The 288,358-nt window shown below is 42.1% G+C and overlaps 2 protein-coding genes across 2 annotated transcripts; both read right to left on the bottom strand.

The window, feature by feature from the left end:
* Positions 1–206: 206 nt before the first annotated feature.
* LOC126291587 (uncharacterized) lies at positions 207–121,641 on the bottom strand. The gene is made up of 13 exons (XM_049985120.1): positions 121,577–121,641; positions 115,700–115,794; positions 115,334–115,393; positions 114,228–114,338; positions 105,991–106,086; positions 97,517–97,612; positions 77,078–77,188; positions 67,229–67,330; positions 60,194–60,286; positions 58,310–58,411; positions 47,706–47,804; positions 29,155–29,286; positions 207–1,469 (listed from the first exon to the last, which is right to left on the bottom strand). Coding segments are annotated over exons 2-13 (1,086 nt in total). The 5' UTR covers positions 115,783–115,794; positions 121,577–121,641; the 3' UTR covers positions 207–1,468.
* Positions 121,642–163,387: 41,746 nt separating this feature from the next.
* LOC126291588 (uncharacterized) lies at positions 163,388–204,866 on the bottom strand. Its single transcript, XM_049985121.1, has 8 exons — positions 204,780–204,866; positions 204,610–204,675; positions 199,792–199,905; positions 190,474–190,559; positions 181,835–181,942; positions 180,285–180,591; positions 173,558–173,704; positions 163,388–163,641 (listed from the first exon to the last, which is right to left on the bottom strand). Exons 1-8 carry the CDS (start codon positions 204,783–204,785, stop codon positions 163,564–163,566), a joined length of 912 nt encoding a protein of 303 aa, XP_049841078.1. The 5' UTR covers positions 204,786–204,866; the 3' UTR covers positions 163,388–163,563.
* Between the last annotated feature and the right edge of the window lie 83,492 nt (positions 204,867–288,358).

The following is a 288,358-nucleotide window of genomic DNA, read 5'->3' on the forward strand; positions in this document are numbered from 1 at the left end:
CAAGTGCTGCTTTGAAATGAGGTGGTTATCACAGGAGAGGAATTCATGATGGGCTGCATAAAACAGGTCAGAAGACTGATGATGCGAAGAAAAAATGAAAAAGAACATACTTGAAACTAAGGATAAACAAAATTGTGCTGTAGTGTGATTAAGGAAACCAAGTGTGCAAGGGAAAATAAAGATCAGCATTTTATTGATGTTTGTAATTTCATTTTTATATTCATATTCATGGAAAATATAAAACCATCATGTGTACTATATACACTGTTCACACGACATTAAGCACAGATAAAAGCCATGAATATTTAAGTTATTTTGAGTTCCAGATTCCAGTGACTCGAGGTAAAATTAATACAGCATGTATTTACAACAGCCATCAAATATTTCAACATCACAGAAACACAGAATAAGCCATAGAACTGGAAGAGAGGAATTTGAAAGACAACACATGGTAGCTGCCTTAGATAATGAATTGAAGATACCAATGCTTGTCAATGTCTGAAAATAAGCTTACAAGTAAAAACATTAAAAACTTTATCACAGATTTGGTATCTTCAATGTTCAAGTGAAATACTTATTCCGTTTATAATTTAAGCATATCAAGATAAAATCTTATGCTTGCTTTAGTACTTCACAAAAGTATAAACCTGCAAGACAAGCATAATCTATGACGATCATGTAATCCATGAAATATTTGCATGCACATGTCTAGTTATGATCATCACATGCAAACAATTTTGTCAGTTTATTTCCTTCAAGTTTTCACAGTTAACCACTTTGTTACATCATTCCAAAAACTCAATCCCTCCCTTATTTATCACTGTATACAGGAGATATGCCACTTCTCAATATTCCACGGAGTGCAGATAGCTCACACAGAAAATTCAAGTAACATCCATTTTCTCCAGATTAATCAAATTAAATGCACTCTCCAAGCACAATTGCTCAGATTGTGACAAAAACCTTGAGGTACTAGCATAAATGTTCAATTTAAGGTGGAATGTAAGAAGCCTTGACAAACTTATCTTATCCTCAGGGACGTATTACCAAGCAATGGTGTATCTTCTCTTCCACATCTTCAAAATACATCAATTGTACCTTCCCAGTGCCCAGAAGTCATTTTACTTTAAACGTCACTTCAAACATACACACAACAAATGCTTCTGTACAATTATCTACTTGCTGTCATTTAGCTCCTGACAAGAGAATGTCAACTTCTCTTTTTTAAAAGATTAATGAGAAAGTAATGACTTCATTAAGAAATGCAATGAAAGTTGAGATGGTCACTTCAACAGAAGACAGCCAGCTTTGATACTTAAACCTGAAGTCCTTTATCAATGTCAATACGCAAGCTTCTGCTTACACTGTCAGTAAGCTGAGTCATTTCTGTAGCACCCAGATGACATCACAGGTGCAACACACTCTTGTCAGGCTTGTAAAAGAACATTTACTGCATCCACTTCAGGAATCTGAAAGGAAAAACTGATTGTCAATGGTCAGGTGTGTGACAACACTGAAAATTATTTCAAAATCATTTTCTGTTTCAATAAACTGAATCAGAACATGCTCGCAAGAAATTAATGGCACACACCCTCAAATTTTCATGAAGAAAATATTCTAAAGTGGCTTTCATTAAAAAATTAATATTTGCTCAATAGGTTATTCTTGTAACTGTTTACTGTACAAAACAATCTAAAATACTTAGAAACACCTATCTTTCAGCACAACTTATGTTCTGTAGTCCAGCTCAAAATATAGTATTCTGTATTATTCAAAGAGAGATGCTCTTCTTACGAATAAGCCAACAAAATTTCCCTAGTAAATGTTTTATTACACAAGATCATTAATACGCCTTTTATTTGCATCACATAACCTCTAATCTGTTCTCACTTCCTTCTGAAAATCAGTGCCACAGATAACTGTCAATTCTTCAGTTTACAGGTGAAGTTTCCCCTGAAGTACCTACGCAGTAGGCTCAAGCTTCTTACAGGCAAAATGGCATTTGATTATGTAGATGTGAGACTTTTTCCAACAGTGGTAATGCTATAATAAAATGATGAGTGGAAATGGAAAACATTCTGAGTGCCAATCGTTTCACAGAATACCTTTTCAGGGTTACTGTGTTCTCGGTACTCTGTTGCGTGACCCTAGAAATGTTGCAAGTGCCAAATAATGTAGAAAGGGTCCTATAAATTTATCACCAGATTGCACAGTCTGTGCGCAATGGTGCTTTGCACTATACATTCAACTTTTGTACATCAAGGGTCATCTCCACTTAGTCTGGGATAATTTGAAGAGCAAAACAAGTTTTTTCTGAGTTTGTTTTGTTTTGTTATGTTTTTAGATCACAAAACAGCTACAGTCATTAGCGCCAGTTCTGTGGCTTTGAAATGGTAAAAAAACAAATTGGAAATCAGCAGCAATGGGAGTGAAACTCAAAAAGCGGGGAAACAAAAAAAACAGAAGGAAAGCTTAGTAAATCACTATAAAGGGGGCGGGGTGTTTTCAGCAAAATGAGCTCTTCAAATGAGCGACATCATCTCACTGACAACTGAGTGCATCTCATCTGCTAAAATGGAAGAGAGATCAAGCGACAGCTGTAAAGGGGCACAGAGTAAAATAGGGGCACTGAAGTAAAAGGTGTCACCGTCCACAGTTGAGAGACGCGGGGACAAATTGGGGAGGATCGCCACTTAAAAGATGTCGATGGCTAAAAAGACATTGCCCTATCTGGAGTCTAGTTAAAATTACCTCTTCCTGACAGAGCTTGGGAGGAATAGGTCCAAGCACAGGGAAGAGCTTAGAGGTCCCGCAATATATTATTGGGAGGTGTAGACCAATGTGCGTGCCATAGAAGAGCAACACGACATAAAACACTCTGTAGGTCAGTGAAGGGACCCATGTGAACACCAGGCTGAGGAAGAGAGACTGCAGCCTTGGCTGCTATATTGGCCACCTCATTTCCATGGATAACAATGTGTCCTGGGATCCAGAGGAATGCCACAGAGATTGCCTGGACTAAGGCGTGATAGAGGCGGAGACCAGTCCACTCCTCAGGAGGTGCCCTTCAGAACACTGAGGGTGTTGACGGATTGCATACAGCGAGCCAAAATATAGGAAACTTGGGAGGACCAGCACAGTTTTCTGTCAAACTTAAGTCCCAAGGATTTAGTGATGTCCGTAAATGGAAGGTCGAGAGGGCCTAGATGTAGGGAAGGCGGAAGAAACTCCGTACGAAGTCAAAAATTTACACAAACGGTCTTACTGGGAGTAAAGCAGAAGCCAGTATTGATGCTCCAAAAATGGAGGCAATTGAGACATCCTTGAAGACGTCATTCAAAAAGGTTGGTCCGTTGAGAGCTGTAGCAGATCGCAAAATTGTCCACAAAGAGGGAGCCTGAGATGCCAGGAAGGAGACAATCCATCAATACATGATTGGATTTATGTTGATGGCAAACAGTACAACACTTAACACTTAGCTCTGGGGCACCCCGTTGTCTTGGGAGAAAGTACAGGAAGAGGAAGGGGGGTGGAGAGAGAGAGAGAGAGAGAGAGAGAGAGAGAGAGAGAGAGAGAGAGAGAGAGAGAGAGAGAGAGAGAGAGAGATAGGTCTTCACCCGCACTTTAAATGTGCGCTCTGTCTTAAATTCACGAATAAAAGAGGTAACCAACCCCAAAAGCCCCAAGAGAACCATGTGTGGAGGATGCCTGTCCTCCAGCAGGTATCATATGCTCTCTCCAGATCAAAAAATAGTGCTACTGTCTGACATTTTGAGAGAAAATTGTTCATGATATAACAGGAGAGAGCACAAGATTGTCAACTGCAGAATGATGCTTTCGGAAACCACATTGGGTAGGTGTTAAAAGGTTATGGGACTCCAGCTAAATGGCAATTCACCATATGCTCCAAAACCTTACACACACTACTCTTGAGAGATATGGGGCGATAGCTAGAGGGGAAATGTTTGTCCTTTCCAGGTTTCGGAACAGGAATGACTATAGCTTCCTGCCATCTTATGGGAAAAGTACTGTTGGTCCAAATTCGATTATGAAGGCGAAGGAGGTAACACAGCCTATGGTATGATAAATTCAGCAACATTTGAACATGGACACCATCTGGTCCTGGGCTGGAAGAGAGAGAAGAAGAGTGTGTTTGAGTTCCTGCATGGAGAAAACAGTATTATAGCTTTCAATATTTTGAGAGGAGAAAGCTGCACATTTCTTTGGGAGAAACGCTGGCAGGTAATCTGAAGAGCTCGAAATTTCAGCTAAGTGTTGAGCCAATGAGTTAGAAATTGCGACTGGGTTCACTAAGGTATCATGTGCGACAGCAAGCCCAGAGATTGGGGAGAAACTAGGCGTGCCACATAATTGTCAAATTCGACTCCAAACTTCTGAGGAGGGAGTGAAGGTGTTAAAAGAGCTATCACAACTGATGCAATGGCATTGTGCAAGTAACTGCTTATAGCGGATACAGTTGGCCAAAGTAGAATTGTGGCGGAAAACGCAAAGAGCACATCTCCGCTCGCGTACTGCATCAAGGCACTCCTCATGCCAGGGCAAATCGGAGGTGCCAGGTATTGAATGTTCTGCAGCTGTAAGAATAACTTCTATAACATGAGTGACCTGATCATCGATGTTAGGAAAGTGACAGTCATTGACTGTTGCTAGGGATGAAAAAGTGTCCAATCGGCTTGGGCAAACTTCCAGCATCTCTGGTGCAAAGACGGCAGTTATGGCTGAAATCTAAGGACACATGGAAAATGGTCACTCGAGTGTGTATCAGCAAGAGAGAACCATTCAAAGCTCTGAGTTAGCTGAACAGTAACGACTGCAAGGTCCAAATGAGAGAAATTTGTCATGGAGGCAGAAAAACTGCAGGTTCCCCAAGATGTGCTTCTTGGAAGAAGTCAATCAATAGAGTGCCTCACGAACAAGGATGCGGAGATCCCCAAAGCAGGTGGTGTGCACTGAAGTCCCCAACCATCAAATAGCAGGTGCGGGAGCTGACCAAGGAGATGAATATCTGCTCTTGCCATTGTTGTGGACGATGTAATGTATATGGTACAAAGAGAGGTGTATCCAGAAAGGGAAAGACAGACAGCAACAGCTTGGAAGGAACTGTTCAATGGGATTGGGTGATAATGGGCAGTATCATGGAGAAGAATCAAGTCACTCGTGTGCTGGAATGACATCAACAGAGGGGAGATCAAACTGGACTGACTGGAAATGATGGAAAACAAAGCGATTGTGGGGATTCAGCTTTGTTTCCTGAAGACAAGATGACGAGGATTGTAAGAGGATCAACAATTCATCCTGATTGGCTCTAATGCTGCAGATATTCCAATGGATAATTGACATAGGGTGGACAGAAAAGGGAAGAGAATTACCACGGTTGCTCTTGACTCAACAGCTGAGAGCCCGGCAGCCGACAACGTGGAACGGCATTCAGCCAAAGGCAGAAGATTCTGATCCATAGGCTGTTCGGGGGCAGCTCCTGCCACTAGTGATCGTCCGGTTTATAGGCCGCCAGCAGTGTACCTTGGCAACACGGAAGATGGCCGAGGGCAGTTACTGCCAAGTGGAGCTGTAGATGAGACACGCCATGGTGGAGAACGAGAGAAAATTTGTTTCTTATGAGCCTTCTTGGAAACAGGACGTTGAGATGAGGGAGGAATCTATGGTTGTGAAATCGGGGTGTGTAAAAAAATCTTCTGAAGTAGGCTCTTTTTGAGGTCAGGGTGTCTGATTTTGGGGCTCGTGATTTTGCAGGAGCTGATGAAGGGTGAGCTGTAGAGTGAGCAGGTGACAGTGGGGAGGCCCAATGGGCAATCTTGGTGCTGGCCGATCTGACAGCCACAGCATTAATGGTGAGATCACAAGTCTGCGTGGCTGCCTCCTTAGTAGGCGGAGGAGACCCAAGGACAGTGCTATATTTACCTGCTGGGCGCACAGTGGGCTTTCCACTGGTGAGTAACTTATGAGCAGCAAATGTAGACACGTTTTCCTTCACTCTGATTTCCTGAATAAGCCGTTAATCTTTGAAAATAGGGCAATCTCTAGAGGAAGCAGCATGGTCACCCATACAGTTGATGCAATGAGGGGATGGAGATGGACAAGCAGCCTCATAGGCATCCTTACCATACGTAATGCATTTGGCCGGATTGGAACAGGACTGGCTGGTATGATTAAACCACTGACACCGATAGCAACGCGTAGGGTTGGGGATGTAAGGGCGAACTGAAATTCTCATAGCCTGGTTTAATGTTTGGTGGAAGTTGAACTCTGTCAAATGTCAAGAAGATAGTATGTGTTGGTACCAAGTCCTTGTGAACACTTTTGATGACAATTTACAGCCGTTACGCCCTGGTCAGACAGGTAGTTTTGAATTACCTAACTGGACAATCCGTTGAGTGAGCGTGTACAAACCACTGTGTGTGATGAATTTAAAGTGTGGTGCACTTCCACCCAGACAGGGAAGGTGTATAGCACTGGAGTTCGCAGCAATTTTTATGGCTGGAGGGCACCGACTGTTTCTAACAACTAGGTACCATTTCGTAATTGGAAACGAGACTACATGACCTGCAATTGCGTCGACACCTTTCTGAATAATGAAATTTTAGGCTGTGCAGAAGTCTTTACCTTCTTCCAACCGGGAAATAAGGAACTGTAGCACTGATGGAAGATTGTCCATGACAGACTCTTAACTTTCACTTGTGAGCGGAAAATTTAGACAGAGGAAACCATTGCAGAAGTATCCCCCATGATTACTGGTGTCTCCAATGGTGTGCTGCTTCCTTGTGGGGAAGCTCTCCGAGGGCACTGCCGAAAAACAGACGGAGGCCCGTCAGCGGCTACATATGAGAATGTGTGGGTTGGCATTCAGACACACAGGGAGGGGAGAAAGAGAAAGGGAGGAACAAAGAAAAGAAGAGAGGTCTCAAACACCACAGTGGAGAAGAGGTTAAGAAGAAGAGGCAAGGGAAAGAGAAGGACAAAGGGAGAACAGAGACTGTCCAGCATAGAAAACAAAGTAGTGATACTATGACTTACAGCCGCCAGCACCTGTCTCCAAATGTAGGCACGTAACTTACTCCCATGGGGGGAGAAGGGGAAGGGGAAGGGAAGAGGTGGATGTAGAGGTGGGGGAGGGAGGGGGGAAGTAGGGATGGGTGATGGGGAAGGATGTGGAAAAGGAAGGTACACTGCAGCCTGGAAAGGAAAGAGCCACACTAGCTCGGGGTCCCATGCTCTCCACACACACATCCACAAAAGAGTTGTGGACCGCTGGGGGATTTTTCCTGAGTGAGCACAGCTTCTCCAACTGTGCCAGAGTTCACAATTATGAAGAAATAAAGGAAAGTGAGCAAGGCTTTTGTTCCCAAAGGTCTAAAAGAGATTTTTGAGTCAGCTGAAATTACAAACACATCCCATGCCATGCCATTCCCAAACATCTAACGTTTCTTTGATTTTAAAGATTCTTCTGAAACATCTATATGCAGTACAATCAAGGTGTATCACAGTCATCCATCTCTAGTAGCTATTAAAATTATTTTGCTGAAAAATAGAAAGGGGAACATGTCAATTTATTCAAAAGAGGAAAGATGGGATGACCAAGTCAGATGTATGTCATGCCACACTTCATCTGAAAGACCAGTCACATTTGTCAGTTGTAAAACACGAAGACCTGTTGATGGTGCAAATCTGCATTCTCAGAAAAATTACTTCCATTCAACAACACAATATTTCAATATCTTTAAAACTAGACACTAATATTTCACTGTGAATAAACACACACAATGAACCTTTGAATTGACAACTTTTTATTGCATCTAAAACGATAGCACTGCACTACAGTTATCTCTAGAGCTTCGTATCCGCATATTTATTGATTTACAGCATCTTTTATATCTTCCATTGTGTAAAAATGTATCAGAACGTTGTATTCTCCACATTTATACAGCAAATGAAAACAGCAGCAATACCATACATTGTAATACCATGCAGTTATTTAATGCACAGTTTACTATTTAGCCAGTAACTTACTTTAAACTTTGATTGCAAGTGCTATTAAAAACCACAGCAATTTAAGAGTAGTCAGTTGCTTATGTTAGCTGACATCACTATTGTCAAGACTACCAAGAGACTTCTATCAAGAAGGCATAAATAACTGTTTACTACTTAGCAATAACATGTAGTCATTTAACATGAGTGCACTTTCACAATACTACTGGCTCATGTATTTATTAACCCACTATTACTTATATTCATTGGATATGATCTAAATGTAACCAAATGCATATAATTGTGTGTGTGTGTGTGTGTGTGTGTGTGTGTGTGTGTGTGTGTGTGTGTGTGTGTGTGTGTGTGTGTGTGTGTGTACATTGCTTTTATTTGAATGTAGTTATATATTAGTTTAGGGAAGTGGTGAAGATGAGAATCACATCTGTAGCATTAAGAATGATGCATTTTTGTGGGGGATAGCATTCAGCCAATGGAAAAGCTGATAGTAGTGGGACACTGCAGGAGTGAAATGGTGATTGGGATTTTTCAGGTGAAGTGCTCAAAGAAGCAATTCTGACATGTGGAGTTCTGGAAGGATGCAGACCAGCCTCTGGTGGTGGTGGTGGTGGCTACTGTTGCTGCTGCTATCCTTAGGCAAAAGATAGATTTGCTACTCTCCAAGTAACTACTGCACCCCACATCCTTCTGAATCTGCTTACTGTATTCATCTTTATTCGCCTCCCCTACTCTTCACTCCAGTACTAAGTTGGTGATCCCATGATACCTCAGAATGTGTCCTACCAACCAATCCCTTCTTCTAGTCATATTGTATCACTAATTTCTCTTCTCCCCAACTCTATTCAGTGTCTCCTCATTAGGTACATGATCTACCCATCTAATCTTCAGCACCCTTCTATAGCACTACATTTCAAAAGCTTCTGTTCTCTCCTTGTCTAAATTTTTTATTGTCCATGTTCCCACTTCCGTGCATGGCTATACTCCACATACATACTTTCAGAACGGACTTCCTGACACTTAAATCTATACCCGATGTTAAATTTCTCTTCTTCAGAAACACTTTTGTTGTCATTGCCAGTCTGCACTTATATCCTTCCTATTTCGATCATCGGTTATTTTGCTTCCTGAAGAGCAGAATGCGTCTACTACTTTAAGTGTCTCATTTCCTAATCTAATTTCCTCAGCATCACCTGATTTAATTCGACTACATTCCATTATCCTCATTTTGCTTTTGTTGGTGATTATCTTATATTCTCCTTTCAACACACTGTCCATTCCGTTCTACTGCTCTTCCAAGTCCTTTTCTGTCTCTGACAATTACAATTTAATCAGTAAACCACTAAGTTTTTATTTCTTCTCCCTGGACTACTTCCTGCTCCAAATTTATCTTTTGTTTCCTTTACTGCTTTTACTCAATATACAGCTTGAATAACACTGAGGATAGGCTACAGCCCTGTCTCACTCCCTTCTCAACCACCGCTTCTCTTTTGTGCACCTTGACTCATAAATGCCATCTGGTTTCTTTACAAATTGTAGATAGCATTTTGCTCCCTGTATTTTACCCCACTACCTTTAGAATTTGAAAGAGTTTTCCAGTCAACATTGTCAAACACTTTCTCGAAGTCTACAAATGCTACAAACGTAGGTTTGCCTGTTCTTAACCTACCTTCCATGAGAAGTCTTAGGGTCAGTATTGCCTCATGTGTTCCTACATTTCTCTGGAATTCAAACTGATCTTCTCAGAGGTCAGCTTCTAACGGTGTTTCCATTCTTCTGTAAAGGATTCATATTAGTACTTTGCAACCATAACTAATTAAACTGATAGTCTGATAATTTTCAAACCTGTTAGCACCTGCTATCTTTGAAATTGGAATTACTATAGTCTTCCTGAAGTCTGTGGGCATTTCACCTGTCTCATCCATCTCAATTAGCAGATGGAACAGTTTTGTGATGGCTGGCTCTCCCAAGGGTATCAGTAGCTCTAACAGACTTGTCTACTCCTGAGGCTGTATATCGCCGTAAGTCTTTCAGTGCTTTGTCAAATTCTTCATGCAGTATCATAACTCCCACTTCATCTACCTCCTCTTCTATTTCCATAACATTACTCTGAAGTACATCTCCCTTCTAAGGACACACTATATACTCTTTCCACCTTTGTTTTCCTTCTTTGGTTAGGACTGGTTTTCCACCTGAGACAGGTGGTGTTTCTCTTTTCTCCAAAGGTCTGTAATTTTTCTGCATCTATTTACCCCTAGTGGTATATGCTTCCACATCCATACTTTTGTTCTCTAGATATTTGGACTTCCAGTTGATCTCACTTTTTAGACTTTTGTATTCCCTTTGACCTGCTTCATTTATTGTGTTTCACATTTTCTTCTTTAATCAATTAAATTCAGTATCTTGTGTTGCCCAAGGATTTCAACAAGCCTTCATCTTTTTACCTACATGATGCTCTGCTGTCTTCACTATTTCACCTCTCAAAGCTACCTATTCTTTTTCTACTGTATTTCTTTCCCCTGTTCTTGTCAGTTGTTCCCTAATGTTCCCTCCGGAAAATTCTACAAACTCTGATTCTTTCAGTTTATCCAGGTCCAATCTCCTTAGTTAGCCAACTTTTTGCAGTTTCTTCAGTTTTAATTTACAGTTCATAACCCATAAATGGTTGTCAGAGTCCACATCTGCTCATGGGAATGTCTCTCAGTTTAAAACCTGGTTCCAAAATCTCTTACCATTATATAAACAATCTGAAACCTTCCAGTGTCTCCTGGCCTCTTCCACATATACAATATTTTGACGATTCTTAAGCCAAGTGTTAGTTATGATTAAATTATGCTCTGTGCAAAATTCTACCAGGTGGCTCCCTCTTTCACTCCTTTCCCCAGTCCATATTCACCTACTACTTTTCCTTCTTTTCCTACTATCAAATTCCAGTCCCACATGCCTTAAAAAATTTTTGCCTCCCTAACTATATGAAAAGTTTCTTTTATCTCATCATACATTTCTTCACTCTCTTCCTCATCCACAGAGCTTGTTGGCATATGAAATTTGAATATTGTGGTGAGTGTGGGCTTCATGTCACCTTGGCTACAAGAATGCATTTACTATAGTGTTCATAATAGGTTATCTGTGTTCACATTTTCTTATTAATTATTAAACCTACTCCTGTATTACCCATACTTCATTTTGTGTTTGTAACCCTGAATTCACACGACTGGAAGTCCTGATCCTCCTGCCACCGAACATACCTAATTTCCACTAAAACTTTAACCTATCCATTTCCTTTTTTGAATTTTCTAACTTACCTGTCTGATTATGGAGTGTGACATTCCACACTCCAATCCATAGAACGCCAATTTTGTTCCTCCTGCTTGTGGTAATGAGTGGTATTCAATCATGGAGATGTTCGATCCTGGGCGTTGAATGGCCACTACCATACTTTACCTTCTGGAGGGACCTTACATTTCAAGGGGTCAAAGCACTTCAGAGGGGGACTAACTATTTACGAAACTACTATGGGAATGCTTGAGAAAACAATGTTCCTGATTCATTAATTTAAAAAAAGTCCAGATGCTATGTGATGGCTGTGAGAGCAGTGTACAAGTAGGTGGTGGAAGATCAAAATGGTTTAAGACAAATAGAGATGTTCAGCAAGGAAGTTTGCTCTCCCCTTTACTCTTCATTACACTTGTGGACACAATTATGTAAAGAATTGAAGAAGAAGAAGAAGAAGAAGATCTCAATGCTTTGTGTTTGCTGATGACATTGCCATTTGGGAGCGATGGAAATGGAGGTTCAGAGGAGACTAGATTATTGGAACACAAAATTCAAAAAATTCAAGTTAACTGTGGGTAGGAACAAGACAGTGGCAATGAAGATGAGCAGAACACCCACACCTTGTCCCATCACACTGGAGGGGGAGAAGGTTGAATGTGTGAAAAGCTTTCACTACCTGGGTAGCATCATATCACACACTGGAAGTTCCAAATTAGAAGTCTTAAACAGAGTAACAAAAGGATCTAGTTTCTTCCACCAAGTTGAAATCTAATCTGAGACAAGGAAGTCTCTCACAGAGCAAAACACACTGTGTGTAAAACTTGTCTCCTACCAATCATGATATATGTAGTCTAGAGGCCTGTGTCACAAATAAGAGAGAAGGGAGTCAAATACAAGCATGTGAAATGAAGTTCCTTGGGTCATCTCTACAAAAGGAGAGACCTGCAGATGATATTGACTACAGAGGAGAGGATGAGTGCTTTGAGATTGAAGTGATTCGATCATGTGAAGCGAATGCACCTGACCAACTCCACGCCAGTATTTGGAGATGAAGTTATGAAGAAGAAGAGTTGGCTGGCCTAGAAAGAGATGGACAGATTAGGTTAAGGAAGATTTCAATATGAGAGGAGTAAGATGAGATGTAGTGGAGAGGAAAAAGCTATACCAGGACAGAAACCAATGGAGGCATATTGTTCATCTATTTCCTGCCTAGCTCAATGGAACTAAGAATAGACAAGAGTATGAGTTACTATCCACTGCATCACCTGTGTATTTGTGAATGAGGCGGTGAAAGTTCACGTATTGTGATTACACAATGGGCTTAGTTTTTGGGTATTTTTGATGATTATTTAGTTTGGAAATTTTGCTACCATTCTTTTAGTGCTCTGAACTAACTTTACCAGATTTGATAAGGGTATTTGTTGTCTGTATTCTAGCTGAATATCTTAAGACCACTTTCTTTGAGATGCCCTTTCTCAAATGAACAATATTCAACATGATTCTCAGTCGCATACATCACTTACAGACATTATAATCAACCCTTGTTATTAAATTATTCATTTAACTTTTATTTTGTATTGCTGTCTATTTTATTGATTCACAATTCTAGACAATGCATACACTATTTGACTGAAGGATGACAGCTACAGGTTATTTGTCGCAAATCAGGCGTGGGGCACGAAAGACGTGCACTGCTTGATACTATGACTAAATTGAGCTATTATTTTTAATCCTTTGACTGCTGGGGACATGTTAATTCATCATGCCTCACCGTTCCCCTGGTGCACCTGACGTTTACAAGTGCAGGCCTGGGGTCTTCCCTACAGCACTAAGGACGTGTTGACACATACCATGCCACAGGCCTTTCCACAGCTACGGACGAGTTTAGGTGAACTGAGTCACAGCTACCTGATCACTACCAGTGTGTAAACATGCAGAGCTGTCTTGCTGCCCTGCTCTTCTAGTCACTGTTCAGTGGTCTGGCAGTTTAGTTTGAGAGTGCATATATATTTATTGCTGTGTTCCCTCTTTGCAGTATTCTACTTCAGTCCTGCATTTTTTTAAGTTTTCTTGTTTTCTATGTGAGAAATGGTTGATATGATACTGCGTGAAGAGTTTGACAGAACACTGAAAGACCTAACTCGAAACAAGGCCCTGGGAGTAGACAACATTCCATTAGAACTACTGATGGCCTTGGGAGAGCAAGTCCTGACAAAACTACCATCTGGTGAGCAAGATGTATGAGACAGACAAAATTCCATGAGACTTCAAGAAGATTATAATAATTCCAATCCAAAGAAAGCAGGTGTTGACAGATCTGAAAATTACCGAACTACCAGTTTAATAAGTCACAGCTGCAAAATACTAATTCGAATTATTTACAGACGAATGGAAAAACTGATAGAAACTGACCTCGGGGAAGATCAGTTTGGATTCCGTAAAAATATTGGAACATGTGAGGCAATACTCACCTTACAGCTTATCTTAGAAGAAAGATTAAGTAAAGGCAAACCTACGTTTCTAGCATTTGTAGACTTAGAGAAAGCTTTTGACAATGTTGATTGGAATACTCTCTTTCAAATTCTGAAGGTGACGGGGGTAATATAAAGGGAGCAAAAGGCTATTTACAATTTGTACAGAAACCAGGTGGCAGTTTTGAGAGTCTAGGGGCATGAAAGGGAAGCAGTGGTTGGGAAGAGAGTGAGACAGAGTTGTAGCCTCTCCCCAATGTTATTCAATCTGTAGATTGAGCAAGCACTAAAGTAAACAAAAGAAAAATTCATAGTAGGTATAAAAATCTATGGAGAAGAAATAAAAACTTTGAGGTTCGCCAATGACGTAATTCTGTCAGACAGCAAAGGACTTGGAAGAGCAATTGAACGGAATGGACAGTATCTTGAGAGAAGGCTATAAGATGAACATCAACAAAAGCAAAACGAGGATAATGGAATGTGGTCAAATTAAGTCGGGTGATGCTGAGGGAATTAGATTAGGAAATGAGACACTTAAAGTAGTAAAGGAGTTTTGCTATTTGTGGAGCAAAATAACTGATGATGGTCGAAGTAGAGGATATAAAATTTAGACTGGCAATGGCAAAGAAAGCATTTCTGAAGAGGAGAAATTTGTTAACATCAAGTATTGATTTAAGTGTCAGGAAGTCGTTTCTGAAAGTATTTGTATGGAGTGTAGCCATGTATGGAAGTGAAACATGGACGATAAATAGTTTGGACAAGAAGAGAATTGAAGCTTTTGAAATGTGATGCTACAGAAGGATGCTGAAGATTAGATGGGTAGATCACATACCTAATGAGGAGGTATTGAATAGAATTGGGGAGGAGTTTGTGGCACAACTTGACAAGAAGAAGGGACCGGTTGGTACGACATGTTCTGAGGCATCAAGGGATCACCAATTCAGTACTGGATGGCAATGTGGATGATAAAAATTGTGGAGGGAGACCAAGATATGAATACACTAAGATTCAGAAGGATGTAGGGTGCAGTAGGTACTGGGAGATGGTGCTTGCACAGGATAGAGTAGCATGGGGAGCTGCATCAAACCAGTCTCAGGACTGAAGACCACCACCACCACCACAATAACAACAACAGCAACAAGTGTGAAATGTCACATTCTCATGGTACAGATAAAGAAATCCCGGATACACTCACTAAGAGCGATAGTGAGTGAATTATCAAACACTGCTAGCAGTGAGCAGTCTTCAACAGAAGAAGAAAGCTGGAGTCCTCAGCCCTTTACATCAGAGGGGAGACCGAGAATTACAGTCAACAGTTCCTGAGCATCTGAGGAATCAAAGTGGTAGTGAAACTGTTCAGAAAAGAGTGCACTAAAGTCACATTTGACTGGATTCCATCCATGAAACTATTACTTCAAGGACGAGTTAAGGTAACTAATATCAGTTAGATACTGACCCTAACATTCTTTCATTTTTTTGTGATAATTATGTCTCAAGAACTGAAGATTAGACGAATCATCTTTACATTTACACCAGAGAAAATACAACAATCTGTAAATTCTCAACTGTCCAAGTGGAGACAGAATGGATTTGAGGAAAAGTTTTGTTTTGTTGCTATTTTCCTTCTAGTGGCCCAAGTCAAAAAGTTAAAAATTAAGTAATTATTGGTCCACAGAGACTTTTGAACAACCGTTTTCAGCAAATTTATGCTGCAAGAGTTTTTGTCCACTTCTGAGAATTTACACTTCAGTGATAACTCTGCAAGACCTGAAGGTAACAGTCTAAAATTATGACAATTCTTGAACTAGTTTGTAAAACGTTTTGTAATTAACTTTGCCCACATCGAAGGCTTTGTATAGATGAAAGCGTCTTGCTGTTCAAAGGAAAATTGTCTTTTAAGCAATTGATTCCAACCAAGCAAAGTAGATTCAGAATAAACACATTTGCACTGTGCGACTGTCAGAGTTGATATATTTTGGATTTTATTGTATGTACAAGCACAACAACAGAAATTGGGTTCCACAATATGGGAAAAGTGGCAACATAGTGGCAGCTCTTATGGGACTGTGTTTGGAATAGGGTCATATTCTGTATGTTGTTGATTGGTACTCCAGCCCAGACCTGTTCCTCTGGCTTCAGAACCATTGAACACTGTTCATAAGAATAGACACAACATGCCGAAACTTCAGAAGAAATTAAAACAAGGTTAAACTGTGTTTTTAAATCCATTGACGAAGTCCTTGCTATCAAGTGGTGTGATTAGAGAGATGTGTGCGTGTTGACCACAAGTCACACAACACGAAAGGTTGAAACAGAAGACTGACAGACATACTGACGAAAAAATAAAGAAACTGCAAGGTATTGTAGATTACAATTCGAGTATGGGTGTAGTTGACTTCTGACATGTTACTGAGCTCAGTGGGATTTGACCATACCCCCAATCAGACCCCACATCACAGCCATTCTCAACACTGTGAATAAGAACCTTTTGCTGTCAAAGTACATGGAGAACCAATTGTGAGCTACTCCATACTGGTCCAGCTTCTGGAGCAATATTTTGTGATCAACAGAAATGCCTCAGTTAAATCAAAAAATATGCCTAATATTTCAAACCTTTTGTTTAATCCATCAAATACCTCTGAGACAAAAGACTATGTAGCATTTTCAGCTGTTAAATGAGTTCTAAAGCCAAAATGTATATTTGATAGCAAATTGTGTGATATAAAATGATCAACTGCCCTTACATAAACACAGCCTTTTCCGATGGCATAGAAATAGCCCTAAATTGTCTAAATTATCCCTTTCCCCTTTTCTGTAAAGCAGCTTTATTACTGGGTAATCATTCAGGAAACTGACCATTCTTAAAGGAAAAATTGCAACTATGGCTAAGTAGAAGGCTAACATGTGCAGCAAAGTACTTTAATATTCTGCTATGCACTCCATCATATCCATGAGAATCCTTAGTCTTCAGTGATTATTGACTTAATCTCCCTTTGTCAGTATCGACAATTACTTCATACATCAGTCTCAGAAATGTTTTCCAGGAGAGTTATATGATTCCCTGTAGCAACTAAATTTTTATTTGAGAAGGAAGGTTGCTACTCACCATATAGCAGAGATGCTGAGTCACGATAGTCACAATAAAAGAAGCCTTTGGCCATTAAGGTGGCTGAGAGTGAGTGAGTGAGTGAGTGAGTGAGTATACTGCTGAAATGGCCGAAAGCTACAAGTGTGTGAATCTTTTTATTGTGCCTATCGCGCCTTAGCATCTCCGCTATATGGAGAGTAGCAACTTTCCTTCTCTGGTATTATTGCTAAATTTTTATTTCATTTACTAGCAATACTCAGAAAATGATTCTTAAATACTGCACATGTGATTTATCAGTAACAAATGTTTTACTGTCAACTGACTTTGTATCATTGACCTTGTGCTACTGACCCGACACTTCCTTCACAACTGACCTCACAGTTTTAATTTTATCCTGTGAATTAGCTGTTCTTTTTGCATATCACATACTCTTTGCCTTCCTAACAACATTTTTAAGCTTCTTACAGTAATGTTTGTAATGGGCTACTGTAGCTCCATAGTGACTACTTCTAACACTTTGATTTAATTCCCACTTTGTTCCACGTGATATCCTTATCCCACTTGTCAGCTGCCCAGGCTGCCAGTTACTTTTAGTACCCCATGTAGAACATTCTAATGGAAAGCAACTCTCAAAGAGCATGAGAAATATGTTAAGGAAAACTTAGATAACTATGTTGTTAGCACTATAAACATCCTGCCAATCGTGTTCCTTAAAGAAGTTTAAAAACTGTTGCCATTAGATTAGCTTTCCTACATAGTTTGTAACTGTGTGTGACATTTGTTTGAGTACAAAAGCCTTTTAGTGCTAAAATTTGTGCATCATGGTCTGAAAGGCCATTCACCCTTTTACTAACAGAATGCCTATCTAGTAATGAAGAATGAATAAAAATATTGTCTATAGCTGTGCTACTGTTCCCTGCACCCTAGTTGGAACAACCAGTGTCTGCATCAGATCATATGACTTTAGGAGATCTACCAACATCCTATTTCTTGCACCATCAAGTACAAAATTTATATTGAAGTCACCATATGTATCTAATTTTTGATACTTCCTATGAAGTGAACCAAGAATCCCCTCTGAAGTCAGACTTAGGGTACCTATAAACAACTATTAGAAGTTTAGTTTCATTAAATTCAACTGCCCCTGCACAACATTGAAATATCTGTGCAGTACAGTGCAGTGCAGTGATGCATTCAAATGGAATACTGAGTATGTACATAGCTACTCCCGCACCCTGCAATGAACTCCTTGAAAAACAGCCAGCTAATCTGTATCCTGGTAAAGGAAGCCTCTGAATTGTCAAATTATTGAAGTCTTACTCCGACATACCAATAATTTCGTAGTCAACATCTACAAGCAGTTCACTAACTTTCTCTTTAATACATCATATTTTGATGAAATATGCTAATTTCTTCTCTACTTGGAAACATGAATTCCTCTGAATGTGAGCCCTTAGTTAGAGGGATTTCCTTTAAGCAGGTACAAGGGTTGGAACTTAAATAATGGCAACTATTTATTCACAACTGATACGAAAGATTTACATGTTTGCACCTGTTACTGTTTGAAGTAGTCACCAGCATTGTGTGGAAACCACTGCCAGCGATGTGGAAGGCATAGTATACTGTTAGGAGAGCCTGTTCTGTTGATGGTGCAAATGGAGTTATCTACTGCCTGTCTAATCTCTGGAACAATTCTGAAGTGAATGCCACTAAGTGGCTCCACCTTTGGAATCAAAGTCGCAAGGACTAAAGTCCGGGAAGTATGGTGGATGATACATTACTTCCCAGTCCCATCGACCGAACAGAGCAGCCACAGCTTGCACTGTATGCGTCAGTGCATTGTCTTGCAAGATGATGGGTTGGTTGCACAGAAAGTGTCACCACTTCTTTCACAAAGCTGGTCACAGATGATGATTGAAAAATGAACAGTAATGCGATGTAACTCCTTGCGACTTATTTTATTCTGAAGATGAAGGACCCACTTCATGGGATTTGCTTCAGAACTGTTCCAGAGATTCAACAGGCAGCAGACCACTCCATTCGCACCATGAACAGAACAGGCTCTGCTAATGTTATGTTACACCTTCCACATCGCTGGCAATGGGTTCTACACAATGCTGGTGACTACTCTGAAGGACAGTAACAGGTGCAAACATTTAACTCTTTTGTATCGGTTGTGAATAAATAGTTGCCACTAACTTCCAACCCTCTTATAACTATCAGCTCACTTCAATCTAAAAAAAGGTGCAACTCTAACACCAACTACCACAGGAATTTTTCCTACGAGTGATTGCACCACCACCCACTACACTGTCACTTATATGTCAGCCTCCCCTTCCCATACCTATTGAGGTGCAGGCCATGCCTAGTGAAACCCGATCTACTGGTAGATTCAACTGGCACCACTGCAATGTGATGCATGGCACTGCCATCAGTGCCTTCTCCAGCCTCATGTTAACATGCCTAACAGTTGCATTAAGATGAGGCTGATCATGACACCGTAACAGTTGCACTAAATGCACATTAGTGCCACCAGTTTGAGTAGCTATCTTTACCAGGTCACCTCCTACATCATATTTCCCATCCCTATCAAGACTATTCCCTCCATCCCAAATTACAACCTGATCCTCTTTCTTACAATTCCTACATACCTCCCCTATGCTGTCAGTCACCTAAGCCAACCCTGCACTAGGCTTCACAGTGCTGTGACCTGGTACTCCCAACACTTCCTGCAACTGCTGGCCCACACCTCTACTGTGTTCTGTTAGACACTGCAACTGACTTAGGCCTCCTAACCGCTGGGGACTGCTGCATGTTTCCTACACCTACAGCTACAAGAGGCTCCTCTCCACTCGACAAATGCTGAAATCTATTGTGTATATATGCGAAGTACATATGTCTGAATACCTCTCCCTCCCAGCTGCCTTCTTGCCAACTGCCAGTTCCCATTCCAGCACCCTTTGCCCTTCTCAACCTATCTAGTTTCTGCTTTGGGTATTGTAACTGCACCTGAAGGGCACAGATCTTACGCTCCTGCTCCTGTATCAACTGATTTCTACTACAAATCCTGCATTCCCACAAGAAGATCTTGCCAGAATGCCCACTGGCTTCCCCACTGCATCCCCCCTCCCCCCCCCCCCCAATGAAAATACTTTGAACAAATCCCACACTGTAACCCACTACTCACAAACATATGACAAAGCCCACACTCCACACTTGGTTTTACAGTTACTGAAAAAAAGGTAAACGTCTGTTACATAAGTTCAATTACACCAGTAGAACTAGCAACAGTGGTCTCAAAATTCTCTCTTGTAAGAAAGAATTTTTTATTAATACTAATAAACCACGAACAATTCCAATACCAACAAAACTTCACACAATTTATTACCTAAAACCAAAAACTCAAACAGCCTTTGGAACACTCAATGAAGTGAAAAACCGTGAATGAAAATCTTATTGAAATATTTCACTACAAACAATAAGAAACAAACTGGAAACTACTACAAGAAATATACTAAACAACTTCAATGACAGAAAACTCTGTTAAGACAGAATGTTTCCAAGAGTATTAAACCATTATTTCGACAAACAGCAAGAGACACGGTTGCAAACTACTAAATTTAACAACTGTATAACAGTGCACAAACAACTTTGTCAGAACTTATGAACCGCTACAGCTGAAACTGCCATTTGCACTACATTCAGCACTTGGAAACTACACTGAAGTGTTAAGGAGTGGGAAAAATTGCCCACCTCAGGGACCCAAGAACCCATTCACATTTCAAGTGAGTGTCACTAACTCGCTGTCACAATATTTTGGTGCCATGGTTTCTTATTTATACTGGGAAAGTTACACCAAGCTGCCCCATCTGAGACCTCTCCGTTCCATGTGTGATGTACTGAGTCATCACTGCACACACGTCACTGGCATGTGCACTTCCACACCGAGTCCATGTGCTACCACAAGTGCCCTCCGTGGCAAAAATTTGCCTCACTGGTTTGACCAATTTTAGCACAATGGTAGCTACACTGATTTTACTCTGTGAAGACAGTCGACGAGGAGAATTTTTGCTACCGGAGGCAGACTTGCAGCAGAAGCAAATGTGCTCAAAAACACCGTGAGACCAGGTACACCAAATGTAGGAGGGAGGCACTCTTGACAGAGAAGCTCGGTATATCTGCCCCAGTATGTATCTGAAGACAACTAGAAGATAGCACCAAAATATTATAGCACTGAGTTACAAAAATGTCAGTTCACCCAAAATTTCATGGAACAATCCGTAAGGCAGGAAATTTTAAATTTCACACTCAGCACATGGCCACTGAACATACTCTTTACCACAATCCAAGGAGCTGGAGTGTCCACTACATCAGGTAACTGTGGGCCAAGTATTGTCATGCTGAAAACAAGTTTTTCAACACAAGGATGCATGTTTTTCGAGGATTTGAGCAGAAACTAAGTGAGGCAGCAGAATATATCACAAGAGGAGGCAGGAAAATACTAGGAATGGAACAATTATATTTTATTGTCAATATTAATGAAAATTGGAGGTGAGGTAACTAACTACAATAGGTAAGAAGTGGAACTGTGGAACTGTGATGACTGGAACAATATTGAACAATTCAGAGGAGGAAATTGTAACAAGAAGTTGTGCTCTGGCTTAAGTGTGTCAATTGTGTGCCTGCTGTGATTTATCATTTAAACCTGTAATTTTCGAAGGGAAATTTTCAGCATGGCTGTCATCGTCATCGTCTTCTTCAGTCCTGAGACTGGTTTGATGTAGCTCTCCATGCTACTCTATCCTGTGCAAGCTGCTTTATCTCCCAGTACCTACTGCAGCCTACATCCTTCTGAATCTGCTTAGTGATCCATCTCTTGGTCTCACTTTATGATTTTTACCCTCCACACTGCCCTCCAATACTAAATTGGTGTTCCCTCGATGTCTCAGAACATGTCCTACCAACCGATCCCTTCTTCTCGTCAAGTTGTGCCACAAACTCCTGTTCTCCCAAATTCTATTCAATACCTCTTCATTATTTACGTGATTTACCCGTCTAATCTTCAGCATTCTTCTGTAGCACCACATTTCGAAAGCTTCTATTCTCTTCTTGTCTAAACTATTTATCGTCCACGTCTCCCTTCCATACATGGCTACACTCCATACAAATACTTTCAGAAATGACTTCCTGGCATTTAAATTTATAATTGATGTTAACAAATTTCTTTTCTTCAGGAACGCTTTCCTTACCATTACCGTTCTACATTTTATATCCCCTCTACTTCGACCAGCATCAGTTATTTTGCTCCCCAAATAGCAAAACTCCTTTACTACTTTGAGTGTCTCATTTCCTAATATAATTCTCTCAGCATCACCTGATTTAATTAGACTACAGTCCATTATCCTCATTTTGCTTTTGTTGATGTTCATCTTATACCCTCCTCTCAAGACACTGTCCATTACGTTGAACTGCCCTTCAAGTCCTTTGCTGTCTCTGACAGTTACAATGTCATCGGTGAACCTCAAAGTTTTTTTATTTTTCTCCATGAATTTTAATACCTACTCCAAATTTTTCATTTGTTTACTTTACTGCTTGCTCAATATACAGATTGAATAGCATCGGGGAGAGGCTACAACCCTGTCTCACTCCCTTGACATCCACTGTGTCCCTTTCATGTCCCTCTACTCTTAACTGCAATTTGGTTTCTGTACAAATTGTAAATAGCCTTTCACTCATTGTATTTTACCCCTGCCACCTTCAGAATTTGAAAGAGTATTCCAGTCAACATTGTCAAAAGCTTTCTCCCAGTCTACAAATGCTATGGCAGTAATCAGAGTGAAAATAGTCTTATAAAGCAGTGACAAGTAGGGGTGCTAACTGAAGGCTATTACAGTTTTAGTTAATCACTATTAGCCATACTAATTATAAGTGCTGGTCCCTAGTTACTGAATATATACCAGGCATTATCTATTAAAACTTAATAAACTGATTTTTTTCCAAAAAGACAAAAACTGGCACAGGATTGACACTAGTCACATGGAGACAACTCTTACCCTTCCCTTGTGTTTAAGATACAATCATGAAATCCGAACACCAAATGGACTCCAGATGCAATGTGCGTTCACAAATTTAGTCAGTGTTGGCAAAGTAACAGTTATTACCTGACTGTTTAACAACAGTGGCAGTCAACATTTAACACACTTCTCTCAGACACTAAACAGAAAATATTTTGCAAGAAATATTTTCATCTTTAGCAACTACTAAGTAATCCAGAAAGCCAAACGACCCATCTTTGAACTTAGCATATAATTATCACAACAAGTCTAGTACCTTCCGATCAATACAAACTAACTTATTAACTGTTACACTGGATGGGATGCATTGAGTCTTCTTCAGACTTTGGAGACTGGCCGCTTACAAGAATACTGTGCCCAGGAAACTGGCCAGATATGTTGTTTGAAGCATCTTGCAAATATGTAATTATGTATGTTCAAGAGAAATATATACAAAAAATAAAAGGCTTCACAATTTTTCTTATTTGCTTTAGTTCTTTTACAGATTACGAATTTTGAAATTACCCAATTACTTCAATGTGATCACATAGGCTCAGCCATTCACAACAACAGCTGTTATGTTCATTAATGTTTCTTTAGAAAAACTGTAGAAATTGACAACAGAAGGCAGCAACAGTCAAAGGACAGGTATTGAGATGTCTAAATCTTCCTCATGCAAAATTAATCCAGTTTGTGAGTGACAGGTGGCTCACACATCGAGAAAACTGGAGCAACCTATATTTGGGTACGATCTTTTTGAACACAATGTTGTGGCCCTAGCTATCCCCAGGCTGTGTCTATCCAGCATTTGATATATTAATGATGTGCTTTGTATTGCTCTAACTTTCCTTTTGATGTAAGAGACTTGCCAGTGTGTTCACAGTGTGCCTTTTTAGGTAAGAACTTGCAGAGTTTTGACACTAAACATAACATCTATGTAACTACTCCCCAGTAACATGAAATTTTTACTGTCATTAATGGGGAACCTAACAGATTGTAGCTAATAGGTAAAAATGAACAGCTTATTTTCAAAGAATTTGTGAACATCTGTCTTTGGCCCAAAGGCTAATTTGATGCAGCTCTCCATGTTAGTCTATCTTGAGTCTTCATGTCCACATAGCTACTGCATCCTACTTCCATTTTAAGGTGTTTACTTTAAAAAAATGCATGCAACTGTCAACAACATCAACATACTTTGAGAACATGCTACACACAGTATGGTCTTACACTACATTTGTTCACTGCCACCTTCAATCATGGACATCTTCACAGTGAAAGACATCTATTGTTAGTACTTAACATCATACATGCTGTTTAACCAAGAAAGTATATGCCATTGCTGACATTTTACGAAAATGTTACTTACAAAGAGAGAGAGGGGTTGGCCAGTACTTACCGCAGCTCAGTACAGCCAATAGAAACACAAAAAACAACCGAAAATTTAAGTTCCTGGCTTCCGGAATAAATGTTCCTTCACAGGTAGGAGAGAGGGGAAAGAAGGGAAAGTGGATTTAGTTACTCACAACCCAGGTTATGAAGCAACAGGGAAAGGAAAACAGGGAGGGTAGCAAGGATGGAGGCATGGTTGTCAGAGGGAAGCCAAAGATATTCTACTGTAGGTACTGTGCCAGCTTCAAACCAAAGAGGATGCATACAGAAGTAAAGAGGTGTATAGTATAAAGATGTAGGATGAAAAGATGCATGAATGGCTAAAGAGGAAAGGGAAAGAGGAGAAGACTGAAAAGTAAATATGAGTGAGGTTGTGTAACGTAGGTTCAGTCCAGGGGGATGGCGGGATGAAAGGATGTGCTGGAGTGCAAGTTCCCATCTCCGCAGTTCAGAGGGACTGGTGTTGGGTGGGAGAAGCCAAATGGCACATACGGTGTAGCAGGTTCCGACATCCCTAGAATTATGCTGGAAGGCATGCTCCGCTACTGGATATTGGACATATCCTAGGCGGACAGTTCGTCTGTGTCCATTCATGCACTCAGCCAGTTTAGTTGTTGTCATACCAATGTAAAAGGCTGTGCAGTGCAGGCTTGTCAGCTGATAAATGACATTTGTAGTTTCACACGTGGCCCTGCCTTGAATTGTGTATGTTTCACCAGTAGCGGAACTGAAGTAGGTGCTTGTGGGGGGATGCATGGGGCAGGTTTTGCAGCGGGGTCGGTTACAGGGGTAGGAACCGTTGGTTAGAGAAGGTAGTCTGGGAATATTGTAGGGTTTAATAAGGATGTTACGGAGGTTAGGGGGACGACGAAAGGCAACTCTGGGTGGTGTGGGGAGAATTTTGTCAAGGGATGATCTCATTTCAGGGGTTGACTTGAGAAAGTCATATCCCTGGCAGAGTAATTTATTGATGTATTCGAGGCCAGGATAATATTGGGTGACAAGGGGGGTGCTTCTGTGTGGCCTGAGGGTAGGAATATTGTTGTTGGGCGGGGAGGAATGTATTGCTCGGGATATCTGTTTGTGGACAAGGTCTGCAGGATAGTTGCGGGGAGGTTATTGGTGTAATTGTTGAGGGATTCATCACTGGAGCAGATACGTTTGCCACGAATACCTAGGCTGTAGGGAAGGGAACGTTTGATGTGGAATGGATAGCAGCTATCAAAGTGAAGGGACTGTTTGTTGGTGGGTTTGATATGGACAGAGGTGTGGATGTGAGCTTCAACAAGATGAAGGTCAACATCCAGGAAGGCGGCTTGGGTTTTGGAGAAGGACCAGGTGAATTTCAGATTCGAAAAGGAGTTGATGTTATGGAGGAAATTGAGGAGTGTTTCTTCACCATGAGTCCAGACCACAAAGATGTCATCTATAAACCTATACCAGGCCAGGGGAAGCAGCTGTTGGGTCTTCAGGAAAGCCTCCTCTATGCAGCCCATGAAGAGGTTGGCATAGGACGGAGCCATCCTGGTTCCCATGGCAGTTCCCCTGATTTGTTTGTAGGTCTGGCCTTCAAAAGTGAAGTAATTATGGGTGAGGATGAAGTTGGTAAGTGTGATAAGGAATGAGGTTTTTGGAAAATCTTCGGGTGGGCGTTGGGAGAGGTAGCGCTCAAGGGCAGAGACCATGGGTGTGTGGGATGTTTGTGTGAAGGGATGTGGCATCTATGGTGACGAGAAAGGTTTCAGGTGGGAGAGGAGTGGGAATGGATTTGAGGCATTCTAGGAAGTGGTTTGTGTCCTTGATGTAGGATGGGAGTCTGCGGGTGATAGGTTGGAGGTGTTGGTCTACCAGAGCTGAGATACATTCTGTTGGGGCTTTGAAGCCTGCTACAATGGGACAGCCAGGATGGATCTCTTTGTGGATTTTGGGTAATAGGTAGAAGGTAGGAGTACGTGGCTCAGGTGGATTGAGTAAGTCTCTGGAAGCCGTTGTGAGGCCTTGTGAGGGACCTTGAATTTTTTAGGATTTTCTGCAGCTCAGTCTGGATGGAGGGAATGGGATCCTGGGTAACAGCTTTGTAGGTTGAGGTGTCTGAGAGTTGACGCAGTCCTTCTGCCACATACTCCACACGGTCAAGTACCACAGTTGTGGAGCCTTTATCCGCCGGAAGGATTACAATAGAGCGGTCTGTTTTCAGCTGGGGTGATGTTGGGGGTTGTCGGGATGTTCTTCAAGAAAATGTTACTTAATGCCATGATAGTGGCTTAAGCAAGGAGAAAGCAACACAAAGTTCAAAATCATGGAACAGCAGTAATCTTACAGCACCAATGATCAAGCACAACAAGCATAGCTCAGGCCACAACTTTGCTCAGGCCACAACTTTGTGCTAAGAAGACCGCACCTGAGTATGGGTTGGGCCACAATTTTTCTGACGTGTGAGCCATCTGTCATTAGAAAATGTTGTGAATGAGAATACATGGATGTGTCTGAGCAATGGCACTGTGCACTTACTGCTACTACATGTTTTTTAATGTTTCTGCTTGCTTAAGCCTCTATTATGACAATTATTTTCTTATGCTTTTAAGTCAGCAATGGTACATACTTTTCTGGTTAAATAGCATGTGTGACATTTGACATTTTCACAAGAGACATTTTTCCACTGTGAAGATGGTTCATGATCAAAATCTGTAGTGAATAAATGTACTAGAAGACAGCACAGTGTGTATCATGCATTTTTGAAGTAGTTTACTTTTCACCCCTCGTGCATTCCCTCCAACAAATTACCTAATCTTTGAAGCTTCAGTATGTGTCGTACTGACTTACACCCGAATTTGAGTCGACACTTAAGCTTCACAATTTTTTGTTAATACCACATTAAAAACCTATTAATGTTTTTGGATTTTTATTATCTACATTTCACTTGCAACATATGGCTATACTCAAGAGCTATTTTCAAAAGAGGCTCACTAACAATTTAAATATAAACTTAAGATACTTCATTTTATCCACAAAGAAAAAGAATTTCTTGCTATTATCGGTCTACTTTTAATATACCCGCTACTACTTTTCCTTCTGTCACTTAATTTGCTACCTAAATTGCAACATTTATCTAATTTGCTAATCAAATTCCCTCAGCATCATCTGGGTTTACTTTACTACCCTCCACAACTCATTTCACCTTTGTTGGCATTCGTCTTCTAACCACTTTTCAAGTCGTGATATATTCTACCCTGCATGATATTTAGAAGCTCTTTGCCCCCTGAAACAATTACAGTCCTGATTACTCTTCCAAATTTTTTGTTTACTGTTTGGTCACAGAGGCTCAATAAAATGACATTATTGGCGGACAGATTGCTACTCATAGTGGACACATCTTATCACAGGTAGCTACAACAAAAAGAATACTATGAAAAGGACACACACACACACACACACACACACACACACACACACACACACACACACACACACACACACAACAGGCCTGCGAGCGTGAGTGTCCAGAGTGTTAAACAAGTAAGCTTTTGTTTGCATTTTTGTTGCCTCATGACTCATAGCCCTGTAATAGACCAAGATGCAAGGCCTGTCCCATAAATCCGCCCACCACCACCTGCTCCAGTCCTGTCAAGAGCAACACCTACCCCACACAAGCAGAGGTACCTGTGAAAGCAGTCGTGTGATCTGTAAGCTATGCTGAAACCACTGTGCTGCATTCTATATGAGCATGACTATCAACAAGCTGTCTGAACCAGAGATGGCCAACAGCAAACTGTGGCTGAGAAACAGTTTGACTACCCAGTTGCTGATCATGTTGCCTAACACAAAGTCCTTCACTTCAATGACTTCTTCACAGCCTGCAGAATTCTGGCTCCTTCCTACCAGCACCACCTTTTCTGAATTGTGCAGGTGGGAACTCTCAGTGCAATGTATCCTACATTCCCATAAGCCCCCTCCTGGTCCCAACTTCCATTACTCATTGTGCTTTACCCACATACTCCATTCCTTGATCCCACTCCAGCATTAAAATCACACCTGTTCCACCAATGCACCCACAATCTTATCTTTTTACTGCTCTATTTCCACTACCCCCTTTCCCCCTCCAAACTGCACTTACTGCCCTACCCTCCCTCTAACTCCTCTCTGTATGCACTGACAAGCAGCACTTTACTGCCCTCACTCCTACCCAGCTATCCCTCCCCCTACCTGTCCCAGCCTCCTGCCTATCCCCCCCCCTCCTCCCCCCCCCCCTCACCCCACCATCTATATTGCTTCTCTCATCATGTACAGTTTGCATGCATGCATGCATGTGTGTGTGTGTGTGTGTGTGTGTGTGTGTGTGTGTGTGTGTGTGTGTGTGTGTGTGTGTGTTTTTCAGAACAAAGCCCTTTGAAGGAACATAGCTTGTTTGTACAGTCTTTTGTTGTGCCTACCTGAAACTTAGTATCTCCACTATAATGTGACTAGTAATGTATCCTGTCATAGTATTTCCATTGTTAGATGCAGTAATATGACCAAGAGGCCACAATGCAGTCTCACTCCCTTCTCAGCTACCACTTACCTCCTATGTCATCTTACTTGTAGCTGCAGTGTGGTTTCTATGGAAGGTGCAGTTGGAAACATACAGAGATTGGCAAAATTCTAAATAATGCCAATGGACACACTTAAAAATAGATAAAATTATACCTAGCTTTCAGAACTCTTTATAGTCTTTGCTCCCCAGAAAGTGCCAAAACCTAAGTAAACTACTTTTAACTTCCAAACTTTTAAATAGGTAACACAGGTAGTCACCACCTGAATGGAAGTAAGGCACAGCTGTTCTCACATAAAACAGAAAACCAAATAGTACAAAGACACTTACCACGGATAATCGAAATAGTCAGTACAAGAAGGTATGTGGCCATTAGAGGCAGACATGCAGTGCAGTGCTCCTCTGTCAGGTGCCCAGCAGAAGGCGAGAGGCACCGGCGCCAAGCCAAAAGGAGCGTTGGATCTAGAAGGGAACACACTGCCTCTTAATACTCTGGCCGGCAAGGCGAAGCGGGGAAAACAAGACATATGAGGTCAACATTTTTAAGTTTTTACAAGAATGAAGGAGGACACTGTAGTCAAAATAATTTGGCCCATAGCTGTGCTCACAGTTGAGGGATGCCATTACTGATGATGGGGTTTCCCTTTTTGAGTGACTATTGCATAGTAGGTAAGATGCAGTTTAACATCTGACACCTACTTGCGAGCAGAACTCAAGGTACCTCTAGCAAGTCTGCAAAACTATCTTATTGGCAGGTTATACTGATAATATCAATATTTAGAGAACTCTGTAGTCTAACTAGGAGTACTGAATGTGAAAATCTGTACACAAAATGCCAGACTGACACTTTTGATGGACAAAGCATACCATTGGACAGACAACAGCAAAGGTGAGGAGTGTCTCAGTGCTGGCTATGAGAACACATTTCTGTGCAGGGGCCAAGTCATTTTGCATGAGTTCTATATATCTTTTGCTGTTTCTCAAAAAGAAAATAAATTTGAAAATTTATTGACTATTGCAGGTGTTCATTTCTGGATTTTTTTTCACTCTTACATTTGTACTTGATAGACTCCTAAGTTTACCACTCTACACACTCCCATTATAAAATACACTATACACGATCATTGTTTTATAACTACAGTTAACGTTTTGTTACTTCACATTGCATGGATGTACAAATGTCATACTTGAAGGTGTAATTATTTCAATGTTACAGCACACCTATAGCAGAGATGCTGAATCACAGATTGGCACAACAAAAAGACTGTCACAATATAAGCCTTCAGTCAACAAGGGCTTTGTCAAAGTAGACATGACTGACTACAGTCGCATATATAAAATAGTAAGAAACATTCCATATAGGAAAAATATATTAAAAAACAAAGATGCTGTGACTTACCAAACGAGAAAGTGCTGGTAGATAGACACACAAACACACAACATCCATCCATCCATGAGGGTGTGTGTGGTGTGTGGTCGCACGCAATTTACTGCCCACACCCCTACCCAGCCTGTCCCTTTTTCCTTCTAAGATAAGTCTTTTCACTCCCAGGATTGGAATGACTCCTTACCCTCACCCTTAAAACCAACATCCTATCGTCTTTTCCTCTCCTTCCCTCTTTCCTTTTGAAGCAACCGTGGGTTGCAAAAGCTTGAAATTTGTGTGTGTGTGTGTTTGTGTGTTTTTTATTGTGTATCTACCAGCACTCTCTCATTCGGTAAGTCACAGAAATATAACAAAGGCCTTGTTGGCCGAAAGCTTATGTTGTGGCGACAGTTTGTCATGCCAATCTGTGACTCGTCATCTCCACTACATAATGAGTGGAAACTTTCCTTTTTGTAATATTGTTACATTCTGTCCTGGATTCTCCAGTTTGATTACATGACACATAATTTTAACAAAATTTAATGTTAACTGGCACCACCTGTTTAAAAACTACATTTGCTAAAATTTGAATGGGAAACAAACGCCAAAATTTTGCTTACGCAAAATATTTTTCCATCCATCTGCAAAACAATGCACTCAAAGTTTTGCAAATCCACAATTTTTAATTGTAAGTTAAATTTTGTAACCATTTTGACAATAGCTGTACCACTCTACTTTTTGTTTCTACTCCTATGATGGTGGCAGAGCCCAACTAGGGAATCCACATTTAGGTCTGTTCAAATTGTGACTGCTGTTGAAAAGTTCCAAGAAATTAACACAGTGGGAAAAATTTAAGTTTCAGTTTTGAAGAGAGCAAATGTAGTGTCAAAACACTTATAAAACTGCCTTTATTATTTGGCAGAGTGCACAGAAGAGATCCTAAATGCATGAATTTTCAGGCTACCTGCAGCGAAGTGATTATCGGCGACCCAAAATTGAAGTGGAGAACGAGAGTTAATTGTCTGGTGTGTAACATTCTTCCATAATCTAGTGTTTGTAATATGCTCTGAAAAATAGCCAGAAGCAAACTACAAGTTTATTGGATTTTACTTTTAATCAAAGTTCCATTTGTAGTTAACTGCTACCATGCATTTTTGTTACTGATGTTTTTGTTTGACATACAGAGAAAAATACCAAATTATGGAACTGTCTGGCACTTTGCGTGACAATTGCACTTGTACAAAGAATGCTGTGATGTATGTGATGGCTTTCTCTAACTTCATTGACAACTTCTAAAAAACCCATTTTGTTGTGTCTAATTCCATCCTCTACAGCAATGGCCATGACCCAAATGTCACTAAAAACTAAGTGATCAGTTTCTTTGAAGAACTTTTCAGACCAATTTTGTTGGTTTCAGTTTATCTTTGAAATACCCTTGTTGTCTCTTGCTACGATGATGCATAAAAATTTTGCATTTACTCAGTCGATTTTTTTTAGAATCAGATTTTCACTCTGCAGCGGATTGTGCACCGATATGAAACTTCCTAGCAGATTAAAACTGTGCTGGACCAAGACTCAAACTCTGAACCTTTGCCTTTCGCTGGCAAGTGCTCTACTTGCCTGCGAAACGCAAAGTTCCTGAGTTAGAATCTCGGTCCGGCACACAGTTTTAAGCTGCCAGGAAGTTCCATTTTTTTATTTTCACCTAACAGCAACTGGCATGGGGCTGTTTTTGACTTTTGGTCAAACAGTGTGGAATCCATGAGGAACAGATCTTTCTCACAGCTAAATGTTACAGCAGAACTATATATTAAGTAATTTTAATTTTCCTTAAAGATGCCTCTGTCTCTGACACCAATTCTCTTCAGTTATATTGTGCACAGCAGCTACTTTCCTTTTTTGGAACACCCAATTTTGGGTGATATTTGTAAAACTCATCACTAACAGCAGCACAACCAGAACCAAATTCTACAAAATCATTATGAAAAGGATTTTCTAAAGGTGACTGATAACCATACACTGGACAAAGCAATTTGAGACATTGTTAAGTCTTCATCCAACGAAAATCCATGAAAATCTTTGTGAAATTTCCATTTTCTCATAACACTATTTCTTTAAACACTTCTCACATACAAACTACTCTGCCAACTTGTGAACTGCCATTGTTTTTACATCAAATAAATTTTGAAACAGTAGTAATGTCACACCTCAACAGCACCACTTACTGACCATATGTAAAACCACACGTGCAACCCTTATACGACGTTGACTTATTTCAGAAATGAGTGATTTCATAAATAATGGAAAATTTTCACTTACTGGTAGTCATTTGAGTTAATGAAAGGTCCATTTGCATAAATATTATCTCTTTCTAAAATACTACACGGGGCAAATACTACACGGGGCAAATACTACACGGGGCAAATACTACACGGGGCAAATACTACACGGGGCAAATACTACACGGGGCAAATACTACACGGGGCAAATACTACACGGGGCAAATACTACACGGGGCAAATACTACACGGGGCAAATACTACACGGGGCAAATACTACACGGGGCAAATACTACACGGGGCAAATACTACACGGGGCAAATACTACACGGGGCAAATACTACACGGGGCAAATACTACACGGGGCAAATACTACACGGGGCAAATACTACACGGGGCAAATACTACACGGGGCAAATACTACACGGGGCAAATACTACACGGGGCAAATACTACACGGGGCAAATACTACACGGGGCAAATACTACACGGGGCAAATACTACACGGGGCAAATACTACACGGGGCAAATACTACACGGGGCAAATACTACACGGGGCAAATACTACACGGGGCAAATACTACACGGGGCAAATACTACACGGGGCAAATACTACACGGGGCAAATACTACACGGGGCAAATACTACACGGGGCAAATACTACACGGGGCAAATACTACACGGGGCAAATACTACACGGGGCAAATACTACACGGGGCAAATACTACACGGGGCAAATACTACACGGGGCAAATACTACACGGGGCAAATACTACACGGGGCAAATACTACACGGGGCAAATACTACACGGGGCAAATACTACACGGGGCAAATACTACACGGGGCAAATACTACACGGGGCAAATACTACACGGGGCAAATACTACACGGGGCAAATACTACACGGGGCAAATACTACACGGGGCAAATACTACACGGGGCAAATACTACACGGGGCAAATACTACACGGGGCAAATACTACACGGGGCAAATACTACACGGGGCAAATACTACACGGGGCAAATACTACACGGGGCAAATACTACACGGGGCAAATACTACACGGGGCAAATACTACACGGGGCAAATACTACACGGGGCAAATACTACACGGGGCAAATACTACACGGGGCAAATACTACACGGGGCAAATACTACACGGGGCAAATACTACACGGGGCAAATACTACACGGGGCAAATACTACACGGGGCAAATACTACACGGGGCAAATACTACACGGGGCAAATACTACACGGGGCAAATACTACACGGGGCAAATACTACACGGGGCAAATACTACACGGGGCAAATACTACACGGGGCAAATACTACACGGGGCAAATACTACACGGGGCAAATACTACACGGGGCAAATACTACACGGGGCAAATACTACACGGGGCAAATACTACACGGGGCAAATACTACACGGGGCAAATACTACACGGGGCAAATACTACACGGGGCAAATACTACACGGGGCAAATACTACACGGGGCAAATACTACACGGGGCAAATACTACACGGGGCAAATACTACACGGGGCAAATACTACACGGGGCAAATACTACACGGGGCAAATACTACACGGGGCAAATACTACACGGGGCAAATACTACACGGGGCAAATACTACACGGGGCAAATACTACACGGGGCAAATACTACACGGGGCAAATACTACACGGGGCAAATACTACACGGGGCAAATACTACACGGGGCAAATACTACACGGGGCAAATACTACACGGGGCAAATACTACACGGGGCAAATACTACACGGGGCAAATACTACACGGGGCAAATACTACACGGGGCAAATACTACACGGGGCAAATACTACACGGGGCAAATACTACACGGGGCAAATACTACACGGGGCAAATACTACACGGGGCAAATACTACACGGGGCAAATACTACACGGGGCAAATACTACACGGGGCAAATACTACACGGGGCAAATACTACACGGGGCAAATACTACACGGGGCAAATACTACACGGGGCAAATACTACACGGGGCAAATACTACACGGGGCAAATACTACACGGGGCAAATACTACACGGGGCAAATACTACACGGGGCAAATACTACACGGGGCAAATACTACACGGGGCAAATACTACACGGGGCAAATACTACACGGGGCAAATACTACACGGGGCAAATACTACACGGGGCAAATACTACACGGGGCAAATACTACACGGGGCAAATACTACACGGGGCAAATACTACACGGGGCAAATACTACACGGGGCAAATACTACACGGGGCAAATACTACACGGGGCAAATACTACACGGGGCAAATACTACGAATACTACACGGGGCAAATACTACACGGGGCAAATACTACACGGGGCAAATACTACACGGGGCAAATACTACACGGGGCAAATACTACACGGGGCAAATACTACACGGGGCAAATACTACACGGGGCAAATACTACACGGGGCAAATACTACACGGGGCAAATACTACACGGGGCAAATACTACACGGGGCAAATACTACACGGGGCAAATACTACACGGGGCAAATACTACACGGGGCAAATACTACACGGGGCAAATACTACACGGGGCAAATACTACACGGGGCAAATACTACACGGGGCAAATACTACACGGGGCAAATACTACACGGGGCAAATACTACACGGGGCAAATACTACACGGGGCAAATACTACACGGGGCAAATACTACACGGGGCAAATACTACACGGGGCAAATACTACACGGGGCAAATACTACACGGGGCAAATACTACACGGGGCAAATACTACACGGGGCAAATACTACACGGGGCAAATACTACACGGGGCAAATACTACACGGGGCAAATACTACACGGGGCAAATACTACACGGGGCAAATACTACACGGGGCAAATACTACACGGGGCAAATACTACACGGGGCAAATACTACACGGGGCAAATACTACACGGGGCAAATACTACACGGGGCAAATACTACACGGGCAAATACTACACGGGGCAAATACTACACGGGGCAAATACTACACGGGGCAAATACTACACGGGGCAAATACTACACGGGGCAAATACTACACGGGGCAAATACTACACGGGGCAAATACTACACGGGGCAAATACTACACGGGGCAAATACTACACGGGGCAAATACTACACGGGGCAAATACTACACGGGGCAAATACTACACGGGGCAAATACTACACGGGGCAAATACTACACGGGGCAAATACTACACGGGGCAAATACTACACGGGGCAAATACTACACGGGGCAAATACTACACGGGGCAAATACTACACGGGGCAAATACTACACGGGGCAAATACTACACGGGGCAAATACTACACGGGGCAAATACTACACGGGGCAAATACTACACGGGGCAAATACTACACGGGGCAAATACTACACGGGGCAAATACTACACGGGGCAAATACTACACGGGGCAAATACTACACGGGGCAAATACTACACGGGGCAAATACTACACGGGGCAAATACTACACGGGGCAAATACTACACGGGGCAAATACTACACGGGGCAAATACTACACGGGGCAAATACTACACGGGGCAAATACTACACGGGGCAAATACTACACGGGGCAAATACTACACGGGGCAAATACTACACGGGGCAAATACTACACGGGGCAAATACTACACGGGGCAAATACTACACGGGGCAAATACTACACGGGGCAAATACTACACGGGGCAAATACTACACGGGGCAAATACTACACGGGGCAAATACTACACGGGGCAAATACTACACGGGGCAAATACTACACGGGGCAAATACTACACGGGGCAAATACTACACGGGGCAAATACTACACGGGGCAAATACTACACGGGGCAAATACTACACGGGGCAAATACTACACGGGGCAAATACTACACGGGGCAAATACTACACGGGGCAAATACTACACGGGGCAAATACTACACGGGGCAAATACTACACGGGGCAAATACTACACGGGGCAAATACTACACGGGGCAAATACTACACGGGGCAAATACTACACGGGGCAAATACTACACGGGGCAAATACTACACGGGGCAAATACTACACGGGGCAAATACTACACGGGGCAAATACTACACGGGGCAAATACTACACGGGGCAAATACTACACGGGGCAAATACTACACGGGGCAAATACTACACGGGGCAAATACTACACGGGGCAAATACTACACGGGGCAAATACTACACGGGGCAAATACTACACGGGGCAAATACTACACGGGGCAAATACTACACGGGGCAAATACTACACGGGGCAAATACTACACGGGGCAAATACTACACGGGGCAAATACTACACGGGGCAAATACTACACGGGGCAAATACTACACGGGGCAAATACTACACGGGGCAAATACTACACGGGGCAAATACTACACGGGGCAAATACTACACGGGGCAAATACTACACGGGGCAAATACTACACGGGGCAAATACTACACGGGGCAAATACTACACGGGGCAAATACTACACGGGGCAAATACTACACGGGGCAAATACTACACGGGGCAAATACTACACGGGGCAAATACTACACGGGGCAAATACTACACGGGGCAAATACTACACGGGGCAAATACTACACGGGGCAAATACTACACGGGGCAAATACTACACGGGGCAAATACTACACGGGGCAAATACTACACGGGGCAAATACTACACGGGGCAAATACTACACGGGGCAAATACTACACGGGGCAAATACTACACGGGGCAAATACTACACGGGGCAAATACTACACGGGGCAAATACTACACGGGGCAAATACTACACGGGGCAAATACTACACGGGGCAAATACTACACGGGGCAAATACTACACGGGGCAAATACTACACGGGGCAAATACTACACGGGGCAAATACTACACGGGGCAAATACTACACGGGGCAAATACTACACGGGGCAAATACTACACGGGGCAAATACTACACGGGGCAAATACTACACGGGGCAAATACTACACGGGGCAAATACTACACGGGGCAAATACTACACGGGGCAAATACTACACGGGGCAAATACTACACGGGGCAAATACTACACGGGGCAAATACTACACGGGGCAAATACTACACGGGGCAAATACTACACGGGGCAAATACTACACGGGGCAAATACTACACGGGGCAAATACTACACGGGGCAAATACTACACGGGGCAAATACTACACGGGGCAAATACTACACGGGGCAAATACTACACGGGGCAAATACTACACGGGGCAAATACTACACGGGGCAAATACTACACGGGGCAAATACTACACGGGGCAAATACTACACGGGGCAAATACTACACGGGGCAAATACTACACGGGGCAAATACTACACGGGGCAAATACTACACGGGGCAAATACTACACGGGGCAAATACTACACGGGGCAAATACTACACGACACACGCGAGACAGATAAATAATACTACACGGGGCAAATACTACACGGGGCAAATACTACACGGGGCAAATACTACACGGGGCAAATACTACACGGGGCAAATACTACACGGGGCAAATACTACACGGGGCAAATACTACACGGGGCAAATACTACACGGGGCAAATACTACACGGGGCAAATACTACACGGGGCAAATACTACACGGGGCAAATACTACACGGGGCAAATACTACACGGGGCAAATACTACACGGGGCAAATACTACACGGGGCAAATACTACACGGGGCAAATACTACACGGGGCAAATACTACACGGGGCAAATACTACACGGGGCAAATACTACACGGGGCAAATACTACACGGGGCAAATACTACACGGGGCAAATACTACACGGGGCAAATACTACACGGGGCAAATACTACACGGGGCAAATACTACACGGGGCAAATACTACACGGGGCAAATACTACACGGGGCAAATACTACACGGGGCAAATACTACACGGGGCAAATACTACACGGGGCAAATACTACACGGGGCAGATACTACACGGGGCAAGATACTACACGGGGCAAATACTACACGGGGCAAATACTACACGGGGCAAATACTACACGGGGCAAATACTACACGGGGCAAATACTACACGGGGCAAATACTACACGGGGCAAATACTACACGGGGCAAATACTACACGGGGCAAATACTACACGGGGCAAATACTACACGGGGCAAATACTACACGGGGCAAATACTACACGGGGCAAATACTACACGGGGCAAATACTACACGGGGCAAATACTACACGGGGCAAATACTACACGGGGCAAATACTACACGGGGCAAATACTACACGGGGCAAATACTACACGGGGCAAATACTACACGGGGCAAATACTACACGGGGCAAATACTACACGGGGCAAATACTACACGGGGCAAATACTACACGGGGCAAATACTACACGGGGCAAATACTACACGGGGCAAATACTACACGGGGCAAATACTACACGGGGCAAATACTACACGGGGCAAATACTACACGGGGCAAATACTACACGGGGCAAATACTACACGGGGCAAATACTACACGGGGCAAATACTACACGGGGCAAATACTACACGGGGCAAATACTATACGGGGCAAATACTATACGGGGCAAATACTATATGGGGCAATCAAAAAGTATCCTTTTTAAGGCACTACATCAGTGTATGGGCAACGTAGTTAAAGTCCAATGCAGTTATCTAAGCTCTGACACACAGGCACGGGATTAGTGTAGTATTCACATGTTTTGGATGTGCATGTGGTAAATGTGGAAACATTAACTGCAGCGGCATTACCAACTGTTTTCAAATAGGATCAACATGCCCTTATTCTTTTCTTGTCTGCCACAAGGAAAGCACTGGAAGACATCCACAGGAGAATGAGAAAGTGTATGAGGCAGCATTTCTGTCAAAATCCACCACTGTGGAACAGTGGACCAAGTTCCATTCCAGCAGTTTGACAAGATGCCTATTGATATGGGAAGCCATTATGGATAGCTTGAAGTGGGTGGTTGATGATATGATTAGGCTGGACCACACACACACTAGAAAAGGATCTTGGCATCAGCTTCAGTAGTGTGCAAACATCATCTGGCAGGAGTTAGGCTACTGTAACCACTGCAGCCAGTAGAGGCACGACTTCCAGAATAAGAATCAGTGGCAATGCATACAGGAGATCTGTGAGTGATGAAGTACAGAGACTCTTGCCGAGGATACTCTGCATCCGAGTAGCTTAGGCTCAAAAATATTTAGCAATATGTCCACAGACTTGCCAGGTTATGAAAGATGAGGGGAAACAAATGTACTGTTGGGGGTGACAAAACTTGTGTACAATTGAGAAAGCCAAAACCAAAGGTTTAAATACTGATGCTTCAAACAGAAGCTTCAACACATGCAAATCTGAAATCACTGTCAGTATGTGCAAATACTAATGTTGCTTGTTTGAATGAGCACTGATATACTGAGGGGACAATTAAAATTCGAAACAAAATGTGGAATTTCAGATTATCAAATAGCTTTTCAGAAGAAACAATGCACATGGAGGCTCATATATACTTCTGCATACTGATGGAAACTATGAAACCAGAAACTGTTTTAATTATTTAAATGAAGAATGCCTGTTTGAGAGCTGTTGTCTGGAAATAATGGACTTAATAGTAAACGTTATAGTAAACTAAATACTTAGAATCCCAGGGAGGTCAACAACACAACTTCTCTTACCAAGTTTCACATTATGCTGGTAGACCTTTGAAGAGAAAATAGAAAAAAAACTAATTGCTGCTGATTTTAATATTTGTGTCACGTATGATAGTAGCTATGCTTCAACATTCATTAACTTGGTATAAAGATTCATGGTTTCAAACAATTTCTTTGAATCTACCAGAGGCAATGGGCGATGATAAAATTTTATTGACTGTTTTAACTGATGATGTATATGAAAGTATATAAATTTTGTCTAGACTTAGGTATTTCAGATCATTGTGCATTGTTCACTGAGCCATTACAGAGACAAGACCATTTCAAGTGTCAAAACCCATATGAGAAGGAACTTTACCAAAGAAAACTTGTTAACATTGAGTAATAACCTGAAAGAGAAAAAATGGCCTTTTGATCCTTGTAATTCAAGTGATGAAAACTTGATCTGAGCTCTGCAGTAATGAAGTCACAAATTAAAATTTACCACCCAGGGCATAAACATTTCCAGTATAAGGAAAAGGCAACTGCACAGATAATATAATAAAGATACTGTTCTCTTTGAGTATGTTAGATTCTATAAAATTATATCAAAGTTATCAAGGCAACAAAACAATTGGTAAATAACAAGCTAATTTTAAACATGGAAGTAAGACAAAGGCAGCACAGTCAGTCATTAAATCTGAGATACATATTAAAGTCTGTATCCAAAGAAATTGATGCAAATATAACAGATTATCAAAAAGAAAAACCTTTGGCCTAAATGAAAATTCTTAACACCTTACAAAATTTTCTATGAAGGTTTTAGAAAATGCAATCCTAGTATTAAAAAGCAAATGATACTCACACTGGGATGGAATTCTCACCAGAGTTATTAAAGCAGTATACAACAAAATTGCTCACCCACTAGCGCAGATAATAAATCAATGTTTGAGGAGGACTGTTTCCGAGAGTACAGAAATATGCGTAAGTCAAACCACTTTTCACGAAGGGATCAAGAGAGGTCATGGGACGTTATTGTTTTATCTCAATTCTTTGATTCGTATATAAAATATCTGAAGAAGTTGCTGTTGCCCCAAATCCAAAACTTCACTGCAAAATTTTCTATTATTCTACACAATCAAATTGATTTTCAACAAGAGAGAACAAACCATAGATTCAGTGAAGTTTCATTGAGAAAATGAGTACATCATTAAACAAGATCAGTAACATGGTAAGAATTTTCTGCAACCTCAGAAAGCTGTTTGATTCCACTAGAGCTATGGTTTATTTCAAGCTGCAGATATATCCTATATAATATGAATAAAACATTGCGACAACCAAGCACAAACACACATGGAAACAAAATACCATAAAGTCACTTTTTAAATAACTCTACAAAATAATTAAAAAAGAATTGGGAAGAAATCTAAAAGCTTATTAGTGTGTTAGTTGGCTGTACACATGAGTGGCCACCACCAAACTGCAGCCAAGAGAGCTCAGCCGTCCATCCGAACAGCATGTGCCCCGACAGAACATTCGACATCTACACCAATTTCACAGCCTGTGCCATCCGTATTCTTCCTGCCAACACCAAGTTTCCCCGAGTTTTGCTGGCAACATACCCTCTCTAATAAACCTGCGACCCCCTCTCCCCCAATCCAACCTATCCCATCCCCACACCCCAGTCTTGCACACTGCTGCCATTACCTGTATTAAATATTTATGTATGGTTCAAAACTTAATGATTAGATGTATGTGCTATAAAATGTTTCATTTACTTTATCCAACAACGAGTTACATTATTTTACTACCAGGATAAACACTTATGTACACTGTGCTCCTGATTGATACTGTTGTTACTGATAGAGATGCATAACAGTACAAATGAGAAAGGTGAAGAATTTATAATTGTCAATAAAACTTAACTCTCGTAATTGGAACACCAAAATAAGTGGCCCATCAATTTGTAACAGGGTAAAATATAACAAAATATGATCAGGATAAACTCAGGGATAGTTCACGTGTAGCAAGAGGAATGTGTGCTCAAGTCTAGCACAATCTATGTGTAAGGCTGTGGTTATAGTGGCATCAATATCTGTGGACATCAGTGGAGGAGATCCAAAGCACCATGCCATGTAGATCCACTGTACGGCTCAACTAAAACATTCAGAAGTAAAATAGTTGCCCACTCTTATCTCCAGTCAGAGATTACTCGAGAGGATGTCTTCACCAGGAAATATGGAACTGGTATTCTACATCTCAGAGCATGGAGTGTTAGATTCTGTAATTGGGAAAGATGGGGTTAACTATACGGTCTCACCATTGTGATGGAAAAGCACCCGAGAGCCAAATGTGGTTGAAAACCCTGAGGAACTGTTGCCTCTGGCAAACATCCAAGTGTTGAAGCATCTGGTTGTGGGCAGAACCTGGCCCTGGGGCTGTCTCTTGTGAAGAGCTAAGAGCCTGCACCAATTCCTTTTCAGCAAAAGGTGCATTATAGGGCTGAAAATGGTGTGAAATGAAACAGAGGGGGGTCTGTTTAACTCTGCATTTCTGCGGAGAAAGGTGGTAGGGTAGGAAGAGGACGACGAGGCGTTCTGTTAGGACCAATGGATCAGTGCACAGAGCACCTCGGAGGTTCAGACCCTCGATATTTGACTGTTGCTGGTGGCCCAGAATGCTACAGAGCTTTTACCAATCGTGCAGTGAAGAGGCATACGTCCCCAGGGAGGAAACATACGCTCCCAGCATTCCTTTTTACTCTGCTTAATAAGGTAACAAGCCTTAGCACAGAGATGCTTAAAAGAGAGGAGGTTGGTCTGTGAAGGGTGTCAAATCACTGCAGCACCCTTCAGCAGTCCTGGACGGTGGCTACGACACCCTCAGTCCACCACGGTAGCGGCTGATGATGAGGGGGGACCTGTGGATAGGGGGACAGCACTGCCAGCAGCATGAAGAATAGTGGCAGACATGCCTTGCATGACTACACCAACGGAATTAGACAGCAGACTTATATAAAGGCCAATTGGACCTGTGGAATGCCCAGCAGGAGGGCCTGTCTGCTGGCAGTAGCAGGGGAATGGTAGAATCAACAAAGTGGTCACTGTCACAAAAGTCATAATGGGATGACCGATGTAGGGAAGCCACGAGGGCAGGGGAGGAGATTCTGAGATCGAGAGCAGAGAAGGTGCCACAAGTGGCATGGAAATGGGTAGGGGAACCATCACTGATGAGACAAATAGAGGTCCATGATAAGTTGGTCCATTAAGATACCCCAACCTGTTTATGTGACTCTCCCCCCACAGTTAACTGTGGGCAGTGAAGTCTCGGAGGAGGAGAAACGGGGCTAGGAGTTGCTAGATTATGGTAGACAGGGCAAAGTAGTCAAGTGGCCTACCTGGGGTGAGGCCGTCATTGCAAGAGGTAATTGCCAGAGTTGTTTGCAGTATAACTGTTATCACTTCCACGGTGACATGTATGGGGATCCAGTCACTAATGACATCAGAGTTAACCAAAGTGCAGACCCCACCAGATGCTACCCCAGGGCCAGCACAGTTCTGTCAGAACACCCAATAACCATGAGAAGTTGGAGAGTGGTCATTATGGAAATGCTTCTCTTGGAGAACCAGACAGAATGCAGAAGAGGAGACAAGATGTTGCACTTCCAGTTGCAATTCCACAGTATTAACGTGTGGTGTGAGTCTAAGGTAGCCATGAAGGAGCCAAGGAGGTCAGATCACTGTCAGTAGTTGTCACCGAAAAGGACAGTGTGACACCCATAAATAAGATGGGTGATGTCCCTATAGAAATTACTCCCTGGACCATATTGAGAGATTGGTGAGGAATGATAGACACAGGGACATTGCCAAGATGTTCACAGACATGAAGAGCTGAGGATTGGGTGGTAGAAGAAGCTTCGATCAACATGGAGCCCGACTGCATCACACTAGGAGACTACACTCTACCAAACTTGTTCTCGGCATTTGACAGAAAACAATGGCTGTATGGTGGTGAATGTGTCCCCATCCATCCTAGTACAGACAAGGTAACAGGGAAAGGATTTCATGCCAAGAGGGTGAGCCTGGTGCTCCTCATGTTATAGCCAGGGAAGGGAAGGTTGCTGGGTCATATGAAGCAAGATTCGAGGATCCTTCACCATTCCGAGAGACGGCCATTTTAGAACAGCCAGATTTTTGCAGCTAGATACACTGTGTACCAAGCATCCACCCTGATACCACCCACTCTGACCAGGGGCTCTCCCCATGAGCACCGCACAGCCACAGCAAGGGCCGTCTGGCATGGCGGCCATTGACAGGAGTTCTGTTGCTCTGAGAAGATAAGCAACCACTCCTTGGCATACATGGGGGAGGGAACAGCTCAGGTATCAGGAGTGCGAGCCATGTGTTGTCAGGGGGCTCAGTCATATGGGTACATAACAGACCCACCACACGGACTAGTTACACATGCTGGTGACCTAGCAGGAAGAAAGGAGGCTACAGTGGGTAAGGGAGAGGGGAAGAGGAATCCACATTGTAGATGCTAGGAAGGGAGTTCTTCCCCATACAGCTCACACTATGTAAACAATTTACAAAGAGAGGTCAAACCCCAAGGAGGACCAAAAAAGGGAGAGATGAGACATGACATGAAAGTGAATACTGGAAATTAGATAATAGGCAGGCCAATGAAAGGAAAAACAGAAAAATGGAGGGGAAGGAGTGTATATGGGAAAGGGACTGCAACCTGGGAAAGGGACTGCAACCTGGGAAAGGGACTGCAACCTGGGAAAGGGACTGCAACCTGGGAAAGGGACTGCAACCTGGGAAAGGGACTGCAACCTGGGAAAGGGACTGCAACCTGGGAAAGGGACTGCAACCTGGGAAAGGGACTGCAACCTGGGAAAGGGACTGCAACCTGGGAAAGGGACTGCAACCTGGGAAAGGGACTGCAACCTGGGAAAGGGACTGCAACCTGGGAAAGGGACTGCAACCTGGGAAAGGGACTGCAACCTGGGAAAGGGACTGCAACCTGGGAAAGGGACTGCAACCTGGGAAAGGGACTGCAACCTGGGAAAGGGACTGCAACCTGGGAAAGGGACTGCAACCTGGGAAAGGGACTGCAACCTGGGAAAGGGACTGCAACCTGGGAAAGGGACTGCAACCTGGGAAAGGGACTGCAACCTGGGAAAGGGACTGCAACCTGGGAAAGGGACTGCAACCTGGGAAAGGGACTGCAACCTGGGAAAGGGACTGCAACCTGGGAAAGGGACTGCAACCTGGGAAAGGGACTGCAACCTGGGAAAGGGACTGCAACCTGGGAAAGGGACTGCAACCTGGGAAAGGGACTGCAACCTGGGAAAGGGACTGCAACCTGGGAAAGGGACTGCAACCTGGGAAAGGGACTGCAACCTGGGAAAGGGACTGCAACCTGGGAAAGGGACTGCAACCTGGGAAAGGGACTGCAACCTGGGAAAGGGACTGCAACCTGGGAAAGGGACTGCAACCTGGGAAAGGGACTGCAACCTGGGAAAGGGACTGCAACCTGGGAAAGGGACTGCAACCTGGGAAAGAAGAAAGCCTGCAATAGCTTGGGGCCCCATGTATGAGGGGGGACCCTGACTCCGAGGGCGCTGCCACTCTGACGTAGTGCAGGGTTCTCACGCTAGATGATATAGTAGAGACCTTCATGAAACAGCTGTGCAGACAGCATCAGTGTATAGGTGAACGTGCAAGTGTGGTATTGTGTTTCTCTGACTGTTGGCAGGTTACTTCTGCAAAGTCGTTATGGAAACTTTAAAGAAACAAAGGGTGTGTGTGAAATTTTGTTTCCTGCTTAAAAAACTGCAACAGAACGCACCAAATGCTTCAGGAAGCTTTCCAGGATGACACTGAGCTGCACACATGTTTCTGAGTCATTTGGGTGCTTTAAACGTGGTGGAAGTGTGTTTAAGACCAAGCTCATTCTGGACACCTTCCAACATGGGCGAAATGAGGAGAACATTGAAAAGGTCCGCCAAAAGATCAACGAGGATCGTCGCCAAACGATCGACCAAATTTCAGCAGGGATAGGAATCAGTTGGAGCTCGTGCCAGCGGATTTTGAATGAAGAGTTGCACATGACACGTGTTGCTGCTAAAATTATTCTGCGCCTTCTCACACAGGAGCAAAAAGCATCCACATGAATGTGTGTCAGGACTTGAAAACAGAGATTGCACGTGATCCAAACTTCTTGATACAGGGGATGAGAGTTGGTGTTATGGGTATGACCCAGAAACCAAGCAAGCGTCAAGCCAGTGGAGGACTCCCAACTCTCCCAGACCAAAAACAGCAAGGCAAGTGAGGTCAAATGTGTAGACAATCATTGTCTTTTTCAATGTTCGTGGAATTAGGCATCAGGAATTCGTACCCCCTGGCCAGACTGTTAACCAACACTTTTACTTGGATGTTTTAAGGTGTCTGTAAGAGGATGTGAGGAGGAAACATCCTGAACTTTGGCGATCAGGTGACTGGTTTCTTCATCACAACAACACTCCAGCACACATGGCCTTACGAGTGACTCACTATTTGGCATCTCAGAGGGTCTGTCGTTCCCCATGCTCCGTATTCGCCGGACATAGCCCCCATGTGACTATTTCCTATCTCCACAAATGAAAATAACGCTAAAAGGGGAGTGTTATGACAATGTGGAGGCGGTAAAAACAGCTTCGCAAAGGGCACTGGACAATATCAAACTTGAAGACTTCCAAACATGCTTCCAACAGTGGAAAGAGACTTGACAAGTGCATTGCATGTATGGAGAGTATTTTGAAGGTGACTGAATTAATTTTGTAAAAAGGTTCATCAATAAATTTTTATGACAATTGGGTTTCTTTTGGGTTACCCCTCGTACATCACACGTGTGCCCACAAGAGAGCTGTGGGCCCCCCCACAGAGTACAAAATGTCTGTTGCAGCAGTTATTCAGAGATGATGACATTCACACAGGATAAAAGTAGGACAGAGCACTGCACCAAACCAGTCTTCAGACTGAAAAAGGAAGCGGCGGCGGCGACGACGACGACAGTTCACATGATTGAAGTACACATAAGGCGATGGCACACTATATTATGTGAGGTGATCTTCCCCAAATAGCTCTTACTGCTCTAAAATTTAGGAGAGAAGCAGGGTAAAACATGTAACAAAAAAGAAAAAATGAAAGAAAAAAGAAGTTTAGGTAGTTTTGACAGAACTGGACCAAGAAGTTTGTATTCACACCACAACAGGCAAGAATTAATTGAAAGGCATTTTAATACCAGTCACTCTTAGGTAACTGTACAGCATACAGGAGGGTTACACTTTCAACACTGAACTGGAAATACACACACAAAAAAGGTAGGGGGGAAATACAGTAATTTGGACTTGCGTGGGGGGGGGGGGGGGGGGGGGGAGTGGAAGGGGGGGAAGGAGGAGGGTGGGTGACAGAAGTTAAATCCTTTAATTATTCTTAACTTACGTTTCAAGATGTCACATAGGAACAACACTTCCTGTATTCTATATTAATGATTTACCTGTCTATCATCTGGAGTGTGGTGTCTCTGAACATCCGAGACAACGCAGCATTCTGAGGAAGCGTGTCTTGATTATGCGATTCGTGGCTCTGCTGCACACTGAAAAGAGAACAGCAGCACTATAATTACATTCCAACTAGAACCGATCTACAAATAGCAGCTCAGTATATATAATTGTCCTCATTGTATATGGGAACTAATTATTATGCTCTTAACAAATCTGCAAGTGTAAAAATAGTCCTGCCATCCACAGGGTATCTTCACATATGAAGCTACAACCATTCCATTAGCTATATCCTTTATGCTGTGGTGTAGTTGCCACAGACATAGCACAATGTGTCCCTGTTACAAACTTCGTATAGTCGTATGTTTCCGAGGGCATGAAGCTTTACTGTATGGTGGTGGCATCCTCTTGGGTAAAATATTCGGGAGGTAAAATAGTCCCCCATTTGGATCTCCAGGCGAGGACTACTCAAGAAGACGTTATCAGGAGAAAGAAAACTGGTGTTCTACAGATTGGAGTGTGGAATGTCAGATCCCTTAATTGAGCAGGTAGGTTAGAGAATTTAAAAAGGGAACTGGATAGGTCAAAGTTTGATATAGAGGGAATTAGCGAAGTTTGGTGGCAGGATGAACAAGACTTTTGGTCAGGTGAGTACAGGGTTATAAATACAAAATCAAAAGGGGTAACACAGGAGTAAGTTAAATAATGAATAAAAAAAATAGTGCAGGTAAGCTGCCACAAACAGCATAGTGAATGCATTATTGTGGCCAAGATAGACACTAAACCCAAGCCTACTACAGTAGTACAAGTTTATATCCCAACTAGCTCTGCAGATGAACTTCATGAAATGTATGATGAGATAAGAGAAATTATTCAGGTAATGAAGGGAAATGAAAATTTAATAGTCATGGGTGACTAATTCGGTAGTAGGAAAAGGGAGAGAAGGGAATATAGTAGGTGAATATGGATTGGAGGTAAGAAATGAAAGAGGAAGCCTTCTGGTAGAATTTTGCAGAGCATTGGTTCAAGAATCATAAAAGAAGGTTGTATCCATGGAAGAATCCTGGAGATACTAGAAGGTATCAGATGGATTATATAATGGTAAGACAGATTTAGGAGCCAGGTTTTAAATTTTAAGACATACCCAGGGGCAGATGTGGACTGACCACAATTTATTGGTTGTAATCTGTAGATTAAAACTGAAGAAATTGCAAAAAGGTGGGAATTTCAGGAGACAGGACCTGGATAAACTGAAAGAACCAGAGGTTGCACAGAGTTTCAGGGAGAGCATAAGGGAACAATTGACAGGACACAGTGGAAGAAGAATGGGTAGCTCTGAGGGATGAAGTAGCGAAGGCAGCAGAGGATCAAGTAGGTAAAAAGAAATCCTTGGGTAACAGAAGAAATATTGAATTTAATTGATGAAAGGAGAAAATAAAAAATGAAATAAATGAAGGAGGCAACAAGGAATACAAACATCTTAAAAATGATATCTACAGGAAGTGCAAAACAGCTAAACAGGGATGGCTGGAGGACAAATTTAAGGATGTAGAAGCTTACCTCATGAGAGATAAAATAGATACTGCCTAAAGGAAAATGAAAGAGACCTTTGGAGAAAAGCGTACCACTTGTATGAATATCAAGAGCTCAGATGGAAACAGTTCTAAACAAATAAGGGAATCCAGAAAGGTGAAAGGATTATATAGAGGGTGTATACAACGGCAATGTACTTGAGGACAATATTATGGAAATGGAAGAGGATGTAGATGAAATGGGGGATGCAATACTTCGTGAAGAGTTTGACAGAGCACTGAAAGACCTGAGTCGAAACAAGGCACCGGGAGTAGACAACATTCCACTGGAACTACTGATGGCCTTGGGAGAGCCAGTCCTGACAAAACTCTACCATCTGGTGAACAAGATGTATCACACAGGCGAAATACCCTCAGATTTCAAGAAGAATATAATAATTCCAATCCCATAGAAAGAAGGTGTTGACAGATGTGAAAATTATCGAACTATCAGTTTAGCAAGTCACAGCTGTAAAATACTAACGTGAATTCTGTACAGACAAATGCAAAAAAGGTGGAAGCTGACCTCGGGGAAGATCAGTTTGGATTCCGTAGAAACGTTGGAACACGTGAGGCAATACTGACCCTATGACTTATCTTAGAACATACACTCCTGGAAATTGAAATAAGAACACCGTGAATTCATTGTCCCAGGAAGGGGAAACTTCATTGACACATTCCTGGGGTCAGATACATCACATGATCACACTGACAGAACCACAGGCACAGACACAGGCAACAGAGCATGCACAATGTCGGCACTAGTACAGTGTATATCCACCTTTCGCAGCAATGCAGGCTGCTATTCTCCCATGGAGACGATCATAGAGATGCTGGATGTAGTCCTGTGGAACGGCTTGCCATGCCATTTCCACCTGGCGCCTCAGTTGGACCAACGTTCATGCTGGACGTGCAGACCGCGTGAGACGACACTTCATCCAGCCCCAAACATGCTCAATGGGGGACAGATCCGGAGATCTTGCTGGCCAGGGTAGTTGACTTACACTTTCTAGAGCATGTTGGGTGGCACGGGATACATGCGGACGTGCAATGTCCTGTTGGAACAGCAAGTTTCCTTGCCGGTCTAGGAATGGTAGAACGATGGGTTCGATGACAGTTTGGATGTACCATGCACTATTCAGTGTCCCCTCGACGATCACCAGAGGTGTACGGCCAGTGTAGGAGATCGCTCCCCACACCATGATGCCGGGTGTTGGCCCTGTGTGCCTCGGTCGTATGCTGTCCTGATTGTGGCGCTCACCTGCACGGCGCCAAACACGCATACGACCATCATTGGCACCAAGGCAGAAGCGACTCATCGCTGAAGACGACACGTCTCCATTCGTCCCTCCATTCACGCCTGTCGCGATACCACTGGAGGCGGGCTGCACGATGTTGGGGCATGAGCGGAAGACGGCCTAACGGTGTGCGGGACCGTAGCCCAGCCTCATGGTGACGGTTGCGAATGGTCCTCGCCGATACCCCAGGAGCAACAGTGTCCCTAATTTGCTGGGAAGTGGCGGTGCGGTCTCCCACGGCACTGCGTAGAATCCTACGGTCTTGGCGTGCATCCGTGCGTCGCTGCGGTCCGGTCCCAGGTCGACGGGCACGTGCACCTACGCCGACCACTGGTGACAAAATCTATGTACAGTGGAGACCTCATGCCCCACGTGTTGAGCAATTCGGCGGTACGTCCACCCGGCCTCCCACATGCCCACTATACACCCTCGCTCAAAGTCCGTCGACTGCACATGCGGTTCACGTCCACGCTGTCGCGGCATGCTACCAGTGTTAAAGACTGCGATGGAGCTCCGTATGCCATGGCAAACTGGCTGACACTGACAGCGGCGGTGCACGAATGCTGCGCAGCTAGCGCCATTCGACGGCCAATACCGCGGTTCCTGGTGTGTCCGCTGTGCCGTGCATGTGATCATTGCTTGTACAGCCCTCTCGCAGTGTCCGGAGCAAGTATGGTGGGTCTGACACACCGGTGTTAATGTGTTCTTTTTTCCATTTCCAGGAGTGTAGATTAAGGAAAGGCAAACCTACATTTCTAGCATTTGTACACTTAGATAAAGCTTTTGACAATGTTGACCTGTATACTCTTTCAAATTCCAAAGGTGGCAGGGGTAAAATAAAGGAATCTAAAGGCTATTTACACTTTGTACAGAAACCAGATGGCTGCTACAAGAATCGAGGGGCATGAAAGGGAGGCAGTGGTTGGGAAGGGAGTGAGACAGGGTTGTAGCCTATCCCCAATGTTATTCAATTGGTAAATTGAGCAAGCTGTAAAGGAAACAAAATAAAGATTCAGAGTAGTATTAAAATCCATGGAGAAGAAATAAAAACTTTGAGGTTCGCTATTGACATTGTAATTCTGTCAGGCAGCGAAGGACTTGGAAGAGCAGTTGAATGGCATGGACAGTGTCTTGAAAGGAGGGCATAAGATGAACATCAACAAAAGCCAAACAAAGAAAACAGAATTTAGCCAAATTAAGTCAGGTGATGCAGAGGGAATCAGCTTAGGAAAGACATACAAAGTAGTAAAGAAGTTTTGATATTTGGGGAGCAAATTAACTGATGATGGTCGAAGTAGAGAGGATATAAAATGTAGACTGGCAATGGCAAGGAAAGTGTTTCTGGTGCTACAGAAGGATGCTGAAGATTAGATGGGTAGATCACATAACTAATGAGGAGGTATTGAATAGAACTGGAGAGAAGAGGAGCTTGTGGCACAATTTGACTAGAAGGCATTGGTAGTAGGACATGTTCTGAGGCATCGAGGGATCACCAGTTTAGTACTGGAGGGCAGCGTGGAGGGTAAAAATCGAAGAGAGAGACCAAGAGATGAATACACTAAGCAGATTCAGAAGGATATAGGCTGCAGTAGGTACTGGGAGATGAAGCTTGCACAGGGTAGAGTAGCATGGAGAGCTGTATTAAACCAGTCTCAGGACTGAAGACGACGACGACAAAATATGCAGACTGAAGAGATGAATGAAAATTTGCACCTTGTTGAGATTTGAACCAGAGAGTCTGCAGAACTGCACATACTACCGTATCACACCTCCATAACCCCAACTCCCATTCAGGCCTCAGACAACTTGGTATTCCTTTAAACTATAACTAGTATTGCACAGGCTCTAACTGTTTGGAATATATGCAGGAGACTTCAAACTTTCTGCAACCATATAGTTTCTGTTTGATATTTTTGCTCAAAATACGTTGAGGACAGCTAATTGTTGTTACTGATCTCTTGTAATTACCTGATATTTTGAAAGGGTTAAAACAACTAGTTCCTTTTATTACATGCTTGTCATAGCAAAATAGAGATTTGACCACATTATGGAAAGATGAGTCTATTGGCACAACAAAAAGATAGCTAAAAATGAAAGCTTTGAGCAAAAAGGTTGCCTCCTGAATTACGTCAAACACATTCGCACTAACTTAACTTGCACACAGATGACCACTGTCTACAGCTGCCGAGGCCAGGCTGCGAGCAACAGTACATGATGGGAGAAGCCATTTGGGTGGTGGGGGAAGGGGAAGGCAGGAGCCAAGGGGGGGGGGGGGGGGATGAAAAGGGACAGAAGTACTACTTTTGGGAGTATACAGAGGTGACATGGGGAGAGGGTAGGGCAGCAATGAGAGTACAGAGGTTACACATGGTGTGAGGGGGAGGGGGGGCAGCAGAAGAGGGAAGTAAAAAGACTGGATGCTTTGGTGGAATAGAAAGCTGCATAGTGCTGGACTGGGAACAGGGAAGGGGATAGGTGAGCGAAGGGCAATGACTAATGGAGGTTGACACCAGGAAGATTACAAAAATTTAGGACGTATTGCAGGAGTTCCCATATACTCAATTCAGAAAAGCTAGTGTTGGCACGAGGTATCCAAACGGCACAAGATGTGAAGCAATCACCGAAGAGAAGAATGTTGTGTAGGGCAGCATGCTCAGCAACTGAGTGGACCAGCAGTTGCATCTTGGCTTGATTATCACGTGACTGCTTTCACAGGTAGCCCTGCCTTTTACGGGGTAAGTGATGCTTGTGATGGGACTGGAGCAGGTGGTGGTGGTGGTGGTGGTGGTGGTGGTGGTGGTGGTGGTGGTGGGATGTATGGGACAGGTCTTTTATTGAAGTCTTTTATTGAAGTCTATTACAGGGATTTCAGCCATGAGGCTATGTGTTGTGAGCAACTGTTGAGAGGGATTTACGAGGATATGGTTAAGGTTCAGTGGGCAGCAGAATATACCACTGTGGAAGGGGTGGGAAGGGTAATGTGTAGGACATTCCTGCTTTACTTCTCCATCTTTCCACCCCTCCTCCCCCCCCCCCCTGCACCCCTCTGTCCTATCTCCATTCCACACTGTCCCCCACAGCTACCATACTATCCTTCCCTATCCATACCACACCTTCCTCCTCTCATAATCTTGTCATTCCATCCAAAATATAAATTTTTAAATACTTGCTTTTCTGACGTTGCTTACATTCTTCTAATATTTGCATGTGATATACATTAATTTGCCGTAATACAGAATTTTCCATTTTATGTTTTCTTCATCTTTGCCTGCAAAGTGCCAGTGTTTGAGTCACTTGTTTATCCACATTGTTTGTCAATGAATGTGGTGTTTTGTGTAACATGCTACTGAACTAGGTGCATTGTATAGTAGCCACCATAGAAGCTACAATCAATTAGGAATGAGTAGATCCATTTTTATTGATTAACCATTTAGTACATGTGAAAACTTTAAATCTGGTTGTTTCATGCTGACTGAAGTGTTTGCTAAACTTCTCATTGCAATACTGCAGAGTCACTGTAGCATATTGCTTAGCTGCATTTATGAAATAGCAGTATGTGTTTCAGTCCAAGTGAGTAAAATTGTCAGCAAATTTGGTATCACCCAAAATTTTGTTTTTAGTTATTCTGACATTTCATACAGAGATTATGCTCTATCAATATAGCAGTGCTTCACGTTCCTACATTTTCAATTTTTTTGGTCAAATTCTTCAGCAATCTGCAAGCTCTATTACTTTCATTAAATTTTTAAATGAACACTGGCATTTCTAGTTAACATTAGGGGGTTGCTGTTTTCTTACCGAGTCCGGTTCAGTCAGTTAAAATGGATGAATTAATCAAGAACATCAGTTTAATGAGTGATCTTTCAGGATCATCGCATTATGTTGACCTATGCACAGACAGTCCACAAGCCAGATGATTTCCACATAAAAACACAATGTAAAGTCAATACTGAAATGATAGCTTGGTGCTCATCACAGAGATGGTGTGGAGTCTCATACGGGCACAACGAGAGAGACTGCTAAAATATATAAGCTTTCTGACGAAGTACTCCTCCCAGAATAGAAATATACATGCTTGTATGCACACAACACCACTGTCTCTGGGTGCCGGAGTAACAGACTCATGTGTCAGCAGCCAACCACTAGTGTGTATGCAGGCAGTTATGGAGGTGACATGGGATGAGGACAGGCAGATATAGCAGGGTAGGAGTAGGGGAGGATGTGTAATATTTCTGGCTTTACAACCATCATATTCATCTACAACATGTTGTTCTTCTACATCTACATTTATACTCTGCAAGACACCAAACGGTGTGTGGTGTAGGGCACTTTATGTGCCACTGTCATTAACCTCCCTTTTCTGTTCCAGTCGCGTATGGTTCGCTGAAAGAAAGACTGTCTTAAACAATCAGTGCGCGCTCCAATCTCTCTAATTTTACATTCGTGATCTCCTCGAGAGGTATAAGAAGGGGGAAGCAATATATTCGATACCTCATACCCTCTCTAAACCTGGCGAGCAAGCTACACCGCGATGCAGAGTGCCTCTCTTGCAGAGTCTGGCACTTGAGTTTGCTAAACATCTCCGTAATGCTATCACACTTACCAAATAACCCTGTGATGAAACGTGCCACTCTTCTTTGGATCTTCTCTATCTCCTCCGTCAACCTGATCTGGTACGGATCCCACACTGATGAGCAATTCTCAAGTATAGGTCGAACGAGTGTTTTGTAAGCCACCTCCTTTGTTGATGGACTACATTTTCTAAGGACTCTCCCAATGAATCTCAACCTGGTACCCACCTTACCAATAATTTTGTGATCATTCCACTTCAAATCGTTCCGCACACACACTCCGATATTTTACAGAAGTAACTGCTACCAGTGTTTGTTCCGCTATCATATAATCATACAATAAAGGATCCTCCTTTATATGTATTCGCAATACAATACATTTGTCTATGTTAAGGGTCAGTTGCCACACCCTGCACCAAGTGCCTATCCGCTGCAGTTCTTCCTGCATTTCGCTACAATTTTCCAATGCTGCAACTTCTCTGTATACTACAGCATCATCCACGAAAGGCTGCATGGAACTTCCGACACTATCTACCAGGTCATTTATATATATTGTGAAAAGCAATGGTCCCACAACACTCCCTTGTGGCACACCAGAGGTTACTTTAACCTCTGTAGAAGTCTCTCCATTGATAACATGTTGTGTTCTGTTTGCTAAGAACTCTTCAATCCAGCCACACAGCTGGTCTGATATTCCATAGGCTCTCACTTTGTTTATCAGACGACAGTGCGCAACTGTACTGAATGCCTTCCAGCAGTCAAGGAAAATGGCATCTACCTGGGAGCCTGTATCTAGTATTTCCTGGGTCTCATGAACAAATAAAGCGAGTTGGGTCTTTCACGATCGCTGTTTCTGGAATCCATGTTGATTCCTACAGAGTAGATTCTGAGTTACCAAAAATGACATGATACACGAGCAAAAAACATGTTCTAAAATTCTACAACAGATCGACGTCGGAGATATAGGTCTATAGTTTTGCGCATCTGCTCTTAGAGCAATTGGGAAGACAGCAGTGGGAACATGATACAATGTGGTATGAGGTACCGCCGACATATTTTGTATGCGTATCATGAGAAATATTATCTAAATTGTGGTCCTTTTCCAGTATTGCCCACTTTTCAGAAGTAGTGTGCCAAAAAGACAAGCTTCTGTTATTAATTTTAGAAATACAAAGTAGTTAATTTACTTGCAATTCATACAAAGTCATCTAAATAACAGGCCAGTATTCCATTATTTCAGAAGTACTAATTCCCAGCTGAATAATAATTGCTAAACAGAAAGGGAGACTAAGCACTTCATAGCTCTTCAGGTCATGCCTAACTTACATGGCAGGTGAGGTGGTTCAGCTGTGAGAGCACAGTTTGAGTGGCAGTCTGAGAGACATGTCTGCAGTCAGTCAGTATTGGGTAGGAACATAATTAGCAAAATCTGGTTTATGGACATTTAATTGAGAACTAGTTTTATAGTATTTACACAAATACAGTTTTTTTATTCTCTGTGAGAGTGTGGATATTGTGAATTATTTGTGATGCATGAGGTTGACTAATTGTCGAGTTTCTCATATTCTGCTAATGAAGAGCAAGTGGTATCCTGTTTGAACAAGGCAATTCAAAATTCAATTATTTATAGAACACTAGTTTCTCACTAACAGTTTATTACAGCCTCACAATAATGGGTCCACAACTTACATTCTGTTTTCTGTGCAGGGAACTACAACTAAAGAAGACTGTACGTTGGTCAACATTATTCAGGACCGACTCATTTCACTGAGAGCAGTGGCAACAACTAGGCACCCTCTGTACTGCAATCTTATTACAAATGATATTAGCAATGTCCATTGTGCAACTATGGAGAAAAAACAATTTCACAGCCACTCATTGTTCGTAAGAAGTGGCCATTTTCTTGTGTCACAACTGTTCTTTACATGCACACCAAAATGCCAGAGAAGCCACACTAGCAACTATCAGGTGATGCCACCTAGCACTATAAACATATGATTTGCCACATTATGATTTCAGTTGTTTTTGGGTCCCCCTCACACATGTAAATCTACTATTCCTGCTGCATATGAAGAGTGAGTCTGTCAGTACATACATTGATCTTTTACACACAATTCGTAAGATGCTTATGTAAGAGAAATAACAGAATTGATGCGCAGCTTATCTGTAATAAGTCTCAAATTTGCAATTTATAATAAGAACAATTTGGAAAATTTTCTATTTTGTGTGCACTTCATTGAATTTGCTGCGTGTTACTTTAAATATAACAGACTAGTGCCACTAATAGAAGCATCCGGATCAAGTATTTATGTTCAATGACAAGGGCACAACCTCAGCAAACAAGAAGCACAAATGGTCCACAGCTGAAAACAATCCGATTTTTGTAAAATCTTAAATCGTTCATCAAGTGAAGCACTGAGAGTCTCTGAAATTTAAAGAAACAGGCAGGAAATTCACTGAAGTGCACACAAAAAAGAAAATTTTCGAAATTATAAATAGAATTACACCAGCAGTAATTCAAGGAACTACTTTCAGCATGTTTCATCTTCCTTTTTATCAGGCTCATCAACTTTTAACACATTGTACAAGACGTATAAAGGAAGTGAACACACATGGACATATGCGCTTCATTGTATGTTCTATATTCTGTTTTTCCCGTAACTGTTTCAGAACAGAAATTGCTCAGCATTAAATTGCAAACTAGACATTAGGTACAGGTATCTTAAGATTTTTGGCTGTGTAAGAACACACCTGGTAGATTACGAACAATTTTGTTGAAAATTTTGGCACCAACATTCATTGTGGTATGTGTAGGCCAGTAACCAAGTTTCTGAGTGTGGAACTATGTACCTAACGGTTTGTTTCAGTCAGTCCTATAATTTTTGTTTTCTGCTCCTCTGCATTTTTCACTCAAATGAACCACTGCCAGAAGGGAGAGAAACCAAATTTTGAACAGAAGTTCTGATGTAACATTTAACAGTTGGCCCCTCCTATAATCTGGCAGGTATGTCTATCCACAGGTAAGAAGGAATGCAAGAGCAGTATGATTGCCCCAGTACAGGACTCTTGTGTTCAAAAATTTCAGGGTGAGGACAACTGTTTATCATGATAATGCATCAACAATTTCAAGTCTACTCACTTTTCATGTTTGAGACTATACCTGTTATATTCTCTGCCTCTAACAGCTTCAGCATAACTAGCAGGGCACAAATGATTTCTGGGGTGATCATCTTGCCTGACTTTATGGTTCCTTTTCCTCTTCCTGTGAAAAAGATTGGAGTGAAAGAACATTAAAAATATATGAAATTCTGAAATAATGTGTGCCAAAATGTAAACTGAGCTCTGGTCTCCAATGTGAGGTTTTGCCTCAAATTCATACTGTGAACCCAACAGCTTTTCTGTTAGAACACACATGGTATATCCAGCTAAATGCATAGAGGGGCAGCTGACATCCAAACCCATCCCTTAGAACAATGTACACAAACCAACCTTTTTTTTAGCACTGTGTCCTACAAATAGCCACTGAGAACATAGTGTTGTGCACTTTGATGCTCCTCTTTAAAAGTGGTATCGGTCCTGCTTCTAGGTGTGAAACAAGGAACTTTTTTTTAGCCTTTCAGGTGCATTCAAGAAATCACCCATTCTGTTCTTTGACTTCTGAATGACCTACAAAAAATTTTAATGACATGCTCTGTTGCAGCCCTTCCTGACAGAAGTCTACTTGAATGGAATTGTTTGTCCTGCTGTTTTAACAATCACAGATTTAACTTCTCCAATCACATCACAATTACTTTCACTAATTTTTTTTGAATTGCCTCTCAATTCCACTACCTTCATTTGAACTTGCTGCCTAACTTCAAAGTATTGAATGACATCATCCTCTGACAACTTGTGAACTATTTTTAATACCTCAATCAAAACTTATACAAAAAACAGCACTTTAGGTACAATGAGACTATAACCAGCTCACAAGTTTCCACTTTCATTTTACACATCACATCACATGCCACAAAACTGAGCACATTCAATACTCTCAGGGGACATACGCGTGAAGAAACTAGGTGGACAAAATTACTGCTGCTGTGGTTGTAACAAGGATACCACCCAACATTATTTTTTTAATTTTTTATATTTATTGTGTGTTGAGTTGAGAAAGCAAATATACTTTGCCCAAAGCTATTCACACCAACTCAAACTCTCCACAAAATTTACTTAAGTTCAGGATATTTAATTCCCTGAAAAGGTGATTACATTGGGCACTGTGGCTCACTTGGTAACATTTGAGAATATCTAATTGGGAAATCAAATGATTACTAATTTGAATCTAATTACAGCTTTTTCTTCTCCCCCCCCAAAAAAAAACCTACATCAGTTAATACAAAATTTGAATATATGCTAGTTAACATCTTATTTTTATGAAATAAGCATGTTCTCGTTTCTAATTAAATATAACTCACAAAATTCCAGTTTTCATTGTAGGTATAAATTCTTCATTATCAATAACATATAGAAGATTGGTAATAAAGATCATTTGAATTTTAAAAATTATGAATTTATTACTTTTATAAAGTACTGATAATTACAATGCTATGTGTAAAATGCAAACTGGAATTTTGCATGCAACATGTAATTACAAACATTAAGACCTACAATCTTCATAAAAATAATGATTATATGTGTGTTAATTAGCCTATTGAGGAATTTTATGTTTAAGTGGTATAGATATCTGAATCCATAGCAAGACTTCACACATGATAAACATAAAAAATTACAGATACCTAATTTCCAGGTGCTCTCCTTGTAAATATACAGTGGGAAATAGAAGCAAAAGTGTACTTCTGTGTTCATAATTTCTACAGTGGAAACCTTGTGAGGAAGACTTTACAAAAGTTTACAAATTCTGTGCTTTTAGGCACAAAAATACCAAGACCATTGATATCAGCATTTCCATAATTTTAGTGTATCATGTAAAATACTCTACAATGAGGTATTCTTCACTAAATGTGCTAGAAAATAGCAAAACTTTAGTAGAGATATCCCTTACTCGTTTTGCCTGCCATTTCGAAGACGTTTCCTGGTATGTCTGGTGTTTGCTGCAGCAGACTTTTGTTTAGTTTTCACATTTGATGCTTGATGACTGAAAAAAAGATCCGATTAATACATCTCCATTTAGTTTCCATTTTCCATTACTGTCAATCTGGGTCATGTTTACAAAATTGTATCATCTGTCAATTTTATCTTCAGTTCTTGATTGTACTACACTACCGGCCACTAAAATTGCTACACCAAGAAGAAATGCAGATGATAAACAGGTATTCATTGGACAAATATATTATAGTAGAACTGACATGTTATTACATTTTCACACAATTTGGGTGTATAGATCCTGAGAAATCAGTACCCAGAACAACCACCTCTCACTGTAATAACAGCCTCATACGCCTAGGCATCGAGTCAAACAGAGCTTGGATGGTGTGTACAATTACAGCTGCTCCTTCATGATACCACAGTTCATCAAGAGTGGTGACTGGCGTATTGTGACGAGCCAGTTGCTCGGCCACCATTGACCAGACATTTCCAATTGGTAAGAGATCTGGAGAATGTGCTGGCCAGGGAAGCAGTCTAATATTTTCTGTGTCCAGAAAGGCCTGTACAGGACCTGCAACATGTGGTCGTGCATTATCCTGCTGATATGTGGGGTTTCGCAGGGATCAAATGAAAGGTAGAGCCATGGGTCGTAACATCTAAAATGTAACATCCACTGTTCAAAGTGCCATCAATGCAAACAAGAGGTGATCCTGTGCCATCATGCCAGGTGATACACCGGTATGGTGATGAATACACACTTCGAATATATGTTCACCATGATGTCGCCAACCACGGATCCGATCATCATGATGCTGTAAACAGAACCTGGATTCATCCAAAAAAAAATTATGTTTTGCCATTCATGCACTGATGTTTGTCTTTGAGTACACCATTGCTGGCTCTCTTGTCTGTGATGCAGTGTCAAGGGTAATCACAGCCACAGTCTCCGAGCTGATAGTCCATGCTGCTGCAAACATCATGGAACTGTTCGTGCAAGTGGTTGTCTTGCAAATGTCCCTATCTATTGACTCCAGGATCGAGACATGGCTGCACAATCTGTTACAGCCATGTGGATAAGATGCCTGTCTTCTCGACTGGTAGTGATACAAGGCCATTGGGATCCAGCACAGCGTTCCTTATTAGCCTCCTGAACCCACCGATTCCTTATTCTACTAACAGTCATTGGATCTCAACCAACGTGAGCAGCAATGTCGTGATACGATAAACTGCAATCACAATAGGCTACAATCCGAGCTTTATCAAAGTTGGAAACATGATGGTACGTATTTTTCCTCCTCGCATGAGGCATCACAATAACATTTCACCAGGCAACGCCGGTCAACTGCTGTTTGTGAATGAGAAATCGGTTGGAACCTTTCCTCATGTCAGGACGTACATGTTGCCACCGGCACCAACCTTGTGAGAATGCTCTGAAAAGCTAATCATTTGCATATCACAGCATCTTCTTGCTGTGTTAAATTTTGCACCTGTAGCACATCATCTTCATGGTGTAGCAATTTAAATGGCCAGTAGTGTATTTTGAAAATTTGCCACTGTGTTGTCTATTAGTCTGATTGACATTATCTCTCAGTTTGTGTGTCACATGCCACTACGGAATTTATATAGCGGCTTCTGTCTCAACTGTCGGCTAAGACTCTGTCAAACATTGACCAGGCTAACTGCTGGCAGCTTTATTGCAGACATAAAATTAAAACTTCTGTGCTCGTTAAAATTCTTGGATAGAAAGCCTTTAATCTGGTCCCTCACCTTTTTTTATCACTCAAAGTGGTTCAGATGGGCCATATTTTACAGTAATACTGTGCAGCAAGGGATTTGACATCAAAATTGCTTCAATGTGGGTGCAATAGACTGCAATTTTGTGGTTTGTCTGGGTAATACTGCTGACATTGTAGCCTATCACAGGTGGCTGCCGACATGCTGCTGAGGGGGGGCTGGTTTTGTCCACTGAAGATGAGAATATTTCACATTGAAGTGAAGTATTTCTTTCCTCGTCCATAAATGCTTCCCTCACACTCACCGTTGTTTCTAACTTCTCTCACCGTGAGCACTGCAGTCACTTGTTCAAGGGGAAACAATATTGTTTAGATTTTGTTCTGAAGTTGACAAAGCCACTTGTGGTGGTTGTCGACACAAGGCAGTCTTGCACAGAACAGGGCGAACAATGAATTTTATAACTTCAATTTGTCTACAACCAGATCCGTGAGAAGTGGACATTAATGTATATAAATATCTCAGTCTGCAAAATCAGTTGTCAAGCTGCAGCCGATGAGCTAAGAAACAGCACTTTATGAAAGGTAGAAAAACATTCCAAAGCATTCAAATGCTATGCCAGTTGTGAGGAAAGAAGTACCAGAGGAATTGTGAAAGCACAGTTGACTTCATCCACACTGTTTGCATTTAATGCCACAAGTTTCATAATATCTCAGACACACTGTACCAGGAACTAATGGTGTAATCAGCAGATGCACTAGTGTACAAAAAATAAATGAAAACTGTATTCTAATTTCAAATTTCCCTTCATGAAATCTTTAGTCCTACTGAAGTGTTGCATACTCCTGGCACCATGAGGTTTCACATGGAGTGAACCTTTAACAGCTACTTCAAGTGTGTCTGCAAGTCACATGTAACTAAAAAGAGAAACACCTAGAAAGAGTAAACATTCTCTCATATTTTGTGTGTTTTTTAGCAATTTCCAGGCAAATGATTTGTATCAGATGTTTGAAGATCTGCTTCAACATCCTGGTAAAATTCTGGGACAGGTGTGTATCCAGCATCAGTTCACAAGTTACATTTTCTGTAGCACTTCACTTGCTTAAGAAAGAATGCATCTGCAAAACCAAATTTCTCGTTTTTCCTAACTTTATCCTCATGTCATTTAAAAGCAGTGAAGCCGCACTCACCTCCACTAGCTCACATTCATCCACTTTGCAGTCCCTCAAATACTCCTGGCCCAGAAATGCAAACAGTGCTGGGCAATAATGGCTGACAACATTGTAGTACACTTGGGTGCAATTTATGTGGCTACGATGTTGCCAGACAACATTGTCATGATATCTTGTTGGTAATATACATGTAAACATACCTTCATGAACTGAGCTACCGAGATGTAGTTATTGGCCCTCACAGCAGTTCTACTCTCCTTTGAAAGTGAGAGATCACATCTCAAGCCATTTACAACTGAAGTCTGTCACACAGCACGTACACCTCTTTTACTCTACAGTAATAACTTTACTCAGAACCATTACCCAGTAGAACCACTCTTAACATGTAACCTAGTGGCTGACAAAATTTGTGACATTGGAAGGAACTTTCCAAATTCTGTTAGCTTGAGAGTTCACCAAAAATCCCACTAAGTGTTCAATGAGCACCTCAAAAGCTTTCCCAAGTGTCACACTGTGCTTCAACTAGGGAAAATTCACAGTGCCACCAACAAGGGCTAGTTGAAGCTTTAATTGCCACCTCGAAAAAATAAAGTTAGTTACTTTTATGTGTTTGTTTTCAGGTACGTGTCCATACAGAAATGCTCACATTGCAGGACTACAACACACCACTAGAGGAGATAGAACAGAATAGTGCCACCCTCTGATGGAGTAGAGTATTGTGTGGCAATTTGTTTTCTGCATTATAAGGAGAACAGTGCCAACAAGACGCTTGCCGAGCTGGCAGAAGTGTAAAACAGTGCACCATCATATGACACAGTAGTCAGCTGCCACAGATACTTCCAATCTTGTCAAACAGGTCCGAATGACAAAGAAAGTGGAGACTACCCCTCTGAAGAATCAAGAGTCAAAAGACGGGAAGACCCTATTTGTTTGAGGACTAGCATCGCACAGTCAAGGCAATAGTGTGAACAGTGAAAAGCAGTGAAAGTTGTCAATAAGTTGCACAACATTTTCAACACAATCATGCAAAAAGCATGTTCACCTGAGAGCAGCATAAACATTGCAGCCATGTTGGGCCAATCTAGACGACTTCCTTTGCCACTTAATCACTAGCGAAGACTGACAAGTTTATCACTATTACACCAACAGAGGAGTCAAGAAAGCAGTGGAAATGGAGCCACTACTACCAGAGATGACAAAGACCCAACAACCATCACAATAACTGAGTGTGTCTTAGCAGGCAAACCATAGAAGAATACTACCATAATGTCCTGACAACATTACGAGAGACTGTCAAAACAAAGTGTCAAGGGAAGCTGTCCAATGGACTTTTTGCCCCCTGATGGATGTCATCATGGCTCATCCTCTATACAGCACACCATTTCTTGCTGCTTCCTGGATTGCAGAATTTTGCCTCACCATCTGTATTCTCCTGACATAGCACCCACTGATTTTCTGCTTGCATGAAGCATCTGTGCTGCTCAATTTATTTTTGAGGTGGTGATTATCCTCACCCTTCTCACAGCTGCAAACATAGTAACTGTCTTCATAAAATACACTTTCACCACGGGACTATACCAGACCTTCACTATGCAATTGGAGCATTAGGTACACCTCTACAGATGAGTTTGGGTCTACTAATTCCTTCCTGCAATCCACTCAAATCCTATGGAAATGACACACTACAAATTAAACACACTGAAATTGTTCCTTGACTTCTGCATTGGCCAAAAAACCTGTGTCAGAATAGGGATCAAGGTATTACTTCCTGGTATTTTACTTTTTGTTATTCAGTCTCACTTAGCGACATGACAGTGATGCCAAAAACTGTAACTGAAAAATGGTGGCATCTCAAGGTTTAGCCTATCTCATGCAGATCCACAACCACACAGCCATACTCTACCACAGGAGGCCAAGTGAAGTGTCAGCAGTCTCTTTAGTAGACCTGTTGCATTTCCTACAGTAAATGTAACAACATGATGTAGTGAACATGTTCAAATACTTGAAGGAATGTCACTGGAACTGACTAAGTCAATTACAAAAAATAAACAACAATGTAGGAAAAGATATCGCTACTTACCATAAGAAAGATACTTAAGATGCAGTTAGGTACAATTAAAAGACACTTCACAAAGCTTTTTTGCTAGAGCCTCCATCAGCAAAAGAAACAGACCATTCATATACACAACCAAGCACATCTCTCACACATGACAGCAGCTCAGGCCAGAATGCAGGTGTGGAGTTTTGTGAATGAACAAGCTGGCAGGGCCCCCCATCAAATACAAAGTGTGCAATGTTTTGCCTATTTGCAAGGAATAGGCCAGTGAACGGGTTTGCTATGTAAACTAAATTAGACGCTATCAAGTTTTTCATAGTATATTTTCCTGTACTGAACAGAAACACTTAAATCCATCTCCAGAAGTGACACTGTCTAGCAAATCTACAGGAAGCACACCGATGCTGGAAGAGTCAGGCATCCTCTGACATGTGATCTGCTCAGCCTGAGTCAGTCAGGTGAGAAGTCCACTTAGTAGACTCAGATTCTGCCTGTTATATATTAAGCAGCAACTGGACAAACCATGTGCAGATGGATTCTCTTATACTGGTAGAAGAGATTAAACTGAATTTTTCCCACAGTGTCAGTGTGTGCTGAACATAATGTGTCACTTTCCATGAGTATGGGCATGCACATAGAGCCAAGATTTTGTAAATAATATATGGCAGAACAGATGTAACTGCTGTCTCCAAATCTTTGGTTAGTTTTTAGCATCTGTGGCCCAGAAACAATTTGCTCCCCAGAAAACACTGGAGTGCTATTCCTCGCATGTGGACACACCACTGCTGACATTTGTATGCACACTGTAGGTATCTTGTTTTAGTTGATGAAATAAGATCTTTGTCCTAACTTTAAGATGTCAGTATCATGAACAACTTTAACTTTCTCAAATGAAATTCATTGTTTTCTCAGCCTTACATCTGACATAGCCGCTTTCTAGTGATAACTTACTAAGTGAATAGCTCGTAATGTTATTTATCTGTAGAAAAATTTCTTCAAGAAAAGTTTTCAAGTGTTGCTACAGAATAAATAATAAAATTGTTTTCACTTATGATCAATGTTGTTATATGTAAACCTGGCAGGTATTATTAATTCTTTAAAGCAGTTAAGTAAGACACTGATTTGAAAAACACAAGTTTTCTTCTGTAATTTTTGTTTAAAGCTTTTACACTAAACATTGGAAAATTCAGGATAGAATATAAAAATGTTATGAAAAGAATAGTTGCTATTGGGCATATAGTGGAGACGCTGAGGTGCAGATACACACAACAAGAAGATTGAGAGAGAGCAACCTTTCTGTCAAGGTCTTCATCAGAAATAAACATGCTACACACACACACACACACACACACACACACACACACACACACACACACACCTACCTTATTGTGCCTTGCTGTGACTGACTCTCTCCTACATGAGTAATAGGAACTATTCATCTCTTAACACTAATATTAGATGAGAGTGATTTCTGATGTTTGCTGCAACTTACTGGCATTAGCTTATATTACGAAGGCTAATTACCTTAATCTGTTTGATGCACATACCTTCTAAGGAGAGGGAAAGACAAAAAAGATGTGGGTTTTAAGGTAGAGGGTACCTGTCCCTTTCTCCTTCCTTCCTTCCTTACTCCCTCCCTCCCTCCCTCCCTCCCTCCCTCCCTCCCTCCCCCCCCCCCCCCCCCCCCCCCAGGTAAGTCTTTCCACTCCCAGAATTGGAATGACTCCTACCCTCTCCCTTAAAACCCATATCATTTCATTTTTCCCTGTTTCATGATGAAGCAACTGTGGGTTGCGAAAGCTTGAAATTTGTGTGTGTGTTATTGTGTCTATCAACATACCAATGCTTTCGTTTGGTAAGTTAAAGAATCTTTGTTTTTAGATACATTTTCCCCACTTGGAATGTTTCCCTCTAGTGCAAATTGAAGTAACAAATTGAAAATTAATTTCTGCAGTTCAGTGGGTGAACAAAAACCAACATATCTGTAGCACACGTCTTAAATTGAAAAGTGTTACTTTTTCAGATACATTACCCATGAAATTCTGGAGCATTAGGGTCCAAGTACGTGAATCTATATTGTTGACAAGGAACAGGTATTTGATCATGTTTCTCCACGTTTTCATCCACCGGCAACCTGAAACAGCGAAATTAATGGAAAAAGAATCCTTTAGAGTTCTGGTAACTATTTACAAACAACGCACTGATTCCAACTCCTCATTAACAATTTCAGAAAGCTTACTGAAGCACACAAACAGCCAAATAGTAATGTGAAACTAGTTTCTCCCAGTGGATGAAATGCTTAAACAACATACAGGAACACAGCCAGGTGACATTTTGACAGGTGCAAATCCCATCATTTGAGGCACAGAAGCAATGATAGAGCACTGTGTAGGGAAATTTAAATCTTAAGTTGGCAGCACCACTACATGACCAAACATGACCAGAGTCCAACAGTGTCAATACAGAATATTAATTTGCAATAGTTATACAAATAACTCTGTCTCACCATTTGACTAGTGAGAGTAGGAGTTCCAGCAGCATTTAAGCTAAAATCTTTGTCCATTTTTAAGATCACTCACTAATCTTAACTCCCTCCTTAGTAAGATTACCCCACGTGCATGTCAGAATATCTGTGTTATATTCCATGCAATTACAGGTACCAAGGTAATGCCCTGGAATAGCAGATTACCTTGCCTGTTTTAAGGCTTCATGACACATACAAATACACTGGTCCCCCACAGTCCTGACAGTCTGACAGTCTGACCCATTAATGACACTACAACTGCAAGAAAGATGGTGCAGATCCATCTTATGCAAACCGAGATCATCCTGTATGCACCTTGAAAGGGCCCTAATGTTAGACAATTGATTAAAAACATTTCACTCTCTTTCCGCAGAATACAACCAATCCTATTGGAAACGCTATCCACATAAGATAGTACAATTTGGTGGCACTTCATTGTTTTCATCACTCACCCATGTTCAGTTGGTTGATAGCACAATACAATATGGGCAAGAACAAAAAGTATGAACCAGTCTACAAGGGCAGAACAGGTGGACACATCCCAGTGTGTTGTGCTCTGGAAAGGAAACTGTCACAAAATTACAAGTTCTGTTCAAAAAATTCCAGAACTTCCTCTAAAAATTTTTTCTACGATTTCCCTTTACTTACTGCGCACGATTTCCCTTTACTTACTGCGCACGATTTCCTTTGAAATACTCTCCTCCACAATTGATACACCACTCCCAATGCTGTTTCCACTTCTGGAAGCATTCTTAATACACCACTTGCTAGACTGTGTGAAGGGCCATCTGTAAATTTTCTTTTATCTCATCTATTGTTGCAAATTTTGTCCTTTAAATGGGACTTTCAACTTTGGAAACAAAAAAGTCCAAAGGAGCCAGGTCTGGAGAGTATGGATGATGAGGCAGCACAGTGATTGTTTTTTATGCAACAGCCACACACCAACAGTGATGAATGTGTGGGTGCATTTTCATGATGCCAGAGCCATGCATTACCTCACCACATTTCAGGCCATTTCTTTCACACATTTTCTCACAGGCATCACAATACATCCTTATAGTAACATCAATTAACAGTTTGTTCCTATGGCATGAATTCATGATGAACTATTCCTTCAAAGTAAAAGAAAACTACCAGCATGGCTTTGACATTTGACTGGACCTGATGAGCTTTTCTACATCTTTCAGAATCTTTCTCAACATGTTGTGAAGATTAAACATTGCTCTCAACATCATAACCGTAAGCCCACGTCTTGTCACCAGTTGTTATTCTCTTAAGGAACATAACATCTGCATGATCCAAATGCTGTTCACAGATCGCAAGGTGAAGGTCTTTCTGGTATTGACTCATGAGCCACAGTACAAAATTGGTGACAACATGATGCATTCCAAGATGCTGTGTCAGGAATTTATGACATGATCCAACTGAAATGTTACACTCCTCTGCAATATCAGACAGACTGGTACTCTCAATTTTGTTGACATCCCTGTATGAGCATCAGTAGATGTCAAAGGGCATCCTGAACGAGAGTTAACTTCTGTCTCGCCATTTTCAAATTGTGTGAACCATAGGCTTCCTGCATCATTTGGTGTGTCTATGCAAAGGTTTTCTTGAGTTTCATGCAAAATTTAATGTAAACGTATTGCTCCTTTAACTCTGCCATCTCTAAATTTGCGAACTGTGTGACAGCGTTCTACTCAATACAGTACTGAACAATAACTCAGTGATATACAACAATGAAACTTCCAGCAGTTACACATTAAATACAGGCATGTGCAGGAATGCCAACTGCATTTCATTGTAACACACCATTGGCACGAAATTACAAATGTTGCAGAATTTTTTGAACAGACCTTATGTACTTTTGTATGAGTGACCTTGCATTGAAGATTATTTCTAGTATTTAGAATGAGTTTTTCACTCTGCAGCAGAGTGTGCGCTGATATGAAACTTCCTGGCAGATTAAAACTGTGTGCCCTACCGAGACTGGAACTCGGGACCTTTGCCTTTCGCGGGCAAGTGCTCTACCATCTGAGCTACAGAAGCACGACTCACGCCCGGTCCTCGCAGCTTTACTTCTGCCATTATCTCGTCTTCTACCTTCCAAACATTACGGAAGCTCTCCTGCGAACCTTGCAGTACTAGCACTCCTAAACGAAAGGATACTGTGGAGACACGGCTCAGCCACACCCTGGGGATGTTTCCAGAATGAGATGAGATACTGGCAGAAATAAAGGTGTGAGGACCGAGCATGAGTCTTGCTTCGGTAGCTCAGCTGGTAGAGCACTTTCCCGTGGAAGGCAAAGGTACCGAGTTCGAGTCTCGGTCGGGCACACCGTTTTAATCTGCCAGGAAGTTTTATTTCTAGTATTGCTATGTAAGTAAGTCCATTGCAAGTACCAATGTAGGACACTGTATTTACAGAAAGGTATAATATTAATGCAGTGGACTGACTGGCACATCATATAGCCCATAACAGAAGTGGGGTGTGACACACAATTTTCTGGGAACACACATAGGGTGTTGGCCAGTGTAGGTTCTGTGTCTAAGGGCAGCTTCATCCACTTGCGCAATAAGCTTTGTCTTTGCACTTTTTAAGTTGACTATGTCTAGGCAAACTTGCACAGGAAGACCTTTTAATTGGTAATGATACCATATATTTTCATGGTGACATTTTGCATACTTAGACAAAGCTTAGATTGCAAATGCACTATCACTCAAACTAATGTCGGTAATTTGGACAATGTTAATTACCTATTTGGATATTATACAAGTGTTTTCAGTATATTATTGCTGATGGCTTTCTGGCTGCCACTGTACCTGAAGACTCACTGCCAGCAGCTTCAAAACTAACATTTCTGACTCCCATGTGTCAGAGCAGAATTTGAGTGGCAGATAGCAGAAGCTATGTAGCAGACCATGGTATTTTATACACTAATAACTATTTTGTTGGAAGCAGAATTGCTTTAACAATTTGTGGTAATTTTCGGTTGTGTGAGCCCCACAAATGACTTCACTTCTAACTTGCACAAATGTTGTATCCACAGCCAAGCTGAAGGATGCAGGGCTTCAGTAATACATTATGATTTCTCAGGGTGTACCAAGTGTTGTCCTATTAAAATGTAATCAGATTTTACCTATGGGAGCATGGTATATGAACAGCTGCTGAACAGATAAGGTGGTGGTTGTTGTTGTCTTCAATCCTGAGACTGGTTTGATGCAGCTTTCCATGCTACTCTATCCTGTGCAAGCTTCTTGATCTCCCAGTACTTACTGCAACCTACATCCTTCTGAATCTGCTTAGTGTATTTATCTCTTGGTCTTCCTCTACAATTTTTACCCTCCACATTGCCATCCAGTACTAAATTGGTGATCCCTTGATGCCTCAGAACATGTCCTACCAACCGGTCCCTTCTTCTGGTCAAATTGTGCCACAAACTCCTTCTCCCCAGTTCTAGTCAATACCTCCTCATTAGTTATGTGATCCACCAATCTAATCTTCAGCATCTTTCTGTAGCACCAGAAACGCTTTCCTTGTCATTGCCAGTCTACATTTTATATCCTCTCTACTTCGACAATCATCAGTTACTTTGCTCCCCAAATAGCAAAACTCTTACTACTTTGTGTTTCCTAAGCTAATTCCCTCTGCATCACCTGACTTAATTCGGCTAAATTCTGTTATCCTTGTTTTGCTTTTGTTGATGTTCATCTTATACCCTCCTTTCAAGACACTGTCCATGCCATTCAACTGCTCTTCCAAGTCCTTCGCTGCCTGACAGAATTACAATGTCAATAGCGAACCTCAAAGTTTTTATTTCTTCTCCATGGATTTTAATACTACTCTGAATCTTTATTTTGTTTCCTTTACAGCTTGCTCAATTTACCGATTGAATAACATTGGGGAGAGGCTACAACCCTGTCTCACTCCCTTCCCAACCACTGCCTCCCTTTCATGCCCCTCTATTCTTTTAGCAGCCATCTGGTTTCTGTACAAAGTGTAAATAGCCTTTCGCTTCCTGTATTTTACCCCTGCCACATTTAGAATTTGAAAGAGTATACAGGTCAACATTGTCAAAAGCTTTATCTAAGTCCACAAATGCTAGAAACATAGGTTTGCCTTTCCTTGATCTATTTTCTAAGATAAGTCACAGAGTCAGTATTGTCTCACGTGTTCCAACATTTCTACGGAATTCAAACTGATCTTCCCCGAGGTCAGCTTCTACCACTTTTTCCCATTTGTCTGTACAGAATTCACATTAGTATTTTACAGCTGTGACTTACTAAACTGATAGTTTGATAATTTTCACATCTGTCAACACCTTCTTTCTATGGGATTGGAATTATTATATTCTTCTTGAAGTCTGAGGGTATTTCACCTGTCTGATACATCTTGTTCACCAGATGGTAGAGTTTTGTCAGGACTGGCTCTCCCAAGGCCATCAGTGGTTCCAATGGAATGTTGTCTACTCCCGGTGCCTTGTTTCGACTCAGGTCTTTCAGTGATCTGTTAAACTCTTCACGAAGTATCGCATCCCCATTTCATCTTCATCTACATCCTCTTCTATTTCCATAATATTGTCCTCAAGTACATTGCCGTTGTATAGACCCTCTATATACCCCTTCCACCTTTCCCAAACGCTGTACAACCTCTGGTTTAGTTAGTTTATCCAGGTCCCATCTCCTAAAATTCCCAATTTTTTTCAGTTTCTTCAGTTTTAATCTACAGTACATAACCAATAGATTATGGTCAGAGTCCACATCTGCCCCTGGAAATGTCTTACAATTTAAAACCTTGTTCCTAAACCTTTGTCTTACCTTTATATAATCTATCTGAAACCTGTCAGTGTCTCCAGGCTTCTTCCATGTATACAACCTTCTTTTATGATTCTTGATTTAAGTGTTAGCTATGATTAAGTTGTGCTCTGTGCAAAATTCTACCAGATGGCTTCCTCTTTCATTTCTCTCCTCCAATCCATATTCACCCACTATGTTTCCTTCTCTCCCTTTTCCTACTCTCGAATTCGAGTCACCCATGACTTAAATTTTCGTCTCCCTTCACTACCTGAATAATATCTTTTATCTCATAATACATTTTATCAATTTCTTCATCTGGAGATATAGTTGGGATATAAACTTTTACTATTGTAGTAGGCACGGGCTTCGTGTATCTTGGCCACAATGTGTTCACTATGCTGTTTGCAGTAGCTTACCCACACTCCTGTTTTTATATTATTAAACCTACTTCTGCATTACCCCTATTTGATTTTGCATTTATAACCCTGTATTCACCTGACGAAGTCAGGTTCCTTCTGCCACTGAACGTCACTAATTCCCACTACATTTAACTTCAACCTATCCATTTCCCTTTAAATTCTCTAACCTACCTGCCCGATTAAGGGATCTGACATTCCACACTCCGATCCATAGAACACCAGTTTTCTTGTGACTTCTGACATTTTCCCGGCATATTTGTTGTTCTAATAATTTCCGCGGATGCAGCCGGATCCTGTTGACATTCTGCCACTATATTTCGACCCAGAGACGTCCGGCCATCATCAGGTGATTACACAACTACTGAAGAGCTCAGGTGCAGTCACAGTATTTATGCCAAATCTTGCGCATGCGAAATGTACTGGCATCCTACAGTGCATGCGTCAGGTGTTGACATGCGTGGCATAACCGAGTTGTACGTGCTGCCCTCGGTGGTGAAAATAAAAGATCACCTATTCATTGAGTATCGAATGACGCTGTCAATTCCTCTGTGACTGTGTAATTTTAATAACAGGATTCCAATTTTTATCCAGCTGAAAGCCGTTGTCACCATTTATAAGATTATCGGCAAGACTTTTTTCCACTGATTCCTTGATTACGGAAACCCAAAATCTGGAAACCGGAACTAAATTTTTTTTTCCATTGTATTCCATTGAATGTCCCAATGACATACAGTGCTCTGCTACTGCCGATTTTGACGGTTGCCGCAGACTGGTGTATCTTTCATGTTCTGTACATCATTCGTGGACAGTTCTTGTCGTCTGGCCAATATATGCAGAGCCTTATTCACAGGCAATTTTGTAGACCCCTGCTTTCTTCAGTTTTAAATCGTCTTTAATGGATCCAAGCAGGGCCCAGTTCTTTGCTGGTGGACGGAAGATAACCTTTATTTTATTCTCCAGTAAAGAATGGCTACACTTCACGCCACATAAGAAAGGCCGTGCGCAACTGTCATAACAAGAAGCAGCGCAATGAGGACGCTGATGACTAAATCAACTGCGTTTCTTCCATATGCCGGGAATGTGTTGTCGAAAATAGGCCGATTACTGCATATGTGCGGCTGAACTTCAAGTACGAAGGACAAACATACATCTGTGCTGTAACTATCTCTCACTTCTATTAGTTCCCCACTCACTGTTTCTGGCATCTGATACTACAGTATGTTGCCACTTGGTGTTTTGGCCTTTATTTTCTCTCCTTGTAAAGTGATATAAAAAGTAAGACCACATTCCAGTTAAGATCAGAACTCATCAATCAGTGGGGAGAATGAAAAATGTTTCAACCCGGTTTCATGGGCCCAAAAATTTTCTTTCATCGTATTGAACAGTGCTAGAGTTTTCCAAGGTGGACTGAAAAAACAATTTTACTTTAAGCTGATTTTATTTGACACTTTGCCAGTGTTCAGGTGGTATGCTACTCCCACACACTTCATTGTGTTTCTGCTCACTTTGCCTGCACCCTCTGCCAATACTTCACCGGCCTTGAGGACCAGTGTATGTGGTACACACTTGAGGATGCTGTCAGCTGCAGATATGGAAGTACACTTTGTGCTCTACCAGAACATCAGAAGAGGGAGGTCACCTTTCTTTTCTGCTTTGATGTTAAGTTGATGTTGGGGGTGTACATATCTAACAGACTGTCCAGACAGATCAACCTACAAAACCTGACATTGTTGAGCACTGCATAGCTACTGGGGACTTTGAAATATGAACAAATTGAAATGCTAAGACACACCGCATCATTTTGGGATTCTCTTTAATGAGGCTGTTAAGGTAAGGCTGGCAGACAGCCTGATCAACTGAAATAATGATCTCACACTCAGGGAAGGGGCCCTTCTCACTCAGTGTTTGTTGTGCAATAACAGTGCACTTTAATAACAACCTGATCCAAGTACGATTACATCGTTCTCTCATGGCCAGTGTGTGTAGCAGCTCATTTGTTTTTCTTTCGTTTATTTTCAGTTGCCAATGATCACATGTAAATAACCAGACAGCTTGAAATTTGTCCTTTGAGCAAAGAAAGTCAATTTTAAAGTGTTATTGCAAAGGCAAAAACGTGAAAAGTTCAGAGACAATGGCAGACAATTTGATACTGTAGGAATGTCATGCAATAAGGAAATTATGTGAGACATTTTAGAGGAAACGAAGTGTGTCTGATCTGTAGAAAGGACAGTGAGACAGGAGGAAATCGGCGACAGATAAAATAGAAGTGGACACAGTGGTACAGGCTCTCTCAAGATCCACATAGCAGGCAGCATGTGAATCAGATGTAACAAAATGAAATGTTCACCACATTTTAAAGGAAACTAACTGGAAATCTTACACTGCCACACTGCTTCACACAATGAATGAAGATTATCTGTACAGAATTTGCAATAATTAACAATTGATTGATGTAAGTAGTCTGATGAGGCAACATGTAAACTGAAAACATCAATAGCCACCGAGTAAGAGAAAACCCACATGTTAGGGAACAACAATGTTAATCATCCTGGGTTATTGGTATGGTACGCTCCAATTTCTTGTCATTTACTCCCAGTCAGAAAAATTCCAGGGCGTGTTTCTTATTTCTGAGTTTACAATACTAAAAAGGAACAAATGGTTTTATGTTAACTGGTGTGTTTTTGAAATTGTGTGTGATGGAGCTGGTGGGGGCCCCTTAACATAACAGTCAGCCAACCAAAGCTTAATGTCAGCTGAGAGCAACTCAGCTAACAGGGTAAGCAGAAATACAGAGGGGGCTCTAGTTCACTCCCAGTAGCCAGCTTTCATGACCCTTACCAGTATTAGGCAGCAGGGGAAGAAGTTGGGGGCAATGAGAGTACAAAGAAGGAACAACACAGCAAATATGATCATTCTGTAGGTGTCACCTTAAAATAACAGCAAAACAATGTCTAACAGTGTTTTGTCAATGAATGCACCTGGCTGGTCACATTCAAGCAGTACAAATTTACTGGTTGCAATTTTTCCAGGCACAATCCATAGGATTCATATCTAGAGTCCCAGTTGGGCAATTCAAGTGGCAATATCTTCATCTGGCAATACACTGATCAGTAATTTAAACATCCACCCTATTTATATCTAGTGCCAACAGACCTACTCCCACATCAAAAGGTATTTGTTGCCAAAAAACTGAGTCTAGCCATAACAAAGTTGGCAGACAGAAGTGGGTATGTTTGATTTCTCCACACCCTCACTTCAGTGCTGAGAGATATTTATTGGAAAAATACTGGATAAAGATCAAACTTAAACACAGTCCTATTACCAAAATGAGAAATTTGCATCCTGCCCTTTTAAAATTCTTATTGACTTTCAGAGTTCAAAAACTCTGTCTTTGATACCACCAGATTTCAGGACAATATAAAACATTCATGTAATTTATAATCTGCACTGATGCAACAGGAATGCGATTAAAAGTGATCACTTTGACCAAAAAGATGGCTCCTATGTTTCAATACATATTACAATTTAATGGAACTATAGACTTTTCAAAACACAGCTTTCTTGATTAAATTTATGCACATTCAGATTACAGCAGCTGAACGATAGTTCATCAGTGCAGCTTCTAACTACTTTTATAGTTGATTCACTATTGCTGAAGGTTCCCCTTGATGGAATGTACAGAGTAAAATGAACGAATGGATAAATGAATGAATGAACCAATGCTTAAAGATTATCAACTGATGTCAGTTACATTAAACAGTTACTTAAACAGTGCATATGTCTTAGAATATGAACTTCACATGAAAGCTACAGCTGATACAGTTAATATTTATTTGTTCACAAAAAATCTCATCCAGATATTTCAATGCACAGATGATAAATTATTTATTCAAAACTTTCAGTTTTAATTTAATATGTCCTGGGTGGTCTTAGTTCACACAGAACACTACACCAAGTTGCTTACTACACAATGAAAAGTTCGAAGATTTATATTAGCAAATTAATGTTGTTGAACAGTAATACCATTACTTTATTTTATTTCTAATTTGCATGTTTGGTAAAATTATTGTTAATATTGGGCTTGTGACAACAGCGTGGCTCAACCCCTGTAATGGCAAAAAATACCTAGGTTAAGATAACATACCCATCAGCTCCACTTTCATTGTAATTCCGTATCTCATTACTGCCTGCTTCAGCTACTGCCGCTGCTGCTGCCGCTGCTATCTCCTGTTGCAACTCATCTTCTGTTGCTAACCTGCATGAGGAAAGTATCATATTTAGTGTTTTACTATAAAATACACTCATTTACCACTTGTCACATCTAGTGGTTTAATAATTTACTTCCATAGGCTATCCAGCAAATCTTTGTGAAATGTTTGATGCCAACCTAATGTCTGAGCCTAAATATCAGCTTCTTTACAAATTTAATTACAGCACAGTCATGAGGATAATGATGGGCAACAGGAATAGGAATTCTACAACAGTGCACAATCCACGTCACATGCCTGAGCATTACCATTTCAACGTGATGATTCAAGAGTCTCCATTTTGGAAATCTCACCACAGAACTGACAGTCTGGCTTACAACCCCCACTGAACTTGAGATAAGATGACTGCTATCAGTCCTCTGAAAAGTTCTTCAGATTGACAGCCAAGCTGTGTACTGTGAGGTGCTAGCTGTTCACTACCTTCACATCAAAGTCTGTTATTGAATCTAAAAAAGAAATTATTGATGAGGCTTCACATATTTTGATGGAAGGTTTTTTTTAATACCAACAGCTTGGTCTTAGCTTCTGAATTTTGTTTCACTGGAAGACATTTGAACTGTAGCTGTATGTATGTACTCTACAAATCTCCTCTTACCCTCACTCCCCTCCCCTCCCCCCCCCCCCCCCCCAAAGAAGAAGAATAAATAAGAAGAATGCCTACAGAACACATTAGAAATCACATTGTTTACTGCTTTGGCCAGACTTGCTTGTAACATCAGCCACACCAGCAGTCTTACCACAAGCAATCAGATGTAAACACCATTGCCTTGTATAATAAGCAATGAGCAACAAGAATTAGTCATATGCAATATGATGATAAATCTGCATTTTGCAAGGCTTGTGCTTAAGTGGGAGTGTATATGAATGGTTTGCTTACCATTGTCAATCCACTAATCAGAACCAACCATTACAACAACAACAACAACAACAACCACACACCCATGAGACTGAGGACAGACTTTATATGTGACTGGCATCTGACCATGATTAGTACAGAGCAGTTACAATTGAAATTTCCCTACGTAAGGAGCCTTCACAGAAAAATTATTACATGACATCGAGACTTTGTGGAAACATTTGTAAGGAACAGAAAGAACAAAAACTGTAACAGAACACTAATTTCCACATTCACGTGTAACATCCAGTAATTGCATACCACACTTACATTCCAGGTTACAAATGTTGGTCAATGTAACTACCACCTGCATTCACAACCACCCTGATACCAAATCTAATCGTTTGTAGCACTTTTCGAATAGTGGACCACGGAATGGTCAGCTGTCATGACAGCTCCTACATTATTCTAAGATTGCACATTGCATCCAGCATTCTCACACATGGAAACAGTAAACTTGTGATGCAATTGACTGCCAGCCTTTCCCAGGAGCCAGTTCGTAACTGCCAGTTAATTCGAACCTCCCAGTAATGTTCTTCAACCACAGCGTGGAAAAAGAGGACACTTTTGTGTTCTGTTAATACATCGATAAGCGGGAAGAGCAGCAGCTCTATTGCTGTTTTGATAAAACCATTTTGTGAGTATAGCCTTGCTCACCTTGTCTGTCCACTGCTCATGGTCTAGAGGCTAGCAATGATTCCTCTGGATAATGGGATACTGGGTTCGATTCCCAGCTGGGTTGGGGATTTTCTCCACCCTGGGACTGGATGATTGTGTTCTCATTATCTCATCTTTTGAGATGCGACGAGACTTATATGGAAAGACTGGGAACATTTACATGTGCTGATGACCGCCCCACAAACCACCACCACCACCACCACCACCACCACCACCACCACCACCACCACATCTAGACCTGTGTCAACTGTCTGCAACTATTTTACACCAATGGTCTAGTTTCAATCCCATGTCACTGTACCAGTATCAGTGCCTAATGGCAAGTCGCAACACTAACACTAACAACCACGCAAATCCTGTCACGCAAAGCCTGAACATCATTCCTATACAGTCTGGTACTCACATAGCAGACAGTTTTACGTCTACACTGGCTCAAGTAGCAAAAGTTTAATTATAACCACCCTGTAGATGCCATAGAAACTATAATACAACAAAGGAGCAGTCCTACAACATTCCGGTGAGGACAAGTTCTGCATCCTGTGTTCACTTTATGACATTTGGGTTGGTTGGTTAATTTTGTGTGTGTGTGTGTGTGTGTGTGTGTGTGTGTGTGTGTGTGTGTGTGTGTGTGTGTTTTGCAGGAAGGGGTGTTGATGAACCGAACAGCAAGGTCAAGGTCATCAGTCCCTCAATGCAAGAGTGGTAGTAGAGACCCCAATAAAGAATGTTTTGTGACCTAGAGATTCGTAACAGTAAATCTGAGAAGACTAAAAATGCAATGGACATCTTTTTTACTGTCAATAATAAAAACAAGATCAAGAGGGTGGGGAAGCCAGCAGGTGGGCATCCCTGAGGCTCTACATGCAACAGGAAATGTACTTCTGACAACTGTCGCACCCTTGACCCATTACAGTCAAGAGCATCCACTACTCGACAAAACACAACAACTGGAATAAAAAATTGTGTGCAGCAGAAAGGAGGCAAACTGAATATAGAAGTGATTATTAAAGAGAAAAATATGGATGGAAGAATAGCCCAATCAAGGAGGTAGGGTGGGGGACCCCCAGATCTAACACATAGTGGGAGACACCCCATCCCTACCACCTTTGTCCTGCTCCAGAGGTAGATTAAAACCTTATAATTGATAATAAAAGCCACTTTCACAGAGAAAACAGAATCAGTTCAACTGTCTGAATCATATGCCAATATTAGAGGCAATGGGTCTGGACAGAGAGCCAAAAGAAGAGGGCATTCTACCAAGATATGAGGTACTGTCCAAAGCTTCACAATCAGTGTAGGACAGTTCAGTAAACAAAAGAAGACTACGGGTTAACCCAGAATGACCAATGCGGAGACGACACAGGACTGTGGATTCCTTTCGGGAAAAGCGGAAAGAACTGCACCGTGCTGCAATAGTCTCCTAATTGCACAGAGTTTAGGAGATTTGGCAGTAACCCACCAGATGTCATTCCATTTCCAAATGAGTAGACATCTCTCACACACCTGCTAATCTGCATCTGGTGTTGACAATGGAGACAGGAAACGAATAACCAAACAGCCAGCCCGTTGGTTCCCTTGGGATACTCACTTGTTGGTTCCCAGGGATACTCATGTCATTTGGGAACCAGCAAATGACAACTGAGCAGGTAGAACAAAGGTCTGCAAGAATAGCATCGGTCAATATCTTTGAGACTGCTCACTTAATCAGTACACATTAAAACACAGTCAATGGATGCCCAGTGAATAAAATGGAGGGGTCTGCTACCAGTAGTCAGCTGTGCAATAAACATACGAATTGTTCCCAGGAGCGAATGGTGTTCCATACAGTCAGGGTATTTACAGCATATCTTGTGTGATCCACAATTTCAGATATGTCTGCGAAAAGATGGTACCACCCTGAACCTTCAAGACCTGGATGTAACAGATGTCAAAAGATCACTGAGGTGACAGTGACTTTAGGACTTTTGAGGAGATCAAATCCTAACCCCTGGACTCTGTTTCGTCACACACTACCCACCAGATGGCTCAGAGTGTAGAATCCAGGGAGAGGAGGTGAAAATCTTGGCAGAGGGAAGCAAGGCACATTCCAACTGGTAGTCCCATTCTGGGCAGGTATCTGCACAACCCACCTTATGTTTGAAGAGAATGGCATACATCAGAAAATCTGGGAATGGTCAAATAACTATTGCACAGGATACCGTTTAATCTGAAGGGGGAAGATATCTGATGTGGCAAGAGTGTCTATGGGACTAATCTGGAAAGCACCAGACCATACACACACAACAATGGTGGACTGTGTCCAACTGTTTTAGAAACATAGTCAGGGAGGAAATTGTGGCCCAGTAAAAACAGGTTAGAATACCACAATCCACACCCCGAGATGTGTGCACAAGGAAGCAGAAATCATTAAGCTTCCACATGCAGCTACTCTTCTGGTGACCAGGAAGCAGCCAGGTAAGCTTTCTAACAAAAGGAGGCCCAAGAAATGGGATTGTGCTACAATGTCCATGTGCTGGGTACATAAGTAAAGTTCTTGAACAGAATGGACTGGTACAATGGCACTGATGCACATGCCATGTTTCTGTAGGAAACTGTGGGCAAAAAATTCCAATGCAAAGGCCTGCCAGACAGCACCTCAGAGCTCGCAATCAAAAGTGGTTGCTCTACTGAGTGGCAAATAAACCAAATGGAAAAAATCAGACATACAACATGAGTGACCAGCATTCAAACAGTGGTCACTAGCCCATTGATGGTGATGAAGAGACTTAACATAGATCCCCGCAGGTCCAAGAAATGGTGCCCACTGGGGTTCTGAGTGAGGTGCTGACTAACCCAGAACCAGTGGGATAAAGACTGACTAATTAAAATCTGTAGTTGGCCTGGCAAGCCACAGTCATGGAGGATAAGTAAAATGCAATGATACATGTCATACACCTTGAGTGCGTCAAGAAAGACTGCCAAGAGGAGTTGATGTTTAGAAAAAGCTTCTCATTTTGCTGTTTCCAACCTAAGGAAATAGTTGTGGATCGTCCCCCTCTGAAACCACAATGATAGGACAAAAAGCCCCAAGATTCAAGAACCAGGCATCAGCAGGCAGCCATCCTTTAAGCAGCTTACAAAGTATGTTTGTCAGAGTATTTGGCCAGCAACTATCTAGAAATGTTGGGTTCTTGCCTGGCTTAAGAACTGGGACAATTATTCTGTCTTATCATTGCAAGGGGAAGGCACCTTTGAGTCAATGACTGTCAAAAACCCTTAGGAGATGTTGCTTTGGGAAACATTCAGCTGCTGGTCCATTTGATTGCAAATTTAATTGAGGCCATGGGCTTTGTCATGGACCAAGGCAAGAGCCCAAAGTAGTTCTCACTCAGTAAAGGGTTCATTACAGGATTCAGCTTGGGGGGAGTGAAACAAAGGAATGTATTCAACTTGCCACTCCTGCAGTAAAGAGGTAGCCAGATATGAAGGGGGCACTGATGCTGTCAAAAAGTGGGCCACAAGGTATTTTGCAAGAACTGATGAACCCATACAAAGTCCACCCTATCAGACAAGATCTGGAAAAGCTGTAACACACTGGCAGCCCATAAGGCCATGGAACTTGGCCCATACCTGAGTTGAAAATGCATACATCCCCGAGAGTAGATGAAGTGCTCCCAGAATTCCTTCTTACTGCATTTGATTAGACAGTGAGTGTTAGTATGAAGTTGCTTAAAAGCAATGAGGTTAGTCTGCGAAAGATGTCATTTGAATTACTGCAGGGATTATAAGCGATACTGAATAGCTATTGCAATGTCTAGTCCACCACATAATCAACTTATGTTGGGGGAAAGGGGAGGGGTATGTTCCAGTGGCATGGATGATCTCATCCGATATGCCTCGCACAACCTATTCAATACAATACCACAGAGGAAGCTATGTAACAGCACTGACATATAGAGACCAGCTGGCACTTAAGTGCCCAAAGGGAAGTCAGTCTGGTGGTGACAAGGAAACAATACAAGCATCAAAAAGTGGGCACATTACAAAGGATTTCATGTAGTGACCAATACACTGACACTACAAAATTTGAGGAAAAGAGCAGTAAATCGATAGCTGTAAAGGTGCTGTGGGTAGCACTGAAGTGGATAGGAGAACCGTCTTTGAGGAGACATAGATAATGGTCTCTGAGAAGCTAATCTATTAGAAGGCCCCTACCAGATGTGATAGTCCTGCCGCAAGGGGTGGTGTACACTGAAGTCCCAAGCAGCAGAAATGGGGTTAAATTAGTTGGATTAATGTGGTCGAATCAACATAAGTGGCCTGACTCGAGACACGTAAATGTTGCCAATGGTAATAGCTGACGTCACTTGCACTCACACCACTACTGCCTCCAACAAGGTTGGAAGAGGAATTCATTCACCAATGATGTAAGTATCAATCTAAGCACAGACCCCTCCACATGCCTTATCAGGACTATCAATAACCATGGACCATTGAAGAATGGTCACCAATGTAGTGCATTTCTCAGAGAGCAATGGAAACTGCTTAAGAGTAAATAAGTCTGGTGTTCTGGCAGGTGACTGTAGTATCCATTACAGTTCTGCTGAACACTCAGGTCATTGGTAACCAGGTCAGGCACGAAAAGGTCACCTGTGAGATGGAACCACAGACACAAATATCAGCTCAAAATCTGTGGGAGGATCTGGCTTCTCCAGTGGCACCAGGAGCCTCATCCCAACTATCTACATCTGCATCCATACTCTACATGTCACCCGACTGTGTGTGGCAGAGGGTACCGTGAGTACCTATCGGTTCTCCCTTCTATTCCAGTCTCTATTGTTTGTAGAAAGAAGGATTGTCAGTATGCCTCTGTGTGGGCTCTAATCTCTCTGATTTTATCCTCATGGTCTCTTCGTAAGATATACGTAGGAGGGAGCAATATACTGCTTGACTTCTCGGTGAAGGTATGTTCTCGAAACTTCAACAAGAGCCCGTACTGAGCTACTGAGTGTGTCTCCTGCAGAGTCTTCCACTGAAGTTTATCTATCATCTCCGTAACACTTTCGAGATTACTAAATGATACTGTAACGAAGCGCGCTGCTCTGTTGGATCTTCTCTATCTCCTCTATCAACCCTATCTGGTACGGATCCCACACTGCTGAGCAGTATTCAAGCAGTGGGCGAACAAGCATACTGTAACCTACTTACTTTGTTTTCGTATTGCATTTCCTTAGGATTCTTCCAATAATCCTAGTCTGGCATCTGTTTTACTGACGATCAATTTTATATGATTATTCCACTTTAAATCCCTCCTAATGCATACTCCCAGATAATTTATGGAATTAACTGCTTCCAGTTGCTGACCTGCTATATTGTAGCTAAATGAGAAGGGATCTTTCTATGTATCAGCAGCACATTACACTTGTTTACATTAAGATTCAATTGCCATTCCCTGGAGATCCTCCTGCATTTCAGAACAGTTTCCCATTGTTACAACCTCTCAATATACCACAGCATCATCCGCAAAAAGCCTCAGTGAACTTCCGACATCATTCACAAGGTCATTTATGTCTATTGTGAATAGCAACTGTCCTATTACACTCCCCTGGGGCACACCTAAAATCACTTACTTTGGAAGACTTCTCTCCATTGAGAATGACATGCTGTGTTTTGTGAACTAGGAACTCTTCAATCCAATCACACAATTTGTCTGATAGTCCATATGCTCTTATTTTGTTCATTAAACAACTGTGGCGAACTGCATCGAACGCCTTGCGGAAGTCAAACATGACATCTACCTGGGAACCCTTGTCTATGGCCCTCTGAGTCTCGTGGGCGAATAGCATGAGCTGGGTTTCACACGATCGTCTTTTTTGAAACGCATGCCGATTCATACAGAGTACATTTCTAGTCTTCAGAAGTCATAGTCTAACATAATAAGTCTTCCAAAATTCTACAACTGATAGACATTACGAGATATAGGTCTAAATATAGTTCTGCGCATCTGTTCGATGTCCCTTCTTGAAAATGGGTATGACCTGTGTCCTTTTCCAATCCTTTGGAACACTACACTCTTCTACAGATCTACAGTACACCGCTGCAAGATGGGGGGCATGTTCTTTCGCGTACTCTGTAAAATCAAACTGGTATCCCAAAAGGTCCACTGGCCTTTCCTCTTGAGCGATTTTAATATTTTCTCTATCTCTCTGTCATCTATTTTGATATCTTCCATTTTGTCATCTGTGTGACTATCTAGAGAAGGAACTACAGTGCAGTCTTCCTCTGTGAAATAGATTTGGAAACAGACATTTAGTATTTTGGCCTTTAGTCTGTCATGCTCTGTTTCAGTACGATCTTGGTCCAGAGTGTCTGGACATTTTGTTTTGATCCACCTACCACTTTGACTTAAGACCAAAATTTCTTAGGATTTTTTGCCAAGTCAATACATAGAATTTTGCTTTCGAATTCATTGAATGCCTCTCGCATAGCCCTCCTCACACTACATTTCGCTTTGCGTAATTTTTGTTTGTCTGCAATGCTTTGGCTATGTTTATGTTTGCTGTGAAGTTCCCTTTGCTTCCACAGCAGTTTTCTAACTCTGATGTTGTACCACGGTGGCTCTTTTCCATCTCTTATGATCTTGCTTGGCACATACTTATCTAATGCATATTGTACAATGGTTTTGAACTTTGTCCACTTACCCTTTACACTATCTGCACTCGAGACGAAACTTTTGTATTGAGTCGTCAAGTACTCTGAAATCTGCTTTTTGTCACTTTTGCTAAACAGAAAAATCTTCCTCCCTACCTTTTCTTAATATTTCTATTTAAGGCTGAAATCACTGATGCAGTAACCGCTTTATGATTGCTAATTCCCTGTTCTGCATTAACTGTTTCAAATAGTTCGGGTCTGTGTCACCAGAAGGTCTAATATCGCCACGAGTTGGTTCTCTGTTTAACTGCTCAAGGTAGGTTTCAGATAAATCACTTTAAAAAATTGCAATGGATTCTTTGTCTCTGCCACCCGTTCTGAATGTTTGAGTCTCCCAGTCTATGTCCGGCAAATTAAAATCTCCGCCTAGAACTATAGCATGGTGGAGAAAACTATTTGAAATATTTTCCACATAGTCCTTCAGGTTCTCAGCCACAGCATCTGATGAGCCAGGGGGCCTATAGAGACATCCAATAACCATGTCTGGGCCTGCTTTAACCGTGACCTTCACCCAAATTATTTCACATTTCAGGTCTCCGTAAATTTCCTTTGATACTATTGCACTTCTTATTGCTATAAACACGCCTCCCCCTTCACTGTCCAGCCTGTCTCTGCGGTATACATTCCAATCTGGGTTTACGATTTCATTACTGTTTATGTCTGGTTTCAGCCAACTTTCTGTGCCTAGTACTGTGTGGGCATTGTGACTGTTTATTAATGAGAGCAGTTTTGGGACCTTTGTATAGACACTCCTGCAATTTACTATTAGCACTTTAATATTGTTATTTCCTGTCGCATTTTGCCTACTCCTACCTTGCCGCATCTCAGGAGGCATCTTGTCGGGCCTATTATTCTTTTCCTTCATAGCCTTTGGTGGACAAGGTTCACTTGAGGGGCTATCTGCACTGAGTGCAGGGACAGATGAGCAGTCAGCCATGGGACCCAAAGGTCTGGCTGCTGAAGCCACTGTTTGGCTTCAAGCCTCCAGTTGGGGGATTGTGAAGGAGAGGTATCCCAAGAGGGAGACCAGGCACAGGTAGATGCTGGAGAAGGAAAACACTTTTCCAGCCAAGTACAGGCAATGGTTCCTGAAGAAGGTACCGCAGGAACCAGAGGAGAGGGTTGCGGGAGATCTGGTTTATGGAAGGTCAAGGTATGGATGGTGGGGCACGATAGTCACGATGATAGCGTAACTGATAGTTGTATCCATATGATGTAGGCGTTTGTACTTCTTCCATGCCTCAATGTACGACAAAGTCAATAGACTTGTATTGCTGGAGGTCTGTTCTTTCTTAAACACTGGGCAAACTGGCAAATGTGGATACTCACATTGTGCACACCTGGCACGCAAAGGTGCAATGAGTCCACAGCTGCCTCATTTTAAATCCAGAGTGGAGTGGAATGACATGTGCCCAGAGTGAAACATATGAAGCATCTAATAGGTGGTGGGTCATACATCACTCTTGTGTACCATGACCATAAACTTATGTGCGAGGACACTCCCTCCAAAGCCTAAGATAAAGGTGCCTGTATCCTACAATTATCCTCCGATCCTTTTCATACCTATCTGATAAAATGCCCACCATGCTATTAGGGATTAGTCTGGAGTTTGTCCCCCGTTTGGAGTGCAAGATCCCTAGAAATGGTAAAAGGAATCATCATTTACAAAGTTTTGTGTGGGTAAATTGGTCATACATGTCACTTAGATGATCACATGCCTGAAGAGCTGTAGGCTGGTCAGCAGAGTAAGTTTCATTAAATGACAAACCATTTCACACCTTCCCCAGAGACTCAACTTTCACAAATTTGTCTTCAATGTTTTCAACAAAAAATAATGAATTTATTACAGTAGAAGCATCCCCATCAGTATGAGTACAGATTCGAAGCACATAGATAGTGGAACCGAAAGGTCCAAATGAAAAATTTGTCATGGAGGCAGACAAAAATTTAGGGTCCCCAATGTTGAGGCAAACAAGATCCGCTTGGTGGGAGACGTCTAGCAATAGTGAGCCATGTGGACAAGGACATGGAGATCCCCAAAGCGGGTGGTGGGCATTGAAGTCCCCAACCAGCAAATAGGGGGGTGGAAGCTGACCAAGAAGATGGAGATCAGCTTGCACCATTGGTGTGGACGATGGAATGTATACAGTACAAAGAGAGAAGGTGTATCCAGAAAGGGAAAGACGGACAGCAACTGCTTGGAAGGAAGTGTTTAAGGGGATTGGGTGATAATGGAGAGTATCATGGATAAGAATCACGAGTCCATGTGCTGGAGTGCCTTCAACAGAGGGGAGATCAAATCAGACTGACTGAAAATGGGGGAAAACAAAGCGGTCGTGGGGACGCAGCTTTGTTTACTGAAGACCAAAGATGACCGGCGAGTAGGATCATAAGAGGATCGTCCATTCATCCCGATTGGCTTGAATGCCACAGATATTCCAATGGATAATGGACATAGGGTGGGCAGTAAATGGAAGAATGTGACCAAGGCTGCTGTCAACTCAATGACACCTCAGAGCTTGCGACCGACAGTGTGGAACGGCACTCAGCCGAAGGCAGAATATCCTGATTCATAGGTTGTTTAGGAGCAGCAGCTACCACCAGCAATCGGCCGGTTGATCAGCCGCCAGCAATGCGCCTCAGCGACACAGAAGATGGACGAGAGCGGTTACTGCCAGGTGGTGCTGTAGATGAGAGACGCCTTGGCAGAGGAGAGGAACTGGGTTTCTTATTAGCCTTCTTGGAAACGATGTTTAGATGAAGGAGAAACCAATGGTTGTGAAGTTGGGATACATACAAAATCTTCACGAGTATGCTCTTTTTTCGAAGTCTTGGTGTCTGACTTTTGAGCTCGAAATTTAGCCGAACCTGATGAAGGGTGAGCCATAGAGTGAGCAGGTGAGAGTGGGATCGTTGAATGCGCGATCTTTGCGCTGGCCGATCTGACAATCATGGCACTCAAGATGGGGCCGCCTCCTTTGTTGGCCAAGGAGAGGCGAGGACAGTGCTATATTTTCCAGTCTGAGGCACAGTGGGCTTTTGACTGGTGAATAATTTTCAAGCAGCAAAGGTCGATACCTTTTCCTTCACTCTGATTTCCTGAATGAGCTTTTCATCTTTAAAAATGGGGCACTCGAGAGGAAGCAGCGTGGTCACCCATACAGTTGGTGCAACGAGGGGATGGAGGTGGACGAGCACTCTCATGGGCATCCTTGCCACACTTAACACATTTGGCAGGGTTGGAACATGACTGGATAGTGTGATTGAACTGCTGACATCGATAGCAACGCGTAGGGTTTGGGATGTAAGGGCGAACAGAAATTATCTCATAGCCTGCTTTGATTTTCGAAGCAGTTGAACTTTGTCAAAAGTCAAGAAGACGGTACAGGTTGGAATGATGTTCGTGTCAACCCGTTTCATGACTATGAACAGCCGTTACACCCTGGTCAGACAGGTAGTGTTTAATTTCCTCGTCGGACAATCAGTCAAGGAAGTGTGTATAAACGACCTCACGTGATGAATTTAAAGTGCGGAGCACTTCCACCCGGACAGGGAAGGTGTGTAGTAGCAGTGAAGTACGCAGCAATTTTTGTGCCTGGAGGGCACTGATTGGTTCTAACAACAAGGTGCCATTTCATAATCTGGAACAAGACTTTACAGGACTTGCAATTGCGTCGACACCTTTCTGAATAATGAAAGGGTTGACCGTGGAGAAGTCATGACCTTCGTCAGACTGAGAAACAACAAGGAACTGTGGCAATGATGGAAAGACTGTCTGGCTGAGACTCATTGAAATTACACTTTTGAGTAGACATAGCAGAAGATGATGAAACCATTGCGAAGATATCCTCTATGACTACCGGCATCTCCAATGGCACGCTCCTTCCTTGTGGGGGCCCTCTCTGAGGACACTCCCAGCTTAGGTGATTGTTCACACCTCAAGTCACACCTCCCGAGAAACGGATGGAGGGACCAGTCGGCACTTTCGGAAGGTATCAGCTCGAGTAATCACCCCTCCCTGGGCCTGGCCGTTACCAGGGGGTACGTACGTGTCCTACCTATCTACCTGGGGCGGGGAATTATGTGTTATCCCATCACCGGCTACGCATGGAAATGCGTGGGTCGGCCTTCAGACACACAGAGGAAGGAAAAAAGAGAAAGGGAAAAACAAAGGGGAAAGGAAAGAAGAGAGTTCTCAAACGCCGCAAGAGAAAAGGGCAAAGAGAAGAGGTAAGGAAAAGAGAAGGACAAAGACTTGCAAGCACAGAAAGCAAAGAATGTGTTACATTTTTGAGCGTCCATCTCTGGACGTAGGCACAAAACATACTCCCAGAGGGGGAGAGAGGAAAGGAAAGAGGCGGAGGTGAGGGGCGGGGGGCGAAGATGGGGGATTGGGAAGGATGTGGAAAGGGAAGCCAGAAAGGAAGGAGGGCCACATTAGCTCAGGGTCCCGTGCTCGCTATGCACGTATCCACAAGAGAGTTGTGGACCCCGTGAGGGGAGGGGAGGGGAAGTACAGGAGAGTGTCTCCCATAGCATTCATACTGTTCCCACCAGTCTACATCCATGGCCTGTTGCACATTTCGAGCTGCTGTTCATCTCTAAGGTGTTTGTAGAGATGACCATCCACCTAGTATAACAAAAACAGATTCACCTGAGCAACCAATATTTCCATTGATCAATAGTCTACTACTAATGGTCCCCTGCCCAGTGCAATCTTAATTGATGTCATAGGGTTTGCTGCAGAGCTCCATGTCCAGTGATGAACAATGAACAGTGTGCTCTGAAACACTTGTCCACACACTAGCATTGAGCTGCTTCCGCAGAGATGCCACAGATCACCATCTATCTTACTTTACAGAGCAGACAAGCCTCCGAACCCCACGTTCTGTGAAGAGTTGTGGACGTCCAAACATTTAGTACCTGGTAGTAGTTTCACTGTCGTCCTGCATCTTTCTGTAGATGCTCACAACAGTAGCACACAAATATTTGACCACCTGTACTGTTTTCAAGATACTTTTTCACAGGCGCTCTGTAACAATAATCTGCCCTTTGTGAAAGTCTCTTATCTCAATGGATTTCCCCATTTGCAGCCCATAGCTTCACTAGGGTGCCTGTGCCTGTGCCTCATACCCATGAAGGATGTAAGGCAGATACTGCAACAAGATTGGCATGTAGTGTCACTTGTGATACAAGAACAACTTAATTTGACTCATGGCATGTGTCATTTTATGGAAAGACTTAGGGAAATGGAACTCAATTCGAAACTCATCCCTCACACACTAACAGATGAATAGAAAGAGGAAAGACTAATTTCTACTGAGATGTGATCCCACATTTCTATCAAAGATTATTGCTGAGGATGGAACCACACGAAGTGTCACTGTGTTGAATGGTGGAGTCCTTGATCACCAACCTCTGAAACAGTCAAATGATAACCTTTAAGAACGAAGACAGTTTTGATCACACTTTTTGGTTGCACAGTCCTGGCACATTTCAGACAAGCAATTCCACATCACCACCTGATTTGTGGTATTCTCAGGACTTGTTCTTACTGCATGATAATCAGAGTACACCATACTAATCTATTACCAATTTCTGGCCAGACATTCTATTATTGCCACCCCACATCTGCCATTTACGCCTGACCTCTCACCTAACGATTTTTGTTCCTGTGAATGAAAAAGTGACAAAGGAAAGGTTCATATCAAGATATCACAGACCTCCAATGTGCTGTGAAAAACTTATAAGCATTGCAGTTGAATATTTCCCTGCTTGCTTGTAAGACCTCCAGAAATGGTGACACTGTATAGATAGCCAAAGGGACTACTTTGATAGGATCATTACCTGGTAATTGCAATGTTGTATTTTAAAAAGACCTGTCCTGAAACTTTTCTGACAAGGAGTACTTTGTTCTTTGCAGAAACACATTCAGAGCAAAATTTTCTCTCTGACTTAGGAGGCACTGCTTTTATTGCACAATACTACTATTAACTGTACAATACAATACATAGAGTTGAGTGTCAACGTTTTTATTGTCATTTGTTCAAACAATTTATTGGGCGAACTGGCAAAACAGCTCTCAGACTGTCAATATTACTGCTCAATACTCAGAACTGCGCAATAAATAATACCACGTGTGTGATGGAGCTGGTGGAGGCCCCTTAACATGTAGGGTCCAACAGTCAGCCAACCAAAGCTTAATGTCAGCTGAGAGCAATTCAGCTAACAGGGTAAGCAGAAATACAGAGGGGGCTCTAGTTCACTCCCAGTAGCCAGCTTTCATGACCCTTACCAGTATTAGGCAGCAGGGGAAGAAGTTGGGGGCAATGAGAGTACAAAGAAGGAACAACACAGCAAATATGATCATTCTGTAGGTATCACCTTAAAATAACAGCAAAACAATGTCTAACAGTGTTTTGTCAATGAATGCACCTGGCTGGTCACATTCAAGCAGTACAAATTTACTGGTTGCAATTTTTCCAGGCACAATCCATAGGATTCATATCTAGAGTCCCAGTTGGGCAATTCAAGTGGCAATATCTTCATCTGGCAATACACTGATCAGTAATTTAAACATCCACCCTATTTATATCTAGTGCCAACAGACCTACTCCCACATCAAAAGGTATTTGTTGCCAAAAAACTGAGTCTAGCCATAACAAAGTTGGCAGACAGAAGTGGGTATGTTTGATTTCTCCACACCCTCACTTCAGTGCTGAGAGATATTTATTGGAAAAATACTGGATAAAGATCAAACTTAAACACAGTCCTATTACCAAAATGAGAAATTTGCATCCTGCCCTTTTAAAATTCTTATTGACTTTCAGAGTTCAAAAACTCTGTCTTTGATACCACCAGATTTCAGGACAATATAAAACATTCATGTAATTTATAATCTGCACTGATGCAACAGGAATGCGATTAAAAGTGATCACTTTGAACAAAAAGATGGCTCCTATGTTTCAATACATATTACAATTTAATGGAACTATAGACTTTTCAAAACACAGCTTTCTTGATTAAATTTATGCACATTCAGATTACAGCAGCTGAACGATAGTTCATCAGTGCAGCTTCTAACTACTTTTATAGTTGATTCACTATTGCTGAAGGTTCCCCTTGAGGGAATGTACAGAGTAAAATGAATGAATGGATAAATGTATTAAAAACAAAGATTCCAAGACTTACCAAGCGGGAAAGCGCCGGCAGACAGGCACATGAACAAAACACACAAACACACACACAGAATTACTAGCTTTCGCAACCGATGGTTGCTTCTTCAGGAAGGAGAGGGAAAGACGAAAGGATGTGGGTTTTAAGGGAGAGACACACACACACACACACACACACACACACACACACACATCCATCCGCACATACACAGACACAAGCAGACATATTTAAAGGCAAAGAGTAAGGGCAGAGATGTCAGTCGAGGCAGAAGTACAGAGGCAAAGATGATGTTGAATGACAGGTGAGGTATGAGTGGCGACAACTTGCAATTAGCGGAGATTGATAGGGCAAGTTCCTATCTCCGGAGTTTGGATAGGTTGGCATTGGTGGGAAATATCCAGATAACCTGGACGGTGTAACACTGTGCCAAGATGTGCTGGCCGTGCATCAAGGCATGTTTAGCCACAGGGTGATCCTCATTACCAACAAACACTGTCTGCCTGTGTCCATTCATGCGAATGGACAGTTTGTTGCTGGTCATTCCCACATAGAAAACGTCACAGTGCAGGCAGGTCAGTTGGTAAATCACGTGGGTGCTTTCACACGTGGCTCTCCCTTTGATCGTGTACACCTTCCGGGTTACAGGACTGGAGTAGATGGTGGTGGGAGGGTGCATAGGACAGGTTTTACACCGGGGGCAGTTGCAAGGGTAGGAGCCAGAGGGTAGGGAAGGTGGTTTGGGGATTTCATAGAGATGAACCAAGAGGTTACGAAGGTTAGGTGGACAGCGGAAAGACACTCTTGGTGGAGTGGGGAGGATTTCATGAAGGATGGATCTCATTTCAGGGCAGGATTTTAGGAAGTCGTATCCCTGCTGGCTCTTCCTGCTGGAGAGCCACATTCAAGGTCTGATCCAGTTCCGGGAAGTATTCTGTCACAAGTGGGGCACTTTTGGGGTTCTTCTGTGAGAGGTTCTGAGTTTGAGGGGATGAGGAAGTGGCTCTGGTTATCTGCTTCTGTACTTTTTCGACTTTTTCGACTTTTTTCACACCTTTATCTCACCCTATATAAATCTCTATTTACTTTCACTTTACCCTCATATTACCCTTTCCACCTACTAATACCATGTCAACCCCACAACATCCCTACAACGACCCCATTAAATTTTATTTACATTCCCTCCGCAAACATGCCTTCACCCTAGCCAGATTACGCTCCCATATTTTATTTACTCAGGCTTGTCTGACATTTGGCATTACTCCCAAAGGCCTCACACTTAAAGTTCCCATCTCTGGCTGCAATCCTCCTTTCCATCAGTCCTTATACCAGTTCCAAACAGCACAATCCATAGCCCTCACCCGCCTAATCCTTCACCTAACATCGACTCGGCCAATGAACACACCCGTCAACTCCTATCCCAAATCAAAGTCCTCAATCTTTCCTCTCCCACATCCACACCGGCTGTACATAGCATCCTCCTACAGGCCAACCGCAAATTAGAACAACATGTCACCCTCCACCTCAAAAAACTATCCAATCTCCTGGTTTCCCACCTCCGGAAAGGCAACTCACCCTCCACAACCTTTCCAACAAACCTCAACCTCCTCTCATTGCACACAGACCCAGTCTCTCTCATCTACTCAATCTCCCACTTCCAGCTCCACTCCCCCCAACACCTCAAATTTCTAGTCAACACAATCTGGAACCACAACACCCCAATTCAGTAGTTAACCTTTCCTCCAAACCTCTCTCCCAATCCGAAACCTCTGTCCTATCCAAAGGCCTCACCTTCAGCCCCACTCCCAGGTTCAACCAAACTGCCCTTGTCAAAGATTTACTGTCCTACACTCTTAGTCTCTGCTGGAAATATCACTTTGCCACGAAGAAAAACAATCCTGATCCCACTCCTAATGATCAAACTCCCCAAGACACTATCCAAATTGAACCCTGCCTGCAACAGTTCCGTCCTCAATCACAGCGGGACCCACCTCCTCTTCCTCAAAATCACCCTCTCCAAACCTTCCAGGAATTTCTCACTTCCAGCCTTGCCTCTCAACCTTTCTTGAAAAACCTTAATCCTACTCCCAACATCACCACAGCCGAAGCCCAGGCTATCCGTGATCTGAAAGCTGACCGATCCATCATCATTCTTCCGGCTGACAAGGGTTCCATGACCGTGGTACTTGATCGTCGGGAGTATGTGGCTGAGGGACTGGGTCAGCTTTCAGACAACTCTACATGCAAAGTTTGCCAAGGTAATCCCATTCCTGATGTCCAGGTGGAGCTTCAAGGAATCCTCAGAACCTTAGGCCCCCTACAAAACCTTTCACCTGACTCCATCAAACTCCTCACCCCACTGACACCTCGCACTCCTACCTTCTACCTACTTCCTAAAATTCACAAACCCAAACATCCCAGCCACCCCACTGTAGCTGGTTACCAAGCCCCCACAGAACGTATCTCTGCCTACGTAGATCAACACCTTCAACCCATTACATGCAGTCTCCCATCCTTCATCAAAGACACCAACCACTTTCTCGAACGCCTGGAATTCATACCCAGTCTGTTACCCCCGGAAACCATCCTTGTAACCATTGATGCCACTTCCCTATACACAAATATCCCGCACGTCCAGGGCCTCGCTGCAATGGAGCACTTCCTTTCACGCCGATCACCTGCCACCCTACCTAAAACCTCTTTCCTCGTCACCTTAGCCAGCTTCATCCTGACCCACAACTTCTTCACTTTTGAAGGCCAGACATACCAACAATTAAAGGGAACAGCCATGGTTACCAGGATGGCCCCCTCGTATGCCAACCTATTTATGGGTCGCTTGGAGGAAGCCTTCTTGGTTACCCAAGCCTGCCAACCCAAAGTTTGGTACAGATTTATTGATGACATCTTCATGATCTGGACTCACAGTGAAGAACAACTCCAGAATTTCCTCTCCAACCTCAACTCCTTTGGTTCCATCAGATTCACCTGGTCCTACTCCAAATCCCATGCCACTTTCCTAGACGTTGACCTCCATCTGTCCAATGGCCAGCTGTACACATCCGTCCACATCAAACCCACCAACAAGCAACAGTACCTCCATTATGACAGCTGCCACCCATTCCATATCAAACGGTCCCTTCCCTACAGCCTAGGCCTTCGTGGCAAACGAATCTGCTCCAGTCCTGAATCCCTCGACCATTACACCAACAACCTGAAAACAGCTTTCGCATCCCGCAACTATCCTCCCAACCTGGTACAGAAGCAGATAACCAGAGCCACTTCCTCATCCCCTCAAGCTCAGAACCTCTCACAGAAGAACCCCAAAAGTGCCCCACTTGTGACAATACTTCCCGGGACTGGATCAGACCTTGAATGTGGCTCTCCAGCAGGAAGAGCCAGCAGGGATACGACTTCCTAAAATCCTGCCCCGAAATGAGATCCATCCTTCATGAAATCCTCCCCACTCCACCAAGAGTGTCTTTCCGCTGTCCACCTAACCTTCGTAACCTCTTGGTTCATCCCTATGAAATCCCCAAACCACCTTCCCTACCCTCTGGCTCCTACCCTTGCAACCGCCCCCGGTGTAAAACCTGTCCTATGCACCCTCCCACCACCACCTACTCCAGTCCTGTAACCCGGAAGGTGTACATGATCAAAGGGAGAGCCACGTGTGAAAGCACCCACGTGATTTACCAACTGACCTGCCTGCACTGTGACGTTTTCTATGTGGGAATGACCAACAACAAACTGTCCATTCGCATGAATGGACACAGGCAGACAGTGTTTGTTGGTAATGAGGTTCACCCTGTGGCTAAACATGCCTTGATGCACGGCCAGCACATCTTGGCACAGTGTTACACCATCCAGGTTATCTGGATACTTCCCACCAATGCCAACCTATCCAAACTCCGGAGATGGGAACTTGCCCTATCAATCTCCGCTAATTGCAAGTTGTCGCCACTCATACCTCACCTGTCATTCAACATCATCTTTGCCTCTGCACTTCCGCCTCGACTGACATCTCTGCCCTTACTCTTTGCCTTTAAATATGTCTGCTTGTGTCTGTGTATGTGCGGATGGATATGTGTGTGCGCGCGCGCGCGTGCGTGTGTGTGTGTGTGTGTGTGTGTGTGTGTGTGTGTGTGTGTGTACACACCTGTCCTTTTTTCCCCTAAGGGAAGTCTTTCCGCTCCCGGGATAGGAATGACTCCTTACCCTCTCCCTTAAAACCCACATCCTTTCGTCTTTCCCTCTCCTTCCTGAAGAAGCAACCATCGGTTGCGAAAGCTAGTAATTCTGTGTGTGTGTTTGTGTGTTTTGTTCATGTGCCTGTCTGCCGGCGCTTTCCCGCTTGGTAAGTCTTGGAATCTGTTTTTAATATATTTTTCCCATGTGGAAGTTTCTTTCTATTTTATTTACATCATCATTAATTTGAATGGATAAATGAATGAACGAACCAATGCTTAAAGATTATCAACTGATGTCAGTTACCTTAAACAGTTACTTGAACAGTGCATATGTCAGAATATGAACTTCACATGAAAACTACAGCTGATACAGTTAATATTTATTTGTTCACAAAAAATCTCATCCAGATATTTCAATGCACAGATGATAAATTATTTATTCAAAACTTTTAGTTTTAATTTAATATGTCCTGGGTGGTCTTAGTTCCCACAGAACACACCAAGTTGCTTAATACACAATGAAAGGTTGGAAGATTTACATTAGCAAATTAATGTTGTTGAACAGTAATACTATTACTTTATTTTATTTCTAATTTGCATGTTTGGTAAAATTATTGTTAATATTGGGCTTGTGACAACAGCATGTCTCAACCCCTGTAATGGCAAAAAATACCTAGCTTAAGATAACATACCCGTCAGCTTCACTTTCATTGTAATTCCAAAACTTGTTACTGCCTGCTTCAGCTACTGCTGCTATCTCCTGCTGCAATTCATCTTCTGTTGCTAACCTGCATGAGGAAAGTATATTTAGTGTTTTACTATAAAATACACTCATTTACCACTTGTCACATCTAGTGGTTTAATAATTTACTTCCATAGGCTTTCCAGCAAATCTTTATGATGTGTTTGATGGCAACCTAATGTCTGAGCCTAAATATCAGCTTCTTTACAAATTTAATTACAGCACAGTCATGAGGATAATGATGGGCAATAGGGATAGGAATTCAATAGTGCACAATCCACGTCACACACCCGAGCAGTACCATTTCGACGTGATGATTCAAGAGTCTCCATTTGGGAAATCTCACCGCAGAACTGACAGTCTGGCTTACAACCCCCACTGAACTTGAGATAAGATGACTGCTATCAGTCCTCTGAATAGTTCTTCAGATTGACAGCCAAGCTGTGTACTGTGAGGTGCTATCTCTTCACTAGCTTCGCATCAAAGTCTTATTGAATCTAAAAAACAAATTATTGATGAGGCTTCACATATTTTGATGAAGGTTTTTTAATACCAACAGCTTGGTTTAGCTTATGAATTTTGTTTCACTGGAAGACATTTGAACTCTAGCTATATGTATGTACTCTATGAATCTCTTCCTACCCTCACTCCACTCTGCCCGCCAGATGGCACCTCAGAGCTGGCATTCAGAAGTGGTTGCTCTACGGAGTGGGGACTAAACCAAATGAAAAAATCTTAGACCTACAACATGGGTGACCAACATTCCAGCAGTCATCACTAGCCCATTGACAGTGCTGAGGAAGTGAGACTCAACATAGAGCCCCAGTGGGCACCATTCTCTTGGATCTGTGGGGAGCTGAGTGAGGTGAGGACTAACCCAAAACTAGTGGGATAAATGCTGACTAATCAAAATCAGTAGTGGGTCTGTCAATCCCCAGTCATAAGGGGTAAGTAAAATGCAATGACATGTCATACACCTTCAGCAGGTCAAGAAAGACTGCCACAAGGAGTTGACATTTATAAAAAGCCTCTCAAATTGCTGCTTCCAACATTATCGTCCCCCTCTGAAACGACAATGATAGGACAAAAAGCACCAAGATTCTAAGAATCAGGCATAATCTGCAGGCAACCATCCCTTTAAACAGCTTATGAAGTACGTTCGTCAGAGTATTTGGCTGCAACTATCTAGATACACTGGGTTCTTGCCTGGCTTAAGAATTGGCCAACTATGCTGTCTTGCCATTGTGAGGGGAAGACACCTTTTAGTCACTGACAGTTTAAGACCCTGACGAGATGTTTCCTTTGGGAAAAATTCAGCTGCTGGTGCATTTGACTGCAAATTTAATTGAGGCCAGGGGATGTGTCAGACCGAGGCAAGAGCCCTAAGTAGTTCTCAGTCAGTAAAGGGTTCATTATAGTATTCAGCTTGGAGGGGAGTGAAACATACGGGAATGTATTCAACTTGTCACTTCTGCAGTAGAGAAGTAGCCAGATACGAAGAGGACACTGATGCTGTCACAAAGTGGACGACAAGGTATTCTGCAAGAACTGATTAACTCATTTGAAGACCAACCTGTAGAACAATACCTAGAAAAGCTGTAACACACTGACGGCCCTTAAGACCACGAAACTTGGTCCACACCTGAGATGAAGATGCGTACATGCCCGAGAGCAGATGAAGTGCTTCCAGAATTCCTTCTTACTGCTTTTGATTAGACAACAAGCATTAGTATGAAGTCACTTAAAAGTATTAAGGTTAGTCTGCAAAAGAAGATGATTGAATCATTGCACAGCTTTTCAGTAATACTAAATAGCTATTGCAGTGTCTGGTCCACCACAGAATCAACTTATGTTGGGGTATGGGGAGGGGTAGATAGGGACTATTCAGTTCCAGTGGCATAGATGATTGCAACTGATATACCTTGCACAACTTATTCAATATAATCCAGCAGAGGAAGCTATGTAACAGCACAGACAGAGGCCAGATGGCACCTAAGTTTTCAAAGGATAGTCAGTCTGGTGGTGCAAGGAAATGATGTAATCATCAGTAAAGCATCACATTACAAAGGATTTCATGTTGTGATCAATGCAGTGAAACTACAAGATTAGAAGAAAAGAGCGTTAAATAATAGCTGTAGAGGTGCCATGGGTAACATTAAAGTGGATAGGAGAACCATCTTTGAGGAGGCATAGATAATGGTGCCTGAGAAGCTAATCTATTAGAAGGCCCCTAGCAGATGTGGTAGTCCCCCAGAGGGGGTGGTGTGCACTGAAGTCCCAAGCAGCAGAAATGTGGGTAAAGTTGTTGGATTAATGTGGTTGATTCAACATAAGCGGGCTGACTCTAGACACGTAAATGTTGCCAATGGTAATAGCTGACGTCACCTGCACTCGCACCACTATTTTTCCATTATATCAGGGTTTATACAAACAAAAGAAAAAAAAATATCCGGATTTTGCCCAGATTTCCCAGTTAAAGATACACTTCCTGGATGACAATACAATTTTTTCCTGGATGAAAGTGCATTTATTCCGTGTTAAGAGACAATACACTTTCCCTTGGGACTGAAACTTAAAAATCCTTTGAATGGTGAAGGTTTTATACACAGTTTTATAATTCCCCAGCACTTTGGGAAATGAAATCCAGCTAAAAACAGCATGTTGTGGAAAGATTATTGATGTGTAGCAATAGGTACTCTGTTTACTTTTGTATTACAAATGTATAGATACCAATTCCACCAAATACAGCATGGTAGCTTTTAAAGCACTGAAATTGAGACTGATGCGCTTTTGTCAGCCAATCACAGCTCTTATCCATGCTCATATCACATGATATTGCCAGGCGATACAGAACATATTCAGAAAATATGACTATGTAGTCGAGCAACAGTGTCATCAGTTAAGAGCAGCAACGTACAAATAGAAGTAGTTAATGGTTTAAATTAATGCACATTAATTGTGTACTACAAGAAAAGCTAAGCTTTCCCATATAATATTGATCAAAAATATTTTGCTTTTTTTCTGAGGATGTGATTACACATGATCCTAAGAACACAGCTTCAACTGTAGCACTAATATTTATGACAAGCCTAATTTAAAATTTCACTGCTGTGTACCGAACATTTTATTCATTACCTGGCTGAAAACATACAATGACTTTTCACAGAAACTCCAACTATGTGAAAAATTGCTCAAGAACTCACTTTTTTAAGGTAAATTATATTGTTTGTACTATAGTGGGGTGTCCAGATGGGGGCAGTCTTTTCTGTAACATCATATTTCAACAGTGTACCTTGCTGTCATCTTTAGATGGTACCTGTAGAATGAGCATCTTTGCTACATCCTGCCTCTTATCTTACCACCCCCACCCTTTGCAGAGATTGAACCCATGTCTATTGATCAGCCACCTCCACAACACAGTCCCAAAACAATGACGTCTGTCTTAGCACTTCCATTTCTTCATACTTCAAGGAGTACCCTGTAACCATGCAGTGTTCTGCACCTGAAGATTTTGTTGGTTGCGTAAGTTTGGTGTGTCTTCTGTGTTCTTTGCACCTTTGATTGTCCATAGAGTCTCCCCAGTGTTGGCTCTATCCTGTTTTCATGGGACAGAAAAAAACATCTAGTTTATGGAACCTAAGTCTCTCACCATATGCAACAGAGCATGCATTTTCAGAAGTGAATGGATTAAGAATTTAATGTTTTGTCAAGCCAGAATTGTGTTGATTTTGTTTGATACTTTGCTGGAATTTGGCAGATACACCATAATTTTCTCCTCCTCACCTTTTTCTGTCTGATGGACATGTACTTTCTACATAAAAGCACATCTGCTTATGGTGGTTAAGCTCCCTTCGTAGGCTTTCTTCAGCTGATATTGCACAGGTCATGTGTGCCAGTGTATGCAGCACTGCCTCACACTGAAGGACATTGGCAGCTGGCAGCACAGAGATACAAATCAGTGAGGGTGGCTTTCCTGTACACACAATATTTTACAGTGCCATGTATTCTGTGCTTAGCTAAGTCATCCAAAAAGAGCAGTACATCATTTTCTTCCACCTCTATGGTGATACTGATACTGGGGTGCAGAGATTTCACATGTTTGAGGAGCTCCTGAAGTCTAACTCCCACATAGTAACCTCACAAACTTGTGCCCATACCTGAAAAAGCACGTAGGCTTCAGTAAACGTGTTTCTAGAGCTCTCTCTTTGAAGTTCATAAAAGTTTGTCAGGTGATGCCATCTGTTTGTTCATAATAGTCACAACTGAAGAGGATGTTGATGTGAGGTAATTCAAAGTGATTAGTTGTTGTTGGGTTGAATTTCCTCAACAACTTTAAGGAATAAGCAAGTGGCACTAAAATGAAGAGGCATACCACATCAAAGCTCAGCATACATTCCTAGTCATGGAAGCTAAGTTCTTGCACCTGTTTAATGAAACTTGCAGAGTTCTTGATGGGGTTTTGACATTTATTGACAAGGGGGCTTAATGCTGCTATTAGATGTTTGGCCAGTTGGTAAAGTTGGTATGCCTATGTTCTTTTCAATAGGACAGAGGGATACCCCATTTGTGAACCTTTAGTAAGTCTTAGAGCTTTTGTGGTGTCGCAGATCATAATGAACTAGACGATTTCCTTTGGCAGGGACTGGCATGGTAGCTCAATAGTCTTCCTTCACTCTGTTGGTCAGGCCTCTTCAATTTTCTGTATGCTGGATCCTAGAGTAGGTCACACATATTGCAATTATACTTTCACAGTGGCAGTTGTACGGAAGCATTTCCTCTGTCCACAGGTAGAATGACTATTTCAAGGTAATTCCAAAGTTCTCAAATGCAGCTCTTTTCCATTTTCATGATGTTCAGCCTCAGTTGGACAGCTCTACAAAGTGCATGGTATGTTTCCTAACATCTCTTACATTTCACTGCTGAAGATGGTGAAAATTACATGTTCTATACCACTGAAGGACTTGGCAAAAGTTTGCTGTTTCATCACTCTTTCCCCACGAGTCCATTATGATTCATCATTGCTGTTCTTGTGGCTGCTGTTCTCTTGCTGCCATGAGTTCAAGGTTGTAGACTTGTTCGGTAATAGCACTGCGTCGAGATCTGTCCTTTAGAGCCCAAGAAGCTGCATTAACCCACTCCTGAGAAACAGGCACTAGTAAAGAAGCCATATCTAGAAGTGGAGTGCTAATTCCTTAGGTGTTATATTAAACAATGGAAAAATTCAGGATGGGATATTGTTATATGTTGTATTCAATGGCCAAGTGTGTACCACATCCTTTTCCCTCCAAGTGCCAGACCATCATCTTGGGATCCAATGGGCAACCACAGTTTCTATATGGTGGGAGAGCCTCAGGTGTGTGTATTAGGCCATGCTCATGTACATGTACATTTTCAAGGAGACCAGATAAGGCAAAAGACGAATAAAATGTGCTTATATATAAAGTATTAGTCTGGGAGACAGAAAGTAATGATGAAATGGCATATCTACAGTACGCTGGTGAAGTATTGAACAGGATTCTGGCTCAACGTGACATTTAATGCTCCAAAAATGGATGCTCCATTAAGCAGGGTGAAAGATAACTTGGGTTCCATTAACCAGGTGTTTACCGTATCCCATGAAAATGCAATAAAGCCTGTATCAGTGAGACTGTATGGACAATCTAAGATGATGTGATGAACACAGAAGACACACCAAACCTAAGCAACTAACATCATCTGTAGTTGCAGAACACCACACAGCTGCAGGGGACTCCATGACATATGAAGATACGGAAGCGCTAAGACATTTTGGGACTGTTCTCTGAAAGAGGCTATTTAAATATGAGTGGCTGAGGAGCTGATCAAGAGATACTACCGAGCAAGGTGGCACAGTGGTTAGCACACTGGACTCATTCGGGAAGACGACAGTTCAATCTGTCTGGCCACTCTGATTTAGGTTTTCCATGATTTCCCTAGATCGCTCCAGGTAAATGGCGGGATGGTTCCTTTGAAAGGGCATGGCCGACATCCTTCCCTAATCCAATGAGACCGATGACCTCTGTCTGGTCTCCTCCCCCCAAACAACCCAACCCAAGAGAGACTGGGTTCACTCTCTGCAAAGCTTGGGTCCCAACACTGAGCCAACAAATTACAGCACTGGCAGACAGTGACTTCTGTGGCTGACAGGCCAAAAGAGTACTAAGGGGCAAGAGTTTGTGTCCATCATCTGCTGGCTTCAGAGCCCCAGCACTCCATCACAGCATGTGCTGGCAGTGGAGGAAGGTGTGGCGGCAGTAAGAGCATAAAAGAGGCAGGGTGTAGCAAAGACGCTCACTTTACAGGTATCACTTGAAGATGATGCAAGACATGCTGTTTAACTTTCGTGATACAATAACAAATGTGGCCATCTTGACACCTGACAACAGTACAAGCATGCAATTTGCTGGGAACACCTAAGACAACAGTTAATTATACTTTTTGTCATCGTTATTGCATAATTTGTCATCTACGAAAGAACTAAAATATGAAAACTAATGTTGAAGCGTCATCTGATACGTCTTAAGGGTTAAAATGGTAAACACAAACCAGTAAAATTATTAATAAATACAAATGGTTGGTCTTCTGGGCTCAAAATTTTTAATTGGCTAGTCCTCAAAGTGTTAAATTTTGAATGAGAGTCAAATGCTCCACAATTTAAGAAATTCAAGACACATTCTCACACTTAATGTAATTCATCTTGGATGAAAGAAAATTTACTTTGTATGTAACACTCCTCAGACCACAATTTGCAGACACTTGTGGGTGCACTGCATTTTGTTATAAATGGGATATTTTCCTTCAAACTAAAGTTTTATTCTGGTGTTGCTTTTGTTATGTTTTATTGCTGCAGTTTTATTCTGCAGAAGGAAGATAAAGTAAAATTCATTGTTAGTGTTCTTACCAGGCAAAATTACAAAAATTTAACTGAAAACTGAAAATGACAAATTTCTGGGATTCTTAAAAAAGCAGGTTTTTCCCAGATTTCCTGGTGCGTGAACATCCTGAATATATGTAGTTGACATGTGAATCTTTATGTTCTCACAATATATTAATCTGCAAAATTAGAGGAATTCAGCTGCAATCTTACTTTGTCATTTGCTAATATTTTGGCTGTAAACTACCCAGCCACCCCTGGAAAGAGACAGACTAAAGGCAAAGGAGCTCCATCCAGCTTATGCAACAGTAGGATGAGCTGATTATGTAGAAGTACTTGGCAAATCGTGGTGGAAAGAATACCACACAGATGACTGACCACTTTGAGAATGACATTTCACAAATCCTGGTCAACAAGGGAGCAGTACTGACCACCAGAAGAGTAACTATTTGCCACTGGTAGATTTCACAGTTTGTTATGGTTAATACTTTTTCAAATTTATTTTAGTTGCTTCCCTGAGAACTCAATCCCGGAAGAATATATAGATGTTAAAATCTGGGCATTTTATTAGTCTATACTGTGGCTTGCCTGCCTACAGTGCTCACCTGCAATAAATTTATCGAGCTGTAAGCAGGTAGGCATAGTGTCCACGTTCTGTGAAACATTCAGTAACTGTATATAAAATACATCTGATGTATGATAAATGACACCGGCAGGGAATCCTGTACATCTCCAATTTCTGTGGAAACAATTCATCCCTCACAGTATCAACAAGCATGCTGCCAGCAGAAAAATTACTTTGACTTTATATCTGGAGAGATGTGACCCCATTTTAGAACAAATAGTCCCTATAAATGATAGGAAGGCCATTTACTAATATTTCCTCTTCACTATCTTTAAGATGAAACATTCACCTTCAGTTTGAACTGCAAAACCTTGCTGATTTTCCACAGTGGATAGCCATTATCATCGAAATCTGAGATGTTCCAGTTTTCCTGTAGACTTTTTATCAGTGATCCTATGTGCCCTGTGTACAAGTGTATTTCAGGCTCCAATAGTGCAGGACAGGTGCCCATTATCAAGTATAGATCTATACATGTCAGGTCACTGAAGACACCATGTGGCAGGATGCCATTGCTTTTACAGTGAATCATGGAATATTAGTAAGGGAAGCCCACCCTCATCCTGCAACTACTTGGTAGAATATATCATAATTTACATAGTTCAAGAACTGATTAAGTTTCTCCTAAACATAGGGTCACACTATGGAAGACTTACCACTGAAACCCCATCAGTTTCCTCACAAAATCCATAATTGAAACAGAAGTGAGAGGAGCACTTTATCGTCAATCTGTACGACTACCTCAAAAGGTGCCACGACAGTTCTTATGTGAAATTTTTAGCAATTGACAAAGTGAATTCTATGGATCAATAGTGCACATATGTCAGTAACTTTTCCAGAAGACTGACATATTAAATATAACGAATTAATTTACATTTATTTGAAAGTTGCATGAATAAGTAATATTTACCTGGCATATGTGGGAACAGTTTGGATAGCAGAACACTGGGAGCACGTAATTTTAAGGCAGTAAACAACAGTGCCTTCAGTCCTACCTGAAGATGTCCTGAAAAAATAGAAGTATTCACTGAACTTCCATAAATAGGAGACTAATACTACATTGTACTTAACACCTTGTAATCTTTATGGTAGGATGTATTGACAGGAGGTACACAATATTGTTATGAAGACACATTCAAGAATGCAAAATAGATGAAACAGTTATTTCAGTACAGTCATTAAGTGGCCAACTGAACTATTCCTCAGCAATGACATTTGTCACCAGGTTTCAAGTCTAAGCATTCAAGACAATGGCACTTCCCTCTATATTACATTCCTAGAATGTAAACCAAGTTTATAAGATATTACAACAGTTTAATCAGTTTTAATTATTGAAATTTAGCAGTTGCCACCTATATAAAATCTCAAAATAAGTTTTCTTGTTAATTTCTTCAGTTTATCAAATATCCCTCCCAGTTGGTTGGTTTGTGGGATTGAAGGGACCAGACTACCAGGGCCATCAGTCACTTTTTCCATGAACTTTAAGCACCCACAAAGATTAAGAACAATGGAGATGACGAGAGACAACACTGGACAAGAAAGACACAGAGAGGACAGAAGATAGGAATTAAAATCACACAGTGTGACAGTGGTTGGCTGACCACAGTAACGAAAAACGAAAAGCCAACCACCAAGAAATGCACTAAAAACACCAGTCTAAAATCATAGGCCAAAGGCCAGACTCAGCACAAAAAAAGGACAAACACTTAGGTCAAACAATAAAATCCCCCTGCACAAATAAAACTCAGAATTAAATCTACCATCACAACGTCATCTGATAAAAGTGCAGGAAGCGTATCAGGCAGTGAAAACGTCTGTCTGAGCAGATTTGAAAGTGGGCAGTCGAACAATATGTGGACCACCATCAAAGCTGACCCACAGCAACCTAAAGGTGGGTCCTCACACCGCAATAAATAGCTGTGTGTCATCTAGGTGTGGCCAATGCGCAGCTGGCAGAGCACAGCAGAGTCCTTACGAGAGACATGCAAGGAGGAGCACCACACATCAGTAGCCTCCTTGATGGCCCGAAGTTTGTTGGGTTGGAAGGGTACACCATTCTTCACCCCAGGTGCAAAGTACCTTCTGCTGCAAAGCTGACCTGAGGTCACACTCCTAGAGGCCAGTATCCAAGGCTGGTGCACTGACAGCATGTTTCGCCAGCCTTTCAACACGTTCATTTCCCAGGATGCTGGCATGACACGGGGTCCACGCAAGGACCACTGAGCGGCTGCAACGGACAAGAGTACAGAGGGGCTCTTGGATAGTCACCAAGAGACGAGAGTGAGGGAAACACTGGTCAATAGCTCGTAGACCACTTAGGAAGTCACTACAGATAAAGCAGGAGCAGATATACTCTAGGGCACAAAAGATGGTGACCAGCTTGGCAGTGAAAACACTGCAGCCATCCGGCAATGTTTGTGTTCATGATGATCTCTTAGAGTAAGAGCATAACTGACACAACCAGCAACCATCGAACCATCAGTATGCACAATGTCAGAGCCTTGAAACATGGCAAGGATTGAAAGAAAGCTGTGGTGGAGGGCCTCAGGAGGGACAGAGTCCTTCAGGCCCTGTGCCAAATTGAGCCGAAGGCATGGGCGGGGCTCACAGCATGAGGGTATACCCAGAGGGGCCAGTAAAAGAGGAGGAGGAGGAAAAACCTCAATCCCAGAGAGAAGAGCTCTGATGTGAACCATAACCGTACCCCCTGACTGGGGTTCCCATTCCAGAAGGTAGAAGACTGACTGAGGGAACAGAAGATGATAATTGGGATGCCCAGGCACACTACAAAAGAGAGTAGCATAAGCAGCCACTAATCGTTGGTGCTGGAACTGCAATGGAGGGTCACCTGTCTCCACAGGTATGCTGTTGACAGGGATTGTCTGGAAAGATCCAGTGATGAGTTCGATCCCGCTGTGAAGAATGGGATCCAGAACCGCAATGCAGAAGGAGATGCCGAACTGTAAGCCAGATTCCCATAATCTAGGCGAGACTGAATTAACACCTGGTACGGCCATACAAGGGTAGACCAATCAGCAGCCCAGCTCATGTGACTCCAGCAATGAAGAGCATTAAGATGCCACCAGCAAGTGTTTAAGCTGCTCAATATGAAGGAGCCAAGTCAACTGGGTATCAAAAACTGATGTGTGTGCGCATCACAGCAAGAGGCTCACCGTCAAGATAAAGCCGTGGCTCAGGGTGAACAGTGCATTGCCGGCAGAAATGCATAATGCAGGTCTTGGCAGCCAAAAACTGGAAGCCATGCACTACAACCCAAGGCTGCACCTTGCAGTTGGCACCCTGCAACTGCCATTCAGCAGCTGCAATGCCAGTGGAGCGAAAGTATAGGCTGGAGTCATCAGCAAACAAGGAAGCTGAGAGACATTCCCACCTCCACAGTGAGCCCATTAATTGCAATTAAAAAGAGGCAGAACCTTGTGGTACCCCATTCTCTGGAACTCAGGAGGAACTGTGGGAGGCCGCAACCTGCACACGGAAGGAACGAAGTGACAGAAAATTTTGTACGAAAATCAGAGTGGCCCCAGAAGATCCCAACCATAAAGCATAGAGAGGATGTGTTGTCACTGTCACATCGTATGCCTTCTACATGTCAAAAAAGACAGCGACCAGATGCTGACAACAGGCAAAGGCCTTACGGATGGCAGACTCCACGCACACCAGATTATCGGCGGCAGAGTGACCCTCACAGACTTATGGAACCCGCCCTCAGACGGAGCCAGAAGGCCCCAAGACTCAAGTGGCCAACTCAAACTCCGGCTCACCATGTGTTCAAGCAACTTGCAAAGAATGTTGGTGAGGCTAATAGAGTGGTAGCTGTCCACCTCCAGTGGGTTCTTACCAGCTTTCAACATGAGGATTACGTTGCTTTCCCGCCATTGCGACGGGAACTCACCCTCAACCCAGATACGGTTGAAAAGGTCTAGGAGGCATCGCTGGCAGTCCACTGAGAGGTGTGAGCATCTGACAGTGGATGTGATTGGGCCCGGGAGCCATATCAGGGCAAGCAGCTAAGGCACTTTGGAATTTCCACTCACTGAACGGAGCATTGCACGAATCAGGGTGGCGCATGTGAAATGAAAGGTTCCAATGTTCCAACTGCTCTTTCAGGGAGCAGAAGGCCAGTGAGTAATTCACAGAAGCGGAACGCTGAGCAAAATGCTCTGCTAGGCAGTTTGCAATTGTGTGAGTCAGTACAGACTGCTCCATTCAGTGAAACTACAGGTACACTGACAGGGGTCCGATAGCCATAGAGTCCCCAATCTTGACCCAAACCAGCAATGGAGAGGTACGGAGGCCAATGGTGGAGACATACCTTACCCAGCACTCCTGCTTGTGTTGGCAAATGAGATGGCGGGCTCACACATGGAGCCGTTTAAAGGCGATGAGGGAGTGCCAATGAGGGATGCCGCATGTGATACTGGAATGCCCGCCTGCAATCTTTAATTGCCTCAGTGATCTCGGGCGACCACCAAGGCACAGTCCACCACCAAGGGGACCGAGAGGAACAGGGACTAACAGATTCTGTGGCAGTAAAGATGCCGGTGGTGACCAAATGAACCACCACATCAATGGTGTCATTGGAAAGAGGCTCAATAGTGGAAATGGAGGTGAACAAGTCCCAGTCAGCCTTATTCATAGCCCATCTGCAGGAGTGCCCAGAAGAGTGACGCTGTGGCAGTGACAGAAAGATCAAAAAGTCTTCACTACCACACAAGTCATCATGCACACTACATTGGACAGATGGTAATAGGCCAGAGCTGCAGATCGAAAGGTCAATGGCTGACTATGTGCCATGCACCACACTGAAATGTGTGAAAGAACCAGTATTTAAATTAGAAAGGTTGAGCTGTGGCAATACTTGCTCAATGGTGCTGCCTCAGCCTGTGGCCACTGATGCACCCAACAGAGGGATATGGGCATTTAAGCTGCCCAGTAACAAAAAAGGTAGCGGCAACTGGGCTATCAGTGCAGCCAAGACATGCTGCAGGACATCATCTGGTGGGAGATAGAGGCTGCAGACAGTAATAGCCCGAGGCATCCACACCTGAGCAGTGACAGCCTCTAAAGGTGTTTGTAGAGGGACAGACTCGCTGTGAAGAGAGTGAAGGGCATAGATGCAGACACCACCAGATACCCTCTCAGAAGCTGCCCAGTCCTCATAATAACCCCGATAGTCACGGAGGATGGGGCTTCACATTGCCAGAAACCAAGTTTCTGGAAGAGCAATGCAGAGGAAAGGGTGAAAGCTGAGAAGTTGATGGAGCTCAGCAAGATGGTGGAAAAAACTGCTGCAGTTCCACTGGAGAATGACATTGTCCATGGCCAGGAAAGTCGTGAAGGGATCAAGGAGACATTACACCACTGGGTCACCTGCTGCCACCAATTGAGTACTGACAGTAGCGACATCCATCATGTCTCAGGGACTGGCGAGATCTAGGTCCTCAGTGGACACCAGAATTTCCAGCGCATCCTCAGATGGAGAGCTTAATGGTAGTGGTGGAGTAGGTGCCACTGCAATTTCCTTGGTCTTAGGGGGCTTCGATTTAAATTTCTCATGCTGTTCCTTTGGTTGCCCTTCGTAGGAGGGCTTCTTTGATTCAGTCTCCCTGACTGAAGAGGACCGCAAAGCCCTACGACCATCTACCTGGGGCTTCTTCAGCCCCTGGCAGGTGTCTGGTTTGCCACTGGCAAGAACCTGGGAAGGGAGTGACCCATGGGATCCCTTCCTAGCGAGAGGAGCCAAAGAAGACTTCCACTTCTCTGGCTTAGAAGTGGGGACTGGTGTCCCCAATGGTTGTGGGTTGGAGGTGGGTGGGGGGTGCTGCTCCAGAGGTATGTGGTGCAAGAGCAACCAACAGGGAGGGAAGTGCCCCCACCATCAAGGGGGCAGGTGTGGTCCTTCGGCTCCGACATAACTGTATGTGGTGCAACAGGTGGCGCCGTAACAGGAATGACAGTAGCAGCATAAGATGACATGCACATGGAATGAAGCTGTTCAAATTTCCATTTAGCCTTAGTGTAGTGTAGGTCACTCTGTCCAGGGTCTTTTATTCCATTATTTTCCATCCCTTCTGTAGAATCTTAACCAGTGAGCAAGCATGGTGGTGCTCTCTGCAGTTCACACAGATGGGAGGCAGGGCACATGGAATTTTGGGATGGGATGGACGACCACAATCGCAACATGTGATGCTGCAAGCACAGCGGAAAGAAATATGGCTGAACTTCCAACACTTGAAGCACCACATCAGAGGAGGGATATAGGGCTTGACAGCACAGCAGTAGACTATCACCTTCGCCTTCTCGGGTAATGTGTGACCCTCTAAGGCCAACATGGAGGCACCAGTGGCAACCTGATTAACCCTCTGACGCGCCGAATGAAATGGACACCTCATCTCTCTGAGTTGGCATGCACCTCGTCATCTGGCTGTAAAAGAAGGTCCATGTGGCAGATAATGCACTGGACCATATTTAAACTTTTATGGGGCATGATAGTAACAAACATACCAGGCTTCTTACGAGCGAGTAATGCCTGTGACTGGGCAGAGGACACTGTTTTTAATCAAGACTGACCCTGACCACATTTCTGACAAGCCCTCCACCTTCTGGACTTGTCCTCTAAATGCTCTACAAAGAACAGAGGCTTTGTGGACACAAAGGATTTCCCATCAGCTCTCTTACAGACTAGATACTGGGGCAAATACGTGTCACTGTCATTCATAGCCTTTCGTTCCTCCCATGGTGTGGCCAGGGGGGGAATGATTTGGGGGGTCATACATGTTTGCACTAAAGTGAGCCCTCTAATGCTTAGGGACTGCTGGTGGTTGGCCACCAGCAAGAGAAGATGTGCCACACTTCATTGGATGTCATCAGCCCTGATGCCACCTTCTCCAACCAAGGGCCCTCCCCTCAGGCACCACCCAGCCACAGCAAGGGCCACCTGGCAGGTGGGGAGTTCAGGGTGCAGGCATCAGTAGAGCAATCCTTGTGTTGTCAGGGGGCTACAACCAACAGGGTACATGGCGACCCCACCACAACGGACTGGCTACCGTGCATGGTCGTTATCAGCACAGAAAACGACACTGCTGAGTATATGGCGAAAATCGCACCCAGGAATTTATCCTTGCCCAAGAGATGGAGAGTGAGGGGGGACTGCAATGCAACAACGAGTAAGCTGGCTGAAGGTCTCAATGCACGAGGGATACAATGCACTAAGTAAGGTGCCCTTACCCAATTGGCTCGCTCTTTGGTATAATTTTGAAATATGGTGGTCAAAGCCAAGAGGGGACCACCACATAAGTGCCAAAATGTTTGAGACTCCTTTTTGTCACCTCTTACAACAGGCAGAAATACCACGGGCCTATTCTTACCCCTTAACCCACAGGGGGCGAGATGTTCTCTCTGATCTGTGAGTCAGTAGAGCAGGTTTAAGAACCTAGCAAACAAATTTATCACCAGCATAAAAACACACAAATTTCTTTACAGGGCGACATTGGTCTGACAAAAAACATGAAAAGCTGAAGAGTCTAGAATAGAAGCCAAGAAATTGGCTTAGAAAATCCTGCATTAAAAGATAGAACACACAAAACACACAAAAATTTTACACTACTATACAGTAATGTGACCAGATTGCTTCTATTCCAGTGAATGCCTAGCACTGAGTTATGAATCACACAAACCAGAAATACTAGAAGAATCTTAGAGTTTGTGCCTAACAACAAGCAAACAAGACTAGAAATTAAGAAGTAATGATGACATATGTCAAAATATAGAAATAATGAACAGGAACACACTGTAGCATTACATGAGTATGTCCCATATAGTCTGATCTACTTTGCATCACTTGAGTGTAGGGGAATCTAAACCAGTAGTGACCCATGACGTCATATCAACTTCAGATTTTGTTTTATACATGTCATTCATTTCTAAATTTTATTGATTATCTACAGAGTAAAGAATTTAATTATGTGCAACATTTAACAGGTAACGAGTTTTAATGAGATCAATATAAATATGTATAGCAAATAAACGTGTTGCATTATGCACGATAAGTTCTCTCTTTGTAAGAACAAAAACTTCCGTGTTGCTCGAGTGCGAGACCAAGTATTCGTCGAGCACAGATCTGCTGTAACTTTCACTAATGGGCATAGAACTTAATTTACAACCCACAGTTGATTTAAAACTTATTCTACCGAACCATGGAACAACTTTGGATTAAACAAATCGTGCGTGAATTCTCAAATATCGGTGCAGAGTTCAAGATACTTGGTTAGATATCGGGCATTATCGTCGCGTGTGCAATTCAGTAACATTTTCCACAGTTTATGAACATTAGCTTGATAACAACTATCTAAGACATATGAGCGGCATAGTAATCGTCTTCATGCTTAAAGCACGCACGAAGCGATTTATTGTCATGATATGACAAATATTAATCATTGCATAGTCAGCTTGTTGATAGATTGCTTAGCTTTGAGAATGTCCGTACTTCAGTCAGCAGTCTTCTCAAACCAAAGTCATGAACCACCACACACATGCCCCTTCTCACTACATTTCTGCATTGGAACCTGAGATATAGCCGCAGTATGAAGAAGGAAGAAAGTAGAGGAAAGATCAGCGAAAGAAATGGAGCAAAAAGAGAAGGGGAGGTCACAACACACTTTTGGTCATTGATACATGACAAAATCACAGCAGGATGACAAAACATGTTATTGGCTATCTGGTAAAATAACTTAACAATCTGGGTCTCAGAAATACTTAATAAAATACAGAATCAGAAACATTTTCATAATGAAAGAGTCAAATTTTGAAGGAAGCAGTAAGAACAGGTGTGAGAAAGTGAAAAAAACTATAACACAGAAGGGGAAAAATAAAACATTGGAGGAAAAGGAAATTGTAACATAGTCAAGCTAGGCAAAACAAAAGGTGGAAAAAAATTTAAACCCTGACAACAGAACTGGCTTTTGAAACTATTTTAGTTTAATGATTGAACCACAAGTGAATGCTTTTTTCTTTTAACACACTGTAAACTTTATTGTTCCCCTCCCCCCTTCCCAGATGGTAAGTACCTCTGGTTAGGAACCATTGCTGTAAGTGGTGTTCTATCTAGCAATAAAAAATGCCACATACCTGACAAGTGTTGGCAATGTCTCATTCAGGGGCCAAGGCTCCCAAGGATTCAGGACTGGTGGCAACACAGGCAGACACTGTGTCGCGGCATTCACATCTACTGGTTCCAATCTGTAGACAGAATTTCATCATCTATACTTACATCCCGTACTAAATTTATTTTTACTCAGTAATAACATTAGTAACTGTTTTCTACTTAGTCATAGTGGATAATTAACTTCATGCAGCTCATTTATTCATTAGATCAAGACTACTTTCAAGCTGCAAAAAGCACCATCACAATTACATATACGAGGTGCATATGCAGAAAAGAAAAACATGTTCCCAGATTTCAGTTAATATACACTTTTTCTGGGTGAAAAAATGAAAGAGGAAAGGGAGGAACAAAGAAAAGAAGAGAAGAATTCTCAAATGCCACAGCAGAGAAGAGGGTAAAGAGAAGAATCAAGGGAAAGGAAAAACTTTCCAGTATAGAGAAAGAAGAGGAACCACATCTTACAGTCAAGTGTCCAGCTCCGGATGTACGCATAAAACATACTCCTAAAGAGTGGGAGAGGGATGTGGAAAGGGAAGGTATGCAGCCCAGAACAGAAAGATTGCTGCACTAGCTTAGGGATCCATGCTCATCACGCACTTATTTACATAAGATTTGTGGACCCGGAGGGGGGCAGGAGGGGGGGGGGAGGTGTCCATTACTGTAGGGCAGCTACAGTATGCCTGTACTTATTATAGATATAAGAAACACTAACTCAAGGGCTATCCTAAACAGTACACCTCAACTCTTGTCAGTAGAACCCAAGATATGACCTGCTGAAAAATTGCAATTTTGTGCATAATTTTTTGGAACATACTGGCATGATGCATGGACTGAAATCACTATATCACTATTCAATGCTAATGCAATTGCTTTGTGTCTAAAGGCTACCCCTCTGCATTATGTACCCTCATTACTGAAATGACTGCATTCACACAATGAAAAATCCAGTATGGAAAAAAAAGATGCAAAGTCACAGATAGGGGGAAAAAAGTGGTCAGAGAAAGCTTTCAATCAAATGGGCCTTTTACCATGTCTCACTAATCCTATTTGTCTTATGAAGGTACTGTACCTTACAAATTGGTGACCTGGCACATTCTGCCACGTTGTAAGATCTGCCACTGGCTGCAGCCTGGAAAGTTGCACATTAGCAGTTTTTAGACAGTTTAAGACCAGAAGTACCAAAACAAACTTACAAAAGGAAGCCACAAACAATTAAGATTTCATTTGCCTCAGAACATTTTAAAAGAAAGTGTCAATTTATCTATCAGAAAGCTATTAGTACTTAGCTTACAGTCCAGTCTTAACACTGGATGTTTCCAACTTTTATTCCCTGCAGTAGTCAAACTGTGCTTTCCATTAATTTTCGTCTATGCCACCAACCCTTTAACTGTTACAGTAAGTTGGTAAAGAACATGCTAAGTTTACAGAAAACTACCTGACAATGTTTACTGTTCCTGGGTTCAAAATATAATCTTGATGATGTGCTTCTTGGGCTGGCCTTTCATTCTGTTGCTGCATTTTATGATGACACTGCAAATAATACAAATGAAATATTACTTGTCAAAGCCATCAGTCTCTCTGCAATAACCAATCTCAATCATGTAACAGGTGACTGCAAAAGTGGAGTACAAAGCAATGCACAACATTATGTGTATATAAGTTTCTTGACAGCTGGAATCACTTGCTCATTGCAATATTATTAAATTAGATCATGATCAGAGAGAGAGAGAGAGAGAGAGAGAGAGAGAGAGAGAGAGAGATATTGCAACTCCAAAAGGTTAAGAAAATAGTGTTATTTGTGTCCACGAAGTCAGCTGGAATTCATATACTTTCTCGAAAGAAATTAATTGGAAGTGATTGAGTGAGTGTAAAAAATTGTGTAGGCCTGGTGAGCACAAAGCACGCTGTTCATATGTAGAATGGGGAAGATGCGTGATCCAAGTTTGACTGAGCACATATTTTGATGGCCTGGAGGCTTGGCATAAGCATTTCAGAAACTGCAGGACTTGTCAGGTGTTCCGAGATGTGCTGTGGTGGTTCAACATGTGGTGAAATCACAGTGGTCTCCTTTTGTTTTAGGGTGCGAAAACAACTATGGTCATACACACCCATGTTAAAGCCATAGTACACAAAGAAAAAAAAATGAGTTAAACATCCACACGTTAAGCCCAATCGACAGGACAGACAGCTAAAAATGTCCAAAAAAATATTCCACAGAGAAGTGAAAGTCCTGAACTAAAGACTAAATGTCCTTCGCCATATTGCTACAATGTACAAAAAGTGAAACACAGTCAACAGCCCAGATGTCATTTGCTAAAATCACCGGGTAATCATACAGGAAACCTAAATGAGAATGCAAGTGGTTAAAAAAGGGCAGTCAATCACAAAATGGCGAACCACCAAAGATTGATGACAATGAGCGCAAAGAAGTGGGAGAGCACTTGAGCATTACTTAACAGATGGTGAAGGCTAAAAAATAACAGTGCCCAATACACAATCTAGCTAGAATGATCTCACAATAAGAGGGCTGAGAGAAGGTCATCAAAGCTGGTGGGAGAGGTTTAATTTCCTGGAGCTTGCTCCCATGAAGGGAAGACCAGTGCTGATGCCAAAGTGACACCACCTGTTGACAGACAGCAAACGAGATGATCAGAGGGAATGAAAGAATTAGCGAGCCGAGGAATGAGGACTGCAGCCTTGTTTCAAAACCAAAATAAACTTCACAGTGGTTCAATGAAGAGTGAGCAAATGACAGCTTTCCTGCATCTGTTGCAATAAGGGATGGACACTGTACAGCACAGAGACTCTGAAGGGCACTGAGTGTGAGTAGACAATGCAATTGAACAGCATGTGTCACCGGATGCACTGTGGGGCCTGATGCATGGCAAAGAGTTCTGCTGTAAATACCGAGCAGCGTTTCGGAAGCAGATACCGAGAAATGTCTGTGCCAATGACAAAGGCACACCCGACATCTTGGTCAGTCCAAGATCTGTCAGTGTACAGAAAGGTACTATCATGAAGTTCTGTGTTAATGTCATGAAAGTTACAGCAATAGTGAGGCTGGAGTAGTGTCCTTAGAAAGCAAATGAAGGACGAGGTGAACATGGGCCGCCGCCACAAAGCCAAAATGGTGAAGGGTTCACACCCTCAGGAAAGTGGAGCTAGTGTGAAGTTCAGCTGCCAGATCAAGACCCAAAAGTGAACTCCAAGAGGTAACAAGAGGGACATGCTCCATACTGGCAATCAAAGGAGTCATCCAAGGAGGTTGTATAGGATTGTGGCCATGTATTGGTAGACAAGTAGAAAGTATTTGCAGTATGACAGCAGCAATTCAGCAGTTTCTGCATCCAGACTCTCAACCAGACTAGTGTAAAAGGTGCCAGTGGCCAAAGAGATGCCACAATGGTGGATAGTATTAAGACAGTAAGAGAAATGGATAAACAAAAAACCCAGTCTAGTTTTGAACGGAGAAGGTACCTGTACAAACAGAGGAGGGTGGTCCAATCAACTCCTCAGGAAGTACCACGGAGGACAAGTAGGACATTGAGGGACTGCATAAAGTGGACTACCAAGTAAGATACATGGGAGGACCATGTAGTTTCAACAAACATGAGAGCAACAGGCCCAAGACCTAAAGACTGTGGAAGAAACCAGTTGCACTGCCAGAAATTCATATAAGCGATTTTGTCAGCAGAAAAGCAAAAGCCATTGGCAATGCTCCACAAATAAAGGCAAATTGCTGAAGACACCACTCAAGGAGAGGAGTTTGTGGAGAACTGCTATAGATAGAAAATCAACAAAAAGGTAGCCAGAGACTGCCGGCAGGAGGTAGGCCATAATAGCAAAGAGGACAGAACCCCCAGGCACACAGCTTTCTCGGACAAAGATGTCCGACATGGCAGAACAAACACATACCTTGAAAACTCTTGTCTTAAAAAAGTCCTGAGTAAATGGGGCTGCAGACACAGAAGCCCCATATGTAAAGATATGGAGGATACCAGTTCTCCAGCAGGTGTCATGCTTTCTTCAAATCTAAACAAATGCCAGCCTGGTATTTCTGCGGAACACTCTCCATGACACGGGTTGATAAAGTGACAAGGTGGTCATCTGCAGAATGGTGCACTCTGCATTTAGACTGGAATCAAGGTGGAATTGCATCCAGACATCAATGGGTTGTAAGATGGGCAGACCGGTAACACAGGATAAACGAACTGTGGCGGAACTAATAATAGACTTTAATGCTGGGCAGAGTACAAGTGGGTCCGAACACAAAGTGCACCAAATGCTCCTATGCAGCTCACAACCCCACACGTGCCCACGATATCACCACGATATCACCACGATATCACCACGATATCACCACGATATCACCACGATATCACCACGATATCACCACGATATCACCACGATATCACCACGATATCACCACGATATCACCACGATATCACCACGATATCACCACGATATCACCACGATATCACCACGATATCACCACGATATCACCACGATATCACCACGATATCACCACGATATCACCACGATATCACCACGATATCACCACGATATCACCACGATATCACCACGATATCACCACGATATCACCACGATATCACAAACTCCGACTGAAATGGGCACATGGCTATTGGCACTGGACACTGGCAGTGTGGCAGAGTGTTCCACAGCCTGATGAATCCCGATACCTCCATCTTGCCAATGGTACGATGCAAATCTGTTGTCTTCCAGGGCAACAGCTCCTTTGACCCTGTACTGCGGAACAGAAACAAGTGGGCAGCAGCTCCGCTGTGCTCTAGGGAACGTTCACATTGGCATCCATAGGTCCATTTGAAATTGTGAAAGGCATCGTGATGGCCAAAGTGTATTGCAAACTGGCTGTGGATAATGTGTTTCCTGATTTTTTCATTTTTCAAGATAATGCACCACATTACAAGGCCAGGAATGTGATGAAGTGGTTCGAGGAACACTGTGAGATCCCATTGATGTGGTGAGGCCCAAGCTTGTCGTATCTGAACCATATTTAACACATCAGGGATATAATTGGACATGGAATCATAGCTCATTGGCCCCCTCCACACAATATATGAGAATTAGGTGACATATGAACCTAGAAAAGCTGCTCAAAGTTATTTCCATGCTGTCCTAGGAAAACATTGCAACTTTTCAACACTGATTTAGAAATTTTGTTTCAAATCTTCTGGGACTGTATCATAAGCTGACTATTTGTTCCTTTAAATGCTAAACATGATCAATCTTGATGCAATAAACATTTTTTTTAGTATACCCTAGAATGAAAGATCCATGGAAGTGATATGGGAAGCTGTGGCCATTCATTAGTACCCCATCTGCAAATCCATTCACTGAACTTTTCATTTAAGAAGTCCCTCACAATAACTTCATAATGCAAAGATACTCCATTTTGGTGCCATAGCACCTCTTCTGAAACTGTCTGCATATGATGCAAAAGTGGACTACTTTCCAATTTAACAACATTTCTTGATGGATATCAATGTAATTTACAGATCTGATAGTACAAGTAAAACATACAGCCTGACTGGCTCACTACTGAAAATCCCTGCAATTCACTTTAAAAGTTGCTTTGCACCTCTAGAGAATGCTTTTGTAAAAAATGGGACTGGATAACTACTAATTCAGATGGATGCTGCCACTTTGCTGGCTAGGAATGTGGGGGAGAGAGGCGGTACAGGCTGGACACACAATGAACGTGAGTCAGAGCCACTGCCATGTGACATGTGTTGGTGATATTGGTTGGGAACAGTTGACAGGATAGAGAAAAGTGAAACTGTTGTAGAGGGTGTGGCAACAGTGAATTAATGGTGACTGAAGACGAGACAGTTGAAGTGAAGGATGTGCTGCAAGGATAACTCCCATCCATGTAGCACAGAAAAGCTGGTGGTGATGGAAGCATGCTGATTGCCCAAGTTGTTAGGGAGTCATAGAACTCTAGCACGTTGTGCTCAGATGCATGTTGTGCCACTGGGTGGTAAACTAAGTTCTCGGCCAGAGTTTGAAAGACATTCATTCTGGTTGGCAGGTGGTTGTCATACCGATTAAAAAAGGTGTGCAACAATTTAAGCAGAGGTGGTATATGAAATGGCTGCCTTTGATGAGGTAGGATAAGCCTGACAGGTCTGGAGTAGGGAATGCTGGGTGCATGGACTGGGTAACTGGAAATGATTTGGATTTGTTTTTAAACTTTCCATTGTCTACTGCAACTACTTCACAAGATAAGTGGAAAAATATTTTTATCGCTGCATATTATTCTCCTCTCAGGGCAAGTGTAACTTCAAGTTGGTGGTGTTCTGAATGTAAATATATATGAATGCTAATGTCTTCGAATTGTTCCCAATTCACAACAAAGTCTGTAGGAGAGGAAATTTAGTATCTTGTGGGGCTGTGAGCATGCTTACTCGTTTAAACAGTTGCCTATATTAAGATTTAGGATGATCACCAGATATCTTTGTAGCACACTTCTGTGAAATGAATACCTTGCATCTGTCAAGAATTGCCCTGCAAAATCATTTCTTATGACCCAATGAACAGTTGCATGCAAAGTACGCAATTTTCTGACACTGAAGTCAGGAATTATATGAAGTATTGAACGAAAGTATTTGGAAAGCGCTACAGTATATAATCTCAATTTCACGCTCTTAATACAGGCAAAAAGAATGTTCGGAAATACAGAAGCGTCCGATCCCGCCCGTCGGCTTTGACCCATGACGTCACAAATATGGCGGAAACGACCATAAACCACGATTCCAATATGGCGCATATAAAGTCGTTACGTACACGTTATGAGGACGAAAATACATCGAAAAACACACACTTTCCACAAAAAGCCTAATGACACTAACGGGGCAAGCGCGGGAAATACGGTGTTTTTAGGTGGTGGCAAACTAAATATAAACAAATTTAGACACCCACCCCCATACAAAACCACACAAAACGACGAAAAAACCGACGTCACAAAACTCACTAAATATCATCTGGAATCGGACACTTCCCTTGACCTATAGGTCAACAGCAGCTCCCGATCCCATAAATTAGGATCAAATACTTCCCTTGGCCTATGTAGCTCAAAAACATCTCCCAATACCAATATCAACATACATAGTCACACATTGGGATCGAACACTTCTCTTGACATGCGCACTGTTAATTTTATCTGTCATATCCATTCCTGAACAAAAACAACAACCAAATCATTTACTAAAATTACCACACGATGTACAGCGAACAAAACTAAATTAACCTTCACACAAAATCGTAAACTCACTGAAACAAATTCTATTACAAACACGGCCGACACTAACAATTCTGGAAAATGAGCAAAAGCAAACTGAGCCCATTACACCATACAAACGAAAACCCAGAACATACCACCAGAGAGCACAACAAACACGAAGACGTCTACAAACACGCCGCGCTCACAAACCATTCTCCGCGGCGTCATGACGTCACACAACTCTTACGTCACAGGTCAAAGCCGACGCGTGGGATCGGACGCTTATGTCGACCCGAATTATCAACAAACAGTCGTTCAACTCTATAAACACTGTGTACATTACAGGAATATCAGCGGACCATGTAATTGTTGAGTGACGAGAAAAAATACACGATTTCCATGTGCATATGCTATCACATACCAGTATCTGCAATTAATCCTAAAACTTTCGTTTTTTCAATTGCAACCTTTGAAGTTATGTTTAGCCGTTATATAGTCTAAATGGATGCTCGAGCCACTGCTTCCAGAGGCTCCTTCCCCCCCCCCCCCCCCCCCCCCCCCCCCCCGCTTGCGGCATATATATGTTGTGTTGAAAGATGTGTAGCGTAGCCCGAGGTCTAGGTTACGCTGAAAGCTAATTTAGTTATCAGTTGGTGTAATAGATGAATGTGAATCTCAAAGGTTGTAGTGACAAATTGTAATATTGTCTTAATGTTAACCATTAAGTTACATTTAAACGCATTTTTCCATCATAAAAAATAGAATTGGAAGATAAATTCAGAAGGCATTGGGCAACGAACAAGCCTCCGACCTCTACCCCCCCTCCCCCCTTTTCCTTTATGCCGAATGTATTGTGATGCAAATTACAACAATTTCACTGGATGCACAAAGACTTCCATGCACTTTCTGGGCTACGAAAAATCACGTCCAGTGACCAGTTTCGCGTTTGGAATGCTTTGGTAGTTTCTCCATACTTAATGTATTTGGAGGGTGGAGAAAACATGCTCGATTTAAGAGACTTAAAAGGTGACGATGAATCAGATTACGTTTAATTTAAAACGTGTACTGGACTATAGAAAACTTTACAAATACTTTCTGCTATTATTATTGCGGCTTCTGTGTTTTAACACAGATCGAGCATTAAGCTTCAACCTTGTTTAAACTGTGTCAACTTCTATTTTGAAACACCAACACGAGCCTATTTTCATTACAGTCACAGCTATGGCTATTTACGGCTTACTCTAGCTAAAATAAATATGCGACCTGCGTTAGTTGGGACATCTTAAGGGACTAAATGTAATTTAGAAATCCTTTGTAATAACTCGCATCCATAAATCCTAATTTATATTATTAATTACAAGGAAGTGTGTCACATTTGGCTGTGGCAGCTTAATCGTCAATGTTTACTCCACATGAATCTGAGCGGCCTGATGGACCGACAGAACTTTTGTCTATTTCCTACATAACATGTTTCCGCAGAAGCTTACAAATAACTTTAATGCATTTTTAACTACGATAATTTGAGGCACCGCACTACAACAATCAGCCTTACCTGCTTCACTCAGTAACCACAATGATCTCAGCCCACTTAGCAGATACCAAACTACTCCGTCCCACGTGGGCAACAAGTGTCAAACTTGTGACACTGGTGACAGCAGTAAGCTGATTGGTCGACGATTGCTACGGCAGTCACGCCAACGTAACGTTCTTCGACTGTCATATCAGACATGAAAATTTACTTCGAGTGTTGTAAATGCAGACGCTGTTTCACCCTTTCTTCGATTTGATCGTATACATGAACTTTGCTCGTCATATCATATACGACCAGGCAACTGAAAACATGGTCTGTCGGGGAAATGATTCAAACAGTTTTAGAATGCTACAGTGTGTTACGGTTACAGGAACAGATATTGTGATGCATAGTACGTTAATATGTACCCATTTCAGTGCGATAGGTGTTTTCTCTCTGTGTTCAATAGTCTTTCCGCAAACACATCACATAATTTACTACCTAATGTTTTCTGCACAGCCTTACCTGTACCATATTCCCGTCATATGTGGAATAACCGTTTTCCGTTCATGTGTCCACACAGTTAAGTACCTGATCTGCTGCCCAGGAAAAAATAAATATTTCTGGCTTGCTTGTGCCATGCATACCTGGAGGAACTAACTACCTAAATATATTATTCGTAATAGTTATAATTGTATAATGCACACTTTACCACTTCTGGCTCGAATAAAAATCTCAGTGAAGTTACAAAAAAAAGCTGAAGTTTTGTTCCTACCTCTAGACAATAAGCAACATGACAACGTCTGTTGGTCTCATGTCTCCTACAGACAGGGTAGTGTAGCAATTTCCAAACTTAGCAACTCAAAAGCAGAAGATTTCAAAGGACTTTTAAATTACGACTAAAAATATGAAAACATAAATTCTACTGCCATCAACCAAATGCTAAATGAAGGAATCATCGCGAATGGCCTAATAACTACTATTGCAACACTTATTTATAAGAAAGTTGATAAACAAGTGTCCCATATCACTCATACCAATCATACCAAACATAATAGAATATCGTAGCCACAAACAGCTCAACCACAACTTCGAGCAAAACAATCTACTTACCTCATCTCAATACGGTTTCAGACCTCATCTTCCCACTGTCAAAGCAGTTGAGATTATCATCACAAAAATGCATGATTCTTTTGAGACTAAGAAAACAAACTTGTGCTACTTTTCTAGAGGAAAGCTTTTGAAATTGTCTCCAGGAGCATACTTATCAAAGGGCTGCAGTATTACAGAGTTGGAGATAATGCTCTTCACATTATTGGATCATACCTAGGCAACTGAGAGTAGATGGTAACTATAAACAACCAAAGGACAAACTCATTACCTGTTACTAAAGCCATTACACAGGGCCCAGTTCCGGGTCCTTTCCTGTTCCTTGCATGTACATATATAAAAGATTTCCCTCATTCTTGTCATGTCAGGCAGTATTATAAGCAGATGATACAACTCTGTCCACACAAGTTGACGATCTAGAGGGGCTGTGACCTAATGGAAATAGAGAAATGGGCCAATGCACTAACTGGTTTAATGAAACCCATTTACAAATTAAGAACAATAAAACAGAATACATTGTTTTCAATTTAATTGTCTCCAGAGAAGATAAAAAATAATCAAACTGTTAGGTCCCACATAGATCAGAAACTCAACTGGGTGAGTCATACAGAAAAAATGTGCTCCGAACTATCTCAGGTGATCAATATTTTTTACAAACTATAATAATGTAAGCAAAGCCCTACCACCATATGCATGTTTTGCATTTTTCCAGTCCCTCCATACCTGGGGAACTCTTATGTGAGGTAACTGCCCCAGCTCAAAAATTGTATTAAAATGACAAAAAAGACTTTCAGATGTATAGCAGCACTTACTCTAAGAGAATCTTGTAAATATCACCTTAAAGAGCTCAATATTACAATAGTCCCTAGCCTCTATTTGCATAGCTGCCTTCTCAGTGTTAAGGAGAATTTAAATAATTTTAACTTTAGGATACCTGTATAGCTAAGGTTCTCCACAATCACAAATATCTAAGCCCCAGATTTGTCAATAGATTCCCAAAGACTGCCCATCTGTTCCCTACAGCAGATTTAATATAGTTCAAATAGAGTGACTTAAAAAGGGACCATATTACTCCTTAAGAGAGTATGAAGAATCAGATTTAAGTGTCATAAAGTTCTGACTACATTCACATTAAGTTGTAATAAATTGCTGGTTAATAGGTTCCTGCATATACAGTTTTCACATTGTATGTAACAATGCATCACTGATGTAAATATCATGAAATTTTTATATGCCTTATGTCTCTTACCTATATATGTAAATAATTACATACTAATAACATGCGAAATGTTCGAAAGTGAATAAATTCTATATTCTAAAAGTTATTAGTCTGCCAATGAAGTCAGTTCTGATGTTAAGTTGTTCAACACACTTTCCTGATCTATTAATAGAAAAATCTTTAGTTATATCACTAACACATCTTATATATACAGTCTGCCACAATTTATTTGTAGCTACCTGTGGAGAGAAGCTACTTCCACCTGAATCTTATTGGAAAGTGACGTCAAAATGGCTTTTACTCGTTCAGTATAAATCATAAACAACATTTATTTATTCCTGTTTATTTACATTCTTGTATTTAACTGTAAAGCTGATTACTTTCACAAATGCCACACACAGGTTGAACAATAAATTGATATAAATGATACTTACACATAATACTGACACATATATCCATGTTAATATTCTAAATATCTTACATTTAGCAACAGAGTAAATATAGATTATAAGTCATTGCATGGATACAAACACTTATTTACCAGGAAAGTTTTTAACTCCTGTGGAACTGCAAAAATTCACAAGTGGTAGCTTGTTGAACCAAAGCTGCCTTTTAATGCAAGGGCTATTGTCAGATATTTTTTATTTTTTCCTCTGCCTGAAGTAGTTACCCTTCCTTCTACTACCATAACTATGTGTATCACTGTACTTACTTACTTTGTTTTTACTATTCACATAAAGTGTGATATGTCTATGCAAATATCAGGAACATATTGTTGTTAAATGTTTATGTTGGACAGAGGTTTCATGAATGGACTCTCTGGAACTTAGTCTATGCATTAACTACATTGCTATCTTTTGTTATACCAATATTCTACCCAGGTGCAGATCTGCCCCACAGTGCAATAGCATAATTAGAGAGTATATAATTTTTCAAATTTGTTGTGGATCTCTTTTTGTCACTTGTTTCCTCTGACAGAAGCCATTATTAATTACCTCACATACAGAATTAATGTGTTTCGCAAAATAGACCTTTGTTCAGGCATGTACAAGAAATTTAATGTTTTCTGTTTCTACTGATGTAATACTACAAACATTGTTTATTACAACATCTTGAGAATTAGTTGCATCAAATGTTATTAGCTGAGAATTACTGATCTTAGTGTTTAGGCCTAAGAGTAGAAAATCTGTAGTTACAATTTTAGTTGTAACTTTCTGACATGCCTTAAAGCCATTCTCATAAAGGAAGATGGAAGCATCATGAGTATAAGTTACTAGATGTGAGCTGATGTGTTGTGTTGTGTTACTGACAAAAAGAAAAAAGATGAGGATACCAAGAATTGACCCCTGTGGTAAAGTCTAGATTAAACTATCTCTAGAACACTGGAACTCTATGACTGCATTATATATTTTGTACGACAGTTTAGTATGTTACAGGTGATTTGCTAAGTATGTGGATAGTAACTGCATAGACAGTCTTTGGCATTGTATGGTTTCAGTGTTTGTCTTCATTTTTTAATCAAGGAGGGTGTGCACTTTATGGACAATTTCAGTAACTGTAGTTATTGTGCAGCGATTTTTCCTAAAGCTGTGCTGTGTTTCTTTTAATGATTATTTTTGTAAAATAAGCAGAGGGCTGAGAATGGATAATCATTTCAAAGGCCTCTCTAAAGTTAAAAATCGTTGATACTGGGCAGTAGTCTGAAACCTCTTTTGTACTTCACTGCTTATGCTTTGGTTTAACAATGTTTTTTGTGACTACTGGGGAATTTTTTCCCTAATACTACAATTTATGAGGTAGTTTAGTGTATCACTATGTCTTATACCCATTTTTTTAATACAACACTCGACTTACTTACTTACTATCCAATCTAAATAAGTGTTTTTCCTTTAATATTAGCATTATCTTCCTTATTCCATTTTCGTTAATATCACCAAGATCAAAATGCGCTGTTTGGGTGGTGTGATTCGGTATCTGTCAGTACATGCCTATAGTGTGTGTTGTTTTCTCTTGGTGATATGGTATTTCTATTAAACAGGTTACACACTACTTTTGGGTCTTTTATAATACTACCATCTAGTATAATGTATGAGGGTTTGCTGTCCCTATTTGTGGAAGTTTCTGATTAAGTTTCAGGAGACCATGCTTATTATAACAGACTGTGATATTTCGTTATCATGGATCTGTTTTCTAAGGTTTGAAAGTTCTGCGTTAATTGTTTTTTAGCTGATTTATATTTTTGTTTGGAAACATACATTGTTACTGATTTTTACAGGATATCTGTGTCATGGATATTCTGCCTCAGTTTCACAAGGTTGGCTGGAAGTATCAGTTTGTTATTTCTTCTACTATGACTATGTGTTGCCCTGTTTACAGTTCTTTAATGCTGTAGCAGGAATTAAAGTGTCTCATGAGAATATTGTAAACTCATCCGATTTGTTATCTAACCTTTGCACATGGTAAATTGTATCCCATAGACCTCGCACGCAAATATTGATCATCTGAGAGCAGTATAGACGGTTTTCACAATGTACTGAAGGAAACTACAGAACTGTAAAAATATTGAAGTTCGTTTCAAGTATTAGTCAACATGTTATACCGTGTAAGGGTGGTACTGCGCAATAAACGGCAGTTCCTTTTGAGGCAGAGACACATTGAATTCGCTTTGATCGAATTTCCGCAAATAACTGAAAAAAGTGTGTAACAAAAGATCAGAGAGTTTGTTGGAGGAAGTATATTGAAGCACCATATGGCATTCTGACAAATGAAATTCATGACTGTTTAGGAAACATCAGATACTTGTTGTTCACAACAGAGGAAACTGAAGATCATGGTGTCTTCACAGTAGGCAGACTTATTTATTTTATTTGTATCAGATTTCAGAATTGGAAAATACAGTCCAATCATGTGTTTACTGAGCATACAAGTCTTCTGTCTCTCTCTCTTTAACCAATTGTCACAGTATGGGCAGAAGATCATGTAAGCTTTCAATCAGTGGGTCTAATCAGTAAAAACTGTTTTACTCCACTTGCTGCATTTGTTACAGTAGAAAAATACTAAGAAAACAACACATCACCACAGTAAGTTACATGGTTCCACGTGTTTAATTTGTAACTAGGTATTATTTACGAATAAATGCTGCAATGAGTGGGCCCCTGATCTACTGCAATATTTACTGGAAGGTTTTCGGACTTATTTCGCCTGTTCTACGTAATTTTTCCTTGTGTTTTGCAAGGCAAGCCACTAACTCACAATGCATAAGAGTTCCACTCTGCTGAACACAGATATGTTCTCTACCAAAGTTATCAAGTGCAATTTGTAACTGTACTGAAGACCTTTTGGTAGGGAGGACGTAGCATGTTATCTTGGATGGAGAGTCATCGTCAGATCTAGAAGTAGTTCTGGGTCTGCCCCAAGGAAGTGTGTTAGGACCCTTGCTGTTCATGTTCTATGTTAATGACCTTGCAGGCCATATTAATATTAATCTCAGACTTTGTGCAGGTGATGCAGTTAACAAGTGTGGATTACTGGCTGAAAGAAGGTGCATACATATTCAGTCAGATTTTGATAAGATTTCAAAGTGGTGCAAAGATTGGCAATTTTAAAATTCAAAAAATGTAAAAAAAATGTAGGGTCCTGTATCATGACTGTAATATCAGTGATTCGCTGTTTGATTTCACCAACTCGTACAAATACCCTGATGCAACACTGTAGGGATATGATATGAAATGATTGCATAGGTTCAGTTGTAGGTAATGTAGATGGTAGACTTCAGTTTATTGTTAGAATACTAGGGAAGTGTAAGCTGTCTACAAAAGTGATTGCTTACCAATGACTCGTGTGTCCAGTTCTAAAACATTGCTCAAGTGTGTGGGACACATACCAAAGAAGACTGACAGGGGGTATTGGATGTATACAGATAAGGGCAGCTCCAATGGTAACAAGTCTGTTTGCTACATGTGAGAGTGTCACAGAGATACTACAGAAACTGAGGTGGCAGACTAAACGACGATAGACATGAACTGTCCCAAGAAAGTCTACTAACAAAATTTCAAGAATTGAGCTTAAATGATGACTCTAGGAATATACTACAACCAGCTATGTCTTGCTCACAAAGGGATCATGAGGATGGAATTAGAATAATTACAGCACACACAGCGGCATTCGAACAATTTTTCTTGCCATGCTCCATAAGTGAATGGAATGGGAAGAAACCATAATAGCCGGTAATATGGGACATACTCTCTGCCATGCACTTTGCAGTGTTTCGCAGAATACATATGTAGAAGCAGATATGAAAGGCAGAGTTCTGGCCATACAGGAGTTAAATTTTGCTCAGAGTCGAGTTTCTGTCATTATGTGCTGTGTGAAGAGTTGCGTTTTTCTCATACATAGCTAAAAATCAAGCATCTATTTTAGCAGCTGAAGGAATTGTTATATTTTTATTGCATGTATAATAGCACAGTTAAGGGAAATTCTCTGAAAGTCCTAACGTGAATGTGGTGTTATAGTTTTTACTTGTGGCAAGCTGAAATGTATTGACAGTTACTTCTACAAGCATCGGAACTACAGATCTTCAGTGAATACCTGTATTATTGGACTGTGAATCTTTTAGTTCATAGCTTCCTGCGTTTTAGGCTTTTTTCGTCGGAGCACCTTGCGGACATGTTCTAGAAAAATGATTATAGCGTCCACTAAATTCGAGGCGCCTTCAAGCAAAACACCATATCACAGCCAACACCCGATAAAGACCAACAGAAAAAGCTAACCTATATCCCATACTTTGAAAACGTGTTTAAAAATATCGATAGAATGTCAAACCTAAAAGGTAAGGGACAGTAGAAGACGACGTGGGATTCTGGAAAATTGGTATATATTACATACCATGTGAATGCGAGAATGCACTCCAACCTCCAGCAACCTACAAGAATAGCAGTTGCTGAACATTGCCTTGAAACCAAACACAAAATCAAATACAAAAATACAAATCTTCTGCGCTACACACTCCGCTATTGGCCTATCGAAATAGGATACACGTAAATCTCATCAACAAGGATAAAGGATTTTCCGCTATTGGCCTATCGAAATAGGATGCATGTAAATCTCAGCAACAAGGATAAAGGATTTCGACTTAGTCAAGCATGGGTTCTGGCACTGAACACAGTGAAGGCAGAGAGTAGAATGAGGACCAAAGGTCGACTCCCAAGTTGAGCTATCTCCACCACTATGGCAGGCCATATTGTGGTCCATACACAGGGTTAGTGGATACGGAAGACGACTGTTATATATATATATATCAATGAATCCAGCTGCTCACCAGAGAGACTTTCAAGCAGCATGTTCTCAAAAGATTAGCTATTTAACTTAAAAAGATCTGCTGGAAGAAGTTGCCGGTGCACTCAATAAGTGAAACAGGTTATATAGTTATAATCAATGCTCGATTTGTGAAACGAGAGGTTCCATTACTGCGCCCTTACAGTGGGTGTTCTTGAAATTTAGACTTCTTAAAGGATTATTTTAACGCTTTACTAAGAATTTTAAAGGTGTGAATACAACATTTGCTTTACATCACTTCAGCCACAGCAAACGTTTTGTTGCGTCATATCTGATTTTTTTTCAGCCCGAGGTATTGCTACAGGGTACCAGTGCACACCATCATAAATCGAGCACCAATTATAATTAATAGTCTACATTCATCTTTAGCTGTGTATGGCGCTATTGCAAACAGTTTTGGACCAGGAATGAGTTTCGTTCTGGTATATAAACTCAATCAAGTCCAGTTACAAGTTTTTTTCAGTAGTGTGAGATGTCGTGAGGAGCAGAATAACAGTTCCACAGCCTGGCAGTTTGAAGCTGCTTTCAAGAGACTTTTGGTACACATTTAAACTGGTACACTTACTAGTGCTAATCGCTCTGTCGCTGGTGCTGCCACAGTCCCTAGCGTAATATCAAATAAGGGAAAAAAAGTACATTGACTGTAACGAGTTGCCATCTATTCCAAGGGTTACATTAATCAATTATGACTGTGATTACATACTTCACCCAGTTTCTTTCATTTTGTGGAAGATTTATAGATCGACTTCGATAACCAGAATGAGTGAGTGAGTTTATCGTTGATAATAAAAAACAGTCTTTGCACCAGTCTGCATATTTTACACCACGTTTTCATAGGCGTGAATAACTTGCACATGTATGCTCGCACACAAGTCAAGTTACATGCGATACCACATTTCTTGCACACTGTCATATAAACTTACAAAAGTTGAAGGCCATTTCTTACATAATGTCGCTTCCCATACCATTGCGTATGGACCCCAGCAGCTGCCACAAGGTCTATTTTCTCTCCTTCTACTCTCGTTCGTTGATCTGTACATATCTTGAAACGCTTGTTTATGTATGTGAATGGCTTGTGTCATGACAAAATAAAACACTTAGATCTCAATTAAAGAAATACTTTGTTTAGTGGAACAATTTCCATGAACTGTGCAACGGAAGCATCATTCTAACATTTAGCAATTTCTTATAGACACTTATTTGTAATAAAGGAACAGAGTATCATTTAAACTGATGTACTGGTTCGAAAAAAAATTGTAACTGAGAGTGTGTACTTGCTGAGGTTCATATTATTGCATAACAACCAGTGCTGTAAAGGTATTTTATTTCAGTAAAATGATGATTTTTTTGCCTTAGTCATTGCATGTGTATATTATGGTAAGCAAAAATACAGCATTTATATGTGCTTTTAGGGATTTAATTAATGCTACTCTTGAACCTAATTAAAATCCTATGTGAATACAGTAGTGTCCAGTAACGGCTATTCTGCATGGTAGCACAAAGTTTGGTTGCACAATAAAGTACAAATAAAGTTAGTGTAGGCGGAATCTTGACTAACTCGAGAAATAAAAACAAAGCAGAGCTGTGAGACAAGAAGCTTACTTTCTGATGTACCTTTGGTACTTAACAGAAAATTGAAAAATAGTACTCTGACATATATTACAGTGATGAAATTGATTTTCCTCCTCATTGGATAGCTCCCTTATTAGCATTTTTGATGTCCCAAACGATTCCTACAAGATACCTATTTCGCTAGCGTTTGTCAGTCTGTCTTTTCTGCATCAATATCAGAATAAGCTCTTGGGCTAAAAGCTGCTCAAGCATGTTAACTTCTGTTATAGTTCACTGGGAAGCTTTGGGTGACACTAGCTTCTTCTTATGAAAAACTTCACTTGTCAACCTCTTGAAAGTCGCATAAGTAGAGTTTCCAGTTTCGGTGTGTGGAAACATTAACTTGCAAGTAAGGGTAGGGGTGGAGGGACACACGTGTAAGCAGTTAGTGCTTGCAGAAACCCGGCTTTACATAACTTTTTGTCTTTTTTCCGCAAGTATACATAGTGCAGGTGTGAATAAATGTTAACTGATATTAACTACACAGTTATATTTGAGGAAATTTGCTATCCTACTGAATTTTCCATACTGGTGATTCCATAAAAACGAAGAGAAACATTGTGAAGTTTCATGTTGGTGCAGCATATTTTATCACAAACAGTGGATTCAATTATACAAGCATTTGAAACTGTAGACAAGAAGTAAGACTCACCTGTTAACTGTGGAACACCTCCTGCAATTATTAATTCATGTAAAATGGAGTAGCAAGTGACAACCCAGAAGATGTGAGTATGTATGAGTGACTCAGAAATGTTAAGCTTCCCGCTTTCTGGAATACATGGCCACAACTCTTGTTCCCACAGGCTGAATGATTATTTCAGCAGCATAGGGTGTCCAATAACAGTGATAAATACAAAATAATAGTTTTACATCTGGGTTTAGAAGTGACAAAAGTGATAGAAGATAATTTATCACAACAATGTAATTCTACACTAATGGAAGCGCTTATACAGCTCTACAAATTGTTACCACAGCTGTGATTACAAAAAAAAATTCGCAGGTGAAAGTGTGGGTGGCAAGTTTCTGCCACAAGTCCTCAAATTCTCATCTACATTAGCAGCCCCCGAACTTCTGCCTGATCAGTCGTTATGCATGTTATGGTTTCATAAACTTCCTCACTGCTACTTCAACAAAAACAGACATACTGTTATAAATCTCAGTATAAATGCACACACTGTAACAAAACACCTTTACTGAAATTTCTGCATGTCCAAAAATGATAGTGGCCCAGAACGTGCATGGGAAAAGAAGCTGATGTCACTAACCTGGGAGCACACTCTTGAACAATCCCCATCAGCAACAAGTACTTAGCCTTTTGCTGGCAAGTGCTCTGCCAACTGAGCTACCCTAGCTTGGAGAACTAGTTCTGCAAGCCATGCAGGATAGCTTCTGCGAAGTTTGGAAGGTAGGAGACGAGGTACTGGCGGAATTAAAGCTGTGAGGACTGGTTGTTAGTCGTGCTTGGGAAGCTCAATTGGTAGAGCCCTTGTCCACGAAAGGTAAAGGTCCTGAGCTCGAGTCTCGGTCCGACACACAGTTTTATTCTGCCAGGAAGTTTCATATCAGCGCACACTCCGCTGCACAGTGAAAATCCCATTCTGGAAACATCCCCGAGGCTGTGGCTAAGGCATGTCTGAGCAATATCCTTTCTTCCAGGAGTGCTAGTTCTGCAAGGGTCACAGGAGAGCTTCAGTGAAGTTTGGAAAGTAGGAGACGAGGTACTGGCGGAATTAAAGCTGTGAGGACGGGTCGTGAGTCGTGCTTGGGTAGCTCAATTGGTAGAGCACTTGCCCACGAAAGGTAAAGGTCCTGAGTTCGAGTCTCGGTCCGGCACACAGTTTTAATCTGCCAGGAAGTTTCATATCAGCGCACTCTCTGATGCAGAATGAACATTTCATTCTGGAAACAAGTACTTAACTCATCCTACCACTGAGCAACTAGCAGCATAAGTGACAAAACTAAGATTAGATTAGACTAAACTAGATCAATTTTGATTCCATAAAACCAAAAATAAGATGCCTCTCATGGGTGTGGCACATTTCAGAAGGTATAAGATAAAAAAAATAGAACATTTGAACATCACACTCACTTCCCTTATCATTTATTGGGAGACTGTCAAAATATGTGAATATATTACAGTAAACTGGAACTGCTACGTTTTACAAAATTAATACACTGTCAGAGTGAAACATAGTTATGCACTTTTAATTTATCATAAACAAAATACCTAATCTTGACTTTTGTGACCCAGTGTTGTCAAAACTGAAATCTACTGGAAATTTTTACTTGAAATAATCTAAATCTGTTCATCTACAGAGTAGAAGGACTTGTGTACCAAAAAGGCTTTCAAACTCCATTCAAACTGTGCTTTATCTGAAACCAAGTTTTTAATGGTTGCTGCCAATTTATTGAAAATGTGTGTTCCGGAGCCATTTTTGCACCAGTGTAAGTAACTTCATGTCTTTACATAGATTGTTCTCTTTCCTAGTATTGATACTATGTATTGAGCTATTGGTTGGAAATAGAGATATAATATTTGCAACAAATTCCATCAATGAATAGAAACACAGACTGGAATATCCAGTTCCTTGACCAGCTTTATACATGATGTTTTTGAATTTAAGCCACAAATGAGTCTTATTACTGGCTTTTGCACTCAAAAAACTTTTCAGTTTGATCAGTTACCCCAGAATATGATCCCATATAACACAATAGAATGAAAGTAAGCAAAGGATGCAAGTTTTTTTATATGTTTATATCTCCTAAATCTGACATCATTCACACTGCTAATACATACTTGTTTAGGAGCTTTAGAAATTCTGTGGTATGTCCTGTGGTATGTCCTTTCCAACTGAATTTATTATAAGTTGTAATACCAGAAATATAGCACTGTGAATCTCTTCTATCTGCATGTCTTCATATGTTCAATGATGCTCTATTATGCCCTTCCCAACTTAATTTATTATAAGTTGTAATGCCAGAAATATAGCAGTGTGAATCTCCTGTATTTGCATGTCTTCATATGTTCAATGATGCTCTATTATGCCCTTCCCAACTTAATTTATTATAAGTTGTAATGCCAGAAATATAGCAGTGTGAATCTCCTGTATTTGCATGTCTTCATATGTTCAATGATGCTCTATTATGCCCTTCCCAACTGAATTTAGTATTTAGTTGTAATTTCATAATTGTAACATTGTCAATCTCTTCTATTTGCACGTTTGTGTATCTTAGACACACACTGGAAGGAAATCTCTTAGAGAGTCTGAACTGCATTTAGTAGATCTTTTCAAAGTTCAATGATAGTAAATTATCTTTAACCAGTTTACTAATTCCAATGAAAATTAGATGAGCAGCCATTTCTAAATCTGCACTTGAATTTTTACATACATAGAGATACATCAAACCTTGTTCCATAGATCATGAATATGACATTTCATAATGATGTGGAACATGTCCATTTAACATAAGCTTTCTTTACACAAAATATTTAACTTTTTTACATTTACTATTTCATATTTAAGAATTTATCTACTGAGTAGAAGGAGTTGTCATTCAGAAATTCTTTTAATTTGCTTTTAAATGTTGGTTGGCTATCTGCCAGACTTTTACTGCTGTTGGGTAAATGATAAGATTTTTGGAGTCGTATTATTCACCCCTTTCTGTGCCAAAGTGAGATTTAATCCAGACTAGTGAAGATCATCCTTTCTTCTAGTGTGTAGCTATGCACTTCGCAGTTATTTTTGAACGGGAATGGTTTATTAATGATAAATTTTATAAATGACTATATGTGTTTTGCAAAGGTACTGTGAATATTCCAGGTTCCTTAAATAAATGTCTGCAAGGTGATATTTGGTGGACTCCAGCTATTATTCTGATTACATGCTCTTGTGCAATGATTACTTTTCCTCTTAATAACGAATTGCCCCAAATTATGATGCCATATGAAAGTGGTGAATGAAAATAGGCATAGTAGGCTAATTTACTGATATGTTTATCATCAAAATTTGCAGTAAGCCTAATAACATAAGTAGCTGAACCTATCCATTTCAACAGATCATCGATTTGTTTCTTCCAGGTCAATTTCTCATCATCGCACACACCCATAAATTATGAGTATTCTGCCTACGCAACAGACTTCTGTTCGTAGTCTACATTTATCAATGGCGTTATGCCATTTATTGTACAGAATTGTATAAAGTGTGTTTTCTCAAAATTTAGTGAGATTCCATTTGCAGAGAACCGCTTAAAATTTTCTGAAATACATTATTTGCAATTTCCCCAGCTGATTCTTGCTTGTTGGCTGTGATTACTATACTTGTACCATCAGCAAACAGAGCTAGCTTTGGATTTTGATGGATATAGAGTGACAAGTCGTTAATATACAGGGTGTTACAAAAACGGTACGGCCAAACTTTCAGGAAACATTCCTCACACACAAAGAAAGAAAATATGTTATGTGGACATGTGTCCCGAAACGCTTCCTTTCCATGTTAGAGCTCATTTTATCACTTCTCTTTAAATCACATTAATCATGGAATGGAAACACATAGCAACAGAACGTACCAGCGTGACTTCAAACACTTTGTTACATGAAATGTTCAAAATCTCCTCCGTTAGCGATGATACATCCATCCACCCTCCGTCGCATGGAATCCCTGATGCGCTGATGCAGCCCTGGAGAATGGCGTATTGTATCACAGCCGTCCACAATACGAGCACGAAGAGTCTCTACATTTGGTACCGGGGTTGCGCAGACAAGAGCTTTCAAATGCCCCCATAAATAAAAGTCAAGAGGGTTGAGGTCAGTAGAGCGTGGAGGCCATGGAATTGGTCCGTCTCTACCAATCCATCGGTCACCGAATCTGTTGTTGAGAAGCGTATGAACAATTCGACTGAAATGTGCAAGAGCTCCATCGTGCATGAACCACATGTTGTGTTGTACTTGTAAAGCCACATGTTCTAGAGGCACAGGTAGAGTATCCTGTATGTAATCTTGGCAGTGAATCGAGAAAGTGCAGTACATACTGACGAAACTAAAATGAGCTCTGATATTGAAATTAAGCGTTTGTGGACACATGTCCACATAACATATTTTCTTTCTTTGTGTGTGAGGAATGTTTCCTGAAAGTTTGGCCGTACCTTTTTGTAACACCCTGTATATTATGAACAAGAAGGGACCCAAACTGAAGCCTGTGGGACACCATTATTGATATCTCCCCAGTTAGAGGGCTCTGCTTGTTTTTGCAGACTATCTATACTGTTGGTTTCAACCTCCTGCATTCTTCTAGTTAAGTATGAATTAAACCATTTATGCACTGTCCCACTCATACCACAATACTTAAGCTTATCTAGTAGAATTTCATTTTTCACATAATCAAAAGCCTTTGAGAGATCACAAAATATCCCAATGACACATGTTCAGTTATTCAAAGCATTTAATATTTCATTAGTGAAAGCATTTATAGCATTTTCTGTTGAAAAACTTTTCTGAAAACCAAATTGACGTTTATCAGTACTTCAGTTTTACAGATATGTGATGCTACTCTTGAATACATTATTTTATCAAGAATTTTGGATAAAGCTGTCAGACATGAGATTTGATGGTAGTTGTTAGCATCAGATCTGTCTCCTTTCTTGTGCAATTGTTTAACAATAGCATATTTCATTCTGTCTGGAAAAATACCCTGTTTCAGTGAGCTACTACGTATGTGGCTGAGAATCCTACTCATTTGTTGGGAACAAGCTTTTAGTACTATGTTTGAAATGCCATCAATTCCATGTGAGCTTTTACTTTTCAGTGAATTTATTATTTTCCTAACTTCACTAGGAGAGGTGCGTTGAATTTCAATTTCATCAAATTGCATACATACTTTTTTTCTATATACTGGCTTGCATTTTCTACTAAATAGCTAGATCCTGTTTTCTCTACAACACTTAAAAAGGATTACTAAAAATGTTTTCTACTTCTGACTTCTTGTTAACAAACTTTTCATTGCGTTTGATAGAAATAAAGTCTTCCTGTTCTCTCGGTTGCTGTGTTTCCCTTTTAAAATTATGGGAAATTGTTATAATTTCATTATCAGATGTGCTAATCTCAGACATAATGCACATACTTTTGGACTGTTTAATAACTTTTCCTGATACAGTGCAGTAGTTTTTATAATGTTTCCTTGTTTCAGTATCATTACTCCTCCTAGCTATAAGATACATTTCCCTTTTCTGTTTACAAGATATTTTTATCCCTTTTGTAAGCTGTGTCTTTTACATGGTTTCTTATAATTATATTTCACTGTTTTCTAAGGGAAACTGTTTTCAAATATACACACAAAGATATCATGAAATAGGTAAAAATTTAAATTAACGTCGTGTTCCATGTACACCTCATTCCAGTCTAACTGTTGCAAGCTTTCCCTAAAATTTTGAACTGTTAAATTGTTAACTGAATGCACTAGTTTTGAGGACTGTTTTGCATTCCTGTATGGAGCTATATCATATACTGTAACTATCTGTGCCTCATTATCAGACAGACCATGCTTAACAGGAAAATTTTTTATTTGATTAAATTTATCTTGGTCTATGAAAACAACTATCAGTTTGCTGCTTTCCTGTACTACCCTCGTAGGAAAATCAATAAATGACGTGAAATTGAAAGAATATGTGTTATCAGTGAATTAACTTCCAAGCTGAAAATAGGGCATACTTACATTGCACCCACACAATAACTTACACGTCTTTATTAAATGTTCGCTTATAGTCAAGTTTATTTGATTTCGTCACTTTCTCAGACAGCAGATGTGGTCTGGAATGCCCTATCTCCTTTGAGAATAGTTTTTCATGGTAATTATCTTTTTGGTAGCACTTAATACAGCTTCAACGAAATTCATGTTGACCCTGCACAGGAAAGCCGATTCCTGCACTGTAAGTAAGCAACTCCAAACACCAACTGCCGTTTACGGTAATTCAAGTAGTATTATACACCAGCAAGGTTACTTGGCTAGAATATAAATGAGGTGCTGAAACCCATAAGGACCAAAAGCACACCGTCTTCGACCATGCATATTTTAGTGAATATTAGAGAAAACACTCAGACAGCTTTTCATGAATTTTCAGATATACATACAATGTGGTGCTACAATACAGTACAGCTAAATCTGACACACCATAAAATCAACAGATATCAGAAGCATGAATAAATGCTACAGTTTCACAATCGATGATGATGTGCTTTACAGTGCTTTACAGTTCTCAGTGCCTCAAATGGATTACTGTATGATAAAATTCAAAACTTATTATACTGTATATCATTCAGAACCCCCCAAAATATGTTGTCAAGAAAAAGCGCAAAAGCTCTCACTTACACAAAATTGTGATACAAAGAATGATGAAAGCTTATTTCCTTCTTGCCATAAACTGTACTTAATTATGTGCAAATTGACAAAATATGACAACAATAATTCTTCCTTTTTTCAGACATTTTATGCATATCATTATTATTATTATTATTATTATTATTGTTATTACTGTTATTATCATTATCATTATTGACAGCAGCTGAAGTTTTATCAATATTTTGATAAGCATAACTGTTATACATCAGATGCTGTTAGTTTCAGAATCTCACATTTATCTGAATTTAAAAATTTGTGATCACCCAGAATGTATACCTACGTGCCACTGATTCTAATCATTAATATCACGCAATATGGTTTGGGAAACGGTGAAGTTAAATTCCTGGGATACTTGAAACTGGTGTGTTTTATTCAACAGTTGTCCTTTCGCCACATCACTTTTCTGATATTAATTTATACACCAAAGAGTCAAAAAACTGCTACACCTGCTTAATAATGTAGAACCCTCCACAAGCATGTAGAAGAGCAGCAACGCAATGCGACATGGACTCAACTAATGTTGAAGTAGTGCTGGGGGGAATTGACACTATGAATCCTGCAGCGCTGTCCATCAATCCGTAAGAGTACGAGGGAGTGGATATCTCTTCTGAATAGCAAGTTGCAAGGTATCCCAGATATGTTCAATAACGTTCATGTCTTTTGGTGGCCAACGGAAATGTTTGAACTCAGAAGAGTTTTCCTGGAACCACTCTGTAGTATTCCTCACGTGTGGGGTGCCAAATTGTCCTGCTGCAACTGCCCAAGTACGTCAGAATGCACAATGGACATGAATGTACGAAGGTGATCAGATAGGACACTTACGTACATGTCACCTGTCAGAGCCATACCTAGACTTACCAGAAGTTCCATATCACTTTAACTGCACACTCCCCACACCATTACAGAGCCCCCACCAGCTTGAACAGTCCACTGCTGACATGCAGGGTCCATGGATTCATGAGGTTCTCTCCACACCCATACACGGGCAACCATTCGATACAATTTGAAACGAGACTTGTCTGACCATGCAACATGTTTCCAGTCATGAATAGTCCAATGTCGGTTGTCATGGGTCCAAACAAAGCATAAAGCTTCGTGTCGTGTAGTCATCAAGCGTACATGAGTGGACCTTCGGCTCCAAAAATCCATATCAGTGATGTGTCGTTGAATGGTTCACAAACTGACACTTGTTGATGGCCCAGCATTTAAATCTGCAGCAGTTTGTGGAAGGATGCACTTCTGTCACACGGAACGGTTCTCTTCAGCCGTCGGCGGATTCCGTACGTGCAGGATCTTTTTCCGGCCACAGCGATGTCCGAAATTTGATGTTTTACTGGATTCCTGATATTAACGGTACACTCGTGAAATGATCGTAGGGGAAAATTCCCACTTCATCGCTATCTCGGAGATGCTTGGTCCCATCGCTTGTCTGCCGACTATAGCACCATGTTCAAACTCACTCAGATCCTGATAACCTGCCATTGTAAAGCCGGGTTCACGCAGGCAAAAAAGTATCGCCACTGCTAATGGCGAGCTGCAGTTGCTTTGTAGTTGCATGTGTGAACTTCTAGTTTTCGGTGGCGCCATTTAAGGAGCGCAACTTTTGTCACGTCACAAAAAGTTGAACTTGGTTCTACTTTGTTGCGCGATTTTGCCTTCTGCACAATCGAATGTACCTCGCAGCTGGATTCAAACATTTGTTGTGCGTATTCGTTCGCAGATAGTGCTTTTTGTTTGTGCGTTTGCTATTAATATGTCGAAAAAGTGGTCAACAGCGACAATTATGAGATTCATGGAGATGTATCTAGAACGAGAATGCCTTTGGAACCACAAAAGCGAATCATACAAAGACAGAAATTTGACAGATGCTGCATAAATTGAAATAGTAAACAGTATGCGTGAATATGTACCTGAAATTGATGTAGCTACAACAAAATTAAAAATTCGAAGCATTCGAAATGCTTAGATGAATGAACATAAAAAAGTACTGAAATCACTTAAGAGTGGTGCGTCTACAGACGATATCTATAAACCCAGCCTTGCTTGGTTTGAAGCTGCAGACCGGTTCTTAAAACATGTAGTCGAGACAAGAGAGATGAGAAACACTTTGCTGAGCAATAATTTACATTTATTATGTTCCCAAAACATGTTATTTAGTAATATGTACAGCTGTTTAATCAGCTGAGACAGGTGACGCCATTTTGCAAACTGCGCAATTACGAAGAATTTGTGGCGTCCTGTGTGAACGGTAGCTCACAGTGACACTCCAGAATGACTTGACTTGTGGCGATACTTTCTTTGTGTGTGTGAACCCGGCTTAACAGCAGTAACCGATCTAACAACTGTGCCAGACACTTGTTGTCTTATATAGTAGTTGCCGACAGCAACGCCGTATTCTGCCTGTTTACATATCTTTGTATTTGAATATGGATGCCTACAGCAGTTTCTTTGGCATTTCAGTGTAAATAACTATTCAGTTATCATTGAATACAAGTGTTTGTACCAGGCAGTATGACTTTATTATAATTTAACTGATAATCAAAACACACACGGATAATCATAGTGGGTGCAACGATCATAATATTCTTTAGTCTCAGCAATGAATTCTCTCTGGGGTGGTTTGAGCGGTGAATGCTGCTATGGACGCCCATGGGGAGGCAGGGAAATACACTGTGTAATCAGTAGTATCCGAACATCTGGGTGAAAACGACTTACAAGTTCGTGGCGTTCTCCATCGGTAATGCTGGAATTCAAAATGGTGTTGGCCCACCCTTAGTCTTGATGACACTTCCACAGTCTCGCAGGCATACATTCAATGAGGTACTGGAAGGTTTCTTGGGGAATGGCAGCCCATTCGTCACACAGTGCTGCTCTGAGGAGAGGTATCGATGTCGGTCGGAGGCCTGACATGAAGTCGGCATTCCAAAACATCCCAAAGGTGTTCCATAGGATTCAGGTCAGGACCTTGTCCAGGCCAGTCCATTACAGGGAAGTTACTGTCGTTACTCCGCCACAGGCCGTGCGTTTGAACAGGTGCTTGATCATGTTGAAAGGTGCAGTCGCCATCGCTAAATTGCTCTTCAACAGTGGGAAGCAAGAAGATGCTTAAAACATCAATGTAAGACTATGCTGTGATAGTGCCATGCAAAACAACAAAGGGTGCAAGCCCAACTCCATGAAAAACTCGACTGCACCATAACATTACCGCCTCCGAATTTTACTGTTGGCACTACACACGCTGGCAGATGACGTCCCCTGGGCATTTCCCATACCCACACGCTGCCATCGGATCGCCACGTTGTGTACCGTGATTCGGCACTGCACACAACGTTTCTCCACCGTTCAATCGTCCGATGTTTACACTCCTTACACCAAGCGAGGCGTCGTTTGGCATTTAGCGGCATGATGTGTGGCTTATGAGCAGCTGCTCGACCACGAAATCCAAGTTTTCTCATCTCCCGCCCAACTGACATAGTACTTTCAATGGAGCCTGATGCAGTTTGGAATTCCTGTGTGATGGTCTGGATAGATGTCTGCCTATTACACATTACGACACTCTTCAACTGTCGATGGTCTCTGTCAGTCAACAGACGAAGTCGTCCTGTGTGCCCTGTATGCATTTGTGCTATATGTGTCCCTTCACGTTTCCACTTCACTATCACTTCGGTAACAGCGGATCTAGGGATGTTTAGCAGTGTGGAAGCCTCACGTACAGACGTATTACACTGGTGAACCCAATCACCTGACCACGTTCGAAGTCCGTGAGTTGCGCAGCGCCCCATTCTGCTCTCTCACGATGTCTAATGACTGCTGAGGCTGAGGTCGCTGATATGGAGTACCTGGCAGTAGGTGGCAGCACAACGCACCTAATACGAAAAATGTATGTTTTTGGGAGTGTCCGGATACTTTTGATCACATAGTGTAGTTCGTTCCGTGAGATCTCTGGGCTCATCTCATTGAATATCAGCCTTGTGTAATTTAAGTCAGAAATTTCAGCGTCAGCCGCAATAAATTTCTTGGGGCGCTTTATTAATTTGTTTTCCCTTTTTCCATTTGCGAACAACGAATTGTTAGTTTTCTGAAAAAGTACTGTAGGCTTTTCTGTTGTCTTATATTTTTGTCGAAGCTCAATTATAATAGAAGCTGTGACATTTCAGTGTAATAAATCATCTTGTGATACCAGTAGTTAACGTTTTTATTTCAGGAATTTCTTGTCCTTTTATTTTGGAGGTGTTGTTATACGTTTTGTCCTTAATATCTGTATAATCGTGAAAGTGCACAGTCTCTCGCTGATCGGGCTCAAGTACTGAATCTGTTGCTTTGCGCGAAAACGTCAGTCAGTTTCTGTTTAGTGTCAGCCCGTTCATATGTCGCGGTCTGGTGAGCAGGGAGTGCTACTCAGTCACTACGTGACAACTGAGACAGAGCACTTTGCAGAGCGCGAAGGGGTTGGAAAGACTGGGCAAGGTAGGTAGCAATCTTCAGCCACCTACGTGAATCGTTTTAAGGCGCGGTTTAGCTTAATAGAACAGCTGACGCACATATTTTATTTTTAATACGACCGGACACCTTTCATTTTGGCCACCCTGCTTCAGCATGTCGGACTTTGTTTTGTCTGTAACGCAGTGAGATCTTAATTCAGTTTTTCGTCGTCATGTCTTTCATTCGGCAACCTTGCTCAAGATTCACGAATCTCTGGTCCGTCTGTAACGCAGCCAGGACGCATTTTCTGTCTGACGGAGTCACGATCCGCATTTTCGTGATAATACGTCTGTAATTTTGTATTGCGTATGAATAATTAACTTCACAGTTTTCTTGTACATCAGATAAGGCAGTATTCAAGGTTTAGATAGGCCAGAGTAGATAATTTGTATCAATTTTTGTAGATATTGCAAGCACAAATTTATTAATTACGTAATTTTCCTTTAGATCTTGTACAAGTAGATTTGTGGTTTCTGCACCATTTCATGAGTTTTGTAACCTCTCCCATCCTTCCTGATTCCAGCTGTTGTGCACAATATGCAAAGTCTTTCATGAAAAATTTGAGATGAGCGAAGATTACAATACACTTTCTAGTTTCCCTAGCTTTTCATGTACCGTTCACTCCAGTTCTTCTTATCTAGGGGTCTGATTCTGGTAGCTGAAATTCTCACATTTTAGCTCCTCGTGGTTGGACGGAACTAAATAAATTTGAAGATTGTTGTTGCAGAATTTTTGTTGCTACGTTAATATATTTTGTAACATTTTAGTATATCGTACAGTCTTTTGAATTTTCACATTAACAAAGCCGAAATTACATTGTTCGCTCAAAATAAAAAAAAATACCTCCGATCATATCAGAGGTGTGCTTTTGCTACCTCACTCTGCGGTGATAACCATATTTCAAAGGGTTTACAATTTTTCTTGACAAATGAATTTCCGTTAATGTCGATTTTTCTTTCATAAAGTTCTCAGAAAAGCAGCTGAGATAATACTGACCTGTCCAAAAATCGAAAAATAATGCTGGTATCGACAACTACTGTTGAAGAAAAGTAATGCTAGAGGAGGATGTCCCATTACAAGCAGAACACCAGCATTCAATACAGAGTCGTCTGCATTTTGGAAAGGCTTTTGGTGTTTATTTGTGCCAGTTATTGTTGGTATGGCAAAGACCTTGTTGCAGTGGATACACCGGTTCCCGTGCGATCACTGAAGTTAAGCGCTGTCGGGCGTGGTGAGCACTTGAATGGTTGACCATCCAAGCCACCATGCGCGGTTTCCATTTTTCGGGGTGCACTCAGCCTCGTGATGCCAATTGAGGAGCTACTTGACCCAATAGTAACGGTTTCAATCTAGAATACCATCCTATGACCTGAAGAGCGGTGTGCTGACCCCACGCCCCTTCTAATCTCGTCCTCCACCGAGGATGACATGGCGGTCGGATGGTCCCGGTAGGCCACTTAAGGCATGAAGAGGGAGTGCTTTTTATTGTTGATATTGTCAGTTTAATAAAGGTAATTATTTTGTCAGCTTTAGTCAGTATATAGGATTTGTATGTCGGTGAGAAATCGTGCTTGCTCATAACGTGAAATGCATGAACCACATTCCACATTTAACAGTAGCCAGTGAGAAAGTGTCAAAAGGTGTGACTCAACATTAATTTCTGTCCAGTGCGACACAGTAGTAGTCCTTGTGGCTCTGATGCGCAGAGAGCAGGACATGTAGATGCAATAGACTGCAGTGTGGATGATGATCTAGTGGCTGCTGACATAATGGTTGATAATGGAAGATGCTGAGAATGGTTCAGGAGAGGGAAGGGATAGGTCAATTCCAGCATGCCACAATCTGAGTGCGTGCAGCTCGCGTAGAGCATCTGCAGAACCAAATATCGAGTCAAAGTCCATGACTAAAAAATTCTTTGCAGATTCAGAAAAAGAGAAGAGTATGAGGAGGAAAGAGAAAGCAAAGGTGTACTACTGGCCATTAAAATTGCTACACCAAGAAGAAGTGCAGATGATAAACGGGTATTTATTGGACAAATATATTATACTGGAACTGACATGTTATTACATTTTCACGCAATTTGGGTGCAAGCATCCTGAGAAATAAGGACCCAGAACAACCACCTCTGGCCGTAATAACGGCCTTGATACGCCTGGACATTGATTCATACAGAGCTTGGATAGCGTGTACAGGTACAGCTGCCCATGCAGCTTCAACACGATACCACAATTCATCAAGAGTAGTGACTGGTGTATTGTGACGAGCCAGTTGCTCGCTCGGCCACCATTGACCAGACAGTTTCAATTGGTAAGACATCTGGAGAATGTGCTGGCCAGGGCAGCAGTTGAACATTTTCTGTATCCAGAAAAGGCCAATACAGGACCTGCAACAGATGGTTGTGCATTATCCTGCTGAAATGTAAGGTTTTGCAGGGATCGAATGAAGAGTAGAGCCACTGGTTGTAACACATCTGAAATGTAATGTCCACTGTTCAAAGTGCTGTCAATGCGAACAAGAGGTGACTGAGACGTGTAACCAATGGCACCCCATACCATCACGCCGGGTGAAACGCCAGTATGTCGATGACGAATACACGCTTCCAATGTGTCTACAAACATGGATGCGACCATCATGATGCTGTAAACAGAACCTGGATTCATCAGAAAAAATGATGTTTTGCCATTCGTGCCACCAGGTTTGTCGTTGAGTACACCATCACAGGCGCTCCTGTTTGTGATGCAGCGTCAAGGGAACCGCATCCCTTGTCTCCGAACTGATAGTCCATATTGCTGCAAACGTCATCGAACTGTTCGTGCAGATGGATGTTGTCTTCCAAACGTCCCCATCTGTTGTCTCAGGGATCGAGACGTATCTGCACGGTCCGTTACAGCCATGCGGATAAGATGCCTGTCATCTCGACTGCTAGTGATACGAGGCCATTAGGATCCAGCACGGCATTCCGTATTACACTCCTGAACCCACCGATTCCATATTCTGCTAACAGTCATTGGATCTCGACCAACGCGAGCAGCAATGTCGCTATACGACAAACCGTCATCGCTATAGGCTACAATTCGACCTTTATCAAAGTCGGAAATGTGATGGTACGCATTTCTCCTCCTTACACGAGGCATCACAACAACGTTTCAACAGGCAACGCCGGTCAACTGCTGTTTGTGTATGAGAAATCGGTTGGAAACTTTCCCCGTGTCAGCACGTTGTAGGTGTCGCCACCAGCGCCAACCTTGTGTGAATGCTCTGAAAAGCTAATCATTTTCATATCACAGCATCATCTTCGTGTCGGTTAAATTTTCGCGTTTGTAGCCCGTCATCTTCGTGGTGTAGCAATTTTAATAGCCAGTAGTGTAGAAAAAAAAAGGAGGAACAAGCTAGACAGGGGACCAAGAGAAAAAGAAACAGATCGACAGCGGAAGAACGGAAAGAGAAAGGCAGATTATTGGAGAGAAACCGAAAAGAATTTGAGAAGGCCATGCTGGAGACCATGGACAAAATCAAAAGTGATTTAGGCAAGGTGAAGAATAGGGCGTTAGATTCGATGGTTACTGCTGTAGATCCGGAATAGTGTGACGAGAATGGCTGCTAATAAAGCACAAAATTATGTTCTGGTATCGAGTAAAGGTGGTACAAAGTACAGTGGCCAAGACAAAATGGCCTTGATCACGCTGCAAGATCAGGGCAAACAAATTCTGAAGGAGACACATGAGCAAGTTGCAAACAATGAGAGCAAAGACTCGATGTCTTGGAGCAAAATAAACTCTAACTCGAGCAGATCGTGGAAAAACAGACTGACGTTGACTTTCAGTGGAAGCAAATTCTTACGGAAGCCGAAATAACGCAGAGTTGCGTGAAAGCTATAGAATATAGGCGCCATATAATGACAACAGATGGCAGCTTGCGTGAATCTCATGATGCCGCTAATGAATTACGAGGCGTGTTTTTTAAGTAAGTACTCTTTTGAAATTAAAAAACGACGTGCTAAGATATCTCCATAATTTTATTTTTACACGAAAGCCTGTACCTTAATCTACGCACTGACGCCATGACAGTCTAATTCTTCCCTGTTTACGTGGTGTACTGAGTGAATAAGATGGCTCCGATAATCGTGAGTCCCGCCGACTGTGAAGTACGGGTTGTTATAAGATTTCTTAGTGCTAAAGGCCTAAAAGCGATAGAGATTCATCGTGAGATCTGTGCAGTTTAGGGAGAAAACATTATGAATGATGGAATGTGTAACATCATAAATTAAGGGTCGACCTGCGACAGCAATCGCACAACTTGCGTACGGGTCGCTAGACGCCGCCGCGAGCGCTAAGAGTGCATTGCGATAGCCGCCACGAGCGCAATCGTATGTAAGTGTCGACGGAGTTCGGCCAGCTCTCTTTCAGCCATTCTGATTGTTTTGATTTACTCCAGTTGAGAAGTTCTCATTTTGGCATTTCACTTTTATATGTTTCTCATGTTGCTAATAATATGCTCCTTAGCTTTTTACAGTTAAATTGATTAACATAGTTTCATGTACTGTTTGTTCACTTCAGTCTGTTCATATTTTGATGTTCTTTAAATACTGTAGTAATTATCGGAAGCATTTCTTCCCATAAACTTGTGTAAAGTATTCTCAATGTAGAATTTGTTCTGTGACACAGGTGTAAGGTTTTGAATATAAATTATATACGAAACTGTGCTTTAAAAGGAATTTATTTTTTTCAGTTTGTACTGCATCAGACGACAATTTTGTGATATGAGGGAGGAATCTGAGGGGCGAGCCCATGGAAATAGTCTTAAGTGATCCCCCTTTAAAAATAAAAAAAAATTGTGTGACACTGAAAGACGCGACACTGTAGGCACCGAAAATCTTTATATGTCACAAATGGTAAGTGAGGGCATTTAAAGATGGCCACACAAATGTGCATGATGAACAACGGAGTAGGCGTCCTTTGGCCGTTAATGACAGTTTGGTGCAGGAAATGGACAACAATGTGAGAGAAAACAGACGCTTTACGATTTCCTCCTTGCAGAATGACTCTCCTAATGTTTCTCGTAGTGTTTTGCATGGCACTGTGACCGAGCACTTGAATTACCGAAAATTGTGCGCGCGTTGGGTACCGAAAATGTTGACGGATGTGCACAAAACCAAACGTTTAGACAGTACATTGACTTGAGCGGTGCCACAACGACGGTGATGATTTCTTAAGGGCGATGAAACATGGGTGGCCTACGTCACACCAGAATAAAAGCAACAGTCCATAGAAATTGAGTAAGGACATCATTTTGCTGCAAGACAATGCCCGTCCGCATGTGGCGAATCAGACCCAAGTTCATCCTCCGTACAGCCCCGATCTTGCGCCCAGTGACTACCATCTGTTCCTGCACTTGAAGAAACACCTGGGCGGTCAGCGTCTTCAAGACAATGACGAAGTCATAACAGTGGTGATGCAGTGGTTAACAAGTCAGGCGGCAGACTTGTATGAGGAGGGTATTCAGAAACTGGTACAACGTTATGACAAGTGCCTCAATATTGACGGAAAGTAGATTAAGGTACAGGATTTCATGTAAAATAAAATTAATGAGATATCTTAGCACGTCTTTTTTTAAAATTTCAAAACGGTACTTGCTTAAAAAACACGCCTCGTACATACACTGAAGCGCGAAAGAAACTGGTTTTGGTGTGCGTATTCAAATACAAAGATATGTAAACAGGCAGAATACTACGTTGCGGTCGGCAGCCCCTATATAACACAACAAGTGTCTGGCACAGTTGTTACGTCAGTTACTGGTGCTACAGTGACAGGTTATCAAGATTTAAATGAGTTTGAACGCGGTGTTATTGTCGGCGCACGAGCGATGGGACACAGCATCTCTGAAGTAGTGATGAAGTGGAGATTTCCAGTACGAACATTTCACGAGTGTACCATGAATATCGGGAATCCAGTAAAACATCAAATCACCGACATCGCTACCGCCAGGAAAAGATCCTGCAAGAACGGGACCAACGACGACTGAAGAGAATCGTTTAACGTGACAGAAGTGTAACCCTTCCGCAAATTGCTGCCGATTTCGCTCATAATTTCCAAATTGTCGCAACTCAGGCAGTATACCCACGCAGTACTGTGGAAAAGGTAAAAATAGATTCGGATACATTATTGTGAGTTCTACACATAACTGCAGTTTTCGATGCAGACTGTGCACAACAGCAGTTGTGTGTCTATCCTTTGTGAACATGACAAATTGAATCTTGAAAAAATTCCGATTTCCCTTTAGCTAGGAAGAAGATAAGAGCACAACTGAATTTCTCTAGATATTTCTGAATTCAACTAGCTAATCCTGTGCTGTTATTTCGCTCTCAACTAAACAGGGCACCATTACTTAAATATACAATGACCAGCATGAAAAATGCAACACCCAATAAATGATGTATAACCATTGTGTAATAATCTGTTTAATCAAACTGAAGGACTTCAAGCAATTTTTTGAGACACAGTATGTTACTGGCATCTCTTTGCCAGCAAACAATGTAGTGTTGATTGTTTATTGCATAAGCCTCAGTTGTTTCCCGCACAACTTGGGAAAAAAATCACTGAATGGGAGTGAATAATATTTTCACACTTTTGTAGCGCTTATTATTGTACACCGAGTTGTTTCCTTCCAATCACACATTTTTGTAGGATCTTTCCGTGATTGTCATAATCAGCTTTCTGGAGTAAGCATGCTGTTAAACCCTTAACAAACTGCGAAAGCTGTTGCTTTGGTGGCTGCAGCATGCAGTAATATGCACAAGTTTTTACGACTACACCTTCTATGATTTCCAGAACTGTATGAAGGTATAGGGATACTGGAAGCTTTGCAAGGAGACCAATAACAAGTCCAAGAACATTTGAAGATAAGTGGAAGAAGCCGGTCTTCAGTCCAGAAGACCTGCTACAGGTCCTAAATCACTAGAGAGAATTGCACAGCTCCTCTAAATTTCTCAAGGGAATATCTTGACTGGACAGTACAACACTGAGATAAAGTGTTGTTCACTGATGAGTTGTGATTTGGCCTCCAATCGCCTGATGGAAGAGAGAGGGTCTGGAGAAAGGACAGGGGAAAGGTATTCCCCTCGCACATTCTCATCCAAGATGCCCTTTCAGGGTGGTTCTGTGATGATGTGGGCAGGAATCAATACAGGTGCAACGATAGATTTGGTTTTCGCAGGGCTCGGGATCCTTACCGCACGCCAGTATGTGGAGGAAATCCTCCTGGAGCATGTTGTTCCTGCACTCCATTTACTGGTGATGATTTTACACTAGTGCACAACAATGCACACCCAAATGTTGCGAGAACTGTGAAAAGGGAATTCATGCTATGGGTTGGCCTGCTCAAAGGCCTGATTTGAATTCTATTGAGCACATTTGGGACCAGTTGGGGAAAAGAGCCCGTCAGCACTATCCAGAGATCCTACAGGACTTACAGAATACTCTCCTCGAAGAATGGGATATAATTCATCAATAGGACATTACTTTGGAAATACACGCTTTTGAATATGTGAACAGAGGTCTGGGAAGTAAAGTCTGAAGTGTACAACATCAAAACAGATGTGAAGTACCTTTAGGAGCATACTCAAAATTTCCTTGAATTGTGCACCTCTGGCTTAATTTGTTTATAATCCTCTTTTTTTTCATTGGTTGACACTTAGATGGGACTGTACCACAATCATAAGATAGTGGACTAGTATCACACATTTTAGTTTTTGTAAGAAATTGAAATGTTGCATTTTTCATCCCGGTCAATGTACTAATAGTTAACTGTTTACTGCACATATTATGTTTGTATGAGTTTGTCATCTTTGGGTTAATATATGCCTTAGCTTGTTGCACATCCTTGAATGTTCTGCTCGTCAGTGGGATCTGCAGAACACAATGAATAATGAACAAAAATAATAAATTTTTGAAAATATGATGTAACTGGATGGATAAAAAATCTACTAACCAAGCGGCAACATGAGAAATATTAAAGAAATGTGCAAGGTTTTGAGGCTAAAGGCTGGAGGCATTGGCTGAGAAAGCTTGCACATTTCTTTAACCTTTGTATACGTTTTATCCTGCCACCGCTTGGTGAGTAGACATTTTTATCTATCCAATTACATTATACTTTCAACAATGAATAATGAGGATGATCTACAAATTTCAAGCTAAAGAATTTTAGGCACATTGTTTTTTCCATTTTTTGTGTTGCAGCATACTTAAAAAATAATTGAATATTCAGACAGTAGCACCAGTTGTATAGAAAGATTTAATTAATCACTGATGTCCAGTTTACATTAAACATGGTGATCATCATGGGGTGTCATGAGAAGAAACCAGAACACATTAAATACTTAACACAACTTCCAACATTTTGCTGGCACATTTGTTCGAACAAGACATAACTTGACCAATACAACCACAGCAACAACAACTATCTCGACAGTCTTCCACAGATGATGGAGTTGAAGCAGTTACAAAAAGGACTGCAGTGGAGGGAGGGAAGATGAGCTGAGCAAGGTGGTTATAAGCCAGTGACCAAGTGTGGATTATTGCTCTTGATAGTTGGAGGACTTTGTGGTATGGCATTCCCAACCTGCGAACACCTTTCAAACATATTGTCATCTGGAGCAGAACTCTGAAACTTCTAGTGCTCAGTCCACATTCATATCCCCTCTCCCCTTTCTTTTTACTGAACACCATATTTTTATATCAAACGAACTTTCACCTTGACTCTTCCTTCCCAATTGCATTTGGTATTGGGAACACAGTTTGCCTCTCCGCGCATTCTCAACAAATGAAGCACCTTATGCACATATGACATTGCAAAAATACAACATATCCTATTCTTCCCACTTCTCTGTATACCTTCTATTTACTGTACATTTTGAATAATTTCTTTGTATTTAACTTCAAGTCCAAATGGTAACATCACACCATCATCAACCTACAGCTATCCTTGTTGTGGAGAATATTTAACTATTTATTCTCTTAAACACTTATTTAATGTTTATTAATTGCTATTGATTTCAAAGTGCGCATGTGTTCATCATTGGTTTTAGCTGGTGTTACCAATTAAGAAAGAGTCACACTCAATAATGATCTACAATTATAAAATATTTTGCAGTTGCACAGACATTGGTCATTACCACGCGTTCTCAATGAAGCTGTAGCGCCAATGATGTCGACACCAGTATCGATCTGAGTATCGTCTTTGAACTAAGCTAAACATTACCTTTGTGCAGCTCCGCCAGCCAGTTCTTTGTAAGCCTTGCTTGTGTAAAGAGGTGAATAAATGAACTATTGCAAAATGGGAGTACTGTTTGTTGTAACCCACCCGAACTTCTCCCTCACTGGTGACCCCGAGTTGTAACGTCTTCCGTTTTCGCTGTTTTACTGTGTCCGCGGCCTCCGCATCAGTCATTTTTGTGTGTGTTACTTCGACACAGCATTCGAGCAATGACTTCGGCCTAATGCCTAACGCCAGATTTTGTGACTGAAATGCATTGTGTTGTGGGCGATGTACACCCGCCAGGACTGCAACGCAATGCCTCTCACTCGACAATTACGCCAATTTCGCTGGACATTTTCAGGCCTGCAACAATAAGTGAGGTTAGGAGTGTGCATGACTCTGGCTATCTGATGCCTTTGTTCCCACCACATGTGCCCTCCCTCATCGACGGTGCAGTTACCTCTTACGGATCTCCGAGCAGTGCGGGACCAATGTCGATTTCTGCAAATGCTTCGTTGGACATCCTACCACCGCCAGGACAACGATTTGCCATGCCACAATCCATGCAGTACCACACGGATTCCTGCCACATGGGCGGAACTGCTTTGTTCAGCAGTCAACCTCCTCAGCATCCGACCATGCCCGCACCCGTGCCTGCCTCGGTTAAGCATCAGCGCATGCCTTCCTGCTTCGATACCTCGGCCTACAACAGGAACAATAACTTGTTATCTGTGCCTGACCTCCATCTCCGTCCCACTGCTACGCCTGTGTTTTGTGCCATGACATTCACCTCATCTGCACACCGTTTTGAGTGGAGTGGCTACGAACAGCGAACATTCACACATTCCGTCCAACGTTCGACATCATTTTCCACACTGTGCTTCTGGACAGCCGGCTCCAGTCAAGCTTCTGCTACCATTCTTGGCACATCCCGGTGCCTCATTCGCACCGGTCTTCTGCGACACGTCAATCTGAACTCAACAGCAACGTGTTGAGCTTCTGCAACCGCAATCGACACATTACGATGTCTCACCTGCATAGGCCTTTCGCATCGCTACGGATCGCGCTAAACCACAACGCGTCACCTTCACACTGCCACCCAACCAGCTGCTGTTGCCACATCCTCGGGAAGCATACTCTCCTGGAATACTACAGCAACAACAGCTTGTTTCAGTCAGTGCCGCGACAAATTCAACTCAACCCTTTCTTCCGAACATTCTACAACGCTTACCGACGCTACCACTATTTAATCCCGACAGAGCAACAACCTGGTTCAAAATTGTGGACAAAGTGTTCAACCATTACAAACTCGACAAGTCAGCCAGGTTTCTGTGCCTCATCACCCACCTGCACGACCAGGAGGACTTGATTGCTGACATGGTCAACACCTCGGACTCATCTAGCCGGTACACTCCACGCAAAAAGACAGTTCTACGTCAGCTTGCACGCTCAACTGAGGCAGCAATACGGCAAGTACTCCATGTCGAGCAAATAGGCAACGACAAACCTTCCCAGCTCAGGAGATAGCTACGCGCCATGGTCAGCGACGATCTACTCTTTGACACAGCTCTCCTCGCCATCTCATCAGATAAACTATCTCCTCACATCCGCTTATCTCTGGCTCAGAGGTCTCCCGAACCTGTCGAGCAAACTGACAATTGCTGACAAGCTACACGATGCATCACTGCCCTATTTCGCCAGCCACTGCCTACCCCTGACAAGTCTCAGGTTCAGGCTCATCATCCTGCGGCCGGGTCTGCACTGTGCCGACTGTTCCGCTCGCACCGGAAAGCAGTAAACAAGCTACTGGGACATCACCAGCTCCACCCACGGTCACGCACCCTCCTGCAACTGAGCCTGCTGCGACCACCGAATCTCGGCGACCGCCACTGGCAACGAACGTTCTGCAGGAAATGCAACCGCACCACCTGTTCTGTTACTTCCACACACGGTTTGGTGAGGCGGTACGGAACTGCAGACCACCCTGCTACTTCCCAAATGCCTCCTGCACACAAGATGACAGGCACCCCCCCAGTGCTACATTCTGTCTGGGAACGAATGGATAATTGTGGACGACTTTACATTAGAGACATTTTGTCAGGATACCATTTCCTAGTGGACACAGGTGCCGATGTTCCACTGCTGCCCATGCCCTTAGCGTCGTCGAACATCCGCCCTCATCATACTTCACTGCAATGAATTCGACTAAATTACAATGCTCGGGGGTTCAGCTTCACACGTCGTCTTACTCTCTGCAAACTGCAAACTCGAGTGGACTTTTTTAGTGTGCGAAATTGACAGACCTATACTAGGCATTGACTTCTTGCAACACCACAAGCTTTCACCGGACCTAGTGCGAAACACCATATTTCATCACTTCCCCTGTGCTCTGTCGAGCAAACCCCTCCATGACAAATCGATTTGGGGCTCATCTCATTCGTACATGCTCGTCTCTGTCGACAACGTTACAAGTGCCTTGTTGAGCTCGAAACTGTTGCTCGCCTACGCAAGGAAAACTTTGAGCTCTCCCTCCGGCTTCAAGAAACTCAGCTCCAGCTCTCCGATGTAGCAAAGGAATTACAGACACTGCAGCAAGGTCCGTAAGTGCGCCGAATCTGCTTGCAGTCCCAGCAATCGAGCCTCAGTGTGCTTACATCCCACTACCCCTTGCAACTGTGCTATCAAGTCTACCATAATGTGTACTGACAGTTCCACAGGACCACACCCCTCTAACACGGCAGCATTTTGTGCTCGGTCGGACACGAGTGTACATGCACGACGAGCGTCAAGTGTTCCCGAACTGACAGCTCCTACCCCTCCCCTTGCGGACAGAACCTCGAACTATGCAACTTCGGCTCCTGCGCGCCGCTGTGCGACCGCCACTGATAACACAAACAGTGCACTCGCACCTAGCGCTTCACCCATGACCATGCTGCCACAGGCCACGCCCTCGGACAATGGACTCACTAACGGTTCACAAGCTCTACCGAGCTCACCCGACCACGGTGCGACTACTTCAGGCCGGCAGCCATCTTGGCACATTGACTCCTGAGACACTTCACCGCCTCGGCTCCCGTCGGATCCGCCGAGTGGCTCCAAACACCACGACCACGTCTCGCCTGCCCTGCCCGCCACACATTGTAAACAAACTGCCTCCCGTGCCGCTGGCAACATTTCCATCATCACCAGCGGCATAGTTCACAAGCTTCACCTCACACCAGGCCCCCCGATCCCCAGTAAGCCACGTCGACTTTGTCCAGAGTGCCTCTCCGACCTTAAAAAGCAGATTTCTGAACTTCTAAGCTCCGGCATCATTGAACACTCTGCTAGTAGCTGGTCTACGCCCATACATATGGCACCCAAGAAAGACAGGTTGTGGCGCATGTGCAGAGACTACCGTCGACTAAACGCACGAACAATTATGGACACCTACCCCATACTCAACAATGCTGACTTTACCAGTTCCCTCGCAGGTGTGACCACGTTCTCTGTCATTGATTACAAACAGGCCTACCATCAGATCCCCATGGCACCTGAAGACATCGAGAAGACAGTAATCATCACCCCTAATCGGGTTATTTCAGTTTCGATTTATGCCCTTCGATCTGAAAATGGAACCCAGGTTTCACTGTATTTAAAAAAATGTATGAAGTACCTATTTAAAGAAAACGCAGGGAAAAAACTAGACAAGCAATATTTGTTTGTGCTTCTGATTGCATAATGCCTATTTATGTTCTTTTTTTGTAAGGTTTGCATGTCCTCTTATAACTATGCGACATCAAAACAGCTTCAGTGCTAACCAGTGTGTGTACATTTTCTACTTTGTTGTGCTGTATGTGCATAGGGAGCTTGTCATAACACTACAAATTGCATTTTATAGTTTTTACATACTTTTATTATTACACTTCATCTTCTGTTACATCAACTTTGGTATATACCTTGATATAAACTACACATATTCTTGTTTTTCAAAAATGTAGCAAAAGACAGATTGCTATTTACCATGAAGAAGACACGTCAAGTTCAGGGTGTATATGCAGACAAGGGGAAAAAAATTCCCAGACCTCCCAGTTAAAAATACACTTTCTCCCAGGCGAAAATACACTTTTTCTGTGGTAAGTGAGAGTATACTTTCCCTCGGAACTTGAAAACTTATCAACCCTTTAAATGATTATGGTTTTATACAGGGGCATAGAATTTCCTGGCGCTTAAGAAAAAGAAACTGTGGCAGGAAAAAAAAAAGTTTTGGAATGATCTCTGATGTGCAGCAACATCTACGCTGCATATTTTCGTATTACAAAAGTATAAATTTGAATTCTATCAGACACCACATGTTACTTTCCGAAGCATTGAAATGGAAATTGCGATGTGCTTTTGTAAGCCAGTCTTAGTCCTGTCACGTGATCTCGCCAGCCGATGACAGCAGATATTCAGAGCATAGGACATGTGATGATGTCAACCAATAGCAACATCGCTGTTAAGTGTCGAGAAAAACACAAATAGGAAAAGTTAATGGTTTATATTAGTATACAAAGTATTTCTACAAGAAAAGCAAAGCTTTTAAGTATAATATTTGTCTCTATGATTAATAAGCTGCAAGAGAAGCTAACCTTTCACATATAATGTGTTACACTTCAAAATACATCACACGAATGTGCCAGTAAATCTTTTTTAATACCGACATAAATCTCTGGTGTTCTGGGCTTGATATTCTTCTAAACAGCTCATCATCAAAGAGTTGATTTTTAAATGAGAGTCAAATGCTCTATGATTTAAGAAATTTATCGTAAATTCTCGCACATAGTTCATCTTGTGGAAAAGGAAATTTATTTTGAGAATAATGCTTTTCAAACCACAGTTCGCAATATTTTCTCACGACCTGTTAGAAATAGATTCGCTCCAGCACTTGCCAGAGAGCGCCAGATACGAGGCGTCACTGTGCTTGGGCACCTACGATGATGTAGGAAGCCTGTATGTTCGTACGTGTAAAACATTAAAGGATCTTACATTATGTCATAAGAGAAAAAAGACATCGGAGGATACTCCAAGAGTCTCTGAATTTCATGAACCATATGAAAATGCATAATTCACCTTAAAGTGCACAGCATATGTCCAGATTACCAATAAATTAGACCTCGACTTGATATTAAGCTTTTCAGTGTGGTTTTCAGGATGTAAATTTTCTTGGAGTAGCGGTACTGTATTACCTCATGTTTGGTTCTTTAATGCCATACGTGCTAGAAGATGAAAATGTGCACTTGAAATGCAGCAGAAAGTTGAAACTAGCCAATAGTGTGGAATTAAATGCTTCGTTTCAAATAAATTGACTGTCTCAGGGGGAAAGATTAATAAAAGGCAAATTTCTTTCATGAACTGACAAATATAACTTCATTGTTCTGCAAGGCAATTAATGCTCGACTGTCAGATAGTTGGAAATAAAATAAAAGCTGATACTAGTGCCACATTTTAGCCTCCCATAATTATATGAATGTGTTTTAATTCACTTGATCGCTCCCAGCCACAGAAATCCATTTTATTTTCATTTGGCTTGAGAGCAGTAAACGAAGAGGAAACGGCAAAATCATGGGTCACGTGGAGGCTACCCCCCATCCTCTCCCACTTGAAATCAGACTGCTCTGAGCATCAGCCCCGGATCTACGATCTTTCTGAACCGGGGCAATACTAGATAGTGGCACCCTGCCCCTCGTCACTTGACCGTTTGAGATAGGATGTCAAAAATTTAAAAGGAAATGACTTTACAAAAATATGTTCATTTTGTAGTGCACATCTTTCTGAAGATTCTGATACATATATCTTCGAGGAAATGTAAGACATGTTATTTGGTCTTAAGTGTGACAAAGTGCAGTGCCACACACTTCACACAGCATTTCTTCTACCGCATGTGACTGTATTTCACTCTGTGAATCTCAAACATATATATTTTGTAATGGATGCCATCAAACTATATTCAGAACAGTGGAAATTAAAATGTCCTGTGGTGCCTCTCCTGCTCCCAGTTGTCCGGTTTGATATCCTGGCACTCTTTAAAAAAAAAAAAAAACAACAACAACTTGCTGTTAATACTGGATATGATTATTTGCAACCAGAAGAACAAGAACTCTTAAGAAATTTTGCACTCTTTATTGCCTATTAGCTAATAACTTGCTGTTCTGTGCGATAAAATTAAATATAGCCTAGGATACAAAAAACCAGTAAAGACATGAGACAAGCAAGACAGTAAACATTTCTTCAATACTTAGGTGCTAGTGGTTTCTTCTCTCTAATCTGGCTACAGCTTTACATGGCGTGCCTTCCTTTCTGCGAATGAATCTATTACTTCATCAAAGTTTGTCAAATGTTTTACTACATGAAAAATCGAAATGTCGTCGTCTAATACCGGAAAAGCTATTAATATAAATAGTACCCAAGACTGGTGCGGTTTCTCAATCTGACTACGTCTATTTTGTCACAGTCTGCTAGATAAAACAAAATAGGCCTTTCTAATATTTCAGCAACTGTAACACACACAAAATTAGCAAGAATGTTTTGGCAATAATGGCCATTTTTATAACACGACAGAATATAATTCACAAAGTACCGATATGAAATGCTTATTTGGCCTACTATAAGCAAAAAGCTTTATGTTAGGAAATAGTTTCACATTTCATTCATATGCTCCAGTTTCTCAAGCATGAGACTGAGAAGTAGTGTTACGATATTTTTGAATAAATTTGAAATCGTCATATTGCTCCATTATTTGTGTAATGTCCCCATTTCTCCAGGTAGCATGTTGCTGCTACTGCTTGCACAGCCAATAGCCATATTTCTGCAGCCAGAAGCGGGAGATGGTACTGCTCATACGCGACTCAGCTGTGCAAGTGCATGGAGGCCGCTTGTAACTGCTCAAATGAATCTAAAATAAACAGTTGTGATGTCACACTCATCGGAGGCAATTTGTTGTTATGAAGCATTGCATAGTCTTCCTAAAGCCTTTGACACATTGCTTTTGGCCGATGCTTGTATGAGCACTTTATTTTTTATATGGCACATTTCACTTGCAATTTAAGTTTTATTTTCATTTTTTCTCTCATTCATGTTTTATTGCTGCAGTAGTGGGATACGGTAATATCCTTTGTTAGAGTATCAGTTCTTACCAGACAAAATTACAAAAATTTAGCTAAAACAATGAAAAATTTCCGGGATTCTAAAAAATTCCCATGTTTTTTCCAGTTTTCTCCCGGCGAAAAAATTCCTGGGTTTTTCCCAGATCTCTCGGGTCGTATACACCCTGAAGTTGTACACAGACGCGATCAATAAACATTTACCTAATTGTGCCTGTCTGAAACTTGACGTGTTTTCTTAACAGTAAGTAGAAATCGTATCTTTTTCTACATTGTTGTTGCTCCTACCTGGAGTTTCCATTTTCCATTGTTTGATTTATGTATACTTGTTTTTAATCTGCAGGGGCCTGAAGACGGCATTATTGAGATGCCGAAACTGGTTGTCTAAATAACAATTAGTTCACAAAACGTATGGCTGTTTGGTGATTTTCCTTGGTAAATATTTCATCAGCCACAGTCCCATAATCCACAATGGATCAATGTAGATTGATACGAGGATTCCCAGACTGGAATGGTAGATAGGAGCCCACCTCTGCAGCCGACTAACAGAGTGTTATCAAATGTGTGTATTTAACAACGGACAAATATTTAAATGCAACAATGGCTACTGGCAGTACCACTATCAAAGTAGAGTAAATTAAAATAGCACAGTTTGAACATTGTAAACACAAACAGTTGACACAAGAAGAACCAATGTACCCTCAAACCCTTTGATCAAACTGACCACCACCAGCCTCAGTACAACCTTGTAGTCTGCCATGCAAGAACTGCTACCCATGTTCTGGCATTTCAGCAGAAATTGCAGTGCAGCCAGCAGTAATACACCGTTTCGTGTCATTGGTATGTCCTTATAGACAGTGTTTTTCAGCTTGCCCTGCAGAAAAAAATCAAATGGCACAGATCTGGGGAACACACTGGCTGTGGTACAGCTCCTCTTCATCCAATCCGTCAGTTTGGAGACAGTCAATGAAGGCATTCAATCATCATTCGTACACTATCAGCCAGACAGCCATCATGTTGGTATGACAGGTTCTTCCTAGCATGAAGAGCAAAGTCTTCTAGTTGATGTGGAAGATGGTCTGTTACAGTACTGAGACAAAATTGTGTGAAATTGGTGTTCCCTCCACAATAGGCCTATGAGAATATGGTGCAGTATTCTACATCACACATTTAAACTCCATGGACTATGATGTTCCAACTGAAAAAGCCAATGACGACTGCCAACACATCAGGTTTGCATGTTGTTTCGCGTGGCAATGAGATACACGAGACATACAGAGTATTATGTCTTAATGCCCATGTACAAAAGTTCACGCAATTTGCAAAATCATTTCCGTGCTACATCTGGTGGAGAGAGGTGATAGGGATGGTACTTATGATAACGAACCACACTTGACTGACACATGCTGCTTCCTCATGCAGTTCACAGGAACTGTTTTGCACATCTACTGTTATAGAAGCCAGAACATTAATTTCATCCTCCTCTCCAGTCACGTTTCGTTCTGTTATGTATTATTGACATTACATTACTAAAAGCATTTAATTTTTTGAAGAAGTTCACAAATAATTGTCACATTGGTCAACATCTATCGGTGCACACAGTACACTAACAAATGGCATTCTTCCTACATTCACCATAAACTATGAGTGTGTCCACTTTTTCTGCATTGGAAAGTACCATCTTCCAAGAACATCCTAACGCATTCACTATCTCAAAATAACTGACAGGACAGTTGCAGTACACCCAGCACAATGTAAACAAACAATGTTGTCACCTAGTATGTAAGCAATACGATGCAATTTATGGTTGTTTACAATGTTCATAGTATGGTAATTTAACTACTTGCACTAGCTTCCTAAAAAAACACATGGAAATTCTCATTTACACAACTTTTAGGATTTTACTGTCAATAACAATAGCCACAATTAAAAATTGTCACTGGAATAAATAATTGGACTTTCATAAATTTCTAAAAAAACTGTGTACTGGCTGCAAATATGTGCCCCATTCCTCCCACTCTAAAACTCAAGTTATGTGAAAACCACATAGTGCATTCCATGTCTGAATTATTTGTAAAGCAAGTGTTAGCTGGTTAACCATGTATAATTGTAAGGAAAGTATGAAACAGTAACAAAGGACGGTGACATGAGGTTTACAGTGAAGGACACTAGATCGCGTGTTATGTGATAACAAAAGCTAGTGAAGTTTTCATTCCTATTTATGTGCCTGTCAACAACTCAAGAATTCTACTATTTTGTGAGCTGCCTCCTTTACTCCTTGATTATTTATATTTTGTCAGAATATTTCTTTCCATATTAATGTATAATTTTGTGTTTTGTAAATTGTATTTATCAGCTTTACAATTCTATTAAATGTTACAGAAATCAAATTAAATTCAATTTGGGGAAAAAATCAATCTAACAAACAATATGCACAGTTTTAGCACAATAATTAAATTTTTTTCAAAATAATTTATGATTGGCTGACTAAATGAAGTTCAGCCTTTTGTTGTTAACATGGTGGCCTACAAAACCTGAGATGGTGAAATATTTCAATAGTTCAATTTCTTAACAAGTAAAAATGATTGCGAATCTCTCTCTCTCTCTCTCTCTCTCTCTCTCTCTCTCTCTCTCTCTCTCTCTCTCACACACACACACACACACACACACACAGTACCAAAATGTTACACAACAATATTTCTCTAAGGCACACATATATTCCTGTTTAGAACAATAATCAATGCCCCAGATTTAGTGAAGAAATCGTCATGGCTTCAGCATGAAATCATTTGGACACATTGCAAAGAGAATAGAAAGAACACACAACAAAAATTACAAAATATAAACATGTTTATTGATAAAATACTGGATTACAGGGAATCCAGATGTCATTACACATGCACCTGTTCAATTTGTGTCATCTGGAAGTCATTTAAAATCTTCAGAAACACATGTCAGTCTTCCAGTTATAAAAATTCCTTTTTACATTTCTCTCATACACTGTGATGCTACAGAGAATATCGATGTACCAGTTCCTCCTGCCAACTCCGTCGAAGTTTATGAGGAGGCACGACTTCCGGTTTAACCTGTCAAAAAGGGAAGACATTTAACACTGACAGTATCTTCAGTGGCACAAAACTGTGAGAAGAAAGTTTTATTCAGACAGCAAATCCTGAACAGATTATGACAAATGACACTTTGCTGGACACTGATAAACGGAGAGCTTCAAAACATTTGTGTTAAAAAATTAAGAACACTGCCAACAAGTTTGCCTAAAAAAACTGTAAAGTGTTCTGCTGTCTGTCTGAACATTAGTTCAACACAGGAATAGAAATAATATGTTGACAGATCACTGTTACTGTAAGCATTGATATCAACAGGAAATTTTCAACTGTTATGAAAAAAATTAACCCTTAAACCTATCATCTTTTTTGTCAGAGAAAGAAAACAAAAGTCAAATAAGAATATTAAGTAATTCATTTTTAGAGGCTATTTGAAAAAAAATTAAAGGGGTGGCAATGGCCAAAATCTGCAATGCTTTCAACATTTTTAGTTCACACAATAAAATACAAGTTTTGGTATTACATATGCCTCTTGGCTGTAATCACATGGTACTTTTTTTTAACAAAATGTAAGTGCACAAAATCTGCCAATTCAATTTGAATAATACAGCAACCATCAATTTGTACTACTCAGAAAGACTCGAAGGAAGAAAGATTATGTTTAATATCCTGTTGAGGTCATTGGTGACCGAGCACAAGCTCAGATCAAAGATGAATGGGGAAGAAAGTCAGCCACACCCTTTTGAAGTGACCATCCCGGCGTTTTCCTTAATCTACTTAGTGAATCACAGACAACCTAAATCAGAATGGCCAGATTTGAATTTTAACTGTTGCGTGTCTCTGCAATGAAACATATGTTTTGGTGGCTGGAAAAGTGACACTCCTTTCATAAATATTTGTAGTAATTCTGGTTATGGAAATTACAGTGTCGAATGAAAATAATGGAAAAAGTCAAGGTAACCGTAGTGACCAGTGAAGATGCCACACACACACAATCCTGGTGCTCAGTTCTATGGCACATGACAGAAGTATGAAGACGCTAGCACTGGCCGCCACTCTTAGATGCATGCGCAGGTCCTCCGCACTGCACTCTACTGGCCAATTGACGGCTTATAGCGTCCTCCCAAGCCAGCCTCACTCTCAGTTACATTTTGAAATTTGGTCCATGTTTATTGGCCTACTAGTGTATCTACCCCGTGGGAAATGTCTTTTGTACAAGTTATTCTAGATGTAATACAGTGTTGTGTGAGTTATTATCTGTGAGTTCTTGTAATCAGAAAACACAGGTGATAAATAAGCTCCAAGGGCTGTTCTGCAGTTGCTTTTTGTATTATCTTGTGACACAGAGCCTCTGCTTCACATGTTGGTGCAACAACAGATGTAACTTCCTACTGCCACGTGACAGGCTATGCGGGGTTGCTCTCTCCCTCTTCATCTCCAGTTACATTCCCTCCTCCTCTCCTGCCATTTGTCAAGGCAGCAGAAGATTGAGAAGTGTATGAATATTGCCTACAACAAATTTCCACGCCTTGCACATTTCGGATGCGGGAGTACGTCGTACACTGTTATTGTCACAGGTTTCACCTTCTATCAGACATTGCGGCAATTGCCCCGTTGCAGGAACCTTCCTCAGTGTCATCTGACAATTTATGTTTGTTGTCATCTTCCTAATATCCCCACTGCACACGTCATCACAGCTAGGGTCGAATTCTACCGATGCGAGAAGCAGCCTCTTCAGTCTTATCATTCCTGGGCTGCGACCCTCCACAGCCTTACTAGCAAGTGAAATTTTGTCACAGCCAAGTCAAAATAAACATATGCAGATGTCATGGTTCATAATGTTATCTGCTCTGCCCCAGACTACAGCTAGAAGTATGGTGCGAAGGCATGGGTGTACGAGTGGCCCAGCTGCATTCGCTGCATCCTAGGAGGGTGACATCATGGTGGTGCGACACAGCCGATCCACTGGCTTCTACACAGCACATAAAAGGCATTCCAGCCACTGTGCCTCTTGTTATTCGAACATCATAATAGATCAGAGCATCCCACCATTGGCCTGTCTGGCATTAAGTGTAAAAAAAAAAAAAAAAAAAAAAAAAAAAAAAAAAAAATAATAGGGAGGGGGGGGGGGGCACATTGCAACAGTCTCCCACTCAACACAGGACTGTGTTAGAGAACATATATACGGATATCCAGGAAGTGTCATCGTCACGGCCAGTTCCTGATCAGGATTCCTACAAACTTTTTATCAAGGTTTTGATTCACTCTAAACAGATGCACCTGAAAGTGGACAATGGTATGGCAGTTTCTTTGCTTAATGCCCAAACATATTTCGACCTTAGCTCTCCACCACTGTTGCTGGTAAACACATGCCTATGTGGATGTGGTAAACAGCAACCCCCCTTGCTTAGCCAGTTCACTGCTGATTTTACCTATATACTGGTGACTCACCAACTACCTCTATTGTCATCCATGATGCTGGTTTAGCAAACCTTATCGGATTTGATGGATTGATGCCTTTGGCGTTTCAGTCACAGATTCCATACAGCTGCTATCTGCTGAAGCCCCTATCAATCATTGGAATCTCTGTGCTCAAAATTTCAGGATATCTTTGTAGGCCTAGGGCATGCCACAGACTTTCCATGCCCACATAACCAGCTCACCCAAAAATTTTTTGAGCTAGGCAGATTCCTATAGGCCTACACTCCCAAGTCAACATAGAGCTGGATTGACTCGTATCTCAGTGTTGTGGTTCGCATTTCCTCTAGTGAGTGGCACACCCCTTCTCATCGTGAGAAAACCCTCTGATAAATTACGACTTTGTGGCAATTTTGAAGTCACTGTGAATTCACAGTCTGTGGTCGACACATACCCACTGCCATGTCCACACACTTAGCAAGGAGTCAGTTCTTTCACAAACCTGCTCTTTCTGAAGCGTATCGCCAGTTACCCTTGGATGAGGAGTCAAGTCTTTCACAGTTCTTTATCTGCCTTTCGGCCTGTATTGATATAAACAGTTGATGTCTGGGGTAGCAATTTTTCAATCATGTCAGGAACAGGTCATGTCCACTATTCCATAATGTTTCAACTACCTGGATGACATAGCCATGGGACATCCTATGAACGACCATCTGCACAATTCCTGTGCTCTTTTTTGAAAACTCTGCACTGTGGATCTGGGTTGCAGTCTGCAGAGGTCCAAATTTTTCCAACTATCTCTCGAGTATCTGGGCCGCACCAATCATGGCAGGACATCCAACTCCTTGTGAATCTCGTCAATGCTACTGTAAAACTGCTGTGGACCCCACTGTTGCAACAATTACATGCTTCCTGAGTAAAATTGGCTATTATCATTGATTCATTCCAGGTCATCCAACATTGTACACATCGTCTCTGCCTCCTTTTCCACAAGGGTGCTTCCTTTGTTTGGTCTCTGGAATGCAACTAACCCTTCCCCAAGCTCAAGGACCCCCTCAGATCAGCACTGTGTCTAGCTACGTTTGATCCAAACAAACCACTGGTTTTGGTTGACACCTCGTAGTATGGCATGGAGCAGTCCTCGCCAATCGGGATGCAAATGGTTCCAAGCAGCCACTGCCATTTGCCTCTAAAACTCTCAATCCAGCACAGGTCCACTACATGCTGGACAAAAAGGAGGCTCTGACCATTGTGTATGCGGTCACAATACTCCCTGTTTTCTTGTGTAGCACAAAATTCAAACTCATTATGGACCAAAAGCCATTAGTTTTGTTATCTCACCCATCCAACTGGGTCCCCGATAATACTACCCACAGGCTGCAGTGATGGGCCTTATTCCTCTCCAAATACCACTATGACATCCATTTTTGCCCCAACGGGCACCATGTCAATGTGGATCCCTTATCCAAGCTGCCAGTCAGCTTGGACCTCAAATTTAATTGAGTGGAGCTCTTATCTTTTTTCTTTTAGTGGCTATCTCCTACCACCCTAGTTTCTGAGCACTAGTATTCAAATCGCCATGGCAACAGCGTCCGACCCCATCCCCTAACACCTAGCCCTTGTCCTCCATCCCCCAACAGCTAGTCCTTGTCCTGCAGAGTTGGTCTTCTCATCCTCCAGATTGCGCTTCCAATCAGCTTCATAACTATTTTGTTTTCTGTCACTGTCTCTCAGTTGCAGATGGGGTCCTCCTCTTCCTCTCCATGGATGCTGCTGCTGCCAGGGTGATTATTCCTGGGAGTTTGGGGCAGGAGCTCGTGCAGGTGTTACACGAGGGTCACCAGGATGTTTTCTGCACCAAAGCTTTAGGTTTCAGACATGCTTACTGGCCCGGCATTGACTGGGAGCAGGAGAATTTGGTTGCTGTGTGTCCCCAATGCACTAGTCACAGGCGGCTCCCAAGGCTTTGTTCTCCCTATGGCCTCCAGCAACCCAGCCCTATGAATGCATCCATGTGGATTTTGTGGCTCTGTATTTGAACGTGTTTTGGCTGACTGTCATTGACTGGTTTTGCATTTCCCGTACTTGGTCTGGTGCTCCTCTGCCACTACTGAAGACACTATTTGGCTCCCAAAAAAAAAAAAAAATTTCTGTACCAGGTCTGCCACTTACTCTTGTTTCTGACAGTAACCTCAGTTGACGTCCTAGGCATTTTGCAATTTGTGCGTGTGGTCAGGCATTCGCCAAGTTTTGAGTAAAACATACATTTCTCTCACTGCTATGTTAAAATTTGCTTCTTTTTCCAAAACAGACAGGAGTTTACACAATGTCACCTCACTAACATGTTATGCAGATCCAACTGTAAGAGAATTCTGAAACACCTGTATTAAGTTTCTTATATGAGAAAAAGAGGAAAAGTAAGGTCAACAGCTCATTAAAAAGCACATCCCTGGAACAAAAATAAACATACAACGTCTTCACTTGTATTGTTCCAAAACCAATAGCATTTCTCATTTCACCAGCAATTACATTATGTTATCGAAATACTGGAATAATGTGGCACATAATGAAGTTTTCGATGATAACAATGTGGCAAAAAGCTCTCCTCTTTGCGTGCTATCATTTGCCATACTCTCATTTCCATATCTTAAACTATTTATGAAACATGAGGAATATTCTTGATATCTCATTCTGGTTTTACCGGTGGCGTGCCTGATCTGAAAGAGTGCTACATCGGATCAATTTTCTCCAGCCTGGTTAAAGATAGAGACCTCCACAAAAGTCTAAAGAAAACTTTAATATCTTAGCTACACTACTGGCCATTAAAATTGCTACACCACGAAGATGACGTGCTACAGATGAGAAATTTAACCGACAGGAAGAAGATGCTGTGATATGCAAATGATTAGCTTTTCAGAGCATTCACATAAGGTTGGCACCGGTGGCGACACCTACAACATGCTGACATGAGGAAAGTTTCCAACCGATTACTCATACACATACAGCAGCTGACCGGCGTTGCCTGGCGGAACATTGTTGTGACGCCTCGTGTAAGGAGGAGAAATGCGTACCAGCACGTTTCTGACCTTGATAAATGTCGGATTGTAGCCTATTGTGATTGCGGTTTATCGTATCGTGACATTGCTGTCCGCGTTGGTCGAGATCCAATGACTGTTGGCAGAATATGGAATCTATGCGTTCAGGAGGGTAATATGGAATGCCATGCTGGATCCCAACGGCCTCGTATCACTACCAGTCGAGATGACAGGCACCTTAGCCGCATGGCTGTAATGGATTGTGCAGCCACGTCTCGATCCCTGTGTCCACAGATGGGGATGTTTGCAAGACAACAACCATCTGCACGAGCAGTTCGACGACATTTGCAGCAGCACGGACAATCAGCTTTGAGACTATGGCTGCGGTTACCCTTGACGCTGCATCACAGCAGGAGTGCTTGCGATGGTGTATTCAATGACGAACCCAGGTGCATGAATGGCAAAACGTCATTTTTTCGAATGAATCCAGGTTCTGTTTACAGCATCATGATGGTCACATCTGTGTTTGTAACATCGCAGTGAACGCACATTGGAAGCATGATTTCGTCATTGCCATACTGGCGTATCACCCAGCGTGATGGTACGGGGTGCCATTGGTTACACGTCTCGGTCACCTCTTGTTCGCATTGATGGCACTTTGAACAGTGGACGTTACATTTCACATGTGTTACGACCCGTGGCTCTACCCTTAATTTGATCCCTGCAAAACCCTACATTTCAGCAGGATAATGCACAACTGCATGTTGCAGGTTCTGTACGGGCCTTTCTGGATACAGAAAATGTTCGACTGCTGCCCTGGCCAGCACATTCTTCAGATCTCTCACCAATCGAAAACGTCTGGTCAGAGGTGGCCGAACAACTGGCTCGTCACAATACACCAGTCACTACTCTCGATGAACTGTGGTATCGTGTTGAAGCTGCATGGGCAGCTGGACCTGTACACACCATCCAAGCTCTGTTTGACTCAATGCCCAGGTGTATCAAGGTCATTATTACGGCCATAGGTGGTTATTCTGGGTACTGATTTCTCAGGATCTATGCACCCAAATTGCATGAAAATGTAATCGCATGTCAATTCTAGTACAATGTATTTGTCCAATGAATACCCGTTTATCATCTGCATGTCTTCTTGGTGTAGCAATTATAATGGCCAATAGTGTGAATTCCATATACAGCAATATATTATTAATATGCACCAAATGCAAAAATCACAGTAACCGGTCTTTTCCATTGAAAACTTCTTTGAATTTCACATAGTGTCTTACTTAAATGCGTAAATCACAGTAACTATGACCATTAACAAAATGATGAGGTTGACATTTAAAGCTATAAGTAACGCAAAAATGAAAAAAAGTTTACTAAGCATGTTCTGTAAAATTGAAGACATATGCCTTTATTTCATCATCACAGCTCGTGCAGACGAAATGGGCAAACAAATGTTGGCCTCCCCTTCTGAACAAAGGGATGAACTAACCCAGTGCTTAGGACATGGAAACTTGTCAGCTGCTCGATAACTTAAATGCTAGTATTATTTGCTTACAACTCATTTCAACAAAATTCATTATCTGTTTCTTTGGCTTAGTTACAATACTCTTACATTTTCTGTATTTGTTATGCAGACATGCTAACTTTCAAAAGTGAAAAATCAGAAGAATTTTAGCGCTGTACTATTGTGAATTACAACACATCCTTGACAAAGTTGCAATAATTCAGTACCTGTACCTGGCACACCCATATTGTTTCGCATATTCAGAATTGGGAAACATTTTGCGAAGCAAAGGCCCAGCATGGTTGGTACAATTTATAGTCAAGTTATGCTCTACAATAAATGAGGTAAATAAAGCCTCGGCATTCGTCACAGAATCTACATTTTGAGGTTTACACGAGAAGTTATATTTCTGGTTCCGTTCTACACAATGGACACTCTCCTTGTGCTTTTTAGTTTGCACTTGTTTAAGACGGCCCCATTCCCTGCCATGAGCCACTGAAAAGTAACATCTACATACACCACAAAATGTGTAACTCTGTCCCTTCCTCGATTCACTTAAACATGGAAACTCTTCCTTATACATGTTTGTGAACACTGCATCTTATTTCTTTGGCATCCTGCACAAAAAATAATCAACACCTCCATTATACACAGCCAACAACTACTACAGAGTACACAAATCACACAACAGAACCGAAAACACAATGGTCCTATGTTCTAGACAATGGTCATGTAGCAATGATGCCAACCCTGGTGCACCGTTTCCCCCTATACTGCACTTCAAATTCCCCTAAATAATTTGTCACACTGTCGGGTAAGCGAGCGTGGGGTGGGGCGGTAAAAGGGAGTCAACAATGAAATTGTCGAGTGGAGGGGCAGGTCTTTGGAAAGGATTGATATTTCTGTGGGACTAAGGCTTCTGGAGGAAAAGTTCATAACCTTGTTGCGGGTCTGTTTAGGTTCTGGGTTGTGTGTGGTAGTAGGTGGGAGTTTTTGAGGGTGGGGTAAGTGGTCTCCATAACCAACTATATCCTCATCCACAATTACTTCTCCTTTGAAGGCTTTACCTACAAACAAATCCGTAGTATGGCTATGGGCACCCGCATGGCACCATCCTATGCTAACCTATTCATGGGCCACTTAGAGGAATCCTTCCTAAAAACCCAGAATCCTAAACCCCCCACCTAGTTCAGATTCATTGATGACATCTTTGCTGTCTGTATTGAAGGTCACTTTATTCACATTCCTCCAGAACCTCAACAACTTCTCCCCTATTTGTTTTACCTGGTCCTACTCAACCCAACATGCCACTTTCCTAGATGTTGACCTTCACATCAGAGATGGCTACATCAGTTCTTCCATCCATATCAAACCTACCACCAGCAATACCTCCACTTCAACAGCTGCCACCCATTCCATACCAAGAAGTACCTTCCATACAGCCTAGTCACCCGTGGTCATCGATTCTGCAGTGACGAGCAGTACCTCTCCAAATATACGCAGGGTCTCACTGAAGCCTTCACTGACCGTAATTATCCTCCCATCCTTATACAAAAACAAATCTCCCGTGCCTTATCTTTCCAGTCTCCCATCACCTCTCAAAGTCCCATAGTGCAGCCACAGAGGAGCATTCCCCTCATAACTCAGTACCAGCCGGGACTGGAGCAACTGAATTACATTCTCTGCCAGGGTTTCAATTACCTCTCAACATGCCCTGAAATGAGAAATATCCTGCCCACTATCCTTCCCACCCCTCCTACCGTGGTTTTCTCCTGTCCACCGAACCTACACTATGTACTCGTCCATCCTTCCACAACCCCTGCTCCCAATCCCTTACCTCATGGTTCATACCCCTGTAATAGACCTAGATGCAATACCTGTCCCATATATCCTCCTACCACCACCTACTCCAGTCCGGTCACTATTACCACCTATCCCATCAAAGGCAGGGCTAACTGAGAAACCAGTCATATGATTTACAAGCTAAGCGGTAACCTCTCTACTGCATTTTATGTAGGCATGACAACCAACAAGCTGTCTGTCCACATGAATGGCCACCGACAAACTGTGGCCAAGAAACAAGTGGACCACCCTGTTGCTGAACACATTGCCAAACATGATATCCCCCATCTTAAAGACTGCTTCACAGCCTGTGCCATATGGATCCTTCCCACCAACACCAGGTATTCTGAACTGTGCAGGTGGGAACTTTCCCTGCAATACATCCTATGTTCCCGTAACCCTCCTGGCCTCAACCTTCGTTAGTCACTGTCCTCACCCATCCATCCCCCTCCCTGTTCCCATTTCAGCACTACACAGCCATCATTTCACCGCCACACCCAGTCTTTTATTTTCTCTCCTTTCCGCTAATTACCCCCTCCCCCGCCGCACCTTCTCTCCTGCCCTCTGTTTAAACTACAACACTTTACTGTGCGCCACTCCCACCGTACTATCCCTCCCCCTCCCCACCCCAGCCTTCTCCTTACCCTCACCCAGTTGCCACTCCCATCATGCACTGGTGCTGTGCTGTTCGCAGTGTGGTCTCAGCTCTCCAAGACTGCAGATGTGTGTGCAAGTTGTGTGTGTGTGTGTGTGTGTGTGTGTGTGTGTGTGTGTGTGTGTGTGTGTGTGTGTGTGTGTGTGTGTGTGTGTGTACACTGCTGACAAAGGCGTTAATGGCCGAAAGCTGTGTGAATCTTTTTATTGTGCCTATCGCGACTCAGCATCTTTGCTACATGGTGAGTAGCAACTTTCCTTCTCTGGTATTGTTACATTCCATCCTGCATTTCCCATTGTTTGAAAACGTAAATATGAATTATGAAAGGAAAATGTATGCACTATACAGCAACAGATGGTAAGGATGTCATTTAGCTAAAAACGGTAACGCAAGGTCCTGAAGCTACCAGGCAGTAACCTTCATAATTATCTAGCACCTGTAGAAAAATGATGTACGTGCAATACACTTATAATTACTCACCGAGTACCTCGCTTGCGCCTGGCGAACAGCCCACCCTACCGTTTCGTTAGCACCACGCCAAGATGGTTGTGCCACTGGAGAGAGAATACGCCTCTGTTGCTCTGAGGGTTGTGTTTTGCCTAGTTCCTCATATCTGTCCAGTATACTCTGGAATAAAAAATTAAATAAATAACTAAAACATTATATAATATAATATTACCATATTTAACTGTAGGTGATACTTTCCCTTGATTTATTGATTACTAGGAAAAATCATATTTTAAGGAGTGTGCGTGATGACGAAGGCAAAATACAGCAGGACATCAGTCTGTCAATCTAACTGAGAACTTCGTCTCCCACTACACTGAATGTCTCGGCAAGGCCTTCACAGACAGGCAAGTGAATGATACCCTTGGCCAGGACGTCAGTCATCATCGTGCCCTGAATGAAGGACATCCTGCCCAAGATTCTTCCCACCCCTCTAACAGTGATGTTCCATCACCTATCCAACATTCACACCATCCTATAGTCTGTTTAGAATTACTTTAGGATCGACACTTGTGCAGGAGCATTTAGAGGTGCAGAACAGAGTTGCCACATCCCCCAAAGAGCATACATGCAATCTTACATTTCATTCAACTCGCTCAAACAGGCAAACTATTCGCTTTATAAATACAGAAATTGCATCAATGCATTCTATAAGAGTTATACTACATTTTGATTTTAGTTTTAGCTGCAGCAACAAATTATTAAGATGATACAAAGGCAGTTTACGGTAGTGCAATTCCTCACAACGTAACTAAATTTTCGACAAGTGGGAAACTTTTTTGTTATTGAAGTTAGGTGAATACATTACGCAAATGAAATTTCAAGAATACATCACATTTCCATATGTTCGAAACCAGAACTCTGTTGGAGATCTCTAATATGAGATAATTTGAGTTAAATATGATGCACAATTGTCCGCTAATTGGGTGCCCGTACAGTTTCAGCATGAGAAAAGGATAGATATAGGTTTGTAATGAAACTGTTATAGATTTTCTGATCCACCTACTTAATTCTAACGCAACCAAAAATAAGATTAAGTATGTTTATCACAGTGGGAAAGCTTATCTCAAATAGTACAACATCTATTATTCAGAAAGAATGTAGGCGATACAAATAACACGGCATCTGTATTATAGCAGTTATATAGTAAGCAATAATATTCATTCGTGTAATGCATACTGAATTTTTGAGATGAATTTCCTATGAAATTAGTAGCTGTTAAGGCCTTCTTATTAAAATTTCAAAACTTATGACGATACACTTTTGTTATGTAGGCACTTACAGATGTAAACTGCGCATGCCAAGCACATAGCTGGCTCCGCCTGTGCTCCATTTCTACGGGGATAAAGGAGAAATTCTAGTGAAGTATCCCCCGTTGCTATGACATTCTTGAAGTGTCACTGTCACTGTCGTCATTTAATAAATTGGCATCTCCTCGATTGAATTTTCCGTAAGATCTTCATTCTGCCATGCACTTTGCATAATGCTCTGCGTATGTTTCACCACAGCCTTCTTCCAATCTTCAGCGGTGACGTCCTTGACAGCTCTTGCGAGTGCTTCAACCGCAGAGGGTCACAATTTATTATTACCCCTGGCAACATAGCCTTTAATTTGGGCCCACACTAACTTTATTGGGTTGAAATGGCAGTGGTAAGGTGGTAGCCTAACGACTGTATGACCATGTTTTCTTGCAAGTTCATCAATTTTGTACAGGGGACACTGTGGCTTATGGAGTGATATTTTTTCTACAAGCTCAATCTTTTTAAGGTCATCAGTTACATCGACATTACGAAGCTGAAACCAATCAATCATTTCCTCCTTTCTGTCTGCCATGTTCCATGTGTTGTCACCAACAACTGAATGGTAAGGAGCATTATCTAGTACTACTGTTGACTGTTTTCCAAGATTTGATATTAGTGAATCTTTGAACCACTTTGTAAATGTAATGTGGTTCATTTCTTCATGATACTCTTCTATTTTCTTTGATTTAAAGAGCAGGAAACTGTTTTCAAGAAGACTCTGGGAGGTGCCTGCATAAAAAAGAATAAGTCTGTCATCCTTACCAGAAGGCATTGCTATTGTTCCTTTAATGGGTTGTCTGTCCAGGCCTCCTTGACAATGTGACCAGATTTTGCCCACATTTCATCAGGCCACACCACTTCATCAATATTTACACTACGGGTGTCCTTTAAAAATTAGCTTCACCATGGAGCTATATTCCCACTCTCCATTAACAGCTTATGGGAACAGATATGTCTATAGTGAAAGCCAAAGTTGTGTAAAACTGTGAACAAGGATGTGCGACTGTATTGAAAAAGTCTTGATTCTTTAACTGTGACCAATAAATTCATGAGCATCAGATGTTCCTTCCTGCGATAATAAGCATAAACGTGACAACAAATTGCATCCTCTGCAAATTAACTGATGTTGGTAATCCATTTATCCATACGACGTTTTCCCCTCCAGAGCTGTTACGTTTTTATGGTTCTTCAGGTTCCCTTTCTTTGTCGAACTTTTCCTTCCCAATTGTCACAACAGTGTTTTTCTTTGTGTTCAAAGCTGAAGCAGTTCTATCACTTTGGTAACAGAGAGCAGTGGGCCACAATTAAGTTTTTCATTCTCACTCAATGTAGTCACATAACACACAAACTATTTCTCTTTACTGCCTTCGTATGGCAATCCTCTGGGCAGGATAACGACGTCAAACTTTTCCACTTATTACTTCTGACGAACTTCCTGCTGACACTGTTGAGAACCACACAACGAATAACTGTAACAATGAACAATAGTAAAAACTCCTACACCTGTGGAAATGAACAAAGTCACGTGGCGCAATGACCAGACAGGACAGCAAGCTGGCTACAACTGAAGCCCATCGCAAGCACGTAAGTGTTGTGTGGGGTAAAGTTTTGGGAACTTCGGGGATTTACTCCATCTTCAGGTAGTGTGGTACTGGCGGAAAGGGGCCCTTTTTAATCATGATGAATAAGCAGACAAGGAAAAAAAATTCCCTGATTTCCAGATTACAAACACACTTTCTCCAGGGTGAAAATATACTTTTAACGTGTTAAGTGAAAGTATACTTTTTACCAGAACTATAAAACTTATCAATCCTTTGAATGGTTGTGGTTGTATACACGAGCATAGAATTTTCTGGCACTTTAGACAACAAAACTCAGGGGAAAAAAAAACACATTTTGGAAAGACCTTTGGTGTGCAGTAGCTTGTACACTGCCTATTTTCATATTCAGAAAGTATAAATTCGAATTCCACCAAACACCGTATGTTACTTTCCAGAGCATTGAAATCGATATTGCGATGTGCCTTTGTAAGCCAGTCACAGCTCATGTCACATGATCTCACCAGCCGATGACAGCAGATATTGAGAGCATAGGACATGTGACGTAGTCATAGCCAACAGCAACATCACTGTTAAGTAGTGCAAACACAAAAATAGGAAAAGTTAATGGTTTAAATTAATATACACAGTGCTGCTACAAGAAAGGAAAAGCTTTCACTTATAACGGTCCCAAAGATTAACAAGCTGCAAGAGGAGCTAAGCTTTCACATATAATGTTGATCTTTTTTGCACATTTTACATTTTAAGATACATCACACAAAGGTGTCAGTAAAATTTTTAACAATAACACAAATGTCTGATCTGGGCTAGAATTTCTTCTAAATGGTCATACTCAAAGAGTTCATTTTTAGGTGAGCGTCAAAGGCACTGTGACTTAAGAAATTCATCATACATTCTCGCACATAGTTCATCTTGTGTAGAGGGAAATTTACGTTGAAAGTAACAGTTTTCAAACAACCATTCGCAATATTTTCCTGTGGCCTGTTAGATATAGGTCTGTTTCTGCAGATGCTACAGGAGGCCAAATAACAGACGTCACCGCACTTGCGCAGCTATGATGAGGCAGGAAACCCATATGTTCATACGTGTAAAACATTAAAAGATCTTACATTATATGATAAAAGAAACAAAAAATTAGAAAATACTCCAAGAGCATCAGAATTTCATGAACCATACTAAAAAGCAATATTCGGCTTAAAATGCACATTCATATGTAAATTTTCATGGAGTATCAGTACGATATTATCTCATGTTTGGTTCTTTATTGTGGCATTATGCCACACACACTAGAAGATGAGAACGTGCATTTGAAATGCAGCGAACAACCAATAGTTTGGAATTAAATTGACTGCCTCAGTGGAAAAGATTAATAAAAGACAAATTTCTGTAGCAAGCCGACAAAAATAACTTCACTGTTCTGCAAGGCGATTAATGCTAGATGTCCAGAAAGGTGGGAGTAAAATACAATCAGAAACCAGTAACATGTATTTTTAATTCACTTGATAGCTTTTCATTTTACCTGAGAGCAATAAATGAAGAGGAAACAGCAAAATCACTAAACTTAAACACAGGTCACGTGGAGACTATCCACCTCCCTACTGTAACTCAGACTGCTGTGTGCATCAGCCCCAGATCTACGATATTCCTGAATCGGGGCAATACTAGATAGTGGCACCCCCCCCCCCCGGCACCCCCCCCCTCCCCCGACCCTACTCTCCCTCGAAAGTTTGAGGTAGGACGCCAAAAATTTAAAAAAAAATCGACTTTTGAAAAAATATGTTCATTTTGTAGTGCACATCTTTCTGAAGATGTCTGATACATAAAACATACATCTTCGAGGAAATGTAAGACATGTTATTTGTGTTCAGGGCAGTGGAAATTAAAATGTCCTGTGATGCCTCTCCTGCTCCCAGTCAGCCAGTTTGACATCCTACCCTTCTTTTTTATACAACACCAAGAACTCTTCAGAAAAATAGCATTCTTTCTTGCCTATTAGCTAATAACTTTGTTTTGTGTGACATAAAATTAAATATAGGTTACATAAAACCAGTATTGACGAGACAAGAAAGACAGTACTCATTTCTTCGATCCTTAGGCCCTAGCATTTTTTTCTCTCTAATCTTACTACACCTTAACTCGGCATGCTTTCCTTTCTGAGAAAGAATCTATTACCTCATCAAAGACCGTCAAATGTTTTGCTACATGAAAAAACTAAATGTCGTCGTCTAATACTGTAAAAGCTGTTAGTACAAATAGTACACCTGACTGGTGTGGTTTCTTGATCTGATTACAAGTATTTTGTCACTGTCTGCTAGATGAAACAAAATAGGCTTGCCTAATATTGCAGCAACTTTTAACACACCAAATAAGCGAGACTGTTTTGGCACAAATAGTCAGGTTTGTAACACGACAGAATATAATTCACGAAGTACCACTATAAAATGCCTATGAGGCCTACTACAAGCAAAAGGCTTTACATTAGGAAATTGTTTCACATTCATTCATATGCTCCAGCTTCTCAAGCACAAGATCAAAATGTAGTAGTACAAAATTTTTATATAAATTGGAATCTTCATATAATTCTGCAATTTGTGTCTTGTCACTGTTTCTTCTCCTTCATCATTTTATCAACCAATCTTGTCATCACTAATTATGTAACTATTCCTGCCAGTATCAAAACTTATACACCAGTTAACTTCACTAGCCCTGCCACAATCACCGGTTTAGTTACCCCGCATTTATTCTTTGGTTAGGCGTTATTACGTGTTTGTACAATGCGTTCTATGTGCTACTCCCAGAACAGAACTTAAGCTGCTGCTAGCCGGGGACTGTACAGCTGGCCCTTACTAGTGTAGCCATCTGGCCAAAAACTGTCAGTCAAAATATCATTCTCTTGGATACACTGAAAAGTTAATACATAATTTTTCGTGCCTTTTATTCCTGTTAGTCGTTTATTCTCACTCTGATAGAATCTATGGATTTCGTTCATAATTATAACAATGCTGATCATTTGCAAGCCCAGTCAACCACAAACAGTGACTGACATTCATCTGTTCAGCTTTATTCCACTCAGCTCGTATAGCCCTATCCCTTTTGTCTGCATGAAAGTTTATTTCTAGGCGCAACGGGGATTCCTCTGGCAGGGACATCATGTACACTATGAACGAATTCAGAAATCAAGAAATCAACTTTGTGCACTGGATGCTCGGTGCTTTGTGAAACCAGGTTTTTTCCTCAACAATATGAATTTGGCATCCCCCCCCCCCCCCATCCCCACCAAATTTGTCCCACGAAGCAGATAGCCCAGTTATAGTTTAGTAATTGTTCAAGGATGTCCATGAATTCAATAATTTCTGGCAGTGATCGTATGGGGCGTTTTATGAGGTTTGACCTGATGACTTGATGTGTTTTTAGGGATGGGTATGTTTGATTATAGGTTTGTGATGTCAAATGATAGTAGAAGGGTGAATGAGGGATGTTGATGTTGACATTTTTGGTTTCCTCTATTAGCTGCAGACTGTGTGTGTGTGTGTGTGTGTGTGTGTGTGTGTGTGTGTGTGTAGTTGTTAGTGTATGTATATTTCTTGGTGAGAATGGAGTTAAATTTGTTTGTAATTTTATAATCTGGGCTGTTTCTCGAGTTCACAGCCAGGAAAATTGGAAAACCTTCTTTGTGTATCTTTGGCAGTGATTTTGTGTGTGTGTGTGTGTGTGTGTGTGTGTGTGTGTGTGTGTGTGAGAGAGAGAGAGAGAGAGAGAGAGAGAGAGAGAGAGAGAGAACGGCAACTAGATCAGGCAATTTTAAACACTACACAATTTTTCAAATAAATCTATACTAACTTGATTGGTGCACGGTTCTGCACGAATTGGAGGTCCCTCAACTGGCATCTCGAGAAGCCCGCCATTGTTCCTCAGGAGGCGAGAAGCAAATTCTGCTGTAACCATGCGGAGATGCATCTTGCGGCCTCCCATGACAGGGCCAGCCACCTCACATATCGAGCCCCTGCCACCTCGGCAGATGTCCTCCACGAGACGCAACACCCTCCGCCGCCCGAGAAGCGATGGCGGCACTCCGAGCACTGTGACCCACAGACGTGCCCAGTGGCTGCGCTTGTCCAGGCCATTTGCCTCTGCTGAATTGCTTGACCTTGTCATGGAAAGTAATTACTGTATTAACAACTAAAGAATTGCAGGAATTTGAACACTATTATAAGCTATGTCCACATGTTACACATACAAGGTCCATTAGAAAAGTATCTTTTTTTCTGCAGACCCCTGATGGATTTGAATCTAGTACACTTGCACGGGCCGACCTCGAAACTTTGTGCACATGCGTGAATTTTTTCCCACCTGTTGACAGTGTCAGTTGCTGGCAAGCAGCAGTTAAGTGAGGTAGCGTGCAGTGCTTGTGTCTTTTTTTTTTTTTTCAATAAATAATGGAATGACTGGAGCAGTGCCACTGAATTTTGCCAGAAACTGGGTGACGGCTAGGTAGAAACCATTCGGAAGACACAAGATGGCTTTTGATGAAGATGCTATGGGCATCACACAGATAAGGAATGGTACAACCAGTTTAAAGATGGCTGCAGATCGGTGGAGATTAGCCACACTCGTCATCCATCAATGTGCCAAAATGACCAGGTCACTGTTTCTTGTTTGTTAAGTCACCGCATCTTTGTTTTTTATTTTTTTTTCACATGGAATGTTTCCCTCCATTTAAAAAAAAACACACACACACACACAAATATCAAGCTTTCGCAACCCATAGTTGCTTCATCAGGAAAGAGGGAAGGAGAGAGAGAGAGAGAGAGAGAGAGAGAGACGAAAGGATGCGGGTTTTAAGGGAGAGGGTAAGGGGTCATTCCAATCCTGGGAGCGGAAAGACTTCTCTTAGGGGGGAAAAAAGGACAGATGTACACTCGTGCGCAGACACACACACACACACACACACACACACACACACACACACACACACACACCCATCCGCACATACACAGACACAAGCAGACATTTTTGCCTTTACAAATGTCTGCTTGTGTCTGTGTGTGTGCGGATGGATATGTGTGTGTGTGTGTCCTTTTTTTCCCCCTATGAGAAGTCTTTCCGCTCCCGGGATTGGAATGACTCCTTACCCTCTCCCTTAAAACCCACATCCTTTTGTCTTTCCCTCTCCTTCCCTCTTTCCTGAAGAAGCAACCGTGGGTTTGCGAAAGCTAGAAATTCTGTGTGTGTGTTTGTGTGTTTTATTTATTGTGCCTATCTACCGGGGCTTTCCTGCTTGGTAAGTCTTCGAATCTTATTTTTTAAAACATGAGTCATTTTCATTCTCTGAATTATTTACAGGTAAGATACAATATAAAGAAAATCAGCAGCTTTTAATATATACTTACAATCTATCAGTTTCGGTGTCCCATGGCTTCTTTGGATACCATGGTGAATATTCAAAATTGTAATTTTCAAGTAAGTCATTCTGTGTCCTTACTGGTGGCCATTTAGGTCTGTAAATATATTAAAGTGTGTTACTGATGTCAAACTGTGAGACTTGGAAGAGTATTCTTCCTATAGTGAAAAACAATGTCATATTTACATTATCAACAAACAGTTAACAATGAATCAAAAGTCCTATACACTTTCCCTGAAAAATTTCGTATTCAGAATAGTGATTAACTAGAAATTCCACGACAGGTGAAATTACAGAACTGGTAAGTTTGTGCAGTTAACACATTTTAGATTTCTGCACATTTAACAATACAATATATTGACACGTAGAGGGTATAGCTACCTGCATTTTCTGAAATGTGTAACATATCCTAAAAAACCAATTTACTTAAAAGAAAGCAAATAGAACAAGTCCCAACACTATCATGATATAACCATTTTCCAAGTCAACAGTAAACATACATAGCACAACATATGTGACAACTGAATGATCTTTATGCAAATCAAATTTAAAACTTGCATTCAAAACTGAAAACATTTTGGCACAAGTCTGACATAACATTCTGTAGAAAAAAGTAAGTACCTACACATAGTAACCTATAAGATCACATGAAACAGTAAATACTGAAAAGGCCTCATTCAGCTGAGAGACTTATGAGTAAAAAAGAAGTCAGTTTCATTCTCTTAAAATGTATATTATGCTGTAAAAAACTATTCAGTTTTATAGTTGCCAGTATCCTTAATTTTATTTTGTAGCATTACTAGATATTCAAAAATTAGCTTAGTGAGCAATCAGAATCTTCAGAATTCCTCTGATTGTGAAAGCTGTCTCTCTTGCACTACAGATTTCACTTCTTCATTGCTTATGATACACTTGCTTCCCAGTGCTACTTTGAGCTGTCAGCACACAAAATTCACTTAGGGTAAGTTTGAGTGAGTTCTGCTCATGTTCAGGACATTTAGATTTAATATCCTTATTGATGCTACAGCTGAACAGGCAGAATGTAGTTGAGCTGTGTTGAGTAGGGGGGGGGGGGGGGGGGACAAAATACCACCTGTAGTCAGAAGCCCTCACTGTTCTTTCCTGACTGCAGGGCAAAGGTGATTTTGTACCAGATTTGGACTTTAATTACTAATCACTGTTAATCCCCTTTTCATGTATTCACCCCAACATTACCCTTTTAGCACCCTAAAAAGAGTGAGCATAGCTTAACCTGCTAAAAGTTGGGTGTAGATTTTTTTTTTTTTGGGGGGGGGGGGGTTGACAAATCGCAATTTCATTTTGGGCACACGATTATGCGAATGTTTCATCTCCTGGTCAAAATAAGTCAACTAGTATCATATATCGGCTTTAATTTGAGGAAGAAATTTCAGATAAGTGAATCATGGATGTGCAAATACTGAAGAAGAAGAGAATCAATAGGGTTTGAGATGCGGTGCTATAGAAGGATGATGAAAATTGAGTGGACTGAGAAGTTATGAAAGGAGATTCTCCAAAAAATCAGCAAGGAAAGGAACATATGCACTACGCTGATAAGGAGAAAGGACAGGATGATAGACCATGTCTCAATATACTGGGGAATAATTTCCATGGCACTGTAGAGAGAATTATTTAAATAAAAATAAATTTTTAATGTAACACGTTCTTATATTGGACTAAGATTTCTACCTCATACAGATTTGTGAGTTTAAGTTTTTAACAGCTATAGCAATACTTGTAAGATTTATAAGGAGAAACCTGGAGGTCATGCAGTACACAATTTATCCATTAATAGTTCATCTCCTAACTATTATCTATTGCATATGTCCCATGTTTTTCATTATAAATATTACAAGTATTGTCATAGTTACTACAAACACACAAAATTTTAGGACTACCTGCATGAGACCAGGAGAAACTATTTTATACTTTTTAGTCCAATGTAAAAAACTGTTCTACTAAAAATATTTTTATTTAAATAGCTCACACACACACACACACACACACACACACACACACACACACACACACACACACGAGGTTTTTACCCAAGGCTTCACATACACATATGCCTCATCATATACTGCACCTATCTCCCATTGCCCCATTTCTTTGCTCAGCTGTGCCCATCCACTTGCACACCACCTGGAACACTTTATGAAACTACCTGTACAACCTGCATGCAGCTAAAATGGCAGATGTTACCAATGTTTTTCACCCCAATCTCTACCAAACAGACTAACAAGAAAGCAACTAAATATGGCATTGTTACATAGAGAGTTAATGTTGCACTGTCATCCAGTCTTGAGCTATGTTTAAAATTTCAAGTCTTTAGCTTGTCTGGGAAGTTAGTGTAAATCAATTTCAAAATTTTTAATAAACAGATGAGAAAGTAGCCTAATAAAAATGTGTAATAAACTGAAGGGAAAGACAAGAGATTGGAATGTATACAACAAGTAATGAATGGTACTAGGTGCAAGTGTTACTCTTACATGAAAAGGTTCGCACAGGAGAGAAAGCTGAGGTGATAAAAAAATACCCAGAAACATTTTACTTTTGACCTGGAAATGACGCAAAAGTTCTTCACAGGCAACAATATGATGATCTCTCTTAATACAGCAGACAACCAACATCGCATCTGTCTTTGAGATAATTTATTCAATTGCAGTATGTCATGGGCAACCTTGTGTGCTGAACCAACACCAATATTCACAACAGTGGCTACATCACTTGCAGTACGGTACCTGTTTCCTTCACAAGCTCTTTAACTGCAATAATGTTTCTGTTCATCATTACGTCATGTGTCTGAGTCAGAAGTTTTTAAACTTCCTGTACCACTTGCACACTTTCTGCAGGGGCACACACAAACCCTCATACTGTGCTTTCATTCTGTGATGCATTCCCACAGGTTTAACAGCTGCACTTCTAAAGTAATGTATCGAAGATCATTGCTCCACTGCAATGTAAGGTGAGAATGGAGCAGCCATCTTTGCACTAACAACTTTTCTGCACTGCAACAATGTTCTGTCAACTTTGGTGATTTGTCCAAACAAAAGGATCACACCGTCCAACTGATAAAGCAATAGTACACGGTTTGGGAATTTTATTGCAACTTTAACATTTTCATTTGAATCGCCCTTGTATTTTGATGCAATTTATTAATGTTTGCTTACACTTCCATCGGAACCACAGATCTAGAAGTGTCCAACCACACATGCTTTCAACTGGTCCAAAAGAGCTTACTGTATCTTGATTTTGAATTATTACATTAAATACAACACTCATCACATTCTTTGGACACATAGTTAAAATGGACCAGTGGAGGCTGACACGTTACGTAATGCAGTTTGTTGTGTACAAGAGAACCACGGCACACTGGATCAAGTGCAGAGGGATCTGAAAGAAATTGTAGTACAAGAAGCATGTTTACAACATGTGATTTTCAAATCAAAAATTAAAGCTGCCATGTTTCCAGACAAAATAAATTGAGGATGAAAATGTCATGGACAGCAGTGTGAAGAAGGCTACAAAATATGAGAATGACAGACATAATTACTAGATGCCATTTCTTTCAACAAAATACTGCCTGACATATAACAGCTCATTGTCACCATAAATTCACACTTGCTCCGAGTGCAAAGTTGCACACGGAATCATACAAGTGACTATACCTTGGTCATTACTGCTTTTACGAATGTTAAATTTTACCAATGTTAACTGGGGACAAGAGCGAATGTCCAATTAAAATTTCAATGACATCTGTGATGATCAAGCAGGTTAGTTGTTGACATTAAACGACCCACCTGATTTAGATATATATTTACTACCCAACTATGAGATATGAAAATTTGTGCCAGATGGGGACTCAAATCCAGATTTCTCCATTATCGCAAGCAATCATCTTTACCACTTCCGCTACCTGTGGATGCATGCATGGGTAGTAGGTCTCTACATCTTATAACCGATGTCAAGAAATTCGCCACTAACAAATTAGTTTCCAAACAAGAATGTGTCTGCGTGTGCATCATAAATATGAAGTTACAGAAAAAGAAATAAAACACCTTTGGCCAAAGACTACAGATTCACATGATATACTGCAGATTTATTTAAAATCTAATAGTTTCAAACTGTGGTTGAGGGTTATTTCTCTGTCTGTCAACAACAAGTAGTGATGAAAGGACAGTGAACTAACTGGTCATATTAGAGGGTCTGCAACATTGCATCGTATGTCTTATAATGTATTGTATATTAAAAACAAAGATTCCAAGACTTACCAAGCGGGAAAGCGCCGGTAGACAGGCACAATAAAATAACACACAAACACACACACAAAATTTCGAGCTTTCGCAACCGGCGGTTGCTTCGTCAGGAGAGAGGGAAGGAGAAGGAAAGATGAAAGGATGTGGGTTTTAAGGGAGAGGGTAAGGAGTCATTCCAATCCCGGGTGCGGAAAGACTTACCTTAGGGGGAAAAAGGGAAGAAAAATAATCCTGATCCCACTTCTAATGATCCAACTCCCAAGACATTATCCAAATTGAACCCTGCCTGGAACAGTTCCATCCTCCATCACAGCGGAACCCACCTCCTCTTCCTCAAAATCACCCTCTCCAAACCTTCCAGGAATTTCTCACTTCCAACCTTGCCTCTCAATCTTTCTTGAAAAACCTTAATCCTACTCCCAACATCACCACAGCCGAAGCCCAGGCTATCCGTGATCTGAAAGCTGACCGATCCATCATCATTCTTCCGGCTGACAAGGGTTCCACGACCGTGGTACTTGATCGTAGGGAGTATGTGGCTGAGGGACTGCGTCAGCTTTCAGACAACTCTACATATAAAATTTGCCAAGGTAATCCCATTCCTGATGTGCAGGCGGAGCTTCAAGGAATCCTCAGAACCTTAGGCCCCCTACAAAACCTTTCACCCGACTCCATCAAACTCCTGACCCCACCGACACCTCGCCCTCCTACCTTCTACCTACTTCCTAAAATTCACAAACCCAAACATCCCGGCCACCCCACTGTAGCTGGTTACCAAGCCCCCACAGAACGTATCTCTGCCTACGTAGATCAACACCTTCAACCCATTACATGCAGTCTCCATTCCTTCATCAACAGCGCCAACCACTTTCTCGAACGCCTGGAATCCTTACCCAGTCTGTTACCCCCGGAAACCATCCTTGTAACCATTGATGCCACTTCCCTATACACAAATATCCTGCACGTCCAGGGCCTCGCTGCAATGGAGCACTTCCTTTCACGCCGATCACCTGCCACCCTACCTAAAACCTCTTTCCTCATCACCTTAGCCAGCTTCATCCTGACCCACAACTTCTTCACTTTTGAAAGCCAGACATACCAACAATTAAAGGAAACAGCCATGGGTACCAGGATGGATCCCTCGTATGCCAACCTATTTATGGGTCGCTTAGAGGAAGCCTTCTTGGTTACCAAAGCCTGCCAACCCAAAGTTTGGTACAGATTTATTGATGACATCTTCATGATCTGGACTCACAGTGAAGAAGAACTCCAGAATTTCCTCTCCAACATCAACTCCTTTTGTTCCATCAGATTCACCTGGTCCTACTCCAAATCCCATGCCACTTTCCTTGATGTTGACCGCCATCTGTCCAATAGCCAGCTTCACACATCCGTCCACATCAAACCCACCAACAAGCAACAGTACCTCCATTATGACAGCTGCCACCCATTCCATATAAAACGGTCCCTTCCCTACAGCCTAGACCTTCATGGCAAAACGAATCTTCTCCAGTCCTGAATCGCTGAACCATTACACCAACAACCTGAAAACAGCTTTCGCATCCCGCAACTACCCTCATGACCTGGCACAGAAGCAAACAACCAGAGCCACTTTCTCATCCCCTCAAACCCAGAACCTCTCACAGAAGAACCCCAAAAGTGCCCCACTTGTGACAGGATACTTCCCGGTACTGGATCAGACTCCGAATGTGGCTCTCCAGCAGGGATACGACTTCCTAAAATCCTGCACCGAAATGAGATCCATCCTTCATGAAATTCTCCCCACTCCATCAAGAGTATCTTTCCGCTGTCCACCTAACCTTCGTAACCTCTTGGTTCATCCCTATGAAATCCCCAAACCACCTTCCCTACCCTCTGGCTCCTACCCTTGTAACCGCCCCCGGTGTAAAACCTGTCCTATGCACTCTCCCACCACCACCTACTCCAGTCCTGTAACCCGGAAGGTGTACACGATCAAAGGCAGAGCCACGTGTGAAAGCATCCACGTGATTTACCAACTGACCTGCCTACACTGTGACGCTTCCTATGTGGGAATGACCAGCAACAAACTGTCCATTCGCATGAATGGACACAGGCAGACAGTGTCTGTTGGTAATGAGGATCACCCTGTGGCTAAACATGCCTTGGTGCACGGCCAGCACATCTTGGCACAGTGTTACACCATCCAGGTTATCTGGATACTTCCCACCAACACCAACCTATCCGAACTCCGGAGATGGGAACTTGCCCTATCAATCTCCGCTAATTGCAAGTTGTCGCCACTCATACCTCACCTGTCATTCAACATCATCTTTGCCTCTGCACTTCCGCCTCAACTGACATCTCTGTCCAAACTGTTTGCCTTTAAATATGTCTGCTTGTGTCTGTATATGTATGGATGGATTTGTGTGTGTGTGTGTGTGTGTGTGTGTGTGTGTGTGTGTGTGTGTGTGTGTGTACCTATCCTTTTCCCCCCTAAGGTAAGTCTTTCCGCACCCGGGATTGGAATGACTCCTTACCCTCTCCCTTAAAACCCACATCCTTTCATCTTTCCTTCTCTTTCCCTCTTTCCTGACGAAGCAACCGCCGGTTGCGAAAGCTCGAAATTTTGTGTGTGTGTTTGTGTGTTATTTTATTGTGCCTGTCTACCGGCGCTTTCCCGCTTGGTAAGTCTTGGAATCTTTGTTTTTAATATATTTTTCCCATGTGGAAGTTTCTTTATTTTATTTACATTATAAAGTATTATGTTTTATCAAGGGCATATTGAAATAAGATATTTATAAAATGAAGTTTTATACAGAGAAAAACTTTTAAATAAAGACAAATGTGTTTATTTATATAATAAATAACTTAATAAAACAAGAAGATGACGAAGAAGAACTACTACTACTACTACTACTACAATAATAATAACAGGTTATAACACGAAAAATTGAGATTATATTAACCTTTGTGTGACTGTATGCTTCTGTACAGTGCAGTGAGGAGAATGGGTCAGCGGAGACGTCACTGCTCACTGCACATCTGTGTGATACCTAACACATAGTCTGGTGATGGTGCCTGTTACGAAAGTGTGTGCCAACAGCATGGCTTAAGTTGCTAACCTGTCCATTGTGACACAAAGGTAAGGCATGTGACAATGCTGATGATGTATCACATTCAAACATCAACACTTATTGTGTAACTGACGTAATATTTTGACAACTATAGGAAACGGGGGAAATGCAGGAAGTATTATAATGTGACAATTTGTACATTTTTCTGTCATGTCGGAATGTCTGACATATATTTATGACTCAATTTGGATGAATGGAACGGAGTGCACAAAGGGACTAAAAAGTGATGTTGCCAGTCCTTCGTTTGAGGGTTAATCCATTTGTAATTAGTGACAACAGTCAGAAATTTGATGTACTTGTGATAGTATGTGGGGTTGTTATAACTGAGGCACTGACAGCAATGTTGATGACAGCAGGTAAGATTAATTTGAAGACATGTAAGAGTTAATGGATCAGGTTGGAGTGCAACTTGTACAGCAGATGGTGGCTCCCCACGGCTCACCTGCACTGACACACACCTTAAACTTCAGTGGGTCTACAGACTTCGTAGTTTGTACTGTGGACACCAAGTGTTGTTAGTGGCTGGCACTGATGAAATATTCATTACTGCTGAAAACTTTATTACTGTCACTTTACAGTCATTAACTGACTTGCGCGTACTCCTTAGTGCACTATGAATACCACATTTCACTTCGATAAACTGTGTTTTATATGTTTGTGATGCAAACTGGCTGTAAAAGAAATGTACACCACAATATCATCTGTTTACTTGTGTATTTGAAAATAATAAATACCTTTCAATTACTTTTCCTCTAGAAATGGAACTGACATTCAATAGCAAAAATTGTGTGTTTAAGGCAGAGACTCCAAAAAAATGGTACAAATTTCCAACTATAGTTTTTCCCACAAATAACTAATAATGTCTGAAAAAACACACATTTCAGCCACCCTGCAGGTACCAGCAGTCACCTATGAGACCAGCACTGTAAGTGCTGAGCTTTGCAGCTACCCTTGTACTGTTTGAGAGGTTAAGACACTGTGCTTAGGTCATTCTATAGTCATCAATTATACTAACAGAAGATCACCACACAATCACTTGTCACAGCCATCCACCTGATGAAAAATACTTTCAGGTGGAAACTGTCACCAGCAATTACCTTTGTACCATGAAATTCCAACTCCACAACAATTGTCAAATTAATTAGTATAGGTCTAATGTCTAATGTGTAATCTCTGATATTGGGGAGATTTATATGGTAGGTAAATTACACAGTCTGAAAAAGAACTAGACTTACTTCTCTGATTCAGGTGTGGATGCTGTGAAAGAGCCATCAGTTTGCACTTTCTCTTCCTTTGGTTTCGTTTGTCCACTGACTGAATGCTGTAAAAAATACTAATTGTTAGTTTTAAATGGTTTATACAGAACCTTAAATATTGTAACTTTTACAGATCGAAAGTGCAGCACCTCTTCAATAACAAATAGCTGTAATATACAGTGTGTCCCAGGAAGAATGGTTAATATTCAGGGGTATGACAAAAACGATCATTTGAAGCAAGAAATACTAGTCAACATGGGCTCTAGAACATATATCTTAAGAGTTATGAGCATTTCTTATAGCTCTTAAGGTTTGCATTTTAGTGCCCACGTTTACTAGACTTCTTTGGTTGAATGATCGTCCACCTCATATCCCCGAATCCCTGACTGTGGCTGTGTTTTTCAATTTGGAGAAAGCCTACAATACCTGCTGGAGGACTGGCATCATCCGCACTCTCTACACATGGGGCTTCCATGGCCGCATGCCCCATTTCCATAAGGAATGCATGGAGGAGCGAAGCTGCAAGCAGTTGTTGTGGTTGAGAATCAGAAGTAGTCTCTATGAGCAAAGTGCCATTTCGTGAACGAGAGCAGGATTTCACAGGGCTGGCAAAACCTTTCTGAATACGAACAGATTTTCCGTAGCAACAGACTGACCGTCTTAAGTACATGAAACCACGAGGAACTGTGGTGCAGCTGGGAGGGTCTTTGAATCTTTAGACTCATTACATTTATGTTTAGTAGACATTGATTCTAAAGAAGATGAGAGGCTCATTGCAAGAAAATCCCCCATGATACCCTGCGTCTTCGATGGTGCACTCCTTCCAACTGGGGCGACGCACCCACCTCCACCCACAGGAGGCGGCGCACGTGCCTTAGGTGATTGCACACACCTTCCGAACATCTGACAGAGGGACCAATCAGCAATTTAGGAAGGTAGCAGCTCAGACAATCACTGTCCCTGGGCCTTTTTTATCGGGGTACGTGCGAACCCTACCTGTCAACCTTGGGCTGAGAATAACATGTTACCCAGTTAACTGTTCTATGTCAGATGCATGGGCAAGCCTTCAGGAGCAAACAGGGAGGGGAAAAAAAAGAACCTCAAATGCCAAAGTGAAGGAAGGATGGGAGAAGGGGAACGAAAAAATGAACAACAGAATAAAGGACGATGGAGAAACTGTTCTAATATCAGTGACTGAATAAGCATTATGCATTTGCACGTTTCCCAAGAGAGGGGAAAGAATACCAAGAGGACAGATATGTAGCACAGAAGGGAAGAGCTCCGTGTGTGTGTGTGTGTGTGTGTGTGTGTGTGTGTGTGTGTGAGAGAGAGAGAGAGAGAGAGAGAGAGAGAGAGAGAGAGAGAGAGAGAGAGAGAGAAACCTTTTGAAATCCCTTATTTTAAATGGTGAATTATACATTCTCGCATTAAATCTTTAAAAAGTACTTTTTTTATATAAATGCTCAGATTTTGGGCATTTAAAACTGCTTTAGCAAATTCCCTGGGCAAATGCTCATTTATAAATGTCCTGTCCACATCACTACCCATACCCTGCCTCCTGTGTAGGAAGTACAGGATCTGTCATTACTCGTCCACTTGACTGTGAGTGGCATGTTAATAGTAGATCTAGGTTCCTGTACATAGTGGATGAGGACTATGGAGGAGGACACAGGATGTTGTACCGATCCCCCCTAACCAACAAGCTTGAGGTGCTGTCTTTCACTGAAACTGAGCCAGTGAGACTGACTTCTCCTGTTTCAGGGAAACATGTTTTGAGGGGGCAAACCCAAAAGGGTAGGGACCTATTAATCGTTGGCAGTTCAAACGACGGTGAATGATTGTCCCTCTTCGTGAAATGGTAGCAAGACACAGGAAATGACACCAGGTGCACCCAGTGTGAGTGCCACGGGGCCTCATTCAACATGCTGAAGAGGCTTTCCAGCAGCCATTGAGGGAACAGGGTGCAATGAACTGCAGTTTGTGGTGCACATTGGAACAAACGATGTTTGTCATCTGGGCTTCGAGGTCATTCCTGGGTCATCCCAGTGACTGGGAGAGCAAGTTGAGAAGACCAGCCTAGCGCATGGAGTTTCAACAAAGTTCACAATTTGCAATATTGTCCCAGAACTGATTGTGGCCCTCTGGTTCAGAGTCGAGTGGAAGGACTGAACCAGAGACTTCGAAAGTTCTGCGACACCCTAGGCTGCAAATTTCTGGACTTGTGCCACAGGGTTGAAAACCGTAGTCCCCCTAAACAGGTCAGGTGTGCACTACATATCAGAGGCTGCTACTAATGTAGCTGACCGTGTGTGGGGTACACATATAAGGTTTTTTAGATTAGGTGGTTCTCCATTCAATCTAGATAACAACAGTTGTAGGAAACCTAAAAGTATCAGTGCAAGATCAAAGGAAATGCCATTCTCAGGTGAGAGTATTATGATCCTAGCAGTAAACTGCTGAAGCATTCGAAACAAAGAGCCAGAGTTCGAAATGCTCATGAAAAGCAGTGAAGCTCACATAATATTAGGTACAGAAAGCTGGCTGAATTCTGAAATTGATAACAGTGAGATTTTTTGGGAAAATTTAAGAGTATATCAAAAGGATAGGCAAATGGGGAATAGAGGTGGTGTATTTGTCACAACAGACAAGAAACTCAAACTACCAAGGTAGAAATTAAAGCTGCATATGACAGTTTGGGGAAAGATTCAGTAACACTGATGGGCATAAAATAACTGAATGCTTCTATTGCCCACCAGGTTTATCTCTTGATGTAACCGAAAATGTTAGAGAAAACCTCAGTTCACTTGTACACAAGTTCCCCAATTGTACTGTAATCATCGGTGGAGACTTCAATCGACCGAAAATAAATTGGGAAAATTACCATTTTGGTAGCTGTGGGCATGATAAAGACATCCAGCAAAACTTGAGTAAATGCCTTCTCTGAAAGCTACATAGAACAGATAGATAGGAACTGCACTCATGATGGAAGCATCTTTGAGCTAGTGCCGTCAAATAGACCTGACCTCTGCAGTTGTGACAACAATGATTGCTAAAGAACAAAGGGACAACTAAAATAAGCATAAAGATATATACACTAAGTAAACTAGATAAAAAAATTGGTAGCGTCATACCTCACTAAGAAACACGAGATTTCAGCACAGGGAAGGAGCACGTAGATGAATTATGGCTCAAGTTTAAAAGAATAGTTGACCACACAATGTACCCAGTAAACCAGTCCGTCCATAATGCGTTTGGCTGTCAAGAGAGCAATACACGATCCCTTCAGTGACTACTGTAGCAGAATATTGTCACAGAATCCAAAGAAATTCTGATCATATGTAAAGGCTGTTAGTGGCATCAGGTTGGTGTCCAGCCCCTAGCGAATAAGACAAGAACTGAGGATAGCAAAGCAAAAGCTGAAATGCTTAACTCTATTTTCAAATGTTCCTTTAGCAAGGAAAACCCAGGATAATTGCCCCAATTTAATCCTCGGACCATTGAAAAGATGATGGGTGAAGTGTTGAGAAACAGCTGAAATCGTTAAAACTGAAAAAAAGCTTCACAGCGCGATGGAATCCAACAGATTATACATTGAGTTGGCAGCTCAGTTATCCCCTCTTCTAACTAAAATATATGTTACATCCCTCCAACAAAATCCCATGCCCAGTTCATGGAAAAAGGCACAGGTCACACCCATCTACAAGAAGGGTAGTAGAAGTGATTCACAAAACTACCATACAATATCCTTGACACTGATTTGTTGCAGAATCTTATAATGTACTCTGAGCTCAAACATAATGAGGTATCTTTAACAGAATGACATCCTCAATGCCAACCAGCATGGATTCCAAAAATAATGATCATGTGAAACCTAGCTCACACTTCTCTCATATGACATACTGAAAGCTTTGGATAAGTATCAGGAAGATGCTGTGTTTCTTGATTTCCAAAAACCATTTGACTCAGTACCACACAAACACTTCTTGTCAAAAGTACAATCATATGGAGTATCAAGTGAAATTTATGACACTGAGGACTTCTTGGTAGGGTGGACACAGCAAGTTAGGCTGGATGCATAGTCATCGTCAGATGTGGAAGTAACTTCATGTGTGCACCAGGGAAGTGTGTTGGGGAATCTTGCTGTTAATGTTGTTTGTTAATGACCTTGAAGAGAATATTAATAGTAACCCCATAATTTCTGCCGAGCATGCAGTTATCTATAATGAAGCACTACCTGAGAGAAGCTACATAAATATTCTGTCACATCTTGATAAGATTTCAAAGTAGTGCAGAGATTGGCAACTTGCTTTAAATGTTCCAGAAACATAAAAATTTTGAACTTCACACAGGCCAAACTCATGCAAATACCTGGATGTAACACTTTGTCAGGATATGAAATGGAAAGATCACAAAGGTTCAGTCATGGATAAAGCAGGTGGCAGACTTCAGTTTATTGGTAGAGTGCTGGGGAAGTGCAACCAGTCTAAGGAGACTGCTTACAGATCACTCATGTAACGGTTCTAGAATATTGCTCAAGTGTGTGGGACCCATACCAGATAGGGCTAACAAGGGATACTGAATGTATACAGAGAAGGGCAGCATGAATAGTCATAGGTTTGCTTAATTCATGGGAGAGTGTCAAAGACATAATGAAGGAAGACTCTTGAAGATAGGCGTAATCTACCCTGAGAAAGTCTATTAACAAAGTTTCAAGAACCGGCTATAAATCTACGAGTATACTAGAACCCCCTATGTATCACTTGAGGATAAGATTAGAATAATTACTGCAGGCATTGAGGCATTCAATCATTCTTCCCGTGCTCCATACATGAATGGAACAAGAATGAACCCTAACAACTGGTACAACAGGATGTACCGTATGCCGTATACCTCATGGTGATTTGCAAAGTACAGATGTAGGTGTGGAAACATGAATCTAAAGCCTCCCATACTCTGCAGTCAGTTCAAGCTGCATACACAGGATCACCTGATTAGTCTGCTGGTCAATGGGCCAGGCAGCACCCATCACACAGTTGCTAGGAGTCTTCATTATAAAATTAAGGATTTATTTGTATAGGAACATAACTTTTTTGTTTAAAACAGTAAAGATTTAATCAACAAAATTCAATGATGCAGTGCATAGTTGACACTAGGTTAATTTCATTTGATATTTTAGTTCCTGTTCCTGAATTGATACAACTATAGTTCTCATAGAGAAGAATCTGCTACAAAAACTAAAAATGAATACAGTTCGGACTGGTGAACTAACCAGTTTACTTAAAGTTGGTCTTCAACATAATTACGTCACGTTCAAGAGCAACATGAACAAAATGTTTAAATATCAATTCAGAACAACATCAAAAAATTAGATTTTATGCATGATATGTTGATATTATCATTGGGTTTTCACAGTAATGATCACGAGTTAGAGTTCCTTTTCAGTACATTCAATGACTTCCACGAGAAAATCTGTTTCACAAAAGAAGTTCCAAATTAAGAACATGGAATCAATTTATTCGATTTAACAATTTTTGTACAGGAAATGATCATATCAGTTTTAATATCTGCCATGATGAAACATGTTCAGGCAATGTCATCCCCGCCGACCTCACTCATCCAAAAGCACAGAAACTAAATTTATTTTTTCCCCCCATACACTGTAAGGTAAACACTCCTTATCGCCTGCCAGTCACCAATATGAACTAAACGTGATTAAACCTACCAGTCACAATTCATATGATCAGAACATGGTACATTACATTTCCAATAACAAAATCTCTCAAAAACTTTCAACTTTGAGCAACACAACTTATTTCAAAAATACTACTAAATTCATATTTATTTCATTCTTAGGAAATGTTTCATATGGGATTAAACATCATCTACTGAAAAATTATAACTGTAGTGTGTCCTTCTTTAGAGACAAGAATTTAAAGATAAAGCTTGTGAGTAAAGTGGAAAATACTGGTGACTGTTTTCCAACTCGGGCATCTATAAACTGACCTGTAATGACTCCCCATGCTGTTACTGTCAACAGGCAGAGCTGTGAAGACAAGATACAAGGAGCATCTGTTACATAAAAATGGAGCGAATGTACATAATTCTATAGTTGCTTAACACTTACCGACGACTAATCATATCCCGAAAAATTTGGAAGAGACAGTTATTTTGTACAGAGAAGTCAAAATGTGCCAATTAGATCTTTGGGAAGAACCAGAGATCTTTCAACACCCATAGCTCAAGGACAGAAATTTACTGAATGACCTGCTGCATCTTGTTTGCAGACAGTTTTTTGAAGGCTTCAAAACTTTATTGTGCATAAAATCTTCATGCGTTTGCCAGCAGCCTTTACAAGTGCCCCATACCTTAAAATTCTAATATACATTATTTGTTCACATGTTCCTTTCCCCCATTTTATATGTTGTGAAGATATTGATTTTACCCACTCTTGTTACTCTATATTTTTCACTACACAATGACCCATACATGCATCTCTCATCACATACGTTTATCACAGCGTGTTTACGTGTTAACTTTATTAATATATGCATGATTATGTATGTGTAGCCTTATAACAGTTTTAATGTAAGTTAGAATACTTTACTTTACAATTGCGCCCTTTAAAATTAACTCCTCCCTCCGCTTTCCTCAATGCATTTCCACTTAAAGGGAGTTAGAGCGGAATTTTTTTTTTTCACATTTTCGGATTTTTATCTCATAAAATTTGCAATCACATGGGAAGTATTTTATTTTATTTTTTAAATATAATTACATCGTCTGAAAATGTTAAAAATTTTATGTGCATTACTTCAAGATATAATGAAATTGGCACTTTTTTATATATAAGGTTGTGGATTGCTTTGCTATAAAGGTTAAATTATGTGTTTGTATTGGTAACACCGTCAAAAACAGTATTGTATCATTTCATAGCATAAACATGCATTGTATGTCAAAGTGCTAAAGTTTTCCCGAGGAAAAGTGACTAACAGATTGGTAAATCTCTCAAAAAAGTGAAGTATGATGACAAAATGAAATGTTTTTAAGAAACATGGGTTTCATGGTAATAGATATTCGAATAAAGGGAAACACTGTGTTCAACATGTGGCATGTGAAGTTAGACTGACAATGAAATATAGGCAAACTTGTCATTATCTAGAGAAACACCCATTAGTGCTTCAAAGATTAAAATAAATCGTCATGAGACACAGTTTTCTCAAAATGAAAGTGATGTAAATGGCACGTTAGGTTATTTTCTGATAGATTTACACATCCTAACAAGGGTGTTAGGTGAAGATGTGTTTTGTAAACTACGTGGAGGGCCAGTTTACATGAAGACAGTGAGGTATCAAATGGACTAACCAGGAAACTTGTAAATATACTCCTTCAGTTTGGGATTCTAATAAGTGTAAAGACAATTATTTTGAAGTAAATGTTAGGCGGTTTTATGGATTGAGAGCTACTGGCAAAGGACAAACTGTACCAGAAACAATGTGTGTCGTGATGAATATGCCACACCCACCTTGTAGAATTGACAAGAATGCAGGATAATGTGCTGTAAAAGTTTCATGTCAATGCTACAGTGGTTCTTGAAATATAGGGAAGCCAAGTCACTAAATTTAACACTGTCGGGATAGGGCGTTCCAACTCCCCGTAATAGGTTTTTGTGCTGCAAGTGTACATCAATCTTGGCACACATACCACCTGCCCTGCTTTCTTGGTGTTCACACTCTACATTTCCTGTCAGTTGGCATGAGGCATATAACAAGATGTGACATTTCATTTGATAGGTTTCATTTCTGGACTTTAGCTACTCTTATTTGACAAGCCCTGACCACATGGGCCACTATATTTCATAATGTACACAATGATGTGCACTGATAGCATATTTTCCTTGGACAAATGTCACATCGTTTCATTATTTAGTGTTTTTCCAATGTGAAATTCTGCAAGTACATTCTAGTTATATTTTATGATATATGTGACATTCCCAACCCTTTGTGGGGATCGAGTCTCTGTATGACAATAATTTTTGACATCTAAGTTTCTAGGTTTGTAGCTATTGCTGTTACATTTGCTTCAAGTTACACATTTTTCTGAAGACGATATGTTTACATCTATCAAAACCATAGTAAAAGGTTGCATAAAACCACCTTTCATTGCAGCTGGTTGGTTGCTCTGGATTCATTTATGGAAGGTATTGATAAGAATGTAGACTGAAATATTAAAACTTCTAAGGATGCGCTGATTGTGGAAGGGACAGAAGCACTAGACACTCAACAAGTGGCAACCTACTCAAGTTCCATCGAGGGCCAGTTGTGTGGAAAAATAAATTGCAGCAGCGTGTTGCTCTTTTTCAATGGAGACAGAATATGTGGCTGCAAGTTGAGTTTGCAAATCTCTTGTGTGGTCAGATCAACTTCTGGAAGACATTTCAGCTGGTGGTGAGTCCTCCGTTCCTATTTTGCAAACAGATAACTAAAGTGCTATCAAATTTATTAATTGATCAGGATTTTATGAAGGATTAAAACACACAAAGACCAGGTATCATTGCATTCGTCAATCAGTTAAAGTGAATAAGGTTAGACTGAATTACACACACCAACCAACAGACAGGTAATAGACATTCTAACATCAGGGTTACCTTTTAGAAGGTTATAGATAGAGAAGAATCTTTATTAATCTTTGAAGGTTTTCACTTGTCTTTACAATAACTTCTTTGCTTCAGTTCTGTAGTGTTTTCTACACTCTGGGTGGTTTTGACATATTTTCAGTACAGTCATACTTTTGTGGTTTTTTTGTTTTAAAAAGCATTTTATTTTTTGTCAAGAGTATTTATTGGTTTTATTGATACACAGCTGGTTTTGGTGCTGCAATACACCTTCTTCAAGCTCCCAGATACTACATTAAAAAAATCAAAATAACGTCATGCTACATAAAAACCAGCAAAATAGTATCATAACATCTATAGGTACTTTAAAATGTTAACTACATTAGAATGAATTAATCCCATTTACATACATTCATGTCAAGATGGATGTACAGAGAATAAATGTCATTTTTCTTCAGAAGTGATTTGATTGTTTGACAAAATCTCATTATTCTGAGGTCATGCGAGTGTACCATACTCCTAAAATTTATATATCATCCAGTGGAAATTATAATTATAAAAGTAACAGTTTACATTGTATCACTGTTAGGCAAGGAAATTTCTTGAAGTCTTAATTTGCAATAAGCAATAATTGGAAAAAGTTTCATTCAAGAAATGGCTACTGCCTTTTCAGTATATGGAAGACTTACCCTTGCTGAAGATTCTCCCAACAGAAAAGGTGGAAGCAAAACAGGATTTATAGTTTGAGACCTCGTAAACTGCGAGCAATCGATCTTCCCAATTTTTGACTGAGAAGAATCAAGCTGCAAAGAGCACACAAGAACACTAAGACGAAAACTGACATGTACAGATTATGTGAAACATAATTCAAAATTAATGTTAATTTAACAATCCTTTATTTCATTTCCCACACACACACACACACACACACACACACACACACACACACACACACACACACACAGAGCGAACAGTTGTCAGATGCAGCCAACCTTTTATGTATGGCAACCACAGCCACGCAAGATGTAGTCAGATCCATATTCTTTAGTGTTTTGGCAGACATTTGCAATTTCATTTCTGCACTGTGTCACTGCAGTCAGCCCAAGCAATTTACTGGTTGTCACATTTTTTGTGCAACATCCAGTGTCAACAGAAAGCGTCGGTTTGTTTCCCATTGCAAGCAAAATTATTTTTATACGAAAATTTTACACAGACTTTCAACACAACACTCCCAAATTAATCTAGTGTGATATTTCTTTTATTGACATGTATTAATAGGTACAGTAAAACATGAAGAACAAGCAGTAATACAGGAGCAACTCTGGAGCACTGCATATTTGGTGCTGCCAGTCAGCACGGCACAGGGCAGTGCTGTCCCTGCTGGAGTACTGGTTATTCTTCAAGTTCTACTGTCCCTGATAAGACATATCAATAAAACAAATATCCTACTAGGCTAATCTGGGACCACTGTACCAAATGGGCACATAAAATTCTGCAACGAGGAACAATCTGACACTTTCCAGTGAAGCTGTGTGCTGTACGAAAGATGTGATGACCACTATTTATTTTGGCTAGCTCCAGCCACACAATGAAAAAACAAAATTACAGATATTTGCTGAAGCACAAGACAAAATTCACCTGACTACTTAAGAAGGGCACCTTGTACCCAAGTAGAAAGCATTGGCAATGTGCATTAGAATATGGTTACACATATGTACTACCTTCAATATTCTCAATGGCATAAAATAGTTTTAGACAGAAGTCTAAATCCTCCATCTCGTACTGTTAAATGAACGGAATTCAACCTATTACCTCCCAGAGAAACTTCCAGAGATCTTTCCACACACACAAACTTGATTATTAGGTTCTATAAAATGAAAAAAAAACTTGACAGCAAATGATGTGAAAGCAAACCTAAACACAACATCCAATGCAAAACAAATGATACGGTTTGCAATACAATGGAAGTAATTGCCAAGGACAAAAATTGCTAATACTAAAGTCACACTAGTTGCTGACTGTTTTCTAACCTTTAACTGTCTTCATGATGTAGTATTTCCACCATGCGGAAGACTCCGACCTCTCCCTCTTCAGTTCCATGTACTCTCCAGTTTCCTCGCCCACAGCATTCTTAGTTGATACCTCCCTCTCTTCACCTTAACCATCCTTCAATTCCTTGTTGGAACATTGCTGTCATATTCCTCAAGGATGGGGGGAGGGAGACAAGGCAACTTCTCTCTCTCTCTTCCTTATAATGTTTACATGGTTCCCGTTCTCCCCAACTAATTTCAACATCTCCTCATTCAGTCCTCCCAGTTCTCCCATTCCTTTCCTCATCTTTTTGGAATGTCAGGATATCTGCCCCACTTATGAAACTATCCTCTGAATGTAGAATTTGGCGAACTGTATACTCAGGTTTTTATTCCGTGGTCTGAATAAAGATGACCCTTTTTGTTAAACACTTCCTTGACTATTATTTCTGTGTCATGTATTAGGTTCTCTGTCAAAATACATCCCATGTGCTCAAATTTCATAGCTTATCTATCTATTGAGATTTTGGGCTTCTCTTTTGCTCTCAGGAATGTGCATTTGGCCCTTTGTTTTCATTCCTAGTTCTTTCAATTCTCCCAACATGACACTTTGGTCATAAGAATAACTGGCTAGGATGCAGACAAGAAAGCAATAAGTTCACATATTTTATGTCTTACAGAATAATACTTTCAGGTAACTCTTCACTTACACAAGAAGTATTTGTTGCGCAAAAGAAACTAATCAGAATTGTTGTGCAGTTCACAAATGCACATCTTGCAGGCATGTATTTCAAGACTAATAACCACATCTTCACTGCACATTTATTCACCAATGAAACATGTTGTCAAAAATTTGTTGCAGAGTGAGAGTATCAGACATTATTCAATACAATATTAGAAGAAGAAATGATCCACAGTTCCCACTATACATTGAATAAAATAAATGTGAGACTGATAGACTGCAGTATAGGTGACAGGGAATGGGGGGAGGCAACCACACCTGACAAGGCTCTGTGACTACTTCCAAAACAGGCAATATAGCGGGCATATGGTGCTCTAGAAAGAACTGCGATTGGTTGGCCCTTACCAATCAGTTCACTGACTTGTCAACTGCAATGTCAGTTCAGATTACGGTGAACTAACTTTGACACAGAAGGGAATGAAACATACAGCTCTAAGGGTCTTTAATCATCCAATCATGCAATTAAATGTCTGATGTAGGTGATGGGTTTTAAAATTTATATTAACATTGCTTCTCCGAAACTTCTATATCATAGAAGAATTCTTCAATATAAGTAAGTAGTCAATTCCAAACCTGTAAATAGCTGGCATGTAGCCACACAAACAGCTTTTGGTCTATGCATTCTTTTGAAGACACATTCCACATCGTAACATTTAGTGTGAAGCTGATCTAAGATTTAAGTATGCCGCACCAGTTTTGCTCCTTCAAATGTAGCATATGGAATACAGGAATTTATTCCCATTTTCAAGTACTGTACTACAATTCTACATAAAGCAAATAGTGTTAGTGATGATTTGGTTGTGTTTCTGTGTATAACATTTGCTTAATGAAAGAGGAACAATACATTAATACCATAAAAAGATTACTGCATGCAAGAGAAAAACTTAACTGGTGAAGTATTTCATTATTTCACAGATGTATGCTTTTCAAGGAAACTATTCATCAAGGACGAAATTAAAATATGATCTGTGCAAAGCACAACTAACTTAATTTCAAGCTGAAATTTCATCCATAAATTGGTACAGCTGCTAAGATCAGAAAAGGTTGTCAGTGATACTTGTCACTGATTGCAGTTTCTTCTAATGGGTATATGTGGATAATGGATATGGGCTTCATCAAAAATCACAATGTGGAGGGAAAAAAAACAATCGTGAAGATACTGTACACAATGAATAAATTCATTAGCATACTTAACACCACCACCCTGTTTTGTACTTTGTAATTGAGTGACCTCCTGTTCTAGTACTACTGGAGACAAAGATACGCATCAGGGAGCATATGAAAATGGTTGCACTGCCTAATAGATCTGTCAGTCTGCCTACATAGCACAGCAGTAGCATTACCGCCTACCATGAAAGGGGCCCTGGGTTTGTTCCTCGCAGGGGACTGGTCCATCATTTTCATCATCACTGACTCGAAAGTTGCCGAAGTGGCGTCAACTAAAAAGACTTGCAATATGGCGGACGATACCCAATAAAGTCCGTACAATCATTTCATTTTTTCTGGGCAAAGTCATGCATCATTCAACAGTCTGCTCTGGAGGAGCACGATTTGAGACCCTGCTCAGGTCTCCTGAATTTGTGGCTTTCATAAATCATTCTGACCGAATGACAACAAATTGGGAAACAGATAATGTAGCATGATTGTCACAACATTTAAACAAGCACTGCACAAATACTGTGTCAGTTTTACTAACAGAGGCAAGCTGAGTCTCAGTAAAATACAGGAGAGATTGCACAAACTGGAACTTTATGTAACACTAAAGTCCTGTGCACGTGTATTGCGAGTTATTAGCTATAGAAAAATTTTCTATAGTGAATAATCTAGTAATCCAAATTTAGCAAAATACTGGTTCTAATCAAATCTCCAAAACAGGCCGATTGTTCTTCATGTACTTACAGCAGGTACAAAATTTGATGAAAGATTAATACACTAATATATCAATATTTAGTTTTATTTTCTTTCCATACCCTACTAAATTCCACCTAACTGTATTGCAAAAATTAACAAGTATTTTAGACAGTTTGTACACTACACAAAGACTGTACAGAATATTAAAAGTAAGTTATTGTGAGAAGGCATCAATTTAAGATCTCTCTTTTACTTGCAGATAAGACACAAACTGCATGGCAACAGTAAAATATAAGAAAAAAATACAGTCATTTGACCTGTATAGAGTATTTTGCAATTTCAGTTAGATTGTGACCACTCTTGTATAGCATTTCTTTGTCAATTTTCACACTCTCTCATACTCATTCACTGCAGAGCTATACCTTAGCCTGTAGTTTTCTTTGACGGAACATAACTACATCGTTGGCGTACTGAACTGCATATTATGACAGGTTATAATTCTTTCAAGCAAAGCACTCCCATCAGAAGTCTCGGTAAAATAACTGAACTGGATGGGAACAAGATTTATGTTTCCATCTACTGAACTGGATGGGAACAAGATTTATGTTTCCATCTACTGCCATTCCATCACCTCAACTAAAAACAAAAAGAATCTTGATTTCGGCAATATGCTGCAAAGAACTGTCACACTAAGAGTTCGTCATGTTTACGTCTATGAATACTAACACCAACAGCTAAGGAGGCTAATTCTGAGGAACAACGATGTGTAAGTGGTTTCTGTGACAGTGGAAGTGGTTACTACCCTCTGCGATGGATGTCAACAATATTAGCGTCTTTTAAATTATATTATAAAGATTTATTGGTACGTGAGAAAAACTACTCACCTCCCCAGAGAGTGAAAAATTCAAACTGGAATCGTGCAACTCTCTCGAATCATTCAGCCCGTAGCTCTGCAAGGAAAATGTTATATTACATATTTTAAACTAAAACTTTACGCTACGACATTCATACAATTTTATTTATTTATATATATTTGTTGCTAAAACCAAGTTACCATCATTTCAAAATATCGCTCCCACTCGCAAAGATAATACTGTGTATTGCTGTACAGTGTACTCACTCAGTACGGTATCGAATGTAATGCATGTCAAACATCGAACTAGGATTTTGACTTTTATCTGGTAGATTACTCATACTTTGAGTTCCATAATTTTGCCAGAGAACAGCTTACTGAATTAAGTTCGAGCACTGAAAGAAACGAAATAATAAGAAATCTTACCCTCTTCTTAACTGAACATTCAGTTTTAATGTTCCTGAAAGGGAACTTCTAAAATAAAATAGGGTATTGCTCCAATACTGGTATTATGAAGAACTTTGTCTGAAATTATATGATAACGATAATATGATAGTTTAGTGTGGTGATTTCACATGTATCCACAGATTTTCTCTAACATGTGAGAACGTCCACAAAAAATTACATAAAATGTGACTATCAAATCTGTTCCAGATGCCACAATCACATGTAAAAAGGAGTCCGCCTCTATTTGGAATCTGTATGAAGGATTTGCCCCAAAAGCGTTCAGGAAGTCTTATCAATACTGTCTGCCGATGACACCAATATATTACTTTCCTGTCCTCATCGGCGAAGCAACAAAACAGCCGTCTCAAATTGTAACCTTATAAACTAGTTAGATAAAGATTGGGCCCTGTTAAATAAATATAATCTATACTAATTTCCGCGTGTCAAAAAAAGATATCATCAATGATGGATAATATCAGGATAGCGAACATGTCTGTACACCAAAAACTAGCCACAAAATTGGTTGGAGAGTGAACATACAACATGCTATAGTGGAACATATACAAAGCTAAATTATTATGCGGAATGAGCAGTCCATGCCATGCGTTAAATAAAGTCTGTGACACAGAAAGAGTAAAACGTGCCTACTTTGCATTAATGTACTCAATAATCATGTACCGCATTCCACTTTGATGCAATTTCTACAAGAAGATATTAATTACACAGAAACAAATAATTAAGACGATGAAACTAGTACCTTTCCGTCCCACCATAGTCAGCTCTTTAATGATTCCAATATCTGATTGGCTTTGCACCTACACTAAAACGACAATGTTTTTATTCATGAAAATGTGCACATTTATGCAAAAAATGAAGATGTTCACCATCACGAAACTTTGAATTCTAAGGATGTATTTTAATTCAGACCCAAAATAAAATGAATGGTACAGAAACACTGCTTTTGTTCTGCATAACAATTTATGAGTGCTAGTCTAAAATGACTTTTTTGGATGTATTTTAAATATGCATGTTGTACCATTTATACCTTACTTTCATCTGATGTATTTGTATCATTTCATAGTTATAATTGTTGGTTCTTTGTCATGACTTATTTGCAAATATGACAACATACCGTAATTAGTATGTACTTGTATCACATTGAATCTGTATCTGATGACTTTATATAGGAACATATTATAAGAACGATAAATGTCTATGAACAGTGAATCCTATGTAGCTGAATACCCCATAACTGTTTATATGTATGTATTTCAGTGTTCCCTAGGATTTCTCCTATGACTACATGTAACAATATAGCAGGATTTCTGAAATCAATAAAAAATAAAATCATATAAAATCATTTCTTAAAGCATGATTTGGAACTCCGACACTTGTGAGTAACTTGCAACTCTTGTCTGTTAAACAGCACTCACAATAACATTTCAAGGCTGCTGAAATTTGCATCCATTTCTTGCTAAACCATTACAAAAAAATTCTGGAAAGAAGCCCAAGTTTTGATTGAGAAAGTGCAATTTCAAGCTTTTGTCACAACCCAGAAATTTTAGCAATGATCCGGGCGGAGTGGCCGAGAGGTTCTAGGAGCTACAGTCTGGAAACGCGTGACCGCTACGGTCGCAGGTTCGAATCCTGCCTCTGGCATGAATGTGTCTGATGTCGTTAGGTAGGTTAGGTTTAAGTACTTTAAGTTCTAGGGGACTGATGACGTCAAAATTTAAGTCCCATAGTGCTCAGAGCCATTTGAACCATTTTTTAGCAATGCGTTAGCTTCATTCATTACATAATTAGAATTAAAAAATAATCTATGCCAGGTGGTAGGGACTATGTTCTACCAACATCTCCATGATGCCATTATTGGTAATGCTGTTTCCCCTACATATAAGAACTTTAAGAATGTTCAAAAGCTGAATGTCAAATCTATGATAAGATTAACTGAGAATAATGTGAAAGCAAAGGTTCTATTAGAGTACAACCAGATAACCAGAAATGTTAACACAAAAAATAAAGTAAGTTATGTAATAATTCTTGTTTCAGTATCATAAAAGAATGATTCTAGAAAATTATGATACAGTGACATTGGCTATCAAAAATAAAATAAGTTTTCTATATTTCCAATATAAAAATAAAATTTCTACCAGGAATTTCTTTAAAACAATTATATAAATACAGTAACTACTTTATTGTATTCTCTATTTTCTAAACCTGTTTTCTTTTTAATTCATAATTTTGAGAATTAAAAATATAGAATCATGAAGTAAGAAATTTGAAAAATATTTTTTTAAATATGTTGGGCTTTATTAAGTATAATTAATGCTTTCTTTCTTCTTTATTTAATTTATTTTGAACAATCATATAATTTTTATATAAATATTTATGTTTGGCATATAGATTTTGTTTGGTTTTTCTTAAGTTTTTGTTAATTCTTTTAAGCATTTGTCTGTTATTTATGAGAATAAGACACTTTTCTATTTTTTTTATTTCATCAGAGTTTTGGAACAAAGTCCTTTTTTAAACAATGTATTGTTGCAAATATTTTCTCTTCTTCATTTAAATATTTTTTCTCTTTTAAAAAATCAAGTCGATAGTTTGAATAATTATGTATTTGCTGTCACTGTTGTATGCTTTGATGTATAATTTTTTTAATCTTAATAAAAATCTCTCTGTATAAATGGAATCGCTTCTGCAGAATCTCAATAATGCAATAAATTATAATTTGTTTAAAAAATTAACTAGCTACATATAATTTTTTGTGTGACATTACTGGATGTGAATATTTTAATACTTGGTATGGATAAAAAACTTGTATGGAGCTTATTAACGAGTTTAGCATTCTTTTACCAAGCATATATTTGAAATTAATGAATAATTGAGATATTCGAATTTTTGAAGGAGGTCAGGTTAAATTGAGATTCAATGAAGTGAAGAAAATGAAAAATAATGATAGTGAATTTCACAATTTGGTATTTTCAGCTTAATTGAAATTTTTTAATATCATTACCCTATTTCACTGCTGTGCTACTGCCCAAAGTCGTTATCTTTACCCCAAGGGATGGTCTTCTTTCTCCCCCAAGTGCACTTAATGTACCCACTTACTACTAGAGGGATTCTTTTTAGGTACTAACCAAAGCAGATCTTCTTGAATAGTCAGATGGTTCAAATGGCTCTGAGCACTATGGGACTTAACTTCTAAGGTCATCAGTCCCCTAGAACTTAGAACTACTTAAACCTATCTAACCTAAGGACATCACACACACCCATGCCTGAGGCAGGATTCGAACCTGCGACCGTAGTGGTCGCACGGTTCCAGACTGTAGTGCCTAGAACCGCTCGGCCAGTCCGGCTGGCTTGAAAAGACAACATGTAGTTGTGAGCATGGAGTTTCTCCACTTAATATTTATAAAAAAATTGAACCAAGGCTTCAGCTTAGAATGGCACTTTCCCTCCAGCACTCAGCATTTGCCCTACAGTCCTTGTCCTCAACACCCAGGGCCATCGCTCTCCCCACATGCCCTCCCAATTGCACATCTACTGGCTATGTTATTCTGTCCACACTCTAGCTATGAGAGCATACTGAAACACAATGCCTCTGAATTTTTTATGTGAAAACTCGATGCTTTTCAAATAAAACAAACATTATTAATACATTAAATTTTTTTTCTTTGCATCCACACATTTGTAACCCTCTGCCACTAGAGAGTTTCTAATTATAGCATGTAATAAGGCCATGTGTAATGTAATCATGTTGGTGTGTGAGAAACAGCTCAGAAAACTAAAATCACTAATGTGAAAGTTTTGTCCACACATGGCGCACCCTCTTCTTCACCATGACAATGGCAGACTACATGCAAGCCCTGAGAGATTTGCAACAATCTGACGCCTTAGTTTCTCTGTCACTGACCATTCTAAATACAGTGCAGTCTTGGCACCATCCGATTTTTGTCTGTTTCCAAAACTTTAAGAACACCTTCAAGAACTTAGCTTTGATAGTGATGAAGCAGAGCAAACAGAGATGAGGTTGTTGCTCCATCAATTAAATCAAACATTCTACAGTGACGTATTAACAAACTGGTCTCTTGTTGGAAGGATTTGTTCGTCAGCAGGGTGATTATGTTGAGAAATAAATATGTTCACATGAAGAATGAAGATGTAGAATTTTAATTAAATTTTATTTATTTAAAAAGCTTGAAGAGTTTTCACATAAATAATTCGGAGGAATTTCTTTTCAGCTCGCTCTCATACACTGCTACTGGCAGAAGTTATGAAGAAATCTAATTCACCGCAGTTGTATCCTCAGAATTATTATCTAAAATGATTCTTGAAATCTGAAAACTGTTGTATATAGTTGCATGAGGAAATACCCCTTGATAAAGTTAACCAAATAAAAAAATTACGTTCTTGTGAACATTCTGTCTACAAAACAGATGTCCCCTAAAAGTTTAAGAAACTCACTTAAAATTAGATGAAGAAAGATTAAAAATGTTGGTGTCACACATTACGTAATAAAGACAGCAAAAGACGTATAAGAAATGAAGTGCGTAGCAAGCAACTCTTATAACCATAAAAACGTCGAACACTTTGTTCTTCATAGCAGAAGACATAGCGACTGGTTAAATTTTTTAACATTCCTAACAGTGCAGCAAGCATATTTTATGAATAAAGTCAGTGGACTGCCTGTATTTCGGTTTTTGTGTTTTCTTTGCGATATGTATCGGAAATTAATTTAAAATCTGTCTGTATTTTGTTTTTTAGATTTCATTTCCGAAGAATTTCGGAAACGAAAAGTGACATCGAAATGCAGGTAGTCGAAGGGTTATTATTCTTAAACTTTATATCTTTCACTGTCTCTGTGCGCCACATTAAACCATTTAAGATTCGTTAAAAATTGAAACTACCGCTTTACTTCTTGCATCTCTGTTGCCACACTCCTCGCATGATATGTCTTATAAGCATCTGCAACCTTTAAACTTCTCCAGAAATTGTGTGATCAGAGTTGAGTCCGCCTGGCACTCTGTCATGTTAGCCATATCTGAACAGCGTTTATTGCCGGCCGCTGTGGCCTAGCGGTCCTAGGCGCTTCAGCTCTTAACCACGCGGCTGCTCTGGTCGCAGGTTCGAATCCTGCCTCGGGAATGGATGTGTGTGATGTCCTTAGGCTGCTTGCACATTACACGATTTCGCCCTACAGAAAAAAAAAACCGTACGGGTTTAAATCGTAATCGGTTGCTTTTCATACTGAACGATTTTTAAATGTTAAACAAGAACATTAATTCCCTTCAAAATGTGACCCAGTACAGTGCTTATTATGGATTGTGAACAAGTCATTGCATTATGGATACTGTATCGACGTCGGAGAAGACGAAGGAGCAGTCATCTTCACTGAGTTCATCCAATTAATCTGAGATGTGAGGAAGTCAGGGTCTTCTACACATTACTTGCAGACCTGAGAAAAGACGACTGAAAGTTTTTTTAACTACTGTCGTATGTCAATTGGCTCCTTCGATGAATTGCACAGGAAATTGAAGAATGTTCTGCAATGCCAAAACAACCAATTCAGACACTGTATACAGTTTATTGAAATGGTGGCTATGACTTTAAGGCAAATTTTTAAATACAGCTTTGTTATTACTGGCGTTTGAATAAATATGCCATTGAAGCTAAATAATAGATGCATAAACTTGTTGTGGTGTCGTGTTATTCATTTGTGTTTAGTCTTGTTTACTGAAAAGTGTAGAAGAATGAAAGAAATTGATAAGTTTTGATAACGTTGGTTGAAGTAACACCTGCTCTGTGGGATAAAACTCTAGATGCGTATAAAGATCGTATTGCTACAAAGAATGCTTGGCAGGAAGTTTGCGTAGCACTGAAGCAAGATTTTAATGAGATGGAAGACAAAGATAAAAATGTGTTTGGTAAGTATTTATTTAATATTAAATTTTGTACATTTTAAACAGTATTTATTTAACGTTATAAATTTTATTCTAAAAGTAAAAGGTTTGTTTATAAATAAATTACTGCTACCAGTCACGTTTTTTCTCTAAGTTGTCATCATGTGTGGTGTCTTTTTATGTGTCAGGTCTTACATTCTGTTTTCTTTACTGTAATATATAAGAGAAACACTCGCAAGACCTCACACATAAAAAAACACAGATAATGACAACTTAGAGAAAAAAAACGCACTTGAAGATGGGAATTATTTCCCAAAATGCATCATGCAAAATATAAACAAAACGAATAAAAATGTGAGTGGTAGCAGTAATTTATTTATAAACAAAACTATTGATTATACAGTCGCAGGCTTTCACAAACCATCTCCAAAAAGTATGAGGCTTTTTAATTTATATTTTTGACATCTGCTATGACACGCTTCCAGCGTTTGTCGTAAAATATTTACAAAGAATGTTCCTTTTGGCGTTGGCTGTCAGTCCTCCTCTTATGTTAGCATCTTGGGGCAAGTCTTCCAAACCAGTGATGGATGTGGTGTCTTCAATTATAAATCAATCTCTCTGACGTACAAAACACATTCCACATACCTCCTTGCTCTGCACAAACGCAAATTAAATACACGTTTCTCAACTGTCACATTCCCCCCCCCCCCCCCAAAAAAGGCGGAGCAAATGGGTGTGTAGGCCAAATGCTGCGTCTCCCACGAAAAAGTAGGGTACTTTTGGGCCTTCAGTACCAGGCAGACATTTGACGTCTGGAAATTCCAGGGAATTACTTTCTATTGACTTCCATAGACTGGATCGTCTAAACACTGAATAGTCACAGTCTTTGCCATAACTTCCTACGTCGACATAAATGAACCTGTAGTTGGAATCCGCTACAGCCATCAGAACCACAGAAAAGTTCAAATAGTTCATATGTCTTTGAGCACTATGCGACTCAACTTCTGAGGTCATCAGTCGTCTAGAACTTAGAACTAATTAAACCTAACTAACCTAAGGACATCACACACATCCATGCCCGAGGCAGGATTCGAACCTGCGACCCTAACGGTCGCTCGGTTCCAGATTGTAGCGCCTAGAACGGCACGGCCACTCCGGCCGGCCCCACAGAAAAGTATTCTTTATAATTGAAGTACATTGATCCGCTATTAAATGGGGCAGTAAGACGCATATGTTTTCCATCCACTGTTCCTAAGCATTGGGGGAAATTAGCAGTACGTTCAAATCCAGCCAGTATTGATTCCCATACCTCTTTGGTCGGTCTTTGTATACATTCTTCCCGCAGTGATGCCCAAATTGCTGTGCACACATCATTAATCGCTTTACTTGCTGTAGAAATCCCAATTCTGTACTGGAAATGTAAGTCAGTGAAGGAACAATCGCTTGCAGGTACCTGAACAAAACAAATAGGCAGTGACATTTGGTTTGCAATGGACATTTTTGGTTAAAGTTTTGCTTTTTTCTATACAAAATTAAAATGTTTTCATACAGTTTTGTTTTCTTTTGATGTAGGCAAAGAAGTAATGCGGAGGTGGACCAATCTACGAGACTCCTTTGTGAAGTCAAACACAAAAATTCAAGCTACGAAAAAAAGTGGCTCAGCAGCAAAGAAAGTGAAAAAGTATGTATATTCTGATCAGCTGCAGTTTCTAAAAACACTGTATGATGCTCGAGAGACAGAGGACAGTTTTCAGTCTTTCAGTCTTTAAATTTCTTCAGAAACCCTGGCAAAGTTTCGTCCGCTTCGTATTCTGTAAAACAGCATTGAATCAAGACGTGGAGGCAGGGGATGGTGGTGGGAGGGGGGGGGGAGGGGGGGGGGAGGAGTCGACTGTCGGATGGTACTACCCGCCCGACATCTCGACAGGGAAAGTTTGTCGACCCGTGTCTCCAAACGCCTGCACTCGCCCAATTTGTCGGACAGCCGGTCGGTCGGTCAGTTGGAGTATGTGTAGGGGCCTTAAAGTTCCTCGGGATAGTCGTTTAGTAATATAGATACGATTTTACATTTTTTTTTGTACTAAGCTATTGACAGTAAGGTTCAATGAAGCAAATAACAGACGCATAGGACATTGTTTGGTAGAAGTTACTCATCCAGACGTGATATGGCGAAAGCGTTATCTGTGGAAATCAGCCTATAAACAGGCGTGTGGAACGAGTCTGTATACTTGCTCTGTTAGGTGACCTGGCACGTAGTTAGTGGAGAGGTACGGCGTGTCTGACTCAGCTAACATGTGCTCCATACTTGGCGCCTTCATATTAGGCTACGACTTCAAAATCGTGGTCGGCGGCATGGGTGTCGTAAGTAATTTTTAGTCATTTAAGTTTGACTGCACAATCGAAGACTAGCGCATGTTGTCAGTCGGTTGATTGGCTGACACGCCCACTCTGAGCATGCTTGTGCAGTCACTAGTTTGTGCTTTGAGTAGTAATTGCAGTTCGCACGACGACGATTTGTTCTTTTCTGACGGTCTTGCCACTTTGAGGTGAGAAACTGAAATGCAGGAAACATTATAATCTGGCACAGAAACTAAAGAAAATGGTCTTCTCACATTAAGTTACTAAGCTGAAGGGACATCCGAAAGCAACTGATTTAATAGTTCCACGATTAAGAGAGAAAAATTTGTACCAACGTGGAGTACGAATACTTCTTTAGAGGAAAGGGGACATTTAACTTGCATGATGAATAAAGTGACTGTATATGGTAGTCAACGTGACTTGTTCAGTCTTATCTTAGGGTGTCACAAATATTTCGATGTCTCTTACTACTGTTAGTGGCGATTTCCGAGATTGTGATCAGGTGAAATGAAATTCATAATCTTGGCTGTCACAAGTTTAGTAAGCTACGTAGTGGACATCCCTCACTTTACACTTTTGTAGCTTATGTAAGATAAAGTCAAGTTATGAACGAAACACACACTGGTGAAATATTCTGCAATATTTGTTTCACAACCTAGTTTTGGCTGTTACAGGTTTAGGTAGAAAGATAAGTACGTATTTCAGCCGTTCGATTCACGTATGGTTCGCGGGAAAAAGTGGCTGTTAGAATGCCTTTGCGCTTGCTGTAATTATTCTAATCTTGTCCTCACGAGCCCTATGTGAGCGATACATAGGGGATTGTAGTATATTCCTAGAGTAATCATTTAAAACCGGTTCTTGAAATATTAATAGTCGTTCTCGAGATAGTTTACGTGTGTCTTAAAGAGCCTTCCAGTTAAATTCCTTCAGTATATGAGACGCACTACCACGGAATAAACCTGTGACCATTCGTGCTGCCCTTCTCTGAATACATTCAATATTCGCCATTACTCTATTTGGTAAGGGTTCCACACACTTAAGGAATATTCCAGAACTTGTCGCATAAGTGATTCGTAAGTAATCTCTTTCGTATACTGATTGCACTTCCACAGTATTCTACCAATAAATCCGTTTACCACCTGCTTCACACCGACTGAACTTGACCATTCTTTTCACCACTAAAAAGCGTTACAACCAGGCATTTGTATGGGCTGGCTGTTTACAACAGCAATTCATTCCTATTAGTAATAGGATACCAAGTTTTTTTCGTTTCGAGAAGTGCAAAATTTTAAATTTGTGGACATGTAGAGCAGAGTCATCAATTTCTCCATCACGTTGAAGTTGATACCGAATATTTATGCAGTTTTTTCAGGTAGTACTTCAGTGTAGATAACTACATCTGCAAAAAGCCTCGTGTTATAAATATTGTATGCACGGTCTTCAGTACACAATATGAACGGCAAGGGTCCCAGCACACTTCCCAGAGGCACACCTGAAGTTACTTCTACGTCTGATGATGTTTCTATACAAGATTAACATACTGTGTTCCCTACAAGAAAGACCGCAATCCAGTCATTAATATTTTATACCCCATATGATAGTACGTTTGACAATAAGCGTAGGTGCGGTACTGAGGCAAATGCTTTTCGGAACTAAATATGGCATGTACATTGTTGCCTTGGTCCAAAGCTTTCAGTATGTCATGTGAGAAAAGTAAGAGTTAGGTTTCACATGGTTGATGTTTTCGAAATACATGCTCTTTGGCATTGAGGTCATTCTGTTAGATACCTCATTATGTTTGGGCTCAGAATATGATACAAGATTATACTAGAAAACGGTCAAGGATATTGGCCAGTAATTTTGTAGATTACTTCTACTGCCCTTGTTGTAGACTGGTGTTAATGTGCGTTTTTCAAGAATTGGGCTCTGTTGTCGTTCTCCCTAGAACGACACATTAGTTAGAAGAGGGGCTAACCCAGCCGCAAATTCAGTATAGAATCAGACAGGAATTTCGTAGGAACCATGGAGCTTTCAGTTCAAACGATTTCAGTTGTTTCTCTCAACCCACACTACTAATCACGTTATTCATCTTTCAGTGGTATGAGGATGGAATTGGCAGTTCCCCTGGATTTTGCTTTGTAAAGGAACATTTGAAAACAGTTAAGCATTTCAGCGTTTCCATTGCTACCCTCAGTTTCAGTTCTTGTCTCATTCACAAGGGACTGGACACTAACTTCGGTGCCACTAACAGCCTTTACATACGGCCAGAATTTCTTTGGATTCTGTGACAATATTCTGCTATGACAGTCATTGAAGGCATCACGTATTGCTCTCACATCTAAATGCATTTCATTCTGCGTCTGTCTATAGCCCTACGCTCTGTTTTACACATGTAGTATAATCTGCTTTTTACAAGTTTCTTTAGGGACTATATAACATGGGGGTTGCCACCCATTATAAGCTGTTCTACTGGGTACATATCTATGCAGAGCATGGTCAACTATTCTTTTAAACTTGAGCCAGAGTTCCTCTACATGTTCCTGACCTGCGCTGAAAGTTTTAAGTTCCTCACTGAGATATAACACTACTTATTTACGAAACATACATACCTTTCTGCTTGTTTTTGTCCTTTGTAGTTTGATAACCATTGTAGCCACAAATTGATTATAAATTATTATAATGAATCCGCCTCGATTGCAAATAGAAACTGCATGTTGACCTACGTTTCGGCGCGGATAACCACGCCTTCTTCAGAACACAGTAAGACTACAAACTGCCTAAAGAGGTATGGTCCAACATTAATACAGAACGCCCAAATGAATCAGGGTCACTGATACATTTCAATGTGTACATCGTCAGAAGTCACGTCTCTTTGTTGCCATTAAACCCAATATATTTCCATCATGAGCAGGATTCCTAGCTATCTGTTTTAAGTAGTTTTCAGAGAAGTCATTTACTAATATTTCACCAAAGGTGTTTATCATGTCCACAGCTACCAAAATTGTATTTTTCCAATTTATCTTCCCTGGGGGTTGGGGGGTAAGAATAGGCCCGCGGTATTCCTGCCTTTCGTAAGAGGTGACTAAAAGGAGTTTCAACTGTTTCGGCCTTTCATGTTTTGGCCCCCATTAGGGTTTGACCTCCATTCTTTCAAATTCAACGAGCCTTTTGGAGAAGGACACCTTATGTGGTGCACCATAAGTCCTCTGTGCTCTAAGACCTTGACACTCTTCATCGTTTTGGCGTCGTAACTGCTCCCACCATCCATCAGTTTGGGCATACACACCTGATGGGTTGTGTAAGTTACACCCTTAGTGCGTCACCATCTGCACCCATGGTAATTGTGGAATTCCCATGGCACCCAACATCCAGCACGGTAGCCACAACGGCCATCCTGCCAAGTGGTATTTGCGGATGATCCTCACTGAAGTGGATGAAGTCTCAATCCGGTGGTCGAACGACCGCCAACGTCTCTAAGCGCATTAAGGTAGACTTTAACGCTGTGACATATCACCCCAAAACGATCCCTTCCCTAGCCACGCCATGGGAGGGACATAGGGCTGTGGACAGACAGGAGCCGTATTCACTGCGATACCTTGTGTGCAGCAGAACTGATGGGGATTCATTTTTGGGGACTAAGCCTCTCTTCTTTGTGAACAATCTTGAACATAAGTTTGGGGAAGTAGCGTCTCTTTCCAAATAAGGAACGGGGCAATTCTGATACAAGCAGCTTCATCTGCTCAGTCTCGGGCATTACTCGCCTGTGAGAAGCTTGGTGACATACCTGTTAACGTCAGTCCCAATAAGTATCTAAATTTGGTCCAGGGGATTGTCTTTCATAATGATCTTCTGCTGCAGTCTGATGACAAACTACGGGAGAACCTGGCACGACGAGGTGTACACTTTGTTTGTCGTGTCATTTGGAGGCCCAAGGATGATAGGATCGCTACTGGTGCTTTCATCCTGGCCTTTGACGGCAACGCCTTGCCCGAGGAGGTCAAAATCATGATCTACCGGTGCGATGTCAAGCCCTGTGTCCCGCCCTATGTGTCGAGATTGTGGACGACCTTCACATCCCAATGCTCCATTTGCTCCGCCTCCCAACTGCGTTAATTGTGGGGAGCATCATTCTCCCTGCTCACCAGACTGTGCAGTCTATCAACGAGAGCGGAAGATACAAGAACTTAAGACCCCTTGACAGTTTAACTTACCAAGAGGCAAAGAAGAAGCTAGAACGACTCAACCCCACACCTATGTTGAGGAATTATGCTGCTGTAACACTGCCGCCACCAGTTCTTGCAAAGACTCCTTTCTCAGGTTATTTTGGCCATCTACCTGAGCTACGTCAGCTTCTAAGCATGACACCTGCTTTCTGCATTGTCCTCCAGGAAACCTGGCTTCCAGCAATGCGGACCCCTGTCCTTCATGGCCACAGGGGCAATTACTGTAACTGTAGCATTTACAATAGTGTGTCAGGTGGAGCCTGTGTGTATGTCCTTACCTCTGTATATAGTGCTCCTGTGCCCCTTCACACATCATTGGAAGCTGTGGCTGTCAGAGTAAGGACTACCCAGGACATAACAGTCTGCAGTGTCTATCTCTCTCCAGGTGGTCCAGTCCTCCTGACCAAATTTGCTGCACTTGTCACTCAACTCCCCACGCCTTTTCTTCTCCTGGGGGATTTTAACGCCCACAATCCCCTGTGGGGTGGACTGAAGATTACTGGCCGAGGCAGAGATGTCGAGAATCTCATCTCCCAACTCGACCTCTGCCTCTTATACACTGGCTCCGCCACAGATTTCAGTGTGGCGCATGGCACGTTCTCGGTCATCGATCTGTCGTTGTGTAGCCCAGGACTTGTACCATCGGTCCACTGGAGAGTCCATGACGACTTGTGTGGTAGTGACCATTTTCCCATCTTCCTTTCACTACCCCAGCGTCGCTCCTCTGAACGATTGCCCCGATGGGCATTTGGCAAGGCAAACTGGGAAGTGTTCTCCTCTGCTGCCGCTGTTGAATCTCTCCCCCACGGTAACATCGATGTGGCGGGTGAGACAGTGACTACAGCTATGGTTTCCGCTGTGCAACGTACCATTCCTCGTTCGTTGGGGTGCTCCCAGCGAAAGTCAGTGCCTTGGTGGCCGCAAGAGGTCGCTGAAGCCATTAAAGAGCGTCGGCGGGCTCTTCAGCGCCATAAGCGGCACCCGTCTTTGAAGAACCTAATATTCTTCAAACGTATCCGTGCTCAGGTCCGGAGGCTCATCAAAAGGCGGAAACAGGAGTGCTGGGAGAGGTAAGTTTCCACCATTGGTTCCCGCACTTCACCCTCCCAGGTGTGGAGGAAGATTCGGCGCATCTTCGGATTGCAGCACTCTACAAGGGCCCAGGGCTTTCCATTAATGGGGAATTATCCACCCGCATTTCGCGCACTGAAACGCTGGGCGGAAGGCAATCGACTTTCTTTTGCTTCTCGACACCCTGAGGCGTGTAACGCCCCATTTAGTTCGTGGGAACTCCAAAACGTCCTGGCACGGTGCCCCCATATAGGCTTTGGGCCAGATGCCATCCAAAATTAGATGCTCAGACACCTGTCCCCAGACTGTCAGAAATGTCTTCTTGCCCTCTTCAACCACATATGGGGCGATGGTGTCTTTTCATCGCAGTGGCGAGAAAGTACCAACGTTCCGGTGCTGAAGCCTGGCAAAGTCCCGCTTAATGTGGATGGCTATCGGCCCATCAGCTTAACAAACGCTGTGTGCAAGCTCCTGGAACGTATGGTGAGTCGACGGCTGTGTTGGCTGCTCGAGTCTTAGGGTCTCCTGGCTCTGTGCCAAAGCGGCTTCCGTCAGGGCCGTTCCACCACCGATACTTTAGTCTTCCTTGAGTCTGCAATCCGCACTGTTGTTTCCAAGCGCCAACACCTCGTCTCTGTCTTTTTCGATCTCTCCAGTGCATATGACACAACATGGCGGCGCTATATTCTCGCCACGTTGCATGGGTGGGGTCTCCGGGGCTCTCTCCCCATTTTTCTTCAGAATTTTTTATCTGCTCGGACATTCCGCGTTTTACTTGGCACTTCCCATAGTTCCCTTCATGTCCAGGAAAACGGCGTTCCACAGGGCTCTGTATTGAGAGTGCACTTTTCCTTGTGGCCATTAATGGCCTTGCAGCAGCAGTAGGGTCGTTTGTCTCACCCACGTTATATGCTGACGATTTCTGCACCTTTTTCAGCTCCTCCACCATTAGTGTTTGCAGAACATAGGTTGCAAAAAGCCATACGCAAGGTGCAGGCGTGGGCTCTCACTTTTCTCCTGCGAAGAATTGTGTTATGCACTTTTGTCGGCGTCGAACTGTCCATACCCACCCTGAGCTCTATCTTCAGGATGCCATGCTCAGGGTTGTTGACACTTACCGTTTTCTGGGATTGCTGTTCGATGCCCGGCTTAGGTGGCTTCCACATATTCGTCAGCTCAAGCGTCAGTGCTGGCTGCATCTCAATGCCCTCCGCTTCCTCAGCAACACAACTTGGGGTGCAGATCGTAATACGCTGCTGTGGCTCTACAAAGTCCTCATGCTGGCCCGACTCAATTATGGGAGTGTGGCGTATGGCTCAGCGTTGCAACTGCTGGACCCCATTAACCACTGTGGGGTTCGACAGGCGACAGGAGCATTACGCACCAGACCTGTTAATAGGCTACTTGCTGAGGCTGGTGTTCCTCCACTTGGCGTCTGGAGTCAACAACTCTTAGCTGACTATGCTGCATGCATCCGTTGTTCGCCCTGTCACCCTAACTGCCATCTCCTTTTCGCTAATGCGGCAGTCCATATCCCAAACTGGCGGTTGTGATCAGAACATACAATTGGGATCCGTGTTTGGTCACTCCTTAGTGACCTTAATTTTTGCCTCTTCCCTCAGCTTTCCAGGTCCACCCACATACACCACCTTGATGTATTCGTCGGCCGCACCTTCGGCTGGACCTCTCACAATGGCAAAAAGATTCAATTCCTCCTGCAGTCTTGCGCCGCCAATTTCTTGCTCTTCTAAACGCTTCCTGTGACTCGGAGGTTATCTATACCGATGGCTCAATGGTTGATGGCCGTGTGGGGTACGCTTAAGCTCATGAGACTATGTAGACTAGTGCGCCTTGCCGGAAGGCTGCAGTGCTTACACCGCAGAGCTAACAGCCATTTTTCGTGCCCTTGAGCGTATTCATACCAGCACCGGAGAATCCTTCGTCATTTGCAGTGAATCTCTCAGTAGTCTGCAGGCTCTTTACCAGTGCTACCCACGCCATCCCATTGTTGTTGCCATCCAGGAGTCCGTTCACGCTCTTGAACAGCGTGGACGTTCGGTGGTGTTCATATGGATCCCGGGACACGTTGGGATAGCGGGAAACGAACTCGCCGCCAAGCTAGCCAAAGAGGCTACCCGCAAACTGACGCTGGAGAACGGCCTACCGGCAGCTGATCTCCGAAAGGTGTTGCGCCGTCGGGTCTTTGGGATGTGGGGAGACGACTAGCGCACTCTGTCTGCACCCAACAAGCTGTGGCGAGTAAAGGAGACCACTAATGTGTGGGGTCCTCCATGCGGGCTGCTCGCAGGGATTCTGTAGGCTCCGCATTGGTCACTCTTGGCTGACGAATTGTCATCTGCTGTGTCGAGAGGACCCCCCCTCATTGTCGCTGTGGTCCAAACATGACGGTGGCTTATATGTTGTTGGAATGTCCTCTTTTAACCGCCCTCAGACGAACTTTTAATCTTCTGGGTGATTTATCATCTCTATTAGGTGACAATGCCTCTATGGTAGATCGGGTTTTAAGATTTATTCGCGCAAGCAGCTTTTATATGTCCATATAATTTTATTGCGTCACCCTCTTTTGTGGAGTATATTTTACTTAGTTTTGTGTTGTAATTTGACTCCACCCTAATCTTTTAGGCTGGAGGTTTTAACGTGTTGCAGAGTGGCTGGTTCCTTCTTTTACTTTCGTGATCATCTAGCCAGGTTCTCTGCAATACAGTGTTAATTCATTCTGCCTTTCTTGTATATGTTGTTTTTGTCGCTGTGCTCCATTTTCCACGTTGCCTTGCCATTGACCTTGGGGCCTTTCTTCCCCCAGAATTTTTTTTTTAGTGGTCAACCTGACTGGTGGATGGTTTAAATATGCTCTGTGTGTATATGAAACAAGGGACCGATGGCCTTTTTAGTTTGGTCCCTTTAATCTTTAAATCAACCGACCAACCATCCCAATTTATAGCTGGATGATCACTCTACTGGTGATTACAGCAAAATTGGAAATTTGTGTACAAGTGAACTGAGGTTTTTTCTGAAGTTTTAGATTACATCAGGAAATGAGCCTGTTAGACAATAGAAGGCTCCAGTTACTTTATGCTCATCCCTGATACTGAATCTTGCGTGAAGTGTCGCACATGTAGCTTCAATGTCTACCTCAGTGGAACTATCTTTTGCAACAAATAAATCACCTCCCTTTTCCATTTGCCTAACCTTTCGATGTACACTCAATTTCCCCCAAAACCCCACTGTTATCAATTTCAGGTTTCAACCACTTTCCTGTACCTGGTATTATGTGAGGTCAACTGCTGTTTACGAGCGCTTCATACTCTGTTACTTTGTTGCGAATGTTTCGGCAGTTTACAATAGTATGGAAAACCTGTTGCTGGTGGATTATCCCTGGTGGGAGCTATTTCGCCTTATTTAGCTGTCTTCTGTAAATATTCCCCTTCCGCCTAATACAGCTTTCCTTCTCTTTGCACAGACAGCGCTGCAGTGCCTACTATCGTATCTTTTATTGTGGAAACTTGAGCTTAAGCTTTGATTAAAAGCAAACCAGTAGCTCTACTGCAGAATGAAATATCAATAGTTTCCTTGTTTTACTCTGCGTTAACATACATGGAGAAATTGTTTTAAAGTTAAACATATTTTTTTCAGATTGTAGTAAGATTTTCCGGTTTTAGAGTCTTCACTACGAACTGCTCACTTCAAAACTGTTTGTTGTGGTCTTCAGTCCTGAGACTGGTTTGATGCACCTCTCCATGCTACTCTATCCTGTGCAAGCTTCTTCATCTCCCAGTACTTACTGCAACCTACATCCTTCTGAATCTGCTTAGTGTATTCATCTCTTGGTCTCCCTCTATGATTTTTACCCTCCACGCTGCCCTCCAATGGTAAATTTGTGATCCCTTGATGCCTCAAAACATGTCCTACCAACCGGTCCCTTCTTTTTGTCAAGTTGTGCCACAAACTCCTCTTCTCCCCAATTCTATTCAATACCTCCTCATTAGTTATGTGATCTACCCATCTAATCTTCAGCATTCTTCTGTAGCAATACATTTCGAGAGCTTCTATTCTCTTCTTGTCCAAACTATTCATTGTCCAAGTTTCACTTCCATACATGGCTACACTCCATACAAATACTTTCAGAAACGACTTCCTGACACTTAAATCTATACTCGGTGTTAACAAATTTTTCTTCTTCAGAAACGATTTCCTTGGCATTGCCACTCTACATTTCATATCCTCTCCACTTCGACCATTATCAGTTATTTTGCTCCCCAAATAGCAAAACTCCTTTACTACTTTAAGTGTCTCATTTCCTAATCTAATTCCCTCAGCATCACCCGATTTGATTTGACTACATTATCCTCGTTTTGCTTTTGTTGATGTTCATCTTATATCCTCCTTTCAATACACTGTCCATTCCATTCAACTGCCCTTCAAGTCCTTTGCTGTCTCTGACAGAATTACAATATCATCAGCGAACCTCAAAGTTTTTATTTCTTCTCCATGGATTTTGATACCTACTCCGAATTTTTCTTTTGTTTACTTTACTGCTTGCTCAATATACAGATTGAATAACATCGGGGAGAGGCTACAACACTGTCTCACTCCTTTCCCAACCGCTGCTTCCCTTTCATGTCCCTCGACTCCTATAACTGCCATCTGGTTTCTGTACAAATTGTAAACAGCCTTTCGCTCCTGGCGTTTTACCCCTGCCACCTTCAGAATTTGAAAGAGAGTATTCCAGTTAACATTGTCAAAAGCTTTCTCTAAGTCTACAAATGCTAGAAACGTAGGTTTGCCTTTCCTTAGTCTAGCTTCCAAGATAAGTCGTAGGGTCAGTATTGCCTCACGTGTTGCAATATTTCTACGGAATCCAAACTGATCTTCCCCGAGGTCCGCTTCTATCAGTTTTTCCATTCGTCTGTACAGAATTCGCGTTAGTATTTTGCAGCTGTGGCTCATTAAACTGATAGTTCGGTAATTGTCACATCTGTCACCACCTGCTTTCTTTGGGATTGGAATTATTATATTCTTCTTGAAGTCTGAGGGTATTTCACCTGTTTCATACATCTTGCCCACCAGATGGTAGAGTTTTGTCATGACTGGCTCTCCCAAGGCCGTCAGTAGTTCCAATGGCATGTTGTCTACTCTGGGGGTCTTGTTTCGACGCAGGTCTTTCAGTGCTCTGTCAAACTCTTCACCCAGTATCTTATCTCCCATTTCGTCTTCATCTACATCCTCTTCCACTTCCATAATATTGTCCTCAAGTACATCGCCCTTGTATAAACCCTCTATATACTCTTTCCACCTTTCCGCCTTTGCTTAGAACTGGGTTTCCATTTGAGCTCTTGATATTCATACAAGTGGTTCTCTTCTCTCCAAAGGTCTCTTTAATTTTCCTGTAGGCAGTGTCTACCTTATCCCTTATGAGATAAGCCTCTACATCCTTACATTTGTGCTCTAGACATCCCTGCTTAGCCATTTTGCACTTCCTGTCGATCTCACTTTTGAGACGTTTGTATTCCTTTCTGCCTGCTTCATTTAATGCATTTTTATATTTTCACCTTTCGTCAATTAAATTCAATATTTCTTCTGTTACTCAAGGATTTCTATTAGCCCTCGTCTTTTTACCTACTTGATTGTCTGCTTCCTTCACTACTTCATCCCTCAGAGCTACCCATTCTTCTTCTACTTTATTTCTTTCCCCCATTCCTGTCAGTTGTTCCCTTATGCTCTCCCTGAAACTCTCTACAACCTCTGGTTTAGTCAGTTTATCCACGTCCCATCTCCTTACATTCCCACAGTTTTGTAGTTTCTTCAGTTTTAATCTACAATTCATAACCAATAGATTGTTGTCAGAGTCCATATGTGCCCCTGGAAATGTCTTACAATTTAAAACCGGGTTACTAAATCTCTTTCTTACCATTATATAATCTATCTGATACCTTTTAGTATCTCCAGGATTCTCCCAACTTTCTTTTATGATTTTTGAACCAAGTGATAGCTATGTTTAAGTTATGCTGTGTACAAAATTCTACCAGACGGCTTCCTCTTTCATTTCTTCCCCCCAATCCATATTCACCTACTATGTTTCCTTCTCTCCCTTTTCCTACTGACGAATTCCAGTCACACTTGACTATTAAATTTTCGTCCCCCTTCACTACCTGAATAATTTATTTTATCTCATCATACATTTCATCAATTTCTTCATCTGCAGAGCTAGTTGGCATATAAACTTGCACTACTGTAGTAGGCGTGGGCATTGTGTCTATCTTGGCCACAATAATGCATTCACTATGCTGTTTATAGTAGCTTACCCGCACTCCTATTTTCTTATTAATTATTAAACCTACGCCTGCATTACCCCTATTTGATTTTGTATTTATAACCCTGTATTCACCTGAAAAAAAGTCTTGTTCCTCCTGCCACCGAATTTCACTAATTCGCACTATATCTAACTTTAACCTATCCATTTCCATTTTTTAATTTTCTAACCTACCTGCCCGATTAAGGGATCTGACATTCCACGCCCCGATCCGTAGAACGCTAGTTTTCTTTCTGCTGATAACGACGTCCTCTTGAGTAGTCCCCGCCCGGAGATCCCAATGGCGGACTATTTTACCTCCGGAATATTTTACCCAAGACGACGCCATCATCATTTAATCATACAGTAAAGCTGCATGCCCTCGGGAAAAATTACAGCTGTAGTTTCCCCTTTCTTTCAGCCGTTCGCAGTACCAGGCCATTTTGGTTATTGTTACAAGGCTAGATCAGTCAATCATCCAGACTGTTGCCCCTGCAACTACTGAAAATGCTGCTGCACCTCTTCAGGAACCACAGGTTTGTCTGGCCTCTCAACAGATACCCCTCCGTTGTGGTTGCACTTACGGTACGGCCATCTGTATCGCTGAGTCACTTAAGAATTTTCAATCACGCACAAAAAAGTTCTTAGGCTTTCTCTAAAGTAACTTGTCTCAAAGATAAACACGTAATAGAAAGCGTGGGTTTCCTTTGAAGGTCTTTTCCTGTTGTAAGAAGGTACACCATTTTTGTCCGTAATGTGATACGGATTTTATAAAGAGTAATATTCGACTGGTTCAGTGCGTTCTGAACCTCCCGGTTAATAGCCGCGAACCCCTAAGCTGTTGGAAAAAGCTTGGCCTGTGGCTGGCAACTGATTCCGCCCCCGCTCCCACTGTTGTCCCCACGGCCGAGCACGCACGCAACCAGTCTTAAATATCACTCCTCATAAAAACCGTATCACTCTCACGGTCACAATGGCTGTAGCTTCTTACAGCCACATGAGACCTTCAAAAGAAACCCATCATTTCTGCTAAATCTTCATCCTACACTATGAAAAAGTTACTTCAGAAAAATCATACATTGTTTGGTAATACAAAATTCTGTGATTTGCGATTTCTGCAATCAACGTATGTGCTCATAACGTATTAAAATTTAACACTGGTCAGATTCATTTCACGCTATACATGGTGTTACAAAAAGGTACGGCCAAACTTCCAAGAAACATTCCTCACACACAAATAAAGAAAAGATGTTGTGTGGACATGTGTCCGGAAACGCTTACTTTCCATGTTAGAGCTCATTTTAGTTTCGTCAGTATGTACTGTACTTCCTCGATTCACCGCCAGTTGGCCCGATTGAAGGAAGGTAATGTTGACTTCGGTGCTTGTATTGACATGCGACTCATTGCTCTACAGTACTAGCACCAAGCACATCACTACGTAGCATCAACAGGTTAATGTTCATCACGAACGTGGTTTTGCAGTCAGTGCAATGTTTACAAATGCGGAGTTGGCAGATGCCCATTTTATGTATGGATTAGCACGGGGCAATAGCCCTGGTGCGGTACGTTTGTATCGAGACAGGTTTCCAGAACGAAGTTGTCCCGACAGGAAGACATTCGGAGCAATTGATCGCCGTCTTAGGGAGCACGGAACATTCCAGCCCATGACTCACGACTGGGGAAGACCTAGAACGACGAGGACACCGGCAATGGACGAGGCAATTCTTCGTGCAGTTGACGATAACCCTAATGTCAGCGTCAGAGAAGTTGCTGCTGTACAAGGTAACGTTGACCACGTCACTGTATGGAGAGTGCTACGGGAGAACCAGTTGTTTCCGTACCATGTACAGCATGTGCAGGCACTATCAGCAGATGATTGGCCTCCACGGGTACACTTCTGCGAATGGATCATCCAACAATGTGTCAATCCTCATTTCAGTGCAAATGTTCTCTTTACGGATGAGGCTTCATTCTCACGTGATCAAATTGTAAATTTTCACAATCAACATGTGTGGGCTGACGAGAATCCGCACGCAATTGTGCAATCACGTCATCAACACAGATTTTCTGTGAACGTTTGGGCAAGCATTGTTGGTGATGTCTTGATTGGGCCCCATGTTCTTCCACCTACTCTCAATGGAGCACGTTATCATGATTTCATATGGGATACTCTACCTGTGTTGCTAGAACATGTGCCTTTACAAGTACGACACAACATGTGGTTCATGCACGATGGAGCTCCTGCACATTTCAGTCGAAGTGTTCGTACGCTTCTCAACAACAAATTCGATGACCGATGGATTGGTAGAGGCGGACCAATTCCATGGCCTCCACGCTCTCCTGACCTCAACCCTCGACTTCCATTTATGCGGGCATTTTAAAGCTCTTGTCTACGCAACCCCGGTACCAAATGTAAAGACTCTTCGTGTTCGTATTGTGGACGGCTGTGATACAATACGCCATTCTCCAGGGCTGCATCAGCGCATCAGGAATTCCATGCGACGGAGGGTGGATGCACGTATCCTCGCTAACGGAGGACATTTTGAACATTTCCTATAACGTAGTGTTTGAAGTCACGATGGTACGTTCTGTTGCTGTGTGTTTCCATTCCATGATTAATATGATTTGAAGAGACGTAATAAAATGAGTTCTAACATGGAAAGTAAGCTTATCCGGACACATGTCCACATAACATATTTTCTTTCTTTCTGTGTGAGGAATGTGTCCTGAAAGTTTTTTGTAACACCCTGTATAGTTTAAAAGTGGGCAGCAGTTTATAAAAGACGCTAAAATGCAATTCTTGCTGCAACCTAAATTTATATATATATAAACTTTAAAACCGAACTGTTCTACATTGACTAAAGCAGGATAAAAGGTAGATTGGTTAGCTTGTAATTAAAGCTTAAACTCGAGCCTCTGTAATAAAAATGCAATAGTAGACGCGTAATCTGAGCGGTGAAACAAAACTATCGCTTCAGTTCTGAAGTTGACGAGCGAACGTAGCAGTTACTAGCATTCTCTGCAAGAACGTAGAAGTGGGTAAATAAATTTCATAAATACAGCTGAGCGCAGCGCTATGAAACATAAAATGTGTACAAAGCAGGCAATCTGAAATAGCATTCTCGTTCCTACAATCGTAATAGATCTGTAGCAGTGAATCACAAATCTGTTCTACATACGTTAATACTTCTAACATTAAGGTGCATCACACACGTTTCCGTGTTCATAAGCAACAGCTTGCGCTAACCGTTCTTTGTCTTCGTATACACGGCCAAAGGCATTTATGAAATTGACTGTGCCCTCATTGTGCTAGCGGCCCCAGCAAAATAACATTTCGAACTGCATCTACATGATTACCGGTACTGGTCAATTCACAACTGCCTAACACAGGGTTCATCGAACTCCCTTTAAGGGGGGTAGGACGTGAAACGGGCCGGCTTGGAGCAGGAGAGGCACCGCAGGACATTTTAATTTACACTGTCTATACTTTAACAAATGAACTCATAAAACTTTGTTAGCATGACCAGGAAGGATTCAGGATTCACACTCTTAGCAGGAGAATTTCAAAAACATAAAAAACATTTTTTTTACATGTGAAATTTCATCATTTTTGCACTTGGCATTGGCTACATTTGTTGCTGTAGGTACACTTTTCTTCATAATTAAGAGAGATTCTTCGATGAATTTTGCACAGCGTACAAACCATACTTACAGGTGTATGAAACTCTAGAATTTCCCAAATCTGTTAACAACTGTGGTAAAAATTGGGATAATTAACTATAAAATTCGCGTTTTCTCTAAACACGAAGTTTAAAACGTAACATCCCATTCATTTTTTTCATAGATTAAATAAATTCTAGAGTTTCATACACCTGTAAGTATGGTTTGTAAGCTGTGCAAAATTCATCGAAGAATTTCTCTTACTTATGAAGAAAAGTGTACCTATAGCAACAAATGCAGCTAACAGTAAGTGAAAAACATCATGAAATGTCACATTTAAAAAATATTATTTTTTCGTGGTTTCGAACTTCCACTGCTATAAGTGTGAATCCTTCCTGGTCATGCTGACAAAGTTTTATGAATTTATTTATAAAAGTATAGACAGTGCAAATTAAAATGTCCCGTGGCGCCTCTCCTGACCGAAGTCAGCCAGTTTGACGTCCTACCCCCCTTAAGGTACTTCTCTACCGTTGCACTCTTGAACAGCACGCAGGAAAAACGAATACTTAAATCTTCCCGTGCGACCTCTGATTTCTCTTACTTTATGACCATTTATCCCTATGTAGGTGGGCGCCAACAAAACTTTCTCTGCCTCGTGATGGCTGGGTGTTGTGTGATGTCCTTAGGTAAGTTAGGTTTAAGTAGTTCTAAGTTCTAGGGGACTGATCACCATAGATGTTAAGTCCCATAGTGGTCAGAGCCAAAACTTTGTCACAGACTGAATTTTCATGAGATCGTTCCTGGAGCAGCGAAAAAAGCCTTTGTTTTAAAGACTGTCACTGCAATTCGTGTGCCATCCATAACGCTCTGTTATTTCGCGTTTATACAAAACGAGCTGCCCTTCTTTGCACTTTCCCGATGTCCGCCGTTTAAATAAAAGGACGTACAAGCGTAGTGCAGGTATAGTCTTAGACCTGCTACATTTCAGTTACAAGCTAAATCCACAGCCCGTAAACTCAACGAGATGCTTAGGGTTTACAATTCCGAACAACATAAATTGGAACGATCACATAAATTGAGAGGAAAGCAAACCAATGACTGCGAGACATACATAAATTACTCACGAATGGACGAATGCATTTCAGTATTTCCTCAGTAAACTGGCTTCTCGTGTTACAAAACAGAATAGTCTCTTGATAAATACTATACCTGCGGAAGACAGGTAAACTGTGATGTTGGGATTTCTTGATACATGAGAGCTATTCCAGCTTACAACTCAGCACTCGAATATCACACTGCGTACAAAATAAAAAAAAAACAATCCGAAACGTGTGAAGCGATTTATAAAGCACCGAAGGGAATTATGTGAAGGTAAATAAATGTTTAGTATACTATATGGGCCGGCAGGTGTGGCCGAGCGGTTCTAGGCGCTTCAGTCTGGAACCGCGTGACCGCTACGGTCGCAGGTTCGAATCCTGCCTTGGACATGGATGTGTGTGATGTCCTTGGGTTAGTTAGGTTTAAGTAATTCTAAGTTATAGGGGACTGATGACCTCAGATGTTAAGTCCCTTAGTGCTCAGAGCCATTTGAACCATTTATACTATATGGGTAGTAATAACTATTTGTTTTTGAATAATTGGTGGAATTTGTTCCAACAATCACAAAATTAATAAAAAGTACGAAAGAGATGAAGCGCTTTCTGACTTGTGGCATCCAGAGTATAAGAATAGTGCAGTGGAAAGCTAAGAATTTTTTTTATTTTAATGTGACCACATCCTCTAATCTGGCTTTATGAAAAAAATGTAGAGGTGGATGTTTAGTTGTAATTGTGGATATACTGTATGTCGTCTGCAGCGTATTCCACCTGCCCATCAACAGACGATTAATAGCAAGTTCATTAAGAGTCGAAGGAACAACAACAACTTCGAAGCCATGTTTACAAACATGAACAGAGACCTCAAATAGCTGTAACGATGCCAGCTCCCTAATCAGTTACATCTCACATTGCAGTGAACAGAAGACGTATGACTTTTGATCAAGTCTACTGCGAGGCCCTAGATTTGATCATATTTATTTGACGACAGGCGAGATTTGACAGTTTCCTATTAAACCATCAAATTTCTCTGACATAAATATTTGACATATCAACTTCGACAAAGAAATACGGTACTCTAATACAGACTTAAGTATGGAGCTACTGTATCAGCATAATCCTAAAAGAACATTACTTGTATGCGATCTGGACCGCAAGCCTTGCCTTTCTTCAATGTTTCAAGCTACTCCGCTACACCGACGATAACTACTTCTAAGTTAGTCATGTTGGCAGTTGTTCTTGATTCGAATTCTGGAGTATTTCATTTGTGGATTCCTTGCGTCCCTCCAGAAAAGCATAGCAAACATTTGGGTCCCAGAGGAGTATCGATAAGTGCACCTCAAAGTAATATATCAACTTCTATATGAACCACCAATGGGCAAAAACCTTACGATTTTCGCCAGTCTGGTTGTTAAGTGCTATACAGTGTTTCATCCTGATATTTCAACTCCTGGACACTTGATTTTACGATAAATTAAAAATCGTGTTTACCCGTTCTGGAACATGTGTGTGCCTAGCATCAGTTTAGGAAGCAGTTTACTACAGCGCCTGCAAGACCCGATTTGTTCTTGTTTCGCTGTTTTTCTTGTGGAATGTGACAAGAGGGATGCTCTGATTTCCACTATATAGCTGGCTTTCGTCCTTCTCCCGGCCATAATGTAGCTCGTATACACTTCTAGCCCGCAAAATTGACGCCGCAGACATTGCCGCGTGACGGACTATACACGACAGGGAAAACCGAGACTGGTATTTTAGTTCTGAATGAGCGGTATTTTTTTATATTTATTTCCTCTCGGTTATAACACTAGTTTATTTTTTACTAGCAACACAGTGAAAACCCAAATATCGATAGCCATAGCAGTGGTGTTAAAATTTTTCGTTTCTAAATTAATGTTTCTTAAAAAGTATCTTTCATTCGTAAAATTTGCGCTGGGTGCTGTATTACAGAATATAGGAAGAAGAGACCTATTTCAGTAAAAATGCCAACAGAAACGAGCAACAACCACGTGGCACAAGAACTGGGACATCGTTGCTCAGGCACTCATGCCCCTTTTGCCTTAGGATAGAGTAGGAGGAGGAGATTAGTGTTTAACGTCCCGTCGACAACGAGGTCATTAGAGACGGAGCGGAAGCTCGTGTGAGGGAAGGATGGGGAAGGAAATCGACCGTGCCCTTTCAAAGGAACCATCCCGGCATTTGCCTGAAGCGATTAAGGGAAATCACGGAAAACCTAAATCAGGAAGGCCGGAGACAGGATTGAACCGTCGCCCTCCAGAATGCGAGTCCAGTGTGCTAACCACCTCGGTAGGGTAGAGTAGCATGGAGAGCACCATCAAACCAGTCTCTGGACTGAAGATAACAACATCAACAACACTGTGTCTACGTGCAAGACTGCTGCCCGCCCCCCTTCCCCCCACATGATCAACATGGTAACTTCTCACTGCCGTTGTACTGAAGAATGGCATCAACCTTAATCTCGAAATATTACGAAGTGACGTAGCACTGAAAGACAATGCTTAATTTGCTTTGAAAGATTAGATTTGTCTGCCATTTCTGTGAAGTAAGGAGAAGGAAATTATGGTAACAGTAATCAATTAAAAAAAATTAACAAGTCATTCATAGTATGCAATAATAAAAAGTAGCTAATCTGCAGCGTGTTGTTATGTTGTTGCATTAATTTGAAGCGCGCCGCGGTGGTCTAGCGGTTCCAGGCGCTCAGTCCGGAACCGCGCGACTGCTACGGTCGCACGTTCGAATCCTGCCTCGGGCGTGGATGTGTGTGATGTCCTTAGGTTAGTTATGTTTAAGTAGTTCTAAGTTCTAGGGGACTGATGACCACAGATGTTAAGTCCCATAGTGCTCAGAGCCATTTGAACCATTAATTTGAGTTGTAAGCGGTGCTGATAAACAATAAAAGCGGGTTAAAAGCTGTGAGCTATCTGAGGAAGTTAACCTTGCATTACTGCGCAACTGTTTCACCCGGCATCCAGTCTAGCTTACCAAATTCCCAACCAGACTAACTTTAATTATAATATTTTAATAATCTTATATAAAAGAGAATTTCAATAAATCAGTTTATATTTGGAAATTTATTTTAACATTGATCATTGAAATTTCAGCATATTAAACTTGATTCATAACTAAACTGGTGCCTTATTTAGGATTGTGAAAATGTGAGATTGTAATCTTACAGAACACATCAAATATGGAGCCAAGATTGGGAGACTACATACAACACTGCATTCATAAAATGTGAGATTGTAATCTTACGAAACACATCAAATATGGAGCCAAGATTGGGAGACTGCATACAACACTGCATTCATAAAATAACACACGAAGAACGTTGAAACATACGCAAGAGGAAACCAACCGATTCAATTTTCACGCAAAGAAGTAATGTTCGTAGCGCAATCCTGTCCGTCATGTAATTATCACACACTGGTATACTAAATTCATACTAACTCTCTGTGAAATCTTCCCGAAAAGAATAACTGAGGGAGATTGCACCACATGCTTCACGTGGTCAACTTGGTTTACACAAAGAGTGTAACTCCACAATAATTTTGATTATTAAAATAAATTAGGTCGAAAAGCAATTTACAAAAGAAAAACCTCGAACTGGTTACTATCGTCTTACTATTAACCTGATGGGTCAAACAATTGTATAAGCACGTGGTACTGGTCTCACAAAGTACACCCCACGTGGGTTGAACATCAAGAAAACTTGCTATATTGAAAACTATTGTTAAGACGAGACGTTATAATCTCACGCACATTCGCATTTAGGATTGATAATCTTAGTTAGAGTTACTGATCAACACGTGGTTCCACTTTACTCACAAAGTAGTGACAAAGCAACTACTGGAAGATATTCTGAAGTTCACACTCGAAATACACTGCGTTGCAATTTAAGATAACATTAGATATTTTAGAGCTAAACCTGAAATAAAGGTGATTAAATTTTCAGTTAGGCTGAACTTAAGAAATCCATTGTCCTGCGGACTTAGCAGACACGCGCTTAGCCGGAGATCTTACCACTTCAGACGCTCGCCGCGGACAGACTGACCTGCGCTCCTACCGAAGGTGCTTCCGTATACAAAACGGAAGTAACCAGAGAGGCAGCTTCCTATACCAACATGACAAGGGACGGAGAGGACAATACTAAGGATAGAAACCTCTTTGCTTTTAGAAATCGTAGCTACCTGTTCCGTCGTTGGTCCTACTGTTCTCTAGCAGACAGGCTTGGCTGGTACCATCCAGCATGCAACTAGAAATACGTTTGCTCATTCATCCTCTCACACAGAAGGGAAGGGGGATGACAGTAACTTATCGTATACAGTATTTAAAGAAAGCGAATGTTTTAAAGTGTAGTAGTGTGACAGATCGTTCTTGTTTATGTGTAAAAGTAACATGTTCCACTGCTCAGTCTCCTCCCAGATAGTCAGAAACACCACAGTAAATTTAGAAGAGGAATTTATGGTTCAAATGGCTCTGAGCACTATGGGACTCAACTGCTGTGGTCATTAGTCCCCTAGAACTTAGAACTACTTAAACCTAACTAACCTAAGGACATCACACACATCCATGCCCGAGGCAGGATTCGAACCTGCGACCGTAGCAGTCGCACGGTTCCGGACTGCGCGCCTAGAACCGCGAGACCACCGCGACCGGCAGAGGAATTTATGCCATAAATGATAACATATTTAAGAAATTAACATGAAAGGAATCCAACAGAGACCTTTCAGTGTGTCTATATAATATGAAGAGTCCAGGGGAAAACCCTGATAAGCAGTGTGCGATTTGTGCTTTTACCACTGGGGAGGATGTATTAGGGGGTTAGTATAATTGTATATGTTACTAGCTTGGACCGTGGCGTTACCCATGGTTAAACAGTTATTTATAAATAGATGTTAATGCCGAAACTCACTATTCTCGCGTATGCGCTATCAGAAAAGCCATCCCTTGTTATATCTTTAAAAGTACATTGTAGGTAAAGCTTATTTACAAAATCATGTACATACAGGTATACGAGGGGAATTCAAAAAGTAAAGGCACATTTGTGAAAAGCTGTACTTATTCTGATGATAGAAATCTGAAACATGCGTTATTTTTCTACGTAATCTCCTTGGACTTCACTGCAGTTTTCCCGACGTTTTACGAGTTTTTTTATTTCATCAGAAAATAAGTTTTTAGATTGCATCTGTAACCAATTTTGCACCGCAGCAATGACGTCTTCATCACCTTCAAATCTTCTTCCCTGTAATGCTTCCGTTAAGGGCCCAAACATGTGAATATAGCTTGTAGCCAGGTCTGGACCTTATAGTGGATGTTCCAGCACCTCGAATCTCAACTCCTTTATTGCGTCGGCTGTCTGGCAGAATGTGGGCGAGTGTTATCTTGCTGCAGGATGACACCTTCAGTTTTCCACGACGTTTGGATCTGATTGCAGGTATTAGTTTCGTACGCAACACATCGCATCCACCATACAATACAGACCTGGCTCCAAAGCCTCGTTTACGATGGGGCGACGTCTTGGAACATTGTGCCATGGTACGGAAATGTGACGTGCGTCGTCTTTTAGCATGCTACAACAGGCAACATCTTGCGGCGTATGTTGCATGCGGCAGGTTAATTTATACCAAAGCAACAGAATTTGTGCCACACGTGTGTCGATCTTGCAGTATAAAGGATTAAAAAGTATCGCAGCGGCGGCCTACTTGGTACTTGCACATGCAGCTAACAACGGAAATGAAAACCAAACGAAAAGAAAACGATGGTGGAAGAGAAGAGTATTTAAAGAAGGTACACGAAATAGTGTCCTAGGAACTAGAAGCAGACGATGGTGCGTTATTTAGTAATTTTACGAGAATGTCGACTGAAGGCTTTGATTATTTACTGCAGTTACTACACCTCTTACTGTAAAGAAAGATAATAACTGCCAAGGCAGTATTTCACCAAGAATTCTATGGGCAATCACATAACGATTTTTAGCCACTGGGAATTCTAAAGGTGGCAGGAGTAAAATACAGGGAGCGAGAGGCTATTTACAATTTGTACAGAAACCAGATGGCAGTTATAATAGTCGAGGGGCATGAAAAGGAAGCAGCGTTTGGGAAGGAAGTGAGACAGGGTTATAGCCTGTCCCCGATGTTATTTAACCTGTATATTGAGCAAGCAGTAAAGAAAACAAAAGAAAAAATCGGTGTAGGTATTAAAGTCGATGGAAAACAAATAAAAACGTTGAGGTTCGCCGATGACATTGTAATTCTGTCAGACAGCAAACGACTTGGAAGAGCAGTTGAACGGAATGGACAGTGTTTTGAAAGGAGGGTATAAGATGAAAATCAACAAAAGCAAAACAAGGATAATGGAATGTAGTCGAATTCAGTCATGTGATGCTGAGGGAATTAGATTAGGAAATGATACACTTAAGGTAGTAAAGGAGTTTTGCTATTTGGGGAGCAAAATAAGTGATGATGGTCAAAGTAGAGAGGATATAAAATGTAGACTGACAATGGCAAGGAAATCGTTTCTGAAGAAGAGAAATTTGTTAACATCGAGTGTAGATTTAAGTGCCAGGAAGTCGTTTCTGAAAGTATTTGTATGGAGTGTAGCCATGTATGGAAGTGAAACATGGACGATAAATAGTTTGGACAAGAAGAGAATAGAAGCTTTCGAAATGTGGTGCTACAGAAGAATGCTGAAGATTAGATGGGTATATCACATAACTAATGAGGTGGTATTGAATAGAATTGGGGAGAAGAGGAGTTTGTGGCACTACTTGACAAGAAGAAGGGACCGGTTGGTAGGACATGTTCTGAGGCATGAAGGGATCACCAATTTAGTATTGGAGGGCAGTGTGGATGGTAAAAATCGTAGATGGAGACCAAGAGATGAATACACTAAGCAGATTCAGAAGGATGTAGGTTGCAGTAGGTACTGGGAGATGAAGAAGCTCCCACAGGATAGAGTAGCATGGGGAGCTGCATCAAACCAGTCTCAGTACTGAATACAACAACAACAACAATTCATACAAGTCACTAATGTACTTATTTAAAGTATCATATTCTGCTATTTCCCTCATAGTGTCAGAAGTATGTGAAGCTATTTCACTGGTGTTGAAGAATTACATAAAGGTAAGCACGCAACATTCAATACTGATTCCATTTAAGTGATGTTTTATTGGCATTTTTAAGCAAATTAAAATGGATATTAGAAAAGTGTTAAAATACTTATTTCTAAAATCGAATTGATTCGAGCTCTTCTGTTTCTGTTTGAACAAATTCGTCACAATTATTATTGTGCACATATACAATTTCACAGCTAGGTTTTGCAACCAATTATTCGATGCTCGGAGTTTGCTGTTCATACTCCCCCCCCCAAGGCCGCTTCAAAAAGAACTTTTGAAAATATGTGCTTGAATTTGTGGGAAGTACATGTTCAAGAGCTACATCGCCGTCTTCTTTTGATACTGTGTCCTCTGTGTCACCGTCAGAAAAAATAGGGAAAGTAATGAGTATGTTATACTTTTCAGATTCCAAAGGATACTGAAGAATGGAAGAAGGTAGCAAGAAATTTGGAAGTGAAGTGGAATTTCCCTCACTTCATAGGAGCCATATACGGCAAACATGTGCAAATTATGTGTCCTCCGAACACTGGAAGTGAATTAATCAACTACAAAAAACATTCAGCATTGTCCTTATGGCAATTGTAGACGCAAATTACTGCTTTCAATATGTAAATGTTGGATGCCACAGGGACAGAAAGAGGGGGGGGGGCGAGAGAAATTGACCTTAGTGAAGGGGAGGGTGATGGAGGGGGTAGGAGGTGAGAGAAGCATATGGACAGAGAGAAGGGCAGGAGAAGAGGGGGAGTGTGAAAAGGAGATGCACATAAGGGAAAGGTAGAGACATCCAGGCAATGCTGAGTTTATTTACCTCATTTATGAAATTAATAAATTTTCATATGTTGTTAATTAACAACTTTGTAAATCAAAATATCCACGTGTGTACTGCCGGTCTACAGTGTCCAATGGTCACAATATCTCGGCGATCATACATGTCGCCATCATCAGGTGAACTGACGGACTGAGCTCCTGTGAATGTGCCAGCACCGAGATCCATACGCTATGGCTGCTCAGAGGGAACTGGGTTCGGTCGTGCTGCTCTCATCTTTGGGGAAGTGTGTGGGGGAGTTTGTAGCCTTGCGGCTTTTACTCCCCTGTGTACTTGTGTGTGTGATTATGTCTGTACTTTTTGGTGTCTGTGAAATGTGATGATTGTTTTGTGTGTGTCTGGTACTTGCCTGAGGTTTGGCGAGATAATTGTGGTTATTTGGGTAGGAGCAGGATTTGGGAAAGGATATTGGGATTTACTCTTCGACTTAGTCGTCGAAGATCGTCATGGGGCGATTATGTTTATCGCGGGACATGTCATACCGACCTAGGGAGTGGATGAGCGCGTTTCCCGACCTGGAAGAACCTTCATAGAAGGCCCTTGCCAGGTCTTGAAAACGCTCTTTCAGGAGTGGGATTTCAGCAGCGGCATGCAAATCGCCAATGGGGAATCCAAGAGGTAGACGCAGTGCCCTCCTGAGGGCGCGGTTCTGCAGCCTCTGGAGTTTGTCCAGGTGCTGATTCGCTGCGTATCCCCAGACAGGACACGCGTATTCCATGACTGGCCGGATCAGGGCCTGGTATACGTTCACTCCTACTGAGCAGGGAAGGGAGGTGGATGAGTTGAGGATTGGGTACAAGATGGACATTCTGGCGCAGACCTTCATGTGGACCTCGTCTATGTGGGGTTTCCACGTAAGGCGAGGGTCCAAGGTTACGTCAAGATACTTGGCGATTCTACGCCAGGGGAGTTGGGGTCCATTTAGGTGAAGATGGAGGGGGGGGGGGGCGTTGAGGAGGTTCGCGCCTTCCGAGCCTACGGGTAATCAGCATAGCCTGCGTCTTTTCGGAGTTGATGGTGATTCGCCAGCGACGGGCCCAAGTTTCTGTGTCATCTAAAACCCTTTGTAGCCTACGTATGACCAGGTCCTTGTTCGCATTCCTTGTGTAGAAGGCTGTATCGTCAGCGTACTGTGCGGTGTGCACCAGGGGGGCCGTTGGTGTGTCCGCAGTGTACAGACTGTACAAAACGGGCCCCAAGACCGATCCCTGCGGCACCCCAGCACGAATACGCCTCTTGGTGGAAGTGGCTGTTTCTACTTTGACAGAGAAAGTTCTGTTCGAGAGATAGCTTTTGATCTGCTTAACTACGCTCCTGGAGAACCCTTGCTTGCACAACTTGTAGAGTAGCCCTCTATGCCATACTGAGTCAAAGGCTTTGGCTACGTCTAGTAGCACTATCCCACAGTAGCCTCTGTGGTTGAAGCCCTCTGTGGCTGCTTCAACCACTCTCATGACCTGTTGTGGGGCAGAGTGGTTCTGCCGGAATCCGAATTGGAAATCGAGCAGAAGTTGCTCTCTGGTAATATGTTCCTGTATGGCTCTTAGCAGGAGGAGCTCATAGGTCTTGCTGACAGTTGGCAAGAGGCTAATCGGCCTGTAGTGCTGCGGGAATAGAGGGTCTTTCCCTGGTTTGTGTATCGCGACCACTTCCGCGTGTTTCCAGCAAGCTGGGAACTCGCGGGTACGAGTAATCTCGTTGAAGACGTTCGCGAGGTTTTCGATCGCCGTGGGTGGGAGGTTTTTGACCAACTGGTTGGTGACACTGTCATGTCCTGGTGCCTTTTTGAAGGGGAGATACCTAATTACTTTTGCCACGTCTTCAGGGGCAAAAAACTGTGGGCTCATCTTCTGGGCCCTCCTCGACATTGAGGAAGACAGCCAGTTGACGGCGGACCACTCTTTCATGCTCATCATCCTGGGGTTCTTCCGCTTGGAACTGCTTCTCGAAAGTGTCGGCGAGGGCGTTGGCCTTATCAGCATGGCTGTAGGCCAGACCCCGCTCGCCGTGCAGTGGCGGCATCCTAGCGCGTCTTTTTGTGAATTGTTTGGTTGACGGCGGACCACTCTTTCATGCTCATCATCCTGGGGTTCTTCCGCTTGGAACTGCTTCTCGAAAGTGTCGGCGAGGGCGTTGGCCTTATCAGCATGGCTGTAGGCCAGACCCCGCTCGCCGTGCAGTGGCGGCATCCTAGCGAGTCTTTTTGTGAATTGTTTGGTTGCTTGCCAAAGTGTGTGATCGGGGTTCGGTCGTGGCGGCGGCCGATTTAAATACCCCCCGCCCGCGGCGCGCTCACTACGCCGTCCGCGCCCCGCGCCACAGTCGCGCGGTGGAACAGATTGCGACGGCGTCTGAGATGACGTCGGTGTGATGGCTCTGTCCGCCGTGGTCGTCACAACTATGCGTTTGCTCGATCTGAAGGAGCACTCTGAAATTGTTGTCTTGACAAAGGTAATGCAACAGTTGTTGTCTCCCATAAGGACTACACTGATAAGATGCCCAGCTTGCTAAATGACGATTCCTACCAGAAGATCAGCGTTTACCCTACAAAGAAGGTGGAGAACAAGACGAGGTCGCTTCTCAAGGACGCACATTTAGCGGAGGGTGACGCTAAGAAATTGTTACCCCAAGGTCCGGTACCGCCTAGACTATATGGACTCCCGAAGGTTTACAAACAGGGGGTACCATTACGCCCCATTTTCAGCAACATCAGGGCACCTACATATTTGTTGGCTAAATACCTGACGGGAATACTAAGTCCTTATGTGGGTAAATGCCCTCATCACATCCGTAATTCCGTGGATTTTGTTAAACGCCTTGATAGCTTCAGGTTGGATGAGTCAGATATCATGGTGAGTTTTGACGTCGTTTCCTTGTTTACGACGGTACCACTGCGAGAGTCACTAGAATTGATTAGTGAGAAGTTTGATGAGAAGACCACTGAACTTTTTAGGCATGTCTTGACTTCCACGTATGGAGAATACTACGCACAAACGTAGGGAGTCACCATGGGTAGCCCACTCTCACCGGTGGTAGCGAATTTGTACATGGAGAACTTCGAGGAGGAAGCCCTGTCATCATCCGAATGGAAACCTACTTGCTTTTTCCGTTACGTGGACGACACGTTCGTCATCTGGCCACATGGTATGGATAAACTCCTTAACTTCCTTACACATCTAAACTCCATACACCCCAACATCAAATTCACTGTGGAGACTGAAAAGGAGGGTAAATTACCTTTCCTTGACGTCTTGATCAATAGAAGGGCTGACGGCACCCTAGGTCATGGGGTGTACCGGAAGACAACGCACACTCATCTGTATTTGCTCTCAGACAGCTGCCACCACCCTTCACAGAGGAAAGGGATACTTAAAACTCTAGTACACAGGGCGCGCACTATCTCTGACGCAGAGTCTACCCCAGGAATTGGAACATCTGAGAACTGTATTTCGAAAAAATGGGTACTCAGAGAGGCAGATTCAATGTGCTCTCCGCCCAACCACTAAAGCACAACCTGTGGAGATGGATGAAATCACGAGGAAGGAGGTAGGCACTGCGTTTATTCCATATACAGGTGCACTCTCGGGGAAAATCGCCCGCATTTTTAAGAAACACCGGGTCGGAACTGTGTTTTGTCCTCCGAATAAAACTCGTGCACTGGTGGGGAGCGCCAAAGATGACCTCGGTTTGAGGAAGGCCGGCGTGTACCAGATTCCGTGTCAATGTGGCAAGTCGTATATTGGTCAGACGATGCGTACCGTCGAGGATCGATGCCGTGAACACCAGAGGCACACTCGACTGATGTATCCGAGCCAGTCGGCGGTCGCTGAACATTGTTTGTCGGAAAATCACGCTATGAAGGATGAACGCGCGAGGATTCTGGCACAGACGTCGAGATACCGGGACAGCGTTGTTAGAGAGGCCATCGAAATTCGCACCAATGACGACCTCATAAACCGTGACTGTGGCTATAATCTTAGCAAGGCTTGGCAACCAGCGATTGGGTTAATCTCGAGTAAATCGAGCAAACGTATAGTTGTGACGACCACGGCGGACAGAGCAATCACACCGACGTCATTTCAGACGCCGTCTCAATCTGTTCCACCGTGCGACCGTGGCGCGGACAGCGGAGGGAGCACGCCGCGGGCGGAGGGTATTTAAATCGGCCGCCGCCGCGACCGTGCATGAACTATCGCAGCTAGTAAGCCACTACTGCTCTTACTACCCATCCCACTGTCGCAGAGGTTTTGTCCCACGGCACGAGCCTTGGCACTTTTTCCCCTCTGCTCTTCAAATCGCTATCCTCACTCCCGTTTCGTCCACTATCACCTGATGGACCGTGTTAACGCGTAGTCTTACCCAGACGTACGGATAACATCACAGCCCAACGTCTGTGATCCACTTACTAGATAACTAACATGTTTGCGGAGGTGACAGTAGAACTTTTGGATTGGTCACCACGTTGGTGCGGGCGTGGAGGCGCCCCATCTCTATTTGACCGAACCCAGTTCCCTATGAGCAGCCATAGCGTACGACACGTACGGCACCTTCACAGGAGCTCAGTCCGTCAGTTCACATCATGATGGCGACGTGTATGATCGCCGAAATATTGTGCCCGTTGGACACTGTAGACCGGCAGTACACCCGTGGATATGTTGAATATCAAATACGCCGGGAGAAACTCAAGAATCACAACTTTGTAAATGATTCATGTAATATACGATACTCAAACTATACTAACATATGACATGAATAAAATGTAAAATTAAAATTTTTGTGTCGTTTTGTGCTTAATTTTAACACTCTGAAATTATAAGTGAATGTTAATTTGTTAAATCATCGTATTATGACAAAGCCACAGCAAAGTGTGGCCGGTTCAGCTAGTACTACAGTATATAATTGTCATTTTAACTTAGAGTTTAGTTGAAGAGACAAGACGAATGAGACTGCTCCTGAAGATTCGAGGTTTTGCCTGTTGGTTTGTCTAGGGCGCCATGGTGCTGAGACTTGATCCACCTCGCTGCAAATTTTTCTGCATCGAAGCAATGCAGTGGAGGTCCTTTTATTGAAATGAAAACTAGATTTGAAAGTGTCGGAATTTGTGATTTCTCTGATCAGTCAGTGTTAAATTCATGGAACTAAATCCGCGTTCACATTCAGCTGTAGATGTAGGTATAACTTCGACTGCTTTCACAAGTTCTTTCACAGAATTGGGCATGTGTTGAGGATTTTCTTCATACATTCGAAAATCTTTAAATAGTGATGCACACGTACTTTCACGTAATTTAAAATCCACCTTATTACACAAGCGAGAAATTGACATGTCTCCATAAAACACACGTTCATAGTCGTCTGAAGGCCATGTATCTGAATTTAATGCGGCTACATCCGAAAAGAAATCCAGGTCCTAAAAGCGGGTTTTTTATATTGTCTACCAAAGACTGAAAAAATTTCTTCCGAAATGTCTGAAATCTGTTATATCCATCACAAGATGATTCTTTAATACTCCTTTGAATGTGCGGATATCCTCCAACTCTTGCACTATCGTCCTAATTAGTGACGACTCATTTGTTTTCGGTGTTGAAAGAGTTCTTATAGCCACGTCAATTTCCTGTTTTCCTTTAAGGACTGAAGAATTTCTGTTCTGCGTAACTTCAAGGGCCTCATAAAGCATAACTAATTCCATTTCAAGTAACCACTTTGTGAGACGTTTTAGTAAATCTTCAAATTTAGATCTCTCCTGAGGTGATCGGGAACCATCATGTCTCAGTTTCTCAAAAAGATGGACTAGAGAACTGTGGCTTTCAAGAACAGCTCGAACAGCATTAAATGAGGAAGCAACCCAACGTACGCGAAAAATACGGCCTAGTTTTAATAGCTGCGAGGATAATTCTTGTGAAACACTTTGTAGTAGTCTTTGATTTTTGGGACTTCGAGAAAACACAGAATACAAGGAATCTAAAAAACACCTGTATGTGGTATACATCTGCTACATCATACATAATATCGTGGACAGCAAATTCCATTTTGTGGTTCATACAATGAACGACAGTTAAATCCATATGTAAATGACTACGTAATAGAGCGGCCACGCCTTTGTAAGTTGCAAGAATTGTTTAGGCACTATGTGTTGCGATACCTACAAGGTGTTTTTTTGGTACATCATTTGTAGTACCATACTTTTCAAGAGCTGCTAACTGTGCTGAAAATGCATTTCCTGTCCTACTTTCAAATTCAACAACGCCAAAAAAGTAACTGCAAGCAACTCCCTCAAAGGACAATATATATTATTAAACAAGTTTTACTGGAAACCGTTGTTCTTTCGTCCATCATGATACTAAAGTTTGTACTCGATTCTAGAAGGAAGTGAGCAGGATTCTTTTTCATTTATTCTCCTACAAACATAATGATATTTCGTCATGCATGGTCAGAATTAAGCATATCACCGACTAATAAACCATTAAGCTTTTGTAGTTCGATTACCGCAGGATACGATTTGAATGATAATTTCTGTTTAGCTATTACATATGCAGATCTGAACAACGAAGCAGTTGCGATTACTTTTTCTTGATGCTGCGTTCCCCACAACTTTTCACTTTCACTCTCGCATTTTTCTAAACTTTTCTTTTCTTTTATACTAGTGATTTCTACGCACTTCATGTGTGTTTTGCACTTTGCATGATCCCCGTTTTTATCATTTAGTTTTTTGGCGCTATTAGCAGAAACACCAGCTAAAAACGCGTTATCGATACGCACACGTTCACTGCCTTCAAGGCCGGCCGCGGTGGTCTCGCGGTTCTAGGTGCGCAGTCCGGAACCGTGCGACTGCTACGGTCGCAGGTTCGAATCCTGCCTCGGGCATGGATGTGTGTGATGTCCTTAGGTTAGTTAGGTTTAATTAGTTCTAAGTTCTAGCCGACTGATGACCTCAGAAGTTGAGTCGCATAGTGCTCAGAGCCATTTGAACTGCTTTCCACTTTATGTTCACGAATTTGTGAACACACTGTGCATATTACTAAGTTTTTGTTATTTACGGACAGCCACGGCTTAGTCTTTTGCCGGTTTTGAAAACGTGATAAGGCAACACAAGTTCCTACTATAATCTCAAGAGTACTGTTATTCCCATTCCTACCTTTAGACGTGTCAAAGTTTTCAGTCACCGGTGATTCTCTCTTCCCTGTATTAGCACCATCATTACCGGTTTCTTGTTTTACATTCACTGTCTATTTTAACTATTTTAGCTCCACTGTGTCCTGACTGTCAGTTTGTACACGTATCAGGTAACGCGCTGCTCTTAAGGAAATCAGAAATTTTGTTTTGTTTGAATGACATCCTGAAATTCCGTAGTTCTTACAGGCCCGGACGCACTCAACTCACTAATGATTAATGAAGCTACTGAAGCGGGAACGTGTGAAGATCGCCGTGTGTTTGGCGGACGCGATGCAACGAACGAACGGCACCAATTAATTTCGAGTACGCGATGCTGGGGAGCCTGTGTTAAGCTCCACCCACGAGGTTCGCGGCTAGCGAAGTCAAACTGTCCGATCCCCTCTGGTAGGTACCGTTGCTCCCTTCGCGCTACTTTATGCTTTCGTCCCAGGCGCGTTGGTCTGCGCCATACCGTTGCCAAAAGGTGGCCTAGCGGTAAATGTTCGCACAGGTACCGGGTCGGCCACCACCCTGTGTCAGGGCCCGGGTTGGGAATTTCAGCCCCCAGCTCACCCAACTCTACGGTACAGCTGTTGCAATATGACTGTCACACTACTTCCCTCGCAAGTAAACGGATGACGCACCTTAGACGACAGCAACAATCACAACGTAAGAATGATGATTTAGTTCTAAATCTTTTGAATTGCTTAACTACTACATAACACTTTTCCAAATGTAATAAGCAAACATATTAATAGTAGTAATAGTAAGACTGTATTAAAAACTTTCAGTGTTCGGCTCCACAAATTTAAATTATATGTAAAGTTTTACTCCAGTGCGTGGGAAATAAATATCCCAGGTTGGGATACATAAACTAAAACCAGAAGAGGTTCAAATGGCTCTGAGCACTATGGGACTCAACTGCTGTGGTCATTAGTCCCCTAGAACTTAGAACTACTTAAACCTAACTAACCTAAGGACATCACACACATCCATGCCCGAGGCAGGATTCGAACCTGCAGTCGCACGGTTCCGGACTGCGCGCCTAGAACCGCGAGACCACCGCGGCCGGCCCAGAAGAGGGGATGGTCTGATGCAGAGGGGGGGGGGGGAAATCCCCCCCATCCCCTCCCCCTGCAAATCGCACATTGCTCATAAGTCATAATTCTAATTTTTTCAGACGACGAAATGTTAAGTTTAAAGACTAATAAAATTTTAGTTTTTCAAGTTATATTCTTCATTTTTGTTTTACACTTGAATATATATTTCAAGTAAACAGTACTGCTGAAATTATACACATCTGAATTTGATTTACAATAATATGATGCATTTTTATTACGAAGGTAGGTCGTACAGAGGAAAAATATAAGTCCGTAACATATGCAGGTAACTAAAAGATTTCAAATTCATGTTACAACAAATTATCTCATATAATCCTTTAATAATCTTCTATAAAAGGCCCTGTGCTTTTTCGGTGGTGGATTAATACAGAAGACTATCAAAATACACTTGCACTTCACTACGGCAAAATCTTTTCAAGTCTTGTAAATCATTGTATTTCTCAGCAGATATTTTAAGATCACCTGCAAAAAATCAGACTCCCTTAATTTAAATAGCTATATGCCTAATACAAAAAAACTTATTTCAATAAATAAAAAAATTTCAAATCATTGCTGTAAAAAGAATTACTATACCTACATATTTAGCGGAAGGTAGGCTGAACTTGTCTTCTTTCAGGCTGGAACCTTGCCTTTTCTTTCCACGAAGTAGTAATGAAGCTTGATCATATGCTCCATTGTAGCTTCCTCTATACTGAACCAGTGCTGCATGGTGTCTTGTGACTTCCAATTCTCTTATTGGCCTAGACTGGAAAGGGAGTTTCTTCTTGTATATTGTATTATCCAGATGCTCTGTCCAGCATTTATTATCTCTGGTTGCTCATCAACATCAATGATGTCAAAAGGCGAAGGGTGTGTGCTTTAATTCTGAAAAACCTGACACCAGTCATTTGGAACTTGACATTCCCGAGTTTGGTCTATCATACAAATATTTTTTGTCACATTCGACGTACGAATTACCTCTTATGGAGAATGTCATCTTCACATAGTCCAATCGTTTTTCTGTATGGACCAGATGGTGATGGAATCTGAACAAAGTGGCATCCCTGTTTAGCCCTCCGCAGGAGTCACAGAAGATCTCCAGATGTCTGACTTCTGGATTTAGAAAATTGCGCACTAAATGATGAAGGAACGATGAAACTTCGTCTGCTCCTTTTCGGTTTGTGGTCTCTGGATACATGTAAAAATAGCTGTCCCCAGTTGCCAAAATATGAACGTTGAATATAAATATAGAAAGTTGTCGTTTTTTCATTTGTCTTTATATTTGGACAAGGAAATTTTTTGCTATAGTCCATCGTAATTGCAACCTTCGATGGATTTTTTTTGACATTCTATCTTCGCCTTTTTTTTCCTGCCATAGAACACTTTTTGTTTTCTGAGATGCAATTGATGGGCTATTTCATTGGATCGAAGTTCGGAATGAAGCCTTACTTTATTTTCAACAGATGATATTAAAGTCAGTTGAGAACTTTTAACATTGCAGCGCGTCAGCAATCGTGAATAATTTAATGATTATAAAGAATCCGCCTCGATTGCAAATAGAAACGAAGACAGCCGACGCATTCATGCGGTCGCTTGGTGTCACGGATGGTCAGTTCGTTTAGTCACGCTCTATTTTCCCTTAATTTTAGTTATGACGGCTGCTCTTACAAACGTGGGCACACTAGTACGATACACATCTTTTTTTTCATTTAACGCCTTATAATGCGTGATTCTTGTATATGTTCACAGTATTCTCAGTTCTTACAAGCTCCAATATTTCTAATATGGTCCAAATGGCCATTCCCACGTAGTTATAATTATCCAAGTTGAATATGGTGATGCAAGGATGTTTTTAGTCATATTCATTCCAAGTCCGAGTTCTGGCCTAAAATTAGGAAACAAATCCTTAACTTTTTTAAAAAAAACGTTGAAGTGACGTCGTACGTCTCTTCACGCATATACACATAACTTTGCATACCATTTTGGTAACACCTGACAGCACTAGTCACTTTGACCTCTGTCGGTCAATATATAAGAGCGATGAAAGCGACGTTGTGTGTCCTTTCACGCATGTATATTAAGCCTGTTACATTATTGGACCTTTCACGTCAACAGCTATTAGAACTTAAAGGTAGTTTGTCCGTTCCACGCTATATGCTTTCACAGACCTCACTTAAGCTTCATGGTTCAGTACCTCAAGTACCTGATTTTAAGAAACTAGTTTTGCTTCAGGTTCTTTTTACATGATTTTGGTACAAATCCGATAGCACTAGTCAAAATGACCTCTGTCTGTCATTAGATAAGAAGGGCGATGAAGGCGACGTTGTACGTCCTTTCACGCAATTACATTAAGCCTGTCATACTAATTTGACCCTTTTCTGGTCAATAGCGCTTAGAATTTAATATAGTAGCTTTACACGACTATCCAAGCGTAGTCATCAAATACTGTCATCGAGTCCAAGTAATTGAAAAACGGGTTATTCATCCCCCATATTTTTAGCTTGCTTCTAGCTGATGGTATTTTGTCTGTCCTGCGTGCATGCGTTTTGACCATCCGCGGAATTTGCTGTCCCACATATATAGTTTCAGCCTATCGTCGGTCTATAGTTCTATAAAATCGTCCTCGAGCTAGGACATTATACATGCCTGCGCCTTTGACCCGGTCATCGAATCACTTTCGTAACACATTTTATTTTTTATAGCTGCCGGCGCCACCTCAGTTTACCTGAGAGCCCGCGGCCTACCGAACGTTGGCTGGCGTGAGGAAGCACGCTTCTGACGTAAGAGCAAAATACAGCTATTGACACGGTACACTTTATGCGAGTATTTTGTCCTTTTGGGCGTTCTGTATTAATGTTGGACTATGCCTCTTTAGGCAGTTTGTAGTTTTAGTGTGTTCCAAAGAAGGCGTGCCGGCCAGTGTGGCCGAACGGTTCTAGGCGCTTCAGTTTGGAACCGCGCGACCGCTACAGTCGCAGGTTCGAATCCTGACTCGGGCATGGATGTGTGTGATGTCCTTAGGTTAGTTAGGTTTAAGTAGTTCTAAGTTCTAGGGGACTGATGACCTCAGATGTTAAGTCCCATAGTGCTCAGAGCCATTTGAACCATTTTTGAACCAAAGAAGGTGTGGTTATCAACATCCGGTTTCTATTTGCAATCGAGGCGGATTCTTTATAATCTTTTAGGTCAGGCCCTTCTCCAAATTTTTCTTTATGGCTAGATACTCGTCGCAGAAGCCACAAGTATCAGATCGTGATTTTTTTTACATTTTTATGCAGCGACTGCAACTGATATTGTTTATATAAGAATATACAGCCTACAGTTGCAGGTTAACTTTATCATTTACCTAGGTTTCAACGTTAGTATTAATGTCTTCTTCAGAACATAAAATATTATTTACATGTTTGCTAAAACTTAGGACATGTCTTGTTTCAGACAAACATTTAAATGATACACTCCTGGAAATGGAAAAAAGAACACATTGACACCGGTGTGTCAGACCCACCGTACTTGCTCCGGACACTGCGAGAGGGCTGTACAAGCAATGATCACACGCACGGCACAGCGGACACACCAGGAACCGCGGTGTTGGCCGTCGAATGACGCTAGCTGCGCAGCATTTGTGCACCGCCGCCGTCAGTGTCAGCCAGTTTGCCGTGGCATACGGAGCTCCATCGCAGTCTTTAACACTGGTAGCATGCCGCTACAGCGTGGACGTGAACCGTATGTGCAGTTGACGGACTTTGAGCGAGGGCGTATAGTGGGCATGCGGGAGGCCGGGTGGACGTACCGCCGAATTGCTCAACACGTGGGGCGTGAGGTCTCCACAGTACATCGATGTTGTCGCCAGTGGTCGGCGGAAGGTGCACGTGCCCGTCGACCTGGGACCGGACCGCAGCGACGCACGGATGCACGCCAAGACCGTAGGATCCTACGCAGTGCCGTAGGGGACCGCACCGCCACTTCCCAGCAAATTAGAGACACTGTTGCTCCTGGGGTATCGGCGAGGACCATTCGCAACCGTCTCCATGAAGCTGGGCTATGGTCCCGCATACCGTTAGGACGTCTTCCGCTCACGCCCCAACATCATGCAGCCCGCCTCCAGTGGTGTCGCGACAGGCGTGAATGGAGGGACGAATGGAGACGTGTCGTCTTCAGCGATGAGAGTCGCTTCTGCCTTGGTGCCAATGATGGTCGTACGCGTGTTTGGCGCCGGGCAGGTGAGCGCCACAATCAGGACTGCATACGACCGAGGCACACAGGGCCAACACCCGGCATCATGGTGTGGGGAGCGATCTCCTACACTGGCCGTACACCTCTGGTGATCGTCGATGGGACACTGAATAGTGCACGGTATATCCAAACCGTCATCGAACCCATCGTTCTACCATTCCTAGACCGGCAAGGTAACTTGCTGTTCCAACAGGACAATGCACGTCCGCATGTATCCCGTGCCACCCAACGTGCTCTAGAAGGTGTAAGTCAACTCCCCTGGCCAGCAAGATCTCTGGATCTGTCCCCCATTGCGCATGTTTGGGACTGGATGAAGCGTCGTCTCACGCGGTCTACACGTCCAGCACGAACGCTGGTCCAACTGAGGCGCCAGGTGGAAATGGCATGGCAAGCCGTTCCACAGGACTACATGCAGCATCTCTACGATCGTCTCCATGGGAGAATAGCAGCCTGCATTGCTGCGAAAGGTGGATATACACTGTACTAGTGCCGACATTGTGCATGCTCTGTTGCCTGTGTCTATGTGCCTGTGGTTCTGTCAGTGTGATCATGTGATGTATCTGACCCCAGGAATGTGTCAATAAAGTTTCCCCTTTCTGGGACAATGAATTCACGGTGTTCTTATTTCAATTTCCAGGAGTGTATTTTATGTTCTGAAGAAGACGCTATTACTAACGTTGAAACCCAGGTAAACGATAAAGTTAACCTGCAACTGTAGGCTGTATATTCTTATATATCAGATCGTGGATATCGAAAACTTATATTGAAATCTGAATTGAATATAGTGCGGTATGTTTTATATGACACGTTCTGACCCTGAAACATCTCCTTGAACATATGGAACATTTTTTAATATTCAAAGATTCTGGTAGATACATTTTTCTGACTTCGTCAAACTGTAGTGGCTGTTGCGACCTTCAAATGATTTAATGTGCCTTCTTATTATTGCACGTGTTTCACCTTGCAAAACCTGTGGGCGGGATCCGTTTCCCTCGGCCGTCACGTAGAGGTTGGTCTCCAGATTCAAGTTTATTCAGTAAATGATCTACCTTGCCCTTCTTTATTCCATGTAACGACATAAATGCTTAACTGCACACATGTACTTCTAGGACACTTCCATTAATGGTACTACAAACACTGAATTTATATGATGCATCACGAAACTTTGCTTCCTGCTCTTCTCTTCTAGGACGCCTGCGGTGTACAGGGACCACTGTGATCAAACCACTTAAATAGAGGTTTATTTCATCATGATTTTGAAACTGGTTCATGTTATTAATAATATTCCTTTTATTTTCAACAGAGACGATATCAAAACAATTGTTTTTGCACTTACATGGTTCGCCTGTTTAATGTGACTGCCATATTAAACCTTTGGAGGCATCTCTAGCGCGACCATACTTCTTCCTTTTCTTTGTCAGGTTCTTTGATGACATTCTATAGTTTTCTTCGCAAGTAGATGAGTCATTTTACACTGACAGAATACAATGCTAGATCGAACGTCCTTCACAAACTCCACAAACCTAACAACAATGGTCAACTTATACGCAACAACGATAAAACGATATCATTAGTGAAAACAGACCTGCGCGTGCTGGGAATCATTAAGTCATAAAATTTTATCGTTGCATTCTCTGGACTTGTCAAGATATTCCCCTGTTTTACGTGGACTTACATTTTTCGCCTGCACATGCTTAAAAGATATCAAAATATCTCTTGACTCATCAGGTTTTTGACCAGTTCTGTAAAACTAGCTAAAACTACACTGGCTGGGCTATTAAAGTACGAAAAAACCAAAATTTTGGACTTCAAAGGTTTCTTCCCCTGGACTCTTCAGTGGCTCCATCTGCTTGTGACTCTTGGGAAAGGACAAATTAACACGAAAAAGTCCTTAAACCTTCCATCCTTTAACACTGAACATCTGTGGTGCCCAAATTGGGGTACAATCCCCGATACCCATTCAGAACAGCGTTTCAAAAAATTTGAAACAGGGGAATACTGGTGATTTTTGTGGTATTCAAGCACTTAAAGCTTTTAGAGAACAGCAGTGGACGGTGGTGGACCATGTTTATTTACATACTGAATTTAATATTTTGATTCTATTTTCATCTTGAAACTCAATTTTTCAGTCTTCGTTAGATTTATACCTCGCAGGAAATAATAGGAATAAAATGCTCTCTCTTACTTCAGAAATTTGAGTAGTTTAAATAGCTTAATCTGGCGTGGAGAAAACGATATACACGAAAACCGGTTGTATCGGCGATGCCAGCCATCCCTAGCTGCAGTTCGTGTGACCAGGCAACATTGTGGCGAAATATTTTGGCGAATATGTAAGGTCTATTGACCATATCGTAAACGCACCATAAAAGCATAGCTTAAACTGTTAATGAAAATAAATTGTGATACGCCCTTTTTTTTAAAGGATGTCACATGAACACACTTACAGTTTTGTTTCTAATCATTTGAGAAAAAATCACCATGGCTGTGGTAGAACAGAATTTTTCAGTTTTTTCTGATGTGCTATGAGCTGAGTGTTTTTTGCCGTTTTACCTTTTTTGGGGTTCATTTTTCTGCCGGTTGGCACTTGTCTGGTTTCACTGTGCTTAATTGGCTCATTCCAGCTGTTTAGTGTCGCTACTGGCTCACTGCTCGCACATCGCATCTGCCAGTGGACATAACTGTTTCCTTGCTGCATTCATCAGAATATGTCTCACCCCCTCAATACGTTCCTAGCATCTATCGGTACTGCTGTAATCGGCCATATAGCGTGATTAAAATTACCTCATAGTTGACAGTTCACAAGTTGGAACTGGTTTTGCTCCAATCAGAGCACTTTACATAAGGCCCGAATCGTTTGCTGTTGCTAAACTGCCACAACAATTGGTCAGTTCCCTTCCAGTTCCTTCTCCGAAATTCTTTCTTGATATGTTTCGATTCCGAATCATGGGTCCGGCACTTCACACCCCCCCTGCAGGTCTGGGGTTTGAGTAGGCTGAGGTATTCCTGCGTGTCTTAAGAGGCAACTAAAAGGAGTCTCTCATATTTTGGCCCTATGAGTTAAGGCACCATTCTATTGGTTTGACCAGCCACTTCCAAAATTCTACAGAAGTGTGGGCCATATGCGGAAGGACACCTTAGTGGTGCACGAATGCCCTTAGATTAAATCTCCTAAATCTCTTGTCAGAGCTTCGCATCTCCACCTGCAATTCAACTACTTGGACAACGACACTTCCTAGGGTATGTAATATTCATCTGTTGTCTCCTGTCCTCTTTCACCCCCATGCCAATATTGCATTTCTCTGCACCCCATATTCAGCATGATAGCCAGTCCGTTGTGGTGGGGCAGTCATGTACCCATTTGGTGGTAGCCCCTGACAAAACAGGATACCACTGCTGACGACTGGGATGTAAACTCCTCACGTATGCCAAGGAGTAGATGCCCTTCTTCTTGGGGCAGCAGGACTCCAGGCAAAGGCCATCATGCCAGATGGCCTTTGCTGTGCCTGGGTGGTGCCTGTGGGAAGAGCCCCTGATCAGAGTGGGTAGGGCGGATGACCTGCAATGAATTGGACTGTTATCTTCTGCACTAGCAGTCTCTAAGAAGGGCAAGATAGAATACAATGCCCCCTACCCCCAGGGGCTCACAGTCCTTTCGTGAGTGTGCATGGCGAGCATGGGGCCCTGAGCTATTGTAGTCTTCCTTCTTTCCTGGGCTGCATTTCCCTTCCCCTCCTTTCCTTTCCTTGCTCCTTCCCTTCCACCCTCTCTTCTCCCTCTCTTGGTGTCCTTGTTTATGCTGGCCCCACTATCCTCCTGGTTATGTTGGCTTTGTGATTTGGTTTTCTTGAGTAATTACCTCATCCTTTTGGCATTCTCTGGTCTCCATCTGGGGTTTGACCTCCATTACTAAATTTATATTCCATAGTGTGAGCCATTTGGGGAAGAGCACCTTACCTAGTGTCTCCAGCGTGTGCCCTCTTTGTTCCTTCCATCTTTACTTTCACGTGGTTTTCTGATGCTAGGGTACATAACCACCACAGTAGCCAGCCCATTTGGTGGGGTCCCTATGTGCCCTTTTAGTTGAGCCCCTGAAAACAGAGGGATCACATTTCTGAAATCTGAGCTGTGACCTCCTCATGTAAGCCCTGGAGTGGTTGCTTGTCGTCCTGGAGCATTGGAACTCCCAGCAATGGCTGCTGTGCCAGATGGCCCTTGCCCTGGCCAAGTGGCGCCCATGGGAGAGCCCCTGATTGGAGTGGGTGGTATCAAGGCGGACGCTATGCAAATGAAACGCATATGGGTCCAGAACTCTGGCCGTTCTTATATGGCTGTCTCTTTGAATGGAATGATTCTTCTAGTGCTGGTTCTTCTGCCCCTTGGGCCTTTCCTTGCATGGATACCCTCTGGGAGGAGGGTCAGGTTCGTTGGCTAGGGGCGAAACCTTTTCCCTGCTATCTGGTTTGCACTAGGACTGATGGGGATAGTTTCGCCAGTACCAAACCTTTATTTTTTGTGGAACTCACTGAAGACAAGTTTGGCGAAGTGGACTCTATGAGCAGGATGTGGTCTGATTCGTTGTGGATGAAAACTGCTTCAGCTGCCCAGTCTATGGCCCTTCGTGCCTGTGACCATCTTGGCACAATTCCTGTGCCAATACCTCCACCAGTCTTTGAATATGGTTCAAGGTGGAATTTTTCACTGGGATCTCATCCTTCTAACTGGTTGGGAAGTTTGGGGGCAATCTAGGATGGCGGGGTGTTGACTTTGGGTGCGTTCAGAAGGCCCTGCAGGACAATCACATTGATACTGATGCTTTTATCCTGGCCTTCAAAGGGGATACCCTCCCTGAGGTCAAGGTTGTGGTTTATCGATGTGGTGTGAAGCTGTATATCCCACAACCTAAGAGATGTTTTAAGTGCTTACATTTTGGATACATGTCTTCCCAGTGTTCACAGACCCCTCTTTGTGGTGACTGGACGTCCACTCCATGAGGGGAGTTCCTGTGTTCCCCCTCCTGTGTGTGTTGATTGTCATGGCAGTCGTTCTCCCCATTCACAGGATTGCCCAGCTTATAAGAAGGAAAACTAGATACAGGAGTATAAGTTCTTTGATTGTCTAACTTACACTGAGGCTCATAAGAAGTATGCACATCATCATCCTGTGTCCATGACGTCTAGCTATGCTTTAGTTACATCTTCATTCCCTTCCTCCCCATTCCTTAGCTCAATCTCGAACCCTTTTCCTCTCCCCCTCCCCTGCAGTTCCCACACCCTCCCGTCTGGGCGCCACTCCCCCATTGCAGCTGGAGAAGTGTCCAACTTCTTGGACATCTGCTGGTTAAGGGCGCCCCTCCTGGATCCCTCTTACCAGCACCTTCCTGGCCAAAGGTCTGCTGCCACACAATGACCATGAGAACCATGGCCTGTGGGCCCCCAGGTCACCCACTCTCTTTCTGTTCCAGATCTTGCTGCAGCTGGCTCCTTTTTGCAGCACAGCCCTCCTCGATCTAAAACAGAAGATAAGAAGAAAACGTAAGTCCCAGAACAAGTAGCCTCAAGTGTTGCCAGGGGTCACGTCTCCACTTTCGCTACCTGACTCTGAACTGCTGTTCATGGATGTCACCCCGTCCTTGTCGGTGACAGATGGTGACCTGGTGGCATGACCAGCTTTAGCCTGTTTTCTTCTTCCCCCTGTGGGCTTCTGGTGGCGTTCGTACGTTGGTCTGTATGGACATTGGTAGCTCGTGGATTCCTCTTCAAACTACATAGGAAGCTGGACTCTGCGGTCACAGTTTGCAATCTTTATCTCCCTCCTGACAGGACTCATACACCTGCTGCCTTAACTGCCCCTCAGCAACTTCCTCCTTCCTTCCACCTCCTTAGGATTTTAATGCTCATCATCTCTTGTGGGACAGTGAATTTCCATCTACTCCAGGTCTCCTCATAGACCAGTTTCTTGCAGACCACCACTTATGCCTTCTTAATGTTGGCTCCCACATCCATGTCAGTGGCGGTCATGGTACCTTTTCTGTCATTGATCTTTCTTTCTCCTCCCTCCCTCCTCCCTTCATTATAGTGGTCCTCACACGACGACCTTTGCGATAGTGACTACTTCCCGTTAAATTTGTCGCTTCGTTCCCGCTCCCCAATGGACAGGTTACCTCGTTGGTCTTTCCAATGTGCCTATTGGCCTTAAGAGGCACACATCCACTGCCAATGTCTTCACGCTAAAGCCCATTACTTAAACAAACGGAGAAAACGGGTGTGTTTTGAATGCTTTGTTTCTTCCCTCGGTTCTACTGTCCCTATATCACAGGTATGGGCTACACATCGCTGTCTCGAAGGCTGCTATTGGCAATCTACCCTCCCAGGCCTTCATCTCACGGGTAGCCTTTGCACGGACCCGTTGATTCTTGCGGAACATCTTGCGACCCATTTTGCATCAACCTCCTATCAGACTGCTTTCCTTCACCAGAAACAGTAGGTCGAAGCTTCCGCCTTATGTTTTATCCCTTGTCAGTCAGAATTTTACAACGAACGGTTTACTGAATGGGAACTTCTTTCCGCACTTTCTTTTTCTCATGATACGGCCCCTGGCCCAGACTCCATTCATAACCAATTGCTTCAATATCTCAGTGCTCCCCAACGGCAAACTCTTCTCCAGCTGTTTAACTGTATTTGGCTCAAGGGTGACTTCCCTCAGTGGAGGGATAGCATTGTAGTTCCTGTCCTTAAAACTGGTAAGAACCTCCTGTTTGTCGAAAGCAATAATTCAATTAGTCTGACAAACGTTGTTTGCAAGTTACTTGAACGGATGATAGCCCGTGGGCTAAATTCGGTCCTGAAATCTCGGGATATATTGTCCCTTTACCAGTGTGGCTTCCGAGAGGGATGGTCTCCAGTCGATAATTTCCTTCGATTGGAATCCGCAGTTCGGCAGGCTTTTTCCCAGCGCCGCCATTTGGTTGCCTATGACATGGCTTGGTGGATCGTATCACACTTACATTCATAAGTAGCGTCTTCAGGGCCCACTCCCGATTTTTATCCGCCAGTTCCTGTTCCATCGGTCGTTTAGGATTCAGGTTGGTACTGTTTTTAGCTCTCGACGGACCCAGGAGAATAGCATTTCATAGGGTTCTGTATTGAGTGTACTTCTTTTCCTCATACCTATAGATGGACTTTTGGCCTCCATCGGTCCTTTGGTCAGCCCTGCTCTGTATGTGGAAGATTTCTGCATTTGGGTTAGTTCCTTTTCAATGGCTTCTGCAGAGCGGCAGCTCCAGGGAGCTATACGGCGAGCCTCTGCCCGAGCTCTCTCACACAGGTTTCAATTGTCTCCTTTAAAATCGCGGGTGGTCCACTTCTGTCGCCATACTATGGTCAACGCTGATCCAGAACTCTACCTTGATGCACATGGATTACCTGTGGTACCACAGTTTCGTTTCCTCGGTCTTCTTTTCGACAACGAGCTCACTTGGTTGCCTCATATGGCTTCTGAAGATAGAATGTTTCTGTAAACTTACATCTACATCTACATGACTACTCTGCAATTCACATTTAAATGCTTGGCAGAGGGTTCATCGAACCACACTCATACTATCTCTCTACCATTCCATTCCCGAACAGCGCGCGGGAAAAACGAACACATAAACCTTTCTGTTCAAGCTCTGATTTCTCGTATTTTATTTTGATGATCATTCCTACCTATGTAGGTTGGGCTCAACAAAATATTTTTGCATTCGGAAGAGAAAGTTGGTGACCGAAATTTCGAAAAAAGATCTCACCGCGACGAAAAACGTCTTTGCCACACTCTCTCCCCTATTACGTGATAATACAAAACGAGCTGCCATTTTCTGCACACTTTCGATGTCCTCCGTCAATCCCACCTGGTAAGGATCCCACACCACGCAGCAATATTCTAACAGAGGACGGATGAGTGTAGTGTAAGCTGTCTCTTTAGTGGAGTTTTTGCATCTTCTAAGTGTCCTACCAATGAAACGCAACCTTTGGCTCGCCTTCCCCACAATATTGTCTATGTGGTCTTTCCAACTGAAGTTGTTCGTAATTTTAACACCCAGGTACTTAGTTGTCAGCCTTGAGAATTGTACTATTTATCGAGTGATTCCAACGGATTTCTTTTGGAACTCATGTGGATCACCTCACACTTGTCGTTATTTAACGTCAACTGCCACCTGCCACACCATACAGCAATCTTTTCTAAATCGCTCTGCAACTGATACTGGTCTTCGGATGACCTTACTAGACCGTAAATTATAGCATCATCTGTGAACAACCTAAGAGAACTGCTCAGATTGTCACCCAGGTCATTTATATAGATCAGGAACAGCAGTGGTCCCAGGACGCTTCCCTGGGGAACACCTGATATCACTTCAGTTTTACTCGATGATTTGCCGTCTATTACTACGAGCTGCGGCCTTCCCAACAGTAAATCACGAATCCAGTCGCACAACTGAGACAACTTAATGTCCTTCGCTTTCTTGCCCACACCTTTTGGGGTGCAGATCGTTCCACTCTTCTCGGGATTCATTGGGCTTTAGTACTGTCTTTCTTGGACTATGTCAAGTTTATGGTTCGGTTCCTCCTCCTACACTGCACCTCCTGGATCCAGTCCACCATTGTGGTATCCACTTGGCCACTGGTGCCTTCCCTAATGATAGTGGTTAGCACACTGGACTCGCATTCGCAAGGACGATGGTTCAATCCCGTCTCTGGCCATCCTGATTTAGGTTTTCCGTGATTTCCCTAAATCATTTCAGGCAAATGCCGGGATGGTGCCTTTGAAAGGGCACGGCCGATTTCCTTCCCAATCCTTCCCTACCCCGAGCTTGCGGTCCATCTCTAATGACCTCGTTGTCGACGGGACTTTAAACACTAACCATCACCACCACCACCACCACCACCACCACCTAATGATAGTCTGCTGGTTGAAGCTGGGACCCCCACTTTCTGTTCGGCAGTCCCAGCTTCTGGTTTCTTATGCGATCGCTGTCTGTTCCTCTCTCACTCATCCTTCCCAACCTATCCCGTCCTGAGGCCAAGGACGTCGCCCACCTGATTACCAGTTGTGCTCCGCCTTGTCTCTTCATCATGATTTTCTGCTTCCTTTTTTGTCCTGTCTCCCGCATTCCCTCCCCAACAACCTCCCTTCGCTAGTCCCTTGGCCCCGTATTCGGATGGATCTCTGCTGACGTCCAAAAGATTCTATTCTCCCAATTGTGTTCTGTTGTTTTTCCGCCGAGTTTTATGGGAGTTTCAGGATGTTGTTGTTTTTTACACTGGTGGATCTAAATCTGCTGATCATATGAGATATGCCTTTGTCCTCTGTTGGCACGGAAAATCATCTCCTGCCAACTACATGTGGGGTGTTTACTGCAGAACTGATGGCAATTTCCCTGCCCCCTTACCTTTATTAAACAGTCCCAACTCCTCCACGTTTTGCTATGTACGGACCGAATGAGTGGCCTTCAGGATATTTGGTGTTTCTCCCGGCATCACGTCGTCTCTGGCATGCATGACAGTCTCGCTGATCTTCACCATGCTTCTTGTTCTGTTGACTTCCTTTGGGCCCTGGCCATGTGGGTATCCCAGGTAATGAGGTAGCTTATCGTTTGGCTGGGGGAGCAGTTACTCACCCCCTTGTCTATAACACCTCCTGTGGTGGATTTACGGCTTCATATCGAATCCCAGTTTGCACAATCATGGAACAACTCTTGGGACGCTACCTCCCTGTCTAATAAACTTCATGCAATTAAGGTGCTCCTTGGCGTTCTTCCTTCCACCTCTCCCAAAAGGCCTCAACCACCCTGTGTCGTCTCTGCATTGGCATACCGGGCTGATCCATGATTTTCTTTGGTGTAGTGAGCCAGCCCCATTTTGTGGATGTGAAGCTTTCCAGCCAGTAGACCACATTTTGGTGGAATGCCCCCTTCTTTTGGCTCTGTGTACTAAGTACAGACTTCTCCGCACTTTTCCTTTAATATTGGCAGACAATTCCCGGATGGTCGAACTGGTTCTCAGTTTCCCCCATGAAAGTGGTTTTTATTCTCAGTTTTAAGGTTTGTGATCTTCTTCTGGAGTAGGGGCAGGGTGGTGAGTGTTTGGGTGTCTCCCACTGTAAGCTGTGTTTGGAGATTCCTGACTCCACTTCCAGGCCAAGTTCATCTTCTCTCTCCCTTTTACCCTGTTTTATCACTTTTTAGATTCGGTTAGTCTCCTTTTACAATAAGCACTTCCACATTCTAGCAGTTGAACACTTTTGAATAGCGGGTGGTCTTGCCTGTACGGCATCACAGGTGGGATATTTTCTGCATCTAGCATAGCCTTGGCGTTGCCCACTTGCTGACTTACTTCCTTTTGTTTTCACCATTGACAACACGACTGCACTTTTACGTTTTTTAGCCTTTCACCTTTCATCATTATGACTCACCTGAGATGTAAATCCGTCCGATGACCTTTCTGTCTGGTCCCTTAAACACCAACCAACCAAGCCTCACTTTTTCGTTGAACACCTTGAGGATAAGTTTGGATGAGTGACAGTGCTGTCAAAGATGCGAAACGGCGCAGTCTTATTCAGACAGCACCCCCAGCCTAATCTCGAGCATTACCCGCCTGTGACAAGCTGGCTGATACCCCTCTTTATCCCTCCCCATGGAAGCCTCAATATGGTCCACTCGATTATTTTCCATTGTGACCTCCTCTTGCAGTCGGACGACGAGCTCTGCTCCAATTTAGAGTGGCTGGATGTTCATTACATCTGGCACATTTACAGGAACCCAAAGACAACAGGGTTGCCACCGGTCCCTTCATCTTGGCCTTTGAGGGTGATTCATTGCCTGGAAAGGCCAAGGTGATGGTTTACCACTGCGATGCTAAACCATACCTCCCCCCCCCCATGCAGTGCTTTAAGTGCTGGAAATTTGGGCCCATATCTTCCCACTACACTTCGAACACGAGATGGCAGACGTCCACTGCATCCAGATGCTCCCTGTGAGCCACCACCCACTTACATCAACTGCAGAGAGCAGCACTCCCTTCTGTCCGCCAGACTGCCCAACACCAAAAGGAACGGAAAAACATGGAGTCAAGACTCTAGACTGGTTGACTTACACAGAGGCTAAATGTAAATTCCCATTCAGTTGACATAGACTTACGCTGCAGCTATGTCACCATCGCTGTCCAAAGTGGCAGTGATTCCACACTATGTGCCATTAACAGTAGGCCCTTCAGGCCACCAGAATACATCTGCCCCTTTCTTGATGGTGGGGAAACAACAGCAGTCTTTGTTCACGAGCTCAATTACACACACAGAAGTATGACCCCAAATCGTTCCCCTCACTGCCCACACCATGGGAGGAACGTCAGACTAAGGATGGCAGCAGATCCTATTCGCCCCGGCACCTATGTTCAAGAGTTTAAGGTGAATGTTTCATGACAATGAAGCCTCAGTTTTTTGTTGAGCATTTAGAAGACACGTTTCGGGAGGTGGAGGGATTGTCCAAAATGAGATCTGGGTCAGTATTGATCAAAACAGCATCCTCTGCCCAGTCACGGGCGTTACTCGTTTGTGGCAAGGTGGGGGATATTTCTGTAACCATCGCGACCCATAATAGCTTAAATATAGTCCAGGGTATCATGTTTCACAAGGACCTTCTTTTTCAGTCCACATTCTAGCGATTGAACACTTTTGAATAATGGGAGGTCTTGCCTGTACGGCATCACAGGTTGCGAGATGTACATTTTATATGGCGTGTCCACCAGGGTCAGAGGGATAATCAGGTTGCTTCTTGAGGGTGATACATTGCCCGAGAAGATGAAGGTGATGGTCTACCGCTGTGATGTAAAGTCCTATATCCCTCCCCCATTGCAGTGTTTTAAGTTCGGCCATATGTCTTCCCACTGTACTTCCAGTGTCACATGTCAAGATTGTGGATACCCATCACATCCCAATACTCCATGTCCACTACCTCCCATCTGTGTCAACTGCGCAGAGCACCATTTGCCTTGCTCGCCAGACTGCAGGATTCTCCAGAAAGGAAGGAAAATCATGGAGTAAAAGACCCTGGACCGACTGACCTTCACTGAGACTAAGACAAAATTTGAATACCTGCATCTTGTACATATGACAGTCTTACGCTGCCGCTACAACAGTTCTGGCACCAACAGCTCTGCAAACCTGTCGCCTCTCAGAGCTGGAAGAATACACCTGCCCCTTGATGGTGGGGGGGGGGGGTTGTCCCTCCCTCTTGTTTCCACACCACCTACTTCAGGAAAAACACCCCTCCCTTAACCATCGGGGATGTCTGTCCCCACTTCTAAGCTGGAGAGGCGTAAGTCTTCTTCGGCTTCTCGCTCTAGCAAGGGGTTCCTTTGGTCACTCCCTTCCAAAGTTTCTGCTTGAGGAAAAGATGACACCCACCAGTGGCTGAAGAGCTCAAAAGCAGCTGGTCACAATGTTTCACACTCATCCTCAGTCCTAGAGACAGAGCAAGTGAAGTCCTCCCAGCCACGGAAACCCAAGGATTACCGAGAGAAATCGAAAAAGAAAACCCTGTAAGACCAAGGGAATTGTGGGGGCACCCACAGAACTGCTACCTACCAGCTCTGCGTGTGAGGATGGTGTGGAGATTCTGGCGTCAGGTGAGGACCTAGATCTCGCCAGACCCTCAGACTCAATGGATATAGACTGCTCAGGCAAAAAGTCGGTGGTAGCAGGTAAATTGCCTCATCGAATGTTCCATGCCTTCCCAGTCTTACGATGACATAATTCTCCAGTGGAATTTCGGCGGTTTTCCCCACCACCTGGTTAGCTACGGCAACCTTTACACCAGCTATGTGCATTGCCATCCAGGAAACCTGGTTCCTGGCATTGCGGACACCTGCCCTCCGCAGCTATATAAGATATTGACGGACCTGTAGTGACTGTAATAGTGTAAGGTGGAGTTTGCGTTGGTCCTAAACTCGGTCTTTAGTGACACTGTGCACCTTCAAACCCCTCTTGAAGCTGTGGCTGTTGGAATAAGGACGTTGTCAGAAATAAATGACTGCAATGCATATTTTCCTCCACATGGTGCAGTACCCCTCAATGTATTAGCTGCACTGATTGATCAACTCCATAAGCCTTTCCTACTATTGGGATATTTTATTGCCCATAACCCCTTGTGGGGTGGTATCATGCTTACTGGCTGAGGCAGGGATGTCACAACTTTACTGTCTCAGTTTGAACTCTGCCTCATAAATACTGAGGCCGCCACACATTTTAGTGTGGCTCATCGTAGTTACTCGGCCATTGATGTATCAATTTGCTACCCAGGACTTCTTTCATATATCCACTGGAGTGCACATGATGACCTGTGGTAGTGATCACTTCTCCATCTTCCTGTCACTGCCCGGCCGTCAGGCCGACGCACGCCTGTCCAGATGGGCTTTAAACAAGGTGGACTGGGAGACTTTCACCTCTGCTGTCTCCCACGCGGTAACATCGATGTCATGGTTGAGCAGGTGACTACAAGAATTGTTTCTGGGGCAGGCTGAAGGATACTTCACTCTCTAGGGTGCTACCCCCCCCCCCCCTCCCCTCCCCTCGCCACCTCGGCGAAATGCAGTCTCTTGGTGGTCGCCTGAAGTCGCTGAAGCAAATACGGAGCGTTGGTGAGCTCTACAGCGGCATAAGCGGCACCCTTGTCTGGAGCACCTCGTAGCCGTTAAACAGCTCCATGCCCGCGTTCGCCAATTTACCAAACGACGGAAGCAGGAGTGATGGGAGAGATACGTCTCGACCATTGGGTGCCATACGTCACCTTCCCAAGTCTGGGCAAAGATCAAACGTATTTTCGGGTACCAGACCCCAACAGGTGCTCCCGGTGTTACCATAAATGGCATGTCATCTACCGACGCAAATGCGATTACCGAGCATTTCTCTGAGCACTTTGCTCGAGCCTCTGTGTCTGAGAATTAACCCCAGACTTCCTCACTTTCAAATGACGGCTGGAAGGGAAAGTCCTCTCTCACTACACGCCACAGTGAATCTTATAACACACCATAACAGAATGTGTCTCCTCAGTGCCCTTGCACATTGCACTGTCATAGCTCCTGGGCCAGATCGGATCCACAGCCAGATGATTAATCATCTCTCCCCTGACTACAAGCGACATATCATCTTCAACCGGATCGTGTGTGATGACTTCTTTCCACTGCAGTGGCGGAAGAGCACCACCATTTTGGTGCTCAAATACCGTAAAAACCCGCTTGGCGTGGATAGCTATCGGTCCATCAGCCTCACCAACGTTCTTTGTTACCTGCTGGAACATATGGTATGTCAGCAGTTGGGATGGCTCCTAGTCACGTGGTCTACTAGTTACATATCAGGGAGGCTTCCGCCAGGGTCGCTCTACCACTGATAATCTTGTCCCCTTCGAGTCTGTCATCCGAACAGCCTTTTCCAGACGCAAACACTTGGTTGCCGTCCTTTTTGGCTTACATAAAGCGTACAACACGACCTAGCGAAATCATATCCTTGCCACATTGTAGGAGTGGGTCTCTGCCCGCTCCCGTTTTTTTATCAAAAACGTCCTGTCACTCAGTACTTTCCATGCCCAAGTTGGTGCCTCCCATAGTTCCATCCCTATGCATGAGAATGGAGTCCTGCAGAGTTCTGCAGTTTCTATTTTTAGTGACCATTAACGGTCTAGTAGCAACTGTAGGACCGTCCGTCTCACCTTCTGTCTGCTGACAACTTCTGCATTTCATACTGCTGCTCCAGTGTTGGTGTTGCTGAGCGGCGCCTGCAGGGAACCATCCACAAGGCGCAGCCCACAGCTTCCTGTTTTCAGTCGCAAAGTCGTGTTCTATGCACTTCCGTCGGAGTGTCACCGTTCAGCCGGAACCAGAACTTTACGTTCATGACTCGCTGTAGTGGAGACATATCGATACTTGGGACTGGTTTTTGACGTTCGATTGACGTGGCTTCCTCATCTTCGTCAGCTTAAGCGGAAGTGCTGGCAGCACCTCAGTGGCCTCTGTTGCCTGAGCAGATAGCTCTACGCTGCTGCAACTTTACAGAGTCCTTGTCAAATCACGCAATGACTATGGGAGTGTGGTTCATGGTTCGGCAGTGCCCTCAGCGTTGCATTTCCCCGACCCCGTGCACCACTGTGGGGTTAGACTAGCGACAGGAGCTTTTAGGACGAGTCTAGTTACCAGCCTACTGGTAGAGGATGGGGTGCCTCCATCTCAGATCAGATGTGCACAACTGCTCGCCAGTTATATTGCACACATTCGTAATTTTCCGGAGCGTCCGAATTACAGTCTCCTTTTCCCGCCCGCGGCGGTCCACCTCCTGCATTGGCAGCCCAGGTCGGGGCTAACGATCGCATTTCGCGTGCGGTCCCTTCTCTCCGAACTGGAGTCCTACCCTTTACCACGTATACTTGCGGTCCGTTCATGTACGCCTCCATGGTGTACGCCTCGGCCGCAGCTTCGTCTGGACCTTCTGCTTGGCCCTACAGACCCCATTAACCCCGCCGCTCTCTGCTGTCACTTCCTCTAGATTCTTGACGTGTTCCGGGGCTCTGACGTGGTTTACACTTTCGGCTCGATGGCTGATGGTGACGTAGGCTTTGCGTATGTTCATGGACGACATACTAAACATCAGTCCTTGCCCGATGGCTGCAGTGTTTTCACTGCAGATCTGGTGGCCATTTCTCGTGCTCCTGAGCACATCCGCTCATGCCCTGGCGCGTCATTTCTGTGTACTGACTCATTGAGCAGCCTACAAGCTACCTCGCTACGCTCGCCATCCTCTGGTAGCGTCCATCCAGGACTCCATCTATGCCCTGGAATGGTCCCGTCATTCAGTGGTGTTCGTGTGGACCTCAGGACACGTCGGAATTCCAGGCAACGAAGTTGCCAACAGGCTATCCAAACAGGCGATGCGGAAACCGTTGCTGGAGATGGGCATCTACGAAACTGGCATGCGTTCTGTCTTGCACCGCAGGGTTTTCAGGCTTTGGGGGATGGAATAGCATAGCAGTAAGAACAAGAAGCTGCGTGTCATTAAGGAGAACAAATGTGTGGAAGTCTTGCATGCAGTCCTCTCACAAGGAATCGGTTGTCCTGTGCCGGCTCTGCATTGGCCATACATGGCTAACGCACGGTTACCTACTCCGTCGCGAGGACCCACTACAGTGTTGCTGTGGCTCCCAAACGACAGTCGTCCACCTTTTGCTGGACTGCCCACTTTTAGCCGCTCTTCGGCGGACTTCTAACTTTCCCAGCTCCCTACCTTCGGTGTTGGGCGACGATGACTCAGCAGCACCTTTAGTTCCAAGTTTTATCCGTGAGAGTGCGTTTTAGACTTCTGTGTAGGTTTTAGAGCATATCCTTTGATCCTCTGTGTTCTCAATCCTAGTGCTTTTAGGGTGGAGGTTTTAATGTGTTGCATAGTGGCTGGCTCTTCCTTTTTGTTCTTATGATCGGCCAGCCACTATAATCTTTCTTCTTTTAGTCTCTTCTGTTTCTAGCGTCTCTGTTTTCTTGTCCTCTTTTGTTTCTTTAATGTTTGCCTTTCCTTCGTTCTTGTGATTTTCCTTTCTTTCCGTTTTGTTATGTCTCGTCCATTTTATTCTCACACTTGTGGCATTGTCTCATTAGGAACAAGAGACCGATTACTTCGTAGTTTGGTCCCTTCCCCCCTACTTTAAACCAACCAACCAATCTGTCCCCTTGGTGGCAGGGGGCAAATCTTTCTCTGTTAGTCCCGAAGCACTCACTTTGGGAGCAAGGCCCCCCAAACGCAAGGGACATCAGTCCCCTCCCCCCCCCCCCCCCAATAGAGAAGCAACAGCCTCCTCTGGCTCCTCTCGTGCGGAAGGGGTCCCTTGGGGCCCTCACTCGCAATGTCTCCAATAATGCTAAGGTGGACACTCGCCAGTGGCTCAAGGAGCCAAAAGCTGCTGGACGAAGACGTTCAAGGACTTCATCTGTTCCTGAAGCTACTTCAGACAAGTCTTCCCAGCAAGCCCCTAAAGAGAACTGAGAGGGCAAGAAACCGAAGAAGTCTTCTAAGAAAGAGGACAGTCTGTGGGTCCCAACACCACCACTTCCTACCAATTCTGCATCTGAGGATGTGGTGGAGATCTTAGTGTCACCTGAGGACCTGGATCTCACTGATTGCTCATCCACCACAGAAATTGCTACAAATACTCAGTTGGTGGCAGCAGATGACCCTGAGGCATAACCTGGCTCCTTGTGTGCTTCATGCCTTCCCAGCCTCAGGATAACGTTATCCTTCAGTGGAATTGGTGCAGTTTTTCCACCAACTGGCTGAGCTAAGGCAACTCTTAAGCATTACACCTGCTTCCACATTGCCCTCCAGGAAACCTGGTTCCTGGCATTGCAGACCCCTATTGTCTTCCGCTCTAGGGGATATTACAAGAACTACAGTGACTATAATAGTGTCAGATGGAGTTTGTCATGAACTCAGTATGCAGTGAACCTGTCCCCTTTCAAACCCCTCTTGAAACTGTGGCTGTCAGAATACAGACAATGCAGGAAATAACTGTCTGCAATGTATATCTCCCTCCAGATGGTGCAGTACCCCTGAACGAATTGGCTCCACTGATTGATCAACTCCCTAAACCTTTCCTACTTTAAGGAGATTTTAATGGACACAGCCCCTTGTGGGGTGGCACAGTTCTTACTGGCTGAGGCAGAGATGTCGAAAATTCACTGTCACACCTCGACCTCTGTCTCTTAAATACAAGTGCCACCACACATTCCAGTGTGGCACACGGCTCATATTGGGCCATTGATCTCTCGCCTGGCCGCCTCCGATCTATCCACTGGTGACCACATGACGAACTGTGTGGTACTGACCACTTCCCCATCTTCCTGTCACTGACCTGGCGTCAGGCCCATGGACGCCTACCCAGATGGGCTTTAAACAAGATGGAATGGAAAGCCTTCACTTTGCTGTCACCGTTGAATCTCCCCCACACGGTATCATCGATGTGGTGGTTGAGCAGGTAACTACAACGATTATTTCTGCGGCGGAAAACGCGATCCCTTATTCCTTAGGGTGCCCCCGCCGAAAGACAGTCCCTTGGTGGTCGCTGGAAGTCACTGAGGCAATTACGGAGCGTCGGCGAGTTCTACAGCGGCATAAAGTGGCACCTTTCCCTTCAGCACCTCATAGCCTTTAAATGGTTCCATGCAGACGTTCGCCAGGTTATCAAAAGGCGGAAACAGGAGTGTACGGACAGGTATATGTTGATCATTGGGTTCCATACGTCACGTTACCAAGTCTGGGCAAAGATCTAACGAGTTTTTGGGTACTAGACCGCAACAGGTGTTCCCAATGTTACTATAAATGGCGTGTTCTCTACAGACGCAAACGCGATTGCAGAGCACTTTGCTGGTCACTAAGCTCGCACCTCAGCATTGGAGAATTACCCCCCCCCCCCCCTTCGCACTCTCAAATGGTGGATGGAAGGGAAAGTCCTCTAGTTCACTACACGCCACAATGAATCCTATAATGCCCCATTTACAGAGTGGGAACTCCTCAGTGCCCTTGCACACTGCTCCAACACAGCTCCTGGGCCAGATCGGATCCACTGTCAGATGATTAAATATCTCTCATCTTACTACAAGCGACATCTCCTCGTCATCTTCAACCAGATCTGGTGTGATGGCGTCTTTCCAACGCTCTGGCGGGAGAGCACCACATACCAGCGCTCAAACCCGGCAAATACCAGCTTGATGTGGATAGCTATCGGCCCATCGGCCCATCAGCCTCACCAACGTTCTTCGTAAGCTGCTGGAACGTTCGGTGTGTCGGCGGTTTTGTTTGGTCCTGGAGTTACATTGCCTACTGGCTCTGTCAGGGCACTTTCCGCCAGGGTCGCTCTACCACTGATAATTTTGTGTCACTCGAGTCTGCCATCCAAACAGCCATTTCCAGACGCCAACTGCTTGTTGCTGTCTTTTTTTTATTTAGGAAAAGTGTATGACTACATCTGGCGACGTCTTATCCTTGGCGCCGCGAGGAATTAGCCGAGCGGTCTGATGGGCTTCAGTCATGGACTGTGCGGCTGGTCCTGGCGGAGGTTCGAGTCCTCCCTTAGGCATGGGTGTGTGTGTGTGTGTGTTTGTCCTTAGGATAATTTAGGTTAAGTAGTGTATAAGCTTTGGGACTGATGACCTTAGCAGTTAAGTCCCATAAGATTTCACACACATTTGAACATTTTTGAACATATCCTTGGCACATTATACGATTGGCGTATCTGAGGCCCACTCCCGATTTTTATCCAGAATTTCTTGTCGCTTCTTACTTCCCATGTCCAAGTTGTTGCCTCCTGTAGTTCATACCCATATCCAGGAGAATGGCGTCCTGTAGGGCTCTATATTGCATGTATATCTATTTTTAGTGGCCATTAACGGTCTAGCAGCAGCTGGCGGTCCGTCTCTCACCCTCTCTGCATGTTGTACTGCTGAGCATCGCCTATAGGGAGCCATCTAAAAGGCACAGCCATGGGCTCTAGCCCACGGCTTCCAATTTTCTGCCACAAAGTCGTGTTATTCAATTCTTTTGGTGTCGAACCGTTCATCAGGAACCAGAGCGTTACCTTACTGACAATCCCCTCACTTTAGTGGAGACGTATCGATTTTAGGACTGGGTTTTCGACGCGCGATTTACTTGGCTTTCTCACCCTCGTCAGCATAAGCGGAAGTGCTAGCAGCACCTTAATGCCCTCAGATGTCTGAGCATTACCAACTGGGGTGCAGATCGCTCTACGCTGCTGCAGCAGCTCTACAGACCCCTTGTTCAATCCCACCAACTATGAGAGTCTGGTTTACGGTTTGGCGGCGTCCTCAGCGTTGCATTTACTCAACCCAGTGCATCACTGTGACGACGACTAGCGATGGGAGCTTTTAGGACGAATCCAGTAACCAGCGTCCCTCCATTGCAGTTCAGGCATGTGCAGCTGCTCATCAGTTAAGTTGCACATCTTCGTAGTTCTCCTGCACATCCGAATTACTGTCTTTTCCCACCCACTGCTGTTCATCTCCCACATTGGTGGCCAAGGTCAGTGCTTCCAATTGCAGTTCGCATCCAATCCCTTCTATCTGGAGTCCTTGACTGTAGCACCTATACTTGAGGTCCATTCAAGTACACCTCCACAGAGTACACCAGGGCCCTGCTTCGCCTGGACCATTCAAATGGCCCAAAGGACTCAGTTCACTCTGCAACTCTGTCACTTCCTCGCGATTGTTGACATGTACTGAGGCCATGAAGTGCTTTACACAGACAGCTCGATGGCTGATGATCATGTCGGCTTCATGTATGTCCATGGCGGACATATTGTACAGCATTCCTTGCCCGATGGCTGCAGTGTTTTACCTGCTGAGCTGGTGGCTATATCTCGTCCTCTTGAGCATATGCATTCATGTCCTGGGTAGCCGTTTCTTCTGTGTGCTGATTGCTTGAGCAGTCTACAAGCTATCGACAAGTGCTACCCTCTTCATCCTTTGGTAGCGACCATCCAGGAGTCCATCTACGTCCTGGAACGGTCCAGTCGTTCAGTGGTGTTTGTCTGGCCCCAAGGTCACGTGGGCATCCCAGGCAATGATCTTGCCTACAGGCTGGCCAAACAGGCTACGTGGAAACCGCTTATGGAGATAGTTTTCTCTGCAACTGACATGTATTCTGTACTATGCCGCAAGGTTTTGCAGCTTTGGGAGATGGAATGGCATATCCTTAGTACATACAACAAACTGCATGCCATTAAGGAGACTACTAATGTGTCGAAGTCCTCCACACGGGCCTCTTATGGGGACTCTCTGTTGGCTCCACACTGACCACACTTGGGTGATACACGGCTACCTCCTGCGCCGTGATGACCCACCTTAGTGTTGGCGCCCGGCTGACAGTGGCCCATATCTTGTTGAGCTGTCAGCCTTCGTCTGCCCCTGCAATGGACTCTTCAGTTACCAGACTCGTTGCCAGTAATTTTAGCTGACAACGCCTCATCGGTTAATTTAGATTTATGTTTTATGCGTTACGGTGGGTTTATCATTCTGTATGAGTTTTATTGCATGTCCTCTGTGCCTTTGCGTTCTCCACTCTAATGCCTTTAGGCTGGATGTTTCACTGTGTCACAGAGTGGCTAGCTTTTCCTTTTTATTCTCGTGGTCAGCCAGCCATGATCATGTGCTCTCTTGTTTTTCACTTCTACCTGTTTCTTGCTTCTCTCTGTGCTTTCCTTTTCCTGTCTTGTCCATAGAAGTGTTGGTTGTCCTTCTGTCATTCTTCTGGTTCTTCCTTTCTCCTGTTATTATGCTGTATGTCTCCTTTCTTCTTGCCATTGGGTAATTTTTTTAATGGGAACAAGGGAACATTGACCTTACAGTTTGCTCCCTTTCCCCCTTCCTTTAAACCCACCAACCAATCAGGAATGTTCAGAGGAACAGTTTAATTGGACTTATATCTTCACTTGCAATTTTCCTTAAAATTTGTTTTTCAGAATTCAGGTAAAAATATTTCGTAAAGTTTATAAAGCATTGCTCTAATATTTTTCTGTAATTTGCAATAGCCCATACGTATGTTGTAGATCTAAGCTTTATTGTAGAAGCAACTAAATTATAGAAAATTTTTTTATTAGGAATAAAATTATAGAAATTTAAATGCAAAATATTTTTTATCCTTGTAATATAAATAATAAGTCTAGCACCTCAGTCATCATGTCATGCATATCTGGTAAAAATTTCGTCTCCTTCAAGAGCATAACCTTGGATTAAATGGTATCTCAATTTGAGGAAGCGTTTTGGACCAAAATTGCATCCATTTCTTTGTAATTTTTTAATACCCCAAAGCAGGTTTAAAAATATTCAAAATATTGCTGATCTGTTTAGAAAGTGAGCTGCATTATCTGATGTCAGCCAAAAATCTGTGAAACACACACATTATAAACAGTGCCTGAAAGAAATATCTGTTGATTTTTACATAATATTGAGCCAGAAAAGTACCCTGTATCCTCAAGTAAAAATTTCTGTAGGTTATGGATCTAATGGAATTAAATTTTCCTTGAGACATAGGTGTCACAACTCTATCTTCAACAATGATAGAAGCTGAAGAAATGCATTAAAATTTGTCAGGATTAGACTTGAACTCAGGTCTCCTGCTTACTAGGTATACAATGATTACACCACTGTAAGAGCGTGGCTAACACACCACACAGGATATTGTAGTCCAATGTAATTTTAAATTTCATTTTAGTTCATTTCTTCATCTTCCATCCCTTTCAAATCGTGTAGATCTCCAGCCTCTAACTATATTTTTTGTTGGCTCATGCAACAGAAGTGTCTTAAATTTAAGTTGCAATAGGCTTATTCATTTTGTCAGTTCAGTCTCCTGTATTCTGACAAAGTTTACAACCCTACGCTGAAGTGCAGAACATACATCGATAAACACATGCTGCACAGTCAAGCAGTTACTTCCATGAGCTATAGCATGCCTTAAAAATGGCCTGTCCTGCAGTACATTTACCTGTGGTCAGATCTGTTGAGGTGAAAGTATGGTAAGCAGTTCAGTAAGCTGTTGGCGCCATGCGCTATTGGTAGTTATTAAAATAAATCCAATTACAGATGACTAGTTACTACAGTAACTGCTACTGCTCAGTAACTGGTCATTTGTCAGTTATTTTGTACCATCTCTACACTACAGTGAACAAAAGATTTCAACTGAACATAACGATTCCATAAATACCTCTCTAAAGACTGCATGTAAAACTCTGGTAGAAGTGCAACATTATCAGCCTCCATAAATTTCACTGAGGTGTTCCAGCAGATCTCTACAGTGCACCCTCACATCCCTTATCTACACGTTGTAGGTTCCGAATCGTCTGAATAGATGTCAGTAAGACTAGTGAGCATAAAATCCAACGTTTTGTGTTTGAGTAATGATCCATCCCGTGGTCCTAATCTGCTGGGAACATTCAGAATAGTGTTCACTACCCTTTAGGATCAAAGATTAATTTTTGCGAGCCCTTTAATTATTCACTTCTTAACTTTACACAATTTTCTTCTTTTCTTAGGTTCCCTTATTTTCAAGTTTTGTGCGTCTTTTCGTGTAACTTCAGTCTCTAGTATGAGAATGGACCTGTGTGCTTCCAGCTGACCTCAGTACTCGTGGCCCTCGAGCTGCTGGTAAAGGTGGTGGATCAGAGTGGCATCCTCTGGTCGCCTCTTAGATTTATGGGGCCTCAACCCTGGATACCGATATTCAACACTTCCAGTGAGTATTCTTCAGTGCAGTGTCAGATACTGTGACGTATATATTTTTAGTTTTGGCCCCATGATTGTTAGTTGGTAAAATCCCAAATCGACAAGCTCTGTTGATACACCATACTTCTATTAACGTCTGACATTGTTTAATTTAGTTTCACAAATGAACAATGAAACAAACCTTATATAATGTCACTTGTAGGTCACAAGAGCAAATGAGCACACACACCTTTCGAATAGGTACGTGTGACGTCACTGTTAAGGTGTCAGTGGAGTCTTGTGTTACAATGAAATGTCTGTTGGTCCACATTTTATTTTATTAAAACAGCCTGAAGGCCAATTTTATGGCTGGTTCAGCGGATCATAGTGGAATAACTATCTGTGTACTGCTTCTAAATGCATGCAAATGGTGTTTCCGACTGAACGTGCCAAACAATTATTGTCAGGCTGTGATTCTAACATGTGCCGCCATCCGCTTTATTCCGTGCTGCCATTTTCTTTCCACTTTCCTCCTAGTAACGCCCCTGTGTTTTTACATGGAGTTAACTTCAAGCAAGGGGGCATAATACAATGTGGATGTAGAGTTTGTAACCTCCTCCAAATCATGTAAGATAGTTAATTCTTATCACTGTGTGAAATTGGCATTAGATTCTATTGTGAACATATGTAATAAATGTTTCCATTAACAGTTTAATGACGCTTAGAACAGCCTGGTTTATTCCTTTAGGTAAGAGGCTAGTGTCACAACTTATGTTGTACTGAATACAGCAGCAACTCATCAAGATGCCACAGTTGGCTAGTTAAATCCATACTGGAAGAAATGTTCAGGGCTCCTAACTTTAACAATTTCTTGGTCTAAAAGAAATGTTTCAACCACGAGCTTTGATGTACTTCACACATGTGATTACTCTTTCACATTGACACTTTTACGCAGATTTCTGATAATGCTCGTTCTGACAAAATACATCTCCACTCTAGAATGGAATGATGTCAATAAATTTCATGTAACTGTAGAGCTCATAATCTGCACTCCCAAAGCGTTGAGTATGTGACACCATAATTATTTTCCGGCACTATAGTAATTTCTGATTTTTACACATTTCTTTGGCTGTAATCATGTAATGAAATAAAATTCGTAATTTACAACTCTTAGGTGCTTTGAATACCAGCATCGATCTAAATAAATTAATAAAATATTTGTTTGAATTACTTCATATTTCAAGTACCTGATGTAAACTATTTCAAATGTACAAGAAGTTAACAGTAATGTTACACTTCACAAATCTACAGAGAAATGACTTCAGTTTTGTTCACTGAATACAATGGGCATTTCATTTACAATAATACAATAAAAAATAAGTTTAAATAAAAGATACTCATTTTAGTCATAAAATATGATTTGTGATATTGTAACCAAAGTCACAATATTTAGACACACGCATAAAAATAGATGTGGCCGATGTCCAGTTTCATTGAAAGTTATTGTGGGCCTCTTTGGCAGATGTTGAGATAAGTCATGGTTCTGTAGGACTTGTGCTCACAAGTTGTCATGTTCTAACCCTTCAGACTGACACAAAATTATACAACTGCTGAACAAATCAGGAATAGAACTGACGCCAACGAATATGGAAGCTTCACGAAAGTTATCTGCAGGTGACACATAGAATGTCCATATCTCATAATGTGCAGCGCCATTGCATGGGTATACAGTGAGGACAAAGGCGAGCTGCCTGCACTCTGGATACAATACTATGTGCTGCTAGCTCCTCACATTGTTGGACAAGTGCCCTCTGCAGATAATCTGGTATGGAAAATTTGGCGTTTTCCTAGTTTTGGTGTTCCTTATTTTTGCCCTGCTTTTGTTTCGCCAAAAATGAAAATACAGGTGTCAGTTAATATTGACATTGCAAACCGATTTATTTAAATACTTTCTTAACCACATTTAACCAAATCAATTAAAAATCTTGTTAACCATCGACCTGTACCTGAAGGGAAATTTAACAAGTATAGATTTGTTAGGAAGTCGTTTCTGAAAGTATGTGTGTGGTGTTTCATGTATGGAAGTGAAATATGGATGATAAACAGTTTACACAAGAAGAGAATAGCTTTTGAAATGTGGTTCTACAGAAAATGCTGAAGACTAGATAGCTAGATCACATAACTAATGAGATACTCCATTAGGGAGGAAAAATTTGTGTCACACCTGCCTAGAAGGAATTTGATCGGTAGTACAAATTCTGAGACATAAAGGATCACTGATTTAGCATTGGAGGGAAGTGTGAAGGGTAAAAATCATGGAGCTGAATACAGTAAGCATGATGAGGATTTAGGTTGCAGTAGTTAAAAAGCTTATTGCTCATTGTAAATACCTTCAACCTGCAAGAGGCTTACAGCACCACTTGGCAACACAACATCCTCTCTACCTAACACGAGTCGGATCTCTGATTGGCTCCCAATTTTTTTTATCCAGAACTACCTGTCACACTACTTTCCCGGTTAGATTTGGTGCTACCCTCCATATCAGAGAATGGGGTCCTGCAGGGCTTTGTACTGAGTGTCCCTCTCTTTCTAGTAGCCATCAGTGGCCTAGCAGCAGCTGTGTGGTCCTCAGTAACAGCCTTCTCGTACGCTGACGTCTTTTGCCTCTACTATTGTTTATCTAGTGTGGATATTGCTGAACATAGACAGCAAGGTGCTATGCAATAGGTGCAGGTACGAGCCACCAACTGTCGCGTTTTCAGTCGCCAAGACTCAAGTCAGGCCCTGCCGTCGACGTTGTATCATTCGCCCAAAGCAAGAACTTTATCTTGATGACCAGCTACTCAATGTGGTGGAGGCATATTGCTTTTTGGGACTGTTCTTAGATGGTCGTTTGCTGTGAATTAATAGTCAGCTTAAGAGAAAGTGCTGGATGCACCTTAATACACTTCACTGCCTGAGTAAAACCAGCTAGGGTGCAGATCACACTACCCTTATGCAGCTTTACAAAGCTCTAATACAACCCTGTCTTGACCATAGGAGTCTGGCATGTGGTTGGGCATCGTCCTCAGCATTGCAGTTACTGGACTCAATAGACCACTGCCAGGTTTGAGTCGGGACAGGAGCCTTTCAGACTAGCCCTGTGAACAGTTTACTTGTGTAGGTTGGGGTTCCTCCACTGTGGATCAGGCGCCAACAACAGTTTGTCAATTATGCTACCCACATTCGCAGCTCACTTAGGTCGGTATTACACTATCAAATTTCTTTGTCAAATATCTTTGTCCAATATCTTTGTCAAAGATATTTGATGGTGTAATGGGGAACTTTGTCAAATGTTGTCCAATATTTGGTCAAATCTAGGGCCTCGCTGTAGATTTGATCCATGTAGTCGCTTGTCTTCTGTTCACTGTAATGTGACATGTTACCACATGGAGCGCTAGCATTGGTGCATTCTGTCGTCTGTAGTGTTTTTATAAACATTGCAGGTAAATACAATTGGTGTGTGCCGACAACTACAAAATTAATAGAAATGTATGATGCTGATGAGGCGCTTTACAACGTGAAGCACGCTGAATACAAAAATAGATTACGAAGGTTGGAGACCTGCGCTAACCTAACCTAACCTAACCTAACCTAACCCTCTCCTGTAGCAAGGAATCGGAGTGTTACAGTAACCTGTCTTCTGCAGATGTAGAAGTTCTTAAGTGAATATTGTGCTTTGTGATACGAGGATACATTTCATTGAACACATACAGAAACGTATGCTCATCCATTCTTAAGTAATTGATGTACGACTTGACGTCCTCCACTATAAGCTCACGTAACAAGTTTTGTTGAATGCTTTTATCGTGTCGTCGTAAAACCCACGGCTTTACCCAGGTTTGTTTCCTTTTTTCCTCACTTCTCTTCCGCATATGCACACAGTGCAATTGTGGTACATGCAACTGCTGTGGTTAATAACAAGTTGTCGTTGTCAGCCATCTTGAACTTTGACGAAAAATTGGATGACAGTGTAATACCCCTTCTAGCGCTACATCAAAGATCTTCGTGAAATATATTTGACGGAATATTTGATCACATCTTTGATCAAATCTTTGACAAAGAAATTTGATAGTGTAATACAAGCCTTAAGCATCTGAACTACCAACTTTTCTTCTCAAACACAGAAATCCATCTCCCACAATGGCGGACCAGGTCAGTGAATGATTATGATCCACATCCAGTCACAGCTATTTGATCTCCAGTTCTTACCTCTTTCACCTCTCCTCCAGACTCTCACGTACATCTCCATCATGCATTCCTCAACCACAGACTTGTCTCGACCTGTGACAGGGTCCAAAAAACGTGAGCCCTTGAGGCCTTCCATAATCAATTTTTCTCCATCCTTGGCACTTCCTGTGCTTCAGTAATAGTCTGTACTGATGACTTGATGTTTGCTGGTCACTTGTACCTTGCATAGTCACACAGTACATATTGAACTGTGTTCCTTGCTGGACAGCTATAGTGTTCCACTGCAGAGTTGGTAAAGATCTCATGCTCTTCAGCACATCTATTTATTCACAGGTGGGTTCCTTCTCATTGCAGCGACTCCTTGAGCAGTTTGCAAGCTCTTGACAAGTGTTAACCTTGCTGTTGCTTGGTTAAAACTATTATGGATACCCATATACCCTCAACCATGTGGACACTTGTTCAGACCACAGGCCACATGGGGATCCCAGGGAATGACCTTGCTGATAACCTAGCCAAAGTGGCTACCAGTAAATTGACTCCTCAGATCGATATTCCTGAAACAGACAGCCAGTCAGTGTTAAGTCATCAATTTTTAGGAATCTGGAATATGTAATGGCTCACTCTTTCAACTATCATACTACAGGTGATAATCTGTAGAGGTCCTCCACGCAGGTCTTTCCCAAGGACTCTGCCGTTCTTTGCTGGCTTTGCATGAGCCTTACCTGGGTGATATAATGGTAGTCTTTTGTAGTGAGGGCCCATCCCACTGCTGTCATGGTTACCAGTTGACAGTGGTCAACATTTGCTGGACTGTCCCCTGAGGTGGACTACATCTCCCTGATGTGCTACCTCTGGTATTTTAGGGGGGGGTACTTAACCTTATCAGTGACAGAAAATGTTGTTCTCTGCTTGGACTAGCCTTTGGCTGTCTAGCCTTGATGGACCAGCCCAGTCCTCACCCTACCTGCTCTTTTATAATACTTCCCTCATTCATATGGTCTGTTAATCTTTCGGCTCTATGTGCTTATCTTGCCCTAGCCATAATGCTAGTGTTCCTAGGCAATAAGTGGGGGCTGACTATATATGTCCCCTATTGCACTCTGCTTTCATGGGCTTTTGACTGCTCCATAGATACGGCACCTTGCCTGCCTTTCTTCCTGTCTCCCATTCTTCTTCTTGTCTCTTTATCAGCTTTGTTGAACTTTCGTAGTCCTTGGGGTATCTTCCCCTGGTTTTTTATACAGTAGGTTCTCTCTGATCTACAGTCATATAGACCTATCTCTTTGAGGAAACAGGGACTGATGACCTAGTGCTTTGACCCCATTAATCATCCATCCAGCCAGTCTAACTTACTCAGCTCAACTCAGAGTCATTCTCTATTTGTATCTCCTTGTCCCCTTCGTTCTGGCCTACTACTGGTCTTCTCTCTCTCTCTCTCTCTCTCTCTCTCTCTCTCTCTCTCTCTCTCTCTCTCTCTCTCTCTCTCTCTCTCTCCCTCCCCCCCCCCATTACTGGCTCATTCGCTCTTTCTATAATACAATAACACAACCAGTCTACTATCTTCCAGTATATCTTTCCTATCTGTGCCATCACCAATGTGTCTCAGCATCAAAGAGTCCAAATGTGTTCACATGCGAAAATTTTTGGGAAAGGGTTTGAAGGTGCTGAGGAAGGTAGAAAGTTGGTTCCCACTAGTCAGTCATTTTAAAATAGGAGCGTATTCGCCTTTTTTGTGCTAAAATAGGGCCATTTTTCCGCTGGTTCCCTTCTTTCCCCATCAGAGCAGGACATGTAAATCGTATGAAAAGAACTTAATTTTGATAGTTTATATGTGAAATTGAAATAAGGCAAAACTACAGAAGCATTTTACACATCAGACTGTTTTATGTGCAAAAAAATTCTGCATGTATATCAGTAGAACATATGGTTACACCTTTTTTTTATCCATACTATGTCACTTTGTAGACTAAGTTTTTTCCTCTCATCAGATGTTACATGCGTATCTTATCTGCACAAGTCTGGTAACTTTGAACCACTTTCTCGGAAACTGGTAGATATATGAACCAAATTTTCAAAGTTGTTAAAGATAGAGATCTTAAGAACATATCATATAATTTTCAGCCATGTGCTGTGCACAGTCGTCCCAGAAACCTCGGCTCTGCTTTGGTCCACTTGTGACGGCGAAAATATAGTGAAAAAACATTTTTTAGGTTTCCCGAGGAACCGTCCATTAATTAATGGTGCCTTCATAAATCCCATCTACCCTATCGTAGACAACATCAAATGCAAAAAGGACCGACTGACTTGCTCCATTTGACTAAGCGTTAGGAAGTGTGTAATAGTCGCACTTCGACCCTGTACTGAAACATAGTGACAAGAAGACATCCTTCTGTTGGCCTGTAGCTCAAGGGCTATCTAAAACACTTGGCACAACATCATCACCAATAGAACCCGACGTATGAGGAGTGGGAAATCGCATTTCGAAAGTGTTAGGTATACATGTTATTGCATGTGTACCAAAGTACAGAAGTTTTCCAATGCTTATAAACAGTATACATAGTTTTTTGGTATTTGGAGGACACTTCCCAACTGTCTTTCACTGTACTCCAATTAATTTTCATGTCCCACAACTAGTCGTAGATTATTCCATTTATGAAGCTCATGCTTCTGTCACTATACTGGTGAACCATACAAGAAGATTAACATAAATACTGGTGGTGGATAAAAATATGGAAACACAAACACTGGCATCTCTAATAAAGTGTATGAAAACCTTTGGTATCCAAAACGGCTTTCAGTCACATCAGAAAGAGTAAATGCAGGCCTTCTATGGTGGTAAATGGAATCTCACACCATTCTTCCTGTGGCAATTTCGGGAAATGATGATTGAGGTGGGTAGTTATCTCTCACTCATCTCTCCAAAGTAGATCACAATATTGTGATCTGGTGACAGTAGCAGCAGGAGAGATGCAACAATTCATCCTTGTGCTCACAAAACCAATCCTTGATTATGCAAGCTGTCTTCCTGGACCATCACAGTACAATGGGGTGGATCTAGCCAGAACGATCATATAATCCCGCACAGTAATGTGACCTTGCAGAGCACCTGTGGGGGCCATGGAACATCATGATGTGGATGCTCAAATCACAGAGCCCACGCCATGTTCCACTCTTGATAAGCAAAATCTGCCAGTAGATGAAACAGTGTGCAAGAACAGTCATCGAATCGAATGACTTCATTTTGCTCCACAGTAGTGGTTTTATGGCTTCAGTGCCGCGTTTTCCCGTTGCGGGCATTTGCATCTGGGAGTAGTGATTGTGGAATTCCAGCTAGCCCTGCAGTTCCCTCCTTGTTATGGTGCTCTCAGGGCTCACGAGTGAGAGACAGATCTGCAGTGATTTTTGCAGTTATCGTTCTTCTGTTTTTCGCCAGAATTCTCTTCAGTGACGACACATCACGATCGCTGAAAACACTTTCGCCCGCATTGTTTTAGCAGCTGATTTTTTTCCCCCTCTACGTATACAGTATAAATCTTTAAGTCCCCTCTTGAAATATCAAACACTTCGGCTAGCTTACTTACGAAAATACTAACAATTTGCCCTCGTTCGCGTTCACTTAACTCCGACATAATGCCATCACAAGTACACAGAACACAATCTGACCACGACTGAAAGTTGCAACTTATTGAGGACACTGGGCAGCTGCCTTTCGTGCTCACATATAACAGCGAGGTCTGAAGGCTTAAATTACGGTCAGGCATGCATTTCTCACTGTTTCCATATTCTTGCCCATTTCCTGTCTATATTATTTCAAACCAGCTAAAGCGCTTCCACCAAAACATTGCATACGCCTGGTGCCGGACACAAATCGACGAGAAGTACACTTTATAAGGGCATGTCCGTCAAGTATGAACTACCAATGGCGAAAAATCTGAGCGACAATCGCGAATCAGATTGGACCTTATATACGAGGCGTGTTTTTTAAGTAAGTAGCGCTTTGAAATTAAAAAAAAAAGACGTGCTAAGGTCTCTCAATTTTATTTTTACATGAGAGCCTCTACCTTAATCTACGCACTGACGCCATTACAGTCTGATTCTTCCTTGTTTACGTTGTGTAGTGAGTGTTTAAGATGCGTCCGATAGTCGTGAGTCCCGCCGACTGTGAAGTACGGGCTGTTATAAGATTTCTTAGTGCTAAAGACCTAAAAGCGATCGATATTCATCGTGAGATCTGTGCAGTTTACGGAGGACGCATTGAGTGATAGAATGGTAAAAAAAGTGGGCGAGAGCATTTAAAGATGGCCGCACAAATGTTCATGACAACGGAGTGGGCCTCCTTTGGTCGTTAATGAAAGTTTGGTACAGGAAGTGGACGATTTCCTCCTTGCGGGATGAGTTACCTAATGTTTATCATAGTGTTTTGTGACCGAACACTTGAATTACCGAAAATTGTGCGCACTTTGGGTACCGAAAATGTTGACGTAAGTGCACAAAACCAAACGTTTAGACAGTACATTGACTTGAGCGGTACCACAAGGACGGTGATGATTTCTTAAGCCAAATTGTTGCGGGCGATGAAACATGGGTGGCCTACGTCACAACAGAATCAAAGCAACAGTCCATGGAAGTTGAGCAAGGGCATCGTTTTGCTGCAAGACAATGCCCTTTCGCATGTGGCGAATCAGACCAAAGATCTCATCACATCTTTTCGATGGGAAACTCTGGATCGTCCTCCGTACAGCCCCGATCTTGCGCCCAGTGACTACCATCTGTTCCTGCACTTGAAACAGTGGGCGGTCAGCGTCTTCAAGACGATGACGAAGTGAAAACAGTGGTGATGCAAAGGTTAACGAGTCAGGCGGCAGACTTCTGTGAGGAGGGTATTCAAAAACTGGTACACCGTTATGACAAGTGCCTCAATATTGACCGCGGTGGTCTCGCGGTTCTAGGCGCGCAGTCCGGAACCGTGCGACTGCTACGGTCGCAGGTTCGAATCCTGCCTCGGGCATGGATGTGTGTGATGTCCTTAGGTTAGTTAGGTTCTAGGGGACTGATGACCACAGCAGTTGAGTCCCATAGTGCTCAGAGCCATTTGAACCATTTTTGAACCTCAATATTGACGGAAATTAGGTAGAAAAGTAGATTAACGTACAGGCTGTCATGTAAAAATAAAATTGCGATATCTTAACAAGTCTTCTTTTTTTAATTTCAAGACGGTACTTACGTACAGTGTTAATTATTGGTATTGCTCTTACGAATTCTCGGACGATTGGTTTTTAAACGAAATACAGAAAATCTTTCCAGCGTTCTGGGAGAAATATGTACCCACTATCAGTTCACGGGTTTTGGAAACAGCTTGGTTAAAAAACGCATCCATAGTCAGATTCCTTCTTACATTTTTTTCCTTCATGGAATGCATATGAGACTCGCCCCCCCCCCCCCCCCACCCCCACCTTGCACTTGCTAGCTGTCGTCCAATTCATAGGCACAGTGTCACCTGTGAAAACTCTTCCGGCCTGGAAATGTATTGCTGTAAACATTGCTGGCAGCAACAACGACGACGACGGTGCTGAACATCTGCGTGAAATTCATGTTGCCAGACAACACTGCTGCTGTATATTGTCGGCAACATGTAATTTCTATTTAGTTTGTGTATATATTTCAACATTTCACTGGCAATTTATAATCCTCCAAATCCCAATTATGGTAACTTGCAATTATTGAAACTTGTTTGTAATTTAGCATTAGTTTATGTTCTTACAAAGACCAGCTGTTAAATTTTCTTGAAGCCCTTTGCTTGGACAACAGTTTTCTATAGTAATACAACACAATGATTAAAAGAATTGAAAAAATTGCATTTCTGGGTTAGAGGTTTTCCAAGCTGTTAAATATAAAACATTTGTGGTGTGTTCTAGGTAGGGTTACTTCAGTAATTTGAGTGTAATGGAGGAGTCTGGGTGTAAATTACTATTTCCTCCTATTCTTAATCTTACAACATAGCGTATTAATGTTTAACACACTCTACATTGCAAAGGTAGGATCGGTTGGAGGAGGGGGTCGGTTGGTGGGACGTGTTCTGAGGCATCAAGGGATCGCCAATTTAGTATTGGAGGGCAGCGTGGAGGGTAGAAATCGTGGAGGGGGACCAAGAGATGAATACACTGGGCAGATTCGGAGGGATGTGGGTTGCGGTGGGTGCTGGGAGATGGAGAGGCTTGCACAGGATAGAGTGGCATGGAGAGCTGCATCAGACCAGTCTCAGGACTGAAGACCACAACAACAACAACAACAACATTGCAAAGGCGGCTATAATATGTTAATAATGTGTTGGCCACAGTGGTACTGCCATTTTGAAATAATGCTTGTTTGTATAAACAATATACTGAAGATAAATGTAGCTGAAGAGGCGATGTAGAGAAACCTCCTGTGATACAGTAACAAAACTCAATATACATTACACATTTTTTAAGTACAATTTTAATAAAATTTGTAATATATCACTAATAGTTGATTGGTAAATTACAATTTATGAAAGTGGGGTAATTTAGGTATAATTGGAGGTTAGTGAAAATGGTCTTAGTTTTCCTTTCCAGATCATGCCACGTGTATACATGAAGAAAAGGACACCCACATAGGAGTAAGGATGGTCTTGAGGTCAGATGTAGCAAAAAGGGGAGTATCTGTGTATACTAGTACTGCTATAAAATTCAACATTCCGCCCGAGACACTAAGACGATCTTCACAAGGCATAGTGATGGAAGTGATGACACTGAAGACAAAGAAGAATGCCTTGCCTGTACTGCACGAAGTAACTAAAATTTTCTAAAACACTTCTGATGTAATCCTACTATATACACTCCTGGAAATTGAAATAAGAACACCGTGAATTCATTGTCCCACGAAGGGGAAACTTTATTGACACATTCCTGGGGTCAGATACATCACATGATCACACTGACAGAACCACAGGCACATAGACACAGGCAACAGAGCATGCACAATGTCGGCACTAGTACAGTGTATATCCTCCTTTCGCAGCAATGCAGGCTGCTATTCTCCCATGGAGACGATCGTAGAGATGCTGGATGTAGTCCTGTGGAACGGCTTGCCATGCCATTTCCACCTGGCGCCTCAGTTGGACCAGCGTTCTTGCTGGACGTGCAGACCGCGTGAGACGACGCTTCATCCAGTCCCAAACATGCTCAATGGGGGACAGATCCGGAGATCTTGCTGGCCAGGGTAGTTGACTTACACCTTCTAGAGCACGTTGGGTGGCACGGGATACATGCGGACGTGCATTGTCCTGTTGGAACAGCAAGTTCCCTTGCCGGTCTAGGAATGGTAGAACGATGGGTTCGATGACGGTTTGGATGTACCGCGTACTATTCAGTGTCCCCTCGACGATCACCAGAGGTGTACGGCCAGTGTAGGAGATCGCTCCCCACACCATGATGCCGGGTGTTGGCCCTGTGTACCTCGATCGTATGCAGTTCTGATTGTGGCGCTCACCTGCACGGCGCCAAACACGCATACGACCATCATTGGCACCAAGGCAGAAGCGACTCTCATCGCTGAAGACGACACGTCTCCATTCGTCCCTCCATTCACGCCTGTCGCGACACCACTGGAGGGGGGCTGCACGATGTTGGGGCGTGAGCGGAAGACGGCCTAACGGTGTGCGGGACCGTAGCCCAGCTTCATGGAGACGGTTGCGAATGGTCCTCGCCGATACCCCAGGAGCAACAGTGTCCCTAATTTGCTGGGAAGTGGCGGTGCGGTCCCCTACGGCACTGCGTAGGATCCTACGGTCTTGGCATGCATCCGTGCGTCGCTGCGGTCCGGTCCCAGGTCGACGGGCACGTGCACCTTCCGCCGACCACTGGCGACATCGATGTACTGTGGAGACCTCACGCGCCATGTGTTGAGCAATTCGGCGGTACGTCCACCCGGCCTCCCGCATTCCCACTATACGCCCTAGCTCAAAGTCCGTCACCTGCGCATACGGTTCACGTCCACGCTGTCGCGGCATGCTACCAGTGTTAAAGACTGCGATGGAGCTCCGTATGCCACGGCAAACTGGCTGACACTGACGGCGGCGGTGCACAAATGCTGCGCAGCTAGCGCTATTCGACGGCCAACACCGCGGTTCCTGGTGTGTCCGCTGTGCCGTGCGTGTGATCATTGCTTGTACAGCCCTCTCGCAGTGTCCGGAGCAAGTATGGTGGGTCTGACACACCGGTGTCAATGTGTTCTTTTTTCGATTTCCAGGAGTGTAGCTATGATGTAAATTGGCAAATTGGCAGCTAAGGAATAATATCCTGAAAATTCAATCTTAGATCCATAATTAGTTTTCATCCTTTTGATTTGTAAACATATTTAGGCATGCTTGGTTAAAGAGTGCATACATCACAGAAAAACCTGATAAATGTGAATCTCTCGTGAATTACACCTTCATACATTGATAAATGTTGTAAATTGTGCAATAATATTACAATAATCAGATGTGTGTGGGGCACAATGTGTGTGTGTGTGTGTGTGTGTGTGTGTGTGTGTGTACGCAGCACTCTTTGTAATTGATAACAAAGACCTTCATTATTGCACTGGCTATCAAAGATAATGGAACACCGCCTAAATACTGTAAAATTACAAAGTAGATGTCTGAAACAGACTACGAAAAATAAAAGGCGAATAGTCTCTCGCCACCTCCACACTGGTTATTCCCAGACTAAACAGAGAGAGACTTTATTGTTTCAATTGGCTTCTTCAGGAGCCCATGTTTTATGATTGCACAATGAAATTGCAAACAATAATATCGCCATGTATGACATGCGTCATATGGCTCACAGAGCGCGCATATAGCGGTATTACAGGGGTACTTCCAACTTAAATCTGACTACTACTACTACTACTACTATTATTACTACTACTTCGGGATATAACTTGACCACATATGGTTGAACTTGTTGTTAAATATGCTATTAGATTTACTACACAAACATTTTACCGTTTCAAAAATTGACGTGAGGGGAGGATTTCTAAATACATGAAAATGTTTAAATATCTGATTGCAGAGCTGTAAAATAAAATAGCAGCCATGTAAATTGTTCCAACATTTTAATTATATCTCCTAATGTTTCGAGGATATGCGCTCAGAAAAATAACCGCACTTTGTTTGGGAGTGTGTTTCCTACAAAGGCTCTATGGCCACATAGAAAAATATGTGTCATATTTTGTCCTAAACTGAAACATATTTGAAGTGTATAGGAATCTGCGAGTGGCACTTAAGTAGTGTTACTTGTCGAACTGTATATCAGCTATGGATTGCATACGACAAAAGCACTGGCTATAGGGAAGTTTGGTACCTTTCAGGAACAAGCTCTACCTTTGATATTAAATACGGAATATGCAAATAAGTTACTACTTGCATGAATCAAACTGTAGACAATAATAGAAGACAGATTCACTTGCCAGCGATTCTTTAATTCAGCTGCTAGTTCTTCTGGTAATATTTTGTAAATGTTCTGCGTTAGCCAGTACTTGGGAAACTTTGAATCTAAATATTTGGAAGTGTGTGTGTGTGTGTGTGTGTGTGTGTGTGTGTGTGTGTGTGTGTGTGTGTGTGTGTGTGTGTGAATGTTGGCCTACAGAATGTCCTCTGTTTCAGGTCGTTTCATCGCCCTCCAGTTGTTGACATTTGCAGTGTTGCTTTCTGCATCGAATGTACTGCTTATCTTCGCTGCCGTAAGGGTAAGCATCTTAACGTAAGGATTGTGGTGCAACACAGCATGGAAGTAAATCCCTAATGAATTTTGCACTAGGTTTTTAGTAACTGATGTAAAATGAAACAACCCATTAATTGCACACATTATACATAATGCTTTGTGAATCTAAACTCCCCATTGAAAAGGACTGGTTATCGGATCCATGAAACTTGACCCAAAAATAACTTTCAAAAGAGCCTAACTGGATATAAAATGGAAAACTTGTTGGACTCTGATATCGACCTAAGAGTTGTCATTCTTCTCTGAGCTCCAGGTACTTAGTGTCATCACCTTCCACAGTGCTGTCTAAAGAGGCGCCTTGGAACATTAAACAGTAACTTCACATTTACCTTTTTAAGCCTCTTGGGGACAGTTTCCCGCAGTTAGTCACCATGTAGCAAAATCACCCTGTATAACATTCTTATAAGATACCTGCTCATTTGACGAGTCAAACTCCTCATAACCCCCCCCCCCCTCCCCCACCTCCCCGAGGCGGCTCGCCACTCGGGCAGGTTAGTACTGGGCTACCATGGAGTCCCAGCTTTTGCTGTATATTCTCCCTTCTGTGTGCATGTCCATCCTCTTGCTGTTCTTTTTCCCATCCCTCTGGAACATGTCAGTGTTTTTGGGAATGCTCCACATTGTGCAAAGCTGCCAAAAATGTATCACCACTGGTTTTTGTTACCTTTTCCTTCCTTTAATAGCCTTCTCCTATCCTTCCTCCACTTCGGCGTTTGAGGCTCCTATTTTCCTCCTTCCTCCCTGTGCTCTCCTGAAGGCATGCCCACGTGTCTGACACGTAACAGGTGACTGGGATACACGTAATTCCCAGTGCCAGGTAGACAGGTACAGTTTGCACGTACCCCCTGATACACGCCAGGCCCAGTGAAGTGATTGCCAGAGCTGCTACCTCCAAAATGGCGGATTGGTCCCTGTCAGGTGTTCAGGAGGTGTGACCTGAGGTGTGAACAATCACCTAAGGCAGGTGTCCCCTTTGTGAAGGAGGC

Source organism: Schistocerca gregaria, chromosome 9 (genome assembly GCF_023897955.1).
Source record: "Schistocerca gregaria isolate iqSchGreg1 chromosome 9, iqSchGreg1.2, whole genome shotgun sequence".
Lineage (NCBI taxonomy): Eukaryota > Metazoa > Arthropoda > Insecta > Orthoptera > Acrididae > Schistocerca > Schistocerca gregaria.

Excerpts from the sequence above, each read along its gene's own strand:
- LOC126291587 (XM_049985120.1), bottom strand. The coding sequence starts at position 115,782 with ATGCAGCAACAGAATGAAAGGCCAGCCCAAGAAGCACATCATCAAGAT. Across the intron at positions 97,613-105,990 it reads ACTGTTCCCACATATGCCAG|GTTAGCAACAGAAGATGAAT; the intron begins GTAAATATTACT and ends TTCCTCATGCAG. Across the intron at positions 77,189-97,516 it reads AATGAAAGTGAAGCTGACGG|GTTAGCAACAGAAGATGAGT; the intron begins GTATGTTATCTT and ends TTCCTCATGCAG.
- LOC126291588 (XM_049985121.1), bottom strand. Across the intron at positions 173,705-180,284 it reads CAGAACCGTGCACCAATCAA|AGTATACTGGACAGATATGA; the intron begins GTTAGTATAGAT and ends TTTTTATTCCAG. Across the intron at positions 163,642-173,557 it reads AGGCGCAAGCGAGGTACTCG|GTTAAACCGGAAGTCGTGCC; the intron begins GTGAGTAATTAT and ends CCTTTTTGACAG.